A 202,280-nucleotide genomic window follows, 5' to 3' on the forward strand; every position below is an offset into this window, starting at 1 on the left:
GCCCTGCCTTAAGACATAAAGGAGACAATCTCTATTGCCATATGCTTTCACTGTTTCTTTGGAATGTACCTATTGGACAATCAAAGGAGTTGGTCCATTCCTATGGCCCCCAAATCAGAATTCAACATATATATTTTATACTAATAACATTTTATCAAAGTATTAATTAAATGTTAACTTGCTAACTTGAGACCATGGGTGGAGAAATTATGTAACTTTTTTAACCATTGGCTACTGTGCTATCTTGTCTTGCTGCAAAACCTATCCTGGGGTGTGGAACTACTTACCCAATCACTTTCCCCCGCCCATGGTAAATCTATATATTCCATTGTAATCAATTGATTGACAGTGTCTCTGAGCCTAATAAGCCAGGTGACACTCCACCAGCGCTGTGTGTAATAAACTCCTATGCTTGACCTCTACATGGTGTGGATTTATGTCCTTCACTACTGCAGCTCACTGGCATGGAAGGGTAGGACTTTTTATTATGCATGAGGCAGACTAGAGGCACAAATGTAGCAGCCTGTCTGAGTTAATTTATCTCATTCTCTGAGGCACAAATGTAGCAGTGTGACTGTGTAGTTAGTAACATTGTTAAAGTTGCTGTTGATGGTTAATTGATCTCATTCCCTGAGGCAGAAACATAGCAGCCTGTCTGATAGTAACATTGTTAATGTTCCTAGTGTTAGTTAACTGTTCTCATTCTCAGTCAATTCCCCCAGGAGCATAAAACCTATAAAAGTTTTAAGGCCCCTACATTGCCAGAGTGAGGTAAAGGAGTCTTATTATAAATGACAGTAAGGGAATCCTCAGCTAGGAAGATCTATGGGCTTTCTCACTTTTTTCCTGTGCCAAAATGGCACAATGGAGTTAGATTACAGATAAGAATTTACTTACCCATTAAAAAAAAAGACAAAAAGACTTTGAAGGCAAATAAAACATTTACCAAGCAGTCAATAAAATGTGAGGACAATCAGAATCAAGCACTTCCCAAAGTATCCAGCCAGGTCCAACTGATGTTACCGAAGGGCAAAGGGATATTCGTTCTTTTGCTTGACGTGAACGGCCTTCACATCACACATCAAGAACAGCTACACCTGCTTCTCATGCTCGAGAATTCCCTACAAAACTGCATTTGAATGGGGACAAATTATTTCACACATTGTGCAAGGTTGTTCTTAATCATGACAGAGGGTGTGTAATTGTGGATCATTTTGCATAAAACCCCCCCACAAACCGAAGGAAGATGTTCAAGAGAAAGGTAGAAATAAATGTCAGAAGACCATTACAAGTACACTGAAAAAACACCAGCAGAAAAAGAACGTGTGGAGGTGAGTGGAAATATAAGATAATGTTATAATACAGAAAAATAAGATAAATAGCATAAAATAGTCATAGTGATGGGGGTCTCTTCACTTGCTCTGAGATGTTGAATAGACAGCTCTGTTTTTAAACTACTTTTTTGTAAGTGATGACTATGTGATTATTTACTATACTATAAATCTAAATTAAAAACTAGAAATTCAGAACTAAATATATGAATAAATGTATTAATCTCAGGTTAAAGATGTTACATGGATGGTAAATATTTGTGCTCACTCAAGACTTATCTAACTTCTTCTACTTTCAGATTTGTACAGCATGGGTTACATGTACAGCCAACATCCCCTTGTCAAAGACTGACCACCCACTTGTGAGGGAATTTCTTGACAGCAGTGTCCGGAATGGTGATGTGATTCCTGGTAAGACACAACTGACTGAGACATACTTACCTGAAGTGTACCTCAAAGAAAAGGAAAACTTAAAACTGAACCTTAAAGACAAGAAAATCTCTGTTATCTTTGATGAATGTTGTGATGAGGCAAGATCAGTTCTGAATGTACTGTTTGCACCATTACAACCTGATTGCAGTGGGCATGTTAACTCTTTTTAGGGGGATACAGTATTTTTAGATGCTGTTAATCGCTCAACTGTTTCACAGGCTGCAGTCAAAGCAGTAAATAAGTACCAGATTGATTATGAAAATGGTGTAGTAATTGATACTAACAATGCTAGTTACATGAAAAAGGATTTTGATTCTGTGTTTTCTACACTTTTTCCAAATTCTGTGCATATAACCTGTTTGGCACATATTGTTAATTTAATTGGTGAATCATTTAGAAGGCCTTTTCAGCTGGTTGATACATTTGTAATGTGCTTCAAAAACATGTTCTGCAACTCTGGTAGTAGGAAAGCGAGATACCTCCATTTCATGAACTAGAAACTACAAGAGGATTCTCCATATGTCAAAGCATCCATGCCTCCTAGGCCAGGTGGAACATGCTGGAACAGCTGGTTCCATGGTGTCCAGTATCACTCTAAGAACTTTCAGTTCTACAAAGAGTTCTTTAATGAAAAGTGCAACAGCAGCTCCCCAGTTTCTGTGTAAACTACTCAGAAAATGCTGAATGACCCAACTAATTATGCATTGTTGAAAGTACAGAACACTTTTCTAGCACATAAATGTGAACAAATTCTCAGTTTAAATCTGTCATTTGAGAGCAGGAAGCCTTGCAGGTAAAGCATTTGACCTTCTGGAAGAACTGCAGATATATTTCAGGTTCCAGAGTGGTAGCTGTGTTAGTCTGTATCAGCAAAAAGAACGAGGAGTACTTGTGGCACTAACACATTTATTTGGGCATAAGCTTTCATGGGCTCATAAAAATAAATGTGTTAGTCTCTAAGCTATATTTCAGTTCACATCTAGAGCTTCCTTCAGAAAGCACCTCAGAGTTCTTCAAAATTAGGGAGGCAGAAAACGTATCTCCTGTTAAAAGATTTACCTGTCTAGATCTCTTTAAAGCAGCATTCCATGAAGCATCGGAAAAGCTTGTTTATATCCTGACAGATCACTGTGAATACTTTCAAGCAATACCTGGTTTTTCTGAGGTACTTGAACAGGAGCAAAAATTGTACAGGGAAAAGATTGTGCCTGAAGCTATTCAAAGTCAACCTATTTTTGTAGACTTCCAAGTGTTTTGGCTTTCAGTGACAGAGAGAATTCCAAATATCACCAAGCGGGCCTTGAATTGCATAAATGCTGTATCAAATTCTGCAGATGCAGAGAGAAGTTTTTCACTGTACAATCTGATTCTTTGTAGCAGAAGGAAAACACTAAATGAGAAAAACGTGAAGGCTCTTTGTTTTCTGTACTATACTTTAAATTAGGGCTGTCGATTAATCACAGTTAACTCACACAATTAACTAAAAAAAATTAATCGTGATTAATCGCAGTTTTAATCGCACTGTTAAACAAGAGAATACCAATTGAAATGTATTAAATATTTTGGATGTTTTTCTACATTTTCATATATATCTTGTATTCTGTGTTGTAATTGAAATCAAAGTGTATATTTTCATTACAAGTATTTGCACTGTAAAAATGATAATCAGAAGAAATAGTATTTTTCAATTCACCTCATACAAGTACTGTAGTGCAATCTCTTTCTCCTGAAAGTGCAACTTACAAATGTAGATTATTTTTTTTCGGTTACAAACACAAGTTTCAGCTTTATTTACAGACACACCCAATCATTCTTTCAAGAAAGAGACAGAGTCAGACTTACACTCGATCTTTCTAAGGCCTTGGCTACACTGGCAATTCACAGCGCTGCACTTGCTGCACTCAGGGGTGTGAACCCCCCCCCCCCCCCGAGCGCAGCGAGTGCAGCGTTGTACAGTGCCGGTGTAATCAGCGCCTGCAGCGTTGCAAGCTATTCCCCTCGGATTCACTGAATCCGCAAGTGTAGCCAAGGCCTCTGAACCATCTTGGTCCTTCTGCTCTGTCAGAATGGTGGTCTCCGCTCAATTAAATTAATAGCTGCTGTCTTCTCCTATTTGTGCTCTGTTGTCTTTTCCTGCTATTCTCGATCTTCTGCTCTCCTTCTTCCTGCTTTTGCGGCCACACACACAGCCTGTTGGCTGTTTCCTTTTATTCAGTTTCTGGTCTTCTCTGATTGGTTGCTGTCTCAAGTTCAGTAATTAGCAACCTTACATGGGTGGCAACAATTCAACCAATCAGCTCTGCCTATCTTTTGAGCTGATCCCCCTCCTAACCTCTCCCTTCAGGTATTTTGGAGTGAGTTGAGTCATCCCCGTTTGAACTTTATTTCACCCGTTTCTTATCTGCTATTGGTCAATTTAGTCTGTGTCCTCCATTTTTGATGTTTCTAATATGAAAACAGTGTGGCTGCCATTTTGAATTTTTAGCTATAAACTATCATTAATTATACCTTATCTAAAATGTCAAATCTAAAACTAACTACCGTTTTATGCAAAGTTAAGCATTATGATACTGTCACTACCTTTGTTATGCTAATTGGGAGGGGTGAATTGTTCACGATATCTCTCATCCTCCCTCTCTCTGCTTGTCAGTATCTCTATGCCTGTCTCTGACCTGTGTGCTGCAATCTTTATACAGGATCAAAGCAGGTAAAAATCTCCTGTATCACACTTACTATTCAGTATATTTGTACAACAAATATCAACCTCAGACACCCAGGAACATTTAAATGTGTATTAAGGTTGTGATTTTATGCAAGCAACTCAAAATAGCCATATATTATTTTCCTTAGAAATACCACAGTAACGTCTAGAACCCTTAATAATAACCTCTGCTACAGAGCTTAATCCCAAAACTGACTGATGACAAAAACGGTTAAACATAAGCAAGAGTATTTTAAAAAAAGCCTCTTCGGGTCTTCAATAATTGAGCTGACAAATCAAAACAAAAATAAATAAATCACACTTTGTCTATATTGGATAAATATGCAACTAAGAATATGCGTATGTCTACACTGCAATTACAAACCCATGGTTGGCCCATGTCAGCTGATTTAGGGACCTGAAGCTTGTGTTAAGGGGCTGTTTAATTGTGGTGTAGACATTCAGGCTTGAGCTGGAGCCTGAGCTACGGGACCCTGTGAGCGGGGAGCGTCTCAGAGCTTGGCTCCTGCCAGAGGATCTACACCATAGTTAAATAATCCCTTAACACAAGCTCCAGGTGCTTGAGTCAGCTGACATGGGTCAACCATGGGTTTGTAATTGCATTGTAGACACACCCATAGGGGCTTGGATGCCTTCTGGAGATGCCAGTCTAAGGGACCACATATGCTATAGAAATTACCCACATAATAATGATGTTATAAAAAGACCTGTATACCAGCAATAATCTTGCTCTCATAGTTTTCATTTACTTTTTTTTTTTTAATTCATTTTGAGCATTGCCCCATTCTTCATGGAACTCTTGGGTTCCCACCAAGGCTGATTTCCAAAGTCACAGAGCTCACATTTTAACACTGGAGAATATTTATGGCCTCCTGTATCCATGATTGTTCAATCATCTGAGCTAGCTAGTAGCCCTGGAAATGAAATCATACAAAAATAAAAAGTTTCAGGAATATGAAATTATTTTATGTTTAGATTTTTGCAACGTTTTCATACGTGTGACAGATTATGTACAACAGCAACTATATACACCTATTATGTCCTAGGCGGACTTTGCTTTTACTACTCTCCTGTATCTTTGAAAACTCACTCTCTCCTCCTTCCTTCCCTTTCCTTCTCCTTTTTCCTCTTTCCCCCATGGAGGCAGTTCTCCCCTTTCTGTTTTATTTAAGATCAACCTGTAAAAATCAATAAGATACTTTGATTTAAAAAATTGCATTCTTTTGAGCTACAGGCATTTTGCACACAACAGTATCTTATAGGTATGATTCCAAGGAGAACCAGGAATATTTGTTGTTTTATTAACACACAATATTTATAAACAAGTTCTTCTTGCAGATGACATGTTCATATTCTGCTAGTTCCAGGAGCTACATTGGGAACCCACATATAACCAGCTCAGGATTACAATAATTATGTAAGCCTACAATAATAGTTATATTGCTTAGGAATGAAGGTGTGTTTCCAAATCAATTTATTTGACTACATAACCACTATTACCCCATTATCTATTCATTCACCATAAACTTTGTCATATCTTATATCTTGCCTTCCTTGCATTTGTTATATACATAAAGAACCCTCAACTGAACCATTATGGTGTATGCATGTCTGAAATTAGCAACTGTATTATCGTATTGCTGTAATCCACATCCTCTTTCACTCCATGCCCTCCTTTCTTCTGACCATCCCAACTCGCTGAGTCCCCAATTAATATTTACATTATGAACTCTTTAGAGCATGGGAATCATGCCTTTCTTTGTTTTCTGTTAAGCATCTATTATGTTTTCGGACACTATAAAATAATAAATACAATGGTCCATCTTGGCTGCTGAGTGGCATTTTGAAGTACATAAGAATGCATCTCTGATGGCAATATGCAGTAAATCAGAATTTTAAAAAAAAAGATACATCAAAAAGTACATAATTTTAGTTAAACAAATCTGTGTGGGCGAGTATAATTGTATTTTGGAAAATTTATGCGATTCTCATTTGCATTAGTGAAGCCTCATTTAGAAGGATGAAGAAATGGAACAGACCTACAGAGAGTGAAGGGCCTGATGTTTACAACACCTCCAGCTCCTTAGGACGTCAACTGGAGTTGCAGGTACTCAATACATCTGAAAACTGGGCCCAGAGATTTACGTACTGTTCAGATAATCCAGTTGTGAGTAAAGATTTATGTTGTTTTAATTTCCACAGGAATACTAGATAAAGTTTCATATTCATATGTACAGTTGTCACCATTAAAAAGCCAACACAGTCAACAGATTTCACACTTTTGTTTCCTACATTAAGATCTTGGGCTATTTTTTATTTATTCCACTTTTTCCCCCCCAAAGGAAGTGATCGCTTTGCTCACTTGAACAGCTTCAACAATGTAAAATGGGAGATGGCTTAACATTTCTGAACTTTAAGCATTTCTGAATTGATCCAGTTACTAAACTGATTCAGCTAGTTTTTAGCATAGTGGAAGATTAAGAACTAAGGACTGCATATGGCTATATATTGAAACATACCTTGCTATCCACTTAGCTCCTACTGTTTCAATTGTCCATTATCAAACAATTTCCTTTAGTAGTGTTGGCCAATGAAAGCTAGAAAATATTGTGCAAAAGTCTTTGTTCTTTTTTCTTTTTTTAACATGGCATCTCATATTTCATTCAAAATAGAAAGACCCAGCTTTCCATGAGGACTGGCAGATGAGACTTTCTTCTAGAGTATTAAAGGTTTAAAATTATGTGAAGACCATCTGACATTTGCTCCAATTAGATTATTTGACGAGTTACAGAGATAACAAGGCTTGCGAGATAGACAGTAGCTTTCTGTAATACTGCCAAGTTGTCTTCAAGGAGGAGGATGTACCTCTCTTCCTTCTCTCTCAAACATTTTTTGTAACTGTCTTTCCAAAAAAAGCTTTTACATTAAGAGACTCTACGTTGTTGCACAGGGCAATCAGTGATGTACAGGCACAGATATGTAAAATATAGGAAAGGGACCTGAACCAAAAAATATTTCAAAACGTTTAGCAAAGATTATGAAACTGTGTTTTCTGTAAAGTTAGTTGAAAATGGAGCATTTCTCAAAATCTTGACAATAGACATCATAAAAATAATAGTGTACACAAGAAATTCCAACAATATGGTAATATTTTGGGAAATATACAATTCAAATGATACAGTCTTATGTACAAGTTTAACAGAATTCTATGGTGTTAACATACCAAGTGTTCAGTATTGTTAGTGCTGAGGACATGTGGGGAATGGAAAACTAAAGAAACAGATACTGCCAACCTCCTCTTTCTGTTGACTCTGGTACAGAAATGCATTCTCTCAATATGGATAAAAGAGACCATTACCACATGGTCCAACATGGTCCAGCTGGATGAATCTGATTGAAGATGCATGGAGACTGGAACACATTACAAAAAACTTCTAGCTAAAGCAAAGTGACTGATGAAAAACATGATTACGACTTTGGAATATTTTCAAGCAGAGGGAGGTTGACGCATGTACCAATTACTAAAAAATTATCCGAGTTTGCCTATTACATGGATCAAATATGTTTTCTTGTACCTTGATGTTTATTTAGGGGATTCTATTAATGAAAAATATTACTTTGTTTGTAAAGCATTAATCATTATTAAATTCATAAATTGCTTTAATCACAACATCCTCTCAAGTACATTTGATTTTTCTGTCAAATAAGGAAACAATCACTATAATAAACAGGAACTCAGACACAAAAGCAATATGCCAATTTATTTATTACGCCCTCTATACTACTGGAGTACATTTGATTGAACAAGTTTCCAAAATCATGCAAATTTCACATAAAGTACAAAGTATTTGCTACAATGACATTCAGATACATTATTTAACGGACTGAAACACAAACTATTTAATACTCTATCATAAGAAAGTTGGTACACTATATTATCACTGAACTTCTGATTTTTAAATGTTACTTTTAAAATGGCAAACACTAATTACTTTTTCCTTTCTATAACCAGGTGAAAAACAATATATTAGTGAAAGGGCATACAGAACAATACTTCATAAATTCAGACAATACTTGCAAACACTGTCCTGATGTAACAGGAGTTACAACTATTTAGTGCAACGCTTGTGAAATTACATACCAATGATAAATAGAGCACTCACTAAATCAAGGAGAGAACATTACATACTAAATATCTGTTAATTCCAACACTATATCCAGACAATGTCCTCTACAAATCAGCACAATGCACAAAGAAAATTGCCAGAAACAAAACCCCAATTAAGTGATAAAGATGTACAGTTTGCCAATCACGCATCTTAATACTTAACCAGCATATTCTATTTCATATGTTGCACACATTTTTGGAGAGCAACTAATTAATGAAAAATATGAAATTTCATGTTACCAAGGGCCTGAGGGATTTTAATATTGTGTCTTCTGGCTTTTGTAAATTCAGACGGCAACACATGGTATAATGTTTTTCTAAAAGTAAGCTATTTAATTGGAATTTTTAGAAGGGATAACAAAATGTGAGTTTGTGCATTGCAGCAGACATTTAATGTCTATGTTTTACTTCTATATGAAATACTCCTGACCTACTTAATCCTAAAAACATCTTTTCCCCAAAAATTCTTTGGCAAGGAATTTGATTTCCATGCAGAAAGACATGAACTGCTTTCATTTGTGGAAAAGAGCATTATTTTTACTAGCAGTATAAATTAGGGGGAGGGGTAATGAAATATTTTATTGTGTAGGTTATTTTTTCTTTCAAAAAAAAAAAAAAAAAGACTGGAAAAAAATCCAGGTTTGTTAGTGGAGGCTATTGAAAGAGATAAAAAGTGTCTAGCATGATCATGAACTGACAAACCAGGGATTTAAAGAAAATTATGACATACAGACACGCTCTGTTTTAATGTTGTTTGTTCCTTTCACAGAATACTCTCTCTCTCTTCTCCAAAACCTGTAGCGTCTGAGGCTGTAACACCATGGAGCTCTGAAGAATCTTTCGAAAGCCTGGTATAACTTGAACGCTGGCTTCGCTTGTGAGACACGCTTTTTAGGTTCTCATTCTGAACTGCAGTTGAATTGGAGCTGGAGCCAGGGCGCAGGATGATTTGAGAAGACTCTCTGATATCTTCAATTTCTTCAAAATTTTGATTAGCTCGATTGGCTGGGGCACTGTTATTATTTAGGGTGACTGTACTAGGTGTTCTGTTTAGATTATAGACTTTCTGGCAAGCAAGCCAATTCTCTTCAGGACTGCTTGCTATTAAGCTGCTCTCTGAAGGGCTTTTCTTGTCTTCCGAGCAAATTGACATGCGTGCCACAACTGGATCTTGAAGGCCACTCAGACTGTGTGGAATTCCTCTCTTTCCACTGTGGCTGTCATCTTCAAGCTCAATGAGATTTGCTTTTTCAAGCTGTGAATCATCCGCTCCATCATTGTGGAGGGAGTGGTTTGGAGAACTTTCACTGGACCTCACACCAGAGTCAGAGGAATCCTTTTTGTCTAAAAGGGCATCTGTCAAGTACTCCTTTGCTTTGATGAAGGTTCTAATAGGCTCAGATCCATGTTCTGGGGATTTTGGTTGCTTGTCCACTTTTCCATCAATTTTCTTGTCCTTTCCTTCCTTGAGAAGTGGAGTGTTATCTGATTCTTCTGTTCCGGACTCATCTTCATCACTTGGCAGTTTCTGATAGCGTAAAGTAACTCCTTTTAGTTTTAAATCTGCTGCCTGGAAAATGCTTGTTCTTTCTGAAGATTTCTTTCCTGGAAGAAGCTTGGAACCAGACTGATCAGATTTTTCATCTTCTTCAGTGATAGGGTCCAAAGGAGATGCATCATTAGTGGAAACACCTGAAGTACTGTAATCTACAACATCACCCCTCTTCATCAGAAAGGACTTTCGTCCATCATCTTGTTTCTGTTCACCATCCTTTCCTTTTTCTTGTTCTATACTGGAATGGAGGGAGCCCCCTGATGTGCTCTGCCCCATATAGAAAGCTGATGTGCTATGTGGGGAAGATCTGCCACTTACAGTGGTAGAACTTGCACCTCCTTCTAGCTGTGACATTTGAGCAATATATTCTCTATATGCATCTCTGTATTCTGCCTGCACCTTATCAGTAAGCTTTGAGATTTCTACAGTAGAATCTTGAGAATTGAGACTTGAAAGACTTGGGGTTCTGCGAGTTTGTGACTGGAAAAAAACAAACAAAAAAACCATTTATTATTATCCTTGTTATTTTAACATAACCACAAGCAATAGCATATATGTATGGATGAAAAACTTTTGTCTGTAATGCATCATGGCAGTTAAATTCTTAAATAACCATTTAAAAGATCTGGATAAATGCTTAATAGTCATATTTTATTCACATTCATTCATCAACTCCACAAAACACTGTCATTTCTGTTCCATTGCAAAAAGAAATTACATACAAATCTGTATTTTATGAAAACATTTAAAGTTTATCCTTTTTGAAGAGACTTTATAATTATTAAATTCATTTGGTGTATTGAGTTTAGGCTTTTCTCTCACACACACAGGTATTTACATATGTATATATAATCTTTTTCATTTAAATTTTAAGGACAATTCATTGCCAACAAACATTTGTGAGGGAGAATTTTGAAAATAATTAAAAGCATTAGTGTTGAATATATACTACTGAAACTTTCATTGTATTTAGCTGGTTTCAGAAAAATCAGACTCTCAGATTAAGAAAATGAACTCTGTTCCTCACCTCTTCTCTCTTTGCTCCTTCTCTTTCACTTATTCTCTCTCTTCCACCTTGCTCTTGGTCCTACATGCATTTTTTTTTTTCTGATTCTTTCCTTTTTTCCTCAAAAACTGTTCTTTAGCAAGCAATCATGTGCAAGAAGCCACAGGAAGGATCTTACCTGTGGACTGTAGTTTTGTTACCCCCTCTGTACTACTACTACTAAGGTCTTGTGATTTATTAAATATTACTAACTGCTCTTCACAAGATTCTCTTCTATGTACTAGGATTTTGTGAAGTTGCCAAACACGATTAATGCTGAATAAAACAATGGCTAAAAATAAGCATCTTGTATATTCAATGAAAGACAACAAGCTGCAATTCAGTGCCCATAATGAAACACTGCAGTCTCAAAGATGGAAATAGTCAGTTATGTATGCCTATTCCCTATTAAATAGAGCTAAATTAATTCACAAAGGAGTATTTAATTTGGCTATCCATTTCCAAAAGGTGCCTTTTCCCCTTTAGATGAGCCGGTTTTTATTTATTGATGCAAACTTGCTATATATCCTCTGAATGGTGGATTCCAATGCTTCCCAAAAGTAGACAGTCAAACTGACTAACTTCTTACTTTTCTGAATTAATGTTTCTCTCTCTATTGTGGTTCTAAAGTTTTGATTTTTTTTTTTTAATGTTTGTCTTTCAAAATCTTTGTTTCTATTATTCCTGGGCTCTTGACATATAATGAAAAACTATAAATAAAAGACAGTGAGCTACACCATATTGGTGTTGAAAAAGACATATTGAGACTGGATTCTACCTAAAGTGTTCATAAGAAACACTCATTTATGTCCTAAATCATTTTGTGTACATTTCAGTTATAACTATGATGATTAAAAAGATTGGCCAAGAGTTGTAATTAGTGATTTTGGGTGTCTCAGTTTCTGGGTGCTCAACTTGAAATACCTGATTTTCAAGAAGTGCTGAGCATTGACCCTCTGAAAATCAGGCCTCAATTTTTTGGGTGCCCAGAATCTGAGGCAATGAAAATCACTAGTTATTTTTTAAAATGTTGACCATTGCCTTAAAAACATTTATTCATTTATCAACTGTTTAATCCCTGTAAAGGCCCCATATATCTAAAACTGTTCATACTTAGTGTGATTTTGGAAATTATAAGCCAAAAATTATATGCACAAAACTTGTGGGAGAATGAGAGGAGGGTCCCAAATCCAGAGTTTAACGCTGGATCACTTGCCAACACAGGACCCAGGCTCTGACATCTATCAGTACTGTGCATGCAAAGGTCATAAATATATTTCTTAACCTTTGAGTGGTGCATGCTAGTAGCAAGTTATTAAAATATTTACCATTTGTGAGGATTGAACAGTATGATTAATAGAATTTATCTGATGAAATATCTAGTATTTACCATGCCTTATGCAAGGTGAACTAAGTACTTTAGTCATACTCTCCCCCTGGATGGGAATTACCAAGGAGGAGGAACAGCTATTGGGGAGTGAGAGAAAATGAGGATGAGGCAGTGGAAATCGTTTATTTGGGGTTGTTCCCTACTCTCTCTCCAAACTATGGTCTTGGGGCAAGACAGGGAGTTGAGAGGGTATCTGGATAGACAGAGTGGACTTGCAGCCTGCCCTGTCATCTAACAAAGAATAATTTCCCACATATTCGGTAAACTAAATACATCGCTTTAGTAAATACCTGCCAGCTCAAATTACTGTGATGTGGAGGAGCTTCATCGAGACCAATTGTGTTCAGTTCTTCAAAGCTGAAGTTGAGAGCGTAGGGAACCTGAGCAGAAATTCCTGTAAGCTCAGTGTGAGGCAATTCACTATTATGCACAGGACGATGTGCAAGCTCATTGTGAGGAATCACATTGGTAACATGTTCACTCACTGCACGAGAATCTTCATGAACAACCTGATTTTCTGTATTTCTCATTTCGAGTACCTTAACGTAAAAACAGTACAAATGTCATTACACAGCAAAGCAAGATAATATGGTTCGAGCAAGTAATCTTTCTTAAATTGTAACAATTATATTCCAAACAAAAGGAAACAGGAAAATGTAACTTGTTTTTTTAAATTGTAAAATTGCATGTGTGTTTCTGAATGATTCACCAAAAAAGACTACTTGGGAGAGACTTTATGGAACTGTCCTCATTGTCTGCAATGAAAATCATTCTTAATATTTAGTTACCGTACACAGCCTTTTTAAAGCTTTTTAAAACATGCCAAAGACTATCAATTTTCAAGTATACAATTCCTGTAAAACAAAATACTAATTACAAGTTTAAGAGTGAAAAACAAATACCACAGTTAACAGTTTTAATAAACATCAGTATCACAATAAAACACTATCTAGTAACGATCAATATTTACAAGTCTGTGAATTAGCAGCACAAACATATTCTGCAGTATAGGAGTAGAGAATCAACAGCACTCAAACATCTTTGTGGAGAATTTAACAGTCTGATGCCTGTGCCTAGCTCCCATTAACTATGTTATTTACCCTCAAGATGAGGGAAGAACAGATCTTTTAGTATACATGTATGGCTTAACAATGATTATATCAGAGATACAGGTGCCCCTCATTGTATGGCTTGTGTAAGTCCAATACTACCAATACTTTAATAGTTTGAGTTTTAAGATGCAGCCAACGTAATGATACGTGCTTGCACATTTACCATGAGAAGTGACTTACAGTACCAAGGAAAAAGCAAAATAAATGAGGAGTTCTATATCAAATGTAAAACAACAATCAGCTCTCTCTCGATAAGGTAAACTTAAGAAAAGCTCAAAATGTTATCTTACTGTGCTTCTGAACAGGTGCCAGTCACCAAAATTCATGTTCATCTCTCGCTTCAGTTCATCGATGTTACATTGAGCCAAGACACGGCCGTTTATGTTTGCCTAAATAAAATAAGTAAAACTGTGTAAAAAGTACTTGGTGCCTTAAAAAAAACTGTAAATATTTCATAATAAAATTCATTTTATCCAGAAATCATCTTGGAATCATACAAGGATTTTATATTTCTAATTTATCATTTACTTGAAACAATATTTCTTTTTAGTAACCTTGACTTTGCTTTTCAAACCTTCAGGTTCTTTTAAACAATAGAGGTTACCTTGGAAGCCTTGAAGTATATGCCATGGACTACCAAATGGCAATTTCAAGGTCAAATCCCAATTCCTTGGCTGGGTGAAGGAGAACTGTGGTGGTGACAAACTCTCTACCCAAAGATGAAAAGTCATGTGTTACTCTAAAGAACAACTGGTTGATCAGGAACAAATTTACCAGAATTTTAGTCACACCTGAATACACCTCTACCCCGATATAACGTGACCCAATATAACACGAATTCTGATATAACACGGTAAAACAGTGCTCTGGGGGGGCAGGGCTGCGCACTCTGGCGGATCAAAGCAAGTTCAATATAACGCGGTTTCACCTATAACGTGGTAAGATTTTTTGGCTCCCGAGGACAGCGTTATATTGAGGTAGAGGTGTACTTGTGGAGACATGAGACCAACATACTGAGATAAGAGATAACACAAAGGTCAAAAGCATGGCTCAGGAAAGATTCTACCCAAACCCTAACTGCCTCCAGCAGTCCAGAACTCCTAATCAGACCAGGATTTTCCTGCTTCAAGAGGCACTGGTGGGTGGATGGATTGTACCATACCATGTAGCACCAGAGAGAAGTTGTATGGAATAAGGGATAATCTGGTATTGGTGAGTGTGACAGAATACACTCCTGTATCCATACCCTACATACTATTGTAATAATCTTAGTACAAAGTATGACTTGTGAGGTATCTGAAAACTCGAAATTTGCTGGTCAGTATTGCCCTGATAAAATATGTGTGGCAACACTGTATGTCATGTTATAAGATTCCACTGTACACTGTTGCTCACACATGTTCCAAACTCCACAGCCCTGCCCAAACTGAGGTTGGCAAACAGGTTTGTCCTAAACAAAGGAATGTGTGCTCTGCTTAATTTGGATTTTAGCAGTAAACAGAGTCATCAAGCAGGGAGGGAAACAAAGAAAGCTCAAACAGGTGAGAAAAAAAGCAGCAGGGAACATCCTCCCACATTGACTCATTGTCTCGTAGTGCCCAGCTAGAAATGTTTTTAAAGAGGGGGACTGAAACTATAAAAAGGAGGAACAAACACACCAAGGCACCACTTTCTATCTCCCTACCCATCACATTAACTGCACCTGAAGCAACAAAGGCAGCATTTGTTGGCCTCTCGGAGAAGGGGTCCTGACCTACAGGGTTTGGTGAGTAAGACTGCTGAAAGCATGCAGAGAGAATTTTTGCTTGAATCTGATGTAGTTTGTTAAGTTAGGTATTAATAAATGTCTTATCCTTAATTTTCTTGTAATAATTTCTGACTTTTATGCCTCATTATTTGTACCTACTTTAAATATAGCTCTTTGTAGTTAATAAACTCATTTTATTGTGTTATCTAATCCAGCATTTTTAAATTGAAGCATCTGGGTAATTCCATTTATTTTCTTAAAGGAACAACGGACATTATAATTTGTAGTGTTCGGGAGAGGGCTGGGCAGTATAGGACATACATTTCTGGAGGGAAATCTGGGAATGGGTGTGTGTTGGCGTCATCCTGCAGTATAACCACAACTGGTGAGAGCCAGAGTATAACCCAAGTGTGGCTGGCAGGCTGCAACTACACACAGACACCAAGGGTGTGGCTTGCATTCTGGCAGGCTGTTTATGAGTGGTCCAGGTGGGAGCTACTTCAGCAAGCAATTAAAGCACCCAACATTGCAGGGCAGGGGTGACACAGCTGATCATTAATCTGGATTGTACTCTGATAAATAACAGTGAGGAAAGGGCACTACAGAGAGGGTAGGAAGGATAAAGAGAAGGGACAAAAAAATAAAGTTTATAAAGCATCCATCTAAGTATCAGTGACAAGTGAGAGATATAAGTGGAATGTGTTGCAGGATATGAAGCTAATTTAGATGGGACAGATTAAATAGATGAGAACTGTAGGATGAGATACCTTATTTACCTACATATGAAAAAGGACATTTTACTTTTTTTTTTTTTTAAAGTTCTTTATAGATATTTAGGGTTAAGAATTATGGGAATTGATACGAAATATTTCCTGTTAATTTGAGATCTCTATTTTAGGACAAGGATTTGGGACTGAGGGGGTTCCTCTGCTTCACAGTTGTGACAAGCAGAGTCAGTTCATGAGCCACAATTATTTGCAGAATGAATTGGCTTCCCCCTTTTATTTTCTCCTAAACTGATCTACTCAATAGCGGAAACCTCTTTTCTTATAATCCAGTCCCGAAAGAACTGGGTCCCAAAAAGAGAAGGGAGTGGGGCAGAAAAATCTCCAGTTTGTCACCAACCCTCATAAATTAGAACAACGAATATAAATAAATGCACAGTATGTTATTTTTGCATCTTTGGAGAGTGATTTGGAATCTTTGGTATTTAATCCAGATAGAATGAGTACTATGACAGTACATCCCAGGTGAGAGTTGAATAAATATGATTAAGGAACAGGAGTACTTGTGGCACCTTAGAGAGACTAACAAATTTATTTGAGCATAAGCTTCCGGGGGCTACAGCCCACTTCATCGGATGCATGCAGTGGAAAATACAGTAGCAAGATATATATATATATATATATATATATATATACACACAGAGAATATGAAACAATGGGTGTTACCATAAACACTATAAGGAGAGTAAGCAGTTAAGGTGAGCTATTATCAGCAGGAGAGAAAAAGAACTGTTTGTAGTGGTAATGAAAATGGTCCATTTCCAGCAATTGACAAGAAGATGTGAGGAACTGTGGGGGAGAGGGCGGGGAAGCATAGGGAAATAGTTTTTTACTTTGTGTAATGGCCCATCCACCCCCAGTCTTTATTCAAGCCTAATTTAATGGTGTCCAATTTGCAAATTAATTCCAATTCAGCAGTCTCTCGTTGGAGTCTGTTTTTGAAGTTTTGTTGTTGCAATATTGCGACTTTTAGGTCTGTAATCGAATGGCCAGGGAGATTGAAGTGTTCTCCAACTGGTTTTTGAATGTTATAATTCTTGATGTCTGATTTGTGTCCATTTATTCTTTTACGTAGAGACTGTCCGGTTTGGCCAATGTACATGGCCACTCGATTTTATAGGTAATGGCTATAAAAACATTTTTGAGTATGCACAGAGGCTAGTGTGAGATCACTAGGAGTATAATTTCCATAAACTACTTCATGGCTCCGAACCTATAAAACTGTAAGATTATTCAAGGGGAAGCCTGGATATGAACCAAGAACTAATGGCTGGAACCTGAAGCCAGGCAAACTCAGATTAGAAATAAGGCACACATTTGCAAAGGTTATTAATCATTACTACAAACTATGAAGGAAAGTGGTGGATCCTTTATCTCTTGATGTCTTCAAACCAAGACTGAATGCCTTTCTGAAAGATATGCTCTAGTCAAAGACATGTTATCAGACGCAATACAGGGGTAACTGCGTGAAATTCTCTGGCCTTTGTTATATAGGAGGCCATACTAAATAATCTAATAGTCTCTTCTGGAATCTTGAAATGTATGTGGAAAATCAGGGAAATGTATTTCAGCACATACCCAGGGGTTTTGGTTGGTAATTATAAAAAGTGTCAATACAGATTTTGAGATATTAAAACTTTTTATTATTATTATTACTGAGCATGTTGTGGATCTGACTCTGTTTTAGGTTTAATCAGTGGCACTAGTAAAAAACATCATGGACTACTATTTTACTCTATGGTTTGTGGGTATGCCTGGAACATCTCTACCAGCACAAAATGCTCTCCTCCCAGGAAGAGTCCCCTCCGTACAGCCCTTGAGGACAGGGTGATCATGTGTCTCTGATTTTTGCATCCTTCCGGACTAGCCAGTTGAGACAAGGGAAGTGAAAGCAAGCCAGCTAACTGCACATACACTATAAGGATGACGTCCCACCAACCCTATTACTAGCTGAAATCCTACCCTTCCCTCTAACCAGCACCCATGAAGCTTCAAATGAACACCTATTACATGAGCCCTTGAACCACCATTCCCCTGTATTTACTCTGACAGACACATGGGAAAAGACAGTAACTGTAACTGGTGTTCTTCGAGATGTGTTGCTCATGTCCATTCCATATTGGTGTGTGTGGGGGGGTGCTTGCCACATGCACTGGTGCTGGAAGTTTTTCCCTCAGCAGTATCCATAGGGTACCGGTTCTGGTGCCCTCTGGAGCGGCGCCCACATGGCACAGTATAAGGGGCGCTGCCAACTCCCCCCACCCTCAGTTCCTTCTTGCCGAAAACTCTGACAGTGGGGAAGGATGGCAGGTTGCAGAATGGACATGAGCAACACATCTCAAAGAACACCAGTTACAGAAAAGGTAACTGTCTTTTCTTCTTCGAGTGCTTACTCATGTCCATTCCATATAAGGTGACTCCCAAGCAGTACCCCTAGAAGCGGATAGGAATTCACGGATGTGTAAATTACACAGCTCTGCCGAACCCAGCGTTGTCTCTGGCCTGCTGAGTGATGACATAATGAGCGGTAAACGTGTGAACAGGGGGCCACGTTGTGGCTCTACAGGTGTCCTGAATAGGGATGTGTGCCAGGAAGGCTGCCGAAGACGCCTGCGCTCTCGTTGAGTGGGCTCTGACAATCTGCAGAGCCGGAACTGTCATAACAGGTCCTTATGCACAATTCATCCTATGCGCTTGATACATTCTAAGTAGAAAGCCAAGGCCCTCCAGATGTCCAGGGCATGAAGACTCATCTCCTCACTGGTCTTGTGTGATTTGGGACAGAACACTGGAAGGAAGATGTCCTGGTTCATATGGAAGTTGGAGACCAACTTCGGCAGCAAGGCTGGGTGGGGTCGCAACTGAACCTTATCTTTGTAGAAGACCATGTACGGAGGTTCTGAGGTCAAGGCTTTAATTTCAGAGACCTGTCTTGCTGACATCACCGCCACCAGGAATGCGACCTTCCATGACAGGTGGGAAAGAGATCAGGAACCCAGCGACTCAAAGGGTGGGCCCATGAGCCTGAAGAGGACCAAATTAAGATCCCACTGTGGGATAGGAGTCCATATCTGGGGGAAGAGTCTCTTGAGCCCTATCAAGAATCTGACTGTCATGTCATGGGAAAACACCGTCTGTCCTTGGATCGGCAGGTGAAAAATGGAGATGGCCGCTAGGTGCACTCTAATGGAAGAGTGTGCCAGGCCCTGGATCCGCAAATGGAGTAGGTAGTCCAGGACAGCCTGTATGGAAGAATGCGAGGGAGAGATGCCACGCTTAGACACCCAGCAGGAAAATCTTGTCCACTTGGCCAGGTAAGTCAGTCTGGTTGAGGGCTTCCTACTCCCCAGGAGGACCTGTTGGACTTCTTCCGAACAGGTCCATTCCTCAGGGTTCATCCACGCCGAGAGGTGGAGTGACTTGAGGTTGGGGTGTAGGAGCTGGCTGTGGTCCTGTGACAGAAGGTCCAGGCGGTTGCACAGGGGGCCAGGGAGGGGCTGCGGACAAGCTCATAAGTGTGCCGAACCAATATCGGCGAGGCCACGCTGGGGCGATCACAACCACCTGCGCTTTGTCTCTCTTGATCTTTGCTAGGACCCTACTGATGAGTGGAACTGGAGGGAATGCTTACATTAGACTCCCTGACCACGATAGGAGGAAGGCTTCTGAGAGGGAGCCCTTGCTCAGACCTTGCAGAGAGCAAAACCGGTGGCATTTCCTGTTCTGTCTGGTAGCGAACAAGTCCACTCGGGGAGTTCCCCACCTTTGGAAGATCATGCAGACTCTCTCTGGATGGAGCGACCACTCATGGTGAGAGGAGAAGTCCTTGCTGAGCTGCTCCACCAGCGTATTCTCGACACTGGGAAGGTGACAAGCTTCCAGGTGGATTTTGTGGCTGATGCAGAAGTCCCATAGATGGAGTGCTTCTTGACAGAGAGTCGACGAGCGCACTCCCCCTTGCCTGTTGATGTAGAACATCGAGGCTGTGTTGTCTGTCAGGACTCGTACCACCTTGCCCAACAAGTGGGACAGGAAGACTTTGCACGTCAGCTGGACTGCTCGGAGCTCTTTGACCTTTATGTGCAACTTCTCCTCCTCTGGGGACCACATCCCGTGTCTGGAGGTCGCCGAGATGTGCACCCCCACCGAGGTCCGAGGCATCCAACACCAACTTGATGGAGTGACGGGGGGGTTGCTGAACAGAACTCCCTCCAGGACTGTCCTGCGGTCAGTCCATCATCACAGTGAGGTAAGTATCGCCTGGGGAATGACAACAATCTTTTCCAGGCGGTCTCTGGACTGGGCATAGACCTTCCCCAGCCATTGTTGCAGGGGCCGCATTCGGAGTCTGGCATGGCAGACAATGTATGTGCACGCTGCCATGGGACCCAGGAGGCGCAGACAGACCCTGGCTGTAGTCAGAGGGAATGCAGAGCCTTCTGTGATGAGGTTCGTCAACGTGTAGAACCTTTCCAGCGGCAGGAATACCCTGGCGCAGGTCGAGTCGAGGACCACTCTGGTGAACTCTATCCTCTGCACTGGCACTAACTTCGACTTTTTGTCATTTACCAGTAGGCCCAGAGAGTGGCACATGGCCTGAAGCACCGCAACATCCCTTTGGACTTGAGACCTGGAGCTGCCCTTGACGACCAATAGTCGAGGTATGGGTAGATCTGGATACCCCGAAGGCTGAGGTAAGCCGCTACCACTGACATGCACTTGGTAAAAACTCTCGCCAGGCTGAATGGGAGGACTGCAAACTGGTAGTGGTGGGGCCCCACCGTAAACCGGAGGAAGCATCTGTGTCCTTGAAAGATCACTATGTGGAAGTATGCGTCCTTCTAATCGAGGGTGGCACACCAGTCTCCCGAATCCAGGAAGGGAATAATAGAAGCCAGGGAAACCATGCGGAATTTTAACTTCTTTAGGTACTTGTTGAGGTCTCACAGGTCCAGGATGAGCCGTAGACCCTCCTTGGCTTTTGGGATTAAGAAGTACTGGGAATAGAACCTCCTGTTCCTGTACTCGAGAGGAACTTCTTCCACTGCAACCAGCTGTAGTAACCCCTTTACCTCCTGTGCAAGGAGACTCCTGTGAGAGGGGTCCCTGAAGAGGGATGGGGAAAGTGGGTGGGAATGGGGGGCGGGGTAAAAAGGAATTGGAGGGTACAACCCTGTTCCACTGTGCTGAGAACCCATCAGTCCGAGGTTATAGCCGTCCAGGCAGGGAGGAAGAGGAAGAGGCGGTTGGAGAATACAGGGAAGGATGGATCCTTCTGGAATAGTCTGGTAGGTCACCCTCAGGCGCACCCTCAAAACGACCATTTGGCCCCCTACTTATTACAGGTCAAGCCTGACTGGGCAGAGGGTGGATGCAGGTGGCTCAGACAGCGCTTGTAGCCCTTGGCTTGTTTATAGGGCTAGTCCTGCAGAGGCTGACTCCCCTGGCCCTGCAGCTGCTGCGGTTTGAACTGCTTACGCGCCGGGGTTGGGATGTAAAGACCCAGGCTTCATTTAGGGTGGTGAGGTAGTCCTTGAGGCCATGCAATTTGCTGTCTGTTTGCTCCGTCAATAGGGCCCTGATGTCGAAGGGTAGGTCCTGTATTGACTGCTGAGCTTCGGTGGACAAACCAGAGAGGAGCAGCTAGGAGACTCACTGCATCGAGATAGCGGAAGCCATGGTGCGGGCAGCAGCAGCATCCGCAGCGTCTGACGCCGCCTGGAAAGCCGCCCTGGCCGCGGTCCTGTCCTCATTGAGGATCGCTCGGAACTCCTTCTTGGAAGCCTCGGGGAGCGGCCCTTCGAACTTGGCCATGGCTTGCCACATATTGAAGTCATATTGGTGAAGGAAGGCTTGGTGGTTGGCCACTCTCAGCTGAAGGCTGGAAGATGAATAAACCTTACATCAGAAAAGATCCAGATTCCCTGAGTCTTTATTTTTGGGGTGGCCCTGGTTTGTTCCTGCCTCTCCTTGTGATTAACTGCCTCGACCACAAGGAAATTGAGGGCTGCGTGGGAGTATAAGTACTCATGCCCTTTGGCTGGCATGAAGTACTTACGTTCGGCCCTTTTAGAGATAGGGGCCAGGGAAGAGGGGGTCTGCCACAGGGCATTAGTGATCTTAGAAATCCCTTTATGAAAGGGTAGAGCCACCCTGGCAGGAGCCAAGGAACAGAGGATGTCAAACAGAGAGACCGAGGGTTCTTCCAACTGCTCTGCCTGATGCCCGAGGTTAGAAGCGACCCTCTTCAAAAGTTCCAAGTGCGCCTTGGCGTCATCCTGAGGAACTGGGTGACTGGGCCCCGTGATGTCATTGCCAGACGAGGCTAAGGACGATGTTGGTGCCACAGGAACCTCCATGTCCATTCGTGGTCCAGCAGCTTGTACCCCTGGTCCTCCTGGACCTGTGAGGTCTTACCCCCTGAAGTCTCCTGAGGGGGATGGGATACCAAGGCCGCTGGCCTCTCTGAGGCTCCCAACATCAATTGGGCAGCCTGGGAGAACCCCCAAGGGTTCCACAGTATCCATGGCACCAGCCACTGCTCTTGGGGCCATGGGACAGGTTTTGGTATTGATAATGTTGTCAGCACCGTTGGTACCAGGGCTTGTCCCGCAGTCAAGGAACCTCGCTCCGAGCCACCAGCAGAGCGATCGGTCCCAGGAGACCAGGATCAGGCTGTGCAGTGGTTCTTGTTCTGAGTAGGGTGACCTTCCTTTTGGATGATGGCCCAGCGATTGGCGGTCTCTGGTGCCCAATCGGTCCCGGGATCGGTCCTGGGCCCTTGAAGATGGTCAGGGCCGGTCCCAGAGTTCTTGCCAGGTGGCACGTGCCTCAGACGGTCTGCACCAATCTAGCGGCGAGGTACACCTCAAGTCCCTCAATCGGTGCCCCTGGTGAGGGGACTGAAGAGGGCTCCGCTGAGCCTGCCTCTCCCATCCTGAGGCGTGACGACTGCAGGTGAGCGAACACTGGCAGGACGTCCCTCTCGATGGGGAACGGTACCTCTGAGATGGGGACACATGCATAGGTCCCAACACGGGTTTTCCCCAAGACCAGGGTTCCGCAGGAGCCAGTGAAGGTGGCACCAGGAGCGTCGGAATCTCCTGAGCTGCTTGAAGAGCTTCGGGTGTCGACGGCACCTGAAGCTGGCTGGGGCCTGCACCGCTATCCGGAATCACAGGCAAGGCATGGGCTGGGCTGCACTACTCGACTTGAGCTGGGAACCGACTTCCTGAGGGGGATGTTGAGCTGCCTGACATGGGCCTTGGCTCACCCCCTGTCCTCTTCTTTCCCTTGCGGTAGGTAGGAGAATTTCTCCCACCGTCTTTTTTGGCTTCTTAACTGGAGCCATGGAGGGAGACTGGTGCCGGCTCGTGGACGGTGCTGGGGGAGCACTGCACACAGAGGCCACAGTGCTCGGTGCAGAGTTGGACCGCTGCTCCGGCACCGAAGTGAGTGACGACTCCATTAGGAATGCTTAGACGGATATTGCACTCCTTCTTCGTCCTAGGTTTGAAGGACTTGCAGATACGGCACTTGTCACTTATGTGCCCTTCGCCTAAGCACCTTAAGCAGCTGGTATGGGGACCGCTGACGGGCACAGGCCATTTGCAGCGATCACAGGACTTAAAGCCTGGGGACCGGGGCATGCCCTGACCAGGTCCCATTTGGGACTAATGGAGAGCTTGAGAACTACTACTAAGGGTAACTAAGAAAACTACTATGTATAACTATTTTACAGGATTTCAAAGTTCGCAAGAACAGAGAAGGAATCAATGCTAGCCAAAGCATCAGACACTCCAGCACTGTCACTGGCGGCAAGAAGGAACTGATGGTGGGGGGAGCCGGTGGCGCCCCTTATACCTCCCCATGTGGGTGCCACTCCAGAGGGCGCCAGAGCCGGTCCATTACAGATACTGCTGAGGGGAAAACTTCCAGAACTGGTGCATGTGGCGAGCACACACAGCTAATATGGAATGGACATGAACGAGAACTCAAAGAAGAATCAGAACTTACAGAAAGCTCAACAACACCCTAATACAAAAATGGCTACTGACCCAGCCTCAATGCTGCTCTTCACTTTCCTGGCATCAGTAGGGAGCACTGGATTGTGAAAAGGCGGGGGAGACACAAGGGAGTTATTTTAGCATATGGGAGGGAAAACAGAATAAATGAGAGCGTGAATAAGTGTGGCAGAGAAAGTGAGGGAGATATGGAAGGGTGAGAGGTAAAGAGGGAGGAAGAAAGGGTGAATGGACTGAATGAAGGTGAGACAGAGGATGAAGTGAGGAAAAACAAAGGTATAGAAAATAAAAAAAAAACAGAAAACAGGAGAGGGGGAGTATATAAAAATAAAATGAGAAGACTAAGAGATATGGGAATCTTGGGGCATGGGAGATTTCTACAAAATAACTGCAGGGCCTGCAGATACAGGAATAGAAAATAAAGTCACAGCGCTGGGTCTTGGAGAAAACAATTAAGGGTAAATAGATGCCCATACTTTATTGTAATATGTTCCAACTTTTATGCTGAAAAGCTATGGGAGGGAGGAAAGGGGATCTTTTCTCCCCTTTTGACTCTCTACAAATACTATATCTGCCAAAATCCTCCTTTACATTTCCCTGACAAAATACTTATCTGTAATACCCCTCTGGGACAGGGATCCTATTTTTAGTCTTTGAAAAAAAATGCAGTTACCCTACCAGGGGGAAAAGAATACCTTTTGAGATTAGACTTTTGTAATAAATTGCTTGATTCATGTAGAGATGGTAGTTTTAGAAGTAATTTTCCTGTGTTAACTCTCACACAGAGCTCCCAGTTTCACAGTACTAGGTCTTTCAGTAGGCTATGTAGAATTTTAGTATTCTGCACACATCCAGAACATTCCATATATAACATTTATATATCTGTCAGGATAAGGGACTAAACTGGGGAAGAACTATCTCCTAATTTATCAGAAAACAAAACAGGACTTTGGAAAGGAGAGAGGAAGAGACATCAGACAAATTTTTTCCTTGATCTAAAATAAGGTAAAAGACTATACAATCTCATCTGAGAGTAAAAAAAATAAATTAAATGCAGGCTTTAAGAAAATTACCATGGTAAATTGAACATGGTAAATTAATTACAATAATGTACGATATTCTTTTTGCAAGAAAAAACACATTTTGACTTTTCACTTTAGTGACTACGGCCCTTACCTCAGTTTTAAATACAAGATAACAAAGTATTCAGGACATTTTCCTTGCATTAAAGAAGCTGCATTACTTTGCAAAAAGAACAGGAGTACTTGTGGCACCTTAGAGACTAGCACATTTATTTGAGCATAAGCTTTCGTGGGCTACAGCCCACTTCATCGGATGCATAGAATGGAACATATAGTGAGGAGATATATATACATACAGAGAACATGAAAAGGTATATATATCTCCTCACTATATGTTCCATTCTATGCATCCAATGAAGTGGGCTGTAGCCCACGAAAGCTTATGCTCAAATAAATTTGTTAGTCTCTAAGGTGCCACAAGTACTCCTGTTCTTTTTGCGGATACAGACTAACACGGCTGCTACTCTGAAACCTGCATTACTTTGAACATATATAGATAAAAAAATATTATTTTGACATTCAATATGATTCAGTAGATTTTTCATAAGTCAGTTAAATAATTTTTTCTACACATTTATTCCTGTGTTTCAATGCCATGTAAATGACTGAAGTGTAATAATGGATCACCTTTCTTATAGTTGCCGAGTATTGAGGTAGCATACTCTGGTCCAACCCTTCTGTCTGCTTCAGCTTCTCACATACGGCTTCCACATTCATTGAGCTCAAAGGCACATGTGATCCTCCAGTGGCTGATCCTGTGACTGTTCCTGTTCCCTATGCAAGCGGAAAAATGTGCACAAACAACATATTCAAATGCTCAGCATGTCTGATGCAAATCAAACTGTCTTCAATTATATGCATTTTTGGAACTAAAAAGTAAGATTATCATAATTAGTGCCAAATTATCTAAATATAATACTGGAAAATACTAACATATGGTGGTAGTAATAACAATAATAATTAGAAGGAAATGGCTGAGACACTGTCCATCCTAGAAAAGTGTTCTTGTTTAACCAAACTAATTAAAAAATCAATATAAAGATATAACAAACTAATATATCAATATAAGCAAGGGTTAAAACTACAGTGTCACCATTAGGGATTTGCATAGATTTAACTAGGTCAAATTTTAAAAGCAAGACAAGGCCTTATTAAACAATCTGGATTCCAGTGTTTTACCCAAACTCTTCATGCTAACTTCAGACTAAGATGACGTAGGGTGACTCTCTCAGCTTCTGGGAGTAACACCAAAGAGGGTGTGGGGAGGGAAAATGAATGCATCTGCAGATGGCCAGTATAACAAGGCTCTAAATTCTCAGAAAAGTTGTGGGATCTCTGTGCCACAATACAGAGGTGGCTAAAGCAAGGTGAAGGGGAAGAAATGTAAGTCTATGTTTATGCAATTTCACTATCCTGTTAAAATATATCCAGATAAACTGTCCATCTAGATTCTTATGCCACACCCATCAGCAAGATATTCGAGCATCTATATTAGTGATATGTTTCAAACTGTAAATTGGCTCTAATTATTAATTGATGTAGGGCAATCTGTAAAATACGGCTTTCTTTGAAAGTTTTACACAGCGTCCATGAAAAACACTCATTACTCAATAATGATATCTATACTGGAAAAGAATATTTTTCAAAGTAAGCACCTGTTATTTATGCTAGAGGGTCAGAAACTTAGTTGCTTCTGTAGGTCAAGCTCATTGCACACACCAGAGGCTCCTACCATCCTTCATTACCCCCCCCAAAACCTAAGCTCCCTGTTTGCCCTCCTCCAATCCTTCTTTATTTCAGAGACTCCCTCCAACCTCCCTCATCACCTCCCTGTATGCAGGGTCTCACATTCTCCCCTCGTGTCATGAACTGTGTGCCCCCTCATTCCTCCCTTCCCTCTTCTCCATCATGACAGGGGCTCTGTGTGCCCTCCATTCACCCTTCCAGCACATGGCTGGGGCTCGGTGTCCCCCATACCACTGTGCCTTATTCTCCCCTGAATACCAGGGGTCCTGTGTCCCTCTCAATTCCTCTCTTCAAGGGTCTGAGTGGCCCACCATCCCCCTCCGACCATCACCCAACCCACACATGACAGGGGCTGTATGTGCTTCCCTTTTCCCTCAACTATTCTTATTTCTTTCTTGTCTATCTGGGAGATAAGTCTTTCAGGATGTCAAAATTTTAAACTGTACTGGGACATGGGCAGAGAGGAGATAAGGGTTATTGTTATGCAGGAAAGTGTTAATGGCTGCTTTGATTTATAGACAATTACAAAGATGACTGATGCTGCTGGATCTGTGAACCAGATGCAAGGGTTTCAGACTCCCTCCCCCCATTTCTCTCTTCTGATTTCACAAAAAGCAAAGGGGTTCTGCCCACTGACACCTAGAACATTCCCTGAAATTTTGAAACTCGTCGGATGTGGTGATCAAAAGTTATCACGTTACGTAGAGACAAACAGAGAAATTCCATCAAGACCTCTTTTGCCTGTATAATTCTATATATCAATTATATATCTATTTCCCCTTCAGAGCTAACAGATTACTACAACTGTGTCATCTTTTAAAACCACTGTAACTCATCTGTGTATATAAGTTTGCTTGCTTTAATCTTGTAATAACTCTCTCATTTCTTTTCTTAGTCAATACATCTTTAGTTACTTTATTACAGGATTGGCTACAAGCATTGTCTTTGGAGAGAGATCTAAAGTACAAAATGACCTGAGGTAAGTGACTGCTCTCTTGGGACTCGGAGCAACCTGAATATTTTGTGCTCTTTGGAGTATAGCAACCAACTATCACTAAGTCCAGCTTGACTGGGTAGCAAGATAGACTGGAATATCAAGGGGACTGCCTCTGACTCTGTTTTAAGACTGCTATAGTGCTTTAGAGTTCATATTCCTTACTGGGTTGGTGAAATCTAATTATAGAAATATAACCCAGTTTGGAGTCTCTGCCCTGCTTCTTGACAGTCTGCCTTGAGATTGGCACTAATGCTCATGAACCACTCCAGACACTGTGACACAATGGTTTACAGAAAAACACAAGAAACAAAGAGCACACACTGAAGCAAATAAGTATAGTTCTCTATATCTGTCTCCCTTAAAACAGAATAACAGAATCATAAAAATCTAGGGCTGGAAGGCACCTCCAGAGGTCATCAAGTCCAGCACCCTGTGCTGAGGCACAACCAAGTAAACCTAAACCATCCCTAAGGGGCATTTGTCTAAGCTGTTCTTAAAAATCTCTGATGATGGGGATTCCATAATAGCTATTCTCCTAATACCGAAACCAAATCTCCCTTGCTGCAGATTCAGACGATTATTTCTTGCCCTACCTTTGGTGGACATGGAAAACAACTGATCACAGTCCTCCTTTTAAACAGCCCTTAATATATTTGAAGTCTGTTATCAAATACCCCTTCAATCTTATTTTCTCCAGACTAAACATGGACAGTTTTTTTTAACTTTTCCTCATAGGTCAGGTTTTCTAAACCTTTGATCTTTCTTGTTGCTCTTTTCTGGACTCGCCAATTTGTCCACATCTTAAAGTGTGATGCCAAGAACTGGACACACTACTCCAACTGGGGCCTCAACAGTGCTGAGTAAAGTGGGACAATTAAGTCCATGTCTTACATGCAACACTCATATTAATACACCCCAGAATGATATTAGCCTTTTTCACAACTGCATCACATTGTTGACTCACATTCAATTTGTGATCCACTATAACCCATACATTCTTTTCAGCAGTACTGCTGTTTAGCCAGTTATTCCACATTTTGTAGCTGTCTATCTGATTTTTCCTTTTTAAAGTGTAGTACTTTGCACTTGTCTTTACTGAATTTCATCTTGTTGATTTCAGACCAATTCTTCAATTTGTCAAGGTCATTTGAAATTCTAATCCTGTCTTCCAAAGCATTAGCAACCCTTCTCAGCCTGGTATTATCTGCAAATACTATAAGCACACTCTCTACTCAATTATCCAAGTAATGAATGAAAATATTGGATAGTACTGGACCCAAAACAGACCCCTGCTGAAAGAGATTTCAACATTAAATGTATTTCTACATATTTAAAAGGAATAAGAGAGGTTTCAAAATATTGTAACATTTATTTAGTGGTAATAAAACAATGTAAAAATATCAGTATAATTGGGAAAGTCCAGAAAGAATTAATTCTACTCACAGAAGAACATAGTTCTTGAAAAGTGCCATCTAAGAGTGAATGCTATACAGTACAATTTTAATTATCAAATGTAATGGAACTCATTAAATAATTTTGAATAGTTAGAGTTTTGGATAATGAACATAGTTAACAGTTCTTAGTATTGTGACCTTGTTTTAGCTAACAGGGAGTTTTGGATAACTGAAGTTTAACGGTGTATCTAGGCTTTATCTTCTTGGCCATGTGCAAATATTTGGATCAAGCATGATTAACAACTTTGGTTGCATCAGTTCCATATGAGACTGTGGTGAAATATTCCAAAGACACCCTTAAGCATTCCATATATCACTCACTCACTCACGCCTGTCACCCCAATCGGGGTATGGGCCGCCAACCACAGATCTCCTGAGTCCTCTGTCCTGGGCCATTTGCTCTAGCTGGTTCCAGGAATAGTAAACTATAAACATCTCAATAGTTAAAGGTACCACTACATCAGTGGTCTCCAACCTTTTTACACACAAGATCACCTTTTGAATTTAAGTGCAACCCAGGATCTACCCCACTCCTTCCCCGAGGCCCTGCCCCTTCCCTGAAGCCCCGCCCTGCTCATTCCATCCCTCCTCCCTCTGTCTCTCACTCTCTCTCACCCTCACTCACTTTCACCGGGCTGGGGCAGGCGGTTGGGGTTCGGGAGGGGGTGCGGGGTTCAAGCTCTGGGAGGGAGTTTGGATGCAGGAGGGGGCTCTGGATTGGGGCAGAGTGTTGGGATGCAGGAGGGGGTATGGGATGCTGGCTCGGGGGGGGGGGGTCAGGCCTGGGGCAGAGGATTGGGGTGTAGGAGGGGGTATGGGGTGCAGGAGGGGGTATGGGGTGCTAACTCTGGGAGGGGGCTCAGGGCTGGGGTGCGGGTTCCCACTGGGCAGCACTTACCTTGGGCAGTGGGGCTAAAGGAGGCTCCCTGCCTGCCATGGCCCCACACCACTCCCGGAAGTGGCCAACATGCTCCTGTGACCCCAGGTGTGGGGCATGTGGCTCCGCACGCTGCTCCTGCCTGCAAGCACTGCCCCCACAGCTCCCACTGGCCACAGTTCCCCGTTCCCAGCCAATGGAAGCTGCGAGGGCGGTGCTTGCGGGCAGGAGCAGTGCGCAGAGACCCCTCCCCCCCAGGGGCCGCAGGGGCATGCTGGCCGCTTCCAGGAGCGGTGTGGGGCTGGGGCAGGCAAGGAGCCTGCCTTAGCCCTACTGCACCACTAGACTTTTAGCAGCTGGAGATTGAGATGGACTGGCACAGGCTCCAGGATCGACCAATCAATTATCATCTACGGGTTGGTGACCACTGCACTATATCATCTGGAATTTCAGAGCAGGCCATAGAAAGTTACCCTACTTTTATCATCACACATTCTGCTGTGACACTTCAGGTTTTCAATCCTTCCTCTTCCTTTTCTAGAAAACTAATTTCTGCCTTTGGCATCATAATCCAACACACATAAACCCACTATTATTCAGAGGTCTCAGAGGACATCCAAAACCTCTGTATAATCACAGGATTACTTAACCAAAGGGCTCAGCCCTGTGGAACAATTAAATTCTGCAGAAATGATGTTAATCACCAAAAGCCCCTAAATTTTGCAGGAACAGAGCCCACTCTTGCAAAGCTTAGCGCTGTGCACAGAAATCTAAGATCTGTGTGCAAGACAGAACAGAGTGCTGGGGACGGAGAGTGCAGAGCAGGAAAAGAGATTTTTGTAAGGTGGTACAAGCAGAGCCCTCTATCTGTAATCTGGTTATTACAGATGTCCCCAGAGCCATCAGAAATGCTAGTTCTATTAGCAGTGCACCCACCTAGCCTTTACAGTTCCTGCTTATGGAATTTTGGTTTCAGCACTGTGGAACATCTGTGGCACCACAGGACTGAAGCTAAACTCCTGTGGAGGTCCATCACTTTAAATAGGTCACACTACAAAAAAATTCCACTTCTTCAAAGCTTAGGAGCTCAACATCACACAGGTAAACTCTGAGATGCAAAACTGTGCTTTGGTTAACTACAGTTCAGTTAATCAGGGTTTACCTGTAATTCTTTGCGAACAATGAAGAATGTATTTATGTTCTGTATAGTGTTTCTCTCTTTTCTCTTTATTTAAGTATTTCACTTTCAAAGGTAAGATGAAGAGACCTTTAAGAGATTCAAGGAAAGAATCACATTTACTCTTGATAATGAGAACACCTACAGCTACACTAGACAATATTCAATTTAATTTTTTTAAAAAGGATATAAAGCCTCATATACTTCAAGGTATAAGCCAATCACTAACTGATTAATGTTAGGAAGCAGTTTTCCCTCTGAACTATGTAACTGCCCACACTACAGGCTTTCTTGCACCTTCCTCTGAAGCATCTGGCACTGCACACTGCTGGAAATAAAATACTGGATTAGATGGATTACTGGTCAGATCTGGTATGGCTATTCTTATGATTTCAAACAATAGAGAGGCTACTAGGTATACAAGAAGAGACGCTGTTGCAGACACATAGGGCAATACTTGAGCATTATTTGTATTCTCTTCTTATGTAATCTTTATGTTTTCCAATACTTAACTTTTATAATCACTTTTACATTCTTAGCCTTCTTAGTCTCCTACTTGCCAAATAGTTTTGGCTAATATTTCCCCACCCACACACTCACTTTTGATATTCACAATTAATTATCTCATAATTATTTCATGGTCTGTAAATAGTAAAAGATATTCCAGTTTCTTTTATGAATAAAACTAAACAGTTTTAACTAGAGCATTTAAATACTAACAAAACTACAGATTATGGGTTTTTTTAAACAAATACATTTCTGTTCTAAAGGGTAACTGCAATCTAGCATGAAGGCAAACAACAAAAATAATTTTTGGATTCTCTTAGTTAAAACTTACACATTTGTTACCTTGACTTGATTGCTTGAGAAACTTGTCCAAAAGGCAACAAAAAATGGTCATAACATTTTTAATCATTCTGATATTAAAATTTTTATCCAAGTAGTCAGCACAATTCAGAAATTTTTAGAGATATTTGGATGTATTATTCCAATCTTCTTCCTATTCCAATGTGATTTCTCAACAATATTCTTACAATGAATGCAGTGAATAAGAGATGCTGAAAAGCATGAACTAGGTTAATCCACCCATAAGCACAATTTACTGATTAGTTCAAATTATACTTTTAGTGGAAAAATCTATTATAATTTGAAAAATGGCAGCCATAAACTATGACAAAAATTATTTTATAATGATGTTGCTAACATAAATACTCTAAGAACAATGTGAAGAGTTTCAATAGTTTGTGAACTGTGAATCTATCAAATATAGTATCTGTAGATTACCACAAAGAAATAAAGAAGAAAATTTCACACAGTGTTAAAATGGAATAGGCATTCTCGCATTAAATCAAAATATTTTAGCAGTCAAGAGCAATTCACTATTTCTGCATGCATTAGGAGTTAGTTTAGAAAGAAGCATTTTCTCTATCAAAAATTATATGGGAAAATGCTAAAATATTTAGATTTTTGTTAAAGAATAAACTATTTGAAATAAATACACATTAATCCAAATCACTCTTTATAAAAAACACTGCCTGAAGAATAAATAATGTAATTGCTTTAGGGATAATGTCGTCATGTAAGTGAATTAAGACTGTACTTAAACTGACACATTTTTCAGCTTAGAGAACATTACACTGAAAAATATTTGCCATGCAAAAGCTAAAAGCAGCTTGTCAAAGCAAACCTAAGGGCTAGTAATGAGCATTATAGACAGCCTAGCATGAAGAGCTTTTGCCATGATTCCATCAAATAAGTGAATGACAATGCATAGAAAGTTGCTGTACCTGTTTCTGTTTGTTTAACCCAGATTTACACAGCTTCAAGAAAGGGACAAAAACAGAATGAAAAGACAGAAGCTTAAAGAGAAACATCAAAAATGTCTAAAGATGTAATTGACATTCATATTAATCTAATTAAAAACAGTGCATGTAAAACTAGCTTTATGATACAAAGTTAGTATACTGAGTTTTTTTATACTGCAATAAAACATTTAAGATAGATATTTCTGATAAGTGACTTGCTCCTTTTGTACTCGTAAAAAAGCAGATGAATACTTGTTGAAGTTTAATATCCTAGGACAGAGGGAATATCTGCATCATTTTTACTGTGAATAATCTTGGTTTGCAGCCTAAAATTCCTTTGTCATTTCAAAATTAGGTCACACCATTATTTGCTGAATAATTTTAAAGTCCTCAGAGCTAAACAAGGAAAACAGAGCTGAAAAGGTAGATTCTCAGAACAAATAGTAATAGGGTTTATAGTTCGTATTCTAAGGGGATTAATTCCACATTAACAACATTTGCAAGAATAAGTGAAAAACTTCCCAGGCTACATCCTTTGACCATACCCAGACCTGTTAATTAAAAAAACCCACTTCCATTATTTTTAAAAGATAGGCAGGGTTTATGTATAATTACATGATTGCACAGGTCCATTTTAGGGCCACTTCAATGAAAGTACATTATATGCCTCAAGGCACTATTGATTTCATGCAACAGGGAAAACATCTTTAAAACAATACAATTATGTTGAGGCATGCTCCATCCTAACAAATGCAATTAGTAATGCTAACTTGATTCATGATATATGTTGGTAGATATGTAGTAGTAGGATTTTATGTTTGTATTTTGGATAATTTAGAATGAAGGATATAATAATGCAGCATGTATTAAATGTATTGATGTATGATTTAACCATATCCTGCCAGCCACCCTTTTTGAATAGCAGAAAGGAATGGCCTAAGGGGCCATTGGTAGAAACGCATCAGACAGGCTGCCTGTGTCTGAACTGATGTTAAGGCAGAAACAAACCAGAACAGTTCTTACGGCTGATTATGGTCACCTTTTGTTTTAGGATAAGTTTTCATTACAGTATTTGCTATAAGGTTGTGTTTCTTATCTGCATTGCAAACAAAGTTGTGTAAGGTTCCTTTGTAATCCCTTTAGTAACCATATAACCCTTTCTAAAATGTAATCCTGTCTGAAATTCTCTGTAAAATTGTTTGGTGTGAGTAAAGGATGTGTGCATGGTTAAGGATGAGTGTGAAAGCCATCACAAATGTCCAGATGGTCAAGAAGAAGTGAGAGACTTGGAGAGACAGCAGGAAACAATCAGAAAACATCCATTGTATCTGATGCTAAACAAGTTAACAGCATTGACAACCTCAGAGGTGAGGCAAAAAGCTCCCCCCCCCCCCCCCAGGCGAGACAACAAATAAGACATAACAGCGGAAAACCCCAAGATTAATACCACTTAAGGACTAACGATTACAGAATGACATTGCAAAATCCATAGACTAAAGTGGGAATTTACAAGTATAAAGCTGGTTTTTTTTGCCATAGAAATCTGGGTTGAGTCCTGCAAAGCCTCGGAGCACGACCAACAGAGCCCAGCTCCTCACTTGTGCTCTATCTAACTGGCCATTAGATTGACTCGAACAATGACAGACTGGTAACTATAAGACCATCTGCAAGACGTGTGTGTGTGTGTGTGTGTGTGTGTGTGTGTGTGTGTGTGTGTGTGTGTGTGTGTGTGTGTGTGTGTGTGTGTGATTGAATGCATATGCTGTTATATTTTCAATAAATGCAGCGTATTACCTTTTCCCCTCAAAAGATCCCATGTGCTTTTTATAAGCATAACAGATAACATAGATCTTTCAGAATAGCAGCTGTGTTAGTCCGTATCCGCAAAAAGAAGAACAGGAGTACTTGTGGCACCTTAGAGACTAACAAATTTATTAGAGCATAAGCTTTCGTGGACTATGCATCCGAAGAAGTGGGCTGTAGTCCACGAAAGCTTATGCTCTAATAAATTTGTTAGTCTCTAAGGTGCAACATAGATCTTGTTCATATTGAAATCTGGTGACAAACTCTTTAGACTGGGCAGAGATCATGCCTTCTTTGCTGTCAGAAAAGTGCTCAAAAAATCATGAGTGCTGCTGGAAAACAAAAGTTAATACTGTTTAATTAAAAATACCACACTATACCCTACTGGCCCAACAAACTGTTTACCTGTCTACTTGGATTTTGGAACAGACTAAAGAATACTAAATTTGTTGTGAAGAAGATATTTTGGAGACTCCAAGACAAAAGTACAGCTAGGGGTCAGTATTATAATGCCCTGTAGGCTGAATCCTGCACTTACTAAAGTTAATGGCAAAGCTTCCATTCTGTTTCAATGACACAGGATCAAGCCCCAAATCAGTTAATTTACTAACGAGAACCAGCATTAAACCTGCAGGGAATTTTAACAGTATTCTTTAGCCACTATTCCAGAAACCCATGAAAATTATGGACTAGATAGAGCTAGAACACAAAATACAAGTCTGACATATATATACACATGCGTGTACACTCACACAGTGCCTACAATGTACTCTGCACAACATAATGCACAAAAAAGACTAAACATGTAATTATAATCACACGAGTTTTACACCAACATCAGTCCACTAATTTCCATGATGTTGCTTCAGATTTACACTGGTGTAGGAAAGACCAGAATCAGGCTCTAAGATTTTAGGATCTTGGGTTATAAAACTGGTTAACTTTATTGACATACTGACATCAATGGCAGGAGCCACAAAGCATGAAGAGGTATTGTGCAACTGTAGAATCACAGAAATGTAGGGCTGGAAGGGATCTTGAAAAGTCATTAACTCCAGCCCCCTGCACTGAGACAAGATCTTCTCCAAACAGCTCTGCCAATTCACAGAAATTTTGACCCATATAAAAAAACATGGGTCTTCCAGAGTTACCAGCTCCCTGCAATTGGCCAAAAAAGCTTACTAAAAAGCAAGTCAAGGGAGCTTCTCTCCTGTACTGAGGGCTAAATAAATCAACCCTTCTAGGCCATGCCAAACTCAGGAATCAAGACTGAGCTTTAATCCTCCATGTGGGATTCCTATTAGATCACCAAACTAGGCACAGTAGTTGGTATTCATTAAATATTTCATAAGGATTGTTAGTACACTGAATTATTTTACATGCATGGATCCATGCATTATAGAATAAGTAAAAGCTATTATAATGTACAGTGGCAAAGATGCCTGGATTAAGGACTCCCTAAATACTCGAACAGAATTATTACAGTCTATTGTATCTATCATTTGTGGATAATTGAAGTGCCTCAAACACCTCTATTGAGCCTGTAATAACTCTGAAGAATTCATCTTATACTCAATGGAAGCATGAAAACAGTTCATTTTTTCCATCATGGTTAAATCAATAGAGAACGAACACATTGAGTAATATTGTTTCTGTCTTCCACGGAAATTCAACCAGAAAGCCAGCAACGTCAGTATTACTTTGCACAGGGGACTCCCCAGAGGTTTAGGGATACCGAACCCATCCTGACTGACAGAGCCTACTTGTGGAAGCAGCAAAGAGTCCTATGGCACCTTATAGACTAACAGACGTACTGGAGCATGAGCTTTAGTGGGTGACATGCATCCGAAGAAGTGGGTATTCACCCACGAAAGCTCATGCTCCAATACGTCTGTTAGTCTATAAGGTGCCACAGGACTCTTTGCTGCTTTTACAGATCCAGACTAACACGGCTACCCCTTTGATACTTGTGGAAGGGTTTTCGGAGGATTAGGGATTCATAACAGGGCCCTTCCAGCCTCCTTCACACAGAGCAGAGGAGAAGAGAATCAAGTATTTAAACAAAATCATCACAAGCACTACAAAATTCAGAATCAGGGTTTTAACTGCCCCATTAACTTTACATTTTGATCAAAATATTACAGGATTTCAGAACAATATATGATTTTGAATGCTGCTATATGTAGGTTCAATAGCATTAGTTAAAGAATGAGAAACACTCTGTGCCTATAAAATCCTTAATTAACGTTATTTTAATCCAGGCTTGGTCTTTGTTGCCATAATTATGCTGGAATTCTTGTTTTTCCGATTGTTGCGTAATAAAAAAATGACATTTTATGCAAACCTTTTCTTGCATCAGTGAAAGACAAAAAATACCTTAAGTCACACATTTAGGCTGTTGCAGATAACAGGATAAAGCAATTAAGATAATGGTTAAAACTATGTTAACCCTTTTGTGTTGGCAGTCACCAGAGCTTGATGGCCAGGAATGGTTTTCTATTGACTTCCACAATTAAAGGTTAAAACAGCCACATATAAAGGAAGATATCTTTGTATGAATATTTATAATGAAATAAACACTAAAGTTGTGGAACACAAAATTCTAAGATTACCTTATTCATGAGTAAAGGTAGACCTTAACACGCTAGCTCATGAATATGATTATGATACAGTAACTCCTCACTTAACGTTGTAGTTATGTTCCTGAAAAATGCAACTTTAAGTGAAATGATGCTAAGCGAATCCAATTTCCCCATAAGAATGAATATAAAGGGGGGGAGGGGAGTTAGTTCCAGGGAAATTTTTTTTGCCATACAGTACAGTACTATAGTTGGGAGGTGCCCACGCCTTACCCCACACAGGCACAGCCCACGGGCACTGGAGACAATGAGGCAGGCAAGGAGGCTGAAGGTGCTGTAGGCTAGGAGAAGCACGATGCGCAGCAGCAGCGGTAGCTTCCCCTACTCTGCAAGCACCAGGGGTGGGGGGGCTCCACCCTCGGCCCGCCCACGCCACCCCTTCCCCCAAGCCCCCACCCTTCACCCGCCTCTTCTCCCCCCCCCCTTTACTCCACACGCCGTCCTTGCTCCTCCCCCATTCCTCCTGCCCGTGGCAATCAGCTGGCTTGCAGCATTCAGGAGGCAGGAGGGAGAGGGGAGGAGCGAGGACACAGCGCACAGGCTCCCTCTCCCTCCTCTGCCTCAACACCGCAAGCCAGCTGGTTGCTGCGGGCAGGAGGGAAGGGGGAGGAGCAAGGACTCGGCGCGCAGACTTCCCCCTCTCTCCCCTGTCTCCTGCCCATGGCAATCAGCTGGTTTGCGGCATTCGGAAGGCAGGGGCGGGAGGGGGAGCCTGCGTGCCAAGTCCTCGCTCCTGCCCCCTCCCTCCTGAATGCCGCAAGCCAGTTGATTGCCATGGGCAGGAGGCGGGAGGGGGGGCGGGACGAGGGGGAAGGCGCTGATCCACGGGGTCTGCCAGCGGGCGGGAGGTGTTGTGGGGAGGGGGCACAGGGGAGCTGATAAGGGGGCTGCCAGCTGTGGACAAAGCAGGCAGCCAAACGACATTATAGCGAAGCATTGTACAACTTTAAATGGAGCATGTTCTGTAACTGAGCAGGGACGTAAGATCGAAACAACATTAAGTGAGAGGATGTTAAGTGGGGAGTTACTGTATATAACAGATTTTTTTTATTTTTATATAAAGTTGCTTTATGCTGTAACAACTGCAGCAGCTTTATGCTGGGATAGTGGAACAAAAGAGAAGAGAATAGGATTCAGCCATTCAGTTCTAAAAACTAAGTAATGAATGGCCAACTGCCATTCCCCACTCCTTTTAACCATCCCGGAACTGCTTGTGAAGACTGAAAACACTGTACTCTTAGCTGAAGACTCTGTACTTCATAGCTACTGAAAAGGACAGGGGAGACTAAGGGGAAAATAATACAGTAGGTCTTATAAGTAAAATATTAGCTCTTGAATTCATTCACAAACTACATTTATTAGTGTTCAACTACTCTATTTGCCCACCAAGCCACTGATGCAGTGTTAGTGAACTGCAGTTAAAATCAACGCAGACTCATTACTGCTGACAAAGCAATGAGATGCTAAATTTCCACACCACATGACTACTCATTTACCATTGAGGGGTCTGTGGGTGAAGAAAGCCCCTCATCGGCATCCTCCTTGATAATATCCTAACAACAACAAAATATTATTATTTGGGTAAAATGATTAAGGGCTCAAAAATATGAAGTAAACAATGAATGGAAATGAGTCTAATAATAATACATTATTCAACAGAAACATTTGTTTTACTGAAGTGATTAAAAAAGATTTTAAAATATTTTAAAGCTATGCCCAAAGGCATCAATATTCTAGTATTAAAGTGATTGTCAAATGAGGCTTTTATTTTCTTAGGCTTCCTCAGTTCTAAATTCTCTTTTGAACACCAATCTATTTCAATAAAATATGAAAATCTTTAAAAAGGGATTTTATTTTTATTTCTATATGCACCTAGAAAAAAGCATAGAACTTATTTTTGTTTTTGAAATGTAAATGTAAGATATAAACCATATGTATTTTAACATAAAACTACAACTGATGTATACTGAACATAAAATGTATTTTGTTTTAGTTTGAATTAAAACAATTTAAAATAAGCGGTCCTTTTAATTAATAATAATTTTATTTTGGCCTTTTGATATCCCCCATTCTATGCAAAGCAATAGGATGCAACTATATTTTCTCCTAGTCTTCCGTTATATACTATACATATATATATTATCTATATAAAAGTGTTTTGCAATATTTTACAAAGTGAGATATAAATTTACGAGTACAGATGTTTGTGTCATACTATTAAGTCACATCATGTTATTTACGATAGTAGGAAATGGGTGTTTTCACTAAAAAGTCATCCTGCCAATCCCATGTGTCAGTAAAAACTATTCTAATCTTGGTTTTTGGATGTTAGAATTAATTTCCACTCTATATATGGTATTTACTAAAAGTAAAAACAAAATACATTTTACATTTCATGTTAGCAATATCTTAATTTCTTAAAACTATTTATAAAAATATAGTGTGTATTACTATATTGCAGTTAACAACCTTACTTCTGTATTACTCAGTATTCTTATTTTTTAGGTTAGTATTTTAATTGTCCTTCAAAATACTTACTAGGCCATTGTTCTGATCTCTGGACAAACCCGTTTTTAGTGATGGACGTGAGATGTGATGAGAACTGCCAGGGTAGTACCCTGGCATGTACATATATGGGGCAAAGAATGGCTATGGAAAGAAACATGTAACAAAAACAAACAAAAAAAAGGACAAAATTACACAAAATCAAAATGTAATAATAATCAAAAGAAAAGTTATTTCAACAAAATACAACTTCTGCTTAAGAATGCTACACTTAATAACGTTAGAAATTGCAAATACTAAAAGCTTTATTTATCTTTTACTTAATCAAAAGCTCTAGAGTTAGCTTTTCAAAGTTGCTCAGTATTGACCTCTCTGCACCCACTGACGCCAATAAGAGTTTTATCATTGACTTCAAAGGGGAACAGCTGAAGGTGAATGCTGAACACTTTTGAAAGTGTGGACAGAGCAATAAAAAAAACGCTTCATCCTTCTATTAATTTCACCATCACAAAGCTCTACAACTTAAAATTACAGGGAACAAAAGCTCACTACAGTTTGCAAAACTTTGTAATATTCATCATACTTGGATATCTATAGAACTACATAGAAAATGGAGTGCATGGCACATAACCGTGGAAGTTTTGATTATAGGAGCTACCAGTTTTTGAATTTGTTTTATTTTTAAAGTATTTTAATACAATCATGTTCAATTTTTAGTTTAGATTTTTGCATTTTTACAGCACATTATGATGCTATAAAGCTACACGTATGCAAAATGTAAGTTCTTAATACAAAAATATTTTATATCAATGTAAATTTTAATTAAATAAAACAATCAAAGTTTTTATTAAAATTATTGTTAAATGTTTCTTGCTTTGAAAAATATAAGGTGGAGAACAAATACTAATTGACTAATCACTCTTGTGGATCAGGCAAGTATCTCTCTCTCTCTCTCTTTTTTTTTTTTTTTTTAAACAGATGGGATTTAAGGAGACAAATGTTAAGTAACTTGCAAAACATATAAAGCACGCCAGTGCCTGAGTCAGAATTAGAACTCAGGAGTTCCTGGCTCCCAGACCTGTGCTTAGTCTTCCAGATGACTGTCTCATACAATGGTAGCCAAAAGTAGATAAATTTTCAAATTTACAAATACACCTCTACCCCAATATAACGCAACCCGATATAACACGAATTCAGATATAACGCGGTAAAGCAGTGCTCCGGGGGGGCAGGGCTGCGTACTCTGGCGGATCAAAGCAAGTTCGATATAATGCGGTTTCACTATAACACAGTAAGATTTTTTGGCTCCCGAGGACAGCATTATATTGGGGTAGAGGTGCACATTTCCTGTTTTAAAACAAAGTATTCAAAAACAGTTTCCCCTTTATTTACATACCATGACCAAATATAGGATTCTGTATTTGATCTGTGAATGTCACAAATAATACCACCTACACCAGCACCCCAATTATGATTGTGTTATGCAAATACAGCAACTGTAGACGTGCAAAATATGGAATCCTGTAATTGATGATGCAGATAAGATAGGTAGAAACTGCTTTTCAAACATTGCAACATATTTGTTTTGACCTGTATATACATTTGTAATTTTGAAGTTTAATGTGTTGTCTGATCCCAATTTTTAATATTTTTATAAAAGTGCTGCAGTATGCCTTTAAAATGATTTTTTCAGTACTTTCCTTCTCAGTTTTCTTATAGAGCCATGGAATTTAAGACTGATGTGTTTAAATAAAATAAAAAGATAAAAAATAATCTACCTTTAGTTTCCAGGATCCAAGGCTCTTTTGAAACCATTCCATAATTTTTCAGAATACGTTTATACTTTGTACATATGCTCATTTTGAAAATTCCTATTTTATGTTATTAAGAGAGACAAGGTGGGTGAGGGAATATCTTTTTATTGGACCAACTTCTGTTGGCGAGAGAAACAAGCTCTTGAGTTAGGAGCTCTATGTGGCTCAAAAGCTTCTCTCTCTCTCCCTAACAGAAGTTGGTCCAATAAAAAGATATTCCCTCACCCACCTTGTCTCTCTAATATCTTGGGACCAACATGGCTACAGCTACACTGCATACATATTTTATATTTAGACATTTTAAAAAATATTTTACCATCTTATAGCTGTTCTCTGACAGTGCTGTAGAATCTATATAGATCCATGCTATTGGGCCTGTACTCCTGCTCATGACAAAGTTCTGAGTGTTCCATGGGACAAAATTCCAAGTACACTACACCACTTTATCACTAGGTGGCAGGCACTTATCTATTGCTGGCAACTGTTATGCCTCTGCATTTTACACTTCAGTCTAATCACTAAGGATTTAAAAGGATCACAGATTAGAACTGGTTGAAACTCCAAATTTTCTATACCATGGGAAATTCCAACATGTCAAAGGAATTATAGTTCAAATTCAAAAAAAGAAGTTTAGAAATTTCTCATGGGAAGGAAATTCTGGAATGTTCTCATCCTGGAAAAATCAAAACTGTTTTGGTTCAATTTTTCCTAAATGAAGTGGAACAGCTGGTTGCCCTGACTCCCAAAGACTCCTCATGCCCCCCTGACTCTGGAAACAGCCCAGGGAGTCCCACTGGAGAGTCAGGGAAGTCCTCCACAATAGATCAGGGATCCCAGAAACCTTGAGAGTCCTGGCTCCAGTGGAGGCTCTCAGGCCTCCCAGAACTGCCACAGTCCCTGTTGCGGAGCTAGAAGCCTAACCCCTGAGAGCCTCTGCTAAAGTCATCGCACCCAACGTGCCTTCCAGGCTCCCAGCATAGCATCCGGGAACTCAACTCTACTCCTGCCCAGAGCCAGGGACCCTGGAAGCCATGAGGTCCTTGCCCAGACAGTCTGCATGGTTGAGCTGCCCCAGAGCCATGAACTGTGGAAGTGTGGGCTCCCCAGCAGCCAACCAGGTTAATTGGCAGAAAACCAGGCAAGTTACTGATGGAATCAGGCCTACGGTTCTACAGAAGCTCATCAAAACCAAAATGCTGGAAAATTCCCCAAAACCTCACCTAAGGACTAAGAAACTGGTGTGCTTTGTATATGTTCCAAGGAAGTTGTAAATGAAGTGAAACAAAAACTAAAGAACTAAAGTCTAATTCCAGTGTATTTCAGCTATCTAGCTGGGACAAGCTATGACTCTGGGTAGTTTATGAAAAACTCAAATGACTCCTCTGTACTAGTGCCAAGGTGAACTGATCTTTGGACTCTCTCTCTCTCTCACGTTTACCAGCCAATGTGTGACAGTACCTATCATATACTGCTACAACCTTGAATTGAAGACAGCAATCCAAACTGAAAATGGTAATTTCCTCTCACTGTGAGCTACTCTCTTTGACTTGAATATTTTGCAATATGCCTGAGGTCCCGAGAACAATAATCTTCCTGTTACAATTGTGGGAAATTGCTCCCAGAAACAACATTTTAATTTTTTCCCTTCTTAAAATGGATTAAGACTAAGTATCAATCTAGGCCTTAAACCTCCTAACTATTACAGAATTATATCATAAAGTACCTTGAATAAAGTCTATTTACCATGTGCTACAGGTTCTATAGCAATCTATTCCTGGAAGAGAAGGAATTTTATTTCAGAGTTTCATATGTTACTTCTTGAATTATGTGAATTCTTGAATTTAAATCATTATTCCCTCTCAAAAAATCTTCTAGCCACTTCAAACTATGGGGAGAACTTGCTTGTGTGAGATGACGAATGATCATCTTAGGCAGAAGGGCCCTATTCCCCTCCCTCTATAGCGGGTCCTCTGAATCAAATAGCAGAGGCTGGTTCAATCACTATTTTTGATTCTTTTTGGTCTGCAACCTAGAAATTGGTCAAAAATTATTTCATGACCCACCATTTCCTATCCCCCTTCGGGGGATTTTAGTGCTTGCAATTATGCTTTTTAGTGCCTGGGAATAGCCTGGGTTCAGGAATTCCATGATTCCACAACTGTGGAATTAGCTCTCCATTGTAGACTCTCGCTCCACAGTTAAAAAAATAGGATGTTTCTAGCCCTTATGGTCGCAGGGATAACATTGAAAACATGAGATGACCATAAATATATACTGAGTGGAACCAGAGGAACTTTGGCTTCCCAAGTTTGCAGACAGCCTGTAAACCATACATCAGAGATGTGATGAGGATCTTCTCCCAACCATCTCAATACAGGCCCAGTAAGCTGCATGATTCCACGACCATGGAATTTTTCTTTCTGGCCCTGTAATTTGCGATCCTGCTGCAGCCTGAGTTCCAACATTATGTTTTCTGTTTTCTGACCTGCTGAGACCTGTCTAGAGGTACCTCTTGCTTTCCAGCTTTCCTATAAGAGGGAGTTAATTGGATCACAGTGCATGCTCTGTGCACTGTTCAATGAAGATGAGCAGAGAACCAGATCTGGAGTCCAGCTTGTAGGTAGGGAACCAGGGGATTAGATGTGTAAATTGGTAAGCTGCAAAGCCTGGAGCACAGCACAGCCCTAGTAAATGGCTTTCTACTACCTACCAGAGAGCTACTACCAGGGCAACCTCTCTGTGCTCTACTACTTAGCAAGACTTGCTGCACCTGGTCAGAGCACTCCCTCTTCTCTGGATTCAGCCATTCTGTCAAGTGTAGGCCTTCAAGTTTGAATGGAGGCACCTCTCTTGATCCTGCGAGATTAACTCTGGTCTGAAAGGGAGAATCCACGGGGCTGTGACTGCTAGGTCTAGGAGCATGCCGAACCAAAGCTGGTGAGGCCGTGCTGGAGTGATCAGGAGCACCTTGTGAACCAGAGAGATTGCCGGAAAAGCATACAGCAGGCTGCCTGACCATGGATGGAGGAAGGCATTGATTACAGTGCCCCTGTCCCAGCCGAGCAAAAGAGGTGACACTTCTTGTTCTGTGCTGTGGTGAACAAATCCGCCTGGGGAGTCCCCCACCTCTGGAAAATGGCACTGATTACCTCTGTGTGGAGAGACACTCGTGGTGAGAGGAGAAGGACCTGCTGAGGCAATCTGCTAGCACGTTTCATTCCCCTGGAGGGTGCGTGGCATCTATGTGGATGGAATGCGTTACGCAGAAGTTCCATAGCCCAACGGCTTCCTGACAGAGGATCTTGGAACGGGGCCTTCCTTGCTTATTGACATAGAACATTGCTGCTATATTTTCCGCCAACACTTGCACTGTCTTGCTCGCAAGCTGCGGGAAGAACACCTCGCTTGCCAAGAGCATTGCCCTGAGTTCCTTAACATTTATGTGAAGGGGCAGCTCGTCTGCGGCTTTATGTAGCTATGCAGAAATCAGTATGTTCAACTTTACTTTCTGTTTCTATGTGCCTGTTTATTGTAGACTCATGAAGGGGACCTCCAAAGGTCATCTAGTCCAGCCCCTGCACTGAGGCAGGACCAAGTAAACCTAGAACGTAATTTATCAGTGTTTGTCTAACCTGTTCTTAAAAATCTCCAGTGACCAGGAAGCTGACTATTTCTTGTTCTACAACAGGGATCGGCAACCTGAGAAGTGGCGGGCCAAGTCTTCAGGAATTTAAGGTTTCCCGTGCCGAACTAAACGTTACATTTACAGGGGCCCCCGACAGAACCCCAGACTGGCAGCAGGTTGAACGGGGCTGGCAGCAGGGACTCTGGCTGGCAGACGGAACCCCAGACCGACAGTGGGCTGAGCGGCTCAGTGCGCTGCCGGCCTGGGGTTCCGTCTGCCGGCCCCTGCCAGGCAGGGTCCCAGCCTCCGACCCCGCTCAGCCGCTGCCGACTTGGGGTTCCATCCATCCAGGCCAGCAGCGGGATGAGTGGGGCCGGTGGCCGGGACTCCAGACTGGCAGCACAGGCGGCAGATGGAACCCCAGACCAGTAGCAATATGAGCTGCTCAGCCCGCTGCCGGTCTGGGGTTCCGTCCACTGGCCCCGCTCAGCCCGCTGCCCCCGCTCAGCCCGCTGCCGGTCCGGGGTTCCGTCTATTCAGACCAGCAGCAGGCTGAGCGGGGCCAGGACCCCAGCTGGCAAGGGTCCGGCGGCCAGAACCCTACACCGGCAGCTGGCTGAGCGGGGCCGGCGGATGGAACCCCAGACCAGCGGCGGGCTGAGTGGCTCACCAGCAGATGGTCTGGAGTTCCGGCCGCCAACTCCTGCCAGCCGGGGTCCTGGCCGTCAGCCCCACTCAGCCCGCTGCCAGCCTAGGATTCCGTTCACCCAGGCAGGCAGCGGGCTGAGTGGGGCCGGCAACCGGGACCCCGGCTGGCAGCAGCGTGCCAGTAAAAATTGGCTTGCGTGCCGCCTTTGGCACGCGTGCTGTAGGTTGCTGACCCCTGTTCTACACCTTCAGTGGACATGGAGAACAATCGATCGCCATCCTCTTTATAACAGCACTTATTATATTTGAAGACTGTTATCAAGTCCCCCTCCCCAGTCTTCTTTTCTGAAAACTAAACAAGCCCAGGTTTTTAACCTTTCCTCATAGGTCAGGTTTCCTAAACCTTTTATCATTTTTGTTGCTCTCGTCTGGACTCTTTCCAATTTGGCCACATCTTTCTTAAAGAGTGGTATCCAGAACTGGACACAATACTTCAGCTTGGGCCTCGACAGTACATACGACACTCCTGTTAATACTCCCCAGAATATGTTGACTCATATTCAATTTGTGACCCTTTTCAGCAGAACTACTGCCTAGCCAGTTATTCCCCATTTTGTAGTTTTGCATTTGATTTTTTTCTTCCTAGGTGAGAAGTAATTTGCATTTATCTCTATTGAATTTCATCTTCTGATTTCAGACCAATTTGTCAGTGCCACACTGAGACAGCACCTGAGTAAATTAACTGTATTAGTAATTGTGTATTGAAAAAAAAGCCAACCCTGACACACCCACCATTAAAAAATTCCTGCTGTGTCCCACTATTTAATAGCGTCTCAAACTAAAAGGACATTTTCCCTGAAGTTTTCCCTTTTATTTCAATTTTCCATATGTTTTTCCATTAGATTGCAGTAGATGGGTGACTATCCCTGCAAGTTTTACCATTTTTTCCTGCAGTTTTCTCCTGTCCCTTTTTATTGGGTGGGTTTTTTTAGGTGGTGGGGAGTTGTCTGTTTTCTTTTCCTTTAAGCATTTACAGGATTAGCTACGCAATATTATAAGATTAAATCATGCTAAATGTGATTTAATAGTTAATTGGTTACTTACTCGATTATAGAATGGATGCTGAGGTCCCGTCATGCCACTGTAGTAGCTGCTATGAGGTTGTGGCGATACAACTCCACCATTGAAAGGCCCATTGAAGGAGGATGAAGAGCAGATTGATGAAGGCTGACTGAACACTGATGATGCTCTGGCTGGTGCCTCAGGTAAGGGCATTGTGGGATATGATAATCCTCCAATATTCATTTGATCTCTTGCAGCACGAACATCTGAAACATTAAATATGTATACAAGATGAGGAAAGGAGAGGGACTCAATGAAGTTCTTAGTTTTAAGTTCCTTTTATTATTTGTAAATTCACTGGAGTTAAGTATAAAATAAATAAATAAAAAATAAAAAACGTGCACTTAAGGTAGTTCCAAAGGCTTTTGATTGCCATGTATGAGAAACCAGCTGAAGAAACGGGCAAGCCAATCAAGAAAACATCAGAATAACAAGATAATAAACAAATATTATCATGGTAATACCAGGATACAAAATATCTAGGAATGACAAAATAGGTCGTGCTGGTGGGGGAGTGGCATTATATGTGAAGCGTAGAGTCAAATAGAGTAAAAATCTTTAAATGAATCAAACTGTACTATAGAATCTCTATGAAGATTCTTGAACAACAGAAGTATAGCAGTAGGAATATACTACTGACTACCTGACCAGGATGATGACTGTGACTGTGACATGCTGAAAAATTAGAGAGGCTACAAAAACTGAAATCCCAATAACAGGGGATTTCAACCATCCCCATATTGACTGGGTATATATAACCTCAGGACAGGACGCAAAGATAAAATTTCTAGACACCATTAATGAATGCTCCTTGGAGCAGCTGGTCCTGGAATCCACAAGCGGAGGGACAATTCCTAATATAGTTGTAAATGATGCACAGGATCTGGTTCAAGACGTGAATACAACTGAACCAGTGACAGCAACCATAGCATAATTCAACTTAATAACCTGGTGCGGGGGGGGGAGGGGGAATACCAAAAAACTTCAGCACAGTAGCATTTGACCTCAAAAAGGGGAACTACATTAAAATAAGGAGTCCAGTTAAGTGGAAATTATAAGGAGCTGTCAAAAGAGTGAAATGCCTACAAGCTGCATGGAAACTTTTAAAAAACACAATAGCGGCTCAAACTATATGTATACCCTAAATAAAAATAGCAAAAGAGCCAAACAATGCCACCCTGGCTAAAAAGAGTAAAACATTAGAGACAAAAAGATACCCTTTAAAAATTGGAATTCAAATCCAAATGAGGAAAATAGAAAGAATCATAAACTCTGACAAGTCAAGTGTAAAAGCACAGTTAGGGAGGCCAAAAAAGAATTTGAAGAGCAACTAGGAAAACACACAAAAACTAACAGCAATTTTTTTTTAAAGGATATCAGAAGCAGGAAGCCTGACAAACAATCATTGAGGCCACTGGATGATTGAGGTGCTAAAGGAGCACTCAGCGAAGAAAAGGACACTGCAGAGAAACTAAATCAGTTCTCTGCATCAGTCTTCACTGCAGAGGATGAGAGGGAGATTCCCACACCTGAGCCATTCTTTTTAAGTGACAAATCTGAGGAACTGTCCCAGTCTGAGGTGTTAATAGAGGTGGTTTTGGAATAAATTGATAAATTAAACAGTAATAAGTCACCAGTACCAAATGATATTCACTCAAGAGTTCTGAATTTCAGAACTACTAATTGTAGTTAAATAACCTATCACTTAAATCAGCCTCTGTATCAGATGATGGAGGGTAGCTAACACCTATTTTTAAAAAATGCTCCAGAGGCGATCCTGGTAATTACAAGCCAGTACTAACTTCAGTACCAGGCAAATTGGTTGAAACTATAGTAAAGAGCAGAATTATCACAGACTCATAGATGAACACAATATGTTGGGGAAGAATCAGCATGACTTTTGAAACGAGAAATCATGCCTCACCAATCTATTAGAATTCTTTGTGTGTGTCTACAATATGTGGGAAAGGGTGATCCAGTGGATATAGCATAACTGATTTTTCAGAAAGCCTTTCACAAGGTGCCTCACCAAAGACTTAAGCAAGCTAAGAGTCATGGGATAAGAAGAAAGGTCCTCTCATGGATCAGTAATTGGTTAAAAGATAGGAAATAAAGGTAGGAATAGTCAGTTTTCACAGAGAGAGGTAAATAGCAGAGTCATAAACTGATCTGGGAAAACAGGTAAACGCTGAGGGGGCAAAGTTTGCAGATGACACAAAATCAATCAAGATAGTTAAGTCCAAAGCTGACTGTGAAGAATTACAAAGGTATTTCACAAAACCGGAAGACTGGGCAACAAAACGGCAGGTGAAATTCAATGTTAATAAATGCAAAGTAATGAGCGTTGGAAAACATAATGCCAACTATCCACACAAAATGATGGGGTCTAAATTAGCTGTTACCACTCAAGAAAAAGATCTTGGAATCATAGTGAATAATTCTCTGAAAAAACAAGGAGTCTGGTGGCATCTTAAAGACTAACAGATTTATTTGGGCATAAGCTTTCGTGGGTAAAAACCTCACTTCTTCAGATGCATAGAGTGAAAGTTACAGATGCAGGCATTATATACTGACACATGGACAGCAGGGAGTTACTTCACAAGTGGAGAACCAGTGTTGACAGGGCCAATTCAATCAGGGTGGATGTAGTCCACTCCCAATAATAGATGAGGTGGTGTCAATTCCAGGAGAGGAAAAGCTGCTTCTGTAATGAGCCAGCTACTCCTAGTCCCTATTCAAGCCCAGATTAATGGTGTTAAATTTGCAAATTAATTTTAGTTCTGCTGTTTCTCTTTGAAGTCTGTTTCTGAAGTTTTTTTGTTCAACGATAGTGACTTTTAAATCTGTAATAGAATGACCAGGGAGATTGAAGTGTTCACTTACTGGCTTATGTATGTTACCATTCCTGATGTCTGATTTGTGTCCATTTATTCTTTTGCGGAGCATTCTGTCCGGTTTGGCCAATGTACATGGCAGAGGGGCATTGCTGGCACATGATGGCATATATAACATTAGTGGATGTGCAGGTGAATGAGCCCTTGATGGTGTGGCTGATGTGGTTGGGTCCTCTGATGGTGTCGCCAGAGTAGATATGGGGACAGAGTAGGCAACGAGGTTTGCTACAGGGATTGGTTCCTGGGTTGGTGTTTCTGTGGTGTGGTGCGTAGTTGCTGGTGAGTATTTGCTTCAGGTTGTGGGGTTGTCTGTAAGTGAGGACTGGCCTGCTTCCCAAGGTCTGTGAGAGCGAGGGATCATTTTCCAGGATAGGTTGTAGATCGGCTAGATAGTTCTCTGAAAACATCTACTCAATGTACAGCGGCAGTCAAAAAATCTATCAGAGTGTTAGGAACCATTAGGAAAGGGATAGATAATAAGACAGAGAATATCATAATGCCCTTATATAAAGGCATGGTACGCCCACACATTGAATACTGTTTGCAATTTTGCTTGCCCCATCTCAAAAAAGATATTAGAATTGGAAAAAGTACAGAAAGGAGCAACAAAATTATTAGAGGTATGGGACAGTTTCCATACAAGGAAAGATTAAAAAGACTGGGACTGTTCAATTTAGAAAAGAGACAACTGGGGGGGAGGGGGAGATGACAGAAGTCCATAAAATCTCAAATGGTGTGAAGAAAGTGAATAAGGAAGTCTTATTTACCCCTTCACAAAACACAGTAACCAGGGTGATCCAATGAAATTAATAGGCAACAGGTTTAAAACAAACAAAAGGAAGTACTTCTTCATACAATGCACAGTCACACTGTGGAACTCGTTGCTAGGGAATGCTGTAAAGGCCAAAAGTGTAACTGTGTTCAAAAAGAATTAGATAAGTTTATGGTGGATAGGTGCATCAATGGATATTAGACAAGATGCTCATGGACACTACCCCGTGCTCTGGGTGTCCCTAAACTTCCGAATGTCAGAAAATGGGACTGGAGTATAAGGAATGGATCACTTGATAAATTGCCCTGTTCCATCCAGTCCCTCTGAAGCATCTGGAACCAGCCACTGTTGGAAGACAGGATACTGGGCTAGATGGACCATTGATCTGACCCAGCATGTTTCAGAACTTATCAGGTAGGAGCCCTGCCTAATTTTCTATCCCCAATATATTTTGAATACTCAGATACATCATTTGTTTTGCTCTCTGAGAAGGAAAGGAAGAGGTCTACCTATTTCCTGAAAAAACACTGTATTCTACATTCAAAGGCAATAAAGCCCAATACTCCTGATAATCAAACGCTAAAAAAAGTGGATTTTTAATTTCTATTGTTTTTCTCATCAGAAATGACAATGAAAAGCCACAAAGGATTTCATTACCATTTTTGTAGGATTCCGAACAAGGGAAGGTTGCTGCCCCACTGCCATGGGGTAGGAGGCCTACTCTCCTGCCCACAGCCCTAGATTCTTCTTAACCAGTGTCCTGGCATGGATTCTTTATGTCAGCTATTACAGTCCAGGATAACTTAATATCAAAGCTCACCAGTACATTTTCCTTCAGACATATTAACAGTATCTACCGGTACGTTTTAAAAACATGACTTTTCCACCTTCTTCAGTCACAAGCAAAATGTGGCAATTATATGCTGTTGATCAGTGAACACATTCTTTTTCTGAGTAAATGAAGCTTAGTAGACTTTGGAAAAGGAGTAGAGCAGTGTTCCCCATCACCCCCCCTTACCCCTGCCTGCCCCCCCCCCCCCCCGCCATGGCTGGGAGTGGGGCCATGGCTCAGGATGGGGGCGAGGGGGAGATGCACAGCTTGAGGTAAGGGGGCCAAGGCTGGGGGTGGGTCTGGGTCCAAGAACAGAGCCACGGCCAGGGGCTGAAGATGGAGCCGGAAGCGGCGATGGGACTGCGGCTAGGGTCTGGAGCCGAGGCTGGGGGTGGAAGCTGCGGTTGGGGGCCAAGGTTGGGGCTGTGAGTGGAGCCACAGCCGGGAGCCAGAGCCATGGCAGAGCTGGAAGCGGAGCGGGGGTGGGTGGCACTCCTTCCCTTCCCCCTATGGGGATGGTCCAGGCCCCCCGCACCCGCTCTGAATGTTCCTCTGCATCCCCATGGGAGGGGGGCGCATCCCACAGTTTGGGGACCGCTGGAGTAGAGCAACTTTTCTAACACAAAGGGTGTTGTACCCAATGCAAAATAACTATTTTGGACCTCATTATGATGGATAAATATGAATTAATCACTGGCCTGCAAGTTGATGGCCTTCTAAGAACCAGTAATCACGACCTGATTTCATCCAATATGGAGAAACAGAGGACAGTCCCAACCAGTAACATACATACTTGATGCTTCAAAACGGCCAGTTTCCCAAAGCTGAGGAATCTTATGAGAGAAATTGATTAAGAGTAAATATTTAGACAGAAAAATGGTGAATGAAAGTTGAGAGTTCTTTAAGAAGGGATCATCAGACGGCCAAAATACCACAATCACAAAAAAGGATAGCTGCCCATACTGATTCAGTTGTGAAGTGAAGGCAGCAATTAGAAATAAAACAAAAAACTAATATATGACAAATAGAAAAACGGGAACAAAGATAGCAAACAATATAAATTAGAAGTTATGAAGTGTAGAAAATTGATACTGGAAACTGAAGACAGCTGGAAAAATCTAAGCTCCAGGGTCCCGCAAGTCTCCTAACAGCACCTGGATTTCTTCTCCTGGGGGTTGTGTTGCAGGGAGCTCCTTTGGCCCCCTTACCTCTGCTAAGGAGTTTGGGCTGTCTCCCTCCCTCCTTCCTTACATCTCTGGGGACATTTCTTGTCCTTCTGACTCAGGCTTTGTTGTCTAGGGGTCTTTTGTGTTTCCTTTTTGGGGTTCCTTCCCTGTCTCCCCCTGGTTTTCCTTTTCCTAACATGGGATTCCTCCCACCACCTCACTTCCCAGTGGGGAAGGGAATCCAGTTGGTGCCCAAGACAAGTAGATAAGGCAACCACTCCATTACCCCACCCTGTTTCTACCGAGGACCTCCAGGGGCACCTGGGCTATAGGGCAATGCTGCTCATCCCCATGGACACACTCTATGTCCACAGTTGCTCCTGGAGTCATCCAGTGAGGCTTCACCAGCTCCCTCCGGACCGGAGAGCAAACTGAGGCTGTATCCACAAGGCCCTTCTGGTGTTTCCTCCCTGCCATCACTGAAATGGTAGACAGTTTTTGCCCCTTTTTCTTCCCTCCAGCCCTGACCGAGCCACAATCTATGTATGGGGAGTCCCATTTCTTGTGTCCGGATCGCTCACATTGGTAGCAAATAAGGGGCCGAGCCCCAGCTGGAACTCCTCAGGGTTCTTCCTTCTTCCTGTCCATGCCCCTTCCTGCTGTGAATTCTCTAGCCATCCTCCCCAGCTCTGGACCCTTATATGGTCGCCAGTCTTTCCTGGGAAAGTCTGCCTCTGCATACTCCTCTGTTAGTTTCACAGCAGCACCCACAGTGCCCAGTGGATGTCACCTGACCCACACTCGTATGGTCTCGGGGAGGCCCTGAAAGAACTGCTCTAATACCAGAACATCATTATTTCCGCTACCATTTGGGTATCTGGTCTCAACCAGTGGGTGACCCAGTCCATCAACTTTTGGGCAAAGGCCCAAGGCCATAAACCTCCTGTCCCCCTAGCTGATCTGAACTTTTGGTGGTACTTCTCAGTACACAACCCCACCCAATCCAGGATGGCTGCCCTCACCGTCTCATATTTTCTGACCTGTTCTTCATTCAGGGCTATAGAGGCTACTTGGGCTTCTCCCGACAGATAGGGAGCCAACCACAGGGACCAGGTCGCTCTATCCCATCCAGCGCCCATGGCTACCCTCTGAAAAGTTCCAAGGAATGCATCTGGGTAATCTGCAGGGCCCATTTTACATAGTCCAAGGCTCTGTGTTCAGGCACCATCCCCCATCGGGGGACTTATCACCTTCTGTAGGAGCTGCTGCTGGACATTGGCTTGTTCCCTTATGAAATCTTGCAGGCTTCTCTGCTGCTTTGCCTGCCAGGCAAGCAAAGCCTCTCTCTCCAGGTGATGGGATTTTTGAAAACCTTGTAGGGCCTTCTGCATCTCCTCGTGTTGTTTTACCAGCCATTGCAGGGTCTCCTCCATTGCCTAGGCTGCCAAACTCTTGCGTTGGCTCAGGTCCCAGACAAGCCCCCACGTGTAACAGGGTCACCTTGGTCCTGCCTCTGTCTCAGTCCACAAATAATGCGGAGACCCTTTTGCTGGTTCAACACCCTGTGCAGTTTATTTACATTTGCATCCCACCACTTTCACAGCATACCTAAGACCTTTCCCAAGCAGAGAGAGAGTAATCTCTCTCTCCCTCTTACTGCTTGCTTCCCCCCGTGCTCTTCTTTCCTGTGCCTATTTGTGGGCTCTTGGCTAATGGCTTAATTGGCCTTTTTGCCCTGCCCCACCCACAAATTAGAGGCACAGCCCCTTGCATAGTCAGCTCTAATCTGCTTTGACTGTTTGGGGCTGCTCTGAAGAGTGCTGACTTGGGCCTTTTTACCTAGCACTCTATCACAATTAAAAACAAAAGAGACCCCAGAAATAGCATAAGGCCTATTATAAGATGGAGACAGTAAAACTGTTAATACTGATATAGAAAAGGTAGATATGTTCAATAAATATAATATTTTTGTTCTGTATTTGGAAAGCAGCAGGATGATGTGCTTGTATCACATGAGAATAATGAAGTACCTTCCAGACCATTAGTAACTAACGAGGATTTTAAACATCTACTAGGGATAAACATTTAGCAGGTCGGGATAGCTTTCACCCAAGAGTCTTAAAAGAGTTGGCTGAGGAGATCTCTGGCCCAATTAATACTAATTTTCAATAAATCTTGGAATACCAGGGAAGACTGGAAGAGAGCTATTGTTGTGCCAATATTCAAAAAAGAGCAACCAAGAGGGCCCATAACTACAGGTTGATTAGCCTGACATCAATCCTAGGCAATATAATGGAAAAGCTGATATGGAATATATGGTTTAGTCAAACACAAGTTACTGGTCTCAATGCTGAGATCACTGGGTGAAATCTAATGGCGTATGACCGTCAGACTAGATGAGCTCTGGACACAAATTCTACAAACCTACTAACTCAGAGGTAGTGAGTGTTCCAAGCAGTAAAAACATCTATAATGAAGAAAATAATAAAATTTTTCATTTTCATTTTATCTGAAAACATACTCACCTGCAATGATTTCTCGTAGCTTTGGATCTAAGTTTACAGTACACGGCAAAAAGATTTTTACATCACGTGCTATAAGAACTGGTGTCCGTGAAGATAAAAATACTTCAAAATTCCGTATGTCCCCATCAATTTCAAGCAGAGGTTCAACATCTTTAGTTGTTGGAATATTCTTTGAAATTCTAAAGAAAATAAACATCAGACAGTTAGGTAAACTTCAAATAAGTCAAATTTATCAGAAAGTAATATTTCCATTTCAAATGCTAGCCCCGGAACATACTATCCCATCCATGACACCAAACCCTTTGGGGCACAGAACTATCATACAGAAGTTAGGGTATGTCTGCATTTTCTGCAGACACTTTGACTTGGCATTACTTTTTAAGAAAAATCCAGTGTTTCTGCAGAAAAGAGATTAATCTGACCTATATAAGCTAGTTCCACACTTCAGATAATTCTCCACGGTGACATAGACTCATAGACTCATAGACTTCAAGGTCAGAAGGGACCATTATGCTCATCTGGTCTGACCCCCTGCATGCTGCAGGCCACATGACCCTTCCCTGGACTCTGCCATTGAAGTCCCCAATCCTGTGTTTTAGTGACCTCAATCGGCAGAGACCCTCCTGCTAGTGATCCCTGCCCCATGCTGCGGAGGAAGGCGAAAAACCTCCAGAGGCTCAGCCAATCTACCCTGGAGGAAAATTCCTTCCCGACCCCAAATATGGCGATCAGTACTACCCCGAGCATGTAGGCAAGAGTCTCTAGCCTGGCCCTTGTTGGCCATTATGCTATTTATGTACTATTGCTTGGTTTTCCTCGGCTACTATGTTTAACCATTAAACCATTCCCTCCATAAACTTATCTAACTTAATCTTAAAACCAGACAGGTCCGTCGCCCCCACCGTTTCCCTCGGAAGGCCGTTCCAATATTTCACCCCTCTGACGGTCAGAAACCTTCGTCTAATTTCAAGCCTAAACTTCCCCACGGCCAGTTTATATCCATTCGGTCTCGTGTCCACATTAGTACTAAGCTGGAATAATTCCTCTCCCTCCCTTGTATTTATCCCTCTGATATATTTAAAGATAGCAATCATATCCCCCCTCAGCCTTCGTTTTGTCAGACTAAACAACCCAAGCTCCTCTAATCTCTTTTCATACGACAGGTTTTCCATTCCTCTGATCATCCTAGTCGCCCTTCTCTGCACCCGTTCCAATTTGAGTTCATCTTTTTTAAACATGGGAGACCAGAACTGCACGCAGTACTCTAAATGAGGTCTCACCAGCGCCTTATACAACGGAAGCAGGACCTCCTTATCCCTACTAGATATACCTCGACATGACAAGCACTACATGTAGAATGCAACAACCTACATATGGATAATGTCATAACACCTAAAATAGGATGAGGAAATTATCTGGAAACATTAAGCTTAAACATCCATTCTAATCTTGATAACTAACTGAGAAGTTTTACGATTAAGGGTTCTCTCTCCATCCTTAAGTCACACCATCTCTAAAAAAACCAGCACGGTCTATAGTGCTGCATGACACAGCTAGCTAACTGGTGGCTCTGCCCAACAACATACTAAAATAGTCTCTTGTGTTTCACATACACTGGTATATGTCTGAAGGAAAAATATTCAATATTTAAATTAAAGTATTTTTTAATTTCTTATTAAGTCATTTTAACTATGTCCAATGAGTTTCAGGTTATATCATTAGCTGAAAGATATCTTTTATTTTTCTGATTCACTTTAGAATCTTGTACCAAAGTTTTAGTCCACAGACAACTTTTACAGCTGATTATACTCGAAAAGGGTTTATTACAGAAATGCTGTCAGAATCTTAACCATAGTAACACCACTAATATTGGAATATATACATGCATAATAAGAAAGGCAAAAATGTAAAACACATTTCAATACAACATACTATTTATTTTTTCAGTGAACTGCAATGGACATAATACATTTTTAAAAATACTTTAAAATGAGTATAATAAAGCTTCTAAATTGTTTGTATTTATATTAAGTTCCCCCAATCCTGAAAAGCCTTATTCAGGTGCTTAACTTTACACTAAGCACTTTAGTTTTGCTGCTTAACTGTGAGAATTCTATTGACTCCAGCAGGACCACTCACTGTGCACAAAGTTCAGCATGTATTTCACTCAATTTAATAACATATCTAGAAACGACATATTATAGCTGTTGTAATAATGCCCACTATGTAATACGGTAAAATCCTGTTAAACAGAAAGATCTGATCGTATTCCTGTATGATGTCTCTCTATAGAAAAGTTAACTCTTGTAACAGGTGTTTCGTATCTGATATTTACAGGCAAGGATTTGCTATCTTGTTAAAACTTCCTGAATAAATAAGTAAAAAGTTCAGCATGTGTGTAAGTCTTTGCAAGATCATGACCTCAGTAGATAAATCACAGTGTTAAGTTTTTAGGAGTGATGTAGACTCAATGAACTGAACTGAAATATTGGAAATTTCACTGGACAAGCCAGGTACAACCACTCACTTCTCAATCAGGTTCAAGAAAAAAAAAATCATGGTTGAGGTGACTGTTAGCTACAGAGACTGTGTGCTAGAGAAAGGAGGAAAAAATTAGAAGGTCAGAGGCAGTATCAAAATAAAGCTAGGGTATACGCTCATGCTTTAATCTCCACAGAGGCATCTGACAACAAATATAAAGTATAAATTCTCTAATAAAATAAAAATTATTTAGCTCCTCAATGCACGGAGCTTCTATTTAATCTTACACACCATTTCCACTCAAACTAAATTTAAAAGACTGGTTAGATGCATCTAATCAAATATATTCAGGAACATAAAAAACAAAAGTGACCTCTTTTAAAGAAGCACAAAAATATAATAAACTAATGGGACATTTTAACATATTGTGACAACTGACAAAACATAAAATGGTCAGAGATTAAACAGTTAAAAAGTGGCCTATCCATTTCAATACTTTTTAAAATTACAAAACAAAAATGCCAAAAGAAAAGGCGATAGAGATTTAAATAAAAAACACAGCTGACAAGTCACATGAAACAAATTAGATGAATTTTAATGCCAGCTCTGCTTAAGCCTGAATGTGAACAGTGTTCTGAATACGATGAACAATGCTACTGTTCAGAAGCCAATAGCCCACTGCTGGGTTACAGATTGAAGTCTCTCTTCTAACCTTCTGAGCTCAGTACATTAAACTATTCCATTGAAAGGGATATTTATGTAAATGATAATCTTTTGGCAAAGGGCCACAAAAATCATATGCGCCTGTATTTCTCAGATAAAAAATTAAAAAGGTTAGCATACAAAGCACTTTAAAAGTGACTTATACTTAAAATATAAGTGAATAGATTCAAGATCCAAGCACTATGACCAAGCCTACATTATTCTTGTTTAGCAGCTGGATTTTCTCAGAAAGCAAATTAATTTTTTTACAATCAAAGGTATCAAAGAGTTAATGAAAACTTTCAACCCTGCAGAATATTAACTGTTTCAATGGCTTACAATTTGTTTCTAAGAGATGCTGAGCACCCTGATACTCTCACTGAAATCAGTGGGAATTGTGGATACTGAGCTCCTCTCAGGAATATAATAATAGTAATGTAAGGATTTATTTGTTTTTTCTCATTATATGCCCTTTTTTATGAGAGGTTAAATTATTTTTTTTTAAATTAACAAATTACTGATTTTAAAGCTAGCTAAAGAAATATGTCAGGAGTGTTAGATTATTTTTGGCTCTTTCCTCATTTAAAAGTGATCTATAGCTAAAACCCAATAGTTCCAGCCCTTAAATCAGTGGCCCCCAAACTGTGTGTGTGGGGGGGGTAGCGGGGAGGGCATGGAGGAATGTTCCAGGGGGCTTATAACAGGGCCCAAGCCAGCTCCCATAGAGGGCAGGGCGGGAGTGCCACCTAGCCCTGCTCTGCCCCCATCCCAGCTCCAGCCCCACTCTGCCCTCCTCTGCTCTTATTCCATCTCCTCCCCCAGGCCAGCTCCACCTCTAGCTCCAGGCTCCTCCTCCATCCCCAGTTCAGCTTCCAGCTTGCCTTCAGCCCAAGCTCCTCTGCTGAGCCAACTGTGCAGTAATGGAGGGAGGGTGCATGTAGGGATATAAAAGAAGGTACTAACAGTGATTCCCCCAAGTGACAGTGACCCCCTCATAATTTGTCCCCCACACTTTAAAATCCAACAGTTTCACCAAGTACAAAAATCTCTTGGGTCTTCTGTTAAAACTTGTAAGCTACTGTTTGTAGAATTTACTAACAAAAGAATCAAAGAGTCCTGTCAATCAAAGAATCTTGCCTGCATATTTATACCTGCCTCTGGAAATTTCCACTACATGAATCTGACGAAGTGAGTATTCACCCACGAAAGCTTATGCTCCAATACGTCTGTTAGTCTATAAGGTGCCACAGGACTCTTTGCTGCTTTTTACAGATCCAGACTAACACGGCTACCCCTCTGATACTTAACAAAAGAATGTACATTTAAACAATATCAGAGTTGCAATAGTGGGTTTTTTTAAAAATCTGCATTTCCACAAAAAGCTGGGCTTGCAATATCTAAACACAACAGGACAATTTCTTAGGGTTCTCCATTGCTCTTTGCTGTCCAGAAGAGAGGCAAGAAAATGAGAATTTAATAGCAGCAGGGGCGCTGATGGTGGGCAAAGGGCAGAGCAGTGGCTTCACAGTAAACCCTCACCTCAAATGCTGAGGTAGCTCATTTGGGTTAACACCATACAGTTGGGGTTCCATGTGTCCTTAAGATCAGGGATAAGAAGCAATCATTCTACACAGCTTAAAGCAGAAGCTATTGCTGTCTCCAGCCACAAACACTTCCTGAGGAAATTAGATTTAAGGCAAAGGTATTGTTGAAGCAAGCCAGTAACAGTATCATTTTTGAAGGAGCCATGCTGCTGCCAAAGAACTACATGGATGGGCTGGCCAGAGAGCAACACTGAAGGCTGGGCCTTATACTCATACACACAAGGTTGAAACTTGCCTTCTCTATGGATTCGCTATGTCTGCAGGCCATATTCTCTGCCCACTTCCAAAAGGCAGCATGCAGCAGAAATGCCAGAATCTTGGCATTTCTGAATCTTGTTTCACCTTCCCACATGTTTCACAACAGAAAGTTACTATTTGGGCCACAGTTATTTTCTTTAAGGGCTCTATTAGAAGAAGTAGAAGTCACAAGATGACACAGTAAACCAACAGGATGTCAGCCTTAACTGTGGTGTCTTGAGTTTATTATCTTTTTCTTAATGTACTTTTGACTGCAACATTTTTAAGCTCAAGAAAGGAATTTTTTTTTTGGTGGCTACTATAAAGAAACCATTTTAAAAAGCATCTAGTGTTTAGAAATGGACAGTCAAAAAAGGGAAGGTTACTTTATCGTAACTGCAGTTCTTTGAGAAGTGCCCTATGGGTATTCACTGTGGGTGTGCATGTGCTCCATATTCCTGAGACAGCAGTGTCCGTTGGTCCGCACCTGTGCCCTGCACTCCTTGTGCTCTGAACCAAGTGTATAGGGGGTGGCACAGACCAACCACCTCCCCAGTTCCTTCTCTACTGTGAATCAAGTGAGGAGCCGAGCAGAGGAGAAAGAGGGTAGGTCATGAATATCCACAGAGACCATGCTTCTCAAAAGAACTCCAGTTAGAGTAAGGTAAGTAACCTTCCTTTTTTCTTTGAGTGCTGGTCCCTAGGGGTATTCCCTGTGGGTGACTCTCAAGCAGTACTCATTGAGGAGGAGGGTACGAGGCAGCCTTCTGCACCAAATATCACAGAATCGCTGATCCAAAGGAAGCATTCTTGACCAAAGCTTGAACCAGGGCATATGCTTAGTAATAGTGCGACTGGAACCCCGAGCTCCTGCCCTATGGATCACTGAGAGGCAAATTCCTGGTAGAGAAGCCACTAAGGAAGCTTGCACTCTGGCTGAATGAGCTCTGACAGTCTGAGGAGGAGGGGATGCCCTAAGTTCATAACAAAGGAGGATGCAGCTGGAAATCCATTTAGGGAGTCTTTGGGAAGAGAAAAGCAACAGAGGGTCCTGTGGCACCTTTGAGACTAACAGAAGTACTGGGAGCATAAGCTTTCGTGGGTAAGAACCTCACTTCTTCAGATGCAAGAAGTGCGGTTCTTACCCACGAAAGCTTATGCTCCCAGTACTTCTGTTAGTCTCAAAGGTGCCACAGGACCCTCTGTTGCTTTTTACAGATTCAGACTAACACGGCTACCACTCTGATATTTGGGAAGAGAGACTGTTTCCCTGTTCACCCTCTTGGCGATGGAGACAAATAATCAGAGACTTTCAAAAGGGCTTTGTCCTGTGCAAAGAAAAGGCAAAAACCGTGTGTACATCTAGGGAGTACAGCTTCCTGTCCTCCCATTTATCATGAAGCTTTGGTAAAAGTTGGGATGGGGAACAGTTTGGTTCAATTGAAATTCAGAAGGTGCTTTTGTGATTAACTTGGGATGCAATCTCAAGCATACTTATCCCTGTGAAACACCATGTAGGGCCTGAGCTCACCCACTCTCCTAAAAGCAGTGACAGTTGGTAGGAAGGCCACTTTCATAGATGGGAGCAAAAGGCTAAGAGCTTGAATGGCAGGTTCATAAGTGCCAACCGGTTTTAATACAGGAAGGAATATCCTGATAAAGACTTTTAGAAATGTCAAGGTTGTGAGATGGATGAAAATCGAACCATCAAAGGCATTAATAGCTGCTAAATGTACATACAGTGAACTGACGGATAGGTTCAATGTTTTCAAGGAGAAAAGGTTGTTCAGGGTAAGAGGGATGCCAGACTCCTCAGGAGGTAAGTGACACTGCTGACAGCAAAAACAGAATTGCTTGCACTTGGCAGCATCGTTTCCTTCTATTATTAAGGCTGGATTGGACCTCTTCTGACATGATCTCTCTACATTCATTGTCCATCCAAACCCCAGGCCACAAGATGGAGGGATGCTGGGTTGGGATGGTTGGCCCTGCCTCCACTGTGAGACTAGGTATGGAAAGATTCGTAAGCATATGTCTGGGTGAGATATTATCTATAGGACAGTGGTGAACCAGAACTGTCTTGACCACCACAGTCCTATCAGGATTACTGTTACCTTGTCCTGCCTGATCATTCTAAAGATGTGAAGTAATAGGGGAATGATATTCACCAACATGTCCAACCACTATACCAGTCCCTCTGGAATTGTACCCCTGGACAGCTCGAGAGCAATAGGTTATGAACTTCTTCTTTCCTTGAGTTGCAACGAGGTCCCAGAATGGGAAGCCCCATTGCTGGAAAATATACTGTACCGAAGAGAAAGTTACTCACCTTGCAGTAACTGAGGTTCTTTGAGATGTGTCCCCCTGTGGGTGCTCCACTCCAGGTGACAGTGCATCCTGGCACTGTTGATTGGAGCTCTTCGGTAGCAGTGCCTGGTCGGAATGCATGCGCTCAGCTGCTGTCTCATGGCATCGTTAGGGTCTGCCTGAACGCGCGTGTCCTGCACCCCCCTCAGTTCCTTCTCTACCGTAGAGTTGTCTGATTAGTACTCCAAAGAAAAGGGAGGAGGGTGGGTAGTGGAGCACCCACAGGGACACACATCTCGAAGAATCTCAGTTACTGCAAGGTGAGGCCAATACATTCGGTGGTGGAGTCAGTGTTATGCAGAAACTGTGTCTGCTGGGTTTGTAGTTGGAGCTGAGCCAGCCCTGAAGGTATCTCGTGTGCAGCCTGGTGTATTTGACCATGAAGGTGGTGGCTGCCATGTGACCAAGAAGCTGTAGGCAGGTCCATGCCTGTATGCTAGGGCAAACAGAGATCGTGCTTATGAGATGCGTAATAGTGAGGAATCTGTTGTGTGGAAGCGAGGCTCTGGTTCAAATTGAGTCCAGGTGAGCTCTTATGAACTGTATCTGCTGTGTAGGTATCAGGGTGGATTTTTGGAATTTTATTTGCAAGCCTAGGCTGTGGAAAAGAGATGGTAAAGTTCGTCACTTTTAACATCTCGTCGTAAGAACTGGCTTTGATAAGGCAGTCGTCTAAGTAGGGGAAAAGTATAATCCCGTGTTTGCGGAGGTGGGCTACAACTACAGCTAGGGTCTTGGAGAATACTACCAAATGGAAGTACCCTGTATTGAAAGTGGTCATGTCCAAGTGTGAATCGCAGGAAGCGTTTGTGTGCTGGATGAATGAATATATGGAAATAGACATCTTGTAGGTCAACGGCTGTGAACCAGTCCCCTTGTTCCAGCGCAGGTATTATTGTGCCTAATGTGACCATCTTGAATTTTTGTACATGTACAAACTTGTTCAGTTGGCGTAGGTCTAATATGGGTCTCCACCCCCCGCCTTTCTTTTGGGTCAGAAAGTAGCGGGAGTAGAACCCTTTTCCCTGATGTTGCATCGGTACATGTTCCACTGCACCTAGGTGGAGAAGATGAGCCACCTCCACACGGAGAAGGTGCTCTTGAGAAGGGTCCTTGAAGAGGGACGGGGAAGGGGAAAGCGTGCGCGGGGAACATAAGAAAGGGATGGAGTAACCTGACTGAACTATTTCCAGGACCCAGCGGTCCTGCATGATCTGTTGCCAGACATGGTGGAAAGCCTGGAGGCAGCAGCCAAATGGGCAAATAGGCGGCAGAATCAAGGGGTGGTTGTGCAGACCCCCAACCAGCACTTCAAAATTGTTGTTTATTACCCAATGGGTAGGAAGTAGTTGGTTGCACCTGGAATTGCCTAGGAGGTCTGTTGCAGTTTCTCCCAGCGTCATATGGTCTGGACTGGGGTCGGTGATACTGTTGTGTACAGGGCCTCTGATAATGTTGGTATCATTGTCTCCTAGAGATGGATGGGTATATGCCCAATGTGCGCAAAGTGGCTCTAGAGTCTTTCATAGTGTGAAGGACTTCATCGGGTTTTTTTGTGGAAAAGAGTTTCTCTTTGTCAAAGGGAAGGTCCTCCACTTTGGTCTGAAAATCCTTGGGGATACTGGATGCAGACAGCCAGGAAGACCAGCGCTTCACCACTACAGTGGCAGTGGTGCGGGCTGCTGTATCTGCCATGTCCATGGACACTTGTAGTGCCGTCCTAGAAACCAACTGACCTTCGACAAGGACTGACTTGAAATCCGCTCTCCTGTCCTCCAGTATATGGGAGGTAAAATCAAAGAGCTTGTTGTAGTTGTCATAGTCATAGCTTGCGAGGAGGATGGAATAGTTTGCAATTCTAAATTGTAGAGTAGAAGAGGTATAAACCTTGCGGCCCAGGAGGTCAAGGCGTTTGAGGTCCTTGTCCTGAGGAGTTGGTCAGTAGCGTGGCTGCTTTGTTCTCTGCGTTGCTGCATCCACCACAAGAGAATTGGGTTGTGGGTGGGAAAATAAGAAATCAACTTTCTTCGTGGGCACGTAGTATTTATGTTCAGCTTTCATGTTGGTGGGATGGAGGCAGGGGTCTGCCAGAGAGAATCAGCTGGTTCTAAGAGGGCTTCGTTCATGGGTAGTGCGATCTTTGAGGGTGCAGAGGGTTGGAGGATTTTCAGGAGTCTATGTTGTGTCTCCTGGACTTCCTCCAAAGGGATATCCTGGCTGAGTGCCACTCTCTTGAAAAGTTCCTGGAACTACTTAAAGTCATCCACATTTTGTGGAGGTGGAGGCATGAGGAGCTGGTAAATCTAGGAAGGGTTTGTAGCCCACCTCTTCAGGAAGGGGTTCATGAGCTCTAGATGTTGATGGAGCTGGGGATATAGGCATAGGACGAGCTTGCCGTCTGATAGAAGGGGCGCAAGGAGGAGCGGTGGCAGGAGTTGACCACGGGTACCACTGAGGCCAGGGCACTGGATAGGAAAAGTTGGGTCCCGGCTACTGGGGGTCAAAGTAGGGAAACTGAGGCTGATTCTTATGATGTGCCACATCTTGGGGTATATATGGCTCTGGTGGAGGGGGAGACTCAGATGGGGAGAACTCTTCCTGGTGCTGTATGTCGTTCTCACTATCTGTGAAAGTAGCCAGGTCAGGTGGCGAGAGCTGCTGTTCAAACAGTGAGGGCTCCATGTCGAGGAGTGGAGAGTCAGGCTCAGGAGCCACAGAGATATCCTGCTGATGCAGTAATTGTTGCTGTTCCCTAGGCTGGTGTGCTGTGGAGCATGAAGTATGAGTGGCAACCTGGAATGATTTTTGTTTCGCTTTTGTAGGAGCCACAAGACGTTTGTGAGAGCTCCGCAGGGGGTCTGAATCTGCTCTGGGGATGGCAGGCAGGCTCGGTGCCGACGGTGGAACGCGCTGCTGGCACCGGGTCCATCGTTGGTGCCGGCGGGACCAGTGCCGAGGTGAGCTTCTCACTGCAGGACGTCAAGTCCCTGCTTTTGCGTCCCGCCTGAGGTGCTGCTGAGGTGCTGGGGTGATCAGAGTTGCCTGCTCTGGGTGCTGTCAGCACCAAGGGTAAAGACCTTGTGGGAGATCCTTTACCCTTTGAGTGTCTCTGAGAGGAGACATTAGGGCTTCCTGCCTCTTGGCGTGAGAGGGTGAAGCCGTGCTCCCGGTAGGTTCTGAGTTGGCAGGGGAGCGTGAGGGAGAGGGTTTACTGCCCTTCTCCATAGGCGGATGCAAAGCTTTCTTCATGAGGAGCATTTTTAGATGCAAGTCTCTGTCACGGCAAGCTCTAGTTTTTAAGTTGGTACAGTGGAAACACTTCACAGGGACATGTGTCTCGCCAAGGCATTTAACGCAGAGTGCGTGCCCATCAGACGACTGCATAGACTCCTTGCAGGAGCCACATTCCTTAAAGCCTGGCGACCCTGGCATAATGAAAGTATGAGTGGCCGGGGAAGTCTCAATGAGAGACTAACTTGAGGGAATTTTAATTTTTTTTTTAAACTAACGAACTGTGCAAAAGGAAAGTGAGAACTGGGAAATTGCTAGCTAACTGTTTCTATTTTTCTCTATTTATTTCCTAGACTAACCAGGGAAGAGATGAGCACTGCCCCGAGTCCCATCTTCAGCCGAGGACGGTTGAGAAGGAACTGGGGGGGGAAGGAGTGGCGGGACACGCGCACTCAGGCAGACCCTAACGCCGCCGCGAGACAGCAGCTGAGCACATGCATCCCAACCAGGCACTGCTACCAAAGATCTCTGATCAACGGTGCTGGGACGCACCATCACCTGGAGTGGAGCACCCACAGGGACAGCACTTGAAGAAGAAGAAAGGAACTCCCACTCATGATCCTTTTGAAAATGCCTTCTGAGGCCGTTTGGCAGAGACTTCATTAATCTCAGAAGATGCACTGCTGAGACAGTAATCTGAAGTTGGATACACCAGTTACAGAGCTTGATTGCTTACTGGCAGAGTGGGGTGGACCTTGGTCCCTCTTATTTGTTTATGTAATAAACTGTAGTCACATTGTCTAACCTGATCTGGACATATGTGGACAGGATGAAGGGTAGGAACATCTTGCATGCTTCATACACTGCCCACAGCTTGAGAAGATTGATATGTAGTTTGGACTCTTGCACAGTCCTGAGCTGCACTGATTATTCAGGTGCACTCCCACTCCCAACTTGGAGGCATCTGTAATGGGTGTCAGTAGAGGAATGAAGAGAACCCCTACACAGACACTGCCCTTGGTTTCCCACCAAGTGACTGACATCCGGATGCTCTGAGGAAGCGAGACTCGGTTGTCCAGGGAGTCCCAGCTCAGAGTGCAGACCATCCACAACCATGCCTGGAGGCACCACAGGTGAAGCCTTGGCAAGGGGAGTCACAGATAAGTGCATAAGGCTGTATGGGCTAGCAAGACAAAGTAGGACTTAACTGTCATCTGAGGGCTGAGTAAAAGCTGGGTGATGAGGTCTGTCATCACAGGGAATCTGTCCTGAGGTAAGCAAGTCTTGGTTGCAATCAAGTTCAGATTTGCCTCCATAAATTCTATAATTTGTATGCAAATTAAAGTGGACTTTTTCTGGGTTTACCTAAGAAGTTAAAAAGTTCAAGTAAGAAGGTAAACTCCTGCCTGCATTTCCTGATACGACCATCTGGTGAGCAGTCAGTTGTCTAGGTAGGGAAATTTTGGGCTCCCTTGTCAGCATAGGTACACTGCTACCATGGACCATACCTTAGTAGGAGGCTGAAAGGAAGGCTCTGTATTGAAATGCTCTAGGAGCATCGTAAAGTGCAGGAATCTCCTGTGTGCAGGGTAAATGTCCCCGATAATATCACGGCAAACCTGGTGGCTGAACTTTGTGACTTTGTCCTCACCCACGACAATTTCACATTTGGGGACAATATATACCTTCAAGTCAGCGTCACTGCTATGGGTACCTGCATGGCCCCACAGTATGCAAACATCTTTATGGCTGACATAGAACAACGCTTCCTTAACTCTCGTCCCCTAACGCCTCTGCTCTACTTGCGCTACATCAGTGGTTCCCAAACTGGGGTTCGTGAACCCCTGGGGGTTCACGAAATGTTACAAGGGGATCTCAGGAAAAAATTCCCTAATGGCGGAAAGAGCTGTCCTTAGGGACCCCGGGCAGCATGGGACCAGCAGCCCGGAGCCCCTGGACTTCCAAGAGCTAAGCAGATCAAAGCAAGCGTATCTATCACACTGAAGAGATTTAAACTTCAAGACTCCTTATAAGAAATGAAAAGGGAGGTGGATATTTTTTGCTGTTTTTAAAATTAAATAGGCAGCTAATCTTGCTTTTAAAATTATGATGAAGAACAAGTTTAAGCTTTGTTGTAATGTGCGTTGTTTGCCTGGACTGCTCAAGACCTGAATGCTTGTGTAGGAAGAACTCTTTGAGTTGGCTTCTTAAATCCCTTCATGCTGTTTCACGTCTGATACTCCTTGATGAAACATAGGAGCCTTGTCTTATAACAGGCTTATTCAAAGTGATACAAGCTATGAAAGTGAGATCTTGGAAGAGTGTTGCCCTTTTCATAAATGTAATACTGTAATGATAAATAGTAATTAATAATAGTGTGTAATAAGCATGTCATAAAAACACATTTTATATTTCCAAGATCACTGCTTTTATAATTTATACTCAGGTAAAGGAGAAAATCCCTGGAAATATTCATTTTTAGGAGGGGGTTCGCAAGACTTGACTTTTAGTGAAAGGGGTTCACAGGTGGTTAAAGTTTGGGAACCACTGCGCTACATTGATGACATCTTCATCATCTGGACCCATGGAAAAGAAGCCCTTGAGGAATTCCACCATGATTTCAACAATTTCCATCCCACCATCAACCTCAGTCTGGACCAATCCACACAAGCAGTCCATTTCCTGGACACTACTGTGCTAATAAGCGATGGTCACATAAACACCACCCTATACTGGAAACCTACTGACTGCTATACTTACCTACATGCCTCCAGCTTCCATCCAGGACACACCACACGATCCATTGCCTACAGCCAAGCTCTAAGATGCAACCGCATTTGCTCCAATCCCTCAGACAAACACCTACAAGATGTCTATCAAGCAGTCTTAAAACTACAATACTCACCTGCTGAAGTGAAAAAACAGATTGATAGAGCCAGAAGAGTACCCAGAAGTCACCTACTACAGGACAGGCCCAACAAAGAAAATAGAATGCCTCTAGCCGTCACCTTCAGCTCCCAACTAAAACCTCTCCAGCGCATCATCAAAGATCTACAACCTATCCTGAAAGACGATCCCTCACTCTCACAGATCTTGGGAGATAGACCAGTCCTCGCTTACAGACAGCCCCCCAACCTGAAGCAAATACTCACCAGCAACCACACACCACACAACCAAAACACTAACCCAGGAACCTATCCTTGCAACAAAGCCTGATGCCAACTCTGTCCATATATCTATTCAAGTGACACCATCATAGGACCCAATCACATCAGCCACGCCATTAGGGGCTCGTTCACCTGCACATCTACCAATGTGATATATGCCATCATGTGCCAGCAATGCCCCAATACACTGGCCAAACCAGACAGTCTCTATGCAAAAGAATAAATGGACATAAATCTGACATCAGGAATCATAACATTAAAAAACCAGTAGAACACTTCAACCTCTCTGGTCACTCAGTTACAGACTTAAAGGTTGCAATTTTGCCACAGAAAAGCTTCAAAAACAGACTGCTGAACTAGAATTAATTTGCAAAATAGACACCATTAACCTGGGCTTGAATAGAGACTGGGAGTGGCTGGGTCATTACAAAAATTGAATCTATTTCCCCATGTTAAGTATCCTCACACCTTTTGTCAACTGTCTGGAAAGGGCCTTCTTGATTATCACTACAAAAGTTTTTTTTCTCCTGTTGATAATAGCTCATCTTAATTAATTAGCCTCTTGGAGTTTGTATGGCAACTTCCACCTTTTCATGTTCTCTGTATGTATATATATATCTTCTTACCATATGTTCCATTCTGTGCATCTAATGAAGTGGGCTGTAGCCCATGAAAGCTTATGCTCAAACAAATTTGTTAGTCTCTAAGGTGCCACAAGTACTCCTGTTCTTTTTATATGAAAATAGACATCCTCAAATCAAGAGCCACAAGTCAGTTGCCTTTGTTCAGGGATGGGATTATTGGGACCATGGTAGTCATTCTGAATTTTGAATGGCAAATGACTACTTTTAGCTGCCTAAGGTTCAGGATGGAGCTCCAGCTCCCCTTTCATTTGGGGGACAGGGAATTATTTGAAGTAAAAGCCCTTCGTCCTGTGGAGAGAGTTTACAGGCTGTATAGTCCTGACCTGGATTAGAGAGTCCATCTCCTGTCTGATAACCCTCTTGTGAGATGATTTTTTTTTAAACAAGGACTGGGGGGAAGGAGGGAAGGGAAGGAGTTAGAGAAGGGGCAGAGAAGAACTGTATCATTTTGCTTGTTGAGATGATGTCTAAGATCCACTTATAGCAACATATCACATTGGAAGTTAACAAACCAAGTGGCCACCAAAGGAGGTGATGGTTGTGACGGGTTGGATTACAGAAACCCCCTGGGAGCTGTCACCGGATGTGCCAAGACAACCTCTGCTCCTGTTTTCCCTGCCAGCTCAGGACTCCAGCACCCTGTCTTGCTGAGCCAGACACTCTCGTCTGCTCCAACAAAGACCCAGGCTCTGAATTACTTGCCCCCAAGCTGCAGGTTTACCTGAAAACAGCTAGCAGAAGTGTGCTTGTCTTTAACACTCAGATGCCCAACTCCCAATGGGGTCTAAACCCAAGTAAATCTGTTTTACCCTGTATAAAGCTTATGCAGGGTAAACTCATAAATTGTTCGTCCTCTATATCACTGATAGAGAGATATGCACAGTTGTTTGCTCCCCCAGGTATTAATACATACTCTGAGTTAATTAATAAGTAAAAAGTGATTTTATTAAATACAGAAAGTAGGATTCAAGTGGTTCCAAGTAGTAACAGACAAAACAAAGTAAGTTACCAAGCAAAATAAAATAAAATGCGCAAATCTATGCCTAATCAAACTAAATACAGGTAATCTCACCCTCAGAGAGCTTTAGTAAGTTTTTTCCTCAGACTGGACACCTTCCAGGCCTGAGCACAATTCTTTCCCCTGGTACAGCTCTTGTTCCAGCTCAGGTGGTAGCTAGGGGATTCTTCATTATGGCTCCTCTCCCTCTTTGTTCTCTTCCACCCCTTTATATATCTTTTGCATAAGGTGGGAATCCTTTTGTCCCTCTCTGAGTTCCCACCTCCTCCTTCTCAATGGAAAGACACCAGATTAAAGATGAATTCCAGTTCAGGTGACATGATCACATGTCACTGCAAGACTTCATTACCCACTTGCCAGCACACACATATACAGGAAGACTTACAGGTAAAACACAGCCATCTGCAGACAATGGTCCTGGTTAATGGGAGTCATCAAGATTCCAAACCACCATTAATGGCCCACTCTTTGCATAATTACAATAGGCCCTCAGAGTTATATTTCATATTTCTAGTTTTAGATACAAGGGTGGTACATTTATACAAATAGGATGATCACACTCAGTAGATTATAAGCTTTGTAATGATACCTTACAAGAGACCTTTTGCATGAAGCATATTCCAGTTACATTATATTCACTCAATACCATATTTTTATAAAATCATATAGACTGCACAACGTCACAGTGGTAACTGGCTTTGTGAGGACCGTCTGACAGTCCTTGAATGTCCAGTCAGAATGCCTTCTTGTTAGGTGGCTGGGTCTGAAGAGGGGATACAGAGTGCTTGCTACATTGTACTCTCTGACATCTCCTATGGGGGCGCAGAGGTCTTCCATTGATAAAAAGGAAAATGGGCGAGGTGGTACCTATGAGCATATGGCTTAGAGTATTTCCTGTGGGGTTTCAAGGTGTATATCCCCAAGGAGCAGAGGGTGGTATGAGAGTCCTTGAGGGAGTGACGTGACTCATAGGTTAACTTTTTGGGGAGAACTTCTACTGTTGCCTGGACTTCCTTAAGGAACATTGAGGACTGCGGTCGAGAAGCCTGCCTCATAACCACCAAGGTCACCGTGCAGCGGGAAGCTTTGTCCACTGCACTGTGAACTCCAGAGGGCATTCTGCGCCAAAATTAAAAATTATGCACACACACTCACAAAAAAATTCTGTGCACATTTTAAAATTCTGCAAATTTTGTCAAATAAATGTGGAGGCTCCAGCATGGCATTGGGGAGCACAGCCCACTGGCTGCACAGAAATTGAAGATCACTCTGCAGCTCCCTCCTGGGACATGGACTCAGCGGTGAGGCTGCACCCAATCCTGACGCAGCGCAAAGACCAGGCCTGCCCCAGAAACACCCCAGGGCCCTGCCCCTTCATGCCAGGTGCATACCAGGTGTGGGCAGGCAGGCTCAAACTGGCAAGATCCAAGTGTGGGGGGCTTAGTGTGGGGAGATCCAGGTGTGGGTTGAGAGAGTTCTGTGTGGTGCCATCTGGGTGCAGGTGGTCCAGTGGGGGATCTGAGAGCGGGAGGGGATCTGGATGCACAGGGGGAGGTTTTGGGTGCAGTGGTAATGGGACTCTGCAGAGGGGTCCAGGTGAAAGTAGTTGGGGCTCAGCGTGGGGGGGGGAAGGGGTCTGGATGTGGGGGGGGATAGAGCTTGGTAGGGAGGTCTGTGGGGGCGGGGGTTAGTGGGGAGGGTCCAGATGCTGAGAGACTGGGGCTCAGTGGGATGGGGATCCAGGTGCAGCTGGCTGGTGCTCAATGGGGTGCGGATCCAGCTGCGGCTGGCTCTTCTGGGTGGTCCAGGTGCAGGGGACTGGGGCTCGGCTGGGGGGTTCTGGGTATGAGGGGGTCTAGAAGCAAGGGAGTTGGGCGGATGGGGGAAACAGCTCCCTGTACAGTGATCCATCCTCCTGCAGCTGAGGAGCAATGGGTGCAGGAAGTACGGGGGGGGGGGGGGGGGGGGAGAAGGGGGCAGGACAGAGCTTCCTGCAGCCTGGGGAGAAATCTGGGGTGGGTCCGACAATAGCCTTGCAACCCTCCCACCCTTTTTGGGTCAGGACCCCCAGAGTTACAACACTCTGAAATTTTAGATGTAAACATCTGAAACCCTGAAATTGACTATTTAAAAAATCCCATGACTGTGAAATTAACCAAAATGGACCATGAATTTGGTAGGGCCCTAATCATAAGGAAACAGAGGCAGGCACGACTGGGGTAATATTCGTCCTTAGCCCAATAGTATGGTTTGCAAGGGCATGAAGGCATAGGAGAGGCTCTGGAAACCCTGTCTGGGTTAATGTCTTGTCTCCAGACCACTTCCTGTTCATCCAAGAAGTTCAAGTAGTCCTTTATTGGTGTAGCCAATGGTACCGTCTGTCTTGTCTGGTGCCAATGGTACCGTCTGGATGGAGGCAGGAACTGGCAAATAGCGCACTAATGGTGTTGAAATCTAGTTGGAGGGCAATCAGTGGGAGTCTTTGGTATAGGCAAGTCTGGGAGCGGCGGTTGTCTTATGTTGTGGTACTTTCATTGCAGAGGGTGAATGCTCCCTTCTTTCCCTGTGCAGCATGGGGGTGAACAGTCCTTTTCGTAGAAGACTTATGGGGAGATTTGCCCTCTTTTTATAAGGGTGTTTATCTTTACCCTTCTCGTGCCTCTGTTTAATGTAATCCTTGGATCTGTTGCAGGATTCCAAGCTAGAGAGAGGTGGTGCGGGAAGGGCACTACCCAGAGGCTCAGGTCAGCAAAATGGGGAGTAAAAGGATCTAGGATCAGAATGGAGCCTCATGGGACCCCATTAAACATCTACAGAGCCTGAACTCCTGAGACTGGCTAGTATGAGGGGGAAAGGAGCAGCAAATATCACACTTCAAAGGAATGTGTAACTCCCCAAGGCAGCTCTCATGAGAGTCAGTAACCAGAAAGAACTGGGGACAGGCCAGGCAGGGCTTGAAGCCTGGAATTTTGGGCATACTAGGTGTCCCAAAGAGTGGGGGAACCCTCCCAACCCCAAACTATCTAAGACTAATTAGAGCTATCTAAGATAAATGATTTACAAAGGCAAAGTTTGAGCAGGAGTACTGAAAAGGCTATAGACACAGAAGTGTTCAGTTCCAGACCACGAGCAGTAGAAAGAAACTGGAAAAGCAATCAGTCTGTGCAGCACCTCATACCCTCGATTCAGAACACAAGGAGATGTAGGGTGCTAACGGACACTGCTATTGAAGAATATTCTGGTCTCAGGCACATGAAGCACATGTGAACCCACAGTGAATACACAGAGGGATCAGCACTCGTAGAAGAACCAGGCCTATTGTTTGGTCTGCCTTTGGCTTAAATTCCAAATCCAAGTTCTACCAAATGGAGTGTAAGACAACACTTATAACCTGATATTAAGAACATCACATTCTGAATTGGTCTATAACGCAATTAAATTTTCCTCTGCATTCTGAGCAGAATAAGTACAAATAGTCTGTTTTAATACATAAAGATTCTATTTTATCCTGATTAAAAACCCCTGAACAATATTGCAGAGAAATTACAATACTATCACTATTTCAAAAATTCTTCTGAGAATATATAATTGAGTTTTTCAAACATGTTTGCAACAAGCAGCTTCAGAGCACTATTTGTTCAGGGAAAATTTGCATGAAAACAGGAAAATAAGATGCCATTATACACTCCATATTAAAAAAGATAAGGAATCAATGTTTTATTTTAATAAAGACAAAAAAAGAAGCTATATTTTGATAATGCTATACAGACAAAAATTATAGCCACTTGATGCACATTAAGTGGTACAAAGATTTCACTGAACAGATGCACCAGCTGTTTAAATACTCCTATTACACTATGTATTCTGGAAAGCTTTCTATGCAAAACCGGCTACAGCTACCAGATCCAACTAGCAGTAAATAAGGTGCCTAGTTTCGGTACTGCATACTGTTTTGCTTGTTTTGGAAAGAGATAGTAATTTATCCCACTGAAAGTTAATTTCATTGGTTTCTAATGTCCACTGGATAAATATGTACCCCATCCTAATGGTAGTCTCATCAAGGTAATTTTGTACAATTATTAAAAAAAAGAAAATGCACTACAGGAAAGAGTGTGAGATACACACAATATTAAAGTCAAAAGTACTTTATAAAAGGCGTTTTGATTCCATTTGAATAATTTAATATATTCCGATCTTATTGTTACCTATAATTACTTAGCGTTATCATTTAACTTTTATATTGCAGCAGTGCAGAGGTCCCAGTCTGGATCAGAGGCTTACTATATAGGTACTGTACAAAAACAGTAAGAGCCAGTCTCTGCCCCAAGGAGTTTACAATCTAAGATGAAAATTGCTATACAAAAAGATAAGGAAAAGAGAAACAATGAAACACATGCATATATACTCATACATACATGCATACATATAATTTGTGGTCCTAAAATTATGTAGAGTTGCTGTGTTACTGTGTGAACAGTACCCATATTTAACCACAGAAGTGGCATCACTACAAACAGGGAGTAATGGAATTCCTATTTTATCTATCATTTGTACAATATTTACAAAGATCTTTTGGGGTCCATTTGAATGAGGTGTGCTATATAAATGTAAAATCTTCATTATCAAATATTAGTATTTTTACTTATTGTATACTGTAGCTTCTATCCACCACTTTCAAAGCATTTTACAAACATCAATAATTAATCCTCGCAATGCTGCTGTGTGGTATTATCTCCTAATATATAAGGCAACTAAAGCACACAGAGATTATGTAGAATAGTGATTCTCAACCTTTCCAGACTACTGTACCCCTTTCAGGAGTCTGATTTGTCTTGCAGATCCCCAAGTTTCACCTCATTCAAAAACTACTTGCTTACAAAATCAGACAAAAATGTCACAGCATACAATTACTGAAAAATTGCTTATGCTCTAATTTTTATATTATAAAAAAATCAATTAGAATATAAATATTGTGCTTACATTTCAGTGTGTAGTTTATAGAGCAGTATAAACAAATCATTGTCTGTATGAAATTTTAGTTTGTACTGACTTTGCTAGTGCTTTTTATGTAGCCTGTTGTAAAACTAGGCAAAGATCTAGGTGAGTTGATGTACCGCCTGGAAGACCTCTGAGTAGCCCAAGGTACACGTACCTCTGGTTGAGAACCACTGATACAGAAGAAAGAAGAGGGAAAGTGTTTGTTGCAGAGCAAGTAATAGAATCTTAGGGCGTGTCTACACTACAATTAGACACCTGCAGCTGGCCCATGCCGGCTGACTCAGGCTCATGGGCTCAGGCTGCTTCATTGCAGGGTAGACTTTTGGGTTCCAGCTGCACCCTGAGCTCCAGGACACTCCCACCTCACAGGGTCCTAGTAGCTGGACTCCAGCCCAAGTCCTGATGTCTACACTGCAATGAAACAGTCCTGCAGCCCAAACCCCACGAACCCACATCAGATGACACAGGCCAGCCACGGATGTCTAATTTCCGTGTAGACATATACCCATGTTCCCTGATTCCCAGTCCTGCATTTTGGCCATAATTTCCCTTCTTTTCATACACCACACAATGTTAAGTAATGCTAACAAGCAATGTGTATGTGTGTGGAGAGTGTGGGGCCAGAAAGTAGTTTCTAATACATTTAGATGGTGACTTTAATTTACATATGTTTAACGTAGAAAGAATGCTCTTGTAGTTAATACATGGGACTGGGAATTAGGAGACCTAAATCCTACTTCCAGTTCTGCCACAAAATCTTGTGTGTTCTTGAGCACCTATCCTCTCTGCATTAGTTTCTGACCCGTAAAACTGGGATACTTACCCTGAAAGGATGATGGGAAGCTTTATTTATTAATGTTTGTAAAATATTTTGAGATTCTAAACAAACAAAAATGTGTTATATTATTTAGCTGTATTACAGTAGTGCCTAGAAGCCCCAACTGAGACAGTAAACGTACATTCACACACTAAAACGGTTCCCATCCTGAAGAGCTCACAATTTGAAAAGACAAGACAAAGGAAAAGAGATGAGACAGAGATGAAGAGGGGTAAAGTGACTTGCTCAAATTCAGTAGCAAAGCCTGGAACAGAACTCTAGTCTCCTGATTTCCATCTGGTGCTCTGTCCACAGGACCATGCTGCCTCATATTAAGCACAGAAAATAGCACTAAAAGACATATGCACATCCCCTGTTCCAATTTCTTTATTATAGGGAAGTTAAATCTTAGTAGCTCCTTTAATACTATATTGCAAAGAATTATGTTCACTGACCAGTACTACAAGGTTATTTGAATTTGAGAAGGCAAATTATTGTGAATTAGCAGGCCTAGTAAGCATTATACAGTGGGAAAAAGTAAAATCCAGAAGTGTGGAAGAATCCTCACACTGCTGTAAGATGGACTATAAACAAAGAGTAATTATGCACTGCATAGAGGATACCCAAGCGAGGATACTGACACAGGTAGATTAAGGCGGAAGGCAGCCACAATTTTACTAACATAAATTTACTAATATCTGACTCTGAATTCTTTCTGTGCCATCAAACTATTACTTAGGGCACAAACATGCCTCATTCATCCTTATCTATCCTGGGCTATTCTTTGCAAGTCCTCTATGTTGCTAAATCACTCTTTAAATACTGTTTGATGGCGGAATTTTTTCGGTCACCACTTTTTAGGTGTTCCTCCTGCTGGAGGCAGCAAATCCTTACAAAGTCCTGTACTATTAGCTAGAGATTGCCAGAGTCCTGTCTTGGTTCCCAGAATGAGATTCCTCCCAGGCTTAGAACTCTCATGAATATAAATACATCAGTAGACCAAATCTTATGGTGAAAAATATAGCTCTCCTATAGGCAACAACCCTCTGCCACCATCAGTTCACAGCACCAGGTTTGGTATTTTTACCCCACAAAAGTATATGAATCCCCATATCCCACAGTGACAGCGGCTATGGAATCATGGAATATTCAAAGACTACTAACTTTATGAATATATATTTTTATGGGCTTGTTAGTGATTGAATTCCTGGCTAAATGTGCAAGAAAGCATGCTCCCCGCAGGAATTAACTACATTGGAGGGGGTAACTAATGCAAATCCCTTATAATGAAACAATGCAGGTAACATGTTTTTTGAAGTTTTAACCTCCTGGAGGAAAAAAGACACACAGATGGGCTTGATTTGGTTCAAAGGCTTTAGCAGACAAGAATCTGAAACTGTTTAAAAATAACAAGTCCTGACCTGGGGAGAGTAACACTATCCAAGAACTGAAAGACATAAAACTGTGATGAACAGAAAGAGATCCTGTGGGAGGAGCTGAAGTCTTTTCAACCTACCAGGATTGCCATGTGAAGAAGGATGACCATCTGGTAAGCTAGGGATGGATATAAACCTCTTATAGTTTTAAATTATGTTTTCTCTAAATGCTTTTATTCTGAATAAGTAGTACTTTCCTTTAAGAAAGCTGGCTGGCCACTGGATAACCCTCTCATTGCCTGAGAGAACAGAACTGAAGTCAAACCTGCGGAAATGATAAAAGCAGGGGTGAAAGTAACTGAGGACACTTACTGGTATGAGGGGGTGGCCCTGGGAGGGGCGGGGCCTCAGGTGGAAGGGGCGGGGCTGGGAGGTCAGCATCCTTCAGCCAGCCCTTGGACCGCGCTGCCCGCGATTCCCGTCTTGATTTAAAGGGCCCGGAGCTCCAGACGCCCCTGCTGTGGTAGGGGCAGCGGCGTCCAGAGCCCCGGGCCCTTTTAAATCAAGACGGGAGCCGCGGGCAGCTGCTCCCTTTGCCACCCCCCCCCATCAGCGGCCGGGGGGGGACGGGACAAAAAGGGCAGGGACGTTAATGCGCTGCAGGGTACTTTGCCGATGGGAGGTACAGCAACATTAAAGCACTGCCGCGGCAAAGGACCATCCTTAAAGCGCTTTAATGTCCCTGTCCCTTTTGACTCCCTAGTCAGCGGCTCTGCCGGTACGGGCCCTACCGGCAGGGCCGCTGATGGAGGGAAGGGGCAGCAATGTTAAAGCACTGCCGCGGCAGCGCTTTAAGGACGGTGCTTTGAGGATCCTTAAAGCGTTGCCGCAGCAAAGGACCGTCCTTAAAGCGCTGCCGCAGCAGCTATTAACGTTGCTGCCCCTTCTCCCCCCACCGTCTGCGGCCCTGCTGGTACAGACCCTACTGGCAGGGCCCCTGACAGGAGAGGCAAAAGGGGCAGGGACATTAAAGCTGCAACGAATTTAATGTGGGCTGAGTATGGGCCGGTGCGGGTTCTTACTGGTACGGAGTAGCAGCCTGTACCGGCTCACTTTTACCCCTGGATAAAGTGAACTGCCTGGATCTGTAGTCTAGGAACCTGGCTAGAAGGGAGACAATCATGGGATTCCACCCCAAGAAAGCTGGAGGCCTGAGACCTAAGTGGGATATCCTCGAGGAGACCATGAGGGGGTCAGAGACGCAGTAAACTCAGAAACTGTGACACCCATATGGATCCAGAATGAGAAATAAGTTTTCCACCTCTAATCTGTTATTTAATCATAGGCCAATTTGCCAACCTTCTTGCAAAAACTATTCTGAAAAAGAAAGCCAAAGAAGTGTGACCCTTACCCTAACCATTCTTGGTTGGTCCTTATGCACTAACATAGTAAACACGATTGATTAATATGGTTTAGGATGGTCCAACAGTATGACTTGAGGTAACACAATGAAATTGAACACAGAAAATGTAGGCTAAATATTAAGGAATAATAACCCATCTGTGAGATCTATTAATTTCTGTAATCACTAACAACTAATGCATTTTAAAAATACTACACTTCCTAAATCAATACATCAGAATAGAGTCAATGTTGCCCACAAATCTCTCAAAAATGTGTTTAACATTTTTTTTATTAAGGATTGTTTAAACAGTGTCAAAACAGGAATTAGGAACATAATAATCTTACAGAAAAGTAACATTTTAAAATGATCTTGTTTAATTTTTATCATTGTTAAATGGTTTGCTGAAAACGTGAAATACAGTTTTTAAAAGGAATAATTTAATAGATACTTGTCTAAAATGTTGTAACGAAAAGGAAACAGATAATGCTTATCTTCAGTTTTTATTTTACTCCCTTTCTTCTTACTTATGTCTGTTAACAAAAACCCCTCAAATGATTTAGACAAAAGCTTTTAGCTCAACACATAATTGCAACAAAATTACAATAATTGTACCAATTAAAATAATCCTGAATGAACAGTTTGTCATCTTAATGTTCCAGTGGTTTATAGAAGGATCTACTTAATTAGCTGAAATTGCTTTCCAATGTTAGTATCAAATGTCATTTGTTAAAAGTTGAACAATTTAGAAAATAATTTAACAAAGCAATTTTACAAAACACCAAGAACCAACATTTTCTTTTTCAGCTGAATAAAGCAAGCAGATGTGTCATCAAATTGCTATAAAAATAAATGAGGCTTTTTATGGAAAAAATAAATTTTACTACTAGGGCTAAAGAATACTATTTTCTGATTGTTTCAAGAAATCAGATTTCCTTAATAAAATAACACATATCCTTTATATCCTGATACTATTAATATGCTTTAAATAGAACATTTTCATATTTAAATGGGAAACAATGAGATAGAAGAATTCACCTTGGAGGGTTTTGTTTTGTTTTTTTACACTATGTGTATGGTATTTCCCTGTCTTGATTCAGGTTAATCCACTATGTGCTAGGCTTTAGTCTACATGACACAAACAGACCATAGTACCAATGAAGCTGCTCAACTTTCTAACACAAATCTAGGTCCCACCCCAAACCTATAGCCTCTGCCACTGCATTTATAAGCAAATTAGTCTTAAATAATTTAACCAAAAAAAAAAAAAAAAAAAAAAAAGAGAGATAAGAAAGGCAGCATATAGGGCGCAATGGCAGCAGGATCAGCCATGTAATATTTGTATTTGGTAACAGAGAAAAGATTTCAACTTTAAAAAAGAAAAAGTAATTGGCTTTGGTAATAAGATTGAAAAATAATACATAGCCTTAAAGCAATCAGAAAGCAATATGCTAACTCAAAGAGCTGGAAAGGTAACATATTAAACTTAAGAAATCAAGAAATATATCAGCACTTTCACATGAGGATGAATCATGCCAACTGACCTGACAAAGAAAAATATGTTCCTTACATATACATTTCTTTACTCTGAAGCAATACAGTATGTCTACTATTCTATACATATGGGTGGGCCCTCTTCCTTGCAAGGTTGGAGATATGTCAGAGCTGACACACAACAGGACTTACCCACAAATTACTCCTAAAAATGACTTACCCAAATAGCAGTAAAAATAGCACTACAAAAGAAGTAGTTAGTAGTCTATGGCCAAATTGTGACCTTAGGATCTGCACACAGAAGGGAATCAGAATGGAATGAAACAAATAACTTCTATTGTTCTGAACTGATCTGTTCCGCTTAGGTATATTTTAATTGTTCTTCTGACATCCACAAAAGATAATCTGCTTTTTGTTTCAGTTCTGAATTCAGGCAAAATAAAGGAAGAACAATTCCTGTAAGGTATTGAACGTTTGTTACTTATGACTTTGGGGACAAAACTACTATTTTGCAATACTTAAGTGCCAAAGATTTCAAAGATTTCTTGGTCCCATTACTGAGCCTAGAAAGCACATATTTACAGAAAGATAGTACAGTGATATGCTACTGATTTGAATGGATTGATCATGGCAGCTTTTAGCAGCATGGGCAGATCCCATGTGGGAAAAATAGTTCTAATTGTTTTGGACAGATGTGATGCCCTACAGAACCTTGATACTGTAGCATCATTAATGTATTTGGATTTAGATAAGCATGCATTTATGACACTGTTTAACACTGAGGCATGAGATGCAATGGTAGATGGTCTTAAGCTCAAGTCTAGGCCATCTTGTAAGAAATCCAGAAAAGTCAGGCTGCATGGTTTGCTCTGGTTGATATTTCTACTTGGAGGATTTTATTCAAATTCTGGCAAATGCATATGGCCTGCATGAGGGGTAGGCCAGATTCTATTATTTTAAAAGAAAAGCCTATCTTATTTGGAGCTTGCAACTCAATAACCAAACTGTCAGGCTCAGATATTTTGGACCACAATGCAGGAACAGATCCTGGGATAGAAGATATGGGGAATTATGGACTTATCCCCAGGAGAGTCTTTGGACAGTCTAATTTGCTGAGTCCCGAGAGCTGAAGATGAATGACCCAGTCTTCCAGAGGCATCTCTGGACGTGTCTCAGCTTGGCAAATGCAGAGCAAAAGGTCCACCAGCTAGGCGGTATTAAGTGAAAGATCCATATCTATGGTTTCTAGGAGGGTTCCTTCACAGATGGAGCACCTCTAGACCTTGCTCAGTGCCCTGATCCGCAATGATAGAGAATAAGGAGCAGATAGAGAGATGGAGCTCTCCAGATTATCTCATTTACTGAACAAAATCGGTGAAATTCTAAATGATCTGGTGGTTCCTCCTGGCCTTAAACTCTCATTAGAAACATGTGATTTGAGAAAGACCGTAGGTAAATGTCTGGGTTGGTTGAGGTGGAATTGGGAAACCACTTCTGGTAGAAATTTGGGATATAGTCGCAGCGAAACCTTGTTTTTAGGGAATGTGGTGAAAGGGGGGTTTGCCACCATGGCCCCCAGAACTTCGCCAACCCTTCTCGCTGAGATAATGGCACTGAGGAAAGCAACAGAGGGTCCTGTGGCACCTTTAAGACTAACAGAAGTATTGGAGCATAAGCTTTCGTGGGTGAATGCCCACTTCATCAGACGCAAGAAAGCTTATGCTCCAATACTTCTGTTAGTCTTAAAGGTGCCACAGGACCCTCTGTTGCTTTTTACAGATTCAGACTAACACGGCTACCCCTCTGATACTTGGCACTGAGGAAAGCAACCTTCATGGAGAGGAGAGAAAGGGGGTAGGAGGCCAGAGGTTCAAAAGGAGAGTTTGTCAATGAGATAAGACCTAGGTTGAGCTCCCACTGAGATGCAATAGGCTGAATGGGTAGATATTTACATACAAGGCCTTTCCAGAATCAGGCAATCAAGGGATGGGTAAAAATCAAATGCCCCTCCACTGTAGGGTGGAAAGTGCTAATGGCCACTGCATGCACCCTGATGGAACTGAGTCTTCAGATAGAGGAAATAGTTTAAGAGCATTGGGATACCCACAACTTCAGGGACAAGGCCTTGTTGTTGTGCCCAGGAAGTGAAACATGCCCAATTAGTGTGATAGCAGCATCTTGTAGAGTCCTTCCAGCTACTGGAGAGGACATCTTGTACTAGCAATAAGCATTCTCATACTAACCGAGATGTCCATCCCCAAACCAAGCAGTAAGGTGCCTGAGTCTGATGATGTGTTGTGTTAGCGTTCCAGAATGGAGCAAGCTGAATGACTGTCACTCTCCCGCACCAGAGTCTGTGGAGGGCGCATGGTAGAAGTGTGTGTGTGCGGGGGGAGGCATAATTTGGCTGGTCTGACCAATTGACGACCAGAGCATCATCCTGTGAGCGGTCTCCATCCACCCCCTCTTCTTCTTGGGTACCAGGAAGCAATTGGAATAGAACTCTGTGCCCTGAAAGGCTGCAGGAACTGGCTCCACTGTTCCTCTCTGCAGGAGGAAGTCCACCTCTAGGGTCAGAATATTGTCATGAGAGAGATCCCTGAGAAGGGATCAGGATTGGGGATGTGGAAGAAGCATTATCATAAACTCAATGGTATAGTCATGTTGCACAATGTCCAAGATCCATTTGTCTGTTGTTATTGCTCCCACACTGGCAGAAAGAGTTTGAGAGACCCCCAAAAGGAGTGGTTAGTAGGCGGATTGGTGCATGGAGTGGTTGACGGCTCTTTAGTTGCACTCAGAAATATTTTTTTCTCGATGACTGAGTGTGTTGTGCAGAGGTCTGCACTGCCAGAACAGGTGGATGGGCTCTGTAGACCTTAGGGCATTTCTGAAGAGGCTTGTAGGCTCGTTGGTGGAAGAAGTGTGGAGGTCTGTTGCGGGCAATAAAATGTTCACCTTGGCACCAGTGTAACAATACCCAAGGGTGGCTCTAGAGTCTTTCAGTGAGTATACGAATCATCTGTCTTCTGGTTGAAGAGATGTGATTCATCAAAGGGTCTTCAATTGCGTTCTCTCTCTCCAGGGAAACATAAGGAGTGCAACCAGGATTCCCTCCTCATGACAATTCTGATGCCATGAGGACGTGTCCGCTGAATCAACTGCGGCCTGACGTATGGACCTTGTTAACTTGCCTTCCTGTAAAATTTCTTGAAATTGGGAACGATCCAGCTGAGGCAATTTATCTGCAAACTCTGCCATCTCTCCGTAGTTCATAAAATCATACTTGGCCATCACTGCCAAGTAGTTAAGAGATCCAGAACTGAAGTCCAGCTGAGGAGAAGACCTTTTGACCCATAAAGTCCAGTCTCTTGCCCGCCCTGCCTGTCAGGTGGAGCGTGGGTGTTGCTACTTGGTCTGCTCCAACGCAGCCTGGATCACCAGGGAGTTAGGCAGAGAGTGTGAAAATAAAACCTTGGATCCTTTCAGGGGGACATAGTACCTTTTCTCAGTCCCTTCATCATGGGGGCACATGTGGCCCGAGTATGCCACACAGTGTGTGCCGGTTGAAGAATTAGCATCGCTGAAGATGTACTAAGTGAAGAATAGCATCGGCCAACTTTGCCGGTACCGATGTGTGCAGAATATCTAGTAACTGGTGCTGACTGTCCTGCACTTCTTCTAGTGGGATCTCAAGAGCACTGTCTATCCTCTGTGTGATGTTGCATCCCATAATGCTTTATGGGAATATGCATATGAATGTATATATGACATAACTGTGATATGTTTTATGCTACATATGCCAGGTAACATATCTCTGTAAATGTTATGATCTACTGAATCTATTCATCCTATTTGTATGCCTGTATCATTTTTGTATTCAAAGTTATGAATATTGGCTGTGTACTTGTTTGAGTTTAAGTAGCCGTATTAAAGCATTTGGTCAGCTTCTTGAGAAAGGAATGTGCAAATTAAGTGCCCAATCAAGAAACATTTAACTGACAATTTTCAGAGTAACAGCCGTGTTAGTCTGTATCCGCAAAAAGAAGAACAGGAGTACTTGTGGCACCTTAGAGACTAACAAATTTATTAGAGCATAAGCTTTCGTGGACTACAGCCCACTTCTTCGGATGCATCCGAAGAAGTGGGCTGTAGTCCACGAAAGCTTATGCTCTAATAAATTTGTTAGTCTCTAAGGTGCCACAAGTACTCCTGTTCTTCTTTTAACTGACAATGGATCTTGGAAGACTCTAATCCACATAAGAAGTCTTCCTGGAGACATTTAAGATAGCATGTGGGCAATGGTTGCTGCCTGTAAAAACTGAGTCATGCATGGACATGTGACTTGCCTATGTGACTCCAAAACTCCATCTTGGAGCTGGATTTTGCATAGGAGAGAGGAGGGGTCTCCACCCACAAGAGAAAGTCTATTTAAGCCCTTGGGAGTCCTCTATATTTTGTCTTCAGCTGGCTCAAGAGATAGCCTCTCCACCCCCAAGGGATACCTGAAAGAAACTGGAACAAAGGACAGTAACCACGGGGGTGTAAGTCATTCCTGGACCCAGACTAGAAGGAGGCTAGTCTGTAAAGTTAGTGGTCATTCTCACTTTGTGTGGCATCATATGTAGTAACTTCAACACCCTCTGAGTGACTTAAATCCTTTCTAAAGCTCACCTTAAAACTTCATTTACATTTGTTAAAACGGACAAATTTCTATTCATCTTTCCCCTTCTACAATTACATCCTTCAAGATGCTTCTCACTACAAATAAACACAATAACCACTCCATAGGAATATTTACCTCCATCCTTAGCCTGTTTACATTTCCATTAAAAAAAGTACTCTTTCAGTTTCATATATCCCTTTCCCTTTCTCTGTACCCAATTCTGTCAAATTTTGTTGTTTTACCTCTCACTGTATAATCTTTGATACTTTGTAGGAAAGAAAGTATATATAAATTTATGCTGTATACTGAGTGCCTATATTTTGAGTGTTTTCAGCTTATTGTATTTTTATGCAAAACAGTAGCAAGAAACAATATCACACATACATCATTATGCTTCTTAGACAATATATATTAATAAAATCCAACAATAAACATAACCTCCTTCTCACTAGACCCACAGACCTCCCCACCTCTTCCTCACATGTGAAAGAACCAGAAAGAGTTCAGAGGTGGTGAACTACGGAAATCCTAGATGCTAAGGGCCCCTTCCCCAAAGCATCCAGCATCAGGTACAGCTCATTCCTCTTACTGTATACCCAGAGGAACACACTGTGACCCCAGGCCCAGTAGACTCCAGTTTCCTTTCCACATGGGAAACAGTAGTAGAAGCCAGGAGAAGCTCAGACAGGAAGACTACAGAAATCCCCAGACTTTCAGGCTTCTTCTTCAAAGCAGTGAGTGCCACATATAGGCACATGTAAAGTAGTATATCAGGGCCTCCCCACCTCTGAGACAGAGATAGCCTTCACAGCCTCGTGACACCATTTGTTCAACACTGACACCTGGACACTGGATTTGTCCTTCTCATTTGCTATATTGCCATTGGATGTTGGGCTGAAAGTGAGTGACCTCAGAAGAAATACCCAAAGCTACCAACCTACTCCTCAATCAACACTTTAATCAAGCACTACCAACACTGTAGAAACATTTGTTGGCAGGAAGGTGTTACAGGTGGTGGTCATTTATTTTAATTCTTTCCAGTTTCTGAGGACCAGGCAGAAGAGGCATGGGAAAGGCTTAAAACCCTGAAATACCTTTGGTACTTGGCAAAGGGGCAAAAATACAAATAGTCTAGATTGGGGGAGCGGTCACAATCCAGAAATCAGGATCCAGAAAAAACCCTAACATTAAAAAACTTCTGTTTACAACCTACTCTTCCTCAATCTCTCTCCCCATCAGAAAAGCCAACTCCTCAGGAACCCCACAGTGTGCAGCCTTGAAGGCATATGACACGCCAAGCTGGTAGGTTCATCAGAAATATCTCACAGGAGCTACAATCTGGATGTAAATGTCTAAAGAAATTGCAGCAATTCAATATCTTTGTATGCTCTGACCTCTTTCAAAGAAAACAAGACTAAAAGGTTATAACCATTCAGAGAATCCTAGAAAATTATTTGGTCAGAAGGCCACCATTGCAGAGCACCAAGCCAAATCTTTAGCTCCAGACTACTTCAAGGGAACATATGCCCTGTGCTCAGCAAGTACAACAGCCTCTCAGAGGAATCTAGAGAGAGTATTTGCGTTATACAAATTATTTCTAAAACGTATTACTTACACTAGAAAAAAAACTTTAAGATATGAAATAACCCACAACTAAGGAACCAGCCACCTAATTCACAGCATAATCCCTTTTTACAGTATAATCTTGGTGTCAAGTGCTTGACTGAAATAATGGCAGTCAAAGTTTTGCTTTGCTTACCCAAGAACTGCTTTATTATAGACAACTAGAGCATTCATAATTCAAGGCAGAGCTTGTAGCACTGCTTACATTTAAGATGGAGTGATACATCCTATCTTAAGTTCCTGTTTTCAGTTGTTTATAACTCTGCCAAAAGTTTACCATCTGGACTTTTCCATGTCACGTGTCTACCTCTGGCTGAATTTTTTTGGCAAGTTTCAGCAAAAAATGGTTTATCCATTTCGAAGAACATTAGGGGAAAATACCATGGTTTTGGCCTGGTTAAAAAAAATTCTTACAACTGTTTTGCTGAGAAGCTGCGGTGCCTCCATGCTCCAGAGGAGACTCTCAAAATTTGGTTTACGGATTGCTCTGGTGTCAGGGATGTGCCATTTGGCGTTTGCTTAAAAACACCTGAATTTAGCCAAGTTATAAGTCTTTGAAACATCTCAGTTTGCAAATGCTTATTACAGACTTGTTAGAATTCTCCAGCTAAATTCTCCGAAGATTCCATTTACACTGAGCATGCTCCAGCTCAGGGCTACAGGGCCTTAAACAAGACTTTCCCTGCAATTGCTCCTCCTGCCTATATGTGGCACCAGGCACAGGAACTGAGAGCAAAGAGACTCTTTCCTGTGCTCTCAGTGCTCCAATTGCTGACTTCCAGGAGAAAGCAGCTGACAACTGCAGAGGGGACATGAAGAAATGGGAGTAAATTAGGCAAAGAGCTGGGGAGGAATGTGGGTAGTGGGACTGGCTGAAAAACTAGTCTGGGAGCCAGCGGGGAATGGTGCAGAAAGACATGACTGAGACTGGATGAAGAGCTGAGGTAAGCAGACCAGGACTAGAAGCTGGGGAATGATGGAGGGGGGATACTCGGACAAGGAACTCCAAGGATACTCCTGATCAGAGGAGAGTCATATTGAATGAGGAGATGGGGTAGGAGATAGGGACGGGCTGGGCAAGGAAACAGGGATGAGGATTCCCACTGGGTAGAGACTAGGACTTAGAAGGCAAAAAGAGTGGAATGAGAAGTTGGAGCAGGGATGGGAAAGACAGGACAGGGACAGGCTGAAGGGAACAGGCTTGAAGGAGTCATGCTTGGGAGAGGTGAAGAAAAGAAGTAGAAGAGTCTGTGACCACTACAGAAAACTTCCCTCCAGAACCTGGAATTGAAGCCAATATTCCCCAGTCTCAACATTCTTCCACTGTCAGCAAATATCTGTGAAACCGTCTGGCAAAGTGTGCACATCATTCTTCTCAAATGTTGATCCACAAAAGGATGACTGATACGTCTGCCATCAGTTACTCACTTAGCTCAAGTGGCAGACATTTGGTTCCAACACCATGGATGACCTATGTGGATGTCAATATGATGCATGATAGAATTTCAGTTTTTTCTATTAGCTTTTTTAAAAACCTAGGAAATCACACACAAAATACTACATTAAAAGAACTTGAGGTTTACAAAGTCAAGCACTCAAAAGTTAGGAAATGCTGACATTAAGATTGACCATATAATCATAATTCAGATCCCTCATGCCTAGGCATTATGATACAGTATTTAATTACATGATCACATACCATTTTTTCCACAGGATCCCTGCATCATTCAGTGCACATGATTTATGGTGTCCAATTAATGAGCAGCTAGTCAATATTTTATTTTATGCTCATTGTTCAGTGCGGCCCCTGCCTTGTCACTATACTCTATTCAATCCCTGCTCCGATCACAGAATTATTAACTTCCTCGTGAACTTTATGTAACTCAACACTTCAGTATCTGACTGCTTCAAAAACACTAAAATTTATTTTCACTTCACCCCATAAGTTTAGGTGGTATTATCCCTATTTTACAGATGGGAAACTTGAGGCACAGATAGATTCAGATCAGACATCTCCACTAATTTTGGATGCCCAGTTTAAGACACCTAGGACCTGAATTTTCAGAGTTCTTAGGTTTCATAAGACACTTAAAATGCACAAAGCACAGTTCTATTGACTTCAGCTGTAGCTGTGAATGCTCAGCACTTCTGCAAATCAGATCCTCTGGTATCAAATTGGGCACCCAGAAAATGATGAACACACACTAGCTATCTGTGAAATGTTTAGTTAAAAGTGACTTGGCTAGCATCACACAGGAACCCTGTGGCAGAGACCAGGATAAAATTAATTCTTCAAGCTGGGCAGTATTCAACTGTCTTAGGCATGGGACCATCTTTTCTCTTCCTGCAATCCTCTGCCTTATTCACTGCACACCTTCCAACTTCTGCAACAATTCAGACAGGCATCTCACAGACAATTGCCTCCTTCGCTACACAACTCTGATTTATCCTCTGAGCATAAGCCATTTGGTAACAGGAATGAGACAGGCATCCTTTGGGGGGGAAATTGCATGTGATCATGTAATTAACAGCTGCATTATGATGCATATGCAGAGGCGGGCTGAACTACAGTTATACAGGCAACCTTTATTCTGACACTGAGTGCATGACTTCACAATCTTTATACTCTTAACATAGCTTTTTGCTTGCAGCTAACTACACAAGTTGTGAAAGTGATATTTATCTTTTGTAATAAAACTTAAAATCAAAATACATTCTGAGGAAAATAAATCAAAGATATTATATTTTGCAGAAAAGAGTGCATCCTAAACCATGCATGACAGAGCAATATCATGTTGTATTAGCACCATATAAAGTACTTTGCCAAGATAATTAATGTATTAGTGCCATCTGCTGGTATACCAATGTACAGTACATAATGCAAAGTTGGCATTAGAAGAAGAGTGGTTCAGTTTGATGAAGTTAAACTAATGCTCTTAGTTCATTAAACTATTGATCCTAATATACTAGATACAGCCTATCCCTAAAAACGAAATTACAACAGTGTTTCATGTATAATACAAGTTTTACCACAATTATAACACACAAGCGTGTACAAGAAACTGTTTACCTGTAATTCTTGAAATGAACCACTATAGTCATATAGCAGATCTAGCCAAACTCTTGACTCTGTGCCTCATGCATGTGACTGGCAAGTATAAATATAATGCCACAAACTAATAGGAGAGCAGTGCACACCTGTCCTTATTAGAAGTCCTGGTGACTCATACATTCCCTAACAGATTGTACTTTTCCAATAGTCATAGATAAGGATAAGATTTAGTCACAGGGGTCACTGATTCTGTGACTTTAATGAACCTCCATGACTTCGGTCAGCAGTCTCTTCCGCCCCTTCCCCCCCCCCCCCCCCGGGTTATTTTGTCACAGACAGGCTACAGGCTTACGTGAATTTTTGTTTATTGCCCGTGACCTGTCCATGACTTTTACTAAAAATAACCGAGACAAAATCTTAATCTTAGTCATACACGTAAAACAACTGTAATGACATAAACATATTCTATGTTAGGAATATATCTGGAATTCCTGTACCTAAACACATTTAGAAAAATAATTAAGCAACTTAAATTAAAGCAGCTTTTTCTGATGGGGGGTAGGTGAGAAGTGTCATAGCATATCCATACTCTTCAATACTAAAGCTTCAGGCATGCGTCCATATAAAAAGAGCAATTTGCAACAGCAGGATGAAAATACCTTGGCAGAAAACTATTTCCATAATATGCAACATGAGTAGGTTTGGAAGGATTAGATTTTTATTGGTAAATATTGATTTCATTATACACTCAAAAACTGACTAAAAATACTTTCATTGATAATAATCAAAATTTACATATAGGCAAAGTAAGAAAAGTATGGCTTGATTCCATATTAGGGTTTGATTTAAGAATATTTACTTTGCATATAGTAACATGATGCTGACAAAAAGAAGAACAGGAGTACTTGTGGCACCTTAGAGACTAACAAATTTATTAGAGCATAAGCTTTCGTGGACTACAGCCCACTTCTTCGGATGCATATAGAATGGAACATATAATGAGGAGATATATATACACACATACAGAGAGCATAAACAGGTGGGAGTTGTCTTACTAACTCTGAGAGGCCAATTAATTAAGAGGAAAAAAAAAAAAAAAAAAAAAAAACTTTTGAAGTGATAATCAAGCTAGCCGAGTACAAGGATAGGTTCCTGGGTTAGTGGTTTTGTTCAGTGATGTGTGGTTGCTGGTGAGTATTTGCTTTAGGTTGGGGGGTTGTCTGTCACTGAACAAAACCACTAACCCAGGAACCTATCCTTGTAACAAACCCCGATGCCAACTCTGTCCACATATCTATTCAAGTGACATCATCATAGGACCTAATCACATCAGCCATACCATCAGGGGCTCGTTCACCTGCACATCTACCAATGTGATCTATGCCATCATGTGCCAGCAATGCCCCTCTGCCATGTACATTGGCCAAACCGGACAGTCTCTACGCAAAAGAATTAATGGACACAAATCTGACATCAGGAATCAAAATACTCAAAAACCAGTGGGAGAACACTTTAACCTGTCTGGTCATTCAGTGACAGACCTGCGGGTGGCTATATTACAACAGAAAAACTTCAAAAACAGACTCCAAAGAGAGACTGCAGAGCTAGAATTGATATGCAAACTAGACACAATCAACTCCGGTTTGAATAAGGACTGGGAATGGCTGAGCCATTACAAACGTTGACTATCTCCCCTTGTAAGTACTCTCACACTTCTTATCACACTGTCTGTACTCGGCTAGCTTGATTATCACTTCAAAAGTTTTTTTTTTTTTTTTTTTTTTTTCTCTTAATTAATTGGCCTCTCAGAGTTAGTAAGACAACTCCCACCTGTTTATGCTCTCTGTATGTGTGTATATATATCTCCTCATTATATGTTCCATTCTATATGCATCTGAAGAAGTGGGCTGTAGTCCACGAAAGCTTATGCTCTAATAAATTTGTTAGTCTCTAAGGTGCCACAAGTACTCCTGTTCTTCTTTTTGCGGATACAGACTAACACGGCTGTTACTCTGAAACTTGTCATGATGCTGACAATTAGTTTTATAACCATTTAAAAAACAAACTTCTTGAATCTTAGTGTCTACTGTCATTAAATAATTGTGGCCTGACCAGCCCTACCTTTTGACTCCACAAAATTTTCCATAAACGAACATTTCAATAGATAAAAATCAAAAGCAATGTTTAAAATCCATAATTCTGCACAACCGTGAAAATTTAAATTGATAAAAATAAAATATGTTTAAACAATATTAACTATCAAAATTACAAAAACAATAAAAATTTAATTCTGCCAAGCCTAAACATGAGGAAATAAAATATTATTGCTTTTGTTTTTAGGCATCAAAACAGAGACATCTTTACAAAAGTAAAATAATAGGGGAAAGAGTGCTGAGTGCACTCAGCTGAGGAACAGATTCTATAATATTGATGAGCCAAACCTGAAATTCATACATTCATAGATTCCAAGCCCACTGTGATCATTCAGTCTGACCTCCTGCATAACATTAGCCATAGAACTTCCCCAAAATAATTCCTACTACATATCTTTTAGAAAAACATCTGATCTTGATTTAAAAATTGCCAGCAATGGAGAATCCACCACAACCCTTAGTAAGTTGTTCCAATGGTTAATTACCCTCACTGTCAAAAATTTACACTTTATTTGCAGTCTGAATTTGTCTATCTTCAACTTCTAGCCATTAGATTGTGTTATACCTTTCTCTGCTAGACTAGAAGAGCTCATTATTAAATATTTGTTCACCATGTAGATTCTTAGAGACTCTGACCAGGACATCTTTAACCATCTCTGTGTTAAACTAAATAGACCGAGCTCTGAGCCTATCACTGTACGGCATTTTTTCTAATCCTTTAATCATTCTCATGGCTCTTCTGTGAATCCTCTCCAATCTATCAACGTCCTTCTTGAACTGTAGATAATAGAACTGGACATAGTATTCCAGAAGCGGTCACCCCAGTGCTAAACAAAGAGGTAACATAACCTCTTTACTACTACTTGAGATTCCCCTATTTATGCATCCCAGCATCACATTAGCTTTTTTGCCACAGCATCACACTGGGAGCTTATGTTCAGCTGATTATCCACCATGACCCCAAATTTTTTTCAGAGTTACTTCTTCCCACGACAGAGTCCCCATCCGGTAAGTATGGCCTACATTTTTTGTTTCTAGATATATACATTTAACCATATTAAAAGGCATATTGTTTGCTTGTAACTTGAGACTCAGTCCAGGCAATGATATTTTGTAAACTAGAACTACTTGTGACAACCTTACCAATCTCCCAAACAGAAACTGATCTAAAACTTAGATATAGATTAATGTCTTGACTTGAGACAACTGATAAAGGAGAGGTTACTTTCTTGTACAGCAACTGGAGTTCTTTAAGATGTTTTGCCCCTGTGGGTGATCCACATTAGGTAAATGCTTTACCGCGCACTTTCAATCAGAGATTTTTGGCAGCAGTGACCGAGAGTCCACGCCTGCACCCTATATATCCTTGTGCTCCGATCTAGGGAGGGGGGGACCTGCCACTGCTTCAGTTCCTTCTCAGCTATGAAATCTGGCAAGGCAAGGACTCTGAAGCAGAGAGAAATGAGGATGAGTACTGGAGCACCCATAGGGAGAAAACATCTTAAAGAACTCCAGTTACTGTACAAGTAAATAATTTCCCCTCCTTCAAGTAGTTGCTCCTATGGGTGCTCCCTTTAGATGACTCCTGAGCAGTGCCCCAACAACAAAAGTGGGTGCTGAGGAGACTGATCTAGTACAGTTCTGAGAACAACCACATCAAAGGCTTCATTTATCCTGGATGAGTGAAGAATAGCACAGTGCCAGGAAAAACTGCACAGATGATGAGGTGGCAACTCTGCAAGTGTCCTTAAGCAGGGCAACAGAGATGAATTGTGGAATGGACAGTTACCCTAGGTGTGCATGCGGGGGTAACTCCAGAACTTTCATAACATGCTAAAATGCATCATGAGACCCATTTTGATAGTCTTTGGGTGGAAATAGGAGCTCCTTTCATCCTGGCTGTGAAAGAGACTGAGTGTCTAGGAAAGGCTCTAAACAGCTTAGTCCTTCCAACTAGAATGCAAGAGCTCTTCTTATATTCAGAGTGTGAAGACTGGCTTCTTTCCTTGACGTGTGGGGTTTGTGGTAGGAGACTGGCCCCTGAATGTCCTGATTGATGTGAAAATCTGATGAGACCTTCCATAAGAAGTGAGGATGAGGGTGTAAAGTCACTTTGTCCCGCTAAAATACTCTAAGGTTGATCTGTCAGAAAGACTCCCCCAACTCCCCCACCCTTCTGGCCAAAGTAATAGCTACAAGGAATGAGGTCTTGAAGGATTAATGGAGAAGGGAACAGCTCCCAATGGGCTCTAAAGGTAGTTTCCTCAATGCGTTAAGAACTAGAATAAAGTCCCAAGGTGGACTAGGCACTCTAACATGAGGAAAAAGATTGGTCAAACCCTAAATGAACTTTGCAGTGATAGAGTGTGTGAATACTGAAAGCTCTTCGACTGGTAGATGAAATGCTGTTAATAGCAGCCAGATAGACTTTGATGGAGCTCAGTAACAAGCCCAGGGTTTTTAAATTCAGCAGGTGTTCGAAGTATTGAGTGAAGTGTGATTTGGAGAGAAAGAATGCCTGCAGGATGCACCAGGACTGGAATTGCTTCCACTTTGGCAAGTAAGTCTTTCTCATGTATGGTTTTCTACTATTCATCAAGACACACAATGTGTGTTGGGGAAAATAAAAAAGAACAAAGAATTTAAACAAATAGACTAAAACAAGCAAGTTAACTTTTGTGTAATTAACGGACACCGCAATGCTCCCTCTCTAGCCACAGATAGTTAAGAAGGAACTAGAGCAGTGGTGGATCCACTCTTCCATATACAGTAACTCCTCACTCCTCAAAAGTCGTCCCGGTTTTTGTCGTTACGTTGCTAATCAATTAGAGAACATGCTCGTTTAAAGTTGCGCAATGCTCCCTTATAACGTTGTTTGGCAGCCACCTGCTTTGTCCACAGCTTGCAGAAAGAGCAGCCCGTTGGAGCTAGTTGGTGGGGGCTTGGAACCACGGTGGACCGACAGTCCCCCTATCAGCTCCCCGCTCCCCTAACTTCCCTGTGCGGCAGCTGCTCAGCAGGCTATCAATTGCCTGGCAGTTCAACTGTCCCTCTCCCCACTGCCATGTGCTGCTCCTGCCCTCTGCCTTGGAACTACTCCCTGGAGCCTCCTGCTTGCTGTGCAAAGAGGGGTGGGGGAAAGAGAGGTTCTAATGTCAGGGTGTGTGTCCCCCCCACCGTTCCTTTACCTCATTTCCATAGAGTAGGGTGGGGGGAGAGAGAGACATGGCAGGGCTCAGGACGGGAGCTTGCTGGCAGCAGCTAATGTCTCAACTTGCTGATCTAGCAATGTACTTAGAGTGGAGTTAGCGTACTTAAAGGGGCAATGCGCATCTCTCTCTCTCACACACACACACAAGGTGTGTGTCTCTGTCTCTCTCTGCCATGCTGTCTCCCCTCTCTCCATTCATGCTACCTTGTAGAGTGTGAGGCTACATTAACAACGTGTTAATCCTTGAGGAACCAGCCAAGTGCTAGTTCATCATTTAGCAGTAAGGCATTCCCTGGGAAATATCCCACCCTCTTCCACCCTCTGACTTCACCACCTCAGCCAAGCTTCACAATCATCATTGCTGTGTACACTATTAAATTGTTCATTTAAAACTTATATTGTGTATGTGTGTGTTTTGCCTGGCAAAAAAAAAAGTCCCTGGAATCTAACCCTCCCATTTACATTAATTCTTATGGGAAAATTGGATTTGCTTAACATCGTTTCGCTTAAAGTAGCATTTTTCAGGAACATAACTACAAGATTAAGCGAGGAGTTACTGTATGTCCCTCAGATCAGAGCATGAGGATGTGTAGGGTGCAGAAGCAGCGCACATTCTTCAGACCAAATGTGACTTCAAATGAGTGAAGTTGTAAGAATGACTAAAGAACAACAATGAGAAATGTAACGTAGAAAGGATTATCCTGGATACAGCGTGACAGTCCAGAATGAATAAAAAGAAACATAAAAAGGATTCTAAGACCTTTAGATGGTTCCACATTAAACGTACAGTGATAGGCCTCACTAGGATGGAGATAGAAAAATAGTACTAACATCACATCTAATTTCTGGAAGGAAATCAGGAGTACAGAGTCAGACACTTTGTTGCTTATTTGGTCGAGACAGCAAACTATGGCCCGCAGGCCACATCCGGCCAGCAGGACCGTCCTGCCTGCCAGCCAGGGAGGTTACCCCTGGCCCCTCCCCTGCTGTTCCCCCTCCCCCGCAGCTTGTGCCCGCACACCTCTCAGGCTTTCCGATAAGCCAGTCCTGCCGCTCTGAGCGGCATGGTAAGGGGTAGGGGATAGATAAAGGGCAGGGAGTCCCGGGGGGCAGTCAGGGGACAGAGAGCAACGGGCGGTTGGATGGGGCAGAGGTTCAGGGGCAGTCAGGGGACAGGGAGCAGGGGGGGTTGGATAGTGTGGGAGTCCCGGGGAGCCTGTCAGTGGGTGGGGGTGTGGATGGGGCAGTCAGGGGACAGGGAGCGGGGGGAGGGGTTGGACAGGGGGTGGGGTCCGGGGGGGGCAATTAGGGGCGGGGGTTCTGATGAGGGCGGTGAGGGGACAAGTAGCAGGGTTGGATGGGTCGGGGATTCTGAGGGGGGCAGACAGGGGTTGGGAAGTGGGAGGGGGCAGATAGGGGGCGGGGGCCAAGCCGTTTGGGGAAGCACAGCCTTCCCTACCCGACCCTCCATACAGTCTTGCAACCCTGATGTGGCCCTCGAGCCAAAAAGTTTGCCCACCCCGCCCTAGAGTATCATGTTGGACACCCAGAAAATGGGCAACCCACAATTAGTGACCACCTGTGAAAAATGTGGTTTAAGTAAATTGCTTAGTGTCATATAGGAACTCTGTGGTAGGGACTGAATCCCATTCCCCAGGGCAGCATTCAAATGCTCATTTATTACACATCTTCCAATTTCTGCAGCAAATGAGGCAGGGTTCCTACAGATAACAGCCTCCCTTATTTATCCACAAAGCAGGTTCATCCTGTACATTGAATGAGACAGGGGTTCCTGTGGAAAAAACACTATGTGATCATTTAATTAAAGACTGTATCATAATTAAGGCTACAATTATGTCATGGAGGTCATGGAAGTCACGGAATTTGTGACTTCCAGAGACCCCCGTGACATTCTCTGCTTCAGCCCCAGGGACTGCGGGACTCGAGCTGGCAGCCAGCGGGGCCCTGGCAGGGTTCCAGCAACAGGCAGCAGTAGCGACAGGCAATAGAGGGCCCCCTGCAAGGTTTCAGCAACAGGTGACAGACTCTTGAGGGGGCCCCTCCTCTGGGTTCCAGGGATGGGCAACAGCCTCACATGGGGAGGAACAGGGACACCTTGGGCGAGTGGCCTGGGGTGTCCCGTTTTCTCTTTGGGAAATATGGTCACCTTGAAGCTCCCAGCCGCCATGGGCGGAGGGCCCCCCCCCAGCTTCCAGCTGCCCTGGGCAGAGGGGGAACCCCACAGTTCCCAGCCACCATGGTGGTGGGGGAAATCATGGAGCCACAGCAACAAAAGTCACAGACAGGTCATGGCTTCCGTGAATTTTTGTTTATTGCCTGTGACCTGTCCGTGACTTTTACTAAAAATAACCATGACAAAACCTTAGCCTTAATCATAATGCGTATGCTCTAGTGGGCCAAACTGAAGTTCCACAGGCAATTCTAATTATGGCATTTCCTAAATATTGAAACCTTGACTTTGCAACCGTAATCATGTACTTTTAATGTAGTTTGTGTGTTATTTTCTAGTTTAAAAAAAAAAAAAAAAAAAACCAACAAAACTTTCATCATGTTGCATTATATTGACATCCACAGGGATCATCAGCGGTGTTGGAACCTTTAGATCCATTACACACACTTCTGCCACTTGAGCTAACAGAGTAACTGATAGCAGTAGAATTTTGTCATCCTCTGCCTCCCATCACTGGAGGGGGATGAGACACACACTCTGTCAATTGGTTTCACAGCTATTTTCTGGCAGCAGAGAATTGGGAGACTAAGGAACCAGGGGTTCCATTCCACGTTCTGGATGGGAGTGTGCGCTAAAGGGTACAGACTCTTCTGCCCATTCCTGACTTAATCCTATCTTTTTTTCACCCATGGCTCCTTGTCCCAGTCCCATTTTCCTTGTGTACTCAGTCCCTATCTCCAGCCCTCAGGCTTCTCATCTCAGTTCCAGTCTTCTTACCCTTCCAGTCTTAGTCTCCCCCTCCAGGTTTGCTGTCCAAGTCCCAGTCTCCCACAATTCCAGGTCTATCCCCATAATTCCCAGTCTCCTTCTCCAGACAGTCCCATTTTCCCTGCTCCTCATCCAATCTCTCTCTCCCCTCCTTCCCCACTCATTGGCTTCTAGTCTCCTTTTCTGGGCTCCTCATACAATCTCAGTGTTTCCCATCCTTTGCTTCTTATCCCAGTCTCTTTGCCGGCCAATTCCAGTTCTACTCCATCCCCCCAGCCCCTTGTCAGATCTGTTTCCCCTCCCCACCATCCATTTTTCATCCGCACCAGTTTCTACTCTCAATCTTCCCCCTTCCCCTAGCTCCTCATATGATGTCAGTGTTTCCCCCTCCCAGTTCCTCTTTCCCCTCATCAGTTTCAATGTGTCCCCCTGAAAACCTTCTGGCTATCAGTTTTCCTTACCCAGCCAGTCCAGGTTTCTCTTCCCTTCCCCCACTCCAGTCCCAGTTTCAGCAAACTTCTTATTTCAATCTACTCCTTTCCCTCCCTCCTTGTCTGGCTGTTGTCCTCTCTGCTTTTGAATCAGATGGCTTCCTCCTCCATGCTGCCTGGGAACCTGAAATGGATTTATTGAGAGCAGAGGAACAACAGGCTCTCTGCCCTCAGTTCCAGTACATGGCCCCACTCTGGCCAGAAGCAGTAATTACCAGGTAAGTCTGGTTTTGGCCCTGGGTTGTATGGAACATGCCCATGCTTTGAAAGTTGAGCTGTAATTGCTCTGTGGCAATGACACACATGAGGTCAGGTCGCATATAAGAGTTGAGAGGTTGCTTTGTGGGAATGGTGCATGTGCAGTCTGGTCAGCCCTAGGAACTGAGAGAGGCTTGAACATGCTCAGGGAGGACTGAATCTTTGGAGATTTTAGCTCCTAAAGTGAAGTAAGGGTGAAGGAGTTGGTGGCACAAGTATGTGTCAACTGCGATTTTTCAGTCTTACACCTTGGCCAAACATGGGCAGATTTTCATGAGTGCAGGAAGGCAAATCCCTGACACAAAGGCCACCCGCTTGCCAAATTTCACATCCCTATTTCAAAGCTTGGGAACCTGAGAACGTTTTAACAAAAAAAGGTCACCAGACTTTTTGTTTTGTTTTGTTTTAAATAACAACAGGCAAAACATATTTTTCCCTACTCTCATTCTTGTAAAATGCTGAACCATTTTGGCTAAATTTTTCCATGCAAGTTCATCCTGAGATAGACACCTGGCATATAAAATTTCAGTACACATTATTAAAGTTTAGCAAAAGTTATAAGCAAATAAAAACAGGGTCTTATAATGCAAAGGGCTGGACAAACTTAACAGGTGATACTTTCAGCCCTCCCCATAATAAACCACTGAAAGCTTTACTGAGCGTCTAGATAGAATTTCAAGAACTTTTGTTAAGTATATTACCAAATAAAATAACACCATTTCATAGCATCTTATGGCCCTTTTAATATTTTAAAAGTTATACTTTCTTACCTGTAGATTGGCAAAGAAAAGGATGTCTTGTTGGGATGAAAATTAGATTAATGAAAACCCAAAATAGCTGTGCTAACCAACTATGTACGAGCACCCAGTAGAGATCTTAATAAAATAAACACACACATATATAAACAGTACACCTGCTTTAATTAACAGTGAAAGACGTTAAAAAAAAAATCTGTCAATACTCAAAGATTTTAAATATAGGGGACAGACTTGGTTGGTAAATATTGGCAAATGCTGACTTTTTAATAGCAGTTATTGGAAGTTTATGTCATCACTAGAATCATACCTACCTCTCGTAGATGGTTTTTAAAGTAAGCTGATCTGGAACACCTTCAGTCTCTTCCAGATGCAATATGATCCAGGATGTCCTGTATGGCCACTGCTCTGTAAGGTTAATCCAGCTAGCTAGTCTATCCCAATTGAAAGTGATCTGATTAGCTCTCAATAAACGTCCTAAAAAAACAAGAAGGGGGTGAGAAAGGAAGCAACTCTTAATTGCATGATCTTTTGTCACACTCTATTTAACAATTCATGTATTCTCCTAACAGCAGAAAGTGGAAAAAGATAGTAGATTAGTTCTATGGAGTTCAAATTTGTTTCATGTCACATATAAAGGATATAATTTGGTAATCTAATACAAAATCCTACCGGATATTTGTCTATATCTCAAAACCCACCATGACTATCAGCCTCTGATTGGCCAGGCACTGGATTACAATTACCAGCCTGTTACAAGTAAGAATTAATGTGCATTAGCAGAGTTGTGGGGCAAAGTTTGTACAGTGCCTGACCGTAATTCTGCCCGACTCTAGCAACATTCTACAGCAATACGTTTATACTATATATTTCAGAACATTTTTAAAAATTTCATGATTTCATTCTAAGAGATTTTCTGTCTGTTTCCACCAGGAAGATATCACTCATGGTTATAACAAATAGGTAGATAATTGGTATCCTGAATAGTAAATCAAGAAAATCTCAAAGCTGGAAACAAAAGGCAGTACTTCATTAACAAGAAAGGCAAGGTTTGGGGTTACAAATATAGCATATTATTAAAGGCAGAAAAAAGGATCTAAAATCAGTTCATGTAGTTGACAAACATTCTGATGAGAACAATGTGATAAGAGGTTTCTTTACTAAGATGAATCCTGATTTGCATGTGCTGATGAAAGAGTATTCAGTTAACACTTTCAAAATACTGTCAAACTTCTAAATCACAGGTAACAAGGTTCTACACGAATTTTTGATGCAAGTTCATATTTAAGACTCCACCTTCTGCAAAACACACATTGTGAATCCATTCTACATATGAATCTCACACTTTAATAATGTATTCCTATTGCGTCCACTTTCTTTGCATTTGTGTTGTGGTTGTATTTTTCGTTGAAGTAGCATTACTAAGATTGTTAAAGTGGTTCATAATTTATCACCCTTAAAGATCTGATTATGATGTTTGTAGTTAAATTATATTAGTGTACACAAAAATTTCATGGTTATAAACTTTATACAGTTTTAGTTTTTACTCTTGGGGGGAATTCTGTGCATCTGCAGAAGCGCAGAATTCCTCTGTCTCGTATAGTTTTGTATTTTCCCGTATAAAATACATTTTGCCTAAGAAATGCTGCAGTTCTGCCTTTTGCCCACCAAAGACCACTGTGGCACCAGAACAGCTGGCTGAATTCATGCCAACTATTCTGGAGCCACAGTAGCCTATGGTGGACAAAATGCAGAACTGTAGCACTTCTTAGGCAAAATGTATTTTATACGGGAAAATATAAAATTCTATGCCCAGTGCTGCAGAATTCCCCCAGAAGTAGAAGTTCATCACAGCACTCTGCCAGCAGAACCAGGTTAGGACAGAGTGGAGCACACAGGGCTGCTGGGGGGGTCACAGACTGGAGTCCAGAATGTCTTGAGGGGGGGGGTACAGACTGGCACATGGGCTCAGGAGCTGAGGGGTGACACCACTGAGCCTAGGGGTGGGGAAAAGGGGTTGCAAAGATCCATGGGGGTGGGGAGTGCACAGGCAGGGGCAGATATGCCTGACTGAATGGGAGAGCCTTGGGTTCAGCTAGGGTCTGCATGGGAGAGGCTGCCCAAAGCCCTAACAATCCCCCCCTCCCCAAAAAAACCCTTCTCCCATCCACACCCAACACCCTCCAGATTCACTCCTAAGCTCTTTCCCTCTCCCTCAGCTCCTCCAATACCCCTGACTCCCCCAAGCCTTCGCATTGCTTCTGACTGGTGCAGAAAATACAGTGCTGTATTGTAATTTAAATGAATTACACACACAAAGTTCTGTATTAATAAATCTAGTAAGGAATCTATTGGTCAAAAAAAAGTACCAGAATCTTTTTTTTTTTTTTAGTCTGTATTGTTACAGACATACTTGCTGACAGATATTTTGAAATAAATTACCAAAATAATTGAATCTGGCATGATTATATTGTGTTATTTTGACAAATAAAATATGCAGAATTTTGCAGAATTTAAATTTTTTTGGTACAGAGTTTTTAATTTTTGGTGCAGAATTCCCCCCGGAGTAAGTTTCATACCTGGTGTCACATATCCACTGGATGTGTGCTATGCCCCAGTTTTTAAACAATCCCTTGGAGGAACCCCTTCAAAGTGCCAGACTCCAAAGGGCTCCCACTTTTCGTTAAGGGTAGGCCACGTAGCCAACGCATCCTAGGCTGAAACCCTAAGCTCCAGCACACTTGTTTCACACCATGAGTCTGAACAGCATGACCGAGATAGATGCCGGTTTACTTTCTGCCCTCTTTACAGATCAGTTTACTTCAGCAATTTTTGGCTCTGTGATGACTGTGATTTTAATGAGATTAGAGAATATTGCTTTTTGAGAAAATTGCCTTTGTAGACAAGTTGCTAATGTCAGTATTTCCATTGCATAGAAATGAAATGCAATATAGTATTAACCTTTTTTAAAAACTACTGGGAAATGGTGAATATTAAGTATTTACAAATGTGACTTTCATATGCTTTTTATTGCTTACATAGATTTTTGATAGTATTTAACATAAATATTTAATATACAAATATGAGTTCATTAGGAAGTGTTGGCAGGCTAAAAATAGGAAAATTAATAATTGCGGATGTGTCAAACTACCAGGAGAGTTTTTGGGTCCTGGCAGACAGGCATAGCTCCTGGTGTGCAGATTACTAGAGTAGTTTCCTATTCATAACAGAATCCTTCTATAAAAAAACTGCTCCTAATTTTAAATTTGTCAGATCCAGTTAGTTGGGAACATGTTGAATTTCCAAATAAAATTAAATTATACAAATTTTCTTTGCTCTCATCAGACAGGATTTTCAGGTTTTTGCTTGTAGATTCACTTGTTTATAGACTAATTGGTTCAAGAGGAATGCTACACTAATTATTGTGTGAAAGATGTATAGAATCATGGAATCATAGAAATGTAGGGCTGGAAGGGACCTCGAGAGATCATCAAGTTCAGCCCACTGCATTAAGGCAGGGCCAAGTAATAAGTAGTCCATCCCTGACAGGTGTTTGTCCAATCTGTTCTTTAAAACCTCCAATGGTGGGGACTCTACAATCTCCCTTGGAAGCATATTCAAGAACTTAAGTACCCATGTAGTTTGAAAGATTTTCCTAATAGCTAACCTAAATCTTCTTTGCTGCAGATTAAGTTGATTACTTCTTGTCCAATCTTTAGTGGACATAGAATCATAGAATTGTAGGACTGGAAGGGACCTCAAGAGGTCTTCTAGTCCAATGGTTTTCAACCAGGGGTATGCAGAAATCTTTCATGGAGTACATCAACTCATCTAGATATTTGCCTAGTTTTTCCATAGGCTACATAAAAAGTACTAGCAAAGTCAGCACAAACTAAAATTGCATACAGACAATTACTTGTTTGTACTGCTTTATATACTATACACTGAAATGTAAGTACAATATTTATATTCCAATTGATGTATTTTATAATTATGTGGTAAAAAGGAAAAAGTAAGCAATTTTTCAGTAATAGTGTGTTGTGACACTTTTATATTAGAAGTCTGATTTTGTAAGCAAGTAGTTTTTAAGTGAGGTGAAATTTGGGGTACGTACTCCTGACACTAGAGATGAAATAGGCTACAGCATCTGCTGCTTGCAGAGATGTCCTGGCCAGTAACTGTCCCTCAGCAATGATGGCTTGAAATTGCTTTCTTTGCTGTGGCAGAAGGTGCTCAATAAAAGCAGTAAATTTCACGTAGTTTGTGTAATCGTATTTTGCCATGATTGCCTTGTAATTTGCAATCCAAAATTGTAGGGTTGCAGATGAGTAAACTTCCATCCAAAAAGGTCCAGAAGCTTCTGGTCTTTGTCATTTGGGATTGGCTTGGTGTGGTGTTCCTTCCCCTCTTCATTCAGCATATCCACCACCGAAAATTTAAGTGGGGAGCGAGAGAATAAAGGGAGTGCTTCATCATCAGTAGCCTCAGTTTAATCTCCCAGTTTTACCTTACCTGGGATTTAAGGGCAAGACAGAAGTTACACTTCTGAGGAAAGTGTAACCGCTGCTAACTAGGATGTCCTCCCAGCAAGTCAGGCAGCATTTGAACCCTGGTGAGCCAGATATGCCCTTCCAAAGAAGGCAAGCCTCCCTAGAGGGGAGAGGAATAAATCTAATTCTCTCAACTACCAAACTAATCTAACTAGCAAGCAAACAATCTAAAACTAAATTAGCAATTAAAAGAAAACATTTTTAGTAGAGGCATGCTCAAGCGCCATCTCAGGCTGAGGCAGCTAAGAAGGAACTGAGGGCGGTTCACTCACACAGTCCTATATAATCTCAGTGTGGGGCACAAGGCTGCGTAAGGCACATGCGCGAGCCAAATGGACACTGCCAGTGCAAATTTCCATTTGAAGGCATGTGGGACACATGCAGACCTGGAGTGGACCTCCTGGGGGCACTACTCAAAGAACAACATCTATTCCCTTCTCAACTAAAGGCTGCAGTTCCAGGTTCTAGTCTTCAATTATTTTGTATTCCACTAGTCCCCTCAAAAATATGGACATAAAAGCCAAGGATTAAGAATAAAAAAAAAAAAAAAAAAAAAAAAAAAAACAACTTTTGAGGCCTTCTTTATACATCACAAAAAAACTTTGTTTGTTTGTTTGTTTGTTATTTTTGCCTTGCAGTTCACCTTAAGGTACTAGCTATGTGATCATTTTTCATTACACCATATTGTAGAATCTGGAAATATATTTAAATCATAGAATCAGACAAATGTAGGGCTGGAAGTGACCTTGAGAAGTCATCAAGTCCAGCCCCCTACACTGTGGCAGGGCAAGTAAATGTAGACCATCCCTGACAGGTGTTTGTCTAACTTGTTTTTAAAAGCTTCCAACGATGGGAACCCAGGACCTTCCTTGGAAGCCTATTCCAGAGCTTAACTACCCTGATAGTTAGAAAGTTTTTCCTAATATCTAACCCAAAACTCCCTTGCTGAAGATTAAGCTCATTACTTCTTGTCCTACCTTCAATGGACATTCAGAACAATTGATCACTGTCCTTTTTATAACAGCCTTTAACATATTGGAAGACCATTATCAGGTCCCACCCCCACAGTCTTCTTTCCTCAAGACTAAACAGGCACACTTTTTTTTAACCTTTCCTTGTATGTTAGGTTTCCTAAATCTTTTATCATTTTTATTGCTCTCCTCTGGATTCTTTCCAATTTATCCATACCTTTCCTAAATTGAGGTGCCCAGAATTAGAGACAGAACTCCAGCCGGGGACTCACCAATACCAAGTAGAGCAGGACAATTACCTCCTGTGTCTTACAACACTCCTTTTAATACTCCCCAGGAATCATATTAGCCTTTTTTGCAGCTGCATCACATTGATGACTCATATTCAGTTTGTGGTCCCTACAACCCCCAGATCCTTTTCAGCAGTACTACCATCTAGACAGTTATTCCCCATTTTCTAGTTGTGCATTTGATTTTCTCTTTCTAAGTGAAGTACTTTGCACTTGTCTTTATTGAATTTCATCTTCCTGAATTCACACCAATTTTCCAAGGTCATTTTGAATTTTCAACCTGTCCTCCAAAGTGCTTGCAACCCCTCCCACTTGGTGTCATCTACACATTTTATAAGCAGTCTCTATTCCATTAACCAAGTCATTAATGAAAATACTGAATAGTACACAGGACTGACCTCTGCAGGACCCCAGTAGATACGCCCTCCCAATTTGATTGCAAACCACTGATAACTACTCTTCACGAGTTGTGCACTCACCTTATAGTAATTTCATCTAGACCATGTTTCCCTGGCTTGCTTATGAGAATACCATGCTTCATGTCAAAAGTGTAGTGTAAATGTATCGTACACATGGGAATAAGTTTTCTAATCATTTCAACAGAGTTTTAGCCCTCTGGCTCCCATTAACATTAATGACCAACAACTAAACCTAGGACATGATTTTTTTTAAAAGAAGATTTACAAAATGCTCAGGTTACATTTCAATTTCCAAGTGAACATTTAGTTTTGTTCTGTTTTTTGAGATATGAAGCCACTGAATCTCTTTTTGGCAACATCTGGTAGCATTCTAGGAAAGCATCTTACCTTAGAAGTAGGATATAAAAAAAAAAAAAAAAAAAAAAAACACCACTTGGAAACAAATGCATGAATTTTGCCCTTCATATACATTACTCTTTCAACTACCACCTTTTAAATAGTGCCTCATACTAAGCATTTTGGAGTATCCATAGCTTATTTTAAATTTTTACTCAGTGCTTTTCTGTGGGGTTTTTTGTACTAATATTACTGAAAGTATGCACCTCAGTGTGTTGCACCGTTCCGGAAGGCAGATAATGTTTTCACCCCTCAGCGCACAGACTACAATTCTGACCAATCACCATAACATACTCCTTAGAGTGCACAATGAACACGTCATACTCACCTGTCACAGAAACAATATTGAGTAATCTTCTCATGGTCTGAGGACTGATATCACTGAACCAGTCCTCTGTAACCAGAAGCTTGGTCAGATCAAAAGACATCTGGCGTGTAATAGTCCGCTGCATCTGTCGTCTTCGGTAAGTATCCTGACAAATAAAAAAAAACAAAATAATGGTTAGTTTCTCCAAATTGTACATACCTGAAGGGCTTCTCATTTCAGATTTTGTGCTTAAAAAAAATATTCTAATTTTTACAAGTTCCACCAAAGGCACAGATTTGAACTCAAATACAATGAAAATATATCCACAGAAAAAAAATCTTCTTTGACTAAACTATATAATAATCAATACAAGCAACACACATTGTAAATTATTTCTAATAAGCCAAATTACTAAGGCTTACAAACAATAGCAGAGTTTTTCACACCACAATTATGAATGACAAAATACAATGGTAAGTCACAATATTTTGTACGAACACAACAATTTAAAATATTGTTGCCATCACTTTTGTCTGTCTCTGCAAAAAGTTAAATTTCATCCATTTTCTCATATAATGTTGAGAAAACCACTTTTTAAATTAAGAAAAAAAAACCTCAAGAGCATATCTTTGCTTTGAAGGAATCAAAAAAATCCTCATTCATAGCCCTAGCATCTGGTCACACAGAAACTGATGTAGGAGGCAGTTGTTAAGCCAAGCATCTTTGTGGTTGTTAGACATGACCCCACAGACCCCACCTTGAGTACAGATTGAACAAGGATTTGTATACCCTCTCCCCCTTTCAGGTATTGTAGGATCAAATTATTATAGATTAGATGGCTCTAGGGCTCCAACAATACCAGCTGTGAGGCAAGCTTGGTCAAACTTTGCTAGAACGTTCTACTTTCATCCATTCTTTCATGTAGCGGTCGTCCTACAGAGCAATCCTATCCCTAAAATATGTGGCAAAATCTTAATGTGAAGGGATTGGATGGAGGAATTATGACTGTGTCACAGCTAACTGACAATGATAAATTTAAACCATGTTTAGATCTTCAGCAACAATTTGGCTTGCCCTGCTCCAGACCATGGAAATATCTCCAGTTAAAGCATTTACTTACAAATATATTTGGACCAAATCCACTGAGAGCTCCACAACCTCCAGAACTTTTATTATATTGAAAAAAAAAAAAAAAACTTCCTGGCCAGGGGTATCCTTTTATGATTTTCTGGCCCAAAGAACTCTGCCAAAGATTGATAATTTGCAAGTCACTTGGAATAGAGATTTAAATATGGAACTATCTCCAAATCAATGAAATATAATTGTATCTAATGTTAAAAAAGCAACTATAGACCTGAGACTATGGCTTATTCACCAAAAGACACTTTTTCAAATATATTGGTCCCCACATAGCTTAATAGTAATGGGCCTCATAAATGCTGGTCACTGTTGGAAATGTAATTTCTTTGATGCTACATTAGCTCATGGGTTTTCGGAGTGTCCCTGTAACAAGAATTTTCTCATATGAGATGGGTCAAAGGAACAGTTTGATACTGGATTATAAATTGGAGCACATCCCCTTAAGTTTCATTCTTTGATGTACTACTGATACCTGGCGGTTACCTGGTAACAAGGTGGCATGGTTCCATCATGCAGCTTTGGTCACTAAAAAAATTAAACCTGAAAAAATGGAAAAGTTGATCCCCACTTAATACTGATGCCTGCCTTGGTGACACTGCTGACTTCACGGCTAACAAATGACTGGAATTCCACTGGAAGAGAATGCCTGAAAAATTCCAAGCAATTTTGGCTGATTTTTTAGCAGTCTATGATAACGTAGACTCTGAAAACAGTTTTGTCACTTCACCTCCCCTCCCTTTTTCCTAATTCTCTTTATTTACTTTATGTATTGTGATGAATCTGGCATTTTGGTATATTTGTTGTATTTGGAAAAATTAATAAAAAGTTGTAAATATGAAAAAACTGATATAGGAGGCAGAAGAGAGACACAACACAGTACCATGCTAGTAGTTCATTTTTGCTTTTGTGGTTAAGGAAATAAAAAGTCCCTTTCTTTCTTTGAAAATGGGATAGAAGGACTCTGCTCATGTGTGGGGAGCAGTGAATGGAAGAAGTTACTCACTTTGTGCAGTAACGATGGTTCTTCAAGATGAGTGTTCCTATGGGTGTTCCACTGTAGATATGCTTGTATCCCTGCACTGCTGATCGGAGAACTTTGGTAGCAGTGACCACTAGACTCACACATATGCTGTCTCCCAGCTTCCCCACAACTCCATCATCGTCTATGCGTTAAACTCTTGGGGTTGTCAACAACAAAAGAGATCCATTCCCTATGAATGGGATTGGAAACGCCTGGACCTCTTCGGGATGAAAGCCTATTCCTCAGCCATGGTACAGTTCCGAATCAATAATTATCAAGCCTTAATGGCAAAATATGACTGTCAACTATTGGAAACTTAGCAACTTTATTGATCAGCTTCCTGAGTCACAGCTCAGCCAGTTCTGATGTTTTGAATTACCATCATTAAATAAAAAATAGATACATATTATAAATATCTCTTCTTTTATGCTACTATCTTTCTCACCCGTCTATTAAGAGCAGTTTTGCTGCCAAGTTTGGTCATCTCTCCAAGGCTATTCTGAGAAACTCTTCTGTCAACTTCTTCATGTATTCCTAAAGAATGACATTTTCCCCATTAAAAAACATTTCACTCTTCCATTTCATCTGCTTATTCCAACTGTAAACTGTAAAATGTCTAAAGTTACCAAATATTTGCAAAAGATGTTATTAAAAAAGCTAAAGATTAATGGTTTCAAGATTATTTATTTTATAACCTTGCTATAGTCTCCTTGCAATATAAACTTACCTGAAGTATCTGTATATGGAATATCTCCATTGGTAGTTGAAGCTACCATCAGCTTTTTTGCACTACTGAGCCCACGACTATTAAGAAAGACAGGCAAATGGACTATATTTCTCATGTAATCATGTCCATTTATGTTCGAATCGCGTAACACACTATTGAGGTTCTGGTTAATTGCCTTTATGATAATATGTGGGTCACTTGCAAAAATGGCAATAAATGGGCCTTTTGAAAACAGGATTCGTACCTGCAATAAGAAAAGAAGGTAGATTGTAAATTGTTTTTTTACTATGTGCCATTAAACATTCTTGTAGTTAAAATTTTATATTTATTTTGTTCTGATGAGTTGAATAGACAAACTATATGGAACACAACATATTTTTTCTACTACATACACTGTCAGAAGTCATTATATTAAATAGTATTATAAAATAATATGCTTGATATACCACAAAAATTAATACCAAATTCTTAACTCCTGAAAAATTTTCAGCTAAAATAGCCTTTTAATTTACGCTGTCCTCGGGAGCCAAAAAATCTTACCGCATTATAGGTGAAAATGCGTTATATCGAACTTGCTTTGATCCACCAGAGTGCGCAGCCCCACCCCCTCGGAGTGCTGCTTTACCGCGTTATATCCAAATTCGTGTTATCAGGTCACGTTATATCGGGGTAGAGGAGTAGTTGAGAAGTTTGAAAAAACTTTTCAACCAAAAAAACTAAGCTCAAGATGACACTAATTCATAGTGTCTTAGATCTCAAAGCACTTCACTATCATTAAAGAGTTATTCTCAACACTTCTGGGAGCAGATCTTTGGCTGATGTAAACAATTACAGGTTCTACTGAAGCTAGGACAATTTACATAAGCTGAGGATCTGTTCCCTGGGAGGTAGGCAAAAATCATCTCTGCAAAACAACTCACTGTGTCAAGCATCTGTAGAACTTTGTCTTGTTCACAAGCATCTAATCCATCAATAATTACTACAAGTCTTGTCTGATTCTGAGTGAAGCTATCAATAGTTTTTGCCATTTTGGCCATCAGTTCCACTTCACACTTCAGAACCTACAAAAGTTAAAAAAAAAAAAACCTTTCAAAATTAAAAGAAAGAATAGAAGCTATATAGCGGAAATATGAAGAGAACTTTTCAGAAATTGGGGCAAAGGCTTTCAAAGCGTAATTTTAGTTTTAATGAAGTTTTATATATTTTAAATGTCATTCCTTTGAAAAATGATCTATCCCAACAATATTTTAATATTATTAACTAATACTTTTAATTACTGAAAAGGGAAAAGAAAAATACAATGGAATTAAAAAAGAAATCAATTAAATAACTATGAAAAAAACAGATATTTATTTTAATCAGGATTTTTTTCTTCCTTAAACAGAGTTTAAGAGGGCTGTTCTGAAAGGATGCATATTTTTAGTTTTTGTAGTTTTGGTCTGGTCACAGACTGTCATAAGTTAATACCATATTAGCTTCATTTAACAGTGATAAATTAATACACATTTACAGTAACTCAGCATTTCAAGAGTGAGTCAAAAGAGTTCAAAACAGCTATAGTTTCTTCTAATTTCTCCGGTGAAATAGAAGAATTACTTAGCGTAAATTTTATGCAAAGATTTTCCTTATCTGTGTTCCTGTTTGAATGTCTTTTGTAAGTAAATTTTTTAGTGTTTTCTTAAAGTTTAAGTGGGAATGGACTGCGGGACAAAAGGATGCAAGTGCGGTTCCTTATGGAAATGATTTTCTTCATAAATAGCTCTGCATGAAACATTCTCTGCTGTAAGATAAATACGATGGAACAGTGTAGCTCCTAATGGAGATTTAATCTGACAGAAAAGATCTCATGAGAACCAAGCCCCAAGGAAACAAGTTTAGGTACAGAGCATGTAAGTTTTGGGCAAGGAAAAGTAAGACGGTCATGAACACATTTTAGACGGCGCCTAATTTCAAAGACTTCTTAAATATTTAAGAGAAACTAAACAAAAAACTATACAAAAATTCAAAGGGTATAAAAATATAACCCCCTGAGAAATTTCACATTGATTTTCCTTTGAAAAAAGTGGCCAAACAGGAATTTAAGCCCCATTTTAATCCCATTTTAGAAAGCAACCATAACTATGGAGTCTACATCAGGATTCTCTATAAACAGTAGCAGCACCAGTAAATGCTATCACTTTTGCTACCAAGTTTTTAACTGGCTCTTAAAAATTAAGTCACTCTCTCATTGGCTTCATTCTTTTCTTAACCAAAGACACTATGGATGGCAAATGACTGACAATGCTCAAAGTTATACATGTGTAATTGATTCTTCATTAACTTTGCAGTAAAGTTTCTATAATTATATTGAATCTTAATTGTATTTGAAGCAATTGCTTTTATCACATTACTGCAGGTCCTATGATGGGGTGCCCAACTCACACACGCCCTGAGCAGGAGCCAGGAGGGGCCAATTAATATCACATGTTGCACCTGGAGGGGAACCACGGATTGACAGGCCCTAGTGGCAGAAGAAGCCCAGCTGGGGGAGGAGCCAGGATAGGAGTATAAAGCCAGGAAGTGAGAGCAGGATGGGGCTTCCGGGAGGTGGTCTGCAGTCACTCCCTAGAGAGAAAGAAAGTTGGCCAGAAACAAAAAGAAGACCCAGGAGGAGAGTATGCCCTGGAATCCTGCCCTAAAAGGGGGAGTCTGGCAAGAGGTTGAGATGAGTGAAGCAGCCACAGGGAGCAGAGGAATGTCCAGTGGTAAACCCAGAGAAAGCCAAGGAGATGGAGAGGTGGAGAGGTGGAGTAGGAAGGGGCCCAGGAAACAGAAACAGGGTGCAAATCTGAGCACACCTAGATTGCTAATCATAGGGTTCCTGAACTGGTACCTGGAGTAGTGGATGGACCCACGTTCCCCTATCAGCCACTGGGAAAGTGGCACAGGACCTGGAGAGATGAAACAGAAGACCTTCTGAGGCAGCATCCAGACAGCTTGTCTGGCAGGACTTTGTTACCCTGGAGGGGGGGGGGACACTATATAGTGACATGACTGGAGTGCCAACTCACAAAGACAGAGCACCCTAACGCCCAAGAGAAAGAGGGGCCATGGTGCAAACAAGCAATGAAGGGTGAGCCAGAAGACGCGAGATCTAATTCCCAGACCCAACCACAATGAGGAGCACCCTGTGGTGAGTGGGACCCCTTTACAAGGTCATTTAGATAATTTATTGTCTAAAATATTGTTTTTCTAAACAAAGTAAAATTGTAAACTGAAAAGTAATTCTTGGTTGAATAGACAGATCATATGCATTGAATATAATTTTCAGTAGGAGAGCAATGTTCATTTATTTGAAAACTTGTTCTAACGTTTGTGAGGTTTGGTTTGATCAGATGGATGACATCCTATTGTAAGAGGATTATTGTACTCCTTTGTGTTAATGAATGATTCATAATATCAATGCTTACCTTCATGAACCCTTCACTTTTCAGTTTGTGGAGTTTGGAAGCAGCATTATGAAGACGTTTTCTCTGGGAATTTAAGACTGAGTCCAACACTTGCCACCATGTACGACAGTTCAAGATAAAGGCCAAACCAACAACACATGCAACTGATATCAGAATAGCATTCACCGTCATGTTCTTTGGATCTACATTAAAAATGACCAGCAGTGTGATCCCAGCAATAATGCAACCAAGTATGAAGAGGAAGATAACAAAGGATGGGAGACAGCAGGTTTTCTTCCACTTCTTTTTACCTATAAAACATAAAAGAGTCATTGGATGTTGCATGCATCTCTAAATTTTCTATCCAATTTAATATAAAAATGCTCAAGTTTGTAAACTCTGTATATGATTATAACCATCTAAAAATGGTGGGCTAAGTTCGGCCAAATTCTTGGAAAGAGGATGTTGGGATACCAATCCAGTCTTCTGTTTGCAGTTTCTTGTCGAAGAGACCCATCCTGGATGTGGGTGGTCTTTGCTGTGAAACAGGCTAATAGTTTCTTACAGTGACAAGTCCTGGGATCTTGTGTGAAGCGGAGGCAGTCTGTGTTCATGAGTTCTGCAAAGTCTGACAACACTGCCGCTATGGCAGAGGAGAAATAGGACTGCTGCAGGATAAGGGCATATGTTTATAAAAATTTCTTGTTCTGATGTCTGTTTCTATCACCTGATTTACACTATTCATGCACAAACTCTCTTCCTTTCGTTTTTTTTATTTTCATAGGAGTAGGGCTGAAAAAACTATTTTGGTTTTCATTAAGATTTAATCTCAACAGTTTATTATTTATTATGATTATTTATTAAGCACTGGCAACTGTTTGCACAAAGCCTGCAGAGTGGGTGAATGTGAATATATAAATAAATATTATTGGATTAAATTTTCCAAACCCTGCCTTCCCTTTTGTGAGATCAGTTTGCAAAATGTTCATGTGCACCAACAAATTAGATAACTAACTACCTGGTTTTAAGCTTAAAACTTACAGATATTCAACTACTAATACAAAAAGAAGTCTCAGAAGCCACAATCTTTGATTTTTTTATCCATGCCCTTCTGCCTAGTGAAAAAGAGTCAAGAACATCTAGGACCTTCTAACAGATGATTCCTCCTGTGAAGAAGGAAACAAAACAAAACAAACAAAACAAATAATGGAGATATCCCATCTCCTAGAACTGGAAGGGACCTTGAAAGGTCATCAAGTCCAGCCCCCTGCCTTCACTAGCAGGACCAAGTACTGATTTTGCCCCAGATTCCCAAGTGGCCTCCTCAAGGATTGAACTCACAACCCTGGGTTTAGCAGGCCAATGCTCAAACCACTGAGCTATCCCTCCCCCCCCTTCCACTTGGAGTAAGATGATCAAGAAGCCAGCAAAAATGTCTCCAACTTCATTTGACAAGTGCTAGTATCCTAGAACCCTGTCAGTAAGGGGAGGGCCATGGAACAGAAAAAATAATTGTTTTTATTGGGGAGGGATAGCTCAGTGGTTTGAGCATTGGCCTGCTAAACCCAGGGTTGTGAGTTCAATCCTTGAGAGGGCCACTTGGGGATCTGGGGCAAAATCAGTACTTGGTCCTGCTAGTGAAGGCAGGGGGCTGGACTCAATGACCTTTCAGGGTCCCTTCCAGTTCTAGGAGATGGGATATCTCCATTAATTATTATTATTGAATTATTCTTTTGTCCATGGACAAGTGACGTAATATCTGCATTCCTGCTGATTCTCCTGATTGCATTTAACACCAATTACATACTCCTGTCTGATATCTGAGAGCTTGTAGGGATTAAATGAAATTCCTTCTCCTTTCTCTCAGACCAAACCCAGTTGGTAACAATGAGCAATTATTCCTTCAATCTACAGATCCCTCACCTGTGGTGTTTCTCAAGGCTCAATCCTCTCCCCATCATATTCAGTACCTATATGAAGCCACTGTGTAAAGTGGAATAAATAAAACAGCATTGCTAGAGTGACGGCAGTATAGAGATTACACCCACCACATCATCTCTATCATCAATGAAACAGCATCACCTACCAGCTTCCTCAATGCCTGACCAAAAGCTGCATGTGTAGCTAGGTGAAGACCAGTTGGCTGAAGCTGAACTCAGCCAAGATGGAGGAAATGCTTGTGTGAATTGAGAAGTGCTTTGAAGAACTCATCTTCCTCACAAAATCCCATTCTGTTAAGAATGTCTTCCCTTTGACTGTTAAGTCAGTCAGCAGCCATGAATGCTTTTTAACTCCTCACAGCTACTGGAAGTGCAAACATCTTCGATGAAAAGAGCCCACCCTTTTCCATTTGTGGTTAACCAGAAAAGTCTGCCCCACTCCTGTCACAATCAGAGTTGGTCACAGTGATAGAGTTGGAAGAGCATAACGAGTGGGGTCATGCAGGGATCAGTTCTGGGTCCGGTTCTGTTCAATATCTTCATCAATGATTTAGATAATGGCACAGACAGCACGCTTATAAAGTTTGTGAACGATACCAAGCTGAGAGGGGTTGCAAGTGCTTTGGAGGATAGGATTAAAATTCAAAACTGATCTGGACAAACTGGAAAAATGGTCTGAAGTAAATAAGATGAAATTCAATAAGGACAAATGCAAAGTACTCCATTTACGAAGGAACAAATCAGTCACATACATATAAAATGGGAAATGACTGCTTAGGAAGGAGTACTGCTGAAAAGGATCTGGAGGTCATAGTGGATCACAAGCTAATTATGAGTCAACAGTGTAACAATGTGGCAAAAAAAACTACCTAACATCACTCTGGGATGTTGTGATGTTATCTGATTAAAATAGGACGATATAGATAATTGTTGCAACCACTGTTATATATTTGCAGAAAAACTTGTACAAAGGTTGTCAAGTGAGGTGTCTATGAAAAGGTTATGATTTGCTTGTTATGATTCTGCTATCTGTATGCATGTATCATTTTTGTATTTGAAGTTATAAGTATTGGCTCTATACTTGGATTTCAAATGTTTGCTCCAACACATCTTGGAGGGACTATTCGAATTAAGTGGCTCATCAAGAAACACTTGGCTGACAATGGACCATGGGAGACGACCATCTACACTGAGTGGACTGTCATGTAAACGTGCTGTCTGGAATGTAGGTAATGGCTTGCTGCAATGACTGAGGGAAATTGGGCATGCCCATGTGACTCCAAACTCCATCTTGTTGCTGTAATTTTCCACAGTAAGAACAATGGGATGCCCTCCACATGACAAAACCTATAAAAGGCCCTGGGGAAACACCTCCACTTTGTCTTCAATCCTGCTTCTTTACCTATGGAGGAACTTTGCTACAAATGGAAGCTCTGAACAAAGGACTGAATGACCCATCCAAACCGTGGATGTACTCCAGAGACTTGATTTAAGCCAGCAGTTTATTCCATCACTGCTACAAGCCTGAACCAAGAAATTTCCCATTACTGTATGTGATTGATTCCTTTAACCAATTTTAACTCTCACCTTTCTTTCTATGAATAAACCTTTAGATTTTAGATACTAAAGGACTGGCATCAGCGTGATTTTTGGGTAAGATCTAAGTTATATATTGACCTGGGTGTGTGGCTGGTCCTTTGGGATCAGAAGAACCTATTATTTGATTACACTGATTGTAAAGAACCACTCATCTCTGAATCCAGTGTTTCTCGTGGTGATATAAGAACTGGAATGCCTGAGGAAATTGCCTTTATGTTTTCTTGTTAGCCAGTGTGATGAAACAGGAGTTTACCTTTGTGGCTGGTTTGGTATATCTTATAAAAGAATAACCACCAGTTTTGGGTTGTGTTTGCCCTATTTCTCAGCAGTTCATCCTGAATTTGGCATCCTCAGTTGTGATCCACGAAGGCATGGTTACAGATGTATTAGCAGGAGTATTGTAAGCAAGATAAGTAGTAATTCTTCTGCTCTAGTCCGTGCTGATTAGGCCTCAACTGGAGTATTGTGTCCAGTTCTGGGTGCCACATTTCAGGAAAGATGTGGACTAATTGGAGAAAACCCAGAGAAGAGCAACAATAATGATTAAAGGTCTAGAAAACATGACCTATGAGGGAAGATTGAAAAAATTGGCTTTGTTTAGTCTGGAAAAGAGAAGACTGAGCCCTGGTCTACACTAAAGGGTTAGGTCGAATTTAGCCGCGTTAGGTCGAGTTTATAATGAACATGTCTACACAAGCAACCCTGTTCCGTTGACCTAAAGGGCTCTTAAAATCAACTTCTGTACTCCTCCCCAGTGAGGGGAGTACCACTAAAATCGACCTTGCTGGGTCGAATTTGGGGTAGTGCGGACACAAATCGATGTTATTGGTCTCCGGGAGCTATCCCAGAGTGCTCCAATGTGACCGCTCTGGACAGCACTTTCAACTCCGATGCACTAGCCAGGTACACAGGAAAAGCCTTGGGAAATTTTGAATTTCATTTCCTGTTTGGTCAGCGTGGCGAGCTCAGCAACACAGGTGACCATGCAGTCCCCTCAGAATTGCAAACGAGCTCCAGCATGGAGCGAACGGGAGACACTGCATCTGATTGCTGTATGGGGAGAAGAATCTGTGCAGGCAGAACTCGGATCAAAAAGAAGAAATGCTAACATATATGCCAAAAATCACACAGGGCATGATGGACAGAGGCTACCACAGGGACAGACAGCAGTGCTGTGTGAAAGTCAAGGAGCTCAGGCAAGCCTAACGAAAGACAAAGGAGGCAAACGGTCGCTCTGGGTCAGAGCCCCATACATGCTGGTTCTATGATCAGCTGTATGGCATTCTAGGGGGGGGACCCTACCACTACCCCACCACTGTCCATGGACATCTGCAGGGGACATCTCACGCAACACAGAGGAGGATTTTGTGGATGAGGAGGAGGAGAAGGAGGAGGAGGAGGAGAATGAACAGCAGCCAAGCAGTGAATCCATTCTCCCCAGCAGCCAGGACTTTTTCATCACCCTGGAGCCAATACCCTCCCATGGTGGGATCCCCGACCCTGAAGGCGGAGAAGGCACCTCTGGTGAGTGCACATTTGTAACTACAGTACAGGGTCTAAAAGCAATAGTGTTTAATGTTTGATTTGCCCTGAAGACTTCGGATGCATTGGTGGCCAGTAAAGCTACTGGAAAAGTCTATTAACATGTCTGGGGATGGAGCGGGAATCCTCCAGAGACATCTCCATGAAGCTCTCCTGGAGGTACTCTGAAAGCCTTTGCAGAAGGTTTCTGGGGAGGGCTGCCTTATTTCATCCTCCACGGTAGGGCACTTTACCGCGCCAAGCCAGTAGCAAGTAGTCTGGAATCATTGCAGCACAAAGCATGGCAGAGAATGGTCCTGGGTTTTCGTCGCATTCAAATAACATTCGGTCTATATCTTTCTGTGTTAGCCTCAGGAGAGTGATATCATTCATGGTCACCTGGTTGAAATAGGGGAATTTTTGTAAGGGAACAGTAAAAGGACCCCGTTCATGCTGGGGTGTTTGCGCTTGGCTAAAAGGGATCATCCCCGAGAATAGCCACGCGGAGGGGTGGGGGGAGGGGTGTGCTGCACATCCACCCGAAAACCGCAGCCCCTCCTTTTAAATGGAAAACCCAACCGGCATTGCTTGCTATGGGAAAGGAGGGCACTGCAGTTTGAAAATATTCCCACATGTTATGAAGGCGTTAGAAGCCAAACCCGCGTACCCTTTGGCTTTCCATGGCTGCCTGGAAACCGAATTCTGTTGCCCAGCCATGTGTGACGTGTCACCATACCGGCAGGTGCTCAATATAAAAGGCAAAATGCGACCTTGTACCTAAAGCACATGTGCTGTCTGCTGTGAACTGCTTGATTCACTGTAAAAGAGTCTCCCTTTTGTTCTCAGAAATGTATCATCTTAAATTTTACTCTCCCTTTTTATCCCCCCGTAGGATAAATGTTGCTATGCTCCCCCATCATCTCTGTCCCTGAGGTTATCGCAGATTAGAAGGCGAAAAAAAACACACTCACGATGACATGTTTTCCGAGCTCATGCAGGCCTCCTGCACTGATAGGGCACAGCTGAATGCATGGAGACATTCAGTGGCAGACTTAAAGAAAGAGACCTTCTAAAAACGTTAAAATGTATTACTGGCATGCGAAACCTTAAATTAGAGTGAATAAATGAAGACTCAGCACACCACTTCTGAAAGGTTGCCGACCCCTGGTGTAGATAATACTTAGTCCTGCAATGAGTGCAGGGGACTGGACTAGATGATCTCTTGAGGTCCCTTCCAGTCCTATGATTCTATGATATGTACTTTTGGGTCTTCTAAGTTCAGTTTTGTCAAGTCATTATTCCCACAATAAAGTCACGCATCCTGAAAAATCTACAACTAATATAGAATGCAAAAGCCTATTTGCTGAGCAACACAGGTTGCCGTTAACCTCTCTCTCCAATGCTTTTTGCTCTGTACGTGTCAAAAAGGAGGTGATTGAACTGGCAAGAAAAATAATTGTAACTTTCAATGAGCTTCTACATCAGTGGTTCCTAAACTTGTTCCGCTGCTTCTGCAGGGAAAGCCCCTGGAGGGCCGGACCAGTTTGTGTACCTGCCGCGTCCGCAGGTTCGGCTGATCGTGGCTCTCAGTGGCCGCAGTTCACTGCTCCAGCAGCTGCCATTGGCCTGGAGCAGCGAACCGCGGCCACTGGGAGCTGCGATCGGCTGAACCTGCGGACACAACCGGCCCAGCCCACCAGGGGCTTTCCCTGCAGAAGCAACAGAACAAGTTTGGGAACCACTGTTCTACATATATATATTTATGAAAAATTCTCAACTATGCTCAAGAATACCTTTTGCTTTCAGCTAATTGTTTTTCTATAATCTTTCTACATAAAAAACTATGGTTTCACAGCTTATTTTTCCAAGGTGAATGGAAAGGGTACAATTAAAGCAGTAGTCTATCTCCTACATATCAAAAACTTACAGTTTAGACATAAACAATGTACTGATGTGAAAAAACAGAACACTTTACAACTGCAGTGAAATGGAAAAATCAGAAAAGTCATTTGAGTAATAAATACCTTGTGTATCTTCTGTCTTGAACACTCGAAAAAGTCTTGTTGCTAAGAAACCAAACTCCCTTTCACATGCATCAGAAAGGGTAGCAATCATCTCAGCCATTGACGTTTCACCACCTACACTGGACAGTCTATTGTAATCAGTAAATAGAAATCTGAAACGAGACAAAAAGAATATGTATCTTGTATGTAGAAGTCCTTTTTGGCTAGTGGAAATAAAACCTTTCTATTCCCCTACCACTGAAGGGTACCCTTTCAAATGTGGCAAAATGAACATTTAAATAAGAGTTTCTTTAAGGTATACCACTGCTCTTATAGCAATTTAGTCTCTTTCCCCTGCCGCCTTCTCCCCCATTTTCAACCTTTCCTTTGCTTCCATCCCTGTCTTATTTTAGCATTTGATTTACTGAAATACACGTCTCACAGTGTCTCAGAGTGCAAATATAAAAGACAAAATTTTAATGATCACAATCCACAAAAACCAAAGACTAATCCAACAATAACATTGTGCAGGATTCTCTCATATATATCCAGGATGAAAAATACAAAAACAAGACAAGACAATACCAGTACTTTAGCAGTTTCATGGTCAATTAAAAGGCATGGGAGTAAATAAGTTTCTAATTGATATAGGTACATGATTAGAGTGCAGTAGTAACCAAAGATAGAAAAATGCATAACTAATGAACAACAAAGGATCCATATCAGCCTTTCTGATGTAAATGTATTGAAAAGTATATACATAATTTTAAGAATTACATGCTGTGACTACTTGAAACTTTACTAGACTTAATCTATACATGCACTTGTGATAGGGTAGCTATTTTATGTTGAGATTTACTAACCTACATGAGGAAAAGGAAGAATAAAACTAAATCATAACTTCAAACTATAATATTACAATTTTAATCTAAATTTTATTGCTATTAGTTAAATTGGCGTGTACAAATTGAGCATAAAGCATAAAGTAATTTTATTAGCTTCTCGGTAAAGCATAAGGGAGTCTACCAGCAATCACAAAAGTTAGGGTTAATATTTGGTATCATTCTAGAAATACAAATACATACTATTCATTTGAACATGATGATCATTAAAAATATATATACAATCCTTAAAATATCATAAGAATAAGCTTAATGCACCTGTTGCATATTTCAAGTGATTTTAATATGAATAAATCTTGCATGGTTATCTTGGTAACCAATATTATTGTCTGCAAACTATCTTGATCAACTATCTTGATCAATGCTTACTCTTTTTTCTTACTAGAACATAAAGAGTTATTTGAAGGAGAATAAACTACACGTACTTAATCCTGCTGGATTCCTATTTCCCTGTACTGTTTATAGATTGATAACAATGTGAAACTGAATTATGTAGGAAAGAGAAAGAGAAAAGTACATATGAAATAACTCTAACCTGACAGGTAAAGCTTTAGTGGTTTGCTCTGGTAATTCTGGTGGGTTCACAAACATCAGTTTGAGAAGCAGCTCCAAGTATCCCATATGTCTTGCCAACCTTGTACTTAATACCCAGGCCCAGTTCCAGCTTTCTCCTTCTCTTCGGCCACCAAAGTAAATCACAGCTGTAATAAAATACTTTCTTAACATCTCAATATAAAAAAAGTCATGGAAGTCTGAACAGATAAGACCTTAATACTTATCAAAACTTGCAGAACTAATGAAACCAAGTGGCTTTGTTGTAGTACTTGGAATTGGCATGAAAAAGAAAGAATTAGCCTCTATTCACAGCCAGTTACACATTAGTGGCCTGAACTAAGTGTTGTGGAGACAGTTAGCTCAAGCCACAGAAGTATAATGGCCTTGTTACACCCAACAGTGGTCCCTTCACCAAATGAAAACCAGCATTTCTGGGTTCTAAAGTTGGCCCTATCCAGTCTTTTTTATCACAAGAATAGCAGCTGCAATATAACTCTCATGACTGAGATGGAATTTTAAAGCAAGAAAAAGGTGGCTCTGAGAACACTGTCAGATATGCAAAGGGATCTGTATATACATAGAGTATCAAACTCAGAGCTTGGCAAGAAAGCTAATGAGAAACTGCTTCTCATATTTTATTATGGAAGTGCTAGTCATGACTCCATAGTTAAGTAAATACTCTAATTTAAGTTAAAACAAACCAAAAATGGGTCCCTCAAGAAATTTAGCACTCAAACCATTCTTTGCCTTAATAATGGACAGTTACTAAAACAGACTCTTTAAACTAGTTAAAAATCATTGAAATCTTGTGCATTGTCTATGTTTGAAGAAATCAGATTGCAATAAAGCTATGCTACTAACAATTGTATCTGTTACAGTTATAGACTAAAACAGGTCCAGACCAGTAGCTCAGGTAACTTATATGGGGCAATTAGGACATCTGCGGTAACTCAACCAATCACCAGTTAATGTGCATGCTGCAATTCAATTAATTGATATGACTTAGTAGAGTGAAAGTGAATGTATGTCACGACTTCTCATTCATAGATTACTTAGCTGCCAAATATCACTGGACTGGCCCCAACTATTACTGCTCTTAGAAGTTCTGTGGCTTCATGCTAGCAAATTAAGAGTCAGATTCACCAGTATACTCTGGCTGCTTTGTGCTGTTCCACAGATGCAACATTAACTCAGTCCTATAGTGATAGTAATCAATAATCATACAATTATGGTTAAGGTATATTAATGTCTAGTATCAAATTAATTTAAAGCAAATTTTTAAAAAATAATTATTTTTAATCCTCCCTGCCCCCATCATGGCATCAAGATAAAACAGAGTTACGGGTATTATGGGGACTTAAAATGGGTGTTTCTGCACTTTAACACATATGGGCAGCTTTTCAGTTTAATTTATCTCTGAATTTCCTGGATTTGCAATGCCAGTTTTGGTAACAATTACATTTTATATGATATTTTATCGTTAATTTGATATATATATATATTTTAATTCAATCTTAATATATTTTTTCCAACTGTTTTTAAATATTTCTGCTATTTTAATCACACCCTCTCAATCATTTGAAGTATTACATGTTCATTTTTAAAAACTGAGCTCTACTCTTTTAAAACCTTGCTATTGCCTGAATATTAAGAGCTTCTGTTAAAAATATTCAGTTCCAGAACTGAAGTGACATAAAATTAAGATATGGGAGTTGAGTCAATGAATTTTTACTTAACAGCTATTGTTCTAACCCATATTAATGAAGTCAAATGCATTATTTTGCTGTTCTTACTAAGTTTATTCTCCAATGTTTATTATTAAAAACAATGAAAATAAACACTCTGTTTTCTTTGTGTTTTTTTGCAGAATTACTTGACTTTTTTCAGAAGTACAGCATTTGCTTATGAATAAATACTGAACTCTAAAAATAGATAGAACCAGTATGTTGTATATAAAGTGAAAACAGACTTACTAAAGCATATGTATAGAACTGCTAATAAGCTCAGTGCCACAGCTATTCCGAGCATTGTGTCCACTGTGAAAGCAAGCAATAAACCCAGCCCTCCACACAGCAAGAGCGTAAGGAATACAATAAGCCAAGAGAACTGGAACAGAGGTTCAATCTGCTGTCCTGCAAAAGTTTTCATTTCATCTAAAATAGAAAAAGCATACAGAAAAGTCAACCTTAGTTGTATATTTTTATGACACAAAAAATAAATTCCTGCAAACCAATCAAGGAAATTGTGTTAGAACCCTGATAATAACCATCATAGTATGAAAGTCATTATGTTATGTATTTATTTCTGGGTTTCAGTTTAAGTTCATACAAACGAGAATTCCTGCAACACATATTTAGTATCCATGGCGTGAGAGGTAAAAAAATCGTGGCATCAATTAAAAAAAATGACTGAGCAACAGCTAAAAAGCATTGAGAACAAATGAAAGTTCTCCAAATAGAAAAGTTAACTTAGCACCAATAACATACATTACTTTTATTTATGATGGTAAGGATAAGGTGGAGTGAATGGATATATTCGCTCAAGTAATAATTATTTAAGTTATTCAAACCATAACAATTTTTAAGCAGAAATGAGTATGTTTGAGTGACAGGGCATTAGGATGATAAATTAAATTGAAGAGATCATGTTAATACATCTTAGAAGTAAGATGATACTTTAACTTTTATGAATTAGATGGAACATCTCAAATATTTACAGGGTCGACCTGGAAATTTCATTGAGCAGCAGTAAATAAGACTTTACATGCATTACAAAGAGGATAGAGAATACATGGAAAAATTTTAAATGGTATTAAATGAATTAATGGTGATTTTCTCTTCAAATATTGCAGTCAGCCTGGTTATGTGCTCTCAAGAAGTTAACCTCTGAAATAAAAAGGTCCTGAAAATGGCAAGGCAAATGACTAGAATCAGAGAACACTTACATAAGAGAATTAAAAAATACCAGAATTTAGTTTTGAAAGATAACTAGAAGATGGGTGATACACATAAAAAAAGCAAATAATATCACAAAGAAACAGCCATCAGTATTCACCCTTTCCTATAATACAAAGATAAACTAACTTAAAATTGAAAGTAAAATTCCAAACTAAGAAAATGAAATACTTTCAAAGCAACAGAATTACCATGTGGTGGGATTCACTGTTGCAGGAGAAGCCTTGCAGACTAATAGGTTAGCAAGATTTAAAAACTGGTTAGATATTGTATAAAATGTACAAATTTATGGCAGCACTAGCAAAATTAAAGGTTATCAATCCTCATGTTTTATATTTTCCCTGATTGATGGGTGCAATATAGAGGGGGAGAGTTTCAGAGAAGAGTTATATATTATCAGACCAGAGACAGGATACTGGACTAGAAGGTCTACCTCAGTGTAGAAACGCCTATGTGATATTTTATTGACTAGGTATCTAAACATACAAAAAAGCTAAAAATCAAATGTTACCTTCCAGTTTTTTGAGCAAAAAAGATTTCCCACTTCCCCATTGGGCATACAGCCCTACACAGATAGGTGGCTGCATGGTTGGCTCACTGAGAATATCAGCCAAGGCACTGCTATAGAGATCATAACCCAGCATGTCTCCATCAGTTTCAGTAGGAGACAAATGCCCTGTAATGTAAATATAATACATTATGTTTTTTTCATATTCTATATTTCACACAATTACTTGAAATCAAGACAAATTTACTTGTATAATAAATAATTCAATGGAAAAACAAAATAAAAAATCATCATTTCTGTATATATATTCCTGCTCAACTGGATTTCAACCATAAGTTTAAAAACAGTATAGTTAGAATATAGGATGCAGCTCATAGGAACTGTATAGTTGTCAAAACTATTAAGATTTAATATGCAAGGACTCAAACAATATCCCACAGTTGCAGCAAGTTAAAGCAAATGAATTCCTCTCAAAAACAAGAACTAAATATAGCCAAAACCGAATGCAAGGGAGTCATTGTCGACACATCTCACATTAGTTTTCTGTTCAGAAACAAATGACAAAAGCTTAATTCTAAATTTAATCGGACTCTGGAATAACGGATTTTCCTACTATATTCCTGTCAAGCTCTAATTTGCAGATCACCACCTTTCCCCATATTAAAATTGCACATTTCTAAACTACACTCAATTTTCATCATACAATGGGATAAACAGAAACATGGCCTTAGAAGATTCTTCTAATGCACCTAGTTATTTAATCCTTTAAATCCTAGTAGGAGCTCTATTCCCTTCAAAAGCAGATATCAATACTTAAGGAAAAGACAAATAATGCTCACACTTACTGGCACCAAATATCTGAGTTAAAATACTTTTCTGGTGGTTACAGTCAATGTTATAAGGTGTCTCTCCTGCTTTGTTGGGTCTATAAAGCAGTCTGCCATCTTTTGGATTTCTTAAAAGCAGTTCTGCAAGTTTACGGCTTCTTCCACGAATGGCAATATGAAGTGGAGTATCTCCTTTCTGTAATTAAATCAAGTGAAAAACTCTAGTAATAGCAATGGGTGTTAATTTTGAAAAGTGAGATTCTGAATGTAATATGACAGGTTTCAGAGTAGCAGCCGTGTTAGTCTGTATCCGCAAAAAGAACAGGAGTACTTGTGGCACCTTAGAGACTAACAAATTTATTAGAGCATAAGCTTTCGTGGACTACAGCCCACTTCTTCGGATATGCATCCGAAGAAGCATAAGCTTTCGTGGACTACAGCCCACTTCTTCGGATGCATATGCATTTTTGTGAATGTAATATATATTTCAAAATATTAGTGTGGTGTAATTCACCGAAACAAAATATATTTTAAAGAAATCTTAATGACATAAACCCCTCCCTGGTACACGCTCCCTAACACAACATGGAAGAAATTCACCAAAAGGTTAACAACATGTAGGTAACGGAAAAGGATAATAGTAGTAAAAATACATTATAAAAAATTCAGCTATCTTAAGTAGTCTTTCTCCATATTTTAAGGCCCGTGAAACCAAAAGTTGCTATTAACATCAATCTTCTAGTAACTTCAGACACTTAAAAACCAGTTATGCTATTTTCTGCTGTATAAAACTGTGTCACACTGACAGCTTTAACTAGGAAAGCATTTTCAAGGTTTTAAAGTTTCCCATAACAACAAATCAATACCACATTAATTTTGTTATTCATTATTATTTAGCTCCCAAAAATGTGTTCAGTGCTTTACAGATGTAAAAGAAAACAAGCCTGTCTCTCCAAAAAGCTTGCAATGTAAACGGACAACATATAGAGTAAGATGAAGACAGGAGTGGAAGGAAGAAGAAAATAGCAAGAAGAAATACACAGAACAGGTTATGGGGTTATTATGGGCAGCAGAGTACATCATGTTAGTCCTTTGACTCACTTATTTAATTATTTTTAGAGTATCAATCAAAACCAAATATGAGTGCCAAACAGTAACACTGATCTAAACAGAGAGAAAGGAGACACATTTGGCCACATGATTTTGTCCATCTCATCACTGTTGGTCCTCAGGTTAATTAAATTGCGTTATGATTCTTTGGGCTTATTTTGAAATTGCTTGCCCAGACTTGTACTCCTGGCAGAATTAATCAATTAGCACTTGCTTGTTTTCGACTGTTTTATTGCATTTGTGAAATTCCTTTTTATGCATGAATATAAAATTTAACTTCTTCTGGTACTGTATATCACTGAACACAATACAAATTAAAACTTTAAAAGTATGAATATTCATGGATGGAACCTATATATGTTTTACTTTCTAGTGTTCTTATCAAGCATAATCAACTCAATTTACACATAATGTGACAGCTTGAGAAAATGTGTATATCAGCTTATGAATTGCTTTTGTCTTGTGAATTTCATTTATGACTAGAGTTGCCAGGCGTCTGGTTTTCCCAAAAGACAGGGCTCTATCTGGCTGCAAAAAACACTCATGATTCACTACCAAATTTGTGTACAAAATTAACATGACTAGACATTCTATAAATAAGTTACCAAATATTCTTTACCTTGTCAATAGCAGAAACCTTAGCTCCTTTATCCAGCAGAAGCTCTACTATATCAATATTTCTCATCTTGGTTGCTTTTATAAGAGGTGTTTCTCCATCCTAAAAGGAAAAATTAGAAGAAAACATATAAAAACCTCCATACATCATCATTCCTTTTGACCAACCATAATTAGTTGACCAACCAAAAATTAACTTTTAAGAGAGGACACTTTTATAATTCTAGAAGCATCACTACACAAAAAATAGTGCTTCCCAACTTTTCCCTTAAAAATGCACTTACTCTTCAAGAACACAGTAAACTGACCAAAGGCATTCATCATAAGCAATGTAAATGCCTTTCTACAGACACTTCATTACACAGTCCAAAGCCAGTTGCTTTCATAAACAATCTAAAAGGGGCGCGGGGGGGTGGGGGAAAATTCCCATAATATGGCTACCAATGCATTTGGGAAAAAAGTTAAATCATTGCTATGTATAGTATTCTCTCTTTTCAATTCCTGTACATGCAATCACTGACTGTCAGAGCTCAAGTTTATTAGCACAGTCTCTCCTTCTCCCTCACCACATACACTGCCACTCCCTTTACCTCAGCAACACCAGCATCACCAACAAGAGTCTCTCAGTTTCCCTACTGAATGGCTCTTACCGAGCAGTGATTGGTTCCTATCAGCAAAAGGCATGGCTACAGAGCACTAATTATATAGCACAGAAATATAAAGCTGAAATTAACCAGTATTGTAAGAATGAACTGTCCGCATTGCCAACAAAATTGGAATTTGGTGTTATGGTTTCAAATCCATGCAGGAGGAAAACAAAAGAGAAGAGTCTTAGAATAATAAACACACCATATCTGTGGTTACAATCCCAGTCACTTACCTTTGTACACATTTCAGTGTCAGGATTGCATTGCAAGATATCTCTCACCATTGTAGCATTTCCTTTTTCAACAGCCCAATATAAAGCAGTTTTGCTATCCTACAAAACAAACAACATTTTGGATTTACACAGCACTTTTCATCCAGCAGCATCCATTTTGTAGACCTTATGGGATAATCACTATTTAAAGTCACACAGCAAAATTATATCACAGTTCAAGAAAGGCAGAGGACACGATCACATCCAACTAAAACTTCAAGTGGATTTTGGGTAAGCAGAACGTAATTCCTTACATCAGAATGTGGCTAGAAAATAGGGGATAATACCTGTATAAGGTGCCAGGCGGATCTTTAATTACTCAAAATAGTCAGGACCTGCTTTAAGTACCATCCAAAAGATGACACTTCCAACAACAGAGCAACTCCTAATACCATGTTAGGGCATTGCTTCAGTAATGACTCAGAGGGAAATGTATTACCTATGGAAAAATCAACACCATTTCTTGCAGATTGCTAGGTTTTCTCAGATAGGTTTTACAATACAAGTATAGAAACGGCCCAAATCTTCTTCACTTGCAAGATCAGAGGTCTTTGTACTGAGTTTTTAGATAACTATGAAAAATAAATTGTGAACATGTTAGCCAAGAGCTAATGAACAATTCAGTCCATCCCTTCGCCCAAGATTGGCTTGCTGGAAGCAGTAGGGCAGGGACAAATGGGGAATTCTCACACACTATGTAACATTAATGGGGGAAGAAAGGAAGCCTTCAGAGAGACGAGCATACAAGGCAATCTGATTGGATGGTTCATCTCTATGAGTGAGGACCGCCCAAGATGTAGTGCATAGGGCAATGATGGGAACAATGTTTGCCAATGCAACAAAGCCTTCAGGCCACCCTAATTTGGTGGCCAGACACCTTGGTGACTGTACAAGCAGGTCCAGGACATGGGTTTGACTTCTTGTCCCACCCTGTGTATGTTTTTTTCCCTACCCACTCTCAAGTTCAAGGAAGGATACTGGTGTGGAACTATCTGTTGGGCTTGCAACTAGTTCATGAATTGGGAGCCAGGGAAGAGACATGAAGGCTTGCAATACAGAGTTCCGTTATGTCATTTGCCATTGTATACATGTGGTATATTTCTAGTTGTAGATATTTTTGGATTGGTATGGTGTCCAGCCAACTGGTCCTGTTTCTCCTGGAATTCCTCTCCTGTTGATGGTTCATAGATCTAATCACAAAGCTAGCTCCAGGCCTGAGGAGCAGGTCCTTTTTCTTCTCCCTCTCACAAGAGCCTCTAGTAGCAGAAGCTACTCTTTGTTTTACAGGGCTCCAAGCTCTTTCTTTGCATGTACAGAAGAAAGCAGAAGTTATAGCCAGCACGAAGGACCAGAAGAAAATGCTTCACAGTCTACAGTACTGGAAACACTAGTGTAAGATACTGGCTCTGGTGATCAGTTTAGTGCCTGACTATGTTGTGCTTAGGCAGGATCAAGTGGTCCCAGATTTATGGTCAAGGAAGAATAGAAGGTCTCACCACTAGAGTTAGCTTATAAGTACTCAGTCATTTTTTCACTGTGCTGGCAGACCCACTGAGAAGTTTGGTCTATTTGCATGGCCTGGGATTTAAATATTTAGCCAAAAAATACAGTAGTTTTTAATATTTAGATTTAAAACTTGGTCTACAAGCCATACAATTTCTCCAAGCAGAGCTTGGGGGGAAAACATCCACTTGTTTACTCACCAAGGGCAAGCAGGAAGCTTTTGTAGGCAATGGTCATCAACTTTTGCAGAATCAAAAGATTAATTTTCTAGCTCTTTTGCCTGAGAAGATAACCTGAGAACCCTTCAAAAACTAACCATGTATTAATCGGTGTAGTGTTGTCTAAATCTGCCAACACACTACTAAAGTATCTCTGCTGTTTGTTACAATTTTAGCAAGCCACAATACAATGAAAAATGATCTGGCTTTATTTAGTCTGTTTTCACTGGCAACTTTGTCCCACTGTTGCTTGGAAAAGCTCTGACCTGCACCAGAAGCTATTCAGTGAGGAAGACCTAATAAACAGAGACGTGGGGAAGGAGGTCAAGCAGTGGTGACCCAGCCTTCCCTCTTCAATGTAGCAGCCAAGCAACTACAAGAAAGTTTTCCTTTTCTATTCCAGCAGCCTGAGGACATTAAATGGCTCCAATTTTATCAGCCATGTAGTAGACAAAAGCTGATATGACAAAGATGGAACTCACAAGCAGGGTCCAGTGACAGCATGCTGGAAGGAGGCCTAAAAAAACCCTCCCCCTTTCATAGCTGCTGTGGGAGACAGCTTGGCTTCTCTCTTGGTCATTGCACAGACACTGGGGCACCATAACTATTTTGTTTCTGGCTAGTAAGTTTAGTGTTCTAGCAACTATGGCATGGGTGCTTTATCACACACCAACATAAAGGTGGTGGGGAAAAGGTTAAAGGAGTAGAAGGAATGATTGGATGTGATAAGTTTGAAAAGAAAAATACAGTATTGGGAGAGAGGCTTCAGAGGGAGAAGAAAGAAGAGACAGAAAACATGGAAGAAGTTAGAAAAAAGTGAGTAGAAGCGGAGTGTGGAAGAAAAAACTAAAGTAATTGATGATAATGCAGAGTATTAAAAGAAAGAGAAAAAAAAAGAGTGGAGTTAAGTCAGGAAGGGAAAGAAGTTCTAATAAAAACAAGAAAGATGTTGTGAGTAGGCCTGGTCAAATAGTACTGACAACAAATATTTCTCAGTGAATTTCACCAATATATTTAATATAATTTATTCAGCAAATATATTATGGGAATACTGGTAAAATGCATCAAATATATTCAATAAATATTTTTTCTGATAGGTAATTAAAAATAAAGATTTGGTTGACAATATATTTTTATTAAATACAGCATAGAAGATTTATTCATTCAAACTGCAAGAGCAGTGTCAGAAGAGATTTTTTTTCTTCATACTAGTTAGTAAACTTTGTCCTCTGGATGGCAGACTATGGACAAATTTTTCAAGTCGTATTTTTCAGGAAACTGTACAATTCTCAACTTCACATTCCGCCTAAGGGACATAAAAAAATCAACACCATTGTACTTACCTGACCTCTAATGTCTATGTCAGCATATTTATGTAGCAGGGCCCTCACAATTTCAACATGACCTCCTCTAACAGCCCCTATCAACACAGTGTCTCCACTCTGGAAATAAATTAAATGATAGAAAACAGGATCAATAGGGTAGTCTCCCTCATTTGATTAAAATGATTTACCAAAAAGAAAACATAATATTTTGCCTGAAAATCACATTAGATAACAAATTATAGCCTATGAACATATAAATCATGTCAATTTTTACTAAATCTTTATATAACAAAGTTCAGATTACCAATTAGTAGTTTACACTGGTTAAGTATACTCAGATAGTAGAAAAGGCTTCCATTTTTCAACAAGTATTTTTATTGTAAAGAGGTCAGACATTAAGCATTTGAAGTAAAACATAATCATGTGCAAGATTACAATTTGAGGGACCAAATCTTAAAATAAAGCAAGCATAGAAAGAACGAGAAAAAATAAATATGGGAAATGATACATTTTTCTTGCTTAAGTCTGTGTCAATTCATAGGTAGCCTACAGAAAAGTCATTTTCAAGTCTTTCAGGAATTTGTGCTTTTTCTTCATAAAGCAATGGGGGTTTTTTTTATACTGAGGTCTTCTCTTTTGATAAATAAATGTTGTATGCAAGGGGTTGATTCTGGTCTCAGTTACTCCAACATAAAAAAAGAAGTCATTGGAATTATATGGGTATACAATCTGAAGAATAAGACCTAAAATCCAATTTAAATTTTATTTAATAACTCTCAATTCACATAACTAGTAATTGTTATAGCGTACAAAAAATGAAGCCATGAACTGATATGACTTGTCTAATTTTTTTCCATAGTGAAATAGAGAAAATAAATGCCATCAGTAAATAAATGAACAAGTAAATGTAAACTTAATCACCATTTTGTATAAGCAGTCTAAGGGCTTGAATTTCAGTAACATCCCCTCCCTGGTAGCAAAATTCTAAACTTAAATGCTGCAAGTCAAAATGGGTGCTAGTGCTACCGCTATTCACTATTTTAAATCCCTCTGTGTAATACTGTTTTCATTTGCAGTGACAACCGTAATCAACATAATATTATTCTATCTCAAATTTTTATTTTTTCTTTTCTTTTTGTCACAATGAGTAGTGGACCTAAATTTGTACCGAAAAGGAAAGGGTGGGGGAGATGGGAGAGCATATAATAATCTTAAATATCCTTTGGAACTGTGAAATAATTATTCATCCAACACCAAACCTCATAAATTGGGACCCAAATCAGAAAATTTAAAAATGAGGAATTCCAATCCACTCCAATTAGAAGTCACTACATATCTGGCTCCTAACAGAAGGTGAGAGTATTAAGTATTTTAACCTTTGTTTCTGTAAGACCAATAATTTTTCATGCCACATATACCATCAGACACACACTGCAGTTTAGTACAAAACTGTTTAGGAGACACATGAAGTGGATATATAAGTGTGGAAACCATTAGAGGCAAAAATACATACTTTTTGAACTCTGGCAGCAACCATTGGGAGTTTTTGTCACTGAGCCAAATATATTATGCGTTAGTGTTTAGCAGAACAAAATCTTAGCTGTTTAATGGTATAAATCAATCCCTACTAATTCTGTCAAGCTCAAAGATATCAGACCTTACTTTAACCTCATTCTGATTACTATCTTCCCCCGCCTCCCGCAGCCACCGCCAATGACTTTCAATATGATTTAAGCCTCTGCTTTCAAAAAAACACTAGAGCAGTGGAGTCACAAGAGGTAGTAGCATACATATAATTCATTATGATGATAACTTGCCACTGTAAAATGATTCGTATCATTTTTATGCATCAATTTTACCTACCGTATATACTCCATCATAAGCCAGTTCGTTTATAAGCCGACCCCCCCAAGATAGGTAAGTAAAAATAGAAAATTTTTATAACCCGTTCATAAGCCAACCCTATAATTCAGGGGTCAGCAAACTTTGGCTCCCGGGCCATCAGGATAAGCGCTGGCGGGCCGAGATGGTTTGTTTACCTCGAGTGTCCGCAGGCACAGAGGTAAACCTAAGTAAACAAAGTGTCCTGCTTACCCTGATGGGCCGGGACAGCAACTGGTGGGGAAATTTGGGGGGGAGAGGGGAGAAGATGGGAGTCAGGGGAGTAACCACTGTGACCACCCCCCCACATGACCCCACCCCTAGCCCAGGACCCCCCCAGTCTCCCCATCCCATCCCTTCCCACCTTATTTGGGGAGGGCCAGGGGAGGATGTCTCTGACCTGGCTGGAGCTGCTCTAGCAGGCTGGGCTGGGCGGCACGGCCACAGTGTGCTCCAGCGGGCCGGGCAGCATGGCCACAGCCTGCTTTTGAGGAGGAGCGGGGGGGCGGGGGGGAAGTGGCACAGCTGCAGCCTGCCAGACACGGAGCTGCAGCTGCTTTGGAGGCTGGGGGAAGAGCAGCGTGGCCAGAAACAGAGAGACTCTGGCCCCGCCTCTTCCCTTCTGTCTCTGCTGGCTGTGCTGCCTCTCCTTGCTCCCTCTGTTGGGGGAAAGGGGGTGTCCCACCTCTCCCCCTCTATACCCGTTCATAAGCTGACCCCCTTCTCTGGTGCTTCCCTTTTTTACTAAAAAAATTCGGCTTATGAACTCAAATGGTGCCAGTGTCCTTTGTTTTAGACCTAGAAAAGTATGCTTAACATTTTGATTCCAATAATGACAGCTTGTGAAATATTAGCTGCTAAATTTCTATCACTACTGAAGAGAGAAAAAGCAAGATGCCAATCCAGAATGGCATGACCAAGTTCCACTACCTTGTAACTTGACAATGCTAGAAACACTTTGGAAACTATTAAAAAGTGCCTCCAGACCCATTACATTTTTCTAAACACCTGCTGTGTCAGAAAAAAAAGTTTGATCTCTGTCAAAAGTGAAACTGACTTTCTGGGAAACAATATTTATTTAATTAATATTAATGCTAGAAGGGACAACCCTGATCACTTATTCTCATTTACTGAATAACAAAGACCATAGAATATCAATCAGTAATTCCAGCAAGGGAGGGTATTATTCTTCACCGCCCAATAAATGAATCCTGAGTTCAATATATTATGGTTGACCTACAGCATATCTTTTGGAAGGACATCAAAAAACAAAAAAGAACATCTGTTAAGAAACTCAAGTGGATGTTCCCACAGTGTATTGCACTGCTGTGTTAACTCAGGTCCTGAATGGATTTCATGACTTACAAACCAAGGGAGCTGGAAAAAGGCCTGCTGAAGAGGTGACATTAGTCCATCTATACATTAGTGGAGACTCGTAATGCCAGAAGAATGTTAGACTTTCTTTAGCTCTATACAAATAGCATTTCTTTTTCCTATCAAGCATGTGGCCCATGGCTGATTTAAAATGGTAATACAAAAGTCTGCCACCTAGTGGCAGAAAATTAAAAAATAAACATGAAAATATTTAGTATATATGAATTAGTCACACCACTATACACTGGAATAAAGTTATGCAGGCTAATATATCAGGCATATGTTTGACACCAAGTTTATCATCAGAACACTTACTAACCCTATCAGGAATGTTCACATAAGTTCCTGCATCAAGTAGATCCTGCACAATTTCAGTATGCCCTTCCTTTGATGCAATCATCAGCGCTGTATTTCCATCTTTATCTGTTAAATTTACATTTGGGTTCCTTTTCAGAATTTCCTTTACTGAGTCAGTGTAACCACCTTTTACTGCTACAATAAGTGCAGTCATAGAGTTCTAAAAAAAAAAAAAGAAGAAGATATTACATCCTAAATAAGGGATACAAATAACTATAATACCTGAATACTGCAAGCTATCTAAAGAAGAATGAAAGATTTCTCAGGAAAGTATCAAATACTTTCTCAAGCATTCAAATGTTAGCATAGATTTTTATTAAATGTACCGTATATGGTAGTATGTACTTTATAAAGTTTAAAAATAAACAAACAGGCACTATCTCAAAGAACTTTCTAAATGTGAGCATTAAAACCTAAAGCAATTTATCATAACTTCTGAAAAAAATATGAACTGTACAATCTTTCTGCAGTATTATGAAAATAATATCAGTTCATCAGTGCACTAAATATGCCAATTTCATTTCAGAAAAATATATTAGAACCACTTTTTTAATTTGTTTACATATTACACAAACACCCAGAACACAAACTGTTTTTTATTGCTCACTTTGAAGTGAGAATATTACTCTCCACTGTCCCTCCTCCAACCATCTGAAGAGTTATCAAGAATGAAATGTTAATGAGATAGCGAAGTTTTCACTAGCGACTAGACTGTAATGCCCTTACATTAAGTAGTATGTTTCTTCTTGAGCAGTCTCACTGATTTCAATGGGATTATGTGAGGAGTATTTGCACTACTTTTCAGAGTGAGAATATCACAATCTAAATGTGAATGATATGAAATGTTTAAATGATAAGAAGAACGCTGAAAGGTTTTTTTTGGGGGGGGGTAATTTTTTTTGTTTTTTGTAGGGTTATTTGCAGCACCCACTTTAACCTGTATAATTAGAGCAATTTAAATATTCATTTTCATCAAAGATCCATATGTTGTGAAGCCAAACAGAATTCCTGTTTTACTAGTTTAGGGCTTGACTATTATTTCAGTACCCATACATCAACATATAGTGTATATTGAGAGAGTACCCTACTACACTCAAATTCAACATTTCTCTTCATCAAAGCATAACATTGTATCTGAATTCAGGATGCAATTCATTTACATGAATTCTTGGGGACTGTCAGCTTATTCTATCACATTAGGCCCCAATCCTGTAAAGAGAACTGCTCAGGTGTAGGGGTTTGCCTACATGTTTCCTTTGCAAGACTAAAGATTGAGAAAGGCTGCTGCCATATGAATTTAATGTAAGTACTACGTGTTCTTATGGAATTTTTACTGAACATTTTATGCAGAGATGTCACCTTTCTAAATGAACTAACTACATTATTTTCAATTCAAGTATCGAATAGTCTTCAATAAAAATTTAGAAACTGAAACAGCCTTTCAGTTATAAGACAAAATAGGCAACTAAAGCAATATGTTTTAAACATTATCTGGAAAACACGAAGAGCCACACCAACTTTTATATATGATTTATTATTCCAATAGCACCATGTGATAGGTCCTTGGCATACCAAGATTCTGCTTATCAGAGAGTTTTGACACAGTAGTTAAATCTCTAAAAATAGCAACTGACAATCTATTAAGTTGTGACTCATAAAACACAGCACAGATGTTCCTTTTCATTGTTGTATAAATCCAAAGAAATAAAGTGTGCGCCATTGACCTATGAAGGAAGGCTGAAAGAATTGGGTTTGTTTAGTTTGGAAAAGAGAAGACTGAGAGGGGACATGATAGCAGGTTTCAGGTATATAAAAGGGTGTCATAAGGAGGAGGGAGAAAACTTGTTCACCTTAGCCTCTAAGGATAGAACAAGAAGCAATGGGTTTAAACTGCAGCAAGGGAGGTCTAGGTTGGACATTAGGAAAAAGTTCCTAACTGTCAGGTGGTTAAACACTGGAATAAATTGCCTAGGGAGGTTGTGGAATCTCCATCTCTGGAGATATTTAAGAGTAGGTTAGATAAATGTCTATCAGGTCTAGACAGTATTTGGTCCTGCCATGCGGGCAGGGGACTGGACTTGATGACCTCTCGAGGTCCCTTCCAGTCCTAGAATCTATGAATCTATGAATTGTTTCTGTAATATATCTGTTAAACTTAAAATTCAGTTAAAAAAATTATATAGCAATGTCACAGCTAAAAGTACGAAATCTATAGTCATAAAAAGCTCTCTGATAGTTTGATTTCATGTATGCCTTTTTGATCATATCTTAAAAAATAACCCGCACACAGATCAAGACCAATAAATTGCATTTTCTTCATTGTCAACATTTAGCTTTGTTTTATTTTTGCACATCAGAAACGTAAATCTGTTTATCCTGGAAACAAGACATGTGGACACATCTTACCATGGAAAACAAAATTAGGTACTTACAGCCCCTTCTTGATCAACATCAGCGCCCATCTGCAGCAAGTATTTCACACATTCCAAATGACCCTTCCTAGCAGCCCAAATCAATGCTGTGGTTCCATACTATAAACAAAATCAATTACAAAACTTATTAACATGTTCTTTCAAATTGAGTTGTTGTATTTAATGTCAAGAATGGACTACTGTCCTACATCAGAGGTGGACAAACTATAGCCTGCGGGCCACATTCGGCCCACGGGACCGTCCGGCCCGGCCCTTGAGCTCCTGGCCGGGAAGGCTAGCCCCCGGCTCCTCCCCAACAGTCACGCCACCGCGCGGGCAGCGCTCTGGGCAGCAGGGTTGCATGCTCCTGCCAAGCAGTGCGGCAGCATGTCTGGCTCTGGCCGGGCGGCGCGGCTGCCAGACATGCTGCTCTGATGGTAAGGGGGGGTCAGGGGGTTGGATAAGAGGTGGAGAGTCCAGGGGGCAGTCAGGGGACGGGGGGGTTGGATACGCTTGGGAGTCCCGGGGGGGGTGGGGGGGGAGCTGTCAGGGGGCAGGGGTGTGGATAAGGGTCAGGGGACAGGGGGGACTGAATAGGCGTGGGGTCCCGGGGGGCCTGTCAAGGGGTGGGGGTGTGGATAGGGGTCAGAGCAGTCAGGGGACTGGGAGCAGGGGGGTTGGATGGGGGTGGGATCCCAGGGGTGGGGGTCCCGGGAGGTAGTGGTTAGGGGACAAGGAGCAGGGGGGGTTGGATGGGTCAGGGGTTCTGAGGGGGGCAGTCAGGGGGGTCAGAGGCCAGGCTGTTTGGGGAGGCACACAGCTTTCCCTACCCAGCCCTCCATACAATTCTGCAACCCTAATGTGGCCCTCAGGCCAAAAAGTTGGCCCATCCCTGTCCTATATTGTCTAGCACTTTGTGCTCAGCGCTATAAAATACACAAAAATAAAGACAGGCCTTGCCTTCCCCAATTATTTTACAGTATAAAAAAAGATACACCCCTCATAATCATAACAGATGCATATCATAGGAGTGGAGTTTTAGGGAAAATTTTTGAGAAGACACTGGTATCTTAGCTTACTGGGTTATTCCCTGGATAGGAGGCAACATGTAAAAATTCATGGAGATGAGAGCTGGAGAAGGAAATTAACAGCACAGTGATGCTAAAAATCACTGGTAGAAAGATAGAATAGGGGAAGACAAGACCCACAATGTAAGCATGTGGAGCTATAATGTCAAGAAATTTAAACGTAAAGCAGTTCACAAGGAGTTTACCGGGGGCAGGAGGGAAACAGGGAACTGCACAAAGTGGTGATAGATGCATTTTGGATGGATCAGGGGAAGATGTAGTACAAGCGTCAAGGCAGTTACTGAAGATCCTACAGTATGTACAAGTTAGGAGACTATGGAGGACTGAACAAGCCTCTTGTTGTTCTGGATTGGTCAAAGTTTCAATAAGGTCTGAACAGTCTGCAATAGCAGTGTATTAGTTTCTGAAGGACTGTGAGGTGCAGGATTTGATTTATAAAGCCACAAGGCCCCAGTCCAGCAAAGTAAACTAAATATATGCTTTACTTTAAATCATGTGAATAGTAGACCCACTGACTTGAATGGGAATATTCTCATGCTAAAAGTTAAGTATGTGTTTAAGGCATTTGTTGGATCAGGGACTAAATGATTTCAGTCTTTCCCATTTGAGAGACCACCTCTCTCCCCATGTAATATTGCTGCTAGTGTAGTAAGCTTAGGCAATGATCTTTTAGTCCCCTGCTTTTGAAATAAGAGAGACAGCTTGTGGTAAGACTTTTTTTTTTTTTTTGAGCGATCCTTGACTAACTCAATTCCTCCTCCTATCCCCCACCCCCAAAATTTCAGAGTATGCTTCAACATGCATCTAATTTCTTAGGCATTTTATGAAGGGTTTGGTTGAAAACTACAGTTCAGGTAATAATTTAAACTGTAATTGAGACCAGTGTTTGCGTAATTTTTGTATTAATCAGTGTGTATAAGCACCAAGATTTCATGAAAGGCAGCTTTTAAATATCAAAAATAAAGATATATATTGTAGGAATTCCTGTACAGCTGTTCTTTGAAAGTTTCTTACTTAATACAAGGAATAAAATCCTATAATTAATGACTACCAGTTTCAGCTGGGAAAAGATTCTTTGAAAGATCAATCTGAGGGGTATTTTCAGACGTGCAATTTTTTAAAAAATTATTATTTTGCTCTATGAAGAGCCATACCATCTGTTTATAGACAGAGAGACATCCAGGGAACCACAAAGGGGGTCACTTAATAGCAGCTGTTTATAAAAGGAAACTGACTAGCAATCTAGTCAGTTTTTACAGATGGAAGTGTAAAGAGCTTGTATGAGGAAAGGGGTTTATTCTTTTAACTATAAAAGAGTCTCATTGAGGACTTAAACTTAAGAACCCAAATTTCAAAAGTAAGCTTCCCTAATAAATAATATATCCCTTAAGATAAGAGGGAGAAGAGGATTAAAAGAATAAGCAATGTTTTGATGTTGTCTTGTTATTCAAGACAATGATAAAAACAATATAGAATGTTAAAATATTAAGGTTGGTTTTTTTTAAAATGACCTGCTAGTTTGCAAAATGCAAAATGAAGTGAAATGTGTGTTTCAAAACTCAGTACTTAGTAATTTACTTCCATTTTCATCCTTCGGTTAAGTGTCATCAGTCTGCATTTTCATTATCGCACCTGACCCATGCCTTGGAACTGGAACTTATAAAATAATCCAAAGAATATTTAATTGTCCAGGAAGTAACTTTGAATTAACAAATTAATTTTGTCATCCAATTTCTCCTTCTGAATATTTCAACTAAACCTTCCAACGAAATAATATTTATTTTTAATCTTTTTTATGATCTCATCTTTATTAAGTGATCAAACTTATTTGTGAAAGCAATAAGATGGAGGTGGTATTCTCTCGCCTGGACTATTAAGCTTATTTATTTAGTCTGAAGCTGTGTTTTCAGAAGCTATTAGCTTTGGAACAGTGATCAACTAATTGGTCAAAAAGCTAGACTTCACAAACTGAAGTTACCACGTTTTAAATGCTTGCAATTTTAACTCCTTTCTCACAGGCTTCTAGATATCAGAATTATATATGTACGCAAGTGACGTTAGCACCATTTCCAAAAGCTATAGAAGCAAAAGGAGAAAAAACCTGATTTAAGGTAATCAGTGTTCAGTGCAATACTTTGATATTATATTTAGTATATTACTCACTGTAAACTGTTATATACTATGAAGCAAGAAGATTTGCATAAGATATTTGCCAAGCCGGTGGCTTGGTCTATACCACAGGGATTTAACCATGTGAGGAAAAAATGTAATTTAGGCTAATTTTTCAGAATCAGTGACAAATGTTTTAGTCAGAAAGTGTTGTATAAATTTTGAAATTCTTTCATAAATGAAATGTTTAATGAAGAAGAGAAATTCTGGGTATTATATGCTAGATAATTTCCTAGACGTTTGACACTCTTTCCTGGGCTGTACAAATAATTCTGTAATAATATAAAAATGCTAAACAAAGATCATAGCTTACTTTATCAGAGCAGTTGACTTTAGCTCCATGTTGCAGTAAGAGATGTACGATACCTGAGTGGCCACGTCCTGCTGCCCAAATGATTGGATAAATGCTATATTGCTTGGATCAGATAACAACAATATAAAAACTAAGCCACGTGAAACAAAAACATATTCCTAACTCTACTTGTTTTTTATTTATACATTAATATCTATCAGAATGCCTCAGACGTCATAAAACATGAAAAGAAATGCACACAAAATTAACTACTGATCATACTTCAGTAACTGTTGCCAATTAAATGGGTCAGTAGTAGACAAGTCATGTATTGTTTGGACACAGTTACTCTTAACACGGATTTTAAAAGATCATATCCTAATACCTCACTATTTACACAGTTGTGATGACACACACAAACTAAAAAAACACTATGTACATATAACAAATTTATATAAGCTTCAAGTTGTCTACATTTTTATGACACCTTCTAACGTCAATGGGAGCTAATAATGCCAACACATGCAGAAGACAGAATAGATCCCCAAAAATCAGTATCATGACTAGTCTTCTCAGGAGTATCTGTATATACGACAAAATTACAACCCAGACTATTTGTTAGTTACCAAGAAATAATTAAAACAAGAGATGTTACTACTCTTAATTGTTTATAAATGTTTATTAAATTACTAATTCCTAGAAATAAAGTACTGTATATACTCGTTCATTAGCCTGTTCGTTTATAAGCCGACCCCCCAAGATAGTTTGGTAAAAATAGCAAAAACTGTATGATCCTTTCATAAGCTGACCCTATATTTCAGGGGTTGGCAAACTTTGGCTCCTGGCCCGTTCGGGTAAGCGGCTAGCGGCCCTGGACGTTTTGTTTACCTGGAGCGTTCACAGGCACGGAGCCCCTCAGCTCCCAGTCTCCGCGGTTTGCGGTTCCCAGTCAATGGGAGCTGCGGGAAGTGGCACGCCACTTCCCGCAGCTTCTATTGGCTGGGAACTGTGAACCGCGGCCACAGGGAGCTGAGGGGCTCCGTGCCTGCAGACACTCCAGGTAAACAAAATGACAATGTATTAGATATTCAATTCAATAATTCCACAGAGTTTAAAATCATCAAATTTTGGTGTAGACTCGTTTATAAGCCGACCCCCGCTCTCCGATGCGTCATTTTTTTACCAAAAATATTCCGCTTATGAATGAGTATATACGGTAATTAAAACTGAATAGAATTCTCCTTCTAATGTACATGGCTTACTATACATAGAAATTACTGTCACTATCTTAATATATTACTGATGTAAACCTTACTGAAATCTACAAAATCATCTGCTCCAATAAACAATAGTTGCTGTGATACTAAATCATAAAATTACCACTTTATTGCCATGAAATACAGTATAAAATATTATATAACTCATAGTTCTTTGCAAGATAATACTACTAAACAATTCAGGTTTTTGAGGGATCTTTCTCCACTCAAAGATCAACCCTTACCTGCCCAGTGACGTTTGGGTTTGCTCCTTTCTCAAGAAGCAGCTCAGCTACTTTAGTACAACCTTTATATGATGCCCACATTAGGGCTGTCCACCCTCCCTGTAAAACATAATAGAGAAAAATATTAGAGAGATTTATTTAAACCTATATTTATGTATTTTCTTTTGTTGCACACCTGTTCTTAAACTCCTGTCTATGAGCCTATCACAAGCAATAGTGACAAATGTTGCCATCTTACTAGTCTAAAAATTCAAACGTAAAATTTTAAGTTAAACTTTTTTTGCTGCAACATATAGAACTTAGGGCGGGAAATGGGGAGGAGGAAGGAAAATGCGTTCCTAAATGATTTTACCAAACTTGCTGCACACAAAATCACAGACTTAAAAAAAAAAGCACTGCGGAATTTAGTTTGAATAAGATGCTTCCATAATGGCTTTCAAATGAAGGTGGACAAACCTGCCAATGTTACAGTTGAATAAAAGTTATTGGGAAACCCATGGACAAATTTGAATTCACTGTTCTATAAAACTAAACAGAGTTCAAGAGCAAGGCTTGCCACTTGAATGTGCATCGTTCCACAAAGGAAAAGCATACAGTAGCTCCTCACTTAACGTTGTACTGATTAATGTTGTTTCGTTATTAGGTCGCTGACCTATTAGAGAACATAGTCCTTTAAAGTCCTGCAATGTTCCCTTATAACTTTATTTGGCTCCCACGCTCCGCCTGCCCAGTGCTCCTGCCGGGGACCGGGGGTTGGGGTATGGGAGTTTGCCCTGCTCCAGCCGCCCGGCGCTCCTGCTGGGAAGCAGGGTCAGGGCACATGGGCTTATATTATATTATATATCAGGGTTCGGCAACCTTTCAGAAGTGGTCTGTCGAGTCTTCATTTATTCACTCTGATTTATGGTTTCGTGTGCCAGTAATACATTTGAACATTTTTATTAGGTCTCTTTCTATAAGTCTATAATATATAACTAAAGTATTGTTGTATGTAAAGTAAATACGGTTTTTAAAATGTTTAAGAAGCTTCATTTAAAATTAAAGTGCAGAGCCCCCCGGACCAGTGGCCAGGACCCAGGCAGCGTGAGTGCCACTGAAAATCAGCTCGCGTGCCACCTTCGGCATACGTGACATAGGTTGCCTACCCCTGTTATATATTATACTGTGTATGTATATAATGTCTTTTGTGTGGCAAAAAAAAATCCCTGGAACCTACCACCCACCCACCCTCCCCACACACACCCATTTACATTAATTCTTATGGGGAAATTGGATTCAGTTAATATCATTTCACTTAAAGTTGCATTTTTCAAGAACATAACTAGGAAGTTAAGTGTGGAGTTACTGTAAATGGTTTTATCCCTACCCAGAGCAACTGTATTAACATTTATTTTACTGAAGAAAAATACTTTCTGTTGTTGTTCTCTTTAGCTACCTCCCCCAGCAAAATCAAATCCCCAGAATCCTAAGAATTTCAAGAGTTGGACTTTGCAATTTAATGAGATTAATTATTCCTAACATATTCCACATAAGGAGACTACCCTATCAGTTATACATGCAACTGTCCAGATAATCAAGCCCCTAAACTATACTGAACTTGCTGGAGGGATTTAAATTTATCCTTTAGGATGCATCCTCCATCCAGCTGACAAAATCAACCATCAGAGTGTTTGTTACTTTGCCCCTCCCTAGTTTATATTTGCAAAGATTAAATATAATTAACTTTATGTTTTTAAATAAACTTGTTAAAACTTTCAAGACCTGAGATTCCTCCAGCATGAAAGTAAGTCCTGAGCATAATACAGTTTACATTTCACAGACAGTTACAGTATTTTAGTTTAAATTCTAGAAGAAATTCTAATGTACAGACAAAGAAAACCACCCTAGAAATGTACATTCTTTTCTATCATTAGACAAACATTTTAAAGCAGAACTTCTTTACATTTTAAAGCACTCAACAAACAATAGAAGATCTTCAATTTTTTTTGCATAGTTGGAAAATCAGCTCCATACACACCGCTACCTCAATATAACGCTGTCCTCAGGGGCTAAAAAAAATCTTACCACGTTATAGGTGAAACCGCATTATATTGAACTTGCTTTGATCCACCGGAGTGTGCAGCCCCGCCCCCCCCCCCCCCCCCCCGGAGGACTGCTTTACCACGTTATATCCGAATTCGTGTTATATCGGGTCGCGTTATATCGAGGTAGCGGTGTATGTCCCTATTAGCATAACTATTCCATTTTAAAACTAGAAAAAAGATCATACCATATCCCGGTGCTCCAAATTTACATTACAGTTAAGTAGCTCTGCTACAATGTCAACATAACCTTCTTTAGCTGCTGAAATAAGAGCTGTCCAGTTATCCTACAGTAAGAAAAAAGTTGAAAGATGTAGGTTTTTTTTAAAATTCAATTAGTGATATTTACAGAGGACACAATATGAACGTTTTACATACCAAGTTACTTGTCTCAGCGTACAGTGGTTCCCTTAGAGCTATCAAGTATAGTTTTTTAGTATAAAGTACAAATTCATGTTTATAATGTGCTTGATTTATTCAACTAATGACAGTATACACCCACTGTGAAATTGTGGGTATGTGTTACATTAAATCTCACATTATATTGATTTCCTAACTGTTAAGTCTGTTTTTTCAAGTGAAAGCCTTCATCATACTGACTAATAAGCCAAGAGGATAAAGATGGCTTAAACTCAAATCTTATCAATAATTACTGCAACTAACAAAATTAACAACCAGCATGCTCAGATTTCCCCATCACAAGTTTATAGGTCTGAGGTTTTCCATGACCAAAGCATGGGAATAACTCTCTTCTGTGCAATTTAAAAATCTATGGTTCTTTTTTCATCTTCATTCTCTTACCTCAATGCAGCCTTCAATGCTAAAACATTTCAGCTTCCTAGAATCTGCATACATAGGTCTAAGGAGTTTTCATTCTCATGAGCAGCGGGGAAGGAGAATCCACACAACTCTATCTTCCAATTCACCTCTCCTTTGTCTAGAACTTGAAAACATCCTTGACCCTGAACTCTCTCCTCCCATATTTATATTTGTAAAATCTTCCTGTCACCAACCCCACAACACTGACTATGTATAAAACTGCCCCTGCTCCACACCTCTGATGCAATATTAATATTTCCATTAATCTTTCACCTTAACTATTGCTACTCATCTCTATTGCATCCCAAACTCTAACTAGCAGCAGTATTCTGCCTAGCTTCTAAAGGGTTAAAACAGCTTAATGACATCACTCCTATCATCAATAAACCTAACTGGCTCCCTATTCATTTCAGAATTCAGTTCAAAATTTCTCATCTTGTCTTTAAATCCTCCTCTAGCCTGCCTGTTTCTTTTGCTACTCCTCCCATGCAAACTTGCTACTGCTGATATAAGAGCTCTCTCGACTGTTGCTCTTCCCATATTGAATAAGCTGCCTTTTATCTCTCTACTTCATCTATTCTCCATCTTTTTTCAAAACTCAGCTAAGAACATCTTCCTCATCTGTGCCTTGTGATTTCTTTCCCCTCTGCTATTATGTAACTCTGTAATTGATCCTTTACTGTAACTTTGTAAAAAAATCAGGATGCAGCATGAAAGACACTTCATAAAATAAAACTGTACTGTATTCCCAAATACACAAACTTTCATGGTGGCATCAGTTTAAATATGGAAATGACAGGACGTAGCTGCTTTGTAATGCTTCATGACCAATAGCTATACACTGCTGTTCTGTGCTGCTACAAAGAAGGGACCAGCACCTACCTAGTCAAGAGTGCTTCCTTGTGGATCAGTTACAGTGGCAAAGTGTTAACTATTTTACCAGTATAATTGATTCAAACTCAGCAACAGAGGTGCTTCACTTAACAGACCTGAAGCGGAACTACATGATATTTTAGAGCCAGACACATTAGTGCTAGTTAAGGAACCATCTTGGAAAAAGAAAATGACACTAATACTTACTGCATCTTCCAGGTTGCAGTTAGCTCCTTTCCTGAGCAATTCTTGGACAATTTCTAAATTGCCTTGCTCAGCAGCCAACATCAATGGAGTCTGACCATTCTGTAACCAAATGATAGTTACAATTAAACTACTTAGACAAGTTGATACATCTCTAAAATCCCATAGTTATATACACTACCTGTGAAGTACCATCATCTATCTATAAAGGAATTTCAGGTACTGTTCACATAATTTATGCTTTGATTTAGTAGATGAGAAACACTGATAAAATGTAACATATTCAAACAACATGCAAAAAAATTCAGTGAAAAAAGAAATGGCAACACAATATTAAATCTTTCCATATAGTAATCTATATAGTAACAGTGGTTTCAAATATTTAAAGAGTGGCTTTTAGAAAATAATTGCAATACACTAAAAGCATAACAGTCCACAACTCATTTGTCCACCTAACACATCTGGAGATCCAGAGTTTTTTCTTCCTTACTCACAGCTTGAAGAAGCTTGGCCCAACAGTTAGAAAGACCATAGTCCAACCAACAAATTGGTATCTGCAGAGCACCAAAAGTCCATACTGAAATTTCTTTTGGAAGTCCAGAGAACATAGTTCAGTTACACGTTTATTATTTTCTGAACACAGACAATACACTTGTCATTGTACCAGACAACCGAGCAACACAGAGTCTATTAATCTTATCCTGCAAGGTATTAGGCAGTCTCATCTCACTGAAACAAATAAGACTGGTGAGTGTTTAGCATCTTGCAGAATCAAGCCTTCAGGGACGATAGAAGAAATCTGATACAAAGCTGACTCCCTTCTATGGAGATACTTTTCTCCAAGAGGCATCTCTCCCAGCTGGAGGAGCAAAAGAACTATCTCAGACGACGTTGCTTGCTGCTAGACACCATCTTTCCCAGCCTCTCTCAATTCATAAGTCACGTTAGCTATGAGTCCATACAAGGGCTGTCCTGTATGATGTTTTCTCCACCATCCATTATGGCAGCATAGAAGATAATTTCTGATTGTGAGGAAGACTAAACTTTGGGGGAAGGGGAGAGAAAATCTGATATACTCAAGGTTACGGTGAGTTTACAAATAAGAGAATTTGTCTGCAAGTGCCTACAGCTGGCCAGTGTGAGACAATGGATTTCTCCCTACCCTCCTCCCACCCTGCTCCATCTTCAAGCTTGAAGTTACCCTACATCTGAATGGATCATTGCTTCCCTTAAAGATGCAAAGAACAGCGTCCAAATTCCCTCAGCTTTAGTAATATGCACTGAATGCCTGCCTATAACAGCCATGTCATTGTAAGAAGTACATCAGTAGCTTTCCTGAAAATGTAAACTACTAACAAGCTGAATCACCTTATCTGATTACAGTGGCGTTAGTTAAGGTTACTAATCGCTTGCTGCTGACTGCTTAATTATGGAATATATTTTATTAGTCCTTTATTTGGCTTTTGGTACAATGAACGATGGAAATGGATTGACTCATTCAGGAGAGATTTCTGCTGTGGCAGGCATTTTCCTTAAATTAGTTTTAATGGGATTTTTCCAGATAGAATCATTATGAATAATTATCACGGTAATACATTTTGCACTATGGGGCATATCTTACAGTGTAATAAATTGTAAGTTCTTCTGAGACAAAAACATGACTGTATATCTGTAAAATGCCACGTAAGTGCATGGTGCTATCTAAATGTCTTTCAATAATAAAACTTATTTTTAGGGCTGTCAATTAATCGCAGTTAACTCACACAATTAACTCCAAAAAATTAATCGTGATTAAAAAAATTAATCATGATTAATCGCAGTTTAGTTGCACTGTTAAAACAATAGAATACCAATTGAAATTTATTAAATATTTTGGATTTTTTTCTACATTTAAAATATACTGATTTCAATTACAACACAGTATACAAAGTTGACTGCTCACTTTATATTATTTTTATTACAAATATTTGCACTGTAAAAATGATAAACAAGAGATAGTATTTTTTATACAAGATGTAGTGCATTCTCTTTATTTTGAAACTACAACTTACAAATGTAGATTTTTTTTTGTTACAGAACTGAACTCAAAAACAATGTAAAACTTTAGAGCCTACAAATCCACTCAGTCCTATTTGTTGTTCAGCCACACTAAGAGACACAAGTTTGTTTACATTTACAGGAGATAATGCTGCCTACTTCTTATGTCACCAGACAGTGAGAACACGCATTCACATGGCACTTTTCTAACTGGCATTGCAAGGTATTTATGTGCCAGATATGCTAACCATTCGTATGTCCCTTCATGCTTTGGCCACCATTCCAGACAACACGCTTCTATGCTGATGATGCTCGTTGTTAATTAAATTAGTGACTGAACTCCTTGGGGGAGAACTGTATGTCTCCTGCTCTGTTTTACCCGCATTCTGCCATATATTTCATGTTATAGCAGTCTTGGATGATGATCCGGCACATGTTGCTCTTTTTAAGCACACTTTCACTGCAGATTTGACAAAACGCAAAGAAGGTACCAATGTGAAATTTCTAAAGATAGCTACAGCACTCAAACCAAGGTTTAAGAATCTGAAGTGCCTTCCAAAATCTGAGAGGGTCAAGGTGTCGAGCATGCTTCCAAAAGTCTTAAAAGACCAACACTCTGATGCAGAAACTACAGAACCTGAACCACCAAAAAAATCAACCTTCTGCAAGTGGCATCTGACTCAGATGATGAAAATGAACATGCGTCGGTCCACACTGATTTGGATCGTTATCACGCAGAACCTGTCATCAGCATGGATGCATGTCCTCTGGAATGGTGGTTGAAGCATGAAGGGACATATAAATCTTTAGCACATCTAGCACTAAATATCTTGCAATGCCGGCTACAACAGTGCCATGCGAACGCATGTTCTCACTTTCAGGTGACACCGTAAAAAGAGGGCAACATTATCTCCTGCAAATGTAAACAAACTTGTTAGTCCTACTACTTGTTCAGCCAATTGCTCAGACAAAGTGGATTTGTAGGCTCTAAAAAGTTTTACATAATTCTATGTTTTTAAGTTCAACTTTCATGATAAAGAGAATGCACTACAGTACTTGTATTAGGTGAATTGAAAATACTATTTCTTTTGGGTTTTTTACAGTGCAAATATTTGTAATAAAAAATAAATATAAAGTGAGCAGTGTACACTTTGTATTATGTGTTATAATTGAAATCAATATATTTGGAAATGTAGAAAACAACCCAAAATATTTAAATAAAAGGTATTCTATTATTGTTTAACAGCGTGATTAATCGTGAGTAATGTTTTTAATTGCACGATTAATCACAAATAATTTTTGTAATCGCTTGATACCCCTACTTATTTTTTTATATTAACTTTGCTTTTTGTTCTGAAAGCTTTTTAAACAATGTGATGCAATATTTAGGCTTGGACATTACCATACATGAATAAAATGTTGATAAATCAGTAACTGAAGGGAGCTATTTCAGTACAGAATTGTATCTGAGCTAATGGAAGCCAGATACAATAATTGTATAAATGTTACTTTAGGACACATTCTTGCATGTCTATACTAGTGCATCTACACAGCATTTTGGGAGCTGGGAGCAAGCCTTCCAACCCAGGTTGATAGACTGGGACCAACATGGCTCATGATAGTGCTCTAAAAATGGTTAGTGCTCACCCTGCATCCAAGGCTTCAGAGCCCATGCCCTAGACTCAGCCACAACTCCAAAATGCTGCCTATATAGCCATTTTAAGAGCACTAGTGCTAACTCTGCTATCCCCAGGCTGTTGACCTGGGCTGAGACACTCGTTCCCGCTCGCTCCAAAATGCTGCATAGACACCCTATGTAGCTTTCAGAAGTGTTTTAATTCTCTATCTTATTTCTATAATAGAAAAAAAATGGAAAAAAAAGTGTAACATTTTCTCTCACAGTACTACGAGGCCTTACAGAGATACAATTTATAGTGGATTATGAATTTGCCAAAACTTAGTAAAAACACAGTTGTGTGCAAATATCATACCCATGATATTTGGTTGGTGTCTTCCCTAGAAGACTCCAAAGTTTAAAAAAAAAAAAAAACAGGTATAAGTTAGGAGTTCCCCAATTCAGTTAATGGAATTACACTATCCCAAAACTGGTTTAAAAAGAGAATCAGACCTAAGGAAAGCTAAGGCCAGATGAAGGACAGTTTGAAGTTCTGTCCTTGCTGTGAAAATTCACTCAAAATAGGTTATAAAATAAAATATACAAAACAAAAACAAAACAAAAAACAAAAAAAAGACAGTTTGTGAAATCCATGCTTTTAATGTAAAATGAAAAAGACTCAAAGAAAGAAATTATGCTTAACACTAGCCATCGCCTTTTCTCAGAAGTTCCAATACCTTGTAACAATCGATTAGTCAAATCATGTTTCTGAACTCTTAATAAAGTGACAAAGATACAAAACCAAAAGTATCACAGTAGCACAAAATGTACAAAACTCCAAGGAAAAATTATTTTTGTAAGCATCCACTGGACTGCAAAGACACACTGGCACACTAGCAAAGTGCTAAAGGGCCATTACCTATTTAATCAGTTATTCACAAACGCGGGGGGGGGGAGGAGGGAGGAAGGTATAAACAAAGAATTTACAATTCACCTGAAGAATAGTTTGGAACTCACATACACAATGGAACTACCTGCCTCCCTCCCAGTAGTATAAGAAGAGGGGGAAATTGTCCCTAGCCTCCTCTCTCCATCTCTCTTTTCATGACAGCAACAGCTCTCAAAGAACTGAACAAAGGAAGGAATGGTCCCAAAAGGGACCAAGCTAGCAAAATGTATGGCAGTTCCTGGTGAGACAAACCTTTTGCTTTTAAACCTATTAGCCCTGGTAAAGTTTAATAATTAGCTTGTGTGTTTATCTTTTTATTTCTTTCATAACCAATACTGACTTATATGCATCCATACTTGTAATCACTTAAAATTTCTCTCTTTAGTTAATAAACTTGCTTTGTTGTTTTATCTAAAACAGTGTGTTTGATTGAAGTGTTTGGGAAACCTCTACTTGAGATAACAAAGGCTGGTGCATAATCATTCCCATTGTTGGAATGACGGACGACGTATGAGCTTACACTGTTCCGTACCCTCCTGGACAGTGTAAGGGCTTCTCTACACTGGCAATTTACAGCACTGAAACCTTCTTTCTCAGGGGTGTGATAAAACATCCCCCTAAGCCCAGCAAGTTTCAGCGCTGTAAGGCACCAGTGTAAACAGTGCTCCCAGCACTGGTAGCTACGCCTCTTATGGAGGTGGGGTTTTTTAAGAGCGCTGGGAGAGCTCTCTCCCAGTGCTCTGCCGTGACTACACAAGCCACATTAAAGCGCTAGCATTGCCAGTGCAGACTAGCCCTAAGACACACATTTCTGGGTGCAAGGCAGTAGCGTAGCTGGGGGGGGAGCAGGGCAGCGGCCGCTCCCCCACCGAGCACAAGTGGCGCCTTTTTAATTTTACTCACCCAGGAGCAGGGGAAAAAAAAGGCACCACCCACTGCGACGCTTTTACTGACGGGGCGGCACTCTGGGTCTTCAGTGGCACTTCGGCAGCAGGCCCTTCACTAGCTCCGGGTGTCTTCGGCGGCACTGAAGCTTCATCGCCGAAATGCTGCTGAAGACCACGGTGCGAGTGAAGGTCCCGCCGCCGAGGTGCTGCCGAAGACCCGGAGCGCCGCCCCGTTAGTAAAAGTGCCGCAGCCGTGTTCCCTCCACCTGGCTATGCCACTGGTGCAAGGCTGGAAATATGCAGACGTCACCCTACGTATTATTCATGGATGGCTGGGAGAGCATTCATGTATTCAGCTGGGTGTGACTTTGCATGTTGGTGGCTGTGACTGAGCAGAGCCTGGAGTGGTTTGCTGTTCACCAGCAAAGTAGTGTAAAAGGCATTCCAGGCTGGAGAGCTAAGGGAACACAGCAGTCAGGGCTGCACTCCGGGGAACGTCACACAACCCTTAGTTTCTTTGTGCATCAATTCCCCATATGTAAAATGAGGATGTTATTTTCCTACCTCACAGGGGGGTTGTGAGGAGAAATATACTGAAAGATTGTGAGGCAGTCAGATACTACATCAATGGAGGCCATCTAAATACCTAAGATAGATAGGCCACAATATGGCTGTTATGTTTCTTACCTCAGTGAGCACAACAGAATGGAAATAAGAGCTGAGAGTATGACTCAAGGACAAGGAAAGGACCACAAGAAATTTATGGATAGGAATTTATCATATTAAATATCCAGTGTGATGTCGCATCAGTTATTCATCCTGCAATTAACATGTAACAATATTCAAGAAATCTTTGAAAAAACTCATCTTACCTCATTTCTTTCATCCACATCTTTGCACTTCTCAAGAAGTGCTTTTAGAGCAGGAACATTTTCCTCTTCTACATAGGTCACAAGACTCTGAGTCATGAGACTTGCCATTTTTAGATAGTACTTCAAGTATTTCTATAACAGTATATACCTGTATTTAAAAAAAAAAAAGTATTAGTAAAGAAGCATTCAGATTTAATTTGATTACAGAAACGAAACTGCGGGTTGCACATAAGTATCTGCCACTCTCAGCAATAAAACATTTCCGTGACTAACCACACTAACTCGACATTTCAATGAAGACCGAGTTGCTAAATCTTTTGCAATTCTTTGAAAATTCAAGGGTTTACCCTATTCTTAGCATTGTGCAGGAAAAACAGGTTCTGAAGGAAACAGACAATATTCTTTCACACTTTATATATGTAAAGTATATGACTGTACTATGGATCACCCAAATGTCCTCGTCCCCCTAAAAGGTATTACCTGTATTGCATATTTCTTAGTATATAGGACCTCAATTGCAGCACTGTTGTCCACAAACTATATACCAAACTCCAATTATTTCAGTCAGTTTTAAGAGTTGTGTCCCTAATAGATGCATAGATTCCAAGGTCAGAAGGGACCACTGTCATCCTCCAGTCTCACCTCCTCTATAACACAGGAGATAGACCTTCCCTGAAATAATTCGTAGTGCATATCTTTTAGAAAAATATCCAATGTTGATTTAAAAATGGTCAGTGATGGAAAATCCACCATGACCCTTGGTAAATTATTCCAATGGTCAATTATTCTCACCATCAAAAATTTATGACTTATTTCCACCCTGTATTTGTCTAGCTTCAACTTCCAGCAATTGGATTGTTATACCTATCTCTAATAGACTGAAGAGCCCATTATTAAATAGTTGTTCCTTTGCAGATACTTATAAACTGTAATCAAGTCATCCCTTAATCTTCTCTATCTTCATAGAATCATAGGACTAGAAGGGACCTCAAGAGATCACCTCCATCTTGGTGCACATAACAAAATTCATTCCGCATATGGGTGGGAAAAATTAGAGGGAACACGGACTATGACCCCCAGATCCCTTTCTGCAGTACTCCTTCCTAGGCAGTCATTTCCCATTTTGTATGTGTGCAACTGATTGCTCCTCCCTAAGTGGAGTACTTTGCATTTATCCTTATTGAATTTCATCCTATTTACTTCAGACCATTTCTCCAGTTTGTCCAGATCATTTTGAATTTTAATACTATCCTCCAAAGCACTTGCAATCCCTCCCACCTTGGTATTAAGTTTGCAGATGGTAAGTGTACTCTCTATGCCATTATCTAAATTATTGATGACGATATTGAACAGAACCGGACCTAGAACCGATCCCTGTGGAACCCCACTTGTTATGCCCTTCCAGCATGACTGTGAGCCACTGATAACTACTCTCTGGGAATGATTTTCCAACCAGTTATGCACCCACCTTATAGTAGCTCCATAGTTTTTATTTCCCTAGTTTGTTTATGAGGAGGTCAAGCGAGACAGTATCAAATGCCTTACTAAAGTCAAGATATCTACCGCTTTCCCTCTGTGCACAAGGCTTGTTACCCTGTCAAAGAAAGCTATCAAGTTCATTTGACACAATTTGTTTTTGACAAATCCATGCTGACTGTTACTTATCACCTTATTATCTTCTAGATGTTTGCAAATTGATTGCTTTATTATTTGCTCCATTATCTTTCCAGGTACAAAAGTTAAGCTGACTGGTCTGTAATTCCCCGGGTTGTCTTTATTTCCTTTCTTATAGATTGGCACTATATTTGCCCTTTTCCAGTCTTCCGAATCTCTCCCATCCTCCATGACTTTTCAAAGATAATCGCTAATGGCTCAGATATCTCCTCAGTCAGCTCCTTGATTCTAAGTATTCTAGGATGCATTTCATCAGGCCCTGGTGACTTGAAGACATCTAACTTGTTTAAGTAATTTTTAACTTGTTCTTTCACTATTTTTAGTCTCTGATCCTACCTCATTTTCACTAGCAGTCACTATGTTAGACATCCGATCACCACCAACCTTCTTGGTGAAAACTGAAACAAAGTCATTTAGCACCTCTGCCATTTCCACATTTTCTGTTATTGTTTTTCCTGCCTCATTGACTAACAGGACTAGCCTGTCCTTGGTCTTCCTCTTGCTTCTAATGTATTTGTAGAATGTTAAGCTAAACAGATTGAGCTCTTTGAGTTTATTGCTGTAAGGCCTGTTTTCTAATCCTTTAATGATCATTCTTGTGGCTCTTCTATCAACCAACCTCTCCAATTGGTCTACATCCTTTTGAATTGTAGATCGCAGTGGCAGTTGCACCAATGCTAAATACCGAGATCAACTAACTCTCTATTCCTATTTGAGATTCCGCCATTTATGCATCCAAGGATCGCATTAACTCTTTTAGCCATCGCGTCACACTAGAAGTTCATGTTCAGCTTATTATCCACCACAACCCCCAAATCTTTTTCAGAGTCACTGCTTTCCGGGGTAGCCCCCCTCCTGGAAGTATGGCCTACATTCTTTGTTCCTAGATGTACACATTAACATTTGGCTGTATTAGAATGCATATTGTTTGCTTGCGCCTAGTTTGCAAGCGATCCATATCCCCCTGAATCAGTGACCTGCCCTCTTTATTACTTACCATTCCCCTAATTTGTGTCATCTGCAAACTTTATCAGTGATAATTTTGATGACAATTTCTTCCAGATCACTAATAAAAATGTTAAATAGCGTAGTGTCAAGAATTGACCCCTAAGGGCCCCACTGAAAACACAGTGATTCAATGACAATTCCCCGTTTACCATTACATGTTGACACCCGTTAGCCAGTTTTTAATCAATTTAGTGTACATTATGTTAATTTCATAGCATTTTAGTTTTTTAATCAACCTATTGTATGGTACCAAGTCTTAATATACTACATCAATGTTATTACCTTTGTCAGGCACACATTTAAAAAAATAAAAAGATATCAAGTTAGTTGAACAGGATCTATTTTCCATAAGCCAGTGGTTTTCAAGCTTTTTTTCATTTGCGGACCCCCTAAAAAATTTCAAATGGGTATGCAGACCTCTTTGAAAATGTTAGACATAGTCAGTGGACCCCCAGGGGTCCATAGACCACCGGTTGAAATCTACTGCCATAAGCCAATGTTGATTTGCATGAATTACATTACCCTCCTTTTATTCTTTATTAATCAAGTTCCACATCAGCCACTCCGTTACCTTGCCTGGGACCGATGTCAGGCTGACAGCCCAGCAATTACCTGGGTCATCCCATTTACCCTTTTTAAAAACTGGCAGAACATTAATAGGGCCCTATGAAATCTGCATTAATGAGAACACAGAACAAATCACAGAATCAAAACATTAATGTGGAATCCTGATCTCTCTGGCACTAGGACCACAGTGGCAGGCAGGCAGGGCGGGTTGCACAGCTAAGTTATGTTCAGCTGCACTTAAGAGAGTCAAGCTTCTCTGGATCACAGCCTCTTGCTCTGCTGTGCAGAGCTAGGGAGGATAGGGAGCTGATGCCAGGGTGTCCCCCGCCAGTGTACCTGGTCTTCACTGAGCCGGGGTGAGGAGATAGGGGAGTGCCTGTCTGTGCACCAACCTCAGACTCAGGAATAGTTGCAGCTGTCTGAACAAGTATTCAGGCTGGTGAGTGCTCTGCTTAACAAGAAAGCATGCGAACACACTCCCTCCCCACCACACACACAGGTCAGTGGACTTCCTGTGTTACTGTTCAACAATGTCAGTTTGGTCATATTACCAAGTGCTACTTTAAAAAGTGATTTAAAATGTGTTACTTTTACCATATACTTATATTGTATATCTGTTTAAACTGTAGGATTTTTTTTTTTTTTATAAAATCAGTTTTTTCCACTGCAATCCAATTCTGAACACTTTTATTCATTTATAATTAGGCTACTTAATTGTTAATGTATCAAACAGTTTTGATTTAAAAAAATACCATAAAAACTGAATTTTTTTTTATGGAAAAGAATGAAATCAGAAAATAAATCCAAAAATCCACAATAATAAAAGGGATTTCATAGGGCCCTACATTAGCTTTCTTTCCAGTCTTCTGGAACTTCTCCAGTGCTCCAAGACTTATTGAAATCAACATTAATGGTTCAATGAACATCTCAGCCAGCTCTTTTAAAATTCTTGGATGAAAGTTATCTGGATCTGCTGATATGAAAATGTCTAATTTTAGTAGCTTCTGTTTAACATCCTCCAGAGATACTAGTAGAATGGAAAGAAAGTCTCACTATATGGTGAAGATAACAATCTCACCTGTTTGTCCCCAAAAATAGAATAGAAATATTAAAATGCTTCTGCCTTACTGTTTACAACTATACCATTTCCACCTACTAATGGATCAATAACATACATCTCCTCACAGCTAAAATGTAACCCTTCATGTCCTTAATGAGGACAGGTAGACATATCATCCCGATCCTGCTTGGCTGCTGTGCTGATAGCATCCAGTAATTATGGCAACGCAAATCAATGCTACCTGCCCTACACTGATTCTGTCTTACCTCATTAATTAGGTTAGTGCCAACTCTTGGCATCTTCACCCATGCATGCTGCACATGCAATGTACATAACAGATAACAGCAATTCCTCAATGACAGAAAGTCATGTGATATCCAGAAGGGTATAATTTCCTGTAGTCAACACAGACACCAAAAACTTTACCCAGGCATAGAATCATAAAATCATAGAATATCAGGGTTGGAAGGGACCTCAGGAGGTCATCTAGTCCAACCCCCTGCTCAAAGCAGGACCAATTCCCAACTAAATCATCCCAGCCAGGGCTTTGTCAAGCCAGGCCTTAAAAACCTCCAAGGAAGGAGATTCCACCACCTCCCTAGGTAACGCATTCCAGTGCTTCACCACCTTCCTAGTGAAATAGTGTTTCCTAATATCCAACCTAGACCTCCCCCACTGCAACTTGAGACCATTGCTCCTTGTTCTGTCATCTGCCACCACTGAGAACAGCTGAGCTCCATCCTCTTTGAAACCCCCCTTCAGGTCGTTGAAAGCAGCTATCAAATCCCCCCCTCATTCTTCTCTTCTGGAGACTAAACAATCCCAGTTCCCTCAGCCTCTCCTCATAAGTCATGTGCTCCAGACCCCTAATCATTTTTGTTGCCCTCCGCTGGACTCTTTCCAATATTTCCACATCCTTCTTGTAGTGTGGGGCCCAAAACTGGACACAGTACTCCAGATGAGGCCTCACCAATGTCGAATAAAGGGGAATGATCACGTTCCTCGATCTGCTGGCAATGTCTCTACTTATATAGCCCAAAATGCCATTAGCCTTCTTGGCAACAAGAGCACACTGTTGACTCATATCTAGCTTCTTGTCCACTGTGACCCCTAGGTCCTTTTCTGCAGAACTGCTACCTAGCCAATCGGTCCCTAGTCTGTAGCAGTGCATAGGATTCTTCTGTCCTAAGTGCAGGACTCTGCACTTGTCCTTGTTGAACCTCATCAGGTTATTTTTTGGCCCGATCCTCTAATTTGTCTAGGTCCCTCTGTATCTGATCCCTACCCTCCAGCGTATCTACCACACCTCCCAGTTTAGTGTCATCTGCAAACTTGCTGAGAGTGCAGTCCACACCATCCTCCAGATCATTAATAAAGATATTAAACAAAACCGGCCCAGCACAAAAACTGTGCTGCCCAGTCCAGCAGTCTGGGAGATGACCTTGTTCGTGAAGACAGAGGCAAAAAAAGCATTGAGTACATCAGCTTTTTCCACATCCTCTGTCACTAGGTTGCCTCCGTCATTCAGTAAGGCAGCCCAGCATCTAATGAAGCACGGCAAATTTTCTACTCAAACATCTCTACACAATCACAGAAAAGGCAGAATGATCTCAAAGCTTCATGGATTCATTTTGTGCTGCTGTCCTCATCCACAAGAATGAGGATGATCTTGTGATTCAGGCAGTGGACTAGGAAAAGATCTGGGTTCTATTTACAGCTCTTCCATAGGCTGCATGACTTTAGGCTAGTCACTTAATCTCTCTATACCTCAATTCTCCATCTGAAAGTCATGATTTAATGACATTATGAAAGGCCATTTAGGATCAATACAAAATTAAAGAACTAGAATTAGCTTGAGTTTGGTTAAGGAAATGTGTGTGTTGTAAAGAAAGACCCTGACTAGCAAGTACAAGGAAGGCCTTGAAAAAAATGAGTTATAAAGCCAGAAGGAATGAAGTAGGGAAGATGTCTGTTTAAAAGAATAATAATGAGATATGGGGAATTTCTAAAAAGAAGGCTTCATTCTGACCAATAGGGGTGACTACAGATGGTTTTAAATAAGAAAACAAGAATGTCTTTAAAGGAGCCAACATGCACCTTCCTACACCACACACCAGTGTTATCTTTAAAGTAAAGCCTATGTGAAACCAGGTCTGACCAAAATAAATAAATAAATAAATAAATAAGGTGTTGGTCAGCAGAAGAGACAATGAGAGAAGACCTTAGGGAGAAAGGAGGTTGTAAATGTTATCTAAATTAAAACTGGAAATAAAGACGGGGGAAATTGTCTCAAATTGGTTTGTTAGCTAAAGTGGTAATTGGCTATGCCATTTGTTTGTTAAAGGGTATAACTATTGTTATGAATTTGTGGGTTCTTTGTCAGATCCTACCTCATCATGCTGGAGCACACCAGGATGAGACAGTTTTCCTAAGTCTGGTTAATTTATGAGTTTACTGATCACATGCTTATGAATATTTTGTGAGTGTATTGGATGTAGTGACTGCTTATTTTTAGGCTGTTGGGCATGTTTGGAGCAATTATATAAAGCACTATTTGGTTTTTAGACTTAATAAAGGAATTTATAGTTAAACTGGTGTCTGGTGGTCACCCATATTAATATTACAAATGTATATTATTAATAACTCCAACAGAAATTATTTAAAAATTACAATCAGTTCCAGAGAAACAGGACAATTAGTATATAAACATCCATTATTATAATAATGGGCCCCATTGTGCTAGGCTCTGTATACGCATGAAAGTAGATAGTCTCTGCCCCAAAGTATGTACAATCTAAATAGACATATCAGACACAGGATACGTGAAAGGAATATAATATACAAGCACAGTGAACAATGTGATGATGGCAAATATCCTGTTAGTTTCACTTGTGTAGGTAGTGTGCTGGGGCAGTGGTTCTCAACCAGGTGTCTGGGGCCCCCTGTGGGGCCGCCAAGCAGGGCCAGCATTAGACTCGTTGGAGCCTAGGGTAGAAAGCCAAAGCCCCACCGCATGGGACTGAAGCCCAGGGCCCTGAGCCCTGCCCCCCTGGGCTGAAGCCAAAGCTTGAGCCATGTAGCTTCACGGGGACCCATGTGGCATGGAGCCCCAGGCAATTGCCCTGCTTGCTACCACCAATGCTTGCCTTGGCATTTATATGCAGAAAACCAGTTATTGTGGTACAGGTAGGCTGTGGAGTTGTTATAGCATGTTGCAGGGGGTGGGGGGGCAGAAAGAAAAAGGTTGAGAACCTCTGTGTTGGGGATAGTTAGGAAAGCTTAAGCTAAAATGAAGGAAAAGTGAAGGTAATGAGCAGGTCAGGGCAGGGGAGAAGAGAAGGGCAAGAGGGGTCGGTGTGGAGTGAGGCTGAAATTAAGAAACTGTTAGAGAAGGGGCAGGTGGGAGTTGGAGCAAACAGTTAATCAGCACAGGGCAGAGTAAGTCTGGTCAAAACTTCAAAAATTTCTCTGAGATCAGTTTATGGGAGTCCCCTCTTTAGCTGCTCCTATCAGCTAGTTTATGGATGGCTTCGGCCTGCAGTTTCTTTCCTCAAGGCCAGATAGCAGGTTGGTTCCTAGTGCTTGGGAAAGGACCGTCTCCTCTGCACAGTTCTGGGTATGGATTGTGTTGGGGTAGCCCTGGTTGGGGCCCATTTTCCCCCCTCCCTTTTCCCAGTGCAACAGTCCCTGCTTCAGCCATTTCTGCAGTGATTCCTACCAGCTTTTGTCACTTTGTTGCCATGAGGGCCGGGCAGTCACAGGAGAAAAGCAGTAATGTGAGTTTTTTCCATCCCATAAGAAACTATGCATGAGTAGTCATCTGCCACAATGTATCACAAAGAGGAACAAAATAGACATTCTAAAGTTCACATCCTGAGCATGCTATGATGTGGCCAACATACAAAGGGGGTTTGATACCCCCTCTAAACAAAAACAAACAAAAGGCATCAACAGAATTAGGGCTTGTCTACACTGGTATTTTACAGCGCTGCAACTTTATCGCTCAGGAGTGTGAAAAAACACACCCGAGCCATAGGCGCCGACTCCGTGGGTGCTCTGGGGCTAGAGAACCCATGGGGAAAAAATAGCGGATGCTCCACACCCACCAGCAGCCAAGCTCCCCCTACCCCTTCCTCACATCCTCCTCCTCCGTGCACACCACATCTCTGCTCTTCCCCCTCCCTCCCAGCGTTTCCCGCCTGCCATGGAGGTGTTTTTTTTTTTTTTTTTTTTTTTTTTTTTTTAAGAGTACTGGTGCCGCGACTACACAAGCCATGTTAAAGCGCTGCCGCGGTGTAGACTAGCCCTAAGTAAAACATTACTTCCATCCACCGTTTTTAGCACCAGAGCTCCAATTCACAATGTACTTAATTCCATGCCAAATGGAATATTCACATGCTTAAAGTTAAACAAGGGTTAAGAATCTTGCTGTATCAGGGCCTAATAGCCCAATAAGGAAAAGACTTTGCCGCAGTAACATTTATTCAACCATTGCGACAATAGGCACTGCAAACACAAAACTTCTCAGTTTCAGTTAATATTAAACTTTTAAAATGTAGATATATTTATATGTACATATTTTTATTCTAGCATTTTCTTGAAAACATTCCACAAGAGGAACAAATATTTCTATACCAAAAAAGGTGCAATAAATAAAATTTATTAGCAGAAAATTTTTCCAGAATAAATTACACTACGTATTTGTGGTCAACATTTTATCAGCAAATTCTCAGTTAGCAATTCTACAGGGAGTGTGAGGGAAAACAGTATTCAGCATGCCTCCCTACTGAAAGCAAGATTCTTCCCTTAATGTCACTGACTTCCATATTTCAAAAGTGCAAAGACAGTCCTGTTGCACTGTAGATAAGTGCACAGCCTTGTAAATTATTCAACGGGTGGACATTCTGATTTAATGTAGATTTTTATCCCTCAGATATCAATTAAACCAGGAAATAGCAAAATAACTGACATTGCAGTCCTCAGGGAAAAAATATCGACAGTGGCTTAAACAAATCTGTTATGTTAGATGTACTTTGAAGTTTTACTTTTTGAAATGCTAAGCACCATGAAATAAACCATTTCTTAACAGCACAGTAAAACTGTTGTTTAGGGCTCCCACATGTCACGGACATAAAATAATTACCTCCTTAAAATTAAGACTCTCTCCTTTTAGGAATAAAATCCTGAAAGTAAAATAAAGCCTAATTTCTAAATTGTTCTTCCTCCTTGTTTAGCCATTTTTTCTTATAAGTTCTTTGAGACCGGCGATCAATCAGCGTCTGTACAGTAAACTATTGCAATGCAGCAGTGATCCTCCTGATTGGGGACCCTATGAAGCAAATATGGAGGCACCTGCTTGCAACTCCATAAATTAGGATTGCATTCTAAATTGGGCTCAAAATGCGACAAATTCCTGTTAGCGCTAAAAGCCGGAGGTCAACCAGTGTGGAATTTCACACAGGGGTAGTTTTTATGCTCTTTGAATTTTGTGTAGTTTTATTTTGGTTTCTTTTGTAAATTTTGAATAGGAAAGTCAGGTGGATAAAATTCAAGTTTTGTTAATACAAAAATCATTTATTTAAATCAAAAATGTTTATTTTTCTTTTTTAAAATAAACCTACTTCATGTTAAATTTGAAATTATGACAACCTATGTTAAGGCCTAATCTTACTATTCAAGCAGTTAATCTGTGCTGTCAATGTTTTATAGAAAGTCAAACCACTTAACTCGTGGGGAGTTTGTTGAAGTACCAAATTACTTTTGACTTCAGTAGCTTCTTTTGAAGGTACAGAGAAAATATTTTGAAATCATTTCAGTTGATTCAACTAGTTCATTCAAAGTTGAGAAACCAAATGGGAGCTGAAAAAGCAGGAAAGCTTGTTTTCCTCTTCCAATCTATGAACAATAATTAGGTGAGTGGATGAACTCGACTAGTTCTAAAATCTTGAAGAACATGATGACCAGAAACAGTTAATCCATTCAATTAGACACAATAAGTACAGATAATAGTTCCTTTGTGTAATAAAATACTTTTAAATGTAAAATAGGTTTTGATAAACTTTTTCTTATGCATCCAGCATATTTAATGTAGTTTTATTTAATACAAAAATTAAAATGCTCTTTGTGCATTTTTTATTTAAATTCCAATATCCATCCAAATGCAGCTTGACACAAATCACAAGTAAAAAACAGATCATTCTCTAAGTAAACAAGATTGTAAAAAATGAATTAAGAGTCTGAAAAAAGTATGTTAAGCTGTATAACTGCTTATATAAATGTATATAGATATGGTACATCCTCCTGATTAGCAAAACGTACCACCAAATTTTACCAATGGGAATGATCCTTTCTTAAGAAAAATAATTAAAAAGTACAAATGCAAAACAAGATTAAAATCAATTATTTAAATGAAGGTTTCCTGCTTACCAATTCAAATCAATCCACCAGTATTTGAAACTGGGCTCTGGCAGAAATTTGTCCATAGCAGTACTACTTTTCATTGTTGACTGACATTTTAAAGAAACATATAGTCTGTCTATACAAAAATTGTTAGAAAGATGGATCCTGATATGGTATAAAGGGTAATTTGTTTTTAATTTAGATTTAGGGTAATTTTTAGCAATTATACATCGTAACTGAAAATTTATGTGCTATGAACACAAACCTGACTGATTGAGCCAGGATGCATACAAAGTTTCCATCACAAGCTACATTTCTTTGTCAGAATGTACCCTACTACAGAGAAAGCATAGCCCAGCTGCCTGTCAGTAAAATCTGTTATATTAGCAGCTGTACTTCTACCCTTATACAGGTTCATCCTCATTCACCCAGTCCCCTCACTTATACATTAAAAACCTAGAAAAATAATACATACCTAAAAGGTCCCAAACACTGAGGCCTTGTCTACACTGCGACTTACAGCACTGAAACTTTCTTCGCTTAGGGGTATGAAAAAAAAAACCCTAAGCGAAGAAAGTTTCAGCGCTGTAAAGTGGCAGTGTAGATAGTACTACAGCACTGGGAACTATTCCCCTCGCGGAGGTAGTTTTATAAAGCGGCACACTTTAATGTCAGCTGTGTAGACATACCCTTAGCTGTGAAGCAGTAAGCGTTGCTACATACATAACATACCTGACACAAACCCACAAAAGCAGGTTCACTGTCAAGCAAATATTTGACCCAGATGTTGTATTAAGCTACATATTTAACAAGGAAAAAATAGAAATTGGTCATAAATTCAACATGACCAAGACAATTGCAATAGAAACAGAAACCTTAACTTTTATTTTTTACTATTTTATCTAGGACATCTTAATATTTCATTAACTTTTTTTGCATTTAATTTCCTACAGTTTTTAAAGGGGAAAAACACACACTTGAATTAATCACTCCAACAGCCACTTCAGGCGGGAACATGCCCACTTCTTTTTAAGTGCCTCTCTGGTGCCTCTAGTATTCACACACTCCTTTAACTGCAAAATTAATTACAATATGTGCATTATTTCTTGAGGTGCACATTAAAGAGGCACTGGTGTAACGTTTTCAAGGTCCATACAATTGCCTCTATGAAGTAAACCAGGAACATATTGGGAAGGCAATCCCCACTTGGACAAGTGAACCAGGAATTGGCCCTACCAGAAGAGCAAAGGGACCTAAGTAGCTGGGGAGTCAAAATAAGGGAATCTGCTCTTTGCCATAATTTCAAACTTCTCCATTTATGGAAACCCCTAAACATCCTGGGACTATAAAGCCTGAGACATTAGATCACACCTTAAAACACCACAGTGAGGGTGAGGAGACTAAGAACACTGAGGGGTTAGATAAGGAATGGAAAGGTCTCAATATATGGGCAAAGATTAACCTATTTTTGTAAAGCTCACATTTCCTGAGCTTCAAAAGAGATTATTACTCTCAATAAAAATTGCAATGATTTGCTGATTTACCAAAAATTTAGTCTATCTAAACTGCAAGAGCTCCTAAAGCTAGCTGAACAGGTCCTGACAAACAAAACCTGTAAGCTTCTATTTACTCTCACAATCCTACTCACACCAGTTTCAAATTCCATACAGGGAAAAAATGCTATTTCATGTTAACCTTTGCAGTTACTCAATATACTGTCTCATAGATCTCTCATGTTTTTAGATCACAGATGAGTTTTGCCCATCTCAGTAGCTGAATGTTTAAAATTAGACTAGGCAACTCAGACAGTAAATTGTAGCATTACTTGGTAACCTTTTTTTTTTCTTTTTTTTTTTTAAATGAATAGGTCATAAAGTTAAACACCAATTAAGTTTCTTAAAAATTTAAATTTAAGAGAGATCACATACTGTGAAATGTTTTCATTTTGTTCTCCCTAATATTTTTTTCTCTCTCTATTACAAAAAACACCTTCCCTCCCCTCCACTGCTGACATAGGCAGATGCCTTTTTCAGTTACCTGCAAAAAGATCTGAAATGGCAACACAGAAGAAGACAGTGCTTGCTGCTGAATAAAGAAAATCTGCTACAAAGTAGGCGTACACAAATATCTAAATGCAGTATTTGAATGAATGTTGAAAAAACAAAAGTTGTATTCTCACAAATATGAATTTAAAACTGAAAATTAGATACTGGGACCCAATATAATCACATTTATGTGTGATATTTTATTACAGGAGAATGTTAATAAGAATCAATAGTCAGTAAACCTTACATCCTCACAAACTTTAACCTATTAGGGCTGGTCTACACTGGGGGGGGGGGTGTCGATGTAAGATACGCAAACTTCAGCTACCCGAATAGCGTAGCTGAAGTCGAAGTATCCTATTCGACTTACCCCACTGTGAGAACAGCAGCAAATGGACCGCCGCGGCTCCCCCATCGACGCTGCTTACTCCTCCTGATGAGGTGGAGTACGCGCGTCAATTTGGGGATCGATTTATCGCGTCTAGATGAGATGCGATAAATCGATCCCTGAGAGATCGATTTCTACCCGCTAATCCGGGCGGGTAGTGAAGACGTGCCCCCAGATATTATTCTATTGTATTTGTTAATAAATTGCTATAATCAATTATGAAAAATTTGCACTGAAGATTCTTTCAGTTCTAGTCTTAATTTTAAAAGTTAGATTGAGGAGTACTTCACTATGCAAATACTTTCAATGATTTCCATAGAACTACCTACAAAGTAATATACCAGTGAACATAAATAAGGATGGCAGAATTGAGCCAAAAGTGATTATGATTCCCTATCATTCCATATTTTACAATAATAGCATCAGAGAAAAATGTAGGGCTAGAAGGAACCTCAGAAGTGACCACTGAGGCTATACCGAGTAAACCTAGACCATCCCTGACCAGTGTTTTGCCAACCTGTTCCTAAAAACCTCCAATGGGAATTTCACAATCTCCTGTGTAAACCTATTTCAGAGCTCAACTACTCTTATAGTAAGTAAATTTTTCCTTATATCTAACCGACATATCCGTGTGATGGGGCGTATAAGCCCACACCGGGGAACAAAGGATTAAAGAGGAGCTCTGGGCCCAGAAGGCTCTACCCAGCTGCACCTGCCGCACATGTTCACAACAGAGGCCACAAAGGAAGGCAGAGTAAGGGAGCCATCCTAAACTGTTTGCTCCTGCAGAGAGGCCGGAGGAGCTCCACACCACCGAGAACAGACCCTGTTGCTGAGCAGCCCCATGGAGACAGAGAATAGTGGGCCTCCAGATCACTGTCAGGGGAACCTCCCTGGCAGCAGGTAGGAAGTGACTCAGGGAGCAGGCTTGTGGCATCTGCCCCCAGGTCATATATCCAATGTACCAATCACAGGGCCTTGGGGTGGAACCTGATGAAGCAGGACAGGCCTGGTTTCCCTACCCACTGGAGGCCGATACCACTGGACTCTGACGCAAATCCCTTTCCCACCCCACCCCCAGTGACAACTGGTGGAGAATGCAGGCACCAGGCCAGTCCCATTAGAAGAAAAGCAGCTGTACCAGCATATCGGCCCAAGGAGAGAGTCAACAACAGAAGGCAGTCCAGCAACAGCAGGGTCAGCCACTGCCCAGCAGCAGCAGCAAGCGACCCAACAGCAGCAGCTACTCCAAGAGCTGGTGGCAAAGCAGCAGGAACTACAGCCACACCTAATTCAGCAGGCAGCAACACTCTGCAGCCCCAGGGTGCATCTAATGCCATGGCGCCAGGACCCTCAGGTAATGTCCTTCACCCACCAGGCAGCCCATCAGGCTCTCAAAAATGGGCCCCGGGGACAACCAAGAAGCATTCTTGGTCATCTTTGAGCAGGTAATCATGGCAGCATGCTAGCTGCAGGAACAGTGGTCCACCCTCATAGCCCCATCCATCCAAGCTGCCTACAGGGGCCTAGATTGCATAAAGGCACTGGATTACATTACAGTAAAAGCAGGCATTTTAGTTTACATGGATATCAACCCCAAGCCATTCTGCCAACAATTCAGTGATTGAAGGAGAAGAGTCTCTGGATCACCATCAGGGTGAAACCCCTCAGAAACAGGTAGGAAGTGACCTAGGGAGTAGGCTTGTGGCATCCGCCCCAATGCCACATATCTGACCTGTCAGCCACAGGGCCCTGGGTTGGAACCTGGTGGAGCAGGCAGGGCCCGGTTCCCCTACCGCCCGTCCCATATTCTCACTGCTGGGCAATATTACCTGACTTGGATGCAAATCTTCTCCCCCAACCCCCCACTCGACACTCTCTTGCTGCAGATTAAGCCCAGTACTTCTTGTCTAACTTTCAGTGGACAAAGAGAACAATTAATCACTGTTCTCTTTATATACATTTGAAAAATTTTACTAGGTCCCCCGTCAGTTTTTGTTTCTCAAGACTGAACATGCCCAGTGTTTGTGCTTGTGTTTTAAGATTTAGACAACTTTACCTATGAGAAAAGGTTATCATTTTTGTCACTCTCCTCTGGACTCTCCATTTTGTCCACAACTTTTCTAAAGTGTGATGCCCAGAATCGGACACAGTACTCCAGCTGAGGCCTCACCAGGGACAAGGATCATGGAACAATTGCCTCTCATGTCCTACATACAACAGTCCTGTTAATACACCCCAGAATCATATTAGCTTTTTTTCAACTGCATCACATTGATGACTTATTCAAGTTGTGATCCATTATAACCCCCAGATCCTTTTCAGCAGCACTACCACCTAGTCAGTTGTTCCCCACTTCGTAGTTGTGCATTTGATTTTTTTTCTTCCTGAAGTGTAGTAATTTGCACTTCTCATTATTGAATTTCATCTTGTTGATTTCAAATCAATTCTCCAATTTGTCAAGATCATTTTGAATTCTAATCCTGTCCTCCATAGTGCTTGCTAGCCCTCCCAGATTGGTGTCATCCGCAAATACTCTCCAATCCATTATCCAAGTCATTAATGAAAATATTGAATAGTACTGGACCAAAGACTGCCCCCTGTGGTACTCCACCAGACATGCCCTCCCAGTTTGACAGCAAACCACTGATAATTACTCTTTGAGTACAGTCTTTCACCCACCTTAACCGTAATTTCACCTAGACCACATTTTCCTAGTTTCTTAATTATGGGAATGTCATATGTGACTGTGTGAAAAGCCTTAAAAAAATTAAGATGCAACATGTCTACTGCTTCCCCTCTACCCATTAGGCCCGGAACCCTATCAAAGAAGGATGTTAGGTTGGTTTGGCATAATCTGTTCTTGACAAATCCATGCTGACTATTCCTTATAAACCCGTTATCCTCTAGGTGCTTACAAACTGATTAACAATTTGTTCCAGTAACTTTCCAGGCATTGAAGTTAGGCTGACAAGTCTATAAATTCCCCAGATCCTCTCTGTTCTTTTTAAATATAGGTACTATATTTGCCCTTCTTCAGTCTTCTGGGACCTCACCCGTCCTCCTCCAGAAGTTTTCTAAGATAATTGCTTATAGTTCCAAGATTGCTTCAGTACCTTAAAGCAATCTTAAGTACTTAGAATGAATTTTATAAGGACCTTCCAACTTGAACACATCCAACTCATCTAAATAGTCTTTAACCTGTTCTTTCACTATTTTGGCTTGTGATTTTTCCCTATGGTTGTTAATGGTAATTGTGTTACATATCTGGTCACCATTAAACTTTTTGGTGAAGACTGAAGTAAAACAGGCATCAAACACCTCAGCCATCTTGATGTCATCAGTTATTAGCTTTCCTTCCGTGCCAATAGTGGACCTACACTTTACTTCATGTTTCTCTTGCTCCTAATGTATTTAATGGTCATTCAATTGATGATAAATATGATTTATTGACATAGTATCCAACCCATCTGAGGGTCTACTGGATGAAGAGGAATAGCTAATGTTGGAGCAGCGACTGCCTGACACAGTGGAAGGAGCAAGAGGGTTCAACATGAACTGGTCATATTGAATAGAAAAGCAGTAACCATTTTCACCAGCAAGTACCGGAGTATTATAATAACCAGTACTGTATCCCAGTAAGAATGATCTAACTAGGTAATGTTGCAGGTACCATGTGGAAGAAGTAGTGCCTCCTTTTAAATACACTTCAGTAGGTCCTGAGGACAAAAATAAGATTTTGTGCCAGAATTCTAATTAACATCTAATTATAGTCAAATTTTCATATAGCTCTCCTGCCAAATGATGGACAAGAGGTTGGAGACAAGGGCTTGGGGAGATCCAATTCTGGCCCTCAGGGAAAGGGAGGATGAATGTTGTAAGAACACCACAATAATCCTCTCCTGAATCATCATCTCCCCCTTGTCTCAATTCCCCTCCTGACTAATACCCTATGTTGATTGTCATCTTTTCTCAGCATTTGAAAGCACTTTTTCCTCCCCATATTTGAATGAGTCAGTTAAGGAATAAAAAGAAATATGACAGCTTTTATAAAAACTATATATCAGAGTCAAAAAATTTCTGAAGAGTCACTGAGAATTGGGAAGGTACCAAAAGACTGGAACAAAGCAAATGCAGTACATATTTTAAACAAAGGCTAAAAAGTGGTAATTACTATCTTATAAGTCTAACTTCCCTGCTTAATAAAAAGAGCAAACATTAAAAGAAAATAAACATCTAGCAGATAATAGACCCATGAATAGTACGTGACAAGAGTTTATAAAGCATAAATCTTGCCAGAAAAATCTTGCACTCTTAAGATAGAATTTAAATATTGGTGGATAAACAAGTGATTGATCCAATACATTTGGATTTTAGTAAAATATTGCACTACCTATTTCCTATAATGCACTGAAAACTTCTACATAATAAAAGCATGGTAATTACTACTATAATATATCATTTTCTGTTTCAAAAAATTCTTTTAAAGAAAAATAAAAAGTTTCAAAGCAAACAAAACTACCAGTGTGAACTATCTCAAATGACTGTAGTAAATAATCCATTCTGTGTGATCTTTGCACCAAGTGGAACCCAACTGTGGGCCAGAAAATAAGCCTGCTTAATAATGTTCTTATCACATTATTTCTTGCTGACAACATGCTTTTCTAAATCACATTCAGGATACAGTGTACTTAGATTTTCAGAAAGCCTTTGACAAGGTCCCTCACCAAAGGCTCTTAAGCAAAGTAAGCTGTCATGGGATAAGAGGGAAGGTCCTCTCGTGGATTGGTAACTGATTAGATAGGAAACAAAGGGTAGGAATAAATGATCTGTTTTCAGAATGGAGAGAGATAAGTAGTGGTGTCCCCCAGAGGGCCGTACTGGGACCAGTCCTATTCAACATATTCATAAATGATCTGGAAAAAGGGGTAAACAGTGAGATGGCAAAATTTGCAGATGATACAAAACTACTCAAGATAGATAAGCCCCAAGAAGATTCCAAAGAGCTACAAAAGGATCTCACAAAACTGGGTGACTGCGCAACAAAATGGCAGATGAAATTCAATGTTGATAAATGCAAAGTAATGCACATGGGAAAACAATCCCAACTATACATATAAAATGATGGGGTCTAAATTAGCTGTTACCACTCAAGAAAGAGATCTTGGAGTCATTGTGGATAGGTCACTGAAAACATCCACTCAATGTGCAGCGGCAGTCAAAAAAGGGAACAGAATGTTGGGAATCATTAAGAAAGGGATAGATAATAAGACAGAAAATAAGTATGCCCACATCTTGAATATTTGTGCAGATGTGGTCACCCCATCTCAAAAAAGATATGTTGGGCTTGGAAAAGGTTCAGAAAAGGGCAACAAAAATGATTAGGGGTATGGAATGGCTGCCATACGAGGAGATTTTTATAAGACTGGGACTTTTCAGCTTCAGAAAGAGACGACTTATGGGGGGTTATGATAGAGGTCTATAAAATCATGACTGGTGTGGAAAAAGTAAATAAGGAAGTATTATTTACTCCTTCTCATAACACAAGAACTAGGGGTCACCAAATGAAATGAATAGGCAGCAAGTATAAAACAAACAAAAGGAAGTATTTTTTCACATAATGCACAGTCAACATGTGGAACTCCTTGCCAGAAGATGTTGTGAAGGCCAAGACTACAGCAGGGTTCAAAGAAGAACTAGATAAATTCATGGAGGACAGGTCCATCAATGGCTATTAGCCAAGATGGGCAGGGATGGTGTCCCTAGCCTCTATTTGCCAGAAGCTGGGAATGGGCGACAGAGAATGGATAACTTGATGATTACCTGTTAATTCCCTCTGGGGCACCTGGCATTGGCCACTGTCAGAAGACAGGATACTGGGATAGACTGACCTTTGGTCTGACCCAGTATGGCCGTTCTTATGTAAAAATCATGACTTTCCCATTTGGCTGTTTTGTTTTGGATCTTGTACTATCTATGTTTTAGACTAACTCCTTGCAGCAGAGACTGTCAGTTTCCCATCTTTACATATTTACTCTTAGCTCATTTCCTTTAATCATTTAATGAGATTTCAAATCCACAGAGACTTCTTAATTTCTGATATTTATATTACTAACAAGCTGTAAAACAGAAAATGTGTTAGATTATAGCATTTCATATATGCTATAACAGGGGTGGGCAAACTTGGCCCGAGGGCCACATCTGAGTGGCTCAGGCAAAGGGTTGGAGCGGAGGAGGGGCTCAGGGCAGGGGGTTGAAGTGCAGGAGGGGTGCAAAGTGCTTGAGGGGGCTCACGGCAGGGGGTTGAGTTGCAGGGGCGGTTCGGGGTGTGGGCTCCAGCCAGGCGCCACTTACCTGGAGTGGCTCCAGGGTGGCAGCGGCTCCCTGCCTGCTCTGGCCCCGTGCCGCTCTGGAACCACGTCCCTGCGGTCCCGAACGAGGCAGGGGCAGAGGGCTCCGCAGGCTGCCCTCGCCTGCGGGTAACTCCCCCGAAGCTCCCATTGGCCACGGCTCCCCGTTCCCATGGTGCGGTGCCTACAGGCGAGGGCAACACACGGAGCCCTCGGCCCCCCATCCCCCAGGGGCCTCAGGGACATGGTGCCAGCCGCTTCCAGGAGCGGCGCAGGGCCTGCGGCGCCACAGCAGTGGCAATCCCATGGACCAGATCCAAAGCCCCGAGGGGCTGGATCCAGCCCACGGGCTGTAGTTTGCTCACCCTGTGCTATAATCTATGAATTCACTTCAATGGGTCCTTCAGATGACATGGTCTCTATAATGTAAACACATTATTAACCTAATAGATCTTAACGGTCTTGAAGTTGGTCCAATAAAAGATATTACCTCACCCACCTTGTTTCTCAAATATATTTTAGACATTTAAAAAGTGTCTACCTAGTAAATCAATAATTAATTACTTTTACTTTTACATATGCCTTTTGGATTTGAAGAACAATTCCTTTCCCCTTGCTATATTGTCTTTCCACCTGCTCTGCTTATTTTATTTTTAATTTCTGCAACATGGCATGGGGAAGGTTTATTTTGGGGCAGTTACTAGCTTGGATAAGTACATTGGACAAGATAGCTCAGTGGTTTGAGCACTGGCCTGCTAAACCCAGGGTTGTGAGCTCAATCCTTGACGGGGCCATAAGGGGCCACTTATGGATCTGGGGTGGAAAAATCAGTACTTGGTCCTGCTAGTGAAGTTGGGGGACTGGACCTGATGGCCTTTCAGGGTCCCTTCCAGCTCTATGAGATAGGCATATCTCCATATATATTAAGATCATGTTTGTCATTCCACATTAGCAATAAGGGGGGGAACATTAGAAGACAGATGCTCTTGTGTGGCTGACAGCCGTGCTTGTTCATGTTTGTAGTGCCCCACGGGCTGCTCATTAAATTCGTGTTTGTCCATGGGCGAGTGCGCGTGGTGGAGGGGTGTAAATGAAAAATCCCAGCAAGGGGGCGAGAGGGGAGGGAAACGTATATATGACAATTCTTGGGGTGGGGGGTGGAAATGACCATTCACTGCACGGGGGAGGGAGGGGTATAAATGGGCCCGGGAAGGGCTCTGCCCTGCCCGACACCCACACAACCCCCCCAGTGCCGAGCGCGGCTGAGGGAGCTGGAGGGACAGAGCAGGCGGGCGGCGCCTCTCCCTGGACAGCCTCGCCGCCGCCCTGCCCAGCCCAGGCAGCAAAGAGCTGCGCGCCCCGGGGCAGAGAGCGGCACACGGGGCCCGGCCGTTACCCCCGCCCGAGGTCTCCGCAGTGTCCGGCCCCAGACAGGGCAGAGCGGGCAGCCACCGCCGCGGGGTCCAGGCGGCTCCGTCGCGCCCTTTGTATGACAGCTCCGCGCTCCCCCGCTACTTACCCCTTAGCCGGCGGGACTCGGCCCCCGCGGGCGGGCGGCCTCTCCGGGCCCGGGAGATTCTGCCGAGGCGGCGGCTGGCTCCGATCCGCGGGCGGGGGCAGCGCCAAGGGCTCTTCACCTGCACCCGGCAGCGGCGGAGGCGGCAGCCATCTTACCTCCTCCTTGTCCCCCCCTCCTCGGAGCCGGTCACGTGAGCCCTCCCGTCGCCTTAGCCCTGGGCACAGGAGGGGCGCCCGGCCTAGCCGTTAGCGCTGGTGTTTACACCGGACTCGGAGCCAGGGGGGCGGGGTTCGAACCCCCGCGGGGACAGCGGGATCCCAGCAGCCTCCCCTTCGCCGCCAAGTAATTCCCCCTTCAACAGACTCCGCCTCAGCATCCCTCGGCTGAAAAACCCCCCTCGGGGGTCTGCTCCAGCGCCAAGGCTGGCCTAGGGCTGCACCCTCCGGGCGCTGGTCCCTGAGCACAGCGGCGGGATTCGCCCGGCTGCGAAATGTTCCCGGCCCCAGGAACCGTCTCGTCTGGCTGCTGCGAGGCTAGTAAGATAAGCAAGTTGTGTGTTTCAGAGTAGCAGCCGTGTTAGTCTGTAACCGCAAAAAGAACAGGAGTACTTGTGGCACCTTAGAGACTAACAAATGTATTAGAGCATAAGCTTTCGTGGGCTACAGCCCACTTCTTCAGATACAAGTTGTATGTGTGCGCTGGCAGCAGGCGGGCTGAGACGCCGCCTGCCCCAGGAGGAGACTGAGCCTCACCACTGTGCCGTTGGGGGATTGTCAGACGTTATTTTAACGAACGGGTTCGTCCACCCTACGTCTCTCCCCTGGTGTCTGGGGCTAGAGGAGTCCCTGCAGCACAGACGGCAGCTGCAATCTTGTCTCAAGCGCAGCTGGTACTACAGGACTGAATACAGCCAGTCAACTTGTGCAACCCCCAGGATAGCGCATCTGAGCATGTATAAATACAGACCTGATTACTTTTTTAAAAAAATAACTAGAAAAGAAAGCTGCAGTGGTCGTGTTCAGCTCAGCAATCTAAATTCACAAGGGAGATGCTCCTCATTCTGAATACATTTAAATGAGCTTGAACTCAATTTAAGAGCAAAAGCAATTGTTATTTCTGAGCTTTCAGCTAGCAGTGGCCAGCTGAGAAGTGAGGTGCACCTAAGGGTTCACAAACAAAGGCAAGATAACCAGCTCCCAGTGCTGAAGAGCGTCAGTGCCAGGTCATGATTCTTGAAACACCCACAAGATTTTATCCACAGAAGTAGCTCCATTAGTGTATCCTCTCTCTTGTGTTAACCTCCTGAGCTTTATGGAGTTTCAAACATGTCCCAGACATAATTAGCTCTTTTCACAATTCAAAGTGTTCCATTGTTTGTCTGCATCTAAGTAGCTGGAGGACTTGGTGATGCTATGCAGAAAGTTATTGATTTTTTGCCTTCTGCGTGTTTTACTTCACCCTTCTGTAGTTTATCAAAAATGTTGCTTCTAAAATCATCTCCAACTTCACTATCCCCCCCCCTTCAAGTCCCTTTACATGGTTCCCATCTTTTTCCAATTTGTCCTCATCTTCTAGGTTCTCCACAACTTTGTCCTACCTATATATATTTTCTGATCTCCTTTGCTCTCAATACTCCTCCAGTCCTGTCTCACTTTTATGCTATCACCTACTCTTAGAACAGCCTTCCCTTGCCTCACACAGAGGCTCCATTGAAGTCAATGTCAGACTTCCACTGAATTCCAGTGAGGCCAGGATTTCAACCCTAAGCGTCATCCTTCTCATTCAAATCCAATTTTTTGTAAACACTAATCTCAACTGATGTCCCAACATCATCTTGAATTTGTTATGTCATCCAGTGTACATTTGTCTGAACTAGACTGCTAGCTGCTCAGGCTAGGGATGTTTTCAGAGTTTGTAAAGTGCCATTTACCATACCCTTATGGTGTTTAGAAATATAGTATGATATGCTTGTAGACTAGTGCAGTGGGGGATATGGTCCACAAAAACCTAAACAATTATTTCACTGAGCACATTTACCTCCTCTTCCCCCCCTCAAGGATTTATATTTGAAGATTATGATGCATATGTTAAAAGTAAGTTTGGGGGGTGGGGGTTGAACACAAACAAAAAAACTGGGAAAGGATCCAGCTCAGTCTACAACCTGATTCAGGCAATCTGACATGGAACTCCACCTCTTCAGAGGTTCTTCTACCATCTGACTACAAGCTAGTTGCTTTTAAAATCCCAGAGCACAAACAGTGGCAACAAAAATCAATCAATCTCATGAATCTCACAAACAAAAATGGGTGGTTTCATTTCTTACCTGTCCTTGAGACGCATTTGCTTTGTCTCAGTTTGGAACTGTTCTCTTGCTCACTCAACATCCTGGAGATGAATGCATGGCTGCAGAGATGGTGTCAGCAGGAGGGCTTTGGCTTCCTTGACCAGGGATGCTGTTATGACAATGAGGATTGCTGGCAAGCAATGGGGTCCACCTAACTAAGAATGGGAAGAGCATCTTCTCACACTCAAGGCTGATTTCCCACTCTGAAACTGAGTGCAGAAGGTGGGGGGCCTGCAAGGACTCTAAAAATTAATACTTGCCACTCCAGGCTTGTATTAAACTCCCAAGGTTACAGCTTTTCTCTGACCTTGGATTGGTAGATGCTGCCACTACACAAGTGCAGAAACCCTTTGAGACTATGAAGGCTCACTTGGGAATTCCTTCCTGGGGGCTACCCTCAAGCCCTTTCACCTCCCCTCCGGGGAAGAGCTGAGAAAGAAAAAGAAAAAAAAAGAATTCAGCTATTGTCACCAGCTAATTAAACAGGCGCACAAACCTCTTAAGACACAAAACTCCAATTCTGTTCTTTAAAAAAGTAAATTTTATTAATAACAAAAGAAGAAAATACAGCTGGGAACTTAGGCTTTTTGCTAAATTAAAAAAAAAAATTACAAGGCATCAATAATAAGCTTCTTGAGGACCAGCTTAAAGGTTTTTTTTCCTGAGACTGACCAGTGGCTTTCCCTCTCAGAAAGTTTTTTGCTGAGAAACACGACAGGATGGAATTATTGTTCTGGTCTTTCTGCATTAATACTGCTCCTACACCATGTTCAGACACATCTGTGGTTACGACGAAAGGTTGGTCGAAGTCTGGAGCCCTTAGTACAATGTCAGACATAAGGGCTGCCTTAACCTGGTTAAAGGCTTTCTGACACTTCTCAGTCCTCTGCACTGCATTTGGGTGTTTTTTTCCTGGTTAGGTCGGTCAGTGGGGTGGCAATTTGGCTGTAGTGTGGTACAAATCATCTGTAATACCCGGCCAAGCCTAAGAAGGATTGGACCTGCTTCTTTGACTTAGGGACAGGCCAATTTTGGATACCATTTACTTTAGCCTGTAGGGGATTGATAGTTCCTTGACCCACCTGGTGTACAAGGTACGTTACCCTGTTTAGGCCTATTTGACATTTTTTGGCCTTAACCGTTAATCCTGCCTCCCTTATGCACTGGAAGATAGCTTGGAGGTGTTCCAGGTGTTCTGCCCATGAATCTGAGAATATGGCCACATCGTCAAGACTGAAAATTCCCCAGATCCAGCCAGAAGGTTCTCTACCAGTCTCTGGAAGGTGGCGGGTGCATTTCACAGTTCGAAAGGGAGCACACTAAATTCATACAGCCCTACATGGGTGATGAAGGCTGACCTTTCCTTGGCTGGGTCATCTAGCAGCACTTGCCAGTACCCCTTAGTTAAGTCTAAGGTGGAGATGAATGGGGCACATCCCAGTTTTTCCAATAGCTCATCTGTGTGTGGCATTGGATAGTTCTCTGGGCAAGTTACAGCATTTAGCTTATGGTAGTCCATGCAAAAGTGGATTTCCCCATCTGGTTTGGGAATCAGAATCTCTGAAGAGGCCCATGCACTGTAACATGTCTGTACATGTCCTTGATCTCCCTTTCTATTGTGGTTTTGGCTTGAGGAGCCATCCGGTAGGGTTGGGCTCTAATTGGGCAAGCATCACCTGTGTCAATGGAGTGGTACACCCGTTCTGTCCGTCCTGGATGACTGAAAACATTGGTGCAAAGCTGGTGCACAGCTCCTGGATTTGCTGTCGCTGCTTATGCACAAGGGTCATGGAAAGGCTCGCCTCTTCTATGCCACTGTGGAAGCAAAGAAAGAACTGACAAGAAGGGGATGCAATACAGGACAGTTTGTTAGCAAAAGTCAGGCTAACTGTAACTTTAATAACGCGAGATTTGTAGAAGCGAAAATTGTGTGAGGCGAGTAAAAAAGAACTGTGTAAAAAGTCATTATGACTTGGTATAAATAAAGTGTAAAAGACTTTGTGTAAATAAGGTATAGAAAATATTGTATGTTGGCAAAAGTCAAAACAAGTAAAAAAATAAAATATCAAGATGGCCTATGTATAAACAAAATGCAACTGTTGCTCATTATTGTCTGTAACAAAAAGTATAAATGCTTGCTGTAATTGTTTACCTGTTGAAAGACCTGCTTAGCTCTCTCCCTCTGCGCAATTGTGAGAGTTAATAAAGCATCTGACTTGCTATACCTAAACAAATAGTAAGAACTCTGTTTTTCTCCGACAATTTGGGGGCTCGTCCGGGATGGCAACGCCCGCAGAGGCACCGGCAGCTGCTACGGATCGTTCCCCTTTGAACCCCATGGCGCCACAATAGAGGTAGGAGACCTTTTGAAATCTCTATTGGGGTGTCGAAGGAGGACTGTCCGTGGGGCCGTCTGTCCCTGTTGGGCTCACGCCATCCGAACTTATTGACTGTGCAGCAAGGTCAGATGCTGAGCGGCTTAGGGGAATTGTTGCCGCCCCCTGTATGCATATGCGAGGTGCATAGGTATGCACCGGTGTTAAGGGGTTGTTACCGCCTCAGGAGGGGTTTTTACCGCCTCGAGTGATGCATCGAAGTACTTGGGAATAGTACCTAGAATAAGGCCTTGGTGTGTGTGTGTGTGTGTGTGTACACCAGTGTAAACTGAGTGTTACCGGAAGACGCCCAGAGTACTCTGCGAAGTCTTTTGGCTCGTGACCAGAACTACTCTAACGCAAGCCCAGTAACTAGAGAATCTTTTAGGCGATCCGACCCACGGTGGGCTAACTCGGCCTGGCATCGTCCGGCGAGGAGGCTACCTGGGTCTAGGAGTGTGTGAACCCATCTTCCCTCCCCCTTTTCCTCTCTGTGTGAGCCACTGACAGTCTGATCATCTCACTGAATGCAACAGAGTAAGCGGCGCCGTCTCTCTGAGACTAGCCGACGCTCTTTGCTGAAGGGAGGTGTAGGAGGGTCGTGGCCATCCTCGTTAGTCTCTCCTGTGTGAATACCCTGTAGGGAGAGATCCTTAGTTTATGTGCCGCTAGCACGGACAGGGCATCCTCCTCCCTGTGTGTGTGATTGGAAAATGGGTGGAGAACAGTCTAAGCATTCCCTCTCACCCACTAAGAGTACCCCAGCTTATTTCATGTACGTACATTATAGTACTAAAACCTGCAGGTATTTAAAGAATTGAAATCATTACACGCGTAAAAATTCATCTAAACAATGCCCACTAAAAGGTACCTTCAATCTAGATAAGATCATACATCTCAGAGGAGCTTTTAATCACCAAAAAGCCTCTAACACACAATGGGAGCAATTTGTCTATTGAAAAAAGGAACGGGTTAATTTAAAATTCAGCTTAGTCCAAAAATAAAAAAAAAGTTAATCTGCGTTCAAGGTCAAGAATCAATGCAGACCGGGCTAAGTACAAAGAAAAACTGCTTTCGGCCCCAGCTGACTGTGAAAAAATATAGACATAGTCAAATCAAAAGCAATACAAGTTACAGTGCTGAAATTACATTTGCAAAGCTTAACTGTCCAGTGAGATCCAACAGTCTGCCTTTGCGACCCTGGAGCCGGCGTGGTTTGGGGACGCTGAAAAAGCCACAGGCAGCCGGCCTGGACTAGAATCACTGAAAAAACGCCCCAGGAGACCTCAGGGTGTAAAAGAACTGCCCTCCCAAGAGAAGAAGCAAGTTGGAGATTGCACAGCACCTTCTCTGAACGTTATACACAGACGTGGCCAGTCTGGACGTACGTGTGTGAGTATGAAAGTGTGCCTACTCTCAGCCGCAGTAAGTCTGAAAACCGGAAAGGGATTTAGCATTCCTCTCTCCACCCCGGTTGACCGGGAAGGGTGTCAAGTAGATCTACCCCAGTCGTAGCAGGACTGGGCAATAGAAAAGTTAGAAAAAAGAAAAGAGTTGTGTACTTGATAACTAGAATTGAGCAATTAAGAGCATAGATCATGAACCAAGCAGCAACTCAAACCTACGCCCAGGGCAAGTTGCAAGCCTTGAGGCAAGACTTCCAGGCAAAAAAAGAAGCACTGGCTAAGCAAGTACCAGTCCTTCAGAAACTTGTCAGAATTTAACCATTTGTTTTTGCATATGCTGTAAGAGCAGTGTGTTTGCCACAAGAAAAAATTGAATAGTTAAATGCCAATGAGTCATGCGTTTTGCCCAAGTGGCAAGCCTCACGAAGAAGGACTCGAGTAGCCTTGTGAGTAAGAATGTTTAAAAAAAAAGACCAAAAAGGGTGAGGGCTAGTTAAGAAGCCCACCCTCCTATTTAAATTAGTAGTGAAAAAGCTAGTGCCCATGAAAAAGACAGTTCAGCGAAAAAAGCAGGATCGGGCCCAAGCAGGCAAGCAATAGATAGAGAGATTAAAGAACAAGTTGGAAACTTTGAAAGCATAGTAAAAAAAAAGAAGTAAATAATTATAAGCATGAAGATTTCAAATCCCCAAAATAATAATTAAAATAGTAAAATGTGTGTAAAACAAAGTCTTTGTACCAAGGTGCAAGGCTCTCCTTTCTTCTGCTGAATAAAGCAACTCTTCCTTATCCCTGTCTGGCTGTTATTGGCTCTCAGCTAAGTAGACCCGATATTTTGGTGACAGTTACTGGCAACTCCGGTTAATGAATTTCTGTCTTATACATTTAGGTGTTAAGTGTGTGGACAGAACTGAGCCTCTCATTTGTAATTCCTCAGAATGGAAGCCATCGTGTGCAATGAAGCTCTGAAGTTGAATTGGGATCCTTCTGTCCCGTCCCCTGTAGCGGTCAGTATTAGTAGAAATTCCTGTAATAGAATCCTATTAGGCCATAATTCCCTCTGTTCTCTGTGTAATTCTCTGTTAGAGTATCAGCAAGCAGATGGGTGGGTCTCTGGTAAAACCCTCTAAAAATAGCCCTTTGAATTATATGTTAAGTAAATGGCCTTTACCCAGTGTTCAAAAAAGAATAAAGATTTGAATTTGTTTTTAAGTAACAAAATAGCAAATAAAAGATCTAGTAAAAAAAGAAAAAAAGACAGTGCCCCTTGCTCTGTGTGATCGAGCTGTCACTTTACTAAGGGTGCATGAAGATTTTGTAAGCACAAAAAAAACAGTTATACCTTGTATAAAAATTAATGTGGCTAGTGTTGTAAAAATTAAATTGTAAATAAAATGTGCATTTTCCCCAGAACATGTGCAGTGTATATTGTAGCAAAAGTAAAAAATGCAAACCTACCAATATAAGTTGTGTTGTCTCTTTTCAAATCACTGAGTGTTTAAAAGCAAAAGTTAGAAATAAAAGGCAATCAAAAGTCTGAAAAAGTTAATTGTGACTTCTTAAGTAAGAATCTTTAAGCTGTGAATAGCTTTGAATCTAAAAGCAAGCCAAAAAGCATCTGTATTAATGCAATTTTCTAACTAATAAAGTAAAAGCCACTGAAACCTGGGCTGCCTATAAAACAAATACAAAAAAATATGAGGTAATTCCTCTGTTTTGTCTAAAATCAACAAAAGTATGTGTGTATATAAAAAAAATATTTTAAACAATGACTGACTACCCAGAAGGAGTAAACCTCTGTTCTTTTGTCTTTCAAATCATCAGAGAAAACGGATGCCAGCTGAACAGCATTCAATGTACCATGCATTTACTAGTACAATAAAAATTATTTTTGTGATCTTTGTCCTGTCTTGTAGTGTTTGTCTTGTGGCCAAAATTGTTAGGTTTAATATTTTCATAAAACAGTCTAGTTCAAAATTAAATAAAAAAGTTAAATAAAAAAAATACTTGTTTTTATTCAACTTAAAATATAAAAAGTGTTTGAATAAATCAAAAAAATGTAATATACTAAAGTCTAATACAGTTGCTTAAGTAAAAAAAAGAAACTTCATTGGCCAGATTTTTTTTAATTAAAAAAATTGTTGTTAAAATTGGCATACTAACAGTCTTTGGAAGCAAGAACATGGAATGTTAACCCACTCCCCATATTGCCCATGGGATCCTTCTGGCTACTTCAAATTTCTAGTCAAAGGGCTAAAAAAGAAAAAAAGCTATTAGACACCTAAGGTTGTACCGAGTAGACTCCTCAAAAGTAAGTGTGCTTGTCCTGGTTTGTTGCTCCAAAGCTCTGTAATAAAGTTATTTTACTAAAAAAGTGTACATGGCATACATTAAATAATAAAACTAATGTACTGTATAATGGCAATGTGTATGTGTTCATTGTTAAAAAAAAGTGTATAAGTAAAAAGTAAAAGTTTCCTTTGTAAGTTAAAAAAAGCCAAAAAAAAAAAAAAACAAGTTAACTAAAAAAAAATAGCTAGCAAGCTCAGTCCAAAGATAAGATGCTGGCCCAATCCAAAGACACTGCCCACAGCTAAGACTTGGCTGACAGCCAAGAAAAGGGGGGCCTGAATGTGCCCAAGCAACTATAAGATCTGCAAAACACTGCCAGGCATTAATGAAATGTGTTAAGTTTCTTTTCTCACAAATAAAAAAAGTGCTACCCAAAGACCCTAGCAGCCCTGCCATTCATTAAAACAAAAAAACTAAGTCTACGTAAAGTCCATCAACAAAAGACTGCTTTGGCTCCACACTGGAAAGGCCCTTTCCAAGTCCTGTTCACCACCACCACCACTGTGAAGTGCCAAAGACTACCTGCCTAAACCCATGCTTCTCACTGTAAAAAAACCCCTCCACCTCGAAAGAACTCTCCGACTAATAATAAGCCTATTTCTCCTTCTAGCTCTGCTGTGTCTTCTAGACAGCAAAAAAAAAAAAAAAAAAAAAAGACAAAGTAAAGTGCTAGTAACCTCTCCCTTGTCCACTGACAGACCTACTGTGCCTCTAGATTTTTCTAAAAAAAGCAAAACCATTACAAAGTGATGTGCTAGTAACCTCTCCCCTGTATAATGCTAAACCACACTGTTTCAAAAAAAAAAAAAAAAAAAAAGAACACTTGCTTCATTGGAACCACCAAAGTCCAGAAATTCCTGACTATAAAAGACATTAAGAACTGACCCTAGTAAAAAAACAAAAAATTATACACTAGCAAAAAAAAACTTGTGAGACCCATGCTTGAAAACGTAGTATTGATTGAATTTTAAAGTTTATTCTACAGGCTGCGCCCTGTGTTTTGAATAAGTCCTTCAGCATGTATTGCCCTCCCTAATTGTATTTTAAATAATAAGTACCAAAGGCACCTTGTTGCCATTGCCCCTGCCATCTCCTCCATTACACTATTACCCCTGTAACACATCCAAATACAAACAATGCCATATATTTAATAAAACCAATGACTAAGGCCTTCACACTTTAGTAATTTATTTAAATATTGTTTAAAAAAATATATTTTTAAAGTTCAGAATATCCCATATAAGCGAACAATTAAATAAATCAGTAAAAATAAAAGTATATAATATCACTACCAGTAAACCCCAAAAATTTATAATTGCTCACAAAAGGCTGCCATTAAATTAGCACAACAGTGAGCTTCAGTTATTTCCTCTAAAAAAAAAAAAAAACTTGACCGAATCCCTTTAAAATAGGGCCAATAATGCAGCAGCAGTTTAAAATATTTTTAAAAAACAAAAACATAATAAAAAATTAAGGCAACTAAAGAAGGCCATTGGCCTTGTTTCTGAAGCACAACTAACCCAAGTACAAGCTAAAGTTGATAAGTTACATATTATTTCCGCCCTTAGTTCAATGACCCAAAAGTTGCTAACAAAAATAGTATTAAATATCACTGAGGCTGAAAAGGCATTGCAGTAAGATCTAGCATGCTCAGAAATTCAGAATTTCTTGAATGACCAGCTAATGGCCATTCGAAATAATCTAAAGCACCAGGCTTGGCCCACTGCCCTTACAGACACATCAAGAGTACCATCTAATCTGTGGCCATGAAGACATACTTAGAAACTTTCTGAGTAAAAGTGTAAACGTTCTCAGTGCTCCTTCCAAAAATATGGACCAGTTCAGAGAGTGTGGGCTCCCACATACCAAATCCTGCCAAGTCCATAGAAAAAAATGCATGTAGAATTAAATAATTCACCAAAACATCTAAAAAATTAGACCTCCTAGTATGCCCAATCAATTTTTAGTCAGTGCTCCTAAAATTACATCTAATATTTAAATGAAATTAAAAAGTCAATAAACATTTTGGCCGTTACAACCCCCACAGCTTCAGTGTATCCGTAAACTGAAGCCAAAAAAAGTTGTTACTCTTCATGACTACGTTTGCTAAAAAAGTAAAGAACAAAAAACTACCCTGACAAAACACTTATTTTTTCAAGCTAATAATAGCTGTGTGTATGTTAAAACCACCACATTGCAAGACATACATTTTAATCTCATTACCACTGCAGGCAATCATATTATTTACTGGCCTGCAAATAAAATTTTGCAAGTAGTCCTTAAGTTCCAAATACCCTTTAATTGAACTAGTTTAGTACCTAATCAATTTCAAAATTTGCTTTCACTGTTACCAAAAGTTCAAAAAATCTCTAAAGTACAAAGGCAAATTCACATGCTTCAAAATATGTATCAAGTTAAAAAGTATGCCTTTCAAACAGCTTATAAAGTATCCACCTTATGTACTAAGTATAATGTATTATGTTATATAACTAAAATTGTACAACAACCCCATCATATTATTGCTATAAAAATGTTATTGCTTGTGTTGTGCAAAAGTATGTTGTTGTTGTTGTAAAAAACGTAATAATAGTAATACCTTTCATGTCCATGCTCATCATGCATTGTCATTACATCCAATCAAAACCCCTAAAGTTAAAGCATCTAATGTAAAATCTGAATTCCAAAATTTAATGCAAATAAAAATTTAAAAATGTTTGTTGTACTAGTAGTACAAAAGGGGGGGTTGTGGAAGCAAAGAAAGAACTGACAAGAAGGGGATGCAATACAGGACAGTTCGTTAGCAAAAGTCAGGCTAACTGTAACCCTAATAACGCGAGATTTGTAGAAGCGAAAATTGTGTGAGGCGAGTAAAAAAGAACTGTGTAAAAAGTCATTATGACCTGGTATAAATAAAGTGTAAAGGACCTTGTGTAAATAAGGTATAGAAAATATTGTATGTTGGCAAAAGTCAAAACAAGTAAAAAAATAAAATATCAAGATGGCCTATGTATAAACAAAATGCAACTGTTGCTCATTATTGTCTGTAACAAAAAGTATAAATGCTTGCTGTAATTGTTTACCTGTTAAAAAACCTGCTTCGCTCTCTCCCTCTACACAATTATAAAAGTTAATAAAGCATCTAACTTGCTATACCTAAACAAATAATAAAAACTCTGTTTTTCTCCAACACCACCATTGCTTTTTTCTTCATAGTAGACTCCTTCAGGCCACTCAGCGTCATTTCTCTCCTGGGCTGTAAACTGGAGAACCTTGATTTCTCGGGAATAAAAGGGTTTTAGAGAATTAACATGGTATACTTTAGGTTTTAGGGTAGGATCAGGGAACGCTATGAGGTAATTAACTGCTCCCAGGTGCTCTCAGACCATAAATGGCCCTCCCATGACGCTTCCATCTTATTGGCCTGGAGCGCTTTCAGGACCATGACTTGGTCACCTATTCTGAAGGAACGCTCTCTGGCATGTTTATCATACCAGGCATTTTGCTCTTGTTGAGCATCCTGTAGGTTTTCTCGAGCAAGGGCTAGAGAGTTTTGAGGGTGTTTTGCAGGTTGGCTACAAAGTCCAAAATGTTAGTTCCTGGAGAAGATGTAACCCCGTCCCATTGCTGCTTCACCAACTGTAATGGCCCTTAACTTTGTGGTCATAAATGAGTTCAAAGGGTGAAAATCCCAAACTGGGATGTGGTACAGTCCTGTAAGCAAAGAGCAACTGCTGCAATACTAGGTCCCAGTCATTGGGATTGCTCATTCACAAATTTACATATCATGGCCCCCAAAGTTCCATTAAACTTCACTACTAGGCCATCCGTTTGATGGTGGTAAGGGATGTCAACCAAGTGATTCACCCCATGAGCTTCCCAAAGACGTTTCATGGTCCCTGCCAGAAAGTTAGTTTCCAAATCCATAAGGATGTCGGAGGGCCAGCCTACCCTGGCTGGGTCCCAGGAACAGGATTTGCAACTGCTGCCATAGATTCTGGTCTGGAGTCTGGTTCCACCACCTCTGGCTGGGTCCCTGGGCCTGTGGTATCAGGGGACGCAGACTGGGCCCTTGTAGGAGGCTCAGGAATGGAGTTAGGTGTCGAGGCCTGTTTAGCCTGGCTGAGGGTGACCATCCCCACCCTTTTTTTTAGCCTCACATGGTTGGCTAAGTCTTCTCCCAGCAGCATGGGAATGGGATAAACGTCATAGACTGCAAAAGTCCATATTCCTGACCAGCCCTTGTACTGGACAGGCAACTTGGCTGTAGGCAAATTAAAAGAGTTGGCCTAAAAGGGTTGCACCATCACTTGGGCCTCTGGGTCAATGAATTTGGGGTCCACCAGGGATTGATGGATAGCTGACACCTGTGCTCCAGTGTCTCTCCACGCAGTAATCTTCCTCTGCCCACACTCACAGTTTCCCTTCACTCTGGGGGTATTTGCGAGGCATCTGGGCCTGAAGGGTCTTGGTGGGACCCCGGGCTGATGAGTTGCAGTTGGCTGGTGCTCTTGGGGCAGTTGGCCTTCATATGCCCCAGCTCATTACCCCTTCTGGTAACTGCACCAACTGCTACTAGCTTTCTTCTTCTCTGTCACCTCTACCCATTTGGCTCCAATTTCCCACTCCTCAATTACAGTTTTGGGCTTCCCATCTAGGATGTACCTTTCTGTTTCCTCAGGAACACCCTGTAAGAACTTCTCCATTTGTATTAGGAGAGACAGATCTTTCAGAGACTTAACATTTGCTCCTGATATTCTGGCATCCCAATTTTTTACAGGCGTAGGCGTGTCGGGAAAATGCCACATCTGGTTTCCACCTTAGGGCTCTGAACCACTGACGGACATGCTTGGGTGTTAGCCCCATCCTAATTCTGGTCTTTTGTTTAAAAAGTTCATACTCGTTCATGTGTTCTCTAGGCATTTCAGCTGCCACCTCTGCTAAGGATCCACTGAGTCATGGCCTCAGCTCCACCATATAATGGTCTGAAGGGATGTTGTACTCAAGGCAGGCTCTTTCAAAATTTTCTAAGAAGGCTTCTGTATCATCACCTACCTTGTATGTGGGGAATTTCTTGGAATGGGGAGCAGTACCTGGAGGAGGGATTCTGGGCCCGGGAAACAAGCACAGACTGGTGGGACCGCACAGTGTTGCAGTGTGGGACGATTCCCAGTGGCTGCGAAACTTTCGCATGCATAAGGGCACTTTCATGGAACTTTGTGACTTGCTTTCCCCTGCCCTGAAGCACCAGAATACCGAGATGAGAGCAGCCCTCACAGTTGAGAAGCGAATGGCGATAGCCCTGTGGAAGTTTGCAACACCAGACAGCTACCGGTCAGTCGGGAATCAATTTGGAGTGGGCAAATCTACTGTGGGGGCTGCTGTGATGCAAATAGCCAAAGCAATCACTGAGCTGCTGCTACGAAAGGTAGTGACTCTGGGAAATGTGCAGGTCATAGTGGATGGCTTTGCTGCAATGGGATTTCCTAACTGGTGGGGCGATAGATGGAACCCATATCCCTATCTTGGCACTGGAGCACCAGGGCAGCCAGTACATAAACCGCAAGGTGTACTTTTCAATGGTGCTGCAAGCACTGGTGGATCACAAGGGATGTTTCACCAACATCAACGTGGAATGGCCGGGAAGGATTCATGATACTCACATCTTCAGGAACACTACTCTGTTTAAACGGCTGCAGCAAGGGATTTACTTCCCAGACCAGAAAATAACCGTTGGGGATGTTGAATTGCCTATAGTTATCCTTGGGGACCCAGCCTACCCCTTAATGCCATGGGTCATGAAGCTATACAAGGCAGCCTGGACAGTAGTCAGGAGCTGTTCAACTACAGGCTGAGCAAGTGCAGAATAGTGGTAGAATGTGCATTTGGACATTTAAAGGGTCACTGGCACACGTTATTGACTCGCTCAGACCTCAGCCAAACCAATATTCCCATTGTTATTGCTGCTTGCTGTGTGCTCCACAATCTCTGTGAGAGTAAGGGGGAGACCTTTATGGTGGGGTGGGAGGCTGAGGCAAATCGCCTGGCCGCTGATTACGTGCAGCCAGACACCAGGGCGATTAGAAGAACACACCAGGAAGCGCTGCGCATCAGAGAAGCTTTGCAAACCAGTTTCATGACTGGCCAGGCTACCGTGTGAAAGTTTTATTTGTTTCTCCTTGATGAAAACCCGCCTCCTTGATTGACTCATTCTCTGTAAGCAACCCACCCTCCCCCTTCGATCACAGCTTGCTTGCAAACGAAATAAAGTCACTATCGTTTAAAAATCATGTATTCTTTATTAATTGATTATAAAAAGAGGGAGAGAACTGACAAGGTAGCCCGGTGGGGGTTTGGGAGGAGGATAGGAGGGAAGGAAAAGGCCACTAAAAAAGTTCAATATAACGACAGCCTTTTGGTTGGGCTGTCCACTGGGGTGGAGTGGGAGGGTGCACGGAGCCTCCCTCCTCCCCCGCGTTCTGTCTGGGTGAGGAGGCTATGGAACATGGTGAGGGGGGAGGGCGGTTATACAAGGGCTGCAGCGGCACTCTGTGATCCTGCTGCTGATTCTGAAGCTCCACCAGATGCCGGAGCATGTCCGTTTGCTCACGCAGCAGCCCCAGCGTTGCATCCTGCCTCCTCTGATCTTCCTGCCACCACCTCTCATTTCGAGCGTCCCTCATGGCCTCACGATCACCGGCATCTTTCCTGTACTTTGATACCGTGTCCTTCCACTCATTCAGATGAGCTCTGTCACTGCGGGTCAATTCCATGATTTCAGAGAACATTTAGTCCTTTTTTTCCACCACCTTATCTGAGATAGCCTTCGGGACAGAGGAGGGAGGCTTGAAAAATTTGCAGCTGCGGGAGGGAGGGAAAAAAGGGAGAGAAGTATTTAAAAAGATACATTTTACAGAACAATGCTTATACTCTTTCACGGTGAACAACACTATTTACATTACATAGCACATGTGATTTCAGTACAAGGTCGCATTTTGCATCTTAATATTGAGTGCCTGCGACTTTGGTGTTAGAGATCACAGACGCAGGTCCGGGAACAGAATTCGGCTTGCATGCAGCCCTAGTAAGCCGTAGTCTTTCGGCTTCTGCAGCCTTCAGAAAAGCAGTGCCCTCCTTTCCCACATACCAAGCAAAGCCTGTTGAGTGCTGCGGTTTTCCTGTTAACGTGCAGCAGCAGAAACCAAACTAATCCACCCCCACATCCAATTCTCTGGGATGATAGCTTTATCCCTCCCCAATCACCGCGTGGCTGGTACCAGGGAAGATCCCTGCTAGCCAAACGTGAAAAGCTCAGCGCCAATCCCCCTCCCTCGCTTGGCTAACTGCAGGGAAGGATTTCTTTTCAGGCACAGGCAAACAGCCCAGTAGGAATGGCCACCTCTGTCCCCTTAATTAAATTCCCGTATTTCAACCAGGTTACCATGAGCAATATCACTCTCCTGAAGATAACACAGTGAGATAAAGAACGGATGTTGCTTGAATGCTAGCAAACACCGGGACCATACGCTGCCAGGCTTTGTCATGCAATGATACCAGATTACTTGCTACTAGCATGGCGTGGTCAAGTGTCCTACCATGGAGGACGGAATAAAGCTGCACTGCCCAGAAACCTTCTGCAAAGGCTTTTGGAGTACCTCCAGGAGAACTTCATGGTGATGTCCCTGGAGGATTTCCACTCCATCCCCAGACACGTTAACAGACTTTTCCAGTAGCTTTATTGGCCGCGAATACATTCCAAGTCCTCAGGGCAAATTGATCGTTAAAAAAAGCTTGCTTTTAAACCTGGTTTTATATTTACAAAAGGTATACTCACCAGAGGTCCCTCCCATGGCTTCATGGTCTGAGATAATGCCTTGGGAGGGTACTTCAGTCAGGCTGAGAAAAAGATCCTGGCTGTTGGGGAGAACGGAGTGCTGTGTGCTCTCCGCAAGCTCGTCATCCTCATCATCATCATCATCTTCCCCGTCCGCAGAATCCTCAGGCATGGCTGAGATTATCCCCTCCTCGGAATCCATGGTCAGGGGTGGGGTAGTGGTGGTGGCCACCCCTAGAATTGCATGCAGCTCAGCGTAGAAGCGGTATGTCTGCGGCTCTGACCCGGACCTTCCGTTTGCTTCTTTGGTTTTCTGGTAGGCTTGTCTGAGCTCCTTAACTTTCATGCGGCACTGTAGTGAGTCCCTATTCTGGCCTCTCTCCATCATGCCCTTGGAGATTTTTTCAAATGTTTTGGCATTTCGTCTTTTGGAACGTAGTTCTGCTAGCACTGAATCCTCTCCCCATATAGTGATCAGATCCAGTACCTCCCGTACAGTCCATGCTGGTGCTCTTTTTTGATTCTTGGACTGCATGGTTACCTGTGCTGATGAGCTCTGCGTGGTCACCTGTGCTTTCCACGCTGGGCAAACAGGAAATGAAATTCAAAAGTTTGTGGGGCTTTTCCTGTCTACCTGGCCAGTGCATCCGAGTTCAAATTGCTGTCCAGAGTGGTCACAATGGGGGCACTGTGGGATAGCTCCCGGAAGCCAATACCGTCAAATTGCGGCCACATTAACCCTAATTCGAAATGGCAATGTCGATTTTGGCGCTACTCCCCTCATCGGGGAGGAGTACAGAAATCAATTTTAAGAGCCCTTTATGTTGAAGTAAATGGCTTCGTTGTGTGGATGGGTGCAGGGTTAATTCGATTTAACTCTGCTAAATTCGAACTAAACTCATAGTGTAGATCAGGCCTCTGTTCTCCTTTCACTGTCTTCTGCTGCTGCTGCTGCTACTTCTTCTTCTCTTTCTCTCTCTCTCTCACATGTCCGCTGTCCTTATATTCAGTTTCTGGCCTTCTCTGATTGGTTGTTATTTCAGGCTTGGTAATTAGCATGGATCCTCTTCTTGATCCTCCCTGTGTGGGTGCAACTGTTCAATCAACCAGCTCTGCCTGTCACTGTAGCTGCTCATGCTCCTAACCTCTTCCTTCAGGTATTTTGGAGTGAGTTGAGTCATCCCTGTTTGAACTTTATTTCATCCCTCTTTCTGATCTACTATTGGTCAATTTAGTCTGTGTCCTCCATTTTTGATGTTTTCTAATATAAAATCAGTGTGGCCACCATTTTGGATTTTTAGTTATAAACTTCCATTCATTATAACTCATCTAAAGCCTCAACTCTAAAAATAACTACTGTTCTCCGCAAACTAAAGCATTATGATGCTGCCACTACATTTGTTATGCTAATTGGGAGAAGTGAATTGTTCAGGATGTCTCTCACCCCCACCTCTGACTGTCAGTATCTTTATGCCTGTCTCTGTCCTGGGTGCTGCAATCTTTATACAGGATCAAAGCAGGTAAAAATCTCTTGTAACAGTGGAATCTCCCCCACTGGAGATTTTAAAGAGTAGGTTAGATAAACACCTGCCAAGGATGGTCTAGATAATACTTAGTCCTGCCATGAGTTCAGGGGATTGGACTAGAAGACTTCTTGATGTCCCTTCAATCCTACAATTCTATAAATGCTGGGGATGGAGAGGGAGTGGAAAATTACAATAGAGTCATAGGAGCAACAATGGGGATAACAGTGGGGAATCTGTTCAACATCATAAATATCTATACATAAATGCAAGGCATATGGGGACTAAACAAAAACAACTGGAAGTATTAGTCTATAAGCTAAATTATTACTTAATTGGCATCACAGATGCCATACTTGGTGGGATAAATCTCATGAATGGATATTGGTATAGAGCAGTATAGCTTATTCAGGAAGGACATGCGGGGGGAAAGGGAGGTGTTCCATTTTACATCAAGAAATGTACACAATTGTTCTGAGGGCCAGAAGGAGGTGAAACAAACCAGTAGAGTCTCCAGGTGAAGTTAAAGGGGGGAAAAAATAAACATGATGTCATGGTAAGGATCTACTACAGATCACCAAATCAGGTAGAGGTGGATGAGGCATTTCTAGAACAAATAAAAGCTATAGCTCAGATTTTTTAAAAACCTTTTATATTTTTTGTTGTTCTCTTCTGGACTCTCCAATTTTTTCCCACAGTTCTGCACCTGAGGCCTTATCAATGCCAAGTAGTGTGGAACAATAACACTCCTGTGAATACATCACAGAATGATATAAGCCTTTTTGCAACTGCATCACATTGTTGGCTCATTTTCAATTTATGATCCATTATAACCCCATATCCTTTTCAGCAGTACTACTGCCTAGCCAGTTATTCCCCATTTTGTAGTTGTGCATTTGATTTTTCCTTTCTAATGAAACATACTTTGCACTTGTCTTTATTGAATTTCATCTTGTCAATTTCAGATCAATTCTCCAATTTGTCAAGGTCACTTCAAATTCTAATCCTATCCTCCAAAGTGCTTGCAACCCCTCCAACCTTGGTGTCACATGCAAAAACTCTCCACTCCATTACCAAGTTATTAATGAAAATACTGGACACAGGACTGGAGGACCTGACAAGATATGTGCCCTCAGTTTGACAGCAAATGGTTGACAACTACTCTTTTGAGTAGTCTTTTGACCAGTTTTGCACCTACCTTATAATAATTTCATTTAGACCACACTTCCCTAGTTTGCTTACAAGAATGTCATGCGACTGTGTCAAAAGCCTACTAAAAAAAAAAATCAAGATACTTCTTCATGTCTACTGTTTCCCTCCTATCCACTAGTCCAGGAACCCTGTGGAAGGACATTAGATTGGTTTAGCATGACTGTTTTTTGACAAATCTGTGCTGGCTATTCCCTATAATCCTATTACCCTCTAGGTGATTACAAATTAAACAAATATGGTCTGCCTACAAATATATAAGCTAAGTCCTGTGTTCCTAGGCCTGTAGTTGGACTTCATTATGTCTAAGTTGGAAACAGTAAGCCTTTGGGGAGTATCAATGGTACTGCTCATTTTGTACAACAACATATATTGGCAAAGACCAACATTTGTCCAAGTCTGCTTTAAATATTATTGTTAGCCAATAAGGACAAGGTAAGTCCTTACACTGGAGTCCTAATATGAGAGCAAATACTGCTGAAGCTCTGATCCATGGGAGATGCATTTTAACAATCCTATTTCTTTGGGGTGGGTAAGAAACAAACAAAAAACATATTGTTGAACAAATAAGCAGTTTGTTAAACAATATGAATGTTGAGCCATTTGAGTGAGGCTATTTCCAAATATTTGGGTTGTTGGATATTCAGGAGTGTATCTACCTAGGTGGGTTGAGAGGGAGATTTCAAAGTCTTGTGAGAGTGTCATCCAACCAGTCAGTGGCTGGATTTGGAGCAGTCTTACAAAATTCTGCTCACCCACCCATTGTTTGACGGTAATTACAGACACACAAATACATTTACATGTCTGTAAAATTATTTTTTAGGGAGACAAGGTGGGTGAGGCAATATCTTTTATTGGACTAACTTCCGCTGGTGAGAGACAAGCTTTCAAGCTTACACAGAGGTCTTCCTCATGTCTGGGAAACTTACTTGGTGTCACAGCTAATTTAGCACAAGTAGTTAACACATATTGGAAGATGCAGTGTTGTTGTAGCTGTGTTGACCCCAGGATATTAAAGGACAAGGTGGGTGAAGTAATATTTTTTATTGGACTAATTTCTGTTCATGAGAAAGAGAAGCTTTTTTCCAAGTTTACACAGAGCTCCTCTCAGATAAATTTCCCACATCTGAAGAAAAGCTCTGTGTAAGCTCGAAAACTTCTCTCTCCCACCATCAGAAGTTGGTTCAATAAAATATATTACCTCACCCACCTTGTTGCTCACATACTGTAAGAGACCATTCTAGGTGAAATGATCAGTTAACACCTCTGCGGTCACAGGGCAAAAAAAAAAGGGGAGGGGGCTAGTGTGTTATAGATTGTTGTAATGAGCCATAAATCCAGTAAGTTAATTCAAGAGCACAGTGATTGTCTTATTTCACCCACATGTGAAGGGTATTTCACTCTACTATCCTGGGTCCAACATATCTACAACAATACTGAAAACTATTTTTTGTGGGGTCATTTTCACTGATCCCCACACAGCAAATGACAGGTCAGTTGATTTTGTGACTGGTCTGGTAAATTTTCATGACAGCTTTGCAAAGTCGATTTAGGCTCAGTCATGTAGTTCAATTATTTTGAAGTCATTCCTAACCCATTTGGGGTACTGGCTGGGAGAAATGTTTCTGTGCCCTGTAGTCTCACTATTGTGAAATTTACACACATGCCATAGAAACTAAATTTTTATATATAAATACACACACACACACACACACACACACACAGAGCGTTCCTTTCTTCTCTGCCTGTTATTGTGATCCTGCTACCAGGATCTAGTCATGTGCCATGTCCCCTCAGTGCTGCCTGAATCCCTCTGCCATTACCTCCTCCTGAAGCATACAGAGACACTTGGTGAAAAAACTCAGTTCTTTCTCACTATTTCTGTGAGGCTGGTGTTGATGCCATCCTAACTACACTGCCCATCATAGTTCACATTTTACCCCGTCAGGGCTGTATCCCCACTTTGAACTTTAGGGTACAAATGTAGGGGCCTGCATGAAAACTTCTAAGCTTAACTACCAGCTTAGCCCTGGTCCGCTGCCACCATCCCCAGAATTCCCATGCATGGGAAGCCTTGAGAAACCTTCACCAATTCCCTGGTGAATCAAGATCCAAACCCCTTGGATCTTAAAACAAGGAAAAATCAATCAGGTTCTTAAAAAGAAGGCTTTTAATTAAAGAAAAAGGTAAAAATCATCTCTGTAAAATCAGTATGGAAATTAACCTTACAGGGTAATCAAACTTAAAGAGCTCAGAGGACTCCCCTCTAGTCTTAGGTTCAAAGTACAGCAAACAAAGATAAACACTCTAGTAAAAGGTACATTTACAAGTTGAGAAAACAAAGGAAAACTAACACGCCTTGCCTGGCTATTTACTTAGAAGTTTGAAATAGGAGAGACTTGTTTAGAAAGATGTGGAGAACCTGGATTGATGTCTGGTCCCTCTCAGTCCTGAGAGCGAACGCACACCCAAAACAAAGAGCACAAACAAAAGCCTTCCCCCCCCCAAGATTTGAAAGTATCTTGTCCCCTTATTGGTCCTTTAGGTCAGATGCCAGCCAGGTTACCTGAGCTTCTTAACCCTTTACAGGGAAAAGGATTTTGGAGTCTCTGGACAGGAGGGATATTATAGTACTGTACACAGGACAGCTGTTACCCTTCCCTTTATAGTTATGACACCCCCTATTAGTTACATTACACCTTTTTCCATATCCAATATTCCTAAAATCGATAGCCCTTAATATTGAGTTTGAATTAAATTATTTGGAGGCTCTTCATCCATCCCTACTATTCCTTAATTATTATTTTTAACATTGTTAGATAGTCTAACTGTAATGTTGAATAGTTCAGGTATCAGAGGTGTGATCCTCTGGTGAAGAAAGCATTTCTTTTTTTTAGCAAAGGGTTTATTTAGCTTGTTAGATCTCATGGTTTGCTGCAATGCATTGAATAATGTTACTACTTAGCAGTTATTTAAGACACTAATGAAATTAGCAGAACAAATTCAAGGTTTTCTTTAAACTACTGTTTAATCAGATTTTAAAGACACAAATTAGAAAACATTTATAGGCAAGTTAAAAACACCTTTAAAACATAACAGCTTGCTATCTGTGCAGCAATGCTGAGACAAATTAGAAATGAGTAATTATTAAAATATCACATCACAGTGTAACTAACACAGTGGTATTTTAATTTACCATACACCAAGATCTAGGTTTATGGATCTGTTGAAAAATAACACTTTTTAAAAAATATATATTTTGGAATAATAAAAATGAAATTCACGGACAATGCATTATATTCTGAACCAGAAAATGCAAGTTGAGGAATACTCGTAACTATTCACTTTTAGGTGTATTTTCTCAACTCTATGTGTGGGTATTTGGGTGCATAACTACTTCTGCACTGAGGTAAATAATATACCCTTGAAGTGTAACCAAGACAGGAAAGAACTAAATTTCATATTTTAGATTTTTAAATTGAATAATTTATTACAACATCTTATATTGTTTGAATAACGCTATGTTCACCCATCTTGACTTAAACTAGTTTCCATTCAATACATTTAGAATTTTCTTTTCTAACTCATCTAGAATACTCTTGAGGTCTGGAATTTAAAAATAACTACCTAGTCACTACAAAAGCATTTGACACCTTTTGTCACTCTAAGACATGTCAGAAGATTCTTCATAGAAATAGTCAATATCACTGGACAAGAAAATGTGAATGAAATGAAAAACTTGTTAATAAAAAAAGTTAAGAGAACTGAACACATAAAAAGGCAAAAAAGAAACATGTAGGCAAATATCCTTTTCTTTAACCCATTGTGACAAAATGTTGATGCACCATTGATATGCAATGCCATACTGTTTTGAGATCTCCAGTACAGGGTACTGTTTCATTAAGCTGTGATTGTAATGTGTTGGACATACAAACCCTTTTCAGGATTTGGAAGAAAGAGAGTTAAAATCATAACCCTGGATGAACCAACGATGTCTGCTCACATTGTAAATTTTGGTAAGAACTCTACCATGAATCCAAGTTGGATGATTCTTCCTGACTCAGTCTAGTTCCTATGCCTGGTCAGCATCTCAGTGAATGAAACCTCTTTCTCCAAAATCTTTCCTTATTCACTTCCCTTCTCTGATGGAGCAATCGGAAAAGGGTCCAGCTGAAAGCAGCCCTACAGTGTTTTCCATTCAAATAATTTGGGTATGTGAAGTCAAATTTTGTGCTTAAAGACTGACTGCAGGCAATCTTTAAGTGGAGATTGTTTTGAAACTTCAGCTGAGACCTTTACCTTGCATTTGGATTCTGGCTTAACAGTTATATTTTCACTTTAGGATATTGGCCAGATCATTTTTGGCATAGCCGTCGAGTCTTTTCATACATTTTATTCTGATATTCTGAGGTTTAATTTATCCTTTCTTTGAAGTAGCAACATAAAAACAGAACTTAATTTAGTGGTGTATGATATATGATCTGAGGGGACAAACTAGTCTTGTGTAAATAGTTATACAGACACTTACATATGGTTATGCACACCACAGACAATAACAGTTTCTCAGCCCAGAGAGTTGCATTTTCACAATTTTATAAGGATATACATATTAAAAAAATTATGAAAACATGTAATTTTTAAAATACTAAACCAGGCCTAATCCATTGGAGACTAATGGCATGGAGAAAGATACAAGAGGGTGAACTGGCCAACTTGCATTTATTTGCTTACTTTTGCACACTTCTGTAACCAAAATGCTTCCAAAAGAATTTTTAAAATACTGTTAAAGGGAATACAAATAGGCTTGAAATACAGGTTTTGGTAACCAAAGAAATACAAAAATCTCATCTGAAATCTATGAAATTAAAAGATTAAAAAGTAATTTTAGTTTACTTTATTAATCATCCCTTGCAGTTTTTTCTGTTTGAAACACTGCATCATTGGGGAAGGCCCCAATTTAGAAGTGTACTTAAGTACCTGCTTAATTTCACCCTTATTCAGCACAGAACTTATTCAGCACCCTTATTCAGCACATTCTTCACCTCAAGCAAACAGTTATTAAGTCACCTTGACTTCAGTTGGATTTAAGCACATACCTAAGTGCTGTGCTGAATAAGGATGGGGTTAAGGACATATCTGAGGCTAAACATGTACTTAAATGCTGTATTTAACTGGAATCTTAATGCATGAGAACTATGGATGTAAAATATTTTCAATTAAATTTGAAAACTTCACATTTCATTGTGATTTTGTAAAATTGGTTAATTTTCAGGAAAAAAGGCAACATTTCAATTTTTCGTTTGAAAACGCATCTATTTTTAGGCAAAAACTTTGAAGTTTTAGGGCTGATTTCACATAACCCCAATGAGAATTAAAAAAATTAAACAGACTCGAGTAGCTACAAAGCAAAGTTAAACAAACATTGTAATTGTTGATGAGGAAATTACATGGTACTTTTAAGCTTCTTTATGTTTTAATCTAAGACCAGGTTTTTAAAGTCAAGTGTAGGCCCATATTCAGATACTTGCATGCACACATGGAGAAGAGGTAGCCATATGTGTATGCTGATATGCAGTTTGCACACATGGGGTGACATTTTGGCCCCAATGAAGTCAATGGGAGTTTTGCCATTGACTTCAAAGAGGCCAGGATTTCACCCATGATATTTTAGTACCTAGGTTTGTCTTTACTTAACAGTTGTACCACTGTAACTACATCAATATTATTAATATGGTATAATTCTCTCCCTAGTGTGGATGCAGTTACACTGGTATAAAGGTTTTTATACTGGTATGGCTTATTCGCCTAGGGTCAGAGGAATAAACTACTGTGGTATAAGCACTTTTATATAAAGTAGCAGTATAATGGATACCATATATGAATTTTGGTAAAATAGCCACACCGTTAACCAAAATGCTTATACAAAATCTGTGTATAGACAAGGGCACATGTATATAAATAATTGCATCTCTCTTTGAACATCTTCTCCTTAAGGTGTTATTTGAAACACAGACAAGACTATTTTTTAAGAAAATATCTTTTCATATGTCCCTTTAAAAAAAACTTTACCAGTGCTGAAATCTTGGATAAGTGTCAGTTGAAGGAATGTCTATGGCTGAATAAAACAGGATTTATATACATTTTTAAAACTAACAGATCTTTCACTATAGTGACAAAGAGTCCTGTGGCATCTGATAGATTAACAGACGTATTGGAGCATAAGCTTTCATGGGTGAATACCCACTTCCTCAGATGCATGCATCTGACGAAGTGGGTATTCACCAACGAAAGCTTATGCTCCAATACATCTGTTAGTCTATCAGGTGCCACAGGACTCTTTGTTGCTTTTTACAGATCCAGACTAACACGGCTACCCCTCTGATACTTTCATTATAGTGACAGTGGTAGGCATCACTCAAACTATTCTTCTTTATATTTCTTTTCTTCAATGAATGCATAAGTGTAAAATGTTAAAAACAATTCGTGAACAGTTACTATGAGGAATACATTTAAAAATGAGCATTAGCTCATTAAGTGCCCAGAAGAACTGTCCTCAATATGCAACTGTCTACAAAGCACCATAACATTATAAACAAGGATGAGTTATATTTAGCCCTCATAAAAATGTTTAATTGGAATTCAATATAATCCTTCATCTAATGTGTGTATGAAGCGGTAAATAAAATGAGACCGAATCTTTAAAAGCAGGTTACTTTTGTATCTGATAAACCACAAATTTCTTCTTAAAGATTAAAATATGACTAAAATAGTAATCTAAAATAGTAATTATATAAGCCTTTAAAGTGAAATACTCTACTTAAATATTTATCTGAATAATCTTTAAATAATTACATTTACTGAGGCTGCTCTTGAACTTAATTCACAAACAGAATTTGGTGCAGTATTTTTAATTTGTTATAGCAAAGCAAGTAACAAAAAACAGAGAAAGCAACAGTATAATGCATGAAGGCTGAATGCTGCCCTGAGATAAACATACACAACTCCCATTGCAATGAATAGGAGGTACTCTCATCTAAGAGCAGAATTTGGCCCTATGTATTTTCATGTTCACAAATGAGCATATTACAGAGAGATAAAATTTTAAGGGCACTAATTCTACCCAAGACTAATGAGATTCATTGTCTGTTGTTTCTTATGCAGCAATGGCAACATTTGTGGAATTTCAAAATTCCAAATTGGAATCAAGAATGATAAATATGACATTGAATGCAGAAGCAGACAGCTATATCCAATTTAAAGCTAGGAATCTTGCAGGTAGTGCTCAATTGGTGCTTGTACATAGTTGCCTAACTATCTATACTCCCTCATATCCAAGTGTTAAATGAGACTGTATCTATGCCAATTCCCCAGGAAGTTAAGGGCCAGCACAAATTGTATTTGCATCAAAAGCCTGCCAGTGCTTTCTTCTACAGGATATTCACTCTTGCTTTAATTCTGTGAGTGCTTTTTTCTACAGGATATTTACTCTTGTTACTGCAAATGCACAACTAATGGCAAATTCCTCTTTAAATGTGATGATGTCTGCTGGCATGCATACCAAAAGAAAATACCAGATTACTAAGGGAGAAGGAGACATTTTGGTTTGAGGCTACCAAATAGAGATTGTACTGCATTGGCATCCTGGCAAATCTTTTTGCGTATGTAATGCTTATATGTGTCGATATGTAAATGAAGTGCCAGATTAGACTCTATGCCATTTGGGAGAGGGCAGGGATTCTGAAGGCGAGGACCCAGCTCAATAACAGAAGGGGACAAACCAAAAGAAGCTGAGACGTGTCTACAATGTTGACTAGTCTCCTGTTTAGTCTGATATCCTTTCAGAAAGAGAAAATGCAAGCGACGTTACAGATTTATGGGTAAAATCCTTACCTGTGTGGAATAAGATAAATCAACCTGCCCTTAGCCATATATAATGTGAAAAGATAGATGTGTTTGGGAAAAGCATATTTTGATAACCATAGCCCAGTGGATGGAGTGGTCTGTTTGCATAACCATGGTAGGAGTTTATAAATCTGTTCATTTTCTTTTAAGGGTGATCATTTTCAATTACACGGACTGCCAGTATCCAAGCCATTTTTGAAGTGCAGAGTTAACTGCTCTCTCAGGGTATGTCTACACTGCAATACAACCCCTGGGATAGCTCTGGATGGCCCAGATCAGCTCACTCGGGCTTGCAGGTCTCAGGCTGCAGGATTATAAAATTGCAGTGTACATGTTCATGCTTTGGCATCCTCACCCTGGAGGGGTCTCAGAGCCCAGGCTCCAGTCTGACCCCGAACGTCTACACTGCAATTTTATAGCCCACGGCCTGAGCTCCCTGAGTTGGAGTCACCTGACCCATGCCAGCCACGGTGTCGATATACCCTGAGACCCTGCAAGGGGGGAAGGTCTCAGAGCCCGCACTCCAGTCCAAGCCCGAACACCCACACTGCTATTTTTAGCCCTGCAGCCTGAGCCCCGGGAGTCTGAGTCAGCTGACCTGGGCTCAGACTTGATGCTGCAGGTTTTTTAACGTAGTGAAGACATATCCAGGGTATACTCAGTTCTGCCT

General features: G+C 41.0%; 1 protein-coding gene across 4 annotated transcripts; it reads right to left on the reverse strand.

The window, feature by feature from the left end:
- Positions 1-8,233: 8,233 nt before the first annotated feature.
- KIDINS220 (kinase D interacting substrate 220) lies at positions 8,234-179,237 on the reverse strand. Of its 4 annotated transcripts, XM_054021759.1 has the most exons (31): positions 174,669-179,237; positions 153,659-153,806; positions 147,302-147,400; positions 145,591-145,689; positions 143,322-143,420; positions 141,842-141,943; positions 138,293-138,391; positions 135,823-136,020; positions 132,267-132,365; positions 129,164-129,262; positions 128,288-128,386; positions 126,577-126,754; positions 125,735-125,899; positions 124,243-124,422; positions 122,250-122,415; positions 120,834-120,985; positions 113,771-114,060; positions 111,242-111,382; positions 110,322-110,565; positions 110,040-110,128; positions 107,455-107,599; positions 100,815-100,977; positions 55,795-55,973; positions 47,588-47,811; positions 40,430-40,540; positions 39,388-39,444; positions 33,432-33,464; positions 26,021-26,167; positions 14,046-14,144; positions 12,934-13,182; positions 8,234-10,688 (listed from the first exon to the last, which is right to left on the reverse strand). In XM_054021759.1, the coding sequence occupies exons 2-31, from the start codon at positions 153,764-153,766 to the stop codon at positions 9,417-9,419; spliced, it is 5,385 nt and encodes a 1,794-aa protein (XP_053877734.1). In that variant the 5' UTR covers positions 153,767-153,806; positions 174,669-179,237; the 3' UTR covers positions 8,234-9,416. The 4 variants fall into 4 exon arrangements, with proteins under 4 accessions (XP_053877734.1, XP_053877735.1, XP_053877737.1 ...); XM_054021760.1 differs by lacking the exon at positions 39,388-39,444; XM_054021762.1 differs by lacking the exons at positions 33,432-33,464; positions 39,388-39,444.
- Between the last annotated feature and the right edge of the window lie 23,043 nt (positions 179,238-202,280).

This window comes from Malaclemys terrapin, chromosome 3 (assembly GCF_027887155.1).
Source record: "Malaclemys terrapin pileata isolate rMalTer1 chromosome 3, rMalTer1.hap1, whole genome shotgun sequence".
Classification (NCBI taxonomy): Eukaryota; Metazoa; Chordata; order Testudines; family Emydidae; genus Malaclemys; species Malaclemys terrapin.

What these genes read in the sequence shown, in the direction of transcription:
- KIDINS220 (XM_054021759.1), bottom strand. Translation starts at nt 153,766, where the DNA reads ATGGCAAGTCTCATGACTCAGAGTCTTGTGACCTATGTAGAAGAGGAA. An exon ending in ATGTGGATGAAAGAAATGAG is followed by an intron (nt 147,401 to 153,658) that starts GTAAGATGAGTT and finishes ATTTGGTTACAG; the next exon opens with AATGGTCAGACTCCATTGAT. An exon ending in ACATAGACATTAGAGGTCAG is followed by an intron (nt 129,263 to 132,266) that starts GTAAGTACAATG and finishes TTTGTTTTGTAG; the next exon opens with GATAGCAAAACTGCTTTATA.